This window comes from Helicoverpa zea, chromosome 8 (genome assembly GCF_022581195.2).
Source record: "Helicoverpa zea isolate HzStark_Cry1AcR chromosome 8, ilHelZeax1.1, whole genome shotgun sequence".
Taxonomy (NCBI): Eukaryota; Metazoa; Arthropoda; class Insecta; order Lepidoptera; family Noctuidae; genus Helicoverpa; species Helicoverpa zea.
In genome coordinates, this window is record NC_061459.1 from 10,421,290 (window position 1) to 10,709,647 (window position 288,358).

Consider the following 288,358-nt stretch of genomic DNA (forward strand, 5'->3'; position numbering starts at 1 on the left):
CACGGTGGAACGAGTTTAAATACGGATAAGCCTGCGAATAATAAACCTATTTATTATCAAGGTATCGCGTCAATGTCTCACCAACCAATGGTTGAGATGACTAATAAAAACAATAATGACTACGACTACGATTTTGATGCTCGTAAAGATACAGCAAAAGCAGAATAATCATATAGTTAAATGCTAATTCAATTATAATTCCACGTTATATTTGGAAGTAAGTAATTGCTGTTATGTTTCGGTGGACTGTGGACACAACTACATACCTAAATGGAATGTCTGCCTCTGCATAATAACAAAGTTAAATGTAAGCTAAGTTTTTAATTTTACCCTCAGTCAAAATGAAATAACAAGCTATTCTTAAAACAAAACCGTGGGTACCTACTTATCATATCACAAAATCGTTCTCTAATGGAAACAAACGCTAGAGGGGGATGTCCAGTTTTTGAATAATTTAATATTTTTTCATATAAACGTGTCAGTCAAAACAGGTTTATAAGAGAATAGCAATCGTATTGTGAAGATGACGCCTTAGTGTGCACACGTCGTAAACGATCATCGCACTTAGTCCGACAAGGACGAGCGCATCTCTCTGTTTTTTTTTATTATCGTAATTAAAAATGAAGTCCTACTTCATAGTGTTTGTTATAGCTGCAGTGAGTTATCAATGCAAAGCTGGTTTAGTAAAAGGATTGTTAAGTGGAGCAATAGAAACAAACATTAAAGTGCACGATGCAGCTCATCACGTTGCGGACTCCATTTTGGGAGGTGTGTCGCAACTCCTAAATCATCATCATCACCATCCTGGACGTCTGCCTGAGAAGCCCACTGAGACCATCGTAGTCGTTGTGCAAGAAGGACAAGATGATCCTCCTTACGGTGGTCCGACCCAGAATGGCTACGATCCTCCAATTAACAACTATAACAGGCCTCATCACAACCATCAAGGAAACTACAATCAAGGTAATCAAAACCCAAACCATTATAACCAGAACGGCAACAACTGGAATCCTAACAATCAATATGGGAAACCTAATGGCCATTACGGAAACCAGAACAACCAATATGGAAACCAGAACAACCAGTACGGGAACCCTAACCAGTATGGTAACGGCAACCCCAATAACAATCTTTACAATAGACCTAACAACCAGTATGGGAATCCCAACAACCAAAACGGCAATTACGGAAATAACAACAACCAAAACTGGAGGCCCAACAATCAGTACGGAAATCCCAATAACCAGAACGGTAACCCCAACTACCCAAACAACCAATACGGCAATCCCAACTATCAGAACCCTAACAACCAGAATGGAAATCCTAATAACCAATATGGAAATAATCAGAACAATAATGGATTCAACAATCAACAGACTTCTGAGAAACCAAATCAAGGTGGATCTTATCAAGACCATTCTACTGAGCACGTGAACTACCAGCCGGATGTAAAGCCTACATCTGGGCCAAATAACGGATACAACAACCAGAAACCGAAAGACGAGGTCCATAAAACTGATACAAATGTTGAAAAAACCACTAAAAAACCCAAAGATAACGACTATCCTCTTTTCGTGCCACTTGGGCCAAACGACTACGTATACGGCGGAGACAAAGTAGAAGTCAATGCCCCTAAAAGAGAGACAGATAACAGTAAACCAAATCCAGCTGAAGATGTTGATGAAGATTTGGGGCTAGACATAAGGATACAAAACGAATAAATCCAAAAATAGTGTGGTTATAGTGGCAAGTGATGTCATTGGAACGCGATGACTCTAAAATCAATAATTCAATTTTATAGATGTGTTTATTTCAATTCCATGTGTAATAATTAAATCTTAAATGGACATGTATTTAATTATTTCAGTACTGACTGTACCTACCTAGGAAAACTGAGGAATATAAAATTAACTACACTAGTTAAAAGACTAGCTATTTTACAGTTTTATTTTGCCACATAGGTAACTGTTGTAGGTTGTCATACCCACTTCTAAAACATGTGTGTAAAAAAAGATTTTGTTTTTGTTGCCTACATACCTTCAAAGTAGGTACTTAGATACCTACAGTTATGTTCTTTTTATAAAGATAATCGCTATATATAACTTGTCTCGTCTATAAATGTAATCTATCCACAATCTATCATTAATCGTTAAGGAGAATACAGATTGCACTGGTTATAGGAGCATACAAAAACATAACTATCAATTAAATTGTACCTTTATATATTTACTAGCTTCTGCCAGCGGTCTCACCCGCATCCCGTGGGAACCTCTGCACGAACCCGGATAGAAAGTAGCCTATAGTCTTTCTCGATAAATGGGCTATCTAACACCAAATGAATTGTTCAAATCGGACCAGTAGTTCCTGAGATTAGCGCGTTCAAACAAACAAACAAACTCTTCATCTTTATAATATTAGTATAGATTTAATTTAATTACGTACGTACAATATACTATGTATCCTTTTGTGCGATACCCCATTTATATAACAATCTTAGAAACAGAGATTCATTAAAACAAATCGTCAAAAATCTACTTTGTTCCTCTGCCTAATTAAATTAATGGTATAATTATGCTGTGAAACATACCACGTTATATGCTGTTTCTATAAAATGGGTTTTTGTTACTTTGTCTTGTTTTTTCCTCAGACCATTGATATTATAGTATTGAGGAAACAATAAAATGACACATCATCTACCTTGATATGGAATACTAATGCACCCGTAATCTACTTAGGTAACCCCTCAATGTACAAAAGTAGGCAGGTGAGCCGGTTACGTGACGTCAAGATTTCCCATTATAGTATTCACGAAACCATAATTAACAGTATGTCTTGGCCTTAAGTGCAAAAAGCGTGAAGTCAAATGAACAACAAACAGCTTATTACGTCTCCAGCTGTTTCCCAACAAACACGACATTATTTAGTGTTTATTGCTAGTTTCTCAACTTATTAAATCTTTATAAAAATCCCATATTAGCGAAATATTCCTGTCATGAGTGCATTACTCATCATATTCGCTACTATGGCAGTAGGAAAAATCCACGGCCAAGAGCCAGTCGTGTCACAAGTTACAAACGTTCGACCTTCGTCAGTGCCTGCGTTTTATCGTAGGCCGGTTTATCTCCAGGAACATAGTGCGTCTGGAACTTCGCAACCACCGCCTCGGTTGTACACAAATGCGCCCCGACCAGCTGATCGTGAACTGCCGCGGATAACCAGCGGCATCAACCTTAACCTTGCATCTGCGAACGTGGGACAAAATCAACCGCAACGGAAACTATTTGTGTCATCTAAGGTACCAAACGAGAAGAACCGACCTTTGAACGGTACTATTACAATGAACAACACTGAGTATAACGTTAAGGAGAACGATGTGTATGAAGACATCACTTTTGAGAAAAACAAACCGTCAGGATCTGCCACGAATCCCGGAATACTCCAGGAAAGTCACAATGTGAAAATTGAAAATGTTACTAAAGTGAAACCCGTTTACGCGAATGGAAACATAACTAATGATGGCATTGTTCCCAAAGTTAGTTTGGATGAAAGATCATCTTTCAACGGCAACGAGTGTCCCGTAGGTTTTGTTAAAGTGAACGGGCAGTGCGTAAAAGCGGATTAATTAGTGACAGTGACACAGAGCCTACCCACTTATAGTAAACGAAGTTAATAGTGACAAAAAAATATCCGTCTGTTGTGTTAAATGTTTATAAAAAATGTGTGCGAAGAGGATTCTATTTATGAATTAATGATTAGTGTCGCTGGCGGAAGTAGTAACTATTTATACGATAAGTACATGACTAGTTAAATAATAAAATAATTATGACAAAGAGTGTTTTATTATCACGCAGCTTAAAGTCACGGACCTAGATATTATGCAGTGTTCTATAAACTTTTATAAATCTTAGTAGATCTCGTAATTTTAACAATTTGGCAATTATAATAATATGCAGAAGAAAACCGTGTCATACCCACATGAACGAAGTCGGATAAATCAGTACGGATTTAATATATTATGTGAATTTAGTCCAACGACTTGCCTAATTTAATTTAGATTTGACTAAGTTTCACATGGGCAGTTGGTATTTTGTTACAGAAAGGTAAGTGCTAACTCGTCACAATAACAAAGTATGTAGGTAGTTGTAGGATGGTAATCTAAGTTATTACCATCGACTGGTTGGGCGGCATGGGTGAACGACTGCACGTGTCACCTGGCCTATAAATAAAAACTTTTTTTTGTCATTATCTTTTATTTCAAAACGTAAGTATTTATACTCATGGCACTATGCTACCTGCCAAAACCAGTAAGACCAAACTAAACTATTTACAGTAGCGGATTTAGCAAGACTTGACTGTAGGGCGAAATATTTAAGAACAAGGGGTAATAAATTCTGTTTATTGGGACACTGAGACCTATGTCCACTACTTTTTTTTTATAAAAATCTAAGCGTGGGATGGAATGACTCCAACCTCGATTTTTCTATTTTTTATGCGCAGTGAATGGAAACTACATACGTCGCCGTTCTACGACCAATTATTATAACTAGCTTGCTACATGGGTATATTAATCTGTGCTATGTCTGTAAAGCTAACAAAAAGGACTATACGGAGTCTTGTTCGTCAAGTCTGACGGAAGATAAAAGTTAACTGGCCTTTGCTCATAATAATGCTGTGACCAGCGACTTTATACGAGAGCCTCAGCATTGAGTTTCAGCGAACACATTATAACGCCTGGCAAAGTCTTCATAGCAATCCGCAAAAATATTATTATTATAAGTTTGTGCAGTCGTGCTGCATTATATTATTCTGTTTGGAATCCAAACAGAATAATACACCATTGTGTATTAATGACAGTATTATAATTATGGAACGTTTTATAAATAATAGTAGGTACGGAACCCTTTGTGCGCGAGTCCGACTCGCACTTAATCAGCTAGTCACAGCTGTTAGAAAAACCTTCTAATAGGTATACTTACAGGTATGTCGTAGAATTTGTATACTCAACCCCTTGCAATATTTATTTTGAAAATACTTCTTGTTACTTAAGTTATTTATAAAATAGTCGATAAACAATCATATTTGTCATGCCCATTTTCCTGAATCTGTTAAATAAATCTTGCCAAGTTATAAAGTTACCCAGTTTCCAAGTTAAAAGCGTTTATTTTTTCTCAGTCATGTAAATTAAAAAACTACTTTTATTTTGACTGTAAAGTGTTTACTATGCACATGTACTACTATAATAACAGAAGTCCCAGTAGTTGTTACACAGACTGTTAAGAACTAGAAAGAAAAAGAAATCAAGTTAACGTTCATAATTGTTGATTAAATAAAATAAGCGCTGATAATTTCTTCTCATTCATCAAAGTAGATAAGTAGAACCAAAATATTTATTTCATTATATAGTTATCGTGTAAGTTTAGTCACACACAGTAGACATCACTAGTACTATTATATTATGGTAACACTTCATTGAATTTGTCAGTGTCACTCCAAATAGAACGTGGAGTACACAGAGTACATTAATATATAGGGTAGATAGGTATGGTGGAGTAGCCGGCATTAATCTTTTTGTAAAAGATTTACTATTTTTTTCGAAAATCTATTTTTGAGAATTTACCTTTTACCACGCCAAGTTTACACTGAGAAACAGTAATAAATGCATTCATAATAAGGATACTGTTGAGAACAAGTTTTGAGTTTAAACAAACACCACGTGTGCGATTTTGTTCTAAGACATACTTAGGATCCTATCCTATAACAGGCTTCAAGTTTCTTATATGTGAACGACATACGTACAGTGCATAAATTAGTGTCTACTGCATACGTAGATACGCTACAGTAAGCACCACAACGTCCACGTGCTAACAAAAATGTCGACCAAGGCTGATGCAGATCTACGTGATGGGCTCTCCGCAGCACAGATCTTCGAGAACCGAGAGGGGCTCACCTACAATGACTTCCTACTGCTGCCCGGCTACATAGATTTTACTGCTGACGAAGTCGACCTAACGTCCCCGCTGACCAAGAAAATTAACCTGAAATCCCCGCTGGTATCGGCCCCTATGGATACTGTTACCGAAGCCGACATGGCTATAGCTATGGCGCTCTGCGGCGGCATCGGCATCATCCACCACAACTGCACCCCAGAGTACCAGGCCAATGAAGTACACAAAGTGAAGAAATATAAACATGGCTTCATCAGGGACCCTGTGTGCATGGGCCCTGAAAATATTGTAGCAGATGTTATTGAAGCTAAGAAAAAGAATGGCTTTACAGGATATCCCATTACCGAAAATGGCAAGTTGGGAGGACGCCTAATTGGTATAGTCACTTCTAGAGATATTGACTTCAGGGAGGGTGATCCTCAATTAAGTCTCAAGGAAGTTATGACGCCTATCCATGACATGATAACTGCCCAATCTGGTGTCACTTTACAGGATGCCAATTATATTCTAGAGAAGAGCAAGAAAGGTAAATTACCAATCATCAATGGAGATGGTGAGTTGGTTGCCCTAATTGCAAGAACTGACTTGAAGAAGGCTCGCAGCTACCCCAATGCATCTAAAGATTCAAACAAACAGCTCCTGGTTGGTGCTGCCATCGGGACTCGTGAGTCAGACAGAGACCGCCTCAAATTGCTAGTCAACAATGGAGTTGATGTGATTATTCTTGATTCATCACAGGGAAACTCAATATACCAGATTGAAATGATAAAATATATCAAAAAAACCTATCCTGACATCCAAGTTGTTGGAGGTAATGTTGTGACAAGAATACAAGCTAAGAACCTCATTGATGCCGGTGCTGATGCCCTGAGGGTTGGCATGGGCAGTGGCTCAATCTGCATTACACAGGAAGTAATGGCCTGTGGTTGCCCACAAGCCACAGCAGTGTATCAAGTTGCATCCTATGCACGTCAGTTCAATGTGCCAGTTATTGCAGACGGTGGAATACAATCTGTGGGCCATATTGTCAAGTCACTAGCCTTAGGAGCCTCAACTGTCATGATGGGGTCTCTACTAGCTGGAACATCAGAGGCTCCTGGAGAATACTTCTTCTCAGATGGTGTGAGGTTGAAGAAGTACAGAGGAATGGGCAGCTTAGAAGCCATGGAGAACAAGGATGGTAAAGGAGCTGCTATGAGCAGATACTTCCACAAGGAGTCTGACAAGCACCGCGTGGCACAGGGAGTAAGTGGTAGTATTGTAGACAAGGGCTCAGTCCTGAGGTTCCTGCCATACTTACAAGCTGGTATGCAACACAGCTGCCAGGACATTGGAGCTCGATCAGTTGGTATCTTACGTGAGATGAGCTACTCCGGAGACCTGAGATTCATGAAGAGGACTTATTCTGCACAATTGGAAGGCAATGTGCACAGCCTGTTCTCTTATGAAAAACGATTATTCTAAAATAGTGTCATAATGTCAGACAGACATGAAATAAACCAATATTATGTATATCTGAATGTAAGCAAAGATCTAGTTAATTTTTGAGGGAAAATCAATTTATATTTTAAGAATTTGAATGTAATTAGGTGTTAAAAATAAATATATTATATAAGTATATGTTATCCATTGCAACAGAGTATTCCATTTTAATATTTTATCATGTTTATTTCTTGATGTTTGAGAATCAAGCAATTTGATGTTGCTTTGTGATAAAATCAAGGTTTAAATAAATAAAGTGTGAACTAAAATAATGTAGTTGTTTACTTTATGAAATACCTAAGCATATTTCTTTATACATAACACCTGTTTTGATGCTAATGAGATTATTCACTGATCTTGTTAGTAGCAAAGTCTGTGAACCTTGTAGACAGGGCTTCTTGCAAACTGTTTTGGGTTCAACTAAACTGTAATGCACATATGTATTCTATTGCTAAACCATCTATACTGTGATACCCTTGTTATTTACTCAAAGTTACATTGTGCTCATGACACCCTAATGATGTGGTTAGGTTACATGTGTAGATTAGCAATTAAATGAAACAACAAACATACTAATAATCACAATTTATTGGAATTATAAATGCACAAGCAGGCATGATTATTTTAATTTGACAATAAATATCATAAAAGTGCTAAATAACTTAAATAAAAATTATATGTGCTACAATCTATGATTTAGACTGGTGCGTCCAAAATGTTTCACTTAACATTTTAATAACTGCATCCTAACTAGCAAGTGCATGTCTATCATCATCTTTAGAATAATAATACTCCTTCGACTTAACCAAACTCATTCGTCGTCAATACTGCCAAATAAAATAAAAAGTTGATCTCTAGAGAGCATAGCAACCATTTCATAATACAAATATTTCCTAAATACCTATTAATGATATCAAGTCAGTATTACACTGGTTTTCACAAGATCTTGGCGTCATGTTGGCTGAATAAACTATTAGTGCTATAATAATTGTTAGCCTCGAAGTGCTTTAGTTGATCTTGCCGACTATATCAAGACAACCCAGCCGATAAAAAGTCTACCCTGACAAACCACAGATAGACGTACGTAGGAAGCGACCCGCTAAGTCTGTTGATAACATACTGTTACAAAAACTGTGTAAGTACTCGTTTCGAATTTAAGTTCAAACCATCAAAGCGATAAGTTCGTAGCGTTTATCAGTTTACAAAGGCCAAAAGCAGACTTAGCTGGTCTCAAATTCCGATAAGCTCGTATAACACGAGTACAAGCCTTAACGACGTAGTATCATACTTTCTCGAACCTAACGCACCAGTCGGAATGCACGAAGTCAAGCGACCAAAGCGTATAAATCTTACTGAGATTACATCTTAGCTGAATTTTCAGCACGTTTAAGCGTGTCTTTTTATATTAGGTAAATTATCGAATGTTTGATATTGACTTAAACTAGAGCAAAAAACTCGTGGACCTAGGAAAGAGTGGATGCGCCATTACTATATTTTACTTTATATGGTGCGGTTCCTATGCGATTAGCAGATTTTGTTCGCTGAGGCGAATAATATATCATACTTGTGTAGATATAAATCGGGTCCATCCACATTTTCTAGGGCCATGGAAGCACGGGAACTCGCTCAAACGTGCTGAGTGTGATATCAACGCTGGCGGTTGTGGAAGCGTCTACTCTTTAGGCGCGTCGCCGTCTGCTTCATCGTCATGCTCGCGCTGGAACTCGGGGCCGTGCGTGACGTCATCCTCGAACACGATCTCCTCTGGGTCGGGGGCGCGCGGCAGGAACTCCTCGCCTGGACAGATCTTCTTGAAGATCTGCTCAGCCTACCACACAAAATAACCATATTTAGGCATCACTTGAGACCAGACATAGAATTTTCTTTAAACGAATCTAAGTATCTAAACTTAAAATAAAGGAATTATCTGTTCTAGCTATAATACTTAAAATCTCGGAAAAACCTGTTCTATTAAATTATACCTAGGTATCTTCGATCTCTCCTCGTGTCTATAAATTGCACCACGATTTCATTGAACCCGCCAAGTGTTTAGTTCACTTATCTATAAACTATTATAATGATGTTTATATTAGACATACAATCGCTAACTGTTTTTTTGTGATTAATTATTAGAAACGCGCAAGAGATAACCCACACCTATCGATAACGGTAAAAAATATAGGTAGGTATCTACAACCACATGTGGTAGTGCCGTGTGATTCCGTATATTGCAAAAATCTAAAAATAATGCCGGGAGCCATTATATCGCTTCCTGTATTATGTCAATTCTATCGCTTATCTTTGTTAATTTTCGGAGTTAAGGTCATGATACAAACAGTTCTGTTGGTGAATCTCAGTTCAGGGTTGTTATTTAATTATCCGCAATTCAGGTACCTACAGGCGTGAAAACCATTCTTATTGTCTTGTTGACAAAGACAAAATACAACATAATGACAAAATGTAACTATGTCATGAAGTTATTTGATGAAGAACGTGGGGCATTAGTCCCTAAACCCAACTGACAGCCACTGAACCCCAATATATAGGTACCTACTAACTTACTATCTACATTCTCGTACAATCTGTATTGAGTAACAAAAACAATAAACAGTGGTCATCTGATTGATGACTGACGGAAATAAATAATTATACATAGATATTATTGTGTTACAAAATAATGTTCTTATCTAAGTTCATTCCTTATGGTTTACGTAACAAATTGAAATCATCACACGTATTTTGTGAGGCGATAACTCCTATTAATTTTTATGTTACCTACAATGTATGTAGGTAGTTCTAGACAATACATAGTTTAGCTTGATAGGCTATAGTTACCTAAACCGCTATAGGTTTAGCACTATAAAATAATTCATAATGAAAAGAACTACGATAAGATGTTCTTCGTACCGGTTATAAGGAACCCAATTATAGTATTCATTAATGCAAACAGAGCATCATATTTCTGTAAAATCACACTTTCTTCGTGACCCAGAAATTATATTTATAAAGACAACATTATTTTATGCTGAAATAGCATAGATTACTCACATTACTTAGATAATTTTCACCTAATTCTTAAGTCAATCGAACTTTGTACCATTAAGAAATAAGTCTAATTGACAATAAAACCTTTAGTTAATTGGCAACAAATATTTAGCCTAATAAAGTTGAGATCCGCATGGTAATAATTATCACCGAAACATGTTTGACTACGTGACTGTATCGGCGAAGTTAGAGGTCACATCTACATCAGTCTAATTGAATTGTTTCGTGTTCATCGGTAGTAAACTACGGTAATGTCAATAGCATGGTGCCTATAGACTGTTTCGTGTAATTGCTTTATTAGACAAGTACTGTCTGTAAGAAAATTTCAGGAAAGTTGTTTTGTCTGAGCAAGTACAAATATTTGTGTGTTTTATCTGTTTTTGTATCAAATTATTCAATAATTTTTTGAAGCAACAATTTTCTGCAATTTCATTTGAAAAGTGCTTCAGAAAAATGGTCTCAAAAGCTTATTGTAATCTCCAGAATTCTATATCGTGATGGAAAAAGAATTTATCATTTATTTTGATTCTGCTATTACATATCATATGTGTCCCACGTTTCACTCCTGTTAAGAAACGCAGACCTTGATTTGATCTACCTCTATTATGACTTGAAAATCACATATCAGACAGAGTTACTTCAGAATTACAGCATTATTTACGCAGGAACGTGAATAAACTTAAAACATGATAAACTATTTGCCGACTCTACTTACGCCTGTCAATCTTTGGGTTCGACAAAGATTAATGATAGTGAATACATTTCGACCTTATTAAAGTAATGTTTTACTGTTATATAGAATTATATTACAAAGATCAAATTACTAACTACAAAATTGTGTACTAGTACATTCTGATTTATAATAATCGTAGTTACATCTTTTATTTATTCACTATCAACTGTAACCCTTCCATTCGTAAGAAGCATTCTTACTAAAAATCATGAAGTAATTAAGTAATATTACAGCAGAGACTTGATGACTGAATGAAACCTACCCAATTCTACTATGTTAAATTCTGCATTACTTAAAAATTGTTCAAGTATAATTTAAACATTCATTATTTCCAGGAAAATGTAACCAATATACTTGTTTTCCTGTTTCCAGTTATATTTTTATTTACATGCAACAATCCATACGTGTTGGCTTCCCTGAGGCACCGCTATTTCCCAGCAGTCGTCTGCGCATATGTGAAGCACCGACTGTATGAATCGGCGACTCGGCCACTACTGAGCTCCTTAGCTTACGCACCTATGTTAAGTATGGCTCACCCGTTTTCGGGTGATAAAACATCTATAAAGAGGGCGGCGGCGGCAAGTGCACGACGGGTTTCGATCACATACTCCAAAGTCAAAGGCTTTTATAGACCTACTATTTACAGGTGCTTAAGAAACGTCAAGCTAGTTGCGCGGTTCCAAAGAGTGGGTCTTATGGAGAAGAACCGTCAAGAAATTCCAAAGTCATTTGCGAGCCGCCATTAAGTTTGGCGTCACCTATGTCTACATACCTGTTCAACGGCACGATCGAAGTCGAGGCCAGCGTCGGGGCCGGAGCACACGTGGACACTGTCCGCCACGCTGGACACGGGAGCGCTTGTGTCCTTCACGTTGTAGAACAACGACCACAAGCACTGCAACAATATACATAGTGTTAACAAACATGTATGATTGCACTAGCTTCCTAAGGGAACTACATTCCGTAGAAAGATTACAAAAAGATTAGGGTTATTTTAATTCTAAAGTCCAATCCTTCGTCTTCAATCAGGGTCTTCTTAATGAGACTGACATACAGGGTATTTCTGTCGTTACGGCGTGACCCAAAAATCAGGCTATATAGCTTGGATACTGATATTAGACCGAGGCCAAGCTATACCAGTTCTGGAGTACGTTATCATTAAAGATGGCGACGTGCATAGAAAGGGAGCATATGTCCATCGCCGGGTTTCTCGACCTATCCCTGTTACCGCGGGCCCCTGGGCAAGTACCCATAGTGCCAATGGATAAGAGGGCCCTGAGAATCAATATAATGAGGTATGCACTATTTCACTAAGATTCAACCGCAAACCAAGGTGGGCACAGAATCTGTATATCAGTTAATTCAGGATTCATTAACTAAATCTTGTCAACAGTTTAAGCGTGACAGCACTGACAGCATAACAGACAAAAAGCATTCAATATAATATTTAGTAACCACACAAGACTGCAGTCAAATACAAACCGCTTACTTTATTAAAATATGTTCAACTAATCTTTGTATTTATTGATCACATGCATTTCGAATTCGAAAAAATGAGAAGATTCTCAATTCGTCGGAATCTTTTTATTTTTATAAGACAGTAAATACCTTAGGTTTCTCAGACTCTTCAGTCTGATCGCCGCCGGACATGTCGAAGATCTTTTCAGCAATGCCCATGAGGTCGCTCTCAGCATCCTTCACCTTGTTGGTGATGAAGTACACCACGACTGCAACACAACAATACAATGTCAGTATATGATACAATGCTTCGCGCATGTGGATAAAAAGTTAGCAGATATGTTATTCTGATGTAAAAGATGAGCTGGTAAGTTTCATCAAAATTTGTACAGTGGTTTTTGGGTGAAAAAGTAACAAACATAAACAATACATTCTTACTATAGTTCGGCCATTCAGAGAATGCGTTCCTGACACGTCGCGATTGAACTGACGACGTAACTTTGCAATGGCGTTGCAGTTACGATAAAAATATTTTTGCTGGTTGTTTACCGTTTTAACAATTGAGGAGCATTAAAACAACATTATTATATCAATAATCAATGAATGTAGTTACGTCGTCAGTTCAATCGCGACGTGTCAGGAACGCATTCTCTGAATGGCCGAACTATAACTTTCGGATTTATTATAGTATAAGAAGGATTTATATTTTGTTCAATAAGGTTTGAGTGGTGGTTAGGATTTGAAATTAATCAGTCTGTCGTTATGTAAAAGGACTACATTTTTATGTATATTTTTTTGGAAACGACAGTTTTCACCGTTTTTATTTGTGGACCGTCCGTCATAAAGGACTGATAAAATATCCTTCGCGTTAAATAGGGTAATTCATGTCTTGGTCTTTCGTGATAAACGCAATGTTTAAACTGTCAATAAGTTGTCAAATTACCATGAAATGAAGATTGTGATTATAGCCTGATCTAAATTATAACTATGATTATGGTTTGATTACCGTGATTATAGTTCGGCCATTCAGAGAATGCGTTCCTGACACGTCGCGATTGAACTGACGACGTAACTTTGCAATGGCGTTGCAGTTACGATAAAAATATTTTTGCTGGTTGTTTACCGTTTTAACAATTGAGGAGCATTAAAACAACATTATTATATCAATAATCAATGAATGTTATAATTTTGTGCCAAACTGAGTGTCAAATAACTTGGTAAACAATATTTTTCTAAATCTATACTGCGCTATTACAAGGTTATGTCAGCGGTTTATATTTTGTAGTGCTGTGCTAAAAATAACAGGCAAGTATCGTAATCTGTTCTTATACAGTTATAATATAAAATAATACGTTTTGATTTTCTTTTTAAGAATTGGAAAATAATGGACTATAAGACTTAATTATAACTTTTATGAAAAATAAAAATAAAACTATGACCAAACCGCATTTTTATACTTAGATTAAAAATGGTAACCCCAAATGGCGTTATGGGCCGCCATTTTGTGACGCTAAAACAGTCGTCCGTTGTCGTTTCGTGCGCATAGACCACGTTTTTCAAGTGTTTTCGATCTGTTTTTATTTGATTACCCGGCTTTTGTTAGACCGAGATATCAGGATTGATTCTGTTATTGATAATAATATAATTATACATGTAGGCGAAGATGATGATGAAGACACCACCTCCTCAAGCAAATCGGAGTCTGATTAATATTCTGTTCGCACATTCAATTCAATGTACTTGTAACAAAGAATAAATAAAACAATTTTATTATATGAATATTACCTTTTTTTGGTTTCCACTTAAATAACTAAAATATAAAACAAATGATTCCGCCAATTTAAAACGAAAATAATCTTAAAATAATGCGGCGGTTCATTTTGAAGGAACGGTAACGAACTCAGTGTTATGTTGTGCCCATCACTAGTCGTGACTAACTGATAGGTGTCAGGAACGCATTCTCTGAACGGCCGAAGTATAATAACTAACCAATGTTAGCAATAAATCATTCAAAGAAACGAATTATACAAATCAATGTAAATAATTATTAGAATTGTGGATCAATGCTATTATTTATTCTTAAACAGGGCGTTTAGAGCCTATTAGTATTATAAATTGAGTTGACAAAGAAATAATGGCTTTAGTAAGGGGTTAAAAGTGTTGAAACCCAAAGGAAGACGTATACCTTTTTGCCTCAGGTCGGTATAGAAAAAAGTCATAACTATGTATTTAGAATTATATTATTCGTCGGTTATAGTGTGTAGATCATTGGTTTTTTTTTCTACTTTTTGCCTATTTACCTTGAAACTGAATACGTTAATCGTTAATAGCAGCGTGAAATTTATTTTGGTTTCATTTTATTTATATCGGAACAAGGCCGATTAAAAAAATAATACCATAATTGAATCAATATTTTATCCCATTATCTATACATATAATAAATCTGTAAAAAAACTGTGTCTGTACATTGAATATATTAAAAAAATAATAATTGGGTGGGGTTTAGAAACAGTAATGGAGCACAAATCCAAAAAAAAATTATGTCTGTATGTCTGTATGTCTGCATGTCTGTATGTCTGTATGTCTGTTTGTTTGTACACGCTAATCTTCCGAACTACTGAACGGATTTCAATGATTTTTTCTTTGTTGTATCAGTATTAAGCCTGGTCAACATATAGGATATAATTTATCTTCGAAACTTGAAGACCTGATGCAGAACTCCAACAGACCAACAAAACTATAAGAGATACAAAAATGATGCCATGGCAAAAATTGTTTCATGTGATGAGCATTTTCAGCTGAGATAATAAATTTGAAGATCTGGAACACCTGATGTGGAACCCCAAGAGCCCAGCTTCTCTGTACCATATACAGGTATGATGTTTTAGCAAAAGTTGTTCAATTTGATAAGCACTTTCTATTGACTTATACAAATTGAAGATCTAAAACACCTGATGTGGAACTCCAGGGGCCCAGCTAGACTATAGCATATAGAGGTATGACGTTTTAGCAAAAATTGTTCAATCTGATAAGCACTCTCTGTTGACTTATAAAAATTGAAGATGTAAAACACCTGATGTGGAACTCCAGGAGCCCAGCTAGACTATAGCATATGAAGATATGACGTTTTAGCAAAAGTGGTTCAATCTGATAAGCACTCTCTATTGACGTATAAACATCGCAGATCTGGAACACCTGATGTGGAACTTCAAGAGCAATACTACACTTGAAATGTATAGAAATGAATGTTATGAAATAGGTATGGCGAATCAAAAAAAAAGTAATTAGTCCGTCTTTTAGATAACCCTAAAATAATGGACACGTATTTTTCTTTTCTCTCTCTCACAAACAAATAATAACGAAGATACAACAAAGCTTGAATTTTGTGTTAAGTCACTGCTTAGTACAAATTTTACATACCTAGACGTGGCGTCACGAGCCCCCACTCTCCGACTTTGTTGCGTTATATCTCATTATTATTTTGTATATCTCTTCCAGACCTCGGGACTACAGAGTTCCGAATTTTTGGGAGGCAAACGTGGGGCCGAAGCAACTATGGAGGAAAAGTACTTGGGCTATTGTGATGGGATGTTAGTGGATGACAATGTATTAGGTAGATGTAAAAATGGCAGGTGGAGACTTGCCACCTCACTTACTGGGCCCCCGGGAACCAGTCACTGAATAGCAACAAGAGGGCAACAGGTACATGAGCGGCTGTAGGGTGAGGATACCTCGGTGGACTTTAAACGCTGATTACGCGCTCCCTGTGCTTACCATGAGGCACCTACCCTCCGAGCAGGGCTACTAATCCTGCTCTAGCGACTCCACTCTGGACGGCCAAGCCAAGCCAGAGGCGTGAGACCTACCCCCGTCATGGTTCACTCCGACCGGCCGGAGATGGGGGACAGTATACTCTCCCTGGAGAACTCAGTATACATAGCCCCGCGGGGTCGCTACTCCCCGTCATCAGCCTCAGATGTCCTGCGGTGCCTGTATCTCATTATTATTGTCGTTATTATCTCCAGAGCCTTTGTCCCAATTATGTTAGGGTCGACTTCCAGTCACGATGCAACTGAGTACCAGTGTTTTACAAGGAGCGACTGCCTATCTGACCTCCACAACCCGGTTACCCGCTCAACCCAACACCCCTTGGTAAGACTTACTGGCTTCTGACTACCCATAACGACTGCCAAGAATGTTCAATGACAGCCGGAACCTACAGTTTAACATCCCCTCCAAATAACGGTCATTGGTATCCAAAATATACGTAGAAAGTACATACGAACTTAGAAGAGTTGCATTGGCAGGTACTTGCCAGACCTGGAATCAAAGACACACGCTCATACTTGAGAGATTGGTTCTCTACCCACTAAACCACCACGACTTCCACTAAGTCACCACGACTTTGTCATCTATTTAATGTTTTTTTACGTAATAATAGGTGTACCTAATATTTTTGCCACTCACAACTTAAATGCGGACTAATTAGAATCACCACTTTTATCCCTATGGTCATGTCTATTGCGGTTCAGTTCTCAGCGTTTTGTTTAGTCTGCTGTGCTTTTGCCGTTAAAGTACAAAAAATAAATATATGGAGCGTTTCTAATGGTTATGCGTATTCCGTTGTTTCCAAGTCAACGGGCCCTTAAAATGCAATATCAGACTATTCAGATCTTTGATTTTGCTGACCCCGTAGTCGCTGGCATAAGGGACAGGATCCGCGTACGAAGTCGCGGGCAGAAGCTAGTAAATAATAACAGTGTAAAGTTACGCCTATAAATTAGCCGCGGCCCAAATACCGTTTAGGGTTGCCAGTTAATTAAAAAGCCATTTCGTCAGGACCGAAGTGGTTTCGAATGACTCACATATTACGAAACAAAAAACACTTGAATACTACGTGTTACCGAGTGGCGCAATGATACAAAAAAATGCTGTAAAAAGTTAAATGAGCTCGTGACCCTGGCAGTTTCTGGTAACACTTTGTTCGCTATCTGGAAGTATCAAACGAGTTTGAATATCTTCAGTAGTTCGCTCATGATTTATCCGATCGTAAAGAAAAGTACCACGGATGATTCATGCGTGGCCAATTAGCGGACGTTTTTTTGGAACGCTTTGAAGGAACGGTAGCGGCATTCAAATGGCTTTTCAACGCCGTAATTATACTATTCGGCTTATATGGTTTTATAGACATTAGTTAAGTTGTGATTTCTTTATTTTTAAGTAATTGAAATAAATATTTAATTAATTATCAACGAAAAACTCTGTAAAGTATCTTTATGCGAGTACCTTCGTAAATGCATGCTTTGTGACAGCTATTACTACTATAATCAAAGAGTAAAGTAATATATAGGGAAAAGAGAGCCCTCTTGCGTGATAATCATGCAAACCTATTTGTCAATGCGCCATCTCTCTCTAAATTGGCCCCGAACTACCTACATAGCTATAGCTATAAAAATATATATGCATCATATTCATAACATTTTCTATTAGGGTAAATAGCACCATGTAACTATAACATTGGTTATCGTTATAGTTACATTATGCTACTTACCCTAATAGAAAATGTCATCGTTAATATAGTAAAAGGTCGAAGGAAAACAAATAATTATTATGTATTATTACTTTTTATACGCGTGTCCGCAGAATGCAAAAACCGCCATATTGATATTTTGTTATGATCGATGATCGGTTTTGTTAAGTTACTTGGAATACTGACACCAGGCCTTTTTAGTTTAAATTGATATTTGTGCTTTTTCAAACCGTATTTAATTTATTCGCCTATTTTATCTTTTTTTTAAGTGTCTAATATTTTCCTCATACTTTTCTCTAATTAATATTGCATAAATAATTTTATATTGACAAACAAAAACGATTATAGTGTAGTGCCATCTGTTGGTAATTTAAAGTATCTTTTAGATAGTAAATAGTTTCCGGGCCAAATAAAAGGTGGCGACTCTTCATTCACTTAGCTGTCAAAATGTACGGAGTGTCTCCCCCCTGACTATAATACTAATTTAACGTTCATTAATTTGTATCTAAGGTAAGCTACGTTTACTGCAATCTGCTAACGGATGGGATGATCTCCCAATTTTTACCTCGTAGAGTCAAATACTTAAACTGACAATGAATAAATGTAGGTATTCCCGGAATGTGATACTGCGTTTACTAAGTAATTGGTCATGTCGCATCTACCTAGGTAATAATACTGAAAGCCGATGCCAACTTTGCCGTGAAATGGCGACGAGGCTAATAGGACTATAAAGTATCACAATAAAAGCTACATTACGAATCGTCAGAATAACGAGACAGTTAAACAATGTGAGAATGCAGAATTAGTAAAAAATGTATTCAGCTTTCGTATCTCGCTTCCTAATTTCATCGTCTAGCCGCAACGTCGGAATTTTTCACGAATTAAGGTCAAGAGAGAATGTACGGAATAATGTCGGTTTGCGGTTACAAACTGCACCTACACAATAGATACTTACACAGTCCTTTGGGGCAGGAGCCGGTGGCGGGCCCGACTTCGAGAACAGTCACCGCGTGGTCACCCTCGTTGAGGGGGGGGAAACGGAGCAGCGTCAGCGGCTCTTTGTCACTTTTCATTATAGAGCCATTCGTTATGAACACAGCCTTAGATATGTCGCTGCTCTCCGCCGGCTCAGGCGAGATCAAGTCCTTAGGACACTCGTTGATGCCAATGACCAAGTGGTCGCAGTTCAGAGTCTTCGACTTGCTGTCGATGGTGACCACCGTCTTCCCCTCATCCACGGTCTTTGTTTGAACCTTGTCGATCGGCCGGTTCAGACAATACACGCCGCCGAAAACAGCGCACAATCTAAAAATACAACATACAATTTATTGGAGAATGTTAAACTTTTGAAATAGTGGAAGATTTTGGAGCACCCGTCTCACATCATAAAATATAGCTATTTCCACGAAGTAATGTTAGCTTCCGCTATACGAAAGTTATTGTCAACAAAATATACATTGAAAAAACATCAATTTGCAATATCTATACCATTTAATTATAATGGCTAAACCGACTACCACAAAATTCCGCCGTGCAATCATAGCCGAATTTTAATTATAAACTTCCTTAGTGAATAACCTTACGAAAATCATAAATAGAACAGTTCAATAGTTCTATGAACATAAAAATTTCAGCGAGTCTATAAAAGTGTGTTTATTTTTGAACCGACGCACATGTTTTGTCGTCTTTATTTTACTGCTGAACCTAAACATCTGAAATAACAGGAAACTGCCGATGATCAGCCGCGACGATTACCGTTACATCAAAGTGATTATTACTTACACCAGAAAATCATTTAAACAATTTATTAGAAATTTATTTATTTTTATTTAATTTAAAATACTTCTTGCACACATAGTACAATGGCGGACTTAACGCCTTAGGCGTTCTCTACCAGTCTACCTTTGGGTGGCGGAGAGAAAGCGTTGGTAGGTGCAAACAAATCTGAAAAACTAGTGTGAAACATATACCTACATATATTACAATACACAAATAAATTAATAATAATATATATGTATATATATAACTATATAAATATGTACACTACAAACAATACTAATAACATATTAAGAAAGTTAATTTGAAACTGACTATTTATGTTTCTGCCAATTTCCCAAGATAGTGGTCACGAACTTTGAGTTTGAAGGTGTGACGGGTATTTACCATCCTGATCTCCAGAGGTAACTCATTCCAGAGAAGAATAGATTTTACAAAGAAGGAAGAGTGTATGATATCAGAACGATGTGTAGGACATTGTAGAAGGCGATTGTTGAAAGAGCGTAAATTTTTGTCATGATGTGAGCCAAGATATTTGAAATGAGAAGTTAAATAAGAAGGTGAAGTAGGAGTGTGAAGAATAGAGAAAAGAGTAGTCAATGCCCTCACCTCACGACGCTGCCTAATAGGTAGCCATCTGAGCTGCGTTCGATACACTGACACATGATCGTACTTGCGAAGATTAAAAACGAATCGAATGCAATTATTGAGAAGCCGGTCAAGTTTGTTGAGCAGATCTGCATTCAGGTCATAGTAGCACACATCACCATAGTCGATTATGGGGAAGATTAAGGTTCGCATAAGCATCGCTTTCACACTGGGCGGAAGCAAATTTTTCAGACGGTAGAGGAACCGTAGTATGTTAGTGACTTTTTGGCTGACAGCTGCGACTTGTGGTTGCCAATTCAGTGTGGTGTCCATTTGTAAGCCAAGGTTCTTGACGTTGCCACTATAAGGTACTGTCATGCCATTGAATACTACTGGCGGCAAGCTGGAAGTATCCACCCTGATAATATTCCTCGAGCCACCAATAATGATGGCTTGGCATTTCCCAGGGTTGACTGCCACTCCAAACCTGTCCGCCCAATTTTTCACAACCGCCAAGTCTGCGTTAACCTTATCGAGCGTGTCAACCAAATCATCAACTGTCGTATGTCGATATAACTGCAAGTCATCGGCATAGAGGTGATACGAACACTGAAGCTCAGGAGTAAGTAAATTTATGAATACTGCAAACAAAAGGGGTGAGAGTATGCCGCCTTGAGGAAGGCCAGCATCCAAATTACACCAGGTTGACGAGACTTCATCTACCCGAACCGACTGCTGGCGCTCCCGAAGATAAGAAGAAAACCAGTCCAATGCATCGGAAGAGACCATGATATATGACAGGATAGATAAAAGGATATCGTGACTGACGGTATTAAACGCATTTGAGAAATCGACTAAAACCAACACTGTCAGCTTAGCGTCTTCCATGGCGTGTCGAATATCGCCAGTCACTTTGAGAAGGGCAGAGGAAGTGCTGTGGCCTGGCCTAAATCCAGATTGAAATGGGCTCATAAGTTGGTTTTCGTAGACAAAACGAGCGAATTGTTTATGGGCACAAGCCTCTAGCACTTTGGATAAGAATGGCAGGATCGAGATTGGACGGAAATGATTGGGGAGAGTTGGATTAGAAATTTTAGGAAGAGGACAGACGTACGCTTTCCTCCAAAGTGAAGGAAAAACCCCAGAGAATAGGGAAAAGTTGATAATGTGGGTGATAGCAGGAAGAATTGGGACTAGAATAGAAATAATCATTTGGCGACTGATATTGTCACAGCCCACCGCTTTCGATTTAATGGATAGGATAATTTTTTTGACCTCTTCCTCATCGACCGGTGAAAAATTAAAAGTTTTGATGTCAGGACGCGATAGACCAGCAATATAGTTAAGAGTTGCTTGCTTGATTACATTATCCAAATTGGAAGAAGTGCAGAAATGACTATTTAAAGTGTCTAAACTAATCGAGTTAGGTAGGTCTAAATGTCGCGATTTGCCAATACCGAGTGTTCCAAAGAGAAACTGTTAAGTGTTAAAAATCGCTGGATTTATAACTTGACTATCATATGCGTTAATATAGTGGACGTTTGCTGTGCGCATCAAAACATTAAGTACAGAAAAAAAATTAAGGTATGGAATGTTTTCACATAATAAGACCCGTTATCTAATATTAGTTAATGGGTTTTCAAAGGAGAACGTGAGTGCCAAACCCTCAACAGCTCTTGGCTATACGATTGAGAGCGCGATGAATCAGACACGTTTTTATAGATATAAATTATATCAACATGCGCTGAAGTTAAACCCGTTAAAAGGAGGAACTTGTTCAACATTACTAGATTCCAAGCAAGGAGACATTAACGTACTTTTTGTAACGGTTAGCTTTAGCAGCGATATTTTTGAGAAAAATGCCCTCGATATTTTTAAATAATTTAGAATTTTAAACTATTACTAAATAAAATTAAAAATAAAGACAGTTTTTAAAAATTACGATATCTTAAATCGTGCTGCATGCAACATTAGAAAGTTGCTTCATTTTTGTTTGCGTAGTCGAGTTGTGCACATTTGGGTCATTGTACTGACGACCATCGAGCCGGCACTTTCATGGTGCACTTTTTTGCAATAACAATTGATAATGTAACATCAATCTCTCTCCGCTAATGTAAGATACTCTTGAATTTTAAAATAATCATTCAAATAGACGTGAATTGGTTATCTGACGTTAAAATGTAAATTAATCTCATAAAAACAAAATAAAACATTCAACTTGTCGAATTTTGTTTTGAAGACCATTCTTCAACAAATTACACACAGGTGTTAGATAAATCGACGCTATAAAAATCCAGTAGCATCTGAGATCGTGATAAACAAATGATCAGCCATTCATTCGGGATTACGTATTAGAACCTCTTTGCCTCAATGTTACGTACCTGCAGAAGCACTGGGGCAGTTCTCCGCTGCCGTACATGGGCCAGAGGAAAGGTGTGTTGCCATAGCGCCCGAGGCTCATGAGGAACTTCTTGCACTCCTTGACGCCCTCCAAGCAAGGCATGTTGTTGGTGCCGCCCGCGATGGCATACAGGACGTAGTGGATGAGGTTGGGAGTCAGACCCTTGTGTGCTAGGTACTCTTTGAAGGTCTTGTCGTTCCAATCTAGAGATTAATATTGTTTTTAATTAACCTGATGACGCCAAAAAAGACTGAGCAAAACATTCAGTTGATCAAAGAATTGGTTCAATAATTAGATGATTAACACAATAGATTTCTTTACCACCTAAAAACTGACCTTTAAATTCGTTATTCATCTCCTCCTCATTGTAGCCGACGATTGACGTCAGCATTTTCATGAGCTGACGTTTTTCTACGATGCCGACGGCTTCGGTGGCGAACACATCGGCTCGGGAGCAAGGGACGGGCATTAGCTTATCGCTGAGCCACGTCAGGACCCGCGTGACGCAACGGAACTCCGCGTATCGAGCGATGTTGGATGAGATCAGGAGCTCGACGAGAGGACCACGAGAGAACAGGAGCTAAGTGAACAAAGGAGGTTCTTGTTTAAGAAGACCTTCTTAAATGTTTGAATAAAGAATTGCTATTAACAATGTCTAAAAGAGAAGAAAGTCCAACAGCTTCTAATTTCAAATAGTAGTCTAGAATGTTATATACCTTAGGTGTCATATCAATGTTGAACTTCCTGTACTCCGAGGCGAAGTTGGCTTGGCTCCATACTTTCTTGCCTGGTTCTGGTTTAGCATCTTCTGGCTTCTCCTCGCCTTCTTCTTTCTTTTCATCTTGTGGTGATTCCCTTTTGAAAATAATTAACTTGTTTATTGATTGATAGGTAATTTGGAAAAACAAAGCAAAGTTCTTACAACATTTTGTCAAGTTAACATTTTGTTTATTTTCATTTCAAAGTCAAAGCCAACAGTCTGACTTTGTGTAATAAGTAAACTTGTGTATCATTATCAGTTTTTTGTTGTCTGGAGGACAAAAGCCCTAATGTGCATTGTCACCAATCCTAGATCTTTGTAATATATTTAAGAAAACAATAAATATCTTATACTTACTTTTCAATATACCATTTTTCAGCTAAATTATAGACCTGCAGTTGTCTCTTTGGGTCAGCATTTACTTCTTTGATAAATTTCTGCAGACCATCAAAGTTGTAGGAGGCCCATAGGCCTCCGTAGTGGTCACTGGAGTCTAGATGTAAGACATTCTTTCCTATTCTGCTGCAGGCGGCAGCCACAATGGACTCCACCATTCCTAAACAAAGGTAACAGTTACTTATACTAAAGGGAAACTGTACACTAACAGAGAGGTAAGAAAACATGAAAAATATATCCCCAACATATTTACTCTGAAAGGACATTTAAATAATCCTACTTTTAATGAAAGTGAGAAAAGTCTCACTTAATGTAAAGAGATTGATCCCTAATGTAGTAAAAAATCTGCACTAGAGTTCCAATTATAATCTCTTCATGAGTAACAAAAATACATAAAATTATAATTATCCATTAAAAGTTTTCATTCAGAAAGTTAAAATTCAAAGAAATGTCTTGATAAACAAGATAAACAAATATAAAAGTTCTAGGGTTTACAATCAACAATGGAAGTCCACACCCAGATAATTAAACCCAATAAACACAAAAATAACTATTAAATGCTAGTTTTTGTAATAATGTCTAGAATGTAGTGTTCATGAAAACTTATTTCTTCTAATAAATGTTTTCAAGCAGTTGTTTATTTTTTATACTCTGCTCACACAATTATCTGCAATGATTCATTGATTGAAATCAAACAGAATTTAATTATTCAAGTCATTTAATCAGAATTGTGTCCATTTCATAGTTTACACTCTGAAACTGGTGAGTGTATTGACCAACTGATGAATGGTAGTCATAATTCAGTGTGCAGACAATGACAGCAGCCCGAATGTGCAAATATTTAATTAATTACTAAGCTGCAGTATTAGGGTGGTACTTTGTGTTAAAATGCCATAATTATTAGTTAGAATTACATTGAAATAATGTTGAGGCCATAATTTCTCCAAAATGAGCCACTAAATAGCATTCTTACAAGCAAAACTGATGACTAGACAGGTATGAAAAAAAAGGATCGATAAGTAGGCTGCTATCGCCATCATGACCGGTGCAGTATTACACGGATAATATAGCATACCTGTTCCCACAACGATGACCTGGAAATCGGTCGGCAAATCGTCGTCCATGATTGCTGATTATTTTCTATCCACAAAATTATAAATTATCAAATCAACTATTACAAAATTTAAGAATCTCACTCCTCTTGGTCTGCCACTTGACACTTTGACAGTGTCTGTCAAACGATCAATGACATTACCGATATGACAACTAAGCATTTGCGTTCGAAAACCTTAACACAATACTTGCAAATTGAAAACATTGGTTGTGAATTGAAGTAGATAATTTTGTACTTGATTGAGACAGGCAGGATTCCACATTCTTTTTACCTTACCAGATTAATAATACTTTCAAAATCTAATAATAATTGAATTCAGCTTATTAAAATTAACAAACCTCGACTTGATCGAGTTTTCGCGCGAAATTTAAATCGATTCATCAGTATTTTAATTTTGAAAGTAATTGTCCGTCGCGCTTTTACGCCAAAACTACTGAACATATTTATTTATTTATTTATTTATTTATTTCATTTAATCTTACAAGCTAACAGATGATACATCCAAAACGCTTATAAGACTAAACATCGGCAGGTATTACACAACCTCGTCATTATGTAGGTAGTAGTAGAATTAGTAGGTACACACATTACATTACATTATTACACACATTATATTGTCAGGAATGGTCATGGTAATACTAATTAACATAAATAATAATAATAAAAAAACAATCTGAGTCCATAAATAACATAAATATTAAAATAAAATACCAATAATAATAAAAAATAATTAAAGCAATACGCAACTGTCAATTATAATAATTAATTATGAAATAAATTTATGGAAACTTGATGGCTAGCAGTTATTTAGAATTCTTTTAAATTCTTTATACAAATGTCCTAATTCATCGGCAAATAAGTCTAAATCATGGTGCTGTGCAAGTATGTCCCCAATAATGCGGAGTGCGCGGTTGGTGGGCGCTTGCCGAGCGCGCTCGGTGCGTGCGCGGGGGGGCTCCAGCAGTCGCGGGCGGCGCCGCGGCGCTACCTGTCCCTGCGAGTTTGCTGACACGTTCCTAGGGACCAAGATACGGACACGCTCTAGTATTTGTGGACTATCGATCTTGTTGTGAATTATGGACAGATATTGCATGACCTGAGACATTGCCCTTCTGAATTTCAATTTAATTGTCTGATACATAGATACTTACTCCAGCTAGGGCTCGAGAAGAATAGGATACTTTTTTCTTCTGCAACAGCGGTGAACCACGCTAACGGTTATTCAGTTCCTTTGTTATTTATGGTTTTAAATACTTAGCTAGTTGTTGCTGCAGAAAAGTTTAAGGTTCCTAATAATTGTGCCTGTGCCTAGTCACCCAATATTTACACTTCATTCATAACCAGGTATTTATCAGCAACATTTTAAAAGTACTTCTCTCGCCTCCTTACCTGAATGTTGGTCGTAAAGTTTTACGACTACTTTCAATGGCATAATACTGCAGACACTACAGATAAAACTGGGGATTGGCGCTTTAGTTGCCTACGGGATTTCCTTTGATATTTGGTCACCTCATTTAAATAACAGCTTCTTAAAAGTTTTATTGAAGCTTTGCGCTATAATGATTTACCTCTTTAAGGAGTTTTCCACGAGAGAAGCGCCAGTATCTGATTGAAGAGTTTTGCAACTTCGCAAAAAGTTTTCTTCTTTTTTTCTGGTTGAAGAAATTCACAATCATTAAATTCATTCAAGTACATACGGGAGTTTATAGCGAGTCTAATAAGGGAATTATTATATAAAGTTGTTTTTATGTTTACATAGGAACCGTAAATAAGGACAGTCGTTGTCAGCCGAAAGACGTCCACTGCTGGACAAGGCCTTCCCCCCAAGATCGCCACTTTACTCGATCTTCAGCCACCCGCATCTACGGCTTCAATATACTACATAGAGGTTATACCCAAAGGGATTAAAAGGGTTGAATAAGGGACTAGATATGTACTTACATAGAGGGAGTATATACCTACGGGCAAACATTGTATATAAGGGAGTATATAAAGTATATGAGCACATAGAAGAAGCATCACACAGTATCACGGACCATTCTAGTTGGAGAAAGATCTAAATATCATTATATCCTATATTCACCACGCACGAGCATTAGGTGCGCGGACGTGCATTGCAGGCTTTCCATCAATCGGCATTACTGGAAAGCTCAGAGTCGAGAGTGATATTTTTATGAAGATCACAAAAAAAAAATAGTATACTCAATTAACAATCGTTTGTTCTATTAAAATTTATAAATGGTTTTTAGGTCACTCAAATGAAACAATAAATGAGTTGTGTTTTATATTTACAATTTTTTACATACATTTCAACATTTTACAGACTACAGGGAGCTCTTTTTAATTCGAGCAACGAACATTACATAAACTAACACGTAAATCTAAATCGTAATAAAAACGACTTATGCGTAATCAATCTACTGGGCCCGCATGTGGCTGTGGCGGGATCGAAACACCCAGAATCAATAAAACCCCGGTGTCCGAGTAACATCGTTACTAACAAGAACTTACAGTGGCAGTTTACTTGGAAAATGACATTGGTACGAGCAACATCTTAGGCCGCTTCCAACTTCAAATTTTATTGTTCAAAGGACGTATTGGTCTTCTGTGCCCTTGATTTCTAAGTAAAACTGTAGTTTACAAAACTAATTAAGTATAATACAAATACACATTCTCAATTGACTTCACTGACGACTATCTACCCTAACAAGTTAATATCTACATTGTACAAACACCATGTGAGTCGGCAATGCTTTGGTTAGATCATCAACCGCACTTTCAGTGGGGTTGGCAGTTAGCCCGGTAGAGTTGAACTTTGTAAATAGACTGGCAATATACAGAAGTAAAAAATTCGTCGAAAACTATTATATTAAATAATTACATTAATTTAATGTAACTACAAATGACTAATTCGGCAAATTTTTACATATTACTTTTACATCGAATCGAACACTATGGTGAATACCAGCAGCGGAATCTGATAAGTATGCGTGAGTAAATGTGTATTGCACTGATCAGCCATTAGCAAAATAAATACACATGAGCATAATTTAACTAAGTTGCTACTTATGTGTACACATACGCAACATATAGAATTAATTAGTACATTGTTTACATTTTTCCGTGGGCTGGGAACATCAACATTATGAAACATCAATTTATCAACAAAAACAATCTATATACATAAATGATTTTTACATATTAAAATATCGACAGATTTTTCACTCCATTTGTTATAGTTCGGCCATTCAGAGAATGCGTTCCTGACACGTCGCGATTGAACTGACGACGTAACTTTGCAATGGCGTTGCAGTTACGATAAAAATATTTTTGCTGGTTGTTTATAGTTTTAACAATTGAGGAGCATTAAAACAACATTATTATATCAATAATCAATGAATGTTATAATTTTGTGCCAAACTGAGTGTCAAATAACTTGGTAAACAATATTTTTCTAAATCTATACTGCGCTATTACAAGGTTATATCAGCGGTTTATATTTTGTAGTGCTGTGCTAAAAATAACAGGCAAGTATCGTAATCTGTTCTTATACAGTTATAATATAAAATAATACGTTTTGATTTTCTTTTTAAGAATTGGAAAATAATGGACTATAAGACTTAATTATAACGTTTATGACATATAAAAATAAAACTATGACCAAACCGCATTTTTATACTTAGATTAAAAATGGTAACCCCAAATGGCGTTATGGGCCGCCATTTTGTGACGCTAAAACAGTCGTCCGTTGTCGTTTCGTGCGCATAGACCACGTTTTTCAAGTGTTTTCGATCTGTTTTTATTTGATTACCCGGCTTTTGTTAGACCGAGATATCAGGATTGATTCTGTTATTGATAATAATATAATTATACATGTAGGCGAAGATGATGATGAAGACACCACCTCCTCAAGCAAATCGGAGTCTGATTAATATTCTGTTCGCACATTCAATTCAATGTACTTGTAACAAAGAATAAATAAAACAATTTTATTATATGAATATTACCTTTTTTTGGTTTCCACTTAAATAACTAAAATATAAAACAAATGATTCCGCCAATTTAAAACGAAAATAATCTTAAAATAATGCGGCGGTTCATTTTGAAGGAACGGTAACGAACTCAGTGTTATGTTGTGCCCATCACTAGTCGTGACTAACTGATAGGTGTCAGGAACGCATTCTCTGAACGGCCGAAGTATAGTGAAATAATAAGCGCGTAAGTTAAAGCGAAATATTGCATTTCGAAGTACCTTTCTTGTCAAGAAGCAACAGCATTACCTACAATATTAGGGTATTGCGTTAGTTAAATAGAATATGAATAAAATTTCAATTTGGTAATTAGAACCAAATGATATGTCGAATTTAATGATATGTTAAAATACAAATAAATCGATTTTTGGGGAGTGAAAAAGCGTCGATATTTTAATTTGTTACCTAACATTAAATTAGCCAATAGTTTAATGCTACCATTGGCTTAGACTAGAACAACGTTTCCCGTGAATGTGAAGCACGTTCCAACTGCAGCGGCAGTGGCATGGGACGACTAGAGAGCTCCGTGCACTCGCCTACTAACGTCGCCTCACCACCTCCACTGTCCGTCGAGAACTGCTCCACCTCGTCATCGGTGGAGTCCGCATCGTCCTCTGCGAACACTGAATCCGCACCCACTGACGCTAATTCACACTCTACGGCATAGGACGGGCCTACGCTGCCCACTGATGCAAGAGGGGCAAGTCGCTCACTAGGACATGGAGACAACCGGCGTTCGGGTAACGCGCATACCACTGACGAACCGCGTCTTTCCAAATACGAGCTTCCTGAGCTTGAACAAGTCGCTGAGCTCAGGCGTCTATCGCGAGGTCCAGCCGATGACCGACGCTCCACGAAACGTAAAGCCGATCCGGGAAGCGAATCCCCGCGCACAGTCGACAATCGACGTGGCGGTGTTAATAGGCTCCCGTAGCCTCCTCCATAAGACGCAAACCGCGCTGTGCGAGGCCAAGGAGGCTCCTCACTTATTGACGGACGAGAACGCGCACGCTCGGACAGAGCTTCCTCTAGCGCCGCCGTTAGTTGCCTCTCTTCTTCGACTGCTTGCTCTTCTGCCACAACAGCTTCAGCCATTTCTACTATTTTTGGATCATTTAAAGCCTTCACAGATTTACTGCGGCTTTTATAGACGATCAGAAAGACCATCAACGCAAAAAAGCCACCAAGAGTGGCGGCTATGCGTACGCCCGTCATGACGTCATACGTGGCATAGAACTCGATGCGTACCCGGTCGCGTTCAGCGGCCCGGGAATTATCAGTAGAGTTCTCGGTCGCCACCGACTCTCCGCCACTCCATCCATCTCGATGATCCATTGCGCGGTTAAACGTTCATCGCCTGCGAAAAATGAAATCAACTATTACTATACCACTCTGATAATAAAACAAGGTTCAAATATGTAGGAACGTTATCCTGAAAATGTTAGAATTAATCCTCTGACTGTTTGAATAAACTTATCTCCCTAAGTGGCTGGATAAGTATTATCAGATAAAACAATGGCGGAAAATTAAATGATTCACCAAAAGTTTATTTTATTGAATATAACGTACAAGTTCTCAATACAAATAATGTATGCCTATACATTATTTGTATATTGTTTCCAAATGCATACAGAGTTGAATTAAAGAAAACATTCATGGGAGTACCAGCCCAAACTTTTCAAGAAGCTTAAACGGTTTATAAATTGAGACTGCAGGCACGAAAATTTTGCCACATCTAAGAAGCTTTCAAAACTGTTTCATTTGGGTCTTTATAGAAAAATCCTCGATGGATACATTACATCAAATCGATGATGTGGATTTGGCTTACATAGGTAGGTAGGTACTTCATAAGTCGAACAAGAGAGACCGCACAACAATGTTGTCGCTAGGCGATTTCCGTTCGCCAGTTGCATCGGACTACACTCCCGACATATCTGGGACACGGCGTGCATATTATGAAATGGTTCCTACATTTCAAAATTTATTAAATACTTCATTTTTGTAATAAAACTTTTATCTAACAGCTGTTGGTAGTTTCTGCAATAATCATGTGTGACATGACCGCTTTTTGTACAGGTTCAATTATATGATAATTTAAGTGCATAACTCCAAAAGATCATTTTTATCAACATAGTGAACTACATATACATAGCAGCATCATAGAATGATGCGTGTCAATTCATGTCATTTCCAAACGTTTCGTGGAATAAACATTTATCATTGTACGATTTGATCCAAAATTGAACTACTATGAAAATATACCATCGTTTAACGTAACCATAAGGAAGGTGTAGGTGTTGATCACGTTTGTAGACACAATAATAAGTCAATGTCGAATTGTGTTTCATGCCTCAATCAAGATTACATTCAAAGAGAAAGGACCGTCAATATTTCAGTTTTCATTTCTTTTTTTGTCCAGCTAATTAATTGTTTTATATCTAAGCTGGCATTAGTCAATCTGTCTAACAAACGTTTGCGAGCAACCTCAAGAATTCTGAAAACTAAAAGTAGCCGAAATGTTTACGCCATAAATACGATGATATTTATGAGCGTTTATGAAAAAATAACGAAGAGCATGTTACCTGTTGTTATGTAGGACAAGTATTTAGCTCTCATAACATCGGCTGCCTAAAACAATGACCGGTTATTTACGAAAGAGGCTAAACCGACAAGGGTGCCTGCCCTAATTATGTAGCTACCCAATCCAGACAAGTAGCTGGAAAAGTACGTAAATAATTCAATCTACTATTTGTTTGTCAGTTTTTGATGTAACATTCATATTTTTTTTCTTCTTTCACTTAACACTTTTTTGTTGTATTGACGCTTGCTCTACAACATCGCATTACAAGAAAAAAATCTATCTAAAAGGTATCTACTAATACTTAAATACAGCCTAAAGATAAATAACACTATCTCAATTTAATCCCTTTCTGCTTATGAATGTCTACGTAGTAATGGAAATATACAAATCACCTCCTCTACTATATTTAGAGACAAACCTTAAGCAATCAATACAATACTATTAAATAGATATATCATGCGATGAAAATGCAATATAAAGCCATCTTATGTACCTCCATAATAACGTTATTAACGTAGATGTAGGCACACAACACAGTTCTAAATTGCACGGCAGATCGATGTATTACACCCAACACACAATGAAACTAAATATAGCGACGCAGGTGGAGCACTCGGTCACTCATGAAGGAGTAACAGCTCAAATCATTACCTTCAATATGGACGGTGTTTGTTTCGTTATGATCGGAGCTTAATATCCATCTCCACATAACAAAGGAACTCCACAATTTTATTTTAAACGCAAAACGATTGAACCTTAATATACATACATTTTACGAAAACGAGCTGAGAATATGAACAGGAGCGTAAATCATGTTTCATATTACCTTTAGGAAATTTTATAAAAATGTAGAGCATGTTCGTGCTTTTATAACGAAAATATGCGATGTAATAAGAAACTGCAAGGAGGATAAATCTAAATTTTTGGACCTGCGCTAGATGATATTAGGGTTTCAAATTGGCACGAAGGTTGCATGGAACAATCCTAAACTCAATCTGAAGCTGTTGGCTAGTTTTCAACGATATCTAAGCTTCTATACTATCATTTAGTTATATTATCGTACCGAAATGCATTAAGCAGTGCAATTGAAGCAGTGATTACCCACCAAAAATACAGGATTCGGAAGTAAAGTCGATTCAAAACGAAAAACCATAATATCAGATAGACGCTACGGCCATCCATTAGTATTGGAAATGGGAATATAATGAGATACTCGTTTACGATAACTATTGCGAGAAGAGAACTTCATAGCACCAGTGAAAAAATGACTAGGGATTTGGCCGTTCGGTAGAGAAATATGCTAATGAGAATTGGAGATACAATAGGTACTTCATGCAAATTAAAAACACTTAATGAATCCATCAAAGAAATAAGTATAGTGTACTTGAATTTGGGTAATCATATCGTAATTTTGTTGGTCGCTGTACAATAGTAAAATTCAGTAAGACTTGGCAAGCGTACAAGAAAATATTAACACAGTGCATACCATGCGCACGGTGAAGAAATTACAAACGTGAGTCATAAGGATTTAGCCTGGCTTTGTCGTGCAATCCTACAGGAATCTGTGACAGGAAATTTTATATGCTCCGAAATTTTAAATCTAAAATTCACCTTTTCGTACTTCGAGGTTATTATTAGAGGCTTATTCGCAAAGAAAAGCTTTAATGGCATTCTCGAGGGCTTTATCCCAAAAGGTTTTATTACAATCAGAAAACATAAAACAGTATGATTTTTACGCGTTCGCGCGCACGCATAAGAATCTCTAAGTGCTGCCTGTAAGATTTAGGATACTAAGGTCTTTGCCATTCTAGTTTAAGGATTTTATGGTATAGATACGTAGTAATTTTTTCACTACTTTTGGATAGGACTTCTAGGTAGTTAATTGGTATCCACTTTGCATCATGTGCATGCAAACCGATCCGACCGAGAAACTGCAGGCCTATTTGATTTCGATATTGGACAGACTAACCGTAGGATTTAACTCCTCTGGGAGGCAGACAATGAACTCGGAGATTGTTTACTTCTAGATTTCCAAGGGGACATTCACGGACGAAGTGACGTACCTACTTGATTTTTATGGGCGGTATAAATAATTGCTTAATTAAACTGCCAGATCTGTCTCCCAGGCAAACTTTTTGCGAGTTTTTTATACGTTGTAACTAGTCGTTAGTAATAATAATTTCGTCTAGAATTAAGCAGTCAGTGTCCTTTCGCTTGACATTGGAAAAGCTTTCGGGTCCCCTCCCTACTGGGCTACAAAGCGATTTCAGCCAAAAGGTATTTTTTACGAACTTTTAGACCTACAAGTAAGGCGGCCAACCGTCCCGCATTCTGCGGGACCGTCCCGCAATGCTTGACGAAATCCCGTTTTGAAATTATTAGTAAAATAGTCCCGCAAAACGTTGTATGCGTCCCGCATGTCCCGCATCCCTATTTTTCTACCACGCTTCTACACAACACCCACCTGCGCGCATGCTCAACAGTGCAGGAACACAGATTACTTATAATCTCGTTCTCTTTATTTCTACTGAACTCGTGAGGCCTAATGATTTTGAAAATAAGACAATAGTGCACGCTGTGACACGATATTGATAGGTTAAATTACAGCTTTTTGCTTACGGTTTTTATTTTATCAGTTCCGTCCGATCATTTTTCAATGCACCCCCCCCCCCCTTTTCACGAAAGGTTAAGTCCCGCATTCAGTTTTCGGAAAGTTGGCCGCCTTACCTACAAGTATATTCTAACTTGGATACAAAAATAACAATACCACCTTTTTTTTTAACGACGTCAAAAATCATCAAATGACCCCTCCCGCTGTGGGTTAGCAGCGGTGAGGGAGTGTCAGACTCTTACTGACTAAAAACCGTCGTGTTCCGTCGTAGGCCTTTTTATGTGCTAGGGCCGCGGTATCTCTTTCGAACAACCCGCAGCCCATAACAATACCACCTAGAATATACTTTCATCTATGAGGTTGAACTAGACAAATCATAAGTCACCATATTCATAGTGACTAAAAAAGTGCTGTCACATTATTCTCTTCTTTTTCTTCTATTCTCTGCAAAAATTATGTTTGCAAACTAAATCTAGCCAGTATCTTGGAGCAATCTGTTATATGCTACTACTAAAGAAATAGGCTTTTGTTACTAAACAATTGATATAATATCAGATATTGCTTTGATATCAATTGATATGATATTCAAATCAAATCAAAAATATTTATTTGTCAGAATATGGTACAATAGATGGTACAAATTTCTGGTTCCAACATATCCTGCCATACTATGGCGTACAAAATATTTATAATAAAATTACATTATATTATTATTGTAATTATGTCATTCTTGTTTATTAGATAGTATGTATAGTCAAATATATTTATTTATTATGTCACTAGCGATTGATCCTCTAAGTATTCTTTGATACTGTAGTAATTTTTTTCTAATAACAGTCTAAATAGCACTCTTTTAAATAATAACGATGGTAAATCTTGGATATTATTTGGCAAGTGGTTGTATACAGTTATTGCCATGCAGTAAATATTTCTTTTATATAATATTAATTTTATTTGTGGTAATTTCAATTTGTCTTTGTGTTGTACTCTACTATTTGTTTTGTAGTGTTTTTTTTTCAAATAGATCATACAGACAGTAATGTAGCCAGTCAGATAGTAATGTAGCCTCGATAAGTGCACCAATCCAGCCTGATAGAAGCCACAGCCATCAGCCATGTGCAATGATGATATGTTGTACTTTAGATAACCACCTACACGGAGTGTATTCAAGTGTCTGACCAACAAGTGTCCTTACTTAATTAAACTGCAAACAAGTACATATTTACTAAGCTTGTTGTTTTTTTACAATTTAATAGTTAATCTATGTATTAGAAGTTATATGTACCTACCTAATCTTAATTAGGATCAATATGATTCTTCATATGTGTTAACTTCCCTTTTGCAATTCGGGCAATACCCTAATCTGGATTTAGTTATACAAAACTTAATACAGTGCAAGTTTTGATGTTTAATAATAATGGGTAGGTGGTCTCCGAACCCATTACTTCTTTCAAACTAGCCTGTTTCCTTTTATTTTATAAAAGTGCATAGACGTGAAAGGCATCAACTGCCAAAACCCAAATCCCCGAGGAGTCACAACAAATAATTTATAAATGTTTACAACCATATTTGTAGTGCAGTCTAATCATGAAATAAAGCACTAGTGCTTTCTGTAAATGCCTTCTGATGTTACTGTTCTTTAATATTATTCCATAAACAGCAGTAGGTATTTAAATGACAACATGGAACATCCCATACGATGGCGCTTGCTGCTTGAGTTCCAATAAATATAATTTATAATGCAAACTGACATTTCATGAAATAAATATTGTTTGGCAAGCAAGTTCCTTTTACAGCTGAGAAGCAATAAATAGGGAAATGAAAATGGTGTTATTTTATTGTTAGTGTATGCAAACAAAGATTTAATCTCAAGTGTGAAAATATAGATGTTAATTAAGTAAAGCTTAAATTAGTTTCTGCTAAATAGATAATTTTGAATTATAATGTTACTGAAAAGCATAGCAAAATCATAAGCATGCAACACCAATAGAAAGACAAATCAAAATCTTGATTGTAATCAGCTGATGAAAACTACATTAATCTCTCTCCCATTTTCTGGAAGTAGAAAGGCAACCCTATGATCCCAAAATTATTAAATTTAATAATAGAAAAAATATAGAATTATTTTTTTTTACTGGGCTCCACCTCTAAGCTAATAAAAAACGAGAGCGTGAAAAAATATAAATAATAAAGCTTGTTCAAACATTCCACAGGTCCAAGACGAAAATAAGAAAGAATAATAATATATTTACCAGCTGAATAGCATGATTCGTCGCCCGCAGGAATTGAAGAACGTCGTGGGTAACGATGATTTATTATGTACATGTCCTTGGTAAATTATTGAAAAATTCTATACACCCATTCATTGAAAACACTTAGATTATCAGCAACTACATTGTGTACCGATTTAAAAACGTTAACATTTAGTAAACTTATCGCACCAATGAATTTGAAAATTATTCCTTTCTTCACTGACTAAATCACGTTTCAGACATTATTTCAATTTAATTAAATAATACACCATTGTCGTCTGCTAATAGGTATTTTTACAGTAATGAATCCTTTGTATTATTGAGTAATTTTATTTTATAAAAATTGATAATTCACTTTAGCTCCTCCTCCAATCATAGGAATGACACAAAAAAATTACAGAAAAAATGTTAAAAAATCATGATTTTTTCAGGGGTGTTCCTGTTACTGTTCAGAATGTCAGTGTCGCCATAACGCCTCGTCTGATCGAATCTCTCAGAGAAATATATAGGACAAATGATTTATTGTTTTAATATAAATCTTATTCACCTTCATGTTATAACTGAAGATAAATTTTATTAGATTTGATGGATGGATTATCATCCATAATGGCAATGCGGTAAACCTTTAATTTAATTTTATGTGGAAAGAAAAAGGAAAGTACAATTTATGAATTTCGTTCATTTTCACTTTCTTATCATACGAAACAATGAATTGCTTTTGTTTTATTTGCTTTTCAATAAAAGAAAAGAGTTGGAAAGGTAGGATAACATACAACATAATGATAAAAATCCTTAGAGATCCTTCTTCTGAAGGGTAACAGCTCAAGGTAACGGGCAACATTTGGTTTTTCACGGTGCAGTGACATTGTCAGTAAAAAGAACTGTCAAAGTCAAATTGACAGAATAGAATGTTGACAAAATCCGTTTTTGAGACAAACAAGGCACGCGGCAAAAGTAAATGAATTTGGTAAATAATATCAGTGAATTTCTGCTCTTTAACCAAAATCAGTGGTATAAATCGGAAATACCTACTTACATTTTTTGGAGCAACAAGCCTAGACATGGCCGACGAATGGATTGAGTATGTTAACGACACGCGAACAATATGTAAATACGGAGTAAAGTGTTATCAAAAGAATCCGGATCACCACAAACAGTTTAAGCACCCACCTAAAAACTTACGAAAAGATGTTAACCGGGACGGCCGGAATAAGAGACGATACTCTCCATACACCAGAGAGTCTCCGCGTCAGTCACCAAAACCTCAAAGCAGGGATGATTCACCTAGCACTAGTAAAGAAAAACCGGTAAATGATGATAGCGATCAAAAAGCAAGTGATAGGAACGATAACAAAGCAGAAGAGCCCAAACTTGGTGACCAAACTCTTGAAGAAAGCTTTAACGTTAATCTGCCTGAAGATATAACATATTATGATAAAAGCACAGACAACAGTCTCCTAAAAGAACTGTTCCTAGTAGAGATGCCTGAAGACTTCTTTAAATTTTTTGAATGTATAAGTGAAGGTGGAAAATCATTTGAAGAAACATTGGCCAGCGTGAACTTGATGCCAATTGGTCCATATGAGCTGCTAATGGGAAAACTGCCAAAGTTAAATAACAAGGAATTGTATCTAATTCACTGGAGGTTCTTTTTTGATCCTGCTGAATTCCAGGTATATTACAAAAAATTAAAATGTATATAAATGTAAAATGCAAGGCAATTTTCTACATTTAGTATATATTACTTATTATAACCATAACTTTTCAGGCAGTTCTGAAGAAGAAAAAGAACAGTGCATACCACATAGGATACTTTCGAGATGATCCTGAGGAGAAACCTGTGTTTGTAGCCAGTAATGACTGTGACAAAGATTATCACATCACACCCATGGCTTACAATATCTTTGGAGCGGTTTAGTAAGTAACCATTGTTTGTAACAAATAGGAGTCAACAAGAGTTAAAAATGGTTCTTTGTGGATCTTGTATAAAAGGGTGTATGTATGATCTCATAAGACTCGTCTTTAACATGAACTCATAATTATTAGAAACTAGATAACATCTGCAAGACGCTGGTTCTGGGCAGATGTACTTAAATTTTAATGCAAATTCTAATTTCTGTACCCAAATAAAAACTAGCCTATCAGTGGCTCTAAGATACAAATTATTTCTGTAGCTCATTGCATCCAATTTGGTCCATCTATCCTTTTTTGGACAAACTTGCTTTCAAATTTAAATTTTAGTTTATCATGGTTGATATAATTCATTTCATTTCCAGTGAGTACTTACAAAATGAGAAAAAGCATTCACCCTTTACTGCAATGTCTTGTCAGAAGTTAATGGATAAAATAAAACAATATGCTGAGGAGAACAAAATCAGTTTGGAGGAATTTAATATGAAGAAAAGATTGTCCCAAACAGTTACTAGGTCCTTCCACGGTGCAGGCATTGTGGTACCATACAATAAGAAGACTCAAGTGGGGTACAGACGACTGGTGGAAACTGATGGTAAGATAATTAATAATGATGCATTTTAGGAACGAAATACCTATGTGGTCCAGTTCCTCAAAATCCAAAATTAACTTTCAACAACTGTTTGTTTCTATAGTCAGAAGGATATACGCTCTTAGTCCTTCTCATTTGATACTAATCATCAAAACATAATATTACAATATATGACAAGGCACTCTGTACTAGTTCAAACAAGTAAAAACTCCTGCCATTACAGCAAATATCATCTTTTTTCACAGCAAACTTGAGGAAACTATTCTCCAGTCTAGCAAAAGCAACAGACCAAAAAGAAAAAGAAAAATTGCTATCAGATCTACAACCAGTAATAACATACGCAAGCATAGCTCTAGATGAGTCTGATTTTGGTACAGGCTTGGAAGTAGGCATAGCTCTCTTCTGTTCTGGGCTGAAGGAATTGGAACCAAGTGCATTGAGTAGCTTTACATCTGCCTACTTTGTGTTAAATAGGAAACCATTTGGAGATATAATTCAGGTATACTCTTAAACTCGTTTGTGTTATAAATATGTCGTTTTAAGTATCTTAATTTTTAGGGTTCCGTACCCAAAGGGTAAAATGGGACCCTATTATTTCGCTCCTCTGGCCGTCCGTCTGTCACCAGGCTGTATCTCAAGAACCGTGACAGTGAGAGAGTTGAAATTTGTACAGATGATGTATTTTTGTTGCTGCTATAACAACAAATACTGAAAACTAGAATAAAGTAAATAGGTATTTTGGGGGGCTCCCAAACAACAAACGTGATTTTGTTGTCCGTTTTATAAATAATAGTATGGAACCCTTTGTGCGCCAGTCCGAAGCATTTCTTGACGCCTTGTGCAGCGCTTTCGCAACAGCGGATTTTCCGCCTGGTTTTTTATGCGCGACAAGAAACTGTCAAGTATCACTTATCATTTGCCAGAACAATCGACTCGGAAGGCCTCAGCGGAAAATACGCTTGTTTAAAAACGTTGTTAGTTTGCTCCTTACCGTGTATTTTCTTTCTATAACAACGTACTAAAATTAACTATTCTAATTTTTCAGGCACACCTGAAGTATCGTCGCAAAGGTCCAAATGTTTCAATGCTACATCTAAAATAGTTGAAAATATGAATTCCTGTTGGTTGGTATTGGCTATGTATTGTTCCACACATAATGAAGAAAAAGGAAGTTTTATCACTGTATGTATTATATCGGGTGTGTCGTTCACAATCACATTAAATGAAATGCGTTAATATACTGGTTAATATATGTCGATTAACACAAAGAAAAAAGAAAAATACGTAAAAATAAAAAATGAATTTTTCAAACAAATTTACTTTGTTTGAAAAATTCATTTTTTAGAATAAAAATGTGCGAAAATTAGAACACCATATAAAAGCATATAAAAGTCAGTCATTACAAACAATTGAAATTCTCCCTTGAAAACTGACAGCTGTCAACCGATCAAAACATTCGATATTCCTATATAACTTTATCTCTGCTTTACACATGATGTTGTAAATTATAAAAACGAAAAATGACTCCTGTGGTTAAACCACTGAATGGATTAGGTTATTTTTTTTACAATTCGCCATAGAATATTATAAAGTATATGCCATAGGATTTAATGTGATTATGAACGACACACCCGATATATTTATTGTTCCTGAACCAATTGACAATAGAAATTTGAAAAAAAGGATGACTATTTAATTCAGATACATAGATATATATATGTATGTGGTAAGATGACCTAAATGGTACAATTTGAATTTGCAATATGTGATAAGGAAAACATGCATCAGTAAAATAAAGCCAATTTTGTTAAGCTTTGCCTTTGAAATGTGTCTTGATGATATTATAGTTTTCTATGTATTTATTTATTTACCCTATCTTATTAGATGCGTGTTGTGTAAATATCATATGTAAATGTATAAATAAGATACAAGTTGGAACAATCATTTTTAAATAAAATTATTAATTTATATACTTTGTCATTTGCTTACTATTTCCTTGGTAAATAAGATAAACGTCGATGTCGACTGCCGACTGAGCTCATGAAGGTTCAACATGTTATTCTCAGATTTGCACTATTTCTTATTTCAACCAGGTAATGTAATAGCCCGCTCGATAGCTTGTAGAGAATGTTTCAAAGCCGTAAATCATCACTGTACACGCTGTTTGGAGACTCGACAAAAATTATCGAGGTGGAGGTATTTATACAAAATTATATTGCAAACAAAGACCTAGGTCCAACCAATGATGTCATGTTATATTAGGTAGAATACGGCGTGAATGGGTTTTATCTTTCACAAATTATTGTTATGGAGATTAAATCTTATTGAATTAAAAGAAGAAATCAATTAAACCCAAGGCGCACATTCCGACTTATATTTTCTTATAAGTCTGTGTTGCTTCATTAAATGTGTGATTAATCTTTGGAGACAGTAGGTAGAGATCAATATTGATGAGCCATGTTTTAATACAACTGAATAAAATACTAATGAAAAAATGTGCAATCTATGAAAGAACGATGTAATGAGTCATTTGCCTTTGATTTTGTTTACAAGTTTAAACAGTAAGACGCAATATGGTTATCAGATGTTTTATTTTTTTAATTTAATTAGATTCTGCTAACTGCAATATGAAACTTGTTACTCTACAGATGACATCAGCTCTTGGTCATTAGGAATGTCCTATCACTAAACTAACGTATTCAGTGTGTAAGTACCAACCACTTACGAAAGTCGGACTATTATAATGATCTATTTCTAAACTAAAGGATAAGTATGGGTACGGCAACAGCGGCTGTTCAGCGAGTGGGACAAGTCTTCATGTCTTCAAACCATTCCCACGCTGAAGGCTGTGAAGCCCTTGCATATTGAGCACCAGGTGTTGTAGTGACTACTATTCTGAAAATTAATATCCGCCTGTTATCAGCACTTAATTTGCCTTTTTGTCAACTCAACTTTGATTGCATATCAGTAGCTATAGCCGATTATGTTCCCATGCATAGGCTGAATGTCTAGGGTACCTACCAGCTGTTTCAGAGTAAAGCTAGTGTATACAGTCATTCAAATTAATTTATATCAGTTTTCTCCATATTTATAGTGTTAGTATAACCACAGATTATATAATAGTTACTACGTAACAGATAAATCACTCCATACAAAAAAGTGCATACCTACTGTTATAAGCACCTACAAGTTCCCCGACTACCTACAAATTCATAGCTGCGTTAGAAAATGAACCTTAAAAGCTCCAGCGCTCGATTGTTATTTCAATGCGATAGCGCACAGTTCAGTGACCGCGACCGTGCCGACAGCGAGCGTAGGGTTGCCTCTTACAATTAAATAGGGAAGCAAAGTTACGCTTATTTGTAACTGACTCCCCAAATCAATGGAGGTGCCCAACTACTTTTCGAGCACAGAACACGCAAGTATCCTATACTTACCTATTACCCCTGGCACAACACCGCTGACCGCTGATACATACCTACTTAGGTACCCAAAATTGGTTTCTGCGCAGCGATATATATGCAATATTCCAAGCCACCATTTAGTTGGACGAGAACTACACCTACTTATACTCGAAATGTTTTTAGCTACAAAACTCGGTAATCATTGCATGTATAAGTGTAAGGTATAAGTATCTATAATTTAAGTATCTAAAGTAAGTCGCTTATTTTTAAAATGACAAAGAAGTATTTTTACTTTAAAAAATAGAAACCTATGTATATTCATACATAGGTATAAAATATTTCTAAATGCCTATACATATATAATAGGAAACCTTTATATTTTCCTACAATAATCACATATACACCCACACAAATCAAAATAGTTCTTCAGTTTATTAGATAATTTTAAAAACCAAATAAAAAATTAACAATAACTGACCTGTCTACATCTATAGGTAAATGGAAAAACGTAAGCTTTATATTTTTTCTTTTACTTGATCTGCAACCAAGCACAGCACATAACTGGCCAGGGGCCCGATTCTCCTAAGTTAATAATGTCAAAATCGAATAGAAATCGAATCGCAATATGATCGCAATAGCAGTTTTAATCATATCGGGCATTCTGCTACTAATAAAAGACCAATCGTATTCGATTGACATTTGATTGGTGTGCGATTGGTGTGTGATTGGTCTGCTATTTTGGTGATTTTGGTCTATACGGTTGTTTGCTGTACAATCATTTTGCAATCGTAAATCATTTGCAGACAAAATGATTCATTATTGAATGATAGAAAAGGATAAAAACGTTTATTACAAAGAAAAAATAGCGAAATGCCACATACGCTTCAATCGTAATCGAGTCGGGATTGGATCTCAGTCGAATCGAGTCGAACGTGAATCGTATGTCGCTTAAGTTAAATTAGGAGAATCGGGCCCCAGAGGTCGTCATGTTCACAAATAAAAATAATAAACATAAAACGCGCGCGTCGCGAGCGGCTGTTGAAAGCCCTGTGCCGCGTGGGGCTACCGGTAACCCAGCGAGCGGTGTGCGTTCGCGCAGCGGAATGTTGTTGAATTTAAAGATTTTAATTATGCAGATAATTAGTGTAAGACGTCCTATAATTGTGTATGGTAAATAAAAATTTGTGTATGCAGCCATTGTGGAGAAATTCACCAAAAACAGATTCCGCTGGGCGAACGTTGGCGAACGTTGTCCTGGCGGAACTTTTTTTAATCCATAGACTTTAGAAGAAAAGAGACGTGTCCGAAAATTAGTGTGTATTTGTGTATAATTGATTATGTATGAATGAAATCAGTGCATGCATAAACTTCGGAGAAATTCAAGTTTCCGCTACGCGAACGTTTGGCCATTAGCTAGTTTTCATATAAAGCGCTTACATAGAGAGCTGTAGATTTTTACATACGTTGTTTTGAATTTGTTTATATTTGTTTAAAAAACAGATTTAGAAAAAGTCGTAGGGTTTAAAAGATAAAAATATAAACGTAAAATACACTTATTAGGTCTTAGTTCTTAAAGTATGCAGTTTGGGGTCTAGATTTTCACGTTTACACAAACCTTGTAAGTGTCTCCAACATGTTGCCAAGTATCAATGATGTTCCGTTAGTAATTAAAAAGTTATAGGATATTTTACCATGAACAGATCACTGTTTACAAAGCAGTCGAATATCACGACGTTCTAAAGGAATTGCATGGTAAAATGTATGCCAATAATTAGTTTAATCATTCAACTATTCACTTGCAAAATTTCATGTCATTAAATTCAGTAATTAAAGAAAGACAATTATAATACTGACGGAGCATCGAAACCCTACATAATCCGACCAAGTTCGGATAGCTACAAAAAAGCGGCCGTGCCATATGTCTAAGCAACGTTCTTAACTTGGAAGGTTAGTATATTTATTAATATGGTACAGTTGCGTACACAAGCGTTAGGAAAAAATAAAACAATTGCATTTCTTGAATGAAAAATATTTTTTTAATAATAATGCCACTATCTACGATAAAAATAAATATTAGTATTAGTATAATAAGTATTTTAGTTAAAATACGTAACGTTTATTGACGTTATTTTTAATCACGTAGTTAAGTAATTTATGTAAGTAATAATAATAAAAATATTTTTGTACACCGATATTTAAATAGAGAAGTACTTGTTAATTGAAGGTTTATTTTTATCGTAGATAGTGGCATTATTATTAAAAAAATATTTTTCAATCAAGAAATACATTTTTTTTATTTTTTCCTAACGCTTGTGTACGCAACTGTACCATATTAATAAATACTAACCTACCAAGTTAAGAACGTTGCTTAGACATATGGCACGGCCGCTTTTTTGTAGCTATCCGAACTTGGTCGGATTATGTAGGGTTTCGATGCTCCGCCAGTATTGTCTTTCTTTAATTACTGAATTTAATGACATGAAATTTTGCAAGTGAATAGTTGAATGATTAAACTAATTATTGGCATACATTTTACCATGCAATTCCTTTAGAACGTCGTGATATTCGACTGCTTTGTAAACAGTGATCTGTTCATGGTAAAATATCCTATAACTTTTTAATTACTAACGGAACATCATTGATACTTGGCAACATGTTGGAGACACTTACAAGGTTTGTGTAAACGTGAAAATCTAGACCCCAAACTGCATACTTTAAGAACTAAGACCTAATAAGTGTATTTTACGTTTATATTTTTATCTTTTAAACCCTACGACTTTTTCTAAATCTGTTTTTTAAACAAATATAAACAAATTCAAAACAACGTATGTAAAAATCTACAGCTCTCTATGTAAGCGCTTTATATGAAAACTAGCTAATGGCCAAACGTTCGCGTAGCGGAAACTTGAATTTCTCCGAAGTTTATGCATGCACTGATTTCATTCATACATAATCAATTATACACAAATACACACTAATTTTCGGACACGTCTCTTTTCTTCTAAAGTCTATGGATTAAAAAAAGTTCCGCCAGGACAACGTTCGCCAACGTTCGCCCAGCGGAATCTGTTTTTGGTGAATTTCTCCACAATGGCTGCATACACAAATTTTTATTTACCATACACAATTATAGGACGTCTTACACTAATTATCTGCATAATTAAAATCTTTAAATTCAACAACATTCCGCTGCGCGAACGCACACCAGCGAGCGGTAGGCATTTATCGCGCGCAAGTACGTCGAGTGACAGAGGCCTGGTATAACTTAGCCTAATGCTCAGCGGCGGCCCTAGCCATTGCGAGGCTACGTGCGACAGGTCTATGCGAGGCCCTTTGTCCTACGTGAAAAGTATGTGTCGCGAGAGTAAGTTGGTGTTTTGATTTAGCAAATTAATACAATTTTATTTTTACTACAGTTTATATATTTAAAGAATCACAAAATGTCTCGAAAAACTGCTTTTTCGATATTATGATTTTATTATTCGAATTCTCAAGACTATTTCGGTAGTGGGATAAAGGACAATGCCTAAAAACGTCCCCACCCACCAACAGACTTGAAAGTAGTGTCATCGGATGTACCTCATTTAATAGATCATTTCTTATTATGGAGACACATTCCAAAAGTATGGGGTTTAGGAACTATAAGACAATTTAGTATCCTTAATAATCAATTAACTTCAAGTTTGTTAACCAATTACTGGGAGTTGCGTGGACCGATTTTGATGTTTTTATTTTTATTTTAAAGAATCTATCTCAAAGTTAGTCTAATTTAATTTTCATCAAGATCTTTTAAGCAGTTTTTGAGTTATCATCGGTTAAAATAATCGGTTTGAAGAGGCAATGTAGGATGTCGTAAGGACACCTTCACCGCCACCAACAGACTTGAAACTAGCGTCATCGGAAGCGCCTCCTTTGATAGATCATGATTATCATAACGATTTACTCCAAATGTATGGGGTTTTAGAAATATATGACATTTTATTATCCTTAATAATCAATTTACTTCAAGTTTGTTAACCAATTGCTCGGAGTTGCGTTTACCGATTTTGAAATATATTTAATTTATGTAGACAAACTATCTCAAAGCTAGTCCGATTTGATTTTCATGAAGATCTTTGAAGCAGTTTTTGAGTTATCATCAGTAAAAATATCGGTTTGAAGAGGCAATGTAGGATGTCGTAAGGACACTTTCATCGCCTCCAACAGAGTTGAACCTGGTGTCATCAAAAGCGCCTCATTTGATAGATAATTTCTTACTATGGTGATGTACTCCGAATGTATGGGTATTAATAAGACATTTCATTCCATACATAATCGAATCCCTTCGGGTTTTTCACTGACTACCTACCTAGATTTGAGTAGACAATGCTGATTTTTTTTTACATAACGAAAGATTACTTCAAGGATGGTGTTATACAACTTGAATCGAGAACTGACCAGCAGTTTTGAGTTCGTTTCTTTGACTTTTGATTTCTTTAATCATTCTGTTAAACTCAACCGGTATAAAATAAACTTGTTGGAATGCAGATTGATGACTTTAAATTATCAGATGCTTGTTATTGTTATACAATTGTCATTTTACGCATAATATGGACTTTTATTTTCGAAATGCTTCGGCATAAAACTCAACTGACATTATTAGTTTTGGATGTTCAGGATGCCACCTAATATCAATGTTTTAAGAGGGCGATTGTGAGTTGGGTAGCTTAACTTGGGCCGCTTAACCATTCAGCTATTCCTTAACCATGTGTTCTTTTTTAGATGTAACGTTAAATAATTAATGTCAATACCTATTAATGATTTTTACTTAAGAGAAAAGTTTTATGTTTTTTTTTTGGATTTAAACATTTGTGAGTTCATATAAAATATGGGTTTGTTTTAAAATATTTTATTTATTTATTTCAATAAGTAAGTTTTGGTCGTAACTAAACTATTTACTAACTATCAAACTGGGTTAGGTTTACCACAGTTTTTCCCGTTTGCTCAAAAAATTATTAGTCAGTTCTGTCCAACAAAAAATGATAATCAGAATCGGCTTAGTCTTAATTAATTGCTTTATACACCTACTAACCTAACCTAACGTTACGTTAATTGTGGATACTAAAATGTCGAATATATCTTAAACCCCAAACATTTGGAGAATGTCGTCTTAGTAAAAAAATATCTATCAGACATGGCGCTTCTGATGACATTAGGTTCAACTCTGTTGGAGTCAGTAAAGGTCCGTACAAAATCATTAAACTAATTATCATTCTAACCGGTGATAACTCAAAAGTTACTAAAAAGATCTAACGTTGAGACTAACGTTGAGACACGTTCTTTGCATTAAAACAAAAATAATCAAAATCGGTCCACGCAACTCCGAGTAATTGCTTAACAAACTTAAAGTTAATTGATTATTAAGGTTACTAAAATGTCGTATATTTCCAAAACCCCATATATTTGGAATAAATCGTTTTGATAATCATGATCTATCGAAGGATGCGCTTCCGATGACACTAGTTTCAAGTCTGTTGGTGGGTGGGGACAGGGTCCATACAAAATCCGGCATTGTCCTTTCAATTAAATTATTTTCTAATATATATATTTCAGCACCGAGATAATATTCAGCTCTTCGTATAACTGATTCAGGGCCGTCTCTAGCTCATGTAGCGCCCTGGGTGCAATCAGGACCCAAGCGCCCTCTACTTATGTATTGAAAGATTGTGACTTGAGTAGTTCGAACGTCGTAAATAAGAAAGTTCATACGGAAAGTAGGAGTTATTTTCTTGTTAATAAAAGGACTTAAAAGCGGCGCTACCTTCTAGGTTCGGCTAAAAAAGGATGAAAAAAATAAAACTAGTGGAAAGTAAAGCACCCGCGAGCGTAGCGAGCACAAAAATTTTTGAGCTTTTTGGGTCACTAAAGCACCTAAACTTGTATAATCAAGAACAGCGCAAGGTGAAGTCGCGAGCGTAGCGAGCGCGAAAATTTTTGAGTTTTGGGACATAGAAGTACTCTAATTTAATGTTAGAAGGAAAGGTATTGTCAAGTGAAAATCCGCGAGCGTAGCGAGCGCGAAAAAAATGTGCATTGAAAAAATGAAATTGAAAAATTGCACATTTTTTTTCTTTAAAAACCAGATATATATTTTTTTATTATAATTTTTTTACATTAGTGTGGGTTGTAGCGCGAGGCCCCCCCAAGCGCGAGGCCCTGTGCGATGGCACAGTTCGCACACCCCTAGGGCCGCCACTGCTAATGCTAGTATTAAATTAGATTCTCAAAAATGTAATTGTAATATAAACCAATTATTTACCATAATTTGGGAATCGGTTCAGTGAGTGTGGTTACAACTAGATATCACAGTTTGTATTTAGAATATTTGTTAAATTTAAAGCAAGATCGATTTGGTCGTTATTGGTATTGCTAAGAAATGTCACCAACAGTCGAGTTACACTTTTTTGCTATCAGTCCTTCAGACCAAATACGAATAGTTTACATATAAATTATGCGGAAGAGATGTTTGAATATTTATTGGAAAAACCCCAGCAAGTTATTTCAGGTGACAAGGAACATATTGTAACGCACTAGGTCTATTGAAAAAAAAAACGGCCACATACAGTTACGTTTTTTTATTTTAATTCCATTCACAAACAATACAAAAATAATCGGAAAAATTGTTGATCTTAACTGGAAATGCGTTTCAAAAACCATATTATTATGGAATATGTTATATTAATCACTGTATAATTTATTCTTTAGGTTTGTCGGCGGTGCTCAGGTGCAGAAATAGAGATAAAGGACAATGGTCGCTTCCGTACACTCCATCTCTTATAACGTTATCACACAAAGCTGGTAATAGCCTTTCCGATATTATGAAGTAGTCCAAACGCCTGAAAAAAAAATCAATTTTGTAATCCTGGTGAAAAACATAGCAAGTCTACTGCTATGTATAAATAATATCCTAGAGACGATGATAAATAGAAGATCCAACAGCTAGAATGTAGCTGTAAAATAATGGTAATTTTTCGGAATTTCGCCGTTTAATTGCCGGTAGGTGGTAATAATGACCGCATCAAATTCCTGAAAAAAAATATTAGCTCAGTAGTTTACAAATAATTCTTACCATCCTACATTTTTCGCCCGGCTATTCATCATGTAAGTCCAGAACGTATATGCGCCAGTCTTATCCGGGTACAAGTGGCGATAAGTATCCACAAAACCTTCGCCGAGCAACTCGGTCATACCCTCGCGCTCTTCGTCAGTAAAGCCTGCGTTCTTTCTGTTCGTTTTAGGATTAGCTAAATCTGTAAGTGATTACGTCAGTCAGATTCTTATATTAGATAGCATGCAACATCTACTCACCGCATGGATTCCAGCACATGATTAAACTAAAACTACTCTCAAGCTTGTTACACCCAAACCTTCTACCAAATAAAAATGAATCAAGTACCTATTTCTTTGTGTGAAACGTTCATATCCCCACAAATTATCACAGGCTTCTTCTTATCTAATTCCTTAACATGTCTACGAAACTCTTCGTTCCATTGCAGTCTTTTAGGGAGTGTGACTAGTTTCCGTCCAGCGTTCGGGACGTATGTACAGACTAGGTAAAACTGCTCGTACTCTGCTGTTATAATACGACCCTCGCTGTCTAATTCCTCATTTTGTAACCCATACACAACATTCATCGCGAGTTTTGTTGTATAAATGCCTACGCCAGCGTAGCCATCTTTCTCGCCTTCCACCCAATACGCATGATAGCCAGGAACATTCGCTATTTCACTTGGTAGTTTGTCTTGTGAACATTTTGTTTCTTGAACGCACAATATATCAGGTTTTTCATATTTGAAGTAATCAAGGCCACCCTTAGTTGCCCACGCCCTTATGCCATCCACATTCCAGCTGGATATTTTAAAGTTCCAATCTTTACCCTGGCTGTTGGTAGATTTATTTGAGAAGTCCAATGATTCAAAATCAGTTAAAGCTTTGTTTTTAGGCGGCGCTTTCTTTTTGCTATCTCCTGCAGGCGCTGAAATATACGACTTCAGTATGAAACAGAATGTATGAACATTTATTCACTTCATTATCAAAACACTGTTCATTCATGAAAATGTCATATGTTGTTTCATTGCAAGTGAAGATACGCCCAAAACAAGTCCAATATTTCCTTCCATTCTCACTTTATAATACTAGCCCAAGATAACATGCATTTAGGTTTTGCCAATTGAAGAGGTGTTATGTTGCGAAATAATTTATTTCTTAATGAAATTGATACCATCATGCTACAATATATATTTTTTTGCATCTTAAACAAATGGACCAACTTAACACTGCTTAACTTTTATAGTAAGAGAACCTCTAATAGCCATAAGAATAATCATGCTTAAAAAATGTTTACTTTCTGTCTAGATTTTCTTTAACTATTAATTAGTCCACCACATTGGAATCCCAGTATTAATGATTAATAATGTCATAAGGTACTAAGAAGTATGTACTAGATTTAATGTAGGTACTGTCCCATTATGATAAGATGTACTTAAGCTTGTTAGCCTTATTCCTACTTAACCATATTATGATTTATAAAGCATACCAAGTGCAGCATTACTTTTATAATACAGTAAATTATTGTCAATGTTATTGAGACTAATAGAAAGGTAGAAAAAATAATAAAGCATTGTACATATACATTTGGAAAAGTTTTATTATGAATAATTAATGATAAAACACACTTAATCATAGTAACTCAAAACAATATTCGTCAAATTTTAAAATTTAAATTAATAGTACTAGTTACCCTTATCGTCGGCTCCCTTGCGCCGACGTTTTGATGTGGGCTCGTTATCTTGTGCTTCCTCCTCAGACTCTGTGGTTGGTTCAACTACTTTCTTCTGACCTCTCTTACCTTTGGCTGGTTTTGCTTCAGCAACCTCTTCATCATCATCATTTTTTGCATCAGCTAAAAATAATAGTTAGCATTGTAATTATGAATCGGATAAACATATCTTGTATTTATAAAAAAAATATAGTTAATGGGCTAAGACTCTACCTTTTTTGGTTACCTTCCTCTTTTTGGAGGAAGGAGTTTCATCTTCATCAGCATCGTCATCAATATCTTCTTTAGGCTGTGCCTTCTTCCCCTGATTCTTTCTGCCTTTTGGTTCTTTCTTCTTAGGCTCAGGCTTTTCTTCTTCTTTGAGATCATCCTCATCTGCATCTAATTCTGGTTCCTTTTCTTGTACTTTGGCAGGGGCCTTTTTCCTACCCTTTGGTGCAGGCTTTTCTTTGACCTCCTCCTCAGTAGTATCAGACTTGTCTGCTTCTGGCTCAACCTCAACTTTAGCCGCTTTCCTTCCCCTGCCCTTAGCAGCTGGTTTAGGTTTCTCTACTTCTTCTTTTGGACTATCTTCACTTTCTGGTGTTGCTTGTTTTGCTTTTCGACCTCTGCCTGTTTTTGGTTCTGCTTTCTTAGCTGCCGGTGCTTTTTTAGCCTGTTTCTTCCTACCCCTACCAGCACTTGGTGCTTCTTCAGTGTGTCCATTAGCTTCACCGTCATCACTCTGCTCATTTTCCTCAGTTTGAACAGATAATTCCTCATCTCCTGATTGATCACCATTTGCAGCTTGTTTATCTGCAGGTGGTGTATCATCTACATTCTTCTTGCGACCTTTCTTAGCTGGAGGGCCTACTTCCTCACTTTTGTCTGTTACCTGAGGTTCTCCTGAATCACTAGCAGCTTTCTTTCCACGTTTAGGTTTTTTGTCAGTGACTGGGGCAACTTTTTCATTCAGTTCTATGTCAGCTTCAGGCTCTACTTCTGGCACGTTTTTAGCTTTTCCGCGCCCTTTTTTGGGAGCGTCATTTTCAGCTACTTTGACATCAGCAGCTTTCTGGAAAAAATTGCTAAGCTTACATTGACTACTCACAACAGTAACTCATGAAGCTAAACTATTGAATAGGGGATGCGTTTAAGTTGAGATTTCCATAAAATTGTTATTGATATGAAATAAAGACTAGTCCGATATCACTGCTTAGTAAAATGCCGCGACAGTAACATAACAGCTTTCTTTGAAAAGAAATAACGGTCAACGCTAGTACGCAAATACATTCTGAGATTCACAAACAACAATAAGTGGCGCCAATTGCCGCCAAGACTTACGTAGTGCCTAAACGTGTTCGAAATACCCCGGCGCAATTCTAACGGCAGAAAACATTTATACGCACAAATATTATCAATGAAAGACACTTCGAATTGATAGCAAACGATTCATATGAATTGAAGTCGGATAAGTCTGACATTAGCACTGTTAAGTGCTCATCGATAACAATGCTAAACCCGTTTGTAAATGCAATGCAAATAAACCAGATTTCTAGTGGTTAATATCAAATATATCATACCTTTGTTTTTGCAGACCTTGGCGCCATTGTCACGAGGCAAATGTTTGATGAATTACCGCGGATTTCACAATAATTACAAGCAAATTCTTACTTCACCCGTCTAAAAACGCGTTGTTGAGAGCAGGGGTGGCGGGCGAAGTTTCCGGCAAAATGACAGATGTTGCTTACCGCCACTGCCGCCAATTTTTGCCAAATATTTTTTTAAACGTTTTTTTTTATGGCAGTAGGTAAGGGCAGTACTAAAGCTTTGAGCACATTCGATTTCGATTTCATACTATTGTCTATGAATAATGAAATTCAAAGGTATCGAAAAATTGATTCAAAATTCTACAAATACAATTTTAAATATTATAATATATATAAATACTTTAATAATATGTGGTTGTCATGAAACAGTCATTACGGGAGCGTTTCTTTGGCCGCCTGAATAAAGTTCCTTATCAGGCGGCAACAAGGTTCGCGCCTATAATGGTTGGGTCATGCCAGGGGCCCGATTCTCCGAATTTTACTTGAGCTAAGCGTCCACTTGTCGGTATCGTACGCAACGGACGCATCGTACAAAACGGATAAATATTTCACATTGCGTCCACTGTATCGGCAACGTACGGATTACCGACGGTAAGTACCAGCATACGGATTGACGATGCCAGTTCATTCGGATTTTCATAGTAAATGCACGTGTGGACTCTGTGAGAATGGAGGAAAGCGATGAAGAACAATTTGTCGTTGTAGCTTGTTTGTTAGCAGAAGAGGAAGATTTGGAAAAAAAGTCAACAAAAGAAAACCTAGTATCTGGGTACACAATTCAAGAAGAAATCGGAACATGGAGAATTTCACACCCTATTTCCTGATTTGTTATACGATGACACAAAGTTCTTCCAATATTTTCGTATGTCGCAAGATAAATTCAATTATCTTGTTGACATCCTGAAACCACATTTACTGAGACAGAATACTACATACAGGGAGGCTATAGTACCAGAAGAAAGGCTGATTCTCCTAAGTTAATAATGTCAAAATCGAATAGAAATCGAATCGCTATTGCGATCATATTGCGATTCGATTTCTATTCGATTTTGACATTATTAACTTAGGAGAATCGGGCCCCTGGACTATTGCAGCCAATAAGCCTGATATAGTGGTGATAGATCGATTAGCGCGCCGCGCGATGATAATCGATGTCACCGTTCCGCATGACCAGAACCTCGTGAAAGCTGAGAAAGAGAAACAAATAAAGTATCTTGACTTAGCGAACGAGGTTGTCGTCATGTGGAATGTCGACACGGCTGTTATTGTACCGATTGTCGTTACGGCCAGTGGTCTAATAGCCAAGAGCCTTGACCAACACCTCAGGAGGCTCTCGTAGGGCGGCTGGATCAAGGGACTGATTCAGCAGCCTTGATACGGCGCGTATTGTGAGGAGGTTTCTGTCTCTGGGACCCTAACCACCGGTACCCTGGACCCTTTTTTTTTTTTTTTTTTTTTTTTATCGACGTAAAATCATCAAATGACCCCTCCCGCTGTGGGTTAGCAGCGGTGAGGGAGTGTCAGACTCTTACTGACTAAAATCGTCGTGTTCCGTCATAGGCCTTTTATGTACCAGGGCCGCGGTATCTCTTTCGAACAACCCGCAGCCCCGGCAGGCCTTGGCCCTGCTGGGCCCCGCTGGGGTTGCTGACATCTCTTTGAGGAGCGCGTGGAACAACGCGCGCCGTCGACACGGGTCTGTCGTCTAGAAAGACAGAGGGACGATGAGCCACCCGAACTCACCGCCCACAGACCCACGCCTACGGTGGCCGGGAGTCATCTCGCGACACCCGGCGCCCATGGTGTCTACCTGGTCCAGCGCGGCGGCCGGGATGAGAGGTGCGAACTCTCTGGCGTTCCGCCTCCTCCTTCTCGAGCATGACCGCTTCGCAGAAGGAGGCGACGGCATCCCATTCCCTCTCGCCCCGGACCATGGCCTGAACCAGGGCCGGACGCGAGAGGTCGCCGCCGCCCAAAGCCTCAACGAGGACCCGGCGGTGCCCCTCCCATGCGGGGCAAAGTACCCTGGACCCTGTGCCCGATATCGATGGCCATCTATTTTTTATATTCTTAAATGTCTTTTTATTTTTATAATCTAATATTTAAAAATGTAAATAATATGTTAAGATAAATAAATGCACTACCATACTACTACTATGTTACATTAAACGCCTTCCTCTCTTTTAACTATTTTGCTGTACCCAGCAGGGTCCATAATTGTGACTATTATTTTATATATTCCACCTAATGTAAAAAATTAAATAAATAATGCAATAAACGATATGATACCAGCAATTACCGCTATACAAAATTCACATTTCAATTACACTCGGCACAACTCAGCAGCTGTTGTGAAATTTGACACTTTGACACAAATGATTTTGAAAAGTGACAGCCACTGTCAGTGTCGTGGCAACGTGCCTGCCTTTGGCTCTGTAGATTATTCATCCTTCAATAGTTTTAGTTTCCCCATATGAGGAAGAAAGTATTTCTGAATATTGATTACTGAATAAAGTAGCAGTGTAATGGTAAGAAATCTTAATCATTATATTTAGGATATTATGTTTGTGTCTTCAAAGTTTGTTGCCGAGCGATATACTTCCTTCAAACGATGCAAATTTACTTCAAGCCGGGAACACCTATATAGCAAAAGTACTATCAGTAACTTAGCATATGTTTCTAAAGAAATTTCTATTATGTTATTTCCAGGCGACGTTAGATCGTAAAGGCACCTTTAAGGTGGAATATCTTCAAGATATTGAGAGAAAAGTGCAAGCAAAATGGGATAGTGAGAAAATATTCGAAATGGAAGTACCTAATGACGGGAAGCCACATGAAAAATTCATGTGCACATTTCCTTATCCGTACATGAATGGACGCTTGCACCTGGGTCATACATTCTCACTATCAAAGTGTGAGGTAGGTTAAATCTCTCAAGTATGTTATCTGAAGTTATAGAATGTTTGTTTACAATTAACTATCTACAAACATAAACAAGGTGAGTTCCTAACTTTCATGATGCAATCGTGATGAAAGAATCTATAGCTGAGTTACAATAACATAAATTGTATGGTTCATTTAGCAGTAGGTATATGATTTTCAATATTAATATTATTTTCCAGTTTGCTTCAAGGTACCATAGACTGAAAGGTAGAAAGGTGCTATTCCCTTTTGGCTTCCATTGTACTGGCATGCCAATAAAAGCTTGTGCTGACAAGTTGAAAAGAGAAATGGCACTCTATGGTTGCCCACCAGTATTTCCCGAAGAAGAAGAGGTTGCTGTCAAGGAGGAAGGTGACATTGTCCCTAAAGACAAAAGTAAGGGTAAGAAAAGTAAAGCAGTGGCAAAGACAGGTGGTGCTAAATACCAATGGCAGATCATGCAGAGTATTGGAGTTCCTGATGAGGAAATCAAACTCTTTGCTGATGAGAGCCACTGGCTGGAATATTTCCCTCCCTTAGCTGTTGCTGATTTAAAAAGAATGGGTATTCATGTGAGTATTTTAAAAATAATAATAATAGTTTAATTAAATATAATAGCAATAAAAATCTGGAAGCCCGACAAATAATCAACACATAAAATGATTTATTTACAGGTTGATTGGCGTCGTAAATTCATCACTACCGATGCAAATCCCTTCTATGATTCATTCATTAGATGGCAGTTCTACCATCTCAAAGAACGTAATAAGATCATGTATGGCAAACGCTACACCATATTCTCCCCTCTGGACAAACAACCTTGTATGGACCATGATAGGAGTACAGGAGAAGGAGCTGGACCTCAAGAGTACACACTCCTTAAAATGGCAGTGGTTGAACCCTTCTCTGAAGCTCTCAAGTATGGCTTATTACTATTTAATTCTATTTAATGTTGATCATTTAATTTAAGTCATATAAATTTTAAAACCTGTTCCATTTTAGGCCTCTAAAGAGCAAGAAGGTTAGTCTAGTTGCAGCAACATTAAGACCAGAAACAATGTATGGACAAACCAACTGCTGGGTACATCCTGATATCAAGTACATTGCCTTCGAAACAGTCAATGATGGCATATTTATTTGCACTAGAAGAGCTGCCAGAAATATGGCATACCAAGGCTTCACGGAAAAAGATGGAGAATTTAAAGTATTATTAGAAGTTGTAGGACAAGATCTAATGGGTACTGTTTTAAAATCACCATTTACTTGTTATCCTAAGATTTATGCTCTCCCTATGTTGACTATCAAAGAAGATAAGGGTACTGGAATTGTTACAAGCGTACCCTCAGACTCTCCTGATGACTATGCGGCACTTGTGGACTTACAAAAGAAACCAGCTTTCAGAGAAAAGTATGGAATCACTGATGATATGGTTCTGCCATACAAACCTGTGCCCATACTTGAAATACCTGAATATGGCAACTTGTCTGCTGTACATGTGTATGATATGCTTAAAATCCAAAGTCAGAATGATAAGGATAAGTTAACTCAAGCCAAAGAGATGGTATACCTGAAGGGTTTCTATGATGGTGTATTACTTCTTGGAGAATATAAAGGAAAGAAAATTCAGGATGTTAAGAAGAATCTGCAAACTAAACTTGTTGAAGAAAAGGGTGCTGTGATTTATTATGAGCCAGAAAAGACGATTATTTCTCGTTCAGGGGATGAATGTGTTGTGGCTCTATGTAATCAATGGTATTTGGATTATGGTAATGAGGAGTGGAAGAGTCAGGTAGAGAAGGCTCTAGGTGCTATGAATACTTATCACGATGAGGTAAGGAAGAATTTCCAAGCTACACTGAAGTGGCTACATGAGTATGCTTGCTCCAGGACTTATGGTTTAGGTAAGTTACAATGAAAGTTGCGTATTTTGGAGATTGCACTAAAAATAGACACTATATTTATCGATAATCTTGTCTTCAGGAACAAAACTGCCCTGGGATCAGCAGTGGTTGATTGAATCTCTATCAGACTCAACTATTTACAATGCTTACTACACTATCGCGCATTTCCTACAAGGCGATACTTTTAGAGGCAACAAAGAAAATGCTCTCAAAATCAAACCAGAAGACATGACTATGGCAGTTTGGGATTACATCTTTTTCAAGGAAGCACCTGTACCGAAAAATACGAAAATTCCCAAGGCCTCCTTAGATCTCATGAAGAAGTCTTTCCAATTTTGGTAAGTAGAATTTTAACCTGGTTTTTATACATATTTTATCCTCATTTTTATTTAATTTCCCTATGCTAAAAATATCTTCAATTTTTAAAGGTACCCAGTTGATCTCCGAGTCTCAGGAAAAGATCTCATCCAGAACCACTTAACATTCTACATTTACAACCACTGCGCTATTTGGCCCAAAGAGGAGGACAAGTGGCCCAAAGGCATTAGGGCTAATGGTCACTTAATGTTGAATTCGGCCAAAATGTCCAAGTCTGATGGAAACTTTTTAACATTGACGGAGTCTATTGATAAGTTCAGTGCAGATGGAATGCGTTTAACTTTAGCTGATGCTGGAGATTCTGTGGAAGACGCGAACTTTGTTGAGAACACTGCAGATGCGGCTATATTGAGGCTGTACACTTTCATTGAATGGGTTAAGGAGATTATTGCAACGAAATCTACTTTACGCACAGGTAAAACAGTTGAAGGAGTTGTTCAATTAATAGGGACTTATTGTTCAAAACAAAGTCGATATTTGAAGCTTTTATTTTTGTAGGAGAGCACAATTTCCATGACAAAGTATTCGTAAGCGAAATGAACACTAAGATCAACCAAACCGATGAAAATTACAACAAGATGCTGTTCAAAGAAGCTCTGAAGACTGGTTTCTTCGAGCTCCAGGCCGCTAGAGACAAGTATAGAGAGTTGTGTTCGGAAGCCGGTATGCATGCAGAACTCGTCACGAGGTATATCGAGACGCAAGCTAAGCTTATGTCGCCGATATGTCCGCATGTCGCTGAACATGTATGGGAGCTGTTGGGCAATGTAAGTATTTAACAACAAACTTTATTAATGAAAAGGAGATAAATATATGTACTACAAAATTCAAGTCTTATGTTCTCAAAATGAAACAAACAATTCCATACAATTCTTTTAGAACATCAGGATTTCCAAAAGTAAGAATCTGAAAGTTTTTAAAGATATTATATAAAATATAAGGAATTTTATGTTTTATTATGGGTGCCTACATTCAAGTAATGTTAGCCAAAACTTACATAACTATAGTTCACCATAATTACTTTTTATTTTGTTCAGAAAACGAGCATCCTACACGAGCTGTGGCCGGTGGCGGGAGAGATCGATGAGGTTTCAATCAAAGCCAGTAACTATTTGATGGACGCGGCCCATTCGTTCCGAATCTACTTGAAGAACCACTGTGCAGTCAAGAAACCTAAGAAGGGAGAAACTCCAAAGCCTGAGAAGAAACCAAACCAAGCTGTTATCTGGGTCGCTAAGGAGTATCCTAAGTGGCAGCATATTATTTTGACTACTCTCAAGGAAATTAATGGGGTAAGCACAGTTGCAATAAATACAAAACATTAATATTTATTGTGTATTATATGCTAATAATATAATTATTTTCACAGCCGAACGGTCTCCCCGACAACAAGATAATATCGAGCAAGTTGGGCGCGATCCCCGAGCTCAAGAAGTACATGAAGCGAGTGATGCCTTTCGTGCAAGCCACCAGAGAGAACATGGAGCGTATCGGAATTGAGGCGCTGTCAGTCGGCCTGCCTTTTGACGAAGCCGCCATTTTGTTGGAGAATAAACCCTATTTACTAAATACTTTGGATGTGAGTATAATCATTTTATTGATGACTAGCTTCTGCCAGCGGTTTCACCCGCATCCCGTGGGAACTACTTCCCGTACCGGGATAAAAAGTAGCCTATAGCCTTCCTCGATAAATGGGCTATCTAACACTGAAATAAATTTTCAAATCGGACCAGTAGTTCCTGAGATTAGCGCGTTCAAACAAACAAACAAACTCTTCAGCTTTATAATATTAGTATAGATTTGTAGCATTTTTTTGCGGCATCTCCCGCGTCCTGATCTGAGCTTCGCGTACTCGAATAAAATATCACAAATAAAGTAGCTTTCTATTAAAGAATTTTCAATATCGGTTCTGCAGATTCACAAACTTTACTTCTTTTTAATATTAGTCAGGATGTTGTTTCTTTATTTATGTTTCTATTTCATATAAAAAATTATAATAACAAGTTTTCTGTGGCAAAAAATGGCCCTACAAGCGAAAAAGTACCAGTTGTCAATTTAAACTGTATTCCAAATTTACTCTACATTCTGATTAATTTACAGCTTGACTCAATAGAAGTCAAGTTCACCGACGATCCCGAAGCCCCCGAGAAGACGCGAGAGGACTGCGCTCCGGGACAACCACACGTTTCATTCAGTGTTGCCAGCGGTGTAGACACTACGTTCATCAATCCTATCGCTTTGAACGGACTGTTCACTGTCACTGCTACTGTGTCCGATGGAGATACTGTCGAGAGAGTCAAGGTGAAGATCGCTAAGGAAGTCAAGGCGATTAAAGGTAATTATGATCTGAATAAAAATATGTGCATAGACTAGACGAGTTTTAATATCCTTGATAGTAGTGAAAAATGCCATTAAAGTCCTAAAAGAAGTCTTTGTGCCGCTGGACATGAGAAATCAAGAGTTTGCGGCTTAACGTCAACTTTTGGAACCCCATGTATATTATATGCAGGGATACATTAGACTCCTGGGCGTCATGATTATGTTATTTATTTTCTTTTTGTTTTCAGATCTCAGCAGTCTAAAGCTGTGGAGGTACAAAGATCCTGTACTCGGCCCCCGATCGATTCCCGTCCCCGGTGACCATGAAAACAAATGCGAAGTCCTAGACAATGCTTCGGTATTAAAAGTAGACCTGACCGCAGCCACTGTGGAATTAGTCTCCAATGGAACAAACCTGCCTGTGGGCAAGCAAATGATTTATACATATGAGAAATAGATGTTTTCATATAAGAATAAATTATTTATTGACAATTTGTGATTTTTTTAATCAAACCTTTGCCAAAACATGAGCATGGTAATTACCTGAAAATTTGAATACTATGTTCTATTGTCATCAACACCTTGTATAGAGAGACCCTACCCCCTCAGAAGTGTGGTTTTGAGTATAATTATTTATATAAAAAAGTAAGCACACAGAATTCGGTATAAATAGATTTTATTACATAATATGTATAATGCCATAGTTAACAAGGGGACAGCTACACAGCAGTACGTGGTCGCTAGGTGGGGGCGCTGGGGGCGAACAGTCGCTCGAGGCCGGCGCCCTCGGCCGCGTCCAGCGCGCTGCGCGGCTTGTCCTTCACTGTGTGCATCGTCGGCAGGTCCAGGATGTAAACCTCTTTCTTGAATAGCTGGCCTACGTTGCGCCCGATCAACTGGAATACGAACACATATTTTATGAAACAGGATATTTTCAGTCACTTAGCCAAATTGTTTTTGGTAGCTCCAAAATAAATAAATTTTCAATGAACCAAGAAGTTAAGAAGAAGTCATGATTACCCAAAACCTACTAATTTCTAACAAAACAAATCTCCTGGAACTTTCTTACACCATTACCAACATTTAATCTTAATCGGGTGAAGTTGTAGTTGTGAAAAGAATTGTAGCACCTACCAAACGAGGGCATGTTTTTTATATCGTCGTGTAAGTGTTACATGAACGTGAATGGTAGTGGAAGAGGACGACCAAAGAAATGATGGATGGATTGTGTAAAAGTCGATATGCTTAGAAAGAAAATTACTTGTGGCATGAAAGCTGACAGAAAAGTATGGAAGGAAAACATGCTGCAATTATAATTCAAGAAATAAACTCACCCTAGAAGTAATTTTCTTAAACAAGTCCCGTTTGCTCTTATCAATCTTGGAAGGCTTGGTGTTGTGTGCCGCGAGCTTCTCGTCCAGCCGCTGCAGGTCATGCGCGTCCACATCGGGGATCGACCGCAGCACCGATACTATGCCCGGGAACATTGGCCGCAGGATTTCGTATGTCTGGTGGTGAAATATGGTGGTTTAATTATCAAGTCATTTTATATACACACAGTTATTGGAGATGTTGGGTATTTAAGTCCAAGTTCACCGACTATATAAAAGTCCATTTTTTTAAATAACAGACTGTTTACTTTGAAATTTGGATGTGAAAAGTCACAGTAAACGATGATATATCGGTGGTTTTGCTTCGATGCTCTTGCTTAGTGAGATAAATGCAGTACAAAATGGTTACAACTGTTTTAATTTGACTTGTACGATTACAATAGATATGAAGTTGATAGAAATAACTCATAAGTTCGTTGTTCGTTCGTTGTGGTGGTGTATGCGCGTGCAGTGCCGGTCGCAGCGTGCGGCGGCGTCGCGAGCCTCACTGTCGCGCATGCGGACTCGCTTGGTAGCGATGATGTTGGCACCCGGGCCGACTGTGACGTCAAAGCCGGAACACTCGAAGTCGAAGGGCGCGGATGGGGTATCCGCGAACTTTTCTGATTTCAGTTACTGCGCGTGACGTACCTGTACAGCTAGCGCCAGCAGCGCCGCCTGGTTGGCGTCGTGCTGGCCGTGCACGCGCAGCGCCTGCAGCACGGCGGTGAGCGCGCCGCCCGCCTCGCCCGCGCCCACGCGCCCCGCGCCCAGCGCCGCGCGGAGTGCTGGTAGCGCCAGCGCCGTCGCGCGGAGGGACGACGGCGAGTCGTTCCATGTTAGCGCTCGTAACACCTGCAATCAACATCAATATAGTTAGATTACTGATTTATACACACACAAGCACTCGTAACGTTCTACTAGGTTCAGGTAGGTAAAATTTATATAATAAAATTGTCCGCCTAAAACTGCGCTTTGAGATAAGAAGTTTCAACTGATACTTTATTTTATGGGCGTAGTTCATGTAGAGTATTTAGTTAGAATTTTTTCATTGTAAGGTTTTATTTATTATATTTTGGTAGTGGCCGGACAATTATTTAAATTCGTTCCATGAAAAAGAATAGATTCGGATTTTTGTATAGTTGTCACTTCACCTCCAGTCAGTCAACAAACGTAAAGTTCTTTTAAATGTTTTCATTGAAATATCCTGAAGATCCCCGGTCCCTAGCGCGCCACGCGCTACAGTACTCATCACACCGTGATCACACTGCACGATGTACATCACTAGGTCGCTACACTCACCGTGTACAAGGCGGCAGGGCCGGCAGAAGGCTGCGCCAGTACCAGCGCGCCGAGCTCGGACACGTGGTCCGGGGCTCGCTGCTGAGCTGCGCTGGTTGTCGTGTCGTCTTCCATATCGTCTGCTCCGCTTTCAGCTACTAAACCTCCGTCTACCAGCGAGATCTGGACATAACGTGTATAAAAAAAATGGTAACACAAAACAATTTCTAAAATAAATATCTATCCTAACTAAAAGGAGTGCATACCTTCAACAATTCAAGGTGTTCCCTAGTGAGGTTTCTAACGAGGATATCTTCGAGTACTTCTTGTGATTCACTGCCGCCTTCTTCTTCTAGTTTACCGGATTCATAGAGAGACGATATGTAGTCCCAGCGTACTGATAAATGGGTCAACACTGAAAAAAAAAGTAAAAAATTATTGAAATATTTTTTATGAAGAATAAATAAATCTGAAAATATAGTTTATTGTGAACTTACTAAAAGGCGTGAAATGTTCTAACAGCGGCATCGCGACATCAACATAATGTGCCGGCGGGCAGTGATGTATCAAGGGCTTCAACGCATTCCTCACAATCGGACGCAGCCAATGATCAGGCAGGTACTCAAGGCCATAGAGTAGCGAATCGGCTAGAAAGCCCGCTAGGCCGGGGACTGCGTATAGCTCTCGGCCGAGTGTAGTAGCAGCGGCACCGACTAGATGGCAGCAGTTCTCGTGTAGGGTGTGGAGGAAGCTTTGCATGCGTTCTTGTGGTCGGGAGGTGAGGGTCTCGTGTTCCCGCTGGCCGAGGAGGTTCCTGCGCTCGGCGGCGGGCGGGGCGAGGGCGCGCGCGTGCGCGGCGTGGCGCAGCGCGGCGCCGGGCGGCGCGTGCAGGCCGTGCAGCGCGCGGGCCAGGGCCAGTGCGGCGGGGAACAGCGGCAGCACGTGCGAGGCGCAGGGGTTGCGCCACACGGGGTTGCCGGCCGCTGTCACGCCGCCGCCGAACCCGCCTCGAGCCGCCTTGTCTGGGTCGCTTGGCACGCAGGTGCGTTTTACTACGCCTGGAGGATAAATAAAGATTACATAGGTTTAGACACTAATTCCTTGGATTTGAATATACACTTTGAAAAATAACTATTTGCTTTGGAGTGTCATCAGCAATATTTTTAGATTGATTTTTAGCCTATTCCAATCAATGAGTTTTAAGATATTTCTCATAGCAAACAACTGTTTTGCAATTCCACAATATGAGATAACTTTTAATGTGAAACTTTAGCACACACAAGAAAATATTTACGACACCATAAAACACACACACAATAAAACCATATCTTAAAGACAAAAAAATATAATTTTTATAATATGACAGGATAGCTGCGGGCTCAGGCTGGCCCGCGAGCTGCAGTGCCTGGCACCTGCAGAGGTATACATATAACTTACCCAGCAACAAGGTGAGCGCATGCAGCAGCGTGCGGCGGGCCCGGCCCCGCTCGTCCTCGTCCTCGCTGGGCGGCGCGTCCAGCCCCACCAGCCGCGCCAGCCCCTCCGCGCTCGACAGGTGCGGGCTCAGGCTGGCCCAGCGCGAGCTGCAGTCGCCCAGCACCTGTACATATAGCAATTCAATTACGAACTAGGATTATAAACAATTTTATATAGTTCTAAATCAGTACAAAAACTTTTCGCCACTAAAGGCTCCATGCACAGTGCCGGCGGCTTAGGCACAGTGCCGGCGGGATGCGCGACTTATCGGCATCAGTTCGTTCACTAGCACTCTATGTGATTGTCACAACCGGCATGATGCTTGGCGGTTTTATGCGGCTTGTATTACCGCCGGCATATGTGTAGTCTTAACTGTGGTAGCTCATAAACGGATGAATCAATTTGGATGCATTTTACCTGTGCCACCAGAGCACTCTGTCTCTCGTAGCAGCAGAAGTGGTTGGAGACGAGCAGCAGCGCCTCCTGCAGCGTGACGCTCTCCACGGCGCTGAGGTCCGGCCGCGCCAGCGCCGCGCGGCACAGCTCGTGCAGCCGCCCGAACACCGGCAGCAGCAGCAGCGGGTACTGGGAGCCACATTAACATTGGAATATTTTATAGTCAAGCTTTTAGGGGATAAGAACACACGCATGGTAAGCTGTTGTTCTAAAAATGTTCGTTACAAGTCAGAAGACGTGTGACACATTTGAAAGAACTCTAACACTGAGGCCCGAGTCACACCGGAATGGCAGCGGCCGACAGCAGCGCCGCGCGGCGCCCCGGGCAGCCGCGTGCTTCGCGCCTTTTGTTGATTTTTCCGCCCGCGGCTGCCAGCGCGACCTTTTCAAGTGTTTTAAACGATAGTAGAACTTTTAAGTATATATGTATATACTTAAAAGAAAAACTTTTAAGTTGAAAATTATTTCACACTAAAAGTACTCGCCGCGTCGGCCGCTACCATTCCGGTTTGACAAGCCTAATCCCACGAGAAAACAATGAAAATATTTTTTGGAGACCAAACTCTAGAGATTAGGGAGTTGCTAGATAATAAAACTAGCATCCTACAAGGAAGGTAAATAGTAATACAATGGCTTCATTTCTCTAACAGGAGCTTTATCAAATTGTCAAAATCACATGGATTTGGGTGAAATAACCACGTTTTCTAAAGTCAGTCAGTCACAAAAGTTAGAAGGTTCTATCATTCTAATCATTGCATTAAAAGGCGATTCTTGTAGCTGTTACCTTAGAGCCCAGCTTGACGAGCAGTCCCGCGGCATGTCGGCGGACGTTCTTGACGGAGCGGGACCGCCTGTCGTCGGGCGGGCAGCCCTCGTACACGAGCGCCGCGAAGATCTTGTCCAGCACGCGGGGCAGCAGCTCCGCGCCCGCCACGCCTACTCCCGGACCTGGGGGGAGGAGGAGAGGGGGGAAAATATATTCATGTTTATTAAAACTTACATACGAGCACACGTTGGTAGGAGCCGGGATAGTACAATGTCTAGTACCTTTTTTTATAGGAAATCATCAAATGACTGCTCCCGCTGTGGGTTAGCAGCGTAAGGGAGTGTCAGACACTTACTGACTAACATCCATCACGTTGCTTCGTACAACTTTTTATGTACTACAGGGCTGCGATAAATCTTTCGGACAATCCCGTAGCCCCGGCAGGCCTTGACCCTGCTGGGCCCGCTGACCGGGATGGTACCTGACGGGAACATGATGACTCACCAGCCAGCTGGCTGTAGGCACAGCTGAGGAACACGAAGAGCGCGGATATGAAGGAGAGCAGCAGCGACAGTATGAGCGGCGCGGTGGGCGAGCACACCACGCAGCGCTGCAGCAGCTGCAAGCCTTCCACCACGCTGGGACGCGGCTCCGCTTGCAGCAGCCGGGATAGTACCATGTCCAGTACCTAGGTTGAAAACAAATTATTTGTACCATTTACGCAGTATTATTTCTTAAGAAGACTTAAAAAAAAACTTCTCGGTATGTCTAAGGCCATTTGTCCACTGCCCCCGTAACCGGACCGTCAGCGTTACCGTGGACGAGATTTTTTCGGGCCAAATTTAATATCGGCGGCCGGTGACGGCGCTCGGGTGACGGGCGAGAGGTGGATGCACAGCCATAGTAAATGTATGAATCGTGACGGTGCGGTGACGGCGGCGGTTTTTTTTGCCTTTACTGAACATTACGCGAGTAGCTACGCAGGAACCAATTCTCAGGTATCGGCCGGTGACGGGGATGGGCGTACTTGTGACATCGAGTTTTACGAGAACTGTATTTACGACTTTACGAGTTTTTACTTTTGAGACCACAAAAAAGGCAAGAAAATTATACATATAAAATTTTACAGAGACTATATTCTTATGAATAAAATAGTGAGAGTAAAAATAGCGTTTAGCTTGTTATATGTATTTTTAACACGGTTTGTAATGAAACAATTACCTGAGATAGAGCCTCCCATTCGATATACATAGGATGATGCGTGTCCATCTGTTGTGGGCACGTGTCCACCTTGTCTAGCGCGGCGCGAGTCCACTGCTCCACGTAGCCCCAAGTCACTAGCGGAGCAGCTATCATGCAAAATCTGAGGGAAAGAGAATGATGGAATTTTGAACCTTATGTAGATGTAATAGAACTTATATTTAAAATGTCTTCTTTGTGCTATGGAAAAGAAGTATTGCAAAAGTTCTTTAGGAAATAAGAAAGTATAAAGAGTTACGGAGGCCACCGTTACACATGAGATGTAATTATTTGATTTCGAATCTCATGTTGTTGTCGTGAAGGATTTAATTGAAACTTTGAATAAAGGAACTTCAGATTGGAATTAATAAAAAATAGATAGCATTTAGGGTCCACAGTTGTTTCTTTCTAAAGGTTGATGATCATTATTTATCACCTTGTACAATAAAATCTTCACCTATTCAAAGTAAATTAATTTTAAACTTTATTCCTTTAAATCAAGGTTAACATTCCCTTAACTCTCAAAAAAGAGTACTTACTTAAAACTTTCTAATATTTCTGTGCGACACCGCGCGAAGAACGTAGCGAACTCTTGTTCACTATCGTAGTCCATACATGCGTACGTTACCGCGTCATTTGCACTGTTCACACGAGACGACGGGTATGATACCTGGGGGAAAATATATCGATAAATTATTACTGACTAGCTTCTGCCAGCGGTTTCACCCGCATCCCGTGGGAACTACTTCCCGTACCGGGATAGAAAGTAGCCTATAGCCTTCCTCGATAAATGGACTATCTAACACTGAAAGAAATTTTCAAATCGGACCAGTAGTTCCTGAGATTAGCGCGTTCAAACAAACAAACAAACTCTTCAGCTTTATAATATTAGTATAGATATGTTCGAATCTTTACTGATATGTTGTACAAAAATGTACCGTTGTTTTGTTCGTCTATGAGATTTTTACGGTAAAACTGGTCAAATGATTTCGTTAAAAGGTTGTTGGGTCCTTGTTGCTATAGGGAGTAGTTTATGTAGGCTGTCGCAGCGAGAAATGGATAAACTTCAAGTGACATACGAGAGTCTCTTGTATTTTGTCTACATATATTTGACAATTATTTTATAGAAAAATAGGGGTCCTACCTTTAGAACTTTCGGAGCAGACGCTTGCAACCATCTCGGCACGATTGCTAACACATATGGCAGTTTCGATATCTGTTCATGTTTCAAGAACGCCAACCACACAGAGTTAGCCGTGTGAGCGAGTGTCAGTGAGGGATGTGACGTCAGCAGTAACATTGTTTCTAGAAGCATCGGCAGCCAGGATTCCACGTCAGTTGCGCAGCTATAGAGAGATGTTAGTTGTTGAGCTAGACCGGCTAGGACCTGAGAAGAAATAAACAAAACTTTACTATTAGATAGAAATAAAATTACAAAAAAAAATACATAAGCTAATTGAAGTCAGAAATACATGAGTTACAAAGTTGCCTTGCAATGGGAAATTTCGCTTTTTGCGAATAACTATGGACTAGTTTTAAGAATAAGATGTGTTTATAATGTTACCTGTGAGAATTTCTTTAGGAACAAATAATGAGCTTCGTCTACAGTATTGATGCTATCGACTGCAGCCCGATGGATGCACGAAATCGCGTCCTTACTGAATAAAATTATCAGGGGTTTCCTTTCTTTAGTCTGAAAGAAAAAACAACATAAAGTTATATTATTTTATTATACATTTTAATAATATGAGGCTTACTACAAAGACTTAAACATCTGTTGAACACTTGACAAAAAAAAAGTGTGGCTGCAAAACGGACCTTATTTCAACGTCATAATCTGATTTTTTTAGACAAGTGTTCAACAGACGTTTAAATACTTTTTGTGGTACGACGGTATAAGTTTTTTTGTAATATTACTCACAGATCCCTTTCTATTGACTATTTGTAGTAAACATTCGGCGGCGGGCAGCTGGAAGACATCGTCTTGCAGTAAAATGCAAAGGATTTGTAGCAAGCGGCCGTTGTTCATAACTACGTGGTTTATGGATACCCATTCTACGTATCCAGTGAGTGTTAGTAACACAACCTGAAATAAAATAAATAAATAATTATATTTGCACTGGATTCTTTGTATACTTAGAAAGCTAGACGTATTTTTTTCCCTATCAAACTTTGTACGTATGCAATAAAACCGAAAAATATGAGCTATTTTAGACTTAGTTGCAGATAAAAAGTCTATTGACGAATCTGTGGCAATAAGGTTAAACATTGTATAGATAGTTCAACTCAGATTTGCGCGCGGCCCTATGTATGCGTCGGCTTGTAAATATACAACTTTCGTTCGTGTGACAGTGACGTCGTCCGAGCATGACGTGTTCTTATCGCTTTTTGTTTTGGGTACAGTCGTTTACAAAAATGTCTAGTTCTTCACGGAGAAAATGTTTAAGGAATCAGGTAACGTTTCAAAAAATGAAACAACATTCAAAGCTTTTTATTATTACATTTTACAGTTTTTCATTATTTTCTCATACGTTTTTTCAAATTGACATTGACAGTATCTAAGAAATAAATGAGGTGAAATATCTAAGATGAATTAAATACTCCTTACATATTTTCTAGCTCGGGGTACGAGGACAATAAATAAAAGTGTGGACTAAAAATGCAAAATACATCATAGGTATGATTTTTCAAGTAGCGATTCAGAATCATTAGGTATAAATAAATAAACATTAAATTACGTAATAACTGTTTTTCTTTAAACCGCCGTAACGTACCCCTAAATAACTGTATTTGTATCCGACTGTACCTCTTGTCACGCACACAAAGTCACTGTATATGTACAAGGGTTACCCACACATAAGGCCGCGCGCAAGACTGAGTTGAACTTACTATAATGTCTTTTCCTAAATTCTTGCTTTCCAAAAAACGCTCAGTTATTCATAGTCTTCTAGAAGGACCACCAGAGCATCAAACGCAAAACATTTCTACTGATTGAAACATCTTTTCTCATCGCACGAATTACAACCCTATCTTCATCGCAATAAGGTTGATAACAAGTAACTAAAAAGTTCTATTTACCTGCACCACTTGTCCATGGCTAGCGGCGGCAGCGTAGTCCCCCGCGGCAGTCTTCTCTCTGAACTCCTGAACGTGCATCTCGATGAGACGCATGAAGAACGCGAATATCTCCGACATATTGCTAGTTAGGCCTTGGTTTATGTCCTTCCGTCGTTGATTGTTTTCTAATGTCTGGGGAAACGAGGGTTTTGTATGATATTTATAATTTGTGCCTGCAATAACATGCAGGTAAAGTACTCAAACAACTTTTTGTCGTTACGGGACAGCGCGAGGAGCTGCGCGAATTCAGATTTTAATTATTACCATGTGGTGGGAGAGGGTTTTGTTAAGAGATTCGTAAGTAGAAGGGCAATCTCAATTAGGACACTTCATGGCAAATCATGAAGTTATGATTTACTAGCAGATTTCCGCAGATTCTCCGGCGTCCCTAGTTTCCGGATAAAATATAGCATGTCACCCGGGGATAGTAAGAGCTTCCAAATTGTAATCTATTTTTTTAAATACCTACGATCAGATAGTTTTTCTTTCTTTAGGAAACATATTCTTTAGGTATTTTAAAGTAGCATGTGGTCTCGGTTGCGAGGCAAGATAAGCTAAACTATTACAGGTAATCAAAAGCAATTCGTAATGGTTAAGGTATGGTAAGCTCTAACTTTGGAATTTCAAATATATGTAATTGTTTTAATGTTTCGTTTTCTATTTGTAGATGGAGGTGATCGGCACTTTTTTATTACAAAATTATTGCATGGCAACCCATTCCACGATTAATTCAGATCGCCTACTATTTTCATTACCTAATATCAGCAGCAATTCAGCGATTTAATAACAAGGCTGTTAAAAATGTTGCTTTCTATACAGAAATGTTTTTTGCTACCTGATTTGCATTAAGAGTCATTAGTTACTTATCTTTTACCGTTCCATCTTTGCTCCTACAACAATCTTAATCATTATGTATCAGTAAAAAGTCAGAACACTTAAGTGCCTTTCAATATAGCTACAATAATAATACTTTAGTCATTTCTAACATCAGCAAACTAATCTATTTTGGTCCTAGCACGATACTCAACACTGTCTGACATCATCAATGCATTTTGTATACAAATATTACGCCATTGACGAAAATGAAATAAATGCTCACGACTTAAAGGAGGTCGATTGCGATTTGTTAGGTTTTTATTTCATAGCTGATAACGCTGGCTGTTATCAAATTGAGCTATTTTGACTTCCGTATACCTACAACTGTTATTTGTTTGTTGTTATTACTTTTCAATTATATGCATAAAACAGCAGAATGTTAGCTATATTTGTGCAATTTAGAAATTCGATTGTAAATATTATTTATTTATTGTTTCTTTATTCTCACAGTATGGCTAGATGAACATTATTAAGAAAAAGATGACAGATACCAAAAATAAACCTGAAATAAAACTGTTAAAGAGCAGGCACCAGTTGTCTCTACTCAAACAAAGTCTTTTAATTGCTACTCAATTAATCATAAATCCATTTTCCTCATCCAAACCAATTCTTTTTTTAAACATTAAATGTCATCATACTCACTTGTAATATAGCTACATCTTCAGCCAGTCTCAGGAACACATGCAGCACAATTTGTGTATGTCTATGACCTCGGGAGCATGCATCACTGAGCTCAGCCAACAAGGTTGGCCACTGTTGAGGCCACTCTCGCTTTATCATCTCCACGATGACGCGAGCTAGAGCATCGTTCAAGTGGCTGGTCTCCCAACCTCCTAGGTATAAGAGTTTCATTGCATTCTCCTACAGGCAAAATGAAATATTTTAAGTGATTATTGCTGTAATTTAAAAAAAAATCAAGCAACCATCAAATCTGTTGGTATTTAAGGTTTTACTAAATAATGTAGTCTACAATGCAACCAATTATAAAAATCCGCATTTTCAACCAATAACCAATATTCATTAGCAACCAAAATAAATCCTCAATTCATCATTCAGGTTTCATAACTATTGGAACAGATGGATTCAGACACTTTTATTAACAAATTGTCAACATGTGTTCAGTGTTCAGCACATTGATTATGTAAATCTTTATTTAGTCTACTTAGCTTCTAATGAATTACAAAGTTGCTTATCAATGTAGGTGAACCGACATGGAGACAAGACAATAGTTTGTTGAGATATACATATAGAAATGAACAGCAAAAAATTTTCTATCACAGACTTTAACTAATATTGTGCAATAAATAATTGGTCAGTTTTCCTTGAATGCAATTTCAGGACTGCTACAAAATTACCTGTTAAAATGTCTATGTGAAAAATGCACCTATATTTTGTTTTTATGACTCATCTTCTACCAGCATAGTACAGTATTTAAGTATTTTTCTTATTTGCTGACAGTTCAAAGTGTTCTTAAGACTTTTAGAATTTTGTAAATAAGTTAAATAAAAGTGACTATTCAATACCTTTTTTGTATAAGAGCCTGTATAGACATTACCTTTATAAATATTTTCTCTGCTTGAGTGATTTGTGTCCACCTGTATTTAACAGTGTGTTCCATGAGCTGGAGTCCAAAGTGTTTAACTCCAGGGGAATATTGGTTGCCACTGGCCAGCAAAAGGCCAGCCTGGGCACACCATGGCGAATTCTCCTTGAAGCTAGAATGAAAAGTAAATATTTATATTCTGTTGTTTAGAAAAGTGTTTTTGCTGTAAATGAAGGCCACACAAAAAATCTTAGTATTACATAAAAACTGTATTTCTTTCTAAAGTTTGTTGAACAAAATTGTTTTACCTTTCACATGCATTGTAGGCCTGGCTGCGCTCCTCATGAGACACAGTGGGTATCAAAGTGAGCTCAACGGCTCGACTGAGTTCATCTACTAGGAGGGCTACCTCCCCGGTGGCCTCGCTACCTACACCCACAGCATTCATCGCAGCTCAATACTACACCTAAAACAAAATGTTTATATTGACTTATATCAGAGTAAATATTGGGTTATCACAGCTTAATATTTTATAGGAGTATTTAGTAAATCAACTAGCATTTAAATTTCAGTCAGAATTGTTGGCAGTTGTTTTTGTTTTGATTGTGAACAACATGTCTCCACACTTTTTTCTTTGTTGATTCCTATGACTTAATGGCATGACAAAGACATGTTATTGAGATATTTGCACATGTCAGCTGAGATTCGCGAAATTTTAATTTCTAAATAAAACTAATATGGGGCGTTACTTTTTTCATAATATTATTCAATTCTTATTGAAATACACTAATTATCTGATGCAACATGCACATTTTTAACTGAACTTACCGACAGCAGGCAAGAAAATAATCCCCATAGAACTTTTTTCACTTCATATTTTATTTCTCGAGACTGAAAATTAAGGAAACGTTTACTTTTCCGTGAACTTCGGATTTAATTGTTAAATTAAAATTATTTTGATCTGTAAAACAAGATACGAATGCACCCGGCAGGTCATGCAAATCTTGCAAAAATAATTATGTTGGTACAGTTGTCACGATTCTTATCATAATTAACTAATTGTTATACTTTTTTCAATTATTTTACCTAATTTTATTAGTGAAATATTTATAAATTGCAGAAATCAAATTCAAAACATTAGAAACACCTCGTGTCCACTGAAAAGGAATCGAATATCGCCCACAGACTAAAGACATCATAGCAATGAAGAGGTGACAGAGGCTTGCGTGTAGGCAACGATTTAATAAAATGTTGTTGTTTTACTATTCTTTCTCTAATTTTCAATAATAGTACGATTCTTAACGAAGAAATTCGGAAAGTTTCTTGTTAGTTTCTTTAATTTTATATTTTCTCAATCTTTGAATTTATTTAATCATTAAAAACGTTTTTAGATAAAGATGCGAGAATATCTTTCTTCAAAATATTCGACCTCTGGGATGTCCAAGACAAGACAAGGTTATTGACTTTTGTGTTCACGACAAATTGTTTGCTTGACAGCAGTTTGATTTGAATTCTGTTTATATTAGAACCAATATTTATCCAATTATTTTACTACGAAAACAGAACAATTTGTTAAAGAAAGTGGTTCTTTTATATTCCGCTATGGAGCCGAAGCTAACATACCTTGAACCGTCTTTAGAAAAGCAATTAAAGGGTCATCGAAATGGAATTACTGCATTATATTTCAGTCCTAATGAACAACAAATTGCCAGTAGCTCGCTGGATAATAGCGTTTTGGTAGGTACTTTGTTACAAGTCCACATTAAAAATTTAATCTTCTAACCCTTGGGAATAATTAATTTTAACTTGCTTGATTTTTTTCTAGTTATGGGATCTGCGCGGTACAATGAGAAGCTACAGGTTTCAAGGGCACGACGAAGCCGTTATGGACGTTACGTTCTCGCCTTCGGGCAAGTATATGGCGTCTGCATCGCGTGATAAAACTGTGAGGCTGTGGGTGCCCACAGTTACAGGCAGCACTGGAATGTTTAAGGCTCACTCTCAGACTGTGAGATCAGTACAGTTTAGTCCTGATGGGACAAAGGTACGGCTATACTATTCATTTAAAATTTGAACCACTATGGGAAGTTTGACGATAATGTTTGTTTATCTTATGTTTTAATAAAATGTTTCAGATTGTCACAGCCTCTGATGACAAGATAGTGAAGCTCTGGTCAACAGAGAAACATAAGTTCTTGTCTTCTTATGTTGGGCACACTAACTGGGTGCGTTGTGCTCGCATGTCCGGTGATGGCTCAGTGATAGCCTCTTGTTCGGATGACAAGTCTACCAAACTGTGGAACTTGGATAATGGAGAGTGTATTCACACATATAAAGATCAGAAAGGCAATGGGTTGTGCCTGGCATGGCATCCGTCTGGTTGTTATATTGCTGTTGGCACTTCCCATGGAAATGTGAAGCTATATGATGTTAGAACACACAGTCTTGTGCAGTATTATAGGTAATTGAAAATAAAATGCAAATTTTGTAATATAAATTAAATAATCAATGAACTAATATAAAGTTTTATATACTTTTCAGTATTCATAATGATGCAGTCACTCAAGTAGCATTTCATCCCAGTGGCAGCTATATTTTAACCTCAAGTAAAGATGGAAAAATGAAGGTAGAGACATCATTGTTCGTTCAGTTATCCTGCCCCAGTAACATATCTTAGAAAGTAAATCTCTAATATAATTTATACATATAATACAAACAGTTTATTATCAATACTTTCAGATACTGGATTTACTAGAGGGTCATCCAATATTCACATTAAGTGGCCACACTGGTCCAGTCAATGCTGTCAGCTTTTCAGGAAGTGGTGAATCTTTTGCTTCTGCTGGAGACGATAGACTGGTAATTATAAATATAAATTTAGTTATATGTTCTACTACTATAAAATATACCTATGTACCTACATGACTAGTCAAAGAAATGTTTATTAATATGCATGACATAACTGTACTGTAGCGTATTATAATATGCATAGAAGAGCATTTGTAGGTCATGTTTAATATCTGATTTAATTTATTCTTGCAGGTTTTCATATGGAAAACAAACTTCACAGAATTGTCAGGAGACTTCAAAGAAAACATAGCAGATAATGTGTCAAGTATTCAGAAGTCTGCCTCACAAGCTTCCAAAATAACATATACAACAAAAGACAGAAATCAGGTGGCTCAAAAAAGATAATAGCTACATAGTAGATACTGTAGCACGTAGTCACTAGATAATTGTAATTAGTTTGTATATAATTTTATATGATTGAAAAAAATACAATATGTACCTATTTTCTAAATTAATGATAAAATTCTAAACTTATTGCTTTCCCCATTCAGGACTCTTCATTGAGAACTATTTCAAACAAGTACATGCTAGCCTTTCAAAAAATAGAATTCAGAGAAAACTGCAATTATAATTATGCATTAAAACATTCTTCTTCATACTAAGTTAGCAATGTGAGTTCAAGTATTAATACAGTTTTCATCATTCATAAAATAGGGCACAAAGGCTTGGTATCAATGCTATCACACTCATAAGATTCCTGTGATTACTTTTGTCCACCTGGATGATGTCAGCCAGGGTAACCTATCTATGAGAATGAGTTATTCAGGGGAACCAAATAGAATGTGTCATTCAGAGGAACCAAATAGAATGTGTCATTCAGAGGAACCAAATAGAATGTGTCATTCAGAGGAACCAAATAGAATGAGTTGTTTAGAGGAACCAAATGCTAACAGTACTAGGATTGAACCACAATTTTTTAGTCACACTGAGCCTTGTCTGAGAAGTAATTACTCTGTAGTCAATGAATCTGTACGGATGAATTCAACAAAGACTACACCAAGAAACAATGGACCAGCCAATTGTTCATCTGGAGATTGTTCTCAGAATAGTGTTGGACATATAAGTCATATTCCTCGCATTCCTCCCAGTCCCACTACTTACACCTTACCTTCTGTGCTGGATAAGTCTTCAGGGTCTTGCCGTGAAGGTGGACAAGATGACTTGTTTGGTATGATCAAACTAAGGAACAATGATGTTTGTTACACTAGTGGCATTATTGAGTGGGTAGGTAGGAAGAGAAGCTACCCTATTAATAGTGGATTCAAACTCATTACTGACCAATGTGACACACATGTGGAAAAAGTAAGAAAACTGAACACTAATTTCAGTAGTAGAACACATGAACACAATAACTGTGACTGTGCAGATGTACTGCCCACTGTTAATGCAATTGTTGACCATTTGAATGCTCTTCATGAAGCTGTAGATCTTGTTGATTTGAGACTCAATACTTTAGAAGATTCTATAACCAAGAAAAAAGGAGGAAAGTGAATAGTTTTTACTACTTATGAAATGATATTTCCTTTGAAAACAATGTTATTATATAAACGTTTTATTATAAAACTGTCTTATTAAAATACTGTAATAGTTATTCATTCAATATACAAATAACATCAATTTAAAATTAATATACATAATACAACCATAAAAATATAATATCAATACAAATTTATTCAAAGAAAGTATGATAATGTTGTCAACTTTTGGCCCAAGGCACTCTCATAGCCTCTAATTTGGAGATATTAAAATTACACAATTACATGATAGAACAAATTATGTCTGGCATTCTGCACTTATCTATTACTATGGTAAAGTTTTCTTATCAGAACTATTGTGTCCCCACATACGTTGTTTTCTTGCCAGTTTTCTTAATTACATCCAATAACTGGTCAGCACTTAGTGTGGATGTGACTGACACCTTCTGTTCTGGTAAACTTATTGATACATTATCCACACCCTGCCCTTTTAATCTATTCAGTACTCTTTCTACAGCACCTGAGCACCCCTCACAAGTCATTTCCACATTGAAAATATGTGTCTGAAAATGAGAAATGCAAAGTTATAGTTTCAACAGTATTTTATCACAATTTATAATGATGGGAATAGATTGACGAATGTACTCACTGACGACATTATTGCACTTTTACGTGTGTTTAGCTCGAGTGATAATAGGTGTAAAGAAAGTCCAAGATACAATCGTTTCTAGATAAGCTTATCAATAATAATCAGTACAATCTGGTACAATCACTATGCAGCTAGCTGACGTTGTCAAAAATTATTCAATATTTCCGCCGATAGCAAGATACAAAAATAAATATTATTCAAAATTACTATTTATAGTAAGGAAATAAGATTCAAAATTCAATGCTTTCTCGCATAAAAATTGAATTTTCATGGCATTTGACAGTTTAAAGTTGTCAATGTCACCTTGATTAACCACAGATGTGAATTCACCATAGATAACATACTCGTACCACTCAAATAATGCCTACAATAATGTACATTACTTTCAGTGAAATGATGCAAGTTAAAAATTTTGCATGTACGATTTGGCCCAAATTGTAAGTAAATGCTAACTAAACTAATGCGAGACATGTATAATATACTTTTTATCTGGATGAACCGGGGACGTGGGCGAAACTTTGGGGAACAGCTTGTCAGTTTTTCCGAAGTCTTGATTATCTTACCTTGTATCTTTCATTGAAAAATAAATACATTAGCAGTAAGGGAAACAGAATCTTCAAAATGGTTTTGAACACGAATTGAAAAACGAGAAAGTTCCTTTCCTTCACCAGAGATAATGGCAGAAGGTTCATCCATTCTACGATATAGGGCAGTGCAGCAAGTTCGATATCTTATCGCCCAAGAGTCAAGACCAGTTGAAGCAGATTCTTTCTCATCATCATCATCATCATCATCATCATCTCAGCCATAGGACGTCCACTGCTGAACATAGGCCTCCCCCTTTGATCTCCACAGACACCTTTCTTTCTCATAACTCGGTTAATTATTTTACAAAGATCTAATACATTGAAATTGAAAAAATAAAATAATTTAAAATATGGCTTTGAATTTACATTGCTATCAAGGTTATCTTATTTGTAATAGATTACGTTAAAATGCGTAACGATTGATATAATCTGTTGTACACATTACCGTGGCTGTCATTTCATTGATGGTGGTGCCGTATGTCTCCTAGTTTTATTTTTAATTATTTTTCTTGAAGTCATGTTAATTTAACCACAAATGAAAACATGTCACTCAGGGAAAATTTAATTGAACTTGGCTGGTAATTATATTTTTGCAACAGACGACTTTTCAATGGAGAAATTTCAAATGTTCACAGTCAAACTAAAATCCGATTTTTTCAGGCATCTAAGTGAAGAAGGTGTTGATATTGTTAGTGAAAATGGTCAAATAGAAGATATAGATATTATTACGAAGAAAGCATTAGATGTAAGTGACGAATGCAGTTGCATTTTATTATTGTCAAGGTCTACTGCTCAATTGGTTCTGCCTGTATTCATTTTCAATTCTTATTGTTTTCCAGTATGATTTAAGAGATATTGGAGACGCAGCGCTTCCTGAAGACTTTACTAAAGAGCCGTCTAAGTTAGAGAAGCCAGTGATACTGCAAATACAGAAGATTAGGAATGTATCAGCTCCGAAGGCAAATGAGGAATCCACATCTGCTCCTCGAATGCTTAAGTTAACGTTGCATGACGGTAAAACAACATGTACAGGCCTAGAAACGAGTCCTATATCCAGTTTAAGTATTAATACTCCACCGGGCACAAAGGTGTTGCTAAGCAATGAAGGGCTCGAAGTGTGCCATGGTGTGGTGTGGTTGGTGCCAGATGTTATATCTGTTTTGGGGGGAAAAGTTACTCATATGATAGAAAAGTGGGAACTAAACAGGAGTCTTGCCAAGCATACTAGAGGTGAGTTTATTCTTTTGATTTTATTCCCAATGTACCCATTTAAAATAGTTTTTTGATAATATTGCCAGTGACAACTATGTAACAGTATGTTTAAAAAACTTTGTATATTGTATGAAATCTATCAATTTTATTTGCTAGTTGTAGTCGTTTCAATCCTTGCAATAAGTTTGTTTAATTAGTTGCCATTAACCTTAATATTTTATTATCTGCTTAAAGTGCAACAATTTTTGTCATTTCACTATGTTTAACATCTGTATGATCAATAGGTGCTATTCATTTAACCTCAAAACAGAAATGTATTGGAATCGTATTGAAAATGATCCTGTCCAACTGTTTGATATTTCTGGAATAATAGAAGATAGAAGATGTACCAAAATTATATTGTCTCACTGTTAAATATTTCTGAAATAATAGAAAATATACCAAATACTTGAACATTTCAGGGGGTATAGGAGTGGACGGTGGACCTCCTCCATGGATTCCATTTGGACAGAGACTGGAAGCTCTCACACTAGACAAGCAGTTCAAGAGTTTGTCGGAAGCTGCCAAGCAGGACAATGCAGAGTTTGAAGCTCAGAGGAAAGGCGCCATTGCCGAAGCACAGAAACTGTCTTCTGGTGTTAAGAAGGTAACTTTAATCTCACACAGCAAAAATTTCAATTGTATTCAATTTTTTATGTAGGTACTGTGTCACAACAATACTTTGCAGTTACTTATTATAATCTTATAATTTTTTAGGTCTTTGGCGGAGGAACTAAACCTTTATTGGATGCAAATGTCCAAAAGATAGTAGATGCAGGATTTTCAGAAGAACAGGCTGAAAATGCTCTTAAATACACCAAGAATAATGTTGACAGGGCTCTTAAGATTTTACAGAAGAGAGATAACTCAGAAAGTAGGAGTAAAGAAAAGCAACAGAAGGAGCCTGAACCACCTAAACGAAAAGGCCGGAATAAGGACTTGAATGATGAGGACATACAAGTGAAACCATCAGGAAAGGTGTCCTTATTTGATTTCCTAGAAGATAAACTGCCCAATGTACCTGATAAGGATAAGAGCAATCGCCAGAACAGCTCCTCACAAGAGGATAGAGGTGATAGAAATAATTTCAATTATAGGGACAGGAATAGTGGGGGCCGAAATAACAATCGCAATCAAGGGTCAAGGTACGACGGTGCCAACCGACAAAGATCTGATGGTAGGGGACATTATTCTCACGATAATCATTCACATAGAGACGATAGAAAATACCAGGCGCAGAGTGAAAAACCGCCGCGATTCCAGAGGAAGTTAGAGGAGAAAAACAAACAACAGATGCAGTTTCAACATCAACACCAGAACCAGAATCAATTCCAGGCCAACAGCATGAATAACATGAATATGCATTATAACAATTCATATCAAACTCTGCCTCCGCCGCCACAGAGCCATTATAATGATAAGAATATGAGAAGCGACAGAAATTATAATAATGAGAATAAAATGCAGCAGCAGCAACAACAACAACAACAACAACAACAACAACAGCAGCAACACCAACAACAGCAGCAGCAACAACAACAGCAACAACATCACCAGCAACAGCAACAAAATTATCGTAATGCAGCTAGTGCTATGGAGAGTTTAGTGGACGCTACAGCTAACCTGAACTTGTTGGCTAGTCAGCGGGCTGTGGAAGAATTACAGCAGCCGCGGAACTACCCGCCTCTAGAACAAGTGTACGCGAAGCAAGCGTACCTAGCAGCACAAAGTATGGCGGACATCCCGCCGTTCAGACGGGGTGCTGAACTGCAGAAGTACCCGGAACAGGGCTACGCGCGTAGTCGGCAGCCCAATGGCTACGTAGAACCTCGTCAGAACCCCATGTATAGCGGCGCGGGCTACGTAGGCAACGCCGGCGGCTACGCGGGCCGCCAGTTCGGCTACGCGCGTAGTGAGTTCGCGGGCGTGCGGACGGCGCCGTTCCTCGCCAACTCGCTGTTGGGCTTCCAGAATGCCGCCGTCAATGAGCAGGCGCGCGCAATGCTTGGCGTCGCTGACATCAACTGGAAGGTTGGCGACCGCTGCCTGGCGCTGTACTGGGAGGACAATAATGTGAGCACATTCTTTTAATATATAATATTTGTCATTTTAAATAATGTTATATTTTTTATTCAAATTATACTATTCCAGTGCATACTCAAACAATATAAGTGCCTTGTAACCAAGTTAATTAAAAACGTTTGCTAACTGTAAAATATTGATGTTTCAGTTCTACGAAGCCGAGATCACAGGCATATCGGCCAACACAGTAGTAGTGAAGTTCTGTGCGTACGGCAACCACGAGGAGATTCTCAAGACGAATTGCCTGCCCTTCCCCAATCAAGGTGCGTAGGCGTAGGCTTTGTTTAATAAAAGTGTGAATTATGAATGCAGTATTTCTTTATTTCCTATTTTCATATAAAACAGGTTTTAAGCACTATATCAGGTGTGTCGTACCTAATCTCATTAAATAAAATACGTTATATACTGGTTAATATAATGTCGATTAGCACAAAGAAAATAAAATAAAATACGTAAATACAATAAGAATGTGCGATAATTAGAATAAAGATAATTAGAACACAATAGAGTCAGTCTCAAACAACGGAAATTCTCCCTTGAAAACTGACAGCTGTCAACTGGTCAAAACATTTGATACTCCTAACTTTGTCTCTACACATGATGTTGTAAATTATGAAAACGAGAAATGACTCCTGTGGCTAAACCACTGAATGCATTAGGTTTTTTTTTTATTCGTCATAGAATATCAAAAAGTCCTATATGTGATAGAATTGAATGTGATTAGGTACGATACACCCGATATAACACAATATTAACGCTTATCAGTTTAAGTTTCGTGTAAATTGTGTAGAGATTGCAAAGGGTTCAGCAGAGGTTCTCAAACTTATTTTTTTCATGAACCACTTTCGAAATCAACGGTGTATTATGAGTCTATCTCCTAGCACCGGCATAGCAAGCGCGGTTTTATTATGATAGAATAATTTAAAAGATCCATATCCATAAATTGAAAGTGCGAGCGAAGCGAGTGCAATTTTGTAAGATTCTAATAAGACCTAAGTATTATTTTCTACTTAGAAAAACTCAGAACCGCGTGACGATCGCAAGTCGTTTCATCTCGGTCGTATCGGTGGCGTTTTGTCAGTCTCAAGTTTCATGGACCCCCACTTATGTGCTAAGTACTGGGCGTATTGTGAACCTGCATTTTTTGTCACGCCAAAGTATACTCCCGTTAAGGGTCTCGTGGACCGTTGGACTTTGAGAATGTGTGAGACTGTGTGTGAGAATGTTTGAGACTTTGAGAAAGTGTATCTGGTTGTGGCAGGGTCCCCCGCGGACAGCGCGGCGTACCTGGCGCAGCGCGGCGTGTTCGCGGCGCGCCGGCCCTAGTGCCGCGCGGGGCCGCCCCGCGCCGGCCCGCGCCCCGCCAGCTGACCCGCGCCCCACCCCGCGCCCCACCCCGCGCCCCACCCCGCGCCCCACCCCGCGCCCCACCCCGCGCCCCACTCGCCCCGCCCGCTCAGACATAACACGGACAAGCACACACATCAATTGGATTCTCGGTACGCATTCATTCTGACCATTTGTAGAACTTTACAGTCGTTTGCGACGAACGTTTTATGAGTTGAGATTTTCTGTACAGCGGGCTTAGGTGTCGACAGACTTACCTATTATGCGTACTTGCAATGACTATGTGGATGATAAAATATGCTTTTAAAATTATTTATTTTCTTAGATTGATTCATTTTAGTGTCTTGCGGCGTAGCCTCACAGATGTGAGGCTAAACAACCGACGATCGCACATGTATGTTGCATATCTCTTATGGCTCCGTATAAAATACATATATTCATATGCTGACTTGACGCACCAATCGTGTACATCCACATAGGCCAAACTGCATAAGGCTGGCATCAGTCGCAAGGCACGGAAATGTCTATTTAGTACGTGGAGTCTGTCGATATCATAAAGCCGTTCTGTCAAGTCAACGCGGCATAGTGGTTCTCCACTAAGTCAATGTTTTCCATGTCGCTATCACGCTTGACGCCATATTAGTTTCGTCGCACGATTTCAGACGCATCCGATTCAAGAAGAAGCCATTGCGAATAACCTTTCTGGTAGTACTGAGGCTAAAACCGCATTTGTCACTATCTATTTGCTTTTGTACATAGACGAGCTTATACCGAAGCTTTCTCATTGCATCGATTTGCTAAAACTTTCTTCACAAACTAACTGAGAAGACTGAAATATATTTTTTGTCTGCTAACATCTAATTTGGCTGCTGCACATAGCTCTACTATTTTATTGAAGCACAAAAGCAAATGTAACGCAACCAGTACATTTTTCACGCTTTATGCGATAGCATACTAGTGATATGTGAATTGCATGCGAATCGATATTGATAAGTGTGAGTGCAGCCTATCTCGAGTGACCCGCGTTGGTTAAACTACATTTATAGTTCGGGATGAGTGAATGAAGTTGAATATCTTTGCGATCGATGCGTTTGGTAATGTAATTCTACAGAATGCCCACACATGGGCTGCTATTTCCCCCAGTTCGATCCGGATCTCATAATTATCGTTCCGATGAAGATATCCATAGTTGAATGAATATATGCGATTGCTCAGGATAACATTCTGGGCCGATAGTTAGCGGGTGTTGGATGGGACTTGGAGAACCTTTCAGTCAACATTTTAAAGTACCTCCTTGTGAAGTATGTATAATAATAATAAGTACGTGTTAAATGTTCATATACAGTTCCGTATGACACGCGGACGTTTGTGAGTTTTCAACTTTCTTCACTTAATGTATAAAGGGAAATGAAAGGGCTCACGCGCCGCTGCGTAGCTTCTTGTTTCATACTTGTAATATTTGTGTACAAAGGATTTCAACATGTGTTTGGATATACAAGTATAGATTTGTAATTTGTCGCATTTATTTGTTGTCTTCTTTTCAAATATTTGTTTTCGTTTCGTCTCTCTAAGACTGGTTAAACAATTATAAATTGCTAAAACCAGTTACTAAATAAACAAAAAAACATAGACAAGTTTATCACTTTTTCAGTTGTTATTATATCAAAAATTCGTTTAATGTGTTCCAGAAATGAATCGCCAGTGATTTTTATGACTATAAATAATATAGAAATTCACGAAGCTATAAATAAATGTAATAGACCAAAATGATAGTCATAAAATGAATTACGTAATGCGTGATTACGTCAGTTAGTCTATCTATGTGAATCAACAGTCAATATAAATATGATGCTTGTTTTCATTTCTATGATACAAGATAAGACTCCGGAACATGTTGGCGAGTGCGAACTTTAAAGAGTATTATGCCTCATTTCCTTTTTTTCTTTTTCTAGGACAAAAAAATATGTATTAGGAAAAAATATTATTATTTATATTTTATTTCTATTAGGCAATGATTGAAAATGTATTTATTGTGTTAACGTTTTTCTTATACAAGGTGTATGTTTTTATTATAGAGATTTTGATGAAGGAGTCTGTATATGTTATTCTGGGCCAAAAACAGTGCCTTAATTGAGCTTCTATACATTGAACTGCTTTTTGTACACGTATAGTCAGTCAGTTAATGTTAGGACGCCCGATTAAAGTATCTTTTGATTGTTTTCGGTCCAAAAAAGTCCTGATTACATTTCCTTGGTATAAAATATACAGCCTGTATATTTTTATCATTGTCAATTATTTTTTATGAGAAGCTACGCAGGTCGTGTTGTGTATCTAGGTATAATTAAAGCGTTCTTAAATGTTTAAATATAGGTAATATAATGTTAAACAGATGTAACTCTCATGCGTTAATTTATTGTCAGTCCGTATGTAACCAACAGCAGTAGCGAGTTGCTTGTATAAGTGTATTTTGTTGTATTTTTAGCGCAAAATATGTAATATATTATGATTTCAGTTAAAATATTGTTTGAAATGTATTTGTTTTATTTTATATCCGTGTCTAAATAGATATAAATAATTGTACCTACGAAATCACCTACCGTTTACTGCTTCATGTTTATATTAAGTTAACACAAAATGAGATGTATTTATAGTTTCTTTTTTATATTGATTTATACGCGATCACTAATAATTCGCACTTGCTACTTATTTTATAACGATGTTTTCTAACTCATTAGCGATAGATGAATGGGAGCCAGTAGCAGGTGAGAGTATATTGTGAAATCAAATAGGACCAATACCGTGAGAGGAATCCGCGCGGGTATTGTATCGACTTCGGTATCATGTTATATTTCACAAGTTCCAAGCACTGGATTGTCTATTTGCTGCATAGTTTCACATGACGACCTCCGCGCGATCGGGATGCAACACTTGAGACTTGTACGCCATAAGTTTTGTTTAGACTTATTCAAAGATTGTGTAAGACGGGTATTTTTGGTCATATTATATAGTTTTTAGTAAGTGTAGATAAAGATCATCTAATACTCGCTGAAGTTATAACAATATAAAGATTTATCCACGTAGAATCAGTGATATCTGACGTGGTCTGCCTAAATACTGTAATCTTTACGAACGGCCTTATGTTCCTATCTTTTAGATGTTTATAACTTTAACAATTAAGTAGAATTAACCAATTTCAAACCAGGTTTTGTTCATAGCATCTATGCTTGATCGCGCGCGGGTCGTATATTATCTTGAGTTTTTAATCTAAAAATTATTTTACTAATCTGATTGCAATGTCAGAATATAATTTAATGTAAACCAAAGCTCAATGACATCTTAGTTGGTAGTAGACGCAGGAATGCTCATATTGATGTAAAACCGCGTTGATTACATTTGTACCACCAGTTTATAATTATGTTGAGTTGAGGTGAACGTTTATTAACAAAAAGCTAATAAAAGAAACCGTGACATACTGTTGTTTTATTTATTCATAGAGAAACGTCGAGGGGGAGCGTAAAGGAGGGTCTTTGGACTTAGCTCAATAGGCTTGGCATGTCCTAGTGGCATAAAATTGGGTAAAAAATTGTAAGAGGTTTCGACTGTGTTTTGTTATATTCAGTACTCCAAAAATTCTTAGTCAATATCACCATTAATCTAAATAATAAAAACATTTACAATTTTATATCAAAAGCACACATCATACAACATATTGCTTCATAAATAATTTCCTATCTTTTGCCATTTGTCAACATTTCGAAAAAACAAGAGCCTTTTCTTCCCATGACATAATAACTACACCTCAAAGATATTTTGGATTCTCATTATTTCTAGAGGCAAAAACTTACGCTTAACTACAGAGTAAATTTAGGCCCATACGATTGTGATATGTGTTGGAATCGAACCTGGAACACATAGGTAGGTACTTAGCTGCGACAGCGGCTCACAAAGCTACATTTGTGTAGCTTTGTGAGCCGCTGATATACCTGTCAACAAGAAACGCATGTATTTGACCAGTTTCTACATAGGTACATAAAGTATTTACCAAGTAGACTCAAGTATTACATACAAATCTAGTAAATTGACACTAACTTAGTAACACAACTAGGTATTTAATTAATTTATGTAGCAATGCACACGTTCTTATACAACGTGCTTTAATAATTCAGTTATTTCAAATGCGTTACGCCAGAAATTGTAAGTATTTGACCCTATCCAAGTTTGTTTTGTAGAAAATAAAATTCCATTTGAATGCGTTTACCGTAATCATTTAATCTTTCCTTTGTAAATAATAGCTGCATTACACGCTATACCTGACCTAGTTGCGACCACATAAACACGTTATAGGACCCTTCGAAGGCTGGCCCATTCTTCCTACAGCCTACAGCTTGGTGGGGCGTCGCCCGCTTGAATCAACAAACCAGTCGAGTCTGTCCGACCGGCCACGACGCACTTGTCGCCTTCTACAACAAACATTTGTGAATGAACTGTTCAAATTAACGTGATAACTGTAGTGAGTAACGATAGTGATGGTAAAGTGAAACTGTTCCGTCTAACGGTTCTCTTCAACACTGTATCGGATTTCGTGATAAAATGTAAGTAAACGCAACGACGCTAAGCATAATATTATGTTGATGTTGACATCAATCGGTAGTTTTTAAATCCGAATTGGTGTTCGCACGTTTTGGCCGCTTCCTATGTTATTGTTTTACGTGCTTGTTTTAATGGAGCGTCATACAATTACACTTTCACTAATAAACATCTTTGAGAGAACGGCTTAGATGGACCTTGTGGTATCCGGGGTATCACCTTGAGCGCTTGCGTCTGTGCAGCCCGCGTAACTCCTCTTTGCAAGTGCTCGTAATACATCATGCACACATGACATACATAGAAATACATTACAACAGTCAACAACATTAAGATTTAGGTCATAGGTAGTACATTGTAGGCTGTGAAATTGAAGTTAAACTAAGCTGAGGTACCTAACCCTTAGTACCTACTGAGCACTAAGGTCTACCTTAGCTTGCTTTATGAGCAAATACTCAGTAAACATATTGCTAATTAGGTAAAATCATTTCATTTTCCTTATCTAAAGCATACGTACGAACGCTTATTAACTGGCAACTTATTTAAACGTTCTTCCCGATTTGATACCTGTGGCGCATAAAATTAAAATCTTGAATGATATTTGGCGAGAGAGTAAACAATCTTTCACTTCACATTTGTTTTTACAAACCATGTGACACAATATCGATAACACTTGAGAATTTAGAAAAGCGGGTAGCTACAATTATTGTAGATCAATATGTCATCGAACCTTATGAAACAACAAGTTAACAATGAGCAACATTAAAAATAGTATCAGTTATTTAAAGTTGAGGAGAAAAAAGAAATCAACTTATTGGAGGTAAGGAAGGAGTATTTATTCAATCGTTTAATCAGTCGTATCATGGCTTACCAGATCACCTAGCAATGTGCAATGTCGACAAGATCCTAGTGACATAAGTACAAGCAATGGTACAACAAGATTAATTAATTGTAATTTATTCTCAGCAGGTACTAAGGTTTTATTATTTTGATTCAAGTTTTTGTACTGCGGTTAGATTAATTATAATCCTTGTAAGTAATGCAATTAGACTGCAAGCATTGATATGTTTTTAGACATTTAACATTTGTCAAACTGATTCGAGTTGGTTACCTATAAGATGATAAAAACTTACCTACAGTAATTAATAACCTACACGAGTGTATGTTCATTATTGACCACGGACTTACTTGATCTAATTACGCGTGGGTCTAAATATTTGTTACCTACTAGGATCCGCTTTCTGTATGTACCTAGTTCAGTTCTATGGCGTGTCAAGTCATAAGATCCACCAATATACCGCCGGTTTCAAATATCTCAAGTAAATACAATTCTTTGTCATAATAAAGATTCATGTATCCCTTGAATCTGAGAACTGAATACGAGCTCCTAACATAACTCCTACCTAATTATTCCTAAATTAGATCAATCTGATCTACCGACGGTTTTTTGGTCCTAATAGGTAAGAGATAGGGTGTTATCATTAACTTCACGTAGCTATTCTTTAATTTGAAAGTATTCGTGGTAGCGTGGTAGAGGAGCAACTTAGAAAACACAGTGGGTTCTTTCAGTATTGAGTATACGTGTTCAAATTAAAATGTCATGTTTATTTAGACTTAGACCACCGTGCACCTGCACTTTTACTCTCATTAAGAGATACCAAAGCGTGCCATACTATGTATGTTCCTACGTGAATGGCTTACAAACAGCTGGATATATTGTAATCAACTTTCACTGTTTAGTACTCAAGGTTGTAAGTATAAATCTACACATAATTATGACGTGTGCTTCGATGTTCTATGCACCTGGGATTAGACGGCTTAACCTTAGACACTGTCAATTGTCTTCAATAATTATTAAAAGACCATGACCTATCGAGGTTTAGGAGTTATGCACAGGTATAAACGTCATGGGTACCAACACCCCTTGTAATCGGTTTTGAGTATGCTGACTTAGAAATCACCCTTATACAAAGAAATTGGACATCCAGTTAAATATTGCATGCCTTAATAAGAATAATCTACCGAATTCCCAATCCAGGACAAGGAACATAAAAAGACACACTTACCTGCAGGCTATGTATCATTCAAACCGTGGGAATTAAAATAGGGTCAAACATATAGCATGATCGTAGCCACCTGTTATTATAATGACATTATCTAATGCACCTGCAGTGGGAAGAAAAAATGGGTCAGCTTTTGTTTGGGGGAATTTCTGTGTAAAGAATTGTCGTGGGACCAAATAAAAAAGGCTTAATGATCTTATTTTGTTTTTAAATATCCTCAGAATCGCCATGGGCATGGGAGGAGCGATGGACAGTTGCGGGAGATGCATGAAGTTCTCATTAATATGCATCAATATTTTCACCTTTGTAAGTATCACTACAATAAACTACAGTTTATGGCATTTTAAAATATTATTTCCGTTATCAAATTGTAACTATGCATGACATTATTTTCTATAGTAATATGATCTCAGACGAGTTCGTTTGTTTGCGAGCTAATGTACGGCTAAATAAGAGATATTATGTAGGTATTGAACGAAGGCAGGCTCTCATAATTATAAACAGGTTCACTCGGATAGGAGAACTAGCTAATTAGAAATAAGGTTTTTACCTTGTAACAAACACCATTAGATGTTTATCTGAAGATCACTCCTTTCCACATCAAATGGCTTTGAACATCCTGTTAATGAAACGGAGCAATATTTCAAGACGAACGCATTAAGACAATAACAGCTATTGAGTAATTTAGATTCTATCTTAATTTAGGTGGATATCCACCTGCATACTTAATTACCAGTGAACAAAATTGTTGAATTCTCAATATAAAAACTGAATGTTTTTACAAGTTCAACTTTTTTTTTTTAACGACGTCAAAAATCATCAAATGACCCCTCCCGCTGTGGGTTAGCAGCTAGGGTTAGTTACTGACTAAAAACCGTCGTGTTCCGTCGTGGGCCTTTTATGTACCAGGGCCGCGGTATCTCTTTCGAACAACCCGCAGCACTTTTGTAGTTCCTGTTGGTACATTTTTTATTCAGGGGTAGACAAGAGAGATAATTTGATAACATAAGTACCTAATATCTAATAACGCAAGAGGTCTAAAACTTAATTGAACATCATTTTTTTTAGGGTTCCGTAGCCAAAATGGCAAAAACGGAACCCTTATAGTTTCGTCATGTCCGTCTGTCCGTCTGTCCGTCTGTCACAGCCGATTTACTCGGAAACTATAAGTACTACAGTGATGAAATTTGATGGGAATATGTGTTGTATGAACCGCTACAAAAATATGACACTAAATAGTAAAAAAAAGAATTGGGGGTGGGGCCCCCCATACATGTAACTGAGGGATGAAATTTTTTTTTTCGATGTACATACCCGTGTGGGGTATCAATGGAAAGGTCTTTTAAAATGATATAAAGTTTTCTAAAAAACATTTTTCTTAAAGTGAACGGTTTTTGAGATATCAGCTCTCAAAGTCGTAAAAAGTATGTCCCCCCCCCTCTATTTTTATAACTACGGGGTATAAAATTCTAAAACAAAATAGAGGTGATGCATGCTAATTAACTCTTTCAACGATTTTTGGTTTGATCAAAGTATCTCTTATAGTTTTTGAGATAGGTTGATTTAACTGTAATTTACGGAACCCTTCGTGCACGAGTCCGACTCGCACTTGGCCGGTTTTTTATGTAAAACTTGGATCTGGTATGATGCCAACTGTAATCATTTATTTATTCGTGAATGAGATGAAGAGATTCGGTCGTTGTTTTACTTCTTAAATACATTGTTTTCATCAAGTAACTGACATTTACTTAACATCCGTCATCTTTTGTGTCAGACAGGATCTATGCATCCGTTGCGCGTATGTCATCATTGCCATACCTATGCAAGTGCTTGAATGACCTTTTATCGTGTTATGGTCGCTGCACACAGCGGGCGGGGCGCGACGGGACGGGACGGCGACGCGACGCTGAGCAGTTGTAATGTACTAGATATTACGGACGACGTCACACAGAGCCGTCCCGCTCGGCGCGACGGTAACTGTCGCGCCACGCCGCCGTCGCGCCGAGCGGGAATACAAGTCACGTATACAACGCACACGAATACAGGCGGGGCGGGACGTGATCGCGCCCGCAGTGTGACCGATCCCGTCGCGCCAGCGCCGCGTCGCCGCCCCGCCACGCCGCGTCCCGTCGCGCCGCGCCCGCTGTGTGCAGAGACCTTTATTATCCGCGGATGCCAATTACATCAATCAAGTACAACTGGTAGTTTGTTTAACATGCGAACATTTGAAATGCACTTAAATAGCAAACATAAATCTAGGAATAACTATTTCTTTATTAACAGTTCACAAGCTTTTTTAATTGAGGTAGAACCTCTTTAGTGTAACTGTCAAACATAAGACACAATCACTGGCCATTTTACTTCAAAAGATTCATGAAAGATTCAGAGATGCCATAAAATTTTGTTTTCATTAACTTTTTAATTTTCATCTTATGGCATCCATATTTTTTTTCACCAAAATCGGCCAGTACGCTTAATCTGTCAGGAATAAAAACTCTTTGCTTGTTATAAAATTGTGGTGGTTGATAAGTAGTTTGTAGTATCTTTCCTTTTGAGCTATGGTGATGGACCAATAAGGCTTCTTAAATAGTTTAATTGGATATTAAAATTACGATTTCAGTTAATTTTGTACTGTTATTTTTTTCCAAACTAACACATGCAATTCCAAATTCCAGATCGGCGGCGCAATCGCGCTAGCAGTAGGCCTGTGGGTATGGACTTCCCGGTCGTTTTCCAGCACATTGATGAGCAACAACATGTTCATAGCGTCGGTTGTTGTGGTGGTTGCCATGGGAGCCGCTCTCATGCTGCTCTCGCTGTTGGGCTGCTGCGGAGCCGCTAAGGAGGTCAAATGTATGCTGCTTACGGTATGTGAATTGTGGGACTGCTTTTGTGGCTACAAATACTATGGCAATATGGACATGAATATTGTCGTTACTTCAATTTTACCTTGTTTAATGCCTTTTAATATGGGCTTTAACGAGACTGGTAATAAACTTTAGTCTTAGTATTATTTAAATTATAAATTGTGTAAGTTGAGATGCAGTCATCTTTGTGATTGGGTATCTAATAGCAGTGATATTCGCAACGAGTTAATCATTCCATTGTCCATCCAAGGCAAGACACTATATACTTAACTATAACCCAAAATGACTTATATACCTACGTCCTCCTGTACCCTAATTATTAACATTATTTTTTTAAAACATTCCAGTACTACATCCTAGTCTTCATAATCTTCGTGGTCATGCTGGTTGGCGGGATCCTCCAATTCGTCTTCCGAGAGAAGGTGATGTCGACCTTAGACCGGGAGTTGTATGCTGCCATCCCTTACTACGGGGTCCGCCACGAGTACACCAAGTCCTGGGATGATACTCAGACGTATCTGCAGTGCTGCGGAGTCAAGGGCTATAAGGATTGGAACGATAATGTGCCTGAGAGCTGCTGTAGAGAAGTTTATCCGGGGAAGGTTAGTTTTTCTTTGAACTAAGAAATATTTTCTGCCTGATAAATTCTCGTTTCAATAGAAATTTTGGTGGGGATTGCCCCAAAAAAAAAATAAAGAGATTAAATACCAATGAGTACCTAATACGACTAGGTAAATACTTCACCATTTTCCTTAATGTGTGCTTCACAAATGTTCCAGAGAATGGATTGCAAGGCGTCACCAAACCCCACAACTATGTACGTGGAGGGCTGTCTCACTAAGGTGACAGACTTCTTGCGGGAAGACGCCGTCTACGTTGGCTCAGCCGCCCTCATTATTGCTTTGATAATGGTAATTATTTTAAATTCTTAACTATACTACAAGTACGGCCGATCCGATGTCGATAGTATTTTGACAATTTTCACGTAGATAAAATATGATGGTATGGCTCGAAGTAGCTAGAAAGAAGTAGTAGAGGAGGTACTGTAAACGGCATATCGAAATTAGCACTAGAATCTTACTCTCTCTACCTTATTGATTTATTAAATAACTAATGCTACATAGCGTGCTACGTAGCCTTCATAATTAAATCTAATAAAACAAAAAAAAAGTTTGCATGTTTGAATTAATTTGGTATTGCCGCCACAGACATGAAAGAGCCAGAGTAGTAATAAGAAAGAGAGGAACAGATAAATAAAAGACATGCCAGTGACGTCACACACAAAATGAACGAGACAGAAGTATAGTAAGAAAGAGAGCGACATATAATAAACAAATGACACGCCAGTGACGTCATGCACAAAATGAAAGAGACAGAGTAATAATAAGAAAGAGAGTGACATATAAACAAAAGACATGCCAGTGACGTCACGTACAAAATGAATGAGACAGAGGTATAGTAAGAAAGAGAGCGACGTATAATAAACAAATGACATGCCTGTGACGTCATGCAGCAAATGAAAGAGACGGAGTAATAATAAGAGAGCGACAGATAAACAAAAGACATGCCAGTGACGTCATGCACAAAATGAAAGAGACGGAGTAATAATAAGAAAGAGAGCGACATATAATAAACAAAAGACATGCCAGTGACGTCACGCACAAAATGAACGAGACAAAGTTATAAGAAAGAGAGCGACAGATAAACAAAAGACATGCCAGTGACGTCACGTACAAAATTAACGAGACAGAGGTATAGTAAGAAAGAGAGCGACGTATAATAAACAAATGACATGCCTGTGACGTCATGCACTAAATGAAAGAGACGGAGTAATAATAAGAAAGAGAGCGACATATTATAAACAAATGTCATGCCAGTTACGTCATACACAAAATGAACGCGACAGAGGTATAATAAGAAAGAGAGCGACAGATAAACAAAAGACATGCCTGTGACGTCATGCACAAAATGAAAGAGACGGAGTAATTATAAGAAAGAGAGCGACTTATAAACAAAAGACATGCCAGTGACGTCACGCACAAAATGAAAGAGATAGTATAATAGGCAGGAGCGAGAAAAAAATACCTTGCAAATTTTCTCTGTAGAAACTTCATCACTGATGTGCCATATGCAATTTAATCAATGCAAATCTAACCGCGGATTCAATAATAATAATCCGTTGTTTTGCGATTAGAGATTAATGTCACAATTCTAATGAAATCTTACAAATGTTTTGCATTCCATTACGTTGCGAACGTGATTTTTTACCAAAATAGAGTGATGGCCATTTGAATAAAGTATGAATATTTTCTTTTACAGTTGCTGGCTCTAATATTATCATGCGGGTTGTTCGTGAAAATCGAATGATGACAACAAAATGGTGACATCAGTTGACTTGTAAAGTAAATCGAGTATTAATTGTACGATTATGAATGTGTACTGTGATTTGTTTGTGTCGTGTGCCTTCAGACTTTTCTATTTATTTATAAAAAAATATAATATTTTTTTGCAATAAAAATTTGATTGCAGTATTAACTTTTGTTTTGCTTTGAGCTTTTACATTAGTCTTAAAAAAATTCAAGTTTCACGAAAAATAAATGAGTAGGTAGTAAATAAAAAAATTATCAGATTTGAGAATATTTTAAACATAAAAAAAGATAAAATTCGTCATAAAAAACAGTATAAATAAAAAATAAACATAATCAGAAAGCATTATATAAGTGTGTATTTTGTTCATTTCTTCGGCTTCCGTCTTGGCGGGAACTTGATAGTGTTAGGGCTGCCCTCCCGGTACAGTCCACTGCGGGTGTACCAACCGCACGAGCGAATGATGCAGTCTGAGGTCGTGGTGCCGAGGGGCAGCCCTAGCGCGCTGATACGTTCCAAAGTAGGGGCTGGCCCAGCTATAATCTAGTGTTAAAGTGCTTATTAAATTTTTGAACTGATATTTTTCTAGAGTTTGGGGCTAATCTATGATGGGCCAAATATGGATATTCTGATACTCAACGGTTATTCGATGATTAATTAGCAAGAAGGTGCTTACAAGCTGTTTACAGTGCATGTCTATAGATTAATTTCATCGAATGTCGTTATAGTGTTTTTTTTTTGTGATGTCATGAATTTCTGGGTCTAACGTGCAGCATAGGTAATAATGCGCATGAAGTAAGGTCCTGAACTGTATAGCCAACCAAAACGAAACAACTTGTAATGCAACCTTCTTTGTTAAAGCAATACTTACTCTGCCGAATACGACGTGTTTCTTATCAAACTGTGGCAACGGCTTGAATATAATGTTGAACTGTCCAGTGACCTCATCATCGCCAGTAACAGCCATGGATAATACACCTGTAGGCATAGAATTAAGGTTTTATATTTTAATGTCGCTTAGAGATCTATTGCTTTTGTGGCGCGAAATTGGATGACGTGCCAACTTTAAATAATATTTTTGAATTTATAAACAAATACTTCATTGATATATCGTAGTGGTCCTCTGGTGATAATGACCTGAATTACTGACACACTTTAGTTCGTATTTTGGCCAACTGGATAGCTGGCTCGTTATATTCTTATAAGTAAAGTAATTCAAAAGTGTGTGTAACCTGGTACTGTATGATTCAAAGTGAAACCCTCAGCTCCCATCGGTATGCCGGCCTCGCCTTCAGAGTTCGGTACATACAAGCCGAAGCCATTGTCTTTAGTGACGTCACCGCCGCGGCAGTACAGATCAGGAACTATCCTATACACATAATAATCTTGTTTAAGATTATACATAATTTTTCAAAACCCTGAAGCATTCTTAAGAACTTGCACTACATATATGTATAAAAATGAACCACGTTACGTCAATCACTTGAAGGCTGGACCGATTAAGCTTAAAGTTAGAGGGAAGGTAGGTTAGACCCGGCAGAAGGACATAGGATAGTTGCGCGGGTGGAACCACGGGCGAAAGCTAGTCTACAAATAAAATCTCTTCTATATGGTTCCATCGCTTGTACATGGTATTCAAGTTTACAAACCTAAAGAATCTGGTGCCGCTGTAAGCATGCCCCGCTCCATCTCCCTTGACGAGGTTCAAGAACAATTGGCAAGTTTGCGGCACTATATCCGTAAAGAGCTCGATTTGTACTTTCCCGATCTTCGATCCACCGCGAACCCAGATATCCAAAGATACCCTAAAATAATAAGGAGTCACATTCAAAATTATTTTTTTTTCAGCTTAATATTCATGCAGTTTTTTGTTATTGTTTTTTTTTTTCTAAAAGTTTTCATGATAACATTTTTACCTAGGTCTAACAACGTTTGGTGGTTTATCCATCGCAGGATCTTTCATATCACGATCTATTCTGCCCGTTTTGAACAAGATAAATGGCAACCTGGAAAAAGATACGTGAACAATATATGCATGATGAAAACGTTTTCAAGGACATAGAGAGCTGACATGGTACTCACGATGCGCCCAAAATAAGTTTATGTCTTGTATCCTTCCATGCTGCATCCAATTCTTTAGTAAGAAGTTGCTCAGACCTCTGTCGAAAATGCAATTAGAAATTAGAGTTGAATAATATGTAGGATCAGAAACTGCTTTAAGACGACCTCACTAAATGGACAACTAACAGCAATAAGAAGTCTAGAATAGAAGTAAAAGTTGGCCTTCTGTATTTCGTTCAGATCTCGTTGCCGTTGCTTGCAGAGTAGCTTATTGTATTGATTGCTCGGTTCGGGCATCCAGCAGTCCACGTAACCCTGGAAAAATATAACTCATAAAACTCAAGAAGGACCAAGATGAGGCAGATATTAAAAAATAGAATAAAAATCAAAAAGTTTTCATTCCATCTACATATTATCGATTTAATACTCCGGTTCGTTGTATAAGATTGATTCTCTTGAGCAGTTCCTTGTTCACGTTCATGGTATCCTCGAGCTGGAGTGCGTAGAAGTCCAGTCTCCTGGGCTTCAGGTACAGCTCCGGGAACAACTCCGGTGGGCTGTCGTCCACTTTGTGTTTCGCCATTTGTAACTACATTATAATAATATTTAGAAAGTTAGTTTACTGAGTTTCATTTAAAATTAAGTTAAAATTAAGTTATAGTACCTATGAGTTCTGAAAAATAAGAATTATCGGAAATTTCTTATTCAGAATTTCAGCCCATATGAAATAAATACTATTCGTTTTCACGGTAGCTTTAAGTAGTGTTTGCTTTAAGTGATAAGATTTGACTTGTACAGGTTGCTTGTACAAGTAAGTTGACTAAGACTACAAGATACTTCAAGTTCATACAATTACTTTGAAGATTAGCTGTTCACCAGTTTTATAGCGACACAAATGTGTGCTTCGAAAAATTTATTTATTTCTTTATTTACACCACTAATCTATACTGTTATTGAATGCGTGTACCTCTTTTAGATGGTTGCACCAGCATGAATAAAATTCCTTCGGTACTAAGTCAAATTTTGGTGGCTGGAAAAAAATTATAACAAGTTAAAATGTAACAAAGTTAATCTCTATGCAATATTGCAATACATAATACTTTGATAGGTACATATGTAATATCTTAACTAATATAATAATGGGAAATATTTTTTTGTTTGTTTGTAAGGATAAGGATCCTATAGTTTTGGAGCCCATTTTGAAAATTCTTTCACTGTGTAAAAGCTAGAGACTATCCCCAAGTAACATGTCTAGTATATTTTGTACAGGGAAGGGAAAAAGTTCCCCCAGGACGCGGGTGACACTGCGAGACAGCTATTATAATATTCTTATCATAAAGATATATATGAGGAAAATATAATGTAAATAAAAGGACGTTACAAGTTTGAATTGTCGTGGTTTGCGCACGCGCGGTGGCCTCGGTTTCTCAGGCTCTGGCGGCGGAGTGCGCAGGAGTGGGTTCTCCAATAATTTGTCGCAATTTCGTTCGCGTAAAGGATGCATTGTTCAAGGCTTTCGGGTCTGCTAACTAGAAATATGAAGTAAATAAGTATGAAATATGAGTAAGTAAATATGAAGTAACAAAGTAATATAAAACCATTTAAACTTACTGTTGATCGTAGGTACCTACTAAAACTAATCAAATGTGTTTTACCGAAATGCTTAATTTAGAATACGAATTTTCTCAGTATACGTACAGAAGAGGCAAATTTTCTGTACGTTAAATACAGTCAACTAAACATGTTTTAATTCACTTAAGAAATTTAATTAAAATCGTAGGTCTCCCAATCTCCACTTTTGAAAGATGTTGTCATTTCACTTTTACTTGATCTTCAATAGACACGTACCTTTTTGGTTCCTCTACCTACTGCTTGAAATAATAGAAGAAAGAAGGTTTGATACAATATGTACTACAATTTTTCGTTTCTGACTTGAAAAAAAAAAATGGTAAAAGAAAAGGTATAAATGAAAGTGAGTCTACAATAATTGTATACTTTACTAAAATTCTTAAACCTAGTTTTTTGCCAGGAAAATTATCTCAATATGTCTGGATGGGGCAAGTGCGAGATCATGCTTCAAATATAACTTTCATTTATATGTATATAAATAAAGCTATTAAACCCACAAATGTTTACAAGTTTCACTTTTCGATTGCGTGTAAATGAATTCATTCTTCCTTTTATCCTGCTCCATTTTGTAAGCATCAAGTTCAATGTAAAACCGTGGTAAAACCAGAACACCTTAGATATAGAAGAAAATTGGTTTATTCCCAACTAGCTTCTGCCAGCGACTTCGTCCGCGTTAAATTCGGACTTTGTGTAAAGAGAGGAAATACTAAACACCAGCAAATCCAATTCTAAATATATGTGTAGATACCTACTACAACATCACTTAAAAAAAAAAACTATTTTATTATTGTAATTGAACGAATATTTAAACACTACCAAAATAACAATTCTTACCTATTTTTTTATAAAATAAACACAAAAGAAAGTAAAAATAAATTATATTATTTAAAGTCGCGCTGCAAGGTTTGTTAATATCAATTATTGTCGGACAATAAGGTTGAACACTCTGAACGTCTATTCGCACCAATCGCATCAACAGCCAAATATTGTATGAAGTTCGCGCAACCACCGCGCCGCGAGCCGTGTCGAGCGCGGCGACCGTTACACAAGAATGATCCTTATAGCATGATATTCACGCGCAATGGCTTATTACCGTAAATCATGTACAACTTTGGTTTTTCTTAACCGATTTATATGATTATTTTTTATTGAATAGGTAATAATGTAAACCTTTTTTATTTAGTGGGAGTAAGAGTGTTAGAAACGTAATAGTAGACAAATATAATAAGCTCCGAACTACTTAGCTATCGAGAGTTACACGTGTTATTGTGAGTCAACCATAAAAGGTAGACATATGCTGTCATGGAATGTTTTTTACATAATTTTAAGGAGAACATTTCCATCATACATGGTTTCTGTGTAGCTTTAACTATTAAGGCTGCACACGCGATGGAAGCTTAAAAAATGGAGAAACTTTGCCCTTTTTCCAAACATTTCCCTTCACTGCTCTGCTCCTATTTGTTGCAACGTGATGAAAAGTATCCTATAACCTGCCCAGGAGTATGAAGAATAATTGTGCCAAGTTTCGTTAAAATCCGTCGAGTAGTTTTTGTTTCTATAACGAACATACAGACAGACAGACAGACAAAAATTTTACTGATTGCATTTTTGGCGTCAGTATCGATTACTAATCACCCCCTGATAGTTTTTTTGGAAATATATTCAATGTACAGAATTGACCTCTCTACAGATTTATTATAAGTATAGATAATATTTTGTTCATCATATTACGAGGAGACAATTCTGAAGATGATCTGCAGTAGGTAGGGAGAGCTCACTGAAAATCTTGTTAATAGAGTGTTGAAATAAAACCATTTTAGCCAATAGACCTTTATTTGTTACTTATGTCTTCATTTCTTATCCGTGTTATTTTCATTACTATCAGAGCCATCTCTTCTATGTTTCATCCATACGTCCCTGGGTTTCTGGACGCCGCAGCCAACTACCAATGCACCTTGCACTAGTATATTATACGACGACTTACTGCTTTGCCACGTTTTGTAATGGATAGTCACTGAGCGAGTCCTAGAGTTGTACTGCACATCTGGAGAGGCGAGATAATTCGTTACCTCCACTTGAACGTAGGTCGGCATATAACATCGTGGCACCTGAAATTAATAAGTTTACAGGTTAATGAAAACGGGTTTGCACTTCTGTTAATCCAGAATAAGGTATCACTAATTGACACTGAAGACACGTTATTTAATTTATTTTAGAAAAGGGACTAATGTTCTTAATCAAACAGGGCTGATTGTGCTTAAGTTAATTCTGAAATACCAAAATTAATTGTCATTAAATGAATGAACAATTTTAATATAGACTAATTGATCATTATAGAATTCCTTGATTTGTGATCAAATAGGATAGCACGTTCAAGATCTCGTGACTGTGAACTCTGAAGTCGTTCCGTGGATTGGTGACCGTCTTGTCATCTGGCACTCAGCCGCATCCAGTTGACCGCAAGTCGACCCCAACATTGTTGGGATAAGCCTAGATCAGTTATCGAGCCAGCGGTTAAAATATACGAAAAATAAGACGCAGAATAATACATATTGACTTTACTTACATAAAGTTGGATACGCTTTGTGTGATCAAAATGTGACATTGTTCCCTTCGTATGAGCCACTAGGACAGTTCCAGGTAAATTTGGATTACCAAACTTATAGACTTGTGTACTGCGTGCTGCCGTCAGGAGCGGAGATACCGACAGGACTATGAAAAGTAAACATTTTATGCGAAATTCCATTGCACTACAACCCACGGAAAACTACAATTAGTAAATCAGAATAGACGAAACCACCTTTCTTTTATATGAACATTAGAATTTACAATCATGTACTGTTAATCTGTACATTAGCTTTTTTAATCGTACATAATATACATACATAGTGATTACTCACAAACCAATTCAATTGAATGTTGTTATAATTGAATTGAATGTAATACTTTTAATTTGCAATTGTTGAATTTGTTATGGTTAAGTTAATCTGATCGAAAACAGCAATACTCTAAAAAAAAAACATGAAGGTTCCCAAAAACTTTTTTTGTGAGCTCACTTAGCGGGATTTTTAGTAGATGTCTTTAACTTTTAAACGATTCTGCAGACTAAATGCATTTGGTATGGTTCTCGTTAAACTTAATGTTAGTTCTGATCAATGAATATACATAGGTCCCGTAGAGCCTTGAGACATTCCTTACAAATTCCAATGACTTTTCTTATATCGCTATACTTACCTGAAAAGTTAAGATAATTCAGGTTATGATACTGTTTGCATCATTACTTATCGGAAGTAACACTATCCGATCCACTATCCTACATATTTTAGTAGGTACTCTGTCCTTTATCAGAGTTCAAACAATACACTGTAGGTAACCTTCCTCATTGTTCCACTTTATACCAGTCCCTACAATAGAAATTACATGAGTGGCAAGTGTTGCAGGTTTTATGACATGAAAAGAAAGTCAAAATGATAATAGTTTTTTTTTTATTATTATATTACGTTACCTATTTATCAGCATATCCCAGTTCACGCCCGTAATCTTATAGGACCTAGATCAGTTAGTATAGTGAAATCGGGTCAACAAATGACTATATAATTGGTAATCTAAAGATTAGTTATTGTCACTTCTAAAACTTCACTTGTCTAATAAATAGATTTAGGTATTTGCTGACTAAATGAGTCTATGACCTGATCGCTGGGCTAATATTTTGTTCATACGATTAATTTTGTTCAGTTTGCGTAGGGAATTCTGTTCATCTTGTGCGCTTATTGTATATTCTGTATTTTGTAAATCCTGTGAGATTATTGTATACTGTGCTTTTTGTAAATCTTGATTAAGTTGTGTATCATGATCGCCATATCGATGTTCAAGCTTATGACTGGTCCATGTTGGCTGGAGTAGCATATCCTCTGTGAACCTTAGTTCGGATAGGATTTCTGGAAATTGTTTTAAGCGTGGGTCTATTGGGACCTGTTCTATGGGTGGGCCCTGTGGAACTTGTTGTATGGCTTGGTCCTGTGAAACCTGTCGTATGGTTGGGTCCTGCGAATCCTGTTGTATGGCTTGGTCTTGTGGAAGCTGTTGTATGGTTGGGTCCTGTGGAACCTGTTGTATGGTTGGGTCCTGTGGAACCTGTTGTATGGTTGGGTCCTGTGGAACCTGTTGTATGGTTGGGTCCTGTGGAACCTGTTGTATGGTTGGGTCCTGTGAAGCCTGTTGTATAGGGGGACCCTGTGCTATTTCTGGACTTGGATCACAGCCTGGTCTCACAGCACCTTTTGTAATTATGATAAAAGTTGATGGATGGAACTGGAAGAGGCCATATTGTATTCTTACTACGTGGTTATATTGGTCATAATATACCTTTGGCGTTGAAAGGTAGTTATTCGAAAGCACTTTCACATAAGTAATCACTCTGCATGGTGGTACCTGAGAAGCAAACGAACTAAATATAAAAAAATGTAAGTTTACCCTATATTTACCCTATTAAACTATGTACGTACATAACTGTCGATAAGAAGAATTTGAAATAAAAGATTGTAAATCATGTTTCTACATATTGTTCTATTTTAGGCCATAGATTTTAACGATTTTGTAATAAAGACGAATAGAATGAGGTAGGAAACAGGGAACAGGATTGGAGTTAAACTAGTATTGAACAGAAAAAGAACATTAATTTCTGACAGTTACGCGAATATCAGACATTTAAATAAAACTACTCTTACGGATTTTATCGCGGTTATATTAACATTATTTAACCGCTCTGTCTGCCCGTGACCATGGATACAGTCCAGGATCCGAAACGTCGGGATTTCATAATATTAATATAATCGCGACAAAATCCGTAGAAGTTACAAGAAAAATATTAATAAAATAACTACACTATTATAATACATTGTTATTTATGTCAACGAGTGAAACAGTGAAAGGTTACTCACATCTAGGTATATGTCTTGAGTTTTTCCAATTAATGAGAATTTTCCGTGGATCTCGGATAGGATTTCCGCCGTTGGATTATTGTCGGAGCCAAATTCCCAAACGCTGCCTGTCACTACCGGTACCATTGTGACGCCGATACATATTGAAAGTACTATTTGAAATCCCATTGCACTAAGATCCTACAAAATCAAAGTGATCTACTTTAGATTCGAAATCAGTGCGTTATATTAGGTAGGATTTACATGTTTTAATAAATACTGCAGTAAATTACTCTTGTATAAGAAATCGATTTCAGAAAGCATGGTTTCTAAATTGAAATTTGTTTCACTATATTGGTATGAAATAATAAAGGGTTCAGTAAACAAAAATATATACATTGAATGAGCCTGGTTCACTTTAAAACTGCTTACTTATGAGGTAAGGCGGAATCTTCGGCTATTTGTTGTGTTAAGGTAATTCGTGTAAAACAATTAGTAAGAAGTTTAATAGCATGTACCTACATATTAATATTACATATGAGGTACAAAATACTATTAGACAGCATATTAGATATTTGTTCTATTGCTTTGAGGTTTAATTAAATTATAAAAAATATATTCAATTTAAACTCGTCATTGGTTTAGGTTTACGTTAATCGGTATTAATTGTACACATGCCAGTTTGTAGGTACCCTACAATCAGAAAACAATTGCGAATTAAGTCTAACACAACATGCTTTTGTTTCTGATTAATCAATTATGTTTATGGATGAACTGATTAAAGCGATTTAATTTTAGTTAGCTTTTGCAAAAAATAAGGCTGTACCTTATATCAAAGCGAATTATCGTTTTTCCATTAAGCCCTCTCCTGGCCTGGTATTTCCAATCTAGTGTGGTGACTTTCAATATCACTAAGTAAGTAAACCTGGAACTCCCTGGAACATACTCGTACTCGTATCACTAACACACTCGATACAGGGCGAGCACACACGAGTGGTTCACATTGGGAGCGAAAAAACCAACACCGCGCACACTGAATACTAAAAATGTAACTAATTTAACTTGTGACTTGTATCGGATACGGTATATAAGGTTCTGGAGGTGGCATACCTGTGTAAATGTATTAATTCTTAACAATAGAATGTTCCCATATTTTCTGGCAATTTGTGTAATGCTGTGCCTTGTTTCTGTTTCACGGTGAGGTGACTCCAAATTAAGTGTAACTTAATAATATTAAAGATTGATGTACCAGTTTGTATTTTTTTCATATTTTCATGTAATGTAAACTAGTCTTATTAAATAATACCTACTTTTCAAAAGAAACGATATCTACTATACTAGCTTCAAGTTTTATCAAGCTATTGTTACCACAGATCCACAAGCTTCTTCAAAAATTACCCCAAAACTGCTCACATAATCACAATATTTACACATTTACCACATCCACATCCCAATTCGTTCTTCGCTCCATACGATTGATGCACGTATGGTCAGTAAACGGCGTGTGTTTGCTCGGGGGCCGGCTTTTTGTCCGTCCGTGCATCTCACGGCACCTACCTACTGTTTAGGGTAAAGAACAAAACACTGTCAATATTCTTAGCGGGGCACTGCGGTTTTAGGGAACTTGCTTTAGCTTTTATATGTAGTAGCAAAAAATGTTTCGGGTGTAGAAAGATTTTCAGATGCTTTTCGGAGGTTTTGTCCATACTGTTCTTCTTTTCTTATCAAACCAATAAAGCCAGATTTAAGTCACATGTATTGAACACACATCTATTGTGGCAGCTGAGCAACGACTATCGTTGAACCTGATATCATCTGTCACGTGTGTTCTGAACAAAAAATGATTCTCCGATAAAATTAGTGCAATCTTTGAATAAAGATCTAATTATTATTAAGATTATATTCTAGTTTTATTTTAGATTACTATGGGCTATGTTATCTTATCAAAACTTTGGAAAATCCCCCACAGTCCTTTACAACAATTACCTGTTCCCTACTAAACCTTATATTAAAACTAGCTTCCGCCAGCGGCTTCGCCCGCGCAGTGTGTTGATAAAAAGTAGCCTATGTGTTAATCCAGGGTATCACCTATCTACATACCAAATTTCAATTAAATCGGTCCAGCCGTTTTTGCGTGATTGAATAACAAACATACATCCATACATTCTCACAAACTTTCACATTTATAATGTAAGTAGGAAGTAGGAAGTAGGATTTATTTACAGCTCTGACTTAGAATTGACAGCATTATGCAGTTACAAGTCTGTCTGCACCGCGCCGTCAATGTTGCACGCGTCAAGAGTCGCGCGACAATGAAGCCGCACGGAATACGCTTTTGTCGCGACGTATGAGTAATTGCGCGTGTTCATTGTTGCACCTTGGTCTCTCTTGTTTGCAAGGCGCATTAGAACACTAGAATTATTTTAGTTAGCGACGATGTAGTCTAAATGTAGACTAATGTAGTGTCTGGTTCTAGGAGTTAAGAAAATATATTTTTTTATGAAATTACTTGTACGGATTTTATCGCATACAATCAAATGGTTTGTATACAAACTTGATTGTGATTGTGGTCTCTTATACATAGGCCAAAGACATCACCGATGTCCGATGTGTAACCTTATTTTGAGTAAGTTGTAAGACACACTGTAAAGCGCCGTTAATTTCTGTTTGTATTTTATGTGTCTCTTTTTACCCACCTTTTGTGTTGTTTAAGTTGGTTGTCTTTTTGTTTGCGCTGAATAAAAGTTTTTATCTATCTATCTATCTTATACACTTGCATTAAAATTAACATAATAACTACCAAACTATCCACTACTAATTACTCAAATTAGGTACTCTATTTCTATACACCACTATTTTAGTACCTACAGGTAAATAATATGTGCTGTGACAATTAAATATATTTGCCGTGACACTCCAGGGTACCACGGGCACTGCAAGTGCGCGGGTTGTCACTGTTCCCACACAGCCTCATCAAGTATGCGCCTCTGAATTTTGAGCGGCATGTTCCAACAGCTCCCGTAAGCCTCTACAATGCGTATTTTATTAGTGGTTCACACGATATTCCTGTAATAAATCATTGTGTTCAAATGTTTGGGATTGTTGTTAATGATAGAACTGAATAGAGGTATCGATTTTTAAATGCGTTGTTTTATTTGATGAAAATAACGTTATTTAGTAAACAATAACTAATTGACACAGAATGTCATGGTTTGTCTTATTCTGCTAAATAAATAAATTTCAAATTCACCAAAATATTTTAAAAGGAAAATGAAACGCCTTAAGAACCGTGCTATGCCGCTCGGCTTTTCCGTCCGAAAATTCCGTCGATGTGAAATGGCCGTTATGGACTTGCTATTGTTGTTACCACTTTTTATCATAAAATCTTGAAATTCAGACGAAATAGCTAGGTTTTCCCACACATATAATCATTTTGACGAATTCAGGCAGACGGGCAGAAGGCAAACTCAAAAAGCACAATAGAATATTGAGTCGTGACTATTATAAACTGTACAGCTACATTGTTAACTGGGAACATGTTATACACTGTCATGGGCTCCATAGTATTTGATATGAGACGGTGGATATTTTTCATGTATCGACGAGAGTAAGCTGAAATAAAAACAACACTATGAATAGGGTGTTCGACGATTTTTTAACACATCGAAAAGGTTTCACACAGTAAATATCGATTTTTGAAATAAGTAGTCAAACTGTAACACAAAATAGTTTTATGATTGCCTATGTTTGATCTAATATGCCTCTCACCTATATATAAATTACTGCAAGGTTACTAGACTTACCATTTCTACTTCTTAAAGCTCTTATACATATTTCTTGGGTTCGTAATACACTGGCCTCTAAGTGATGGCCTATAATACTAATAAAGGATATTCTGCCTATTGATTTGTATCTCAGAATATCTGGTATAATCAGCAAATTTCGCCAGCTGAATATCTGAAACTAAGAATATTATCAGGGTGGGTACTGCACAATTATACAAATATTTAAAAGTATACTTACTCCATTTGAGTTTATTCGGCTTGAAGGGAGGAAGGAGATGGAAATTCGATATGGCTAAAAAGAATGTTACTCGTGCGATGACGACAGATAGAAAAAACATGCTGAGGGTGTGTTTTACTCACCGACATTTCAGGCATCAGTATAATCTTCTCTGATGCCACCATGTGGTACATAAAAAAATGTACACCTAGTAGCAATACCTGAAATTATCATCCTACACTCAAAATTATAAGTTCTCTAGATAGCGCACTTAATTAAGAAAATGTGCTATCACTTACATAAACACGAAATATTTTCTCTATTAATCGCAAAGCACGTCCAGCACCAACAATGGCTTTCCATATTCGTTCATATACTTCAGTCTCCATATTTTTCTGCTGCCAATGCACTTCACAACCAATTTTTATCAACTCATTGATGTAACATACTCTATTATGCAAGTGTATCATTACAGTCACAAAGAAAATAAATTCGAAATCCATATTAAAATAAATAAAGAATGAAAATATAAAATACAATATTTTCGACGGATCTAAATATACAATGATTTGTGCAGCGTGCATAGCCATCATAATAAATATTGTTGTTGTACAAGTTATCATGACTGTGTATATCTTATTGGTGTGTCTGCTTTTGCCAATAACTTTCAGTTCTCTGTCAATACTCTGAAGTGTGAGCAATAGTTCCATCATGCAACCTCTGTTGAGAGTGTTGTTGAAGAAAATGATGCAAATGTTGACGACCAATCCTTGGTAGATTTGTACTAATATCATGACGAGCATCTTATCGTCATGGGAACGTGAAGATTCAGCTATTATCACTGCGGCGACATTTGCAGCTACGAACACTATGCTGTACCCAGTTTGTATCCTCAATGGCATCAGAATTCGTTTATGTCGTATGCGCACTCTCGCGGAACCCAACATCGTCTGTATGTAGATCAGAGGCTTGTACAGTTTAATGAAATCATCGTCTAAAATGTTATTATTTACATTCTTCGTGTCACACGTCATGCTCCACTGAAGTACTGTTACTCAATATTTCCATTTGTTATTCCACATTACTTTTATTAACGGTCTGTTCATATCTTAGCTCTCTATCTTTGTAAGTAATTTTATTGGTTTCTTGTAATGTATACTAATGTAAACTAGCAATTGAATTAATCTATAAATATTCGTCATTGGTTTTTTCCTCTACCACTTTAGTTGGTCCTGCAGTATTCGTTACTTATCGAGTCAAATTATTTTACCAATGGATATTAAAACTTATTACATTAAAAATCTCATCTTGTTTACTCGAAATGATATTTTGACGAAATGCAGCAAAATGTCCGCCACAAAATGTTGCAAGTTTAACCGTATCGAAAAACTAAGCACTAAGTTCTCCTGACTTTTCCATTTACGAGCGCGACTAGAATCGTATTTTAAAATATAATACGCTTTTATTTTGGAAAATTCCGCGAGTGGCTCTAGGGAGAGAAAGCTAATTTCAATTTCATTTAGTTCTGGCGCGATTCCATGTGCCGACCAGAGACTATGGTGAGCCTGCACAGACCGGATTTTTCTTTACCCACAATGTTGGCTACTTTCTATTTTGATTGTTACTTATTTCTATTTTAAGATCATTGTATAGAGGTTTATTTATTTATCACCCAAAATATACTGGCGTAACGGTTATTGATTATTATGAATTATACTTTGGAATATTGAAACTTATTAATAAAGAAAAGAAATATGCAGAATAGGCAATAATAACCATAGCAACATTTTCGGAGTATTTTTAATCTGAGCTTGCACTAAGCAAAAAACTTTATTTCTTTATTTATGCTCCACACCTGATAATCAAAATTCAAAACTGGAGTTTATTCTAGCCGATTCGCTCTCCATGAAGGCGCATATAATCTATGGTGGCAAGTGCAGTTCGGCACGGAACCCTGGGGACCGTTTGGGTACCGTAGGCAGATTACACCCTGTCTGAGCCCCAATACGCAATTTCATTGCAAGAGGATTTCGCATTTTTATCGGCGAATCTATCCGGTGTCTTTACTATTAGAGTGGCCTCGCTTGAGAAGGTTTTAAGGTCTTTATAGTTTGTTAATGTAAGGGGTTCTGTTGGTTTACTGGAATGTGGAATTGTAAAGTGTAAACTGTTTGGTATACAGTAGAGTAACAATGTACTCTATCCATATAGCTTGGATAAGATCTTGACCTATTTAGTTTTCAGTCGCATCTTTTCTTTTAGTATATTCTTTATAGCATTTGGTACCATATTTACAATAGAAGATTCGATATCATTATTTTTGATTAGACGTAATAAGAATGACTTATTTATCTCGAAAATAAACCGCAAACACAACTGTCAAATAAATAAAATGTATTTTTGTTTTCGCCGAAAAATAGAAAGTACATTTCTTAATCCTGGCTATCAAGCACAAAGTAATAAAGACTGACAAATAAAGTACATAAATTACTTCAAAACTAAGGTTCTAACTTTATCCGAGCTTCGTCTGAGTGACGCGGGGACAATTTAAACCGTGGCATATTCCGTGCCAAGATATCAAACCGCCCTTACGGTGGATGATTCATATTATTCTCCTTCAAGACTTGATTACGCCAGCGATATTGTTAGGGAGCGAGCACACGGGACAGACAGCTATATTGTCTCGGTTAATTTTCCTAACTAGATGTTGAGTATATTTTCTCGGAATGAAACGAACGACTTGTGATATGCGACTATGTGTACTACAGTTTTCACTCCGAACGTATGGAAAGTTTTATAGTCCAATATGTAAACAGTTTCAGCTGTGCGAGTGGTTTTGATAATATCAACGTAATTGAATGTCTGTACCTACTTTGACGTAATGAAATTCTTCAGTTTTAAAATACATTTTATTACGAACGTTATTTATATCACACCAAAAGATATTCTATTTTTTTCTGTAACTGTTGAACAACGCCTCTTATTTTCATAATAAGGCGCGGTAGGTCCCCCAGGAAATAATGATAGGGAACTTTTGAGAACGAAATAGGCGAGAAATGAAAACTGGGCTAGGTACAATTGTGCAAACAACCTTTGCGCTATGTTCACTAATTAATTAGATAAGAGAAATGACAAGAATAAAATGGTTATGTGCTTAGTACCTTTATGTATCTTAGAAAATTTCGCTTATTTATTACATTACATCGGTTTTCATTCAACTATTGACTCAATATAGGAACAGTGTGCAAGCGTCCCAGTGTAAACCACCTCGTTAGAACTTGATTAGAGAGGCCACATTGCGATAACAAGCCCGGCTTACAAGCCAAAACTTCTGATTATCTCGTTTATGGGTTCTGCAACTTTTTAAAGAAATGTCCTCGCGAATTAGCTGTATATCAGGAAATAATGCCGGGGGCGAAGGGTACGGGGAAGGGGGAGGCGTCTGGGGGAACAAATTGTCAATTTATACCGCATTAACCGACTGTTGCTTGGAATTGCTCGCTATGCTTGTATTTGAAGTGGAGCGGTTTGTAAGTTGGAATTCTATGGAGTGTATTAGTCACGCATGTGTTTGTCGTATTGCAAGTCAACGAACGAGCAAGGAATAAAAGGGTTGCAATTTCATTTGAGACAAACTGTCTCTCAAACTTGAACCTCCTCTTTTTTTTAAGTCAGTTTAAAATAAGTCGCAAACAAAAACTATCTTACACAGACCCACATATCTACCACCCTTTATACCTAACATCGCCAAGTGCGAAGTTTAAGTAGATAGTTGAAAATTGGCATATTACCCGACAATGGCTGTGCAATCGCAAATGCATTAGTCCAGGAGTGGAGTCACGGCTTCTCGGCTGACCGTATGCAAACCTACTCGGTAATCGAACCGGCGTACCGTCTCAAGTGATTCTATATACTCCGTACTTGGTAAGGAGTCGCTTGAGATCTATTTTGGCTATCGATTTTGGTGGAATGGTTAATAGGTGTTGGGGATAGGAGCATGCTTGTGAACCATTTTAAAAACAGAACACTTTCTTCCTGCATAGTTTTGCAGCTCTGGTGCTGTTTTTTGTTGTTTGCTTGACTACGCTTATCTCAGGAAGTAATGGATCGATTCAAAAAATATTTCGGCTCGATTTTATCCAAGTGCTTGAAATAGTTTTCTAAGGCTGCAGGTCAAACCACTGGCGGAAGCTAGCTGCTAAAATTATATTTACGAACTTAATCCAAACAAAAGCACCTACATACACAGGTACTCTGCAAATTCCCGCATCAGTAGGTCGTAAACTGTAAATACCAGTTAACAACCAAGAGACTAATGGCGCGCCTTATCCGAAAGCACGAAATCAAGACTAATATGCTCACGCCTGTAATTTAAAAGGGTGAGGCAGGAACTCTTTAAGACTTTGATGAAGATTTCCTAGTTACGGGAATTAGTTACGTGTACAGGTGAATTATTGTTTAGTTTGGCCAGGTTTCTGTACGGCGGGGAGTTATTTGTTTACTTCTAGATTATATGGAGGTATCCGGGGTAATTTTAAGATTGTTAATATAGTTTGTATTATTCATTTAGATAAAAGACCCGATAGGTGTGTTTTCGGATTTTTGCGAAATCGGTTATTCAGATGTTCAAATACATGGTTAAAATACACATATTTTGTGCGAAGGATAAAGCTAAACCTAATATGAAACAGAAAATCTATAGAAACACAGGAAGCGTCTATCTTTTTTTAAGTTTAGACACAGGTTTTGTGTACACGTGTCTACAGATTCCAAGCTTATTTTAAAAACTGTCCCAAATCAGGAAGTTATTTTAATTATAAAGAATTAAAATTAGCACCAAACTCGATGTCTGTCATCGGCGATAAAAATTAAAAAAGTAATTAATATGCAAACGAAGAGAGTTCCCAACTGAGACGATTGCTGTAAAAATATTCGTCTAAGAACCCTTTTTTACAAGCTAGGTGATTTTAACGGTGTCTTATGGTAATATTTATGTAAGTTATCAAACTTAATTATCCTTTTAAATATTTAGAAGGATTTCGGGCTGTATGAATTTAAACTGGTCCTAAATAAGCTACAATTTAGACAGATAGATAAAACAATTATTCAGCACAAAGATAAAAGAAATTGACCAAAAATACAAAACAAAAAAAGTGGGTACACAATACAAAATAAAAAATGTTACGACGTTTAAAAAATATTTGCAAAAAATTCCGAAACTAGCACTAACCTATATCACTAACTTTTATTGAAAGCACACTACCGGCCAATGTTTGTATCAATACAGGGTGTAGGTATTATGTGATTCATCATTACACGTCGACTATGTTTTATGAGGCGGCGTCGCCCGGCTCCGCTCAATTTCACGCACCAACACCCTCTATATACCAGGTCCAAACGCGCCAGATTTAAAATACTACGTGAGTTAGAGCGAACACGGTTCCGCAGTGTGATTTTTTAATTGGTCGTGTTTTAAATACAGGGGCCTGAATTTTCATGAACAGATTTTAGTCAGGTTTTTTTTTCTGATACCTTTTGGGGACTATATTATTTGGCTAATTCGTTATCTAAATGTTTCAAATATTACATAAGCGGTAGGTGCTACTGGGTACTACTACCTAGTCATTGAGTTTCAGTCAGTTCTGAAACATGACAAACAGGGAGATAAATTGATATATTTTAATGCCAAAGCAGACCTTCCAGATAAAACTGCTAAAATTATTTCCCTACTCCTGAATTCGAACAAACAGATAAACCAACCAATTTAAATTACAGGAACTAATTCTTTTCTCTAACCAGCAATTCCAACTGCCAAATGTAAAACAGTAATAATGAAGTAACAGTGAGCGCGATTGCACCCAAAACGCCTATAAACTGAGGTCTAGATTTATGTGAACACGTGATAATCATAAGCGGAACACAACACTCGTTTTATTACCCTCCAGCATTCTGAACTCAGGTTTATTTGCATATTATTCCTTTATTACTCTCTCAGAATTCATATGTTAATGTCAACGACGATATTTTCGATCCCACGGGTCCCGTCACGGATGTGACCCTAAAGATTTCGACACGTTTTATGTGTGTTTCAGCGGGTTTCATTTGAATATGTTTTAAGTTTGAGAATTTATTATGTGTGAGTTATGGTCAGTTCTTTTTCTGGCTGAGGAAATGGTTCGTCTTATATGAAATAAGAAATGGAATATATGGATATTCTTTTGTTATATAGAGAAGTACATGTTTCCCTTGTTGAATAGTTGAGAGCGAAATCGAACTGCAGCCGTCAAGTAGGCTTTGCCGCAGGCAGGGAACTATTATCTTCATTGATAAGTTAAGGTGGATAAAATGAGCTAAGTCACGTATACATAGTGATTTATTTATTTAATTACACAGGTGGACTTAATGCCACAGGAATTCTCTCCAGTGATCTCCTTGTTAATATTATGTTTCAAAAAGCAAAAGAAAAGAAGTGTGTAAAAAAGAAATATGCACAAAGATATCTGAATAAATATTTAAGTATTTAAAAAAATCCTAGATTTCTCATTCACTTTTAAGATCAACTCCATGAAAACGCAACAAAGCACAAATACGTTACCCAGTCACCCACGTATTGATTTTATTCCGTATGGCAATGCCTCCCGTCTTGTTCGACGCACCTGCGATGCCGACGCTCTTAACCCGCTAATTGCTAAGAGGATTTCGGAATTAACGCGAACAGATCGCGTTTTTGCGTTGAATACCTAATTTGGAATTGAGATGGATCGTCTTTTGTTCGGTTTACGGTAGCTTGCCGTTTAAATGTGATTTAGAAATAGGCAAAGATTTTTATTTACACACGTGTTCGTGTTTTAACCCTTTGTGTTCAATGGGTTAAAACACGAACACGTGTGTAAATTGAGATCCACTTATTCGGAATACCTTGATTAAAGCGTTAATTGATGATGATAAATGATTGTATTATAGACTATTAGTAAGATAAATAAATAAGATGCATGTAGCATACTTCTTACGCTGATTTGAAACTGGGTTTTAAAGTTACGGGATCTATATCGATACCTGTAGTAGTTGGTGTTAGGGAGAATTCTTGGGCTGTAGAAATGACTGAGGCTGTTTCCGAAATATAGGTACTGGTTTATTCCAACGGATGATTTGTAACAAATTATATAATTAAACGGCGCGCGACGCGTACAATTTTCACAGCTGATCGGTAAGGTGTGTGAGCGGCCCGCGATCCTCGTACGTGGCTGCCCCCCGCGCCGCGCTGTCCCCCCTCCGATGCCATCGCCGGTGGCGCCTCCATCGACGTCGTTCCTATGTTCTAGAGGTTTCCGAACATCCTGCCCGGGTTGAAACATCGTCTTCAATAGGTAAAGGACATATGTTGTTGAAGGCCCTTGTGATGTTGCCCTTCTTGGTTTTGATTTCCGCCACCCTCGTGATGCCGTCAGCACCAGGAAACACCTTGACGATACGGCCTAATAGCCAATGTAGTGGTGGTTGCGTTTTCTCTCTGATCAGAACTAACTGATTCAGCTTAATTTCGCCTGTGGACGCATGCCATCTGGTTCTCTGCTGCAACATGACAACATATTCATGACTGAATCGGTTCCAAAAGTGTTGCCGTAGATGCTCAATTCTTTTGTAGCGGTCCAATCGAGTGATGTTGACGGAGTGTACCTGCGGCTGAGAAACGGATATTAGCGGTCGTCCAATTAAAAAGTGCGAAGGAGTGAGAGCGGTAAGGTCGTCAGGAGACGAAGAAAGAGCAACAAGGGGACGGGAATTTAATATAGCCTCAATTTGGACTAGGTATGTGTTCATCTCCTCATATGTTAGATGAGAAGAATGAACAATGGTTTTTAAGTGTCTTTTTGTAGACTTAACGGCGGCCTCTGTTATACCATTAAAATGTGGACTATAAGGAGGAGTAAAGCTAAACTTTATCGCTTCTTGTGCAAAATAGGTTTCTAAATTTGAATTAGCCAAGAATTGTGCAAGCTCATTAAATACGCCCACAAAAGCTGTGCCGTTATCAGAGAGGATACTGTGTGGTTTACCCCGACGAGCAACGAATCTCTTTAACGCGGCAAGATAGGCGTCTTTGGTGAGATCCGTCACAAGCTCCAGATGAACAGCCTTTACTGCCAAACAGACGAACACACAGATATAGGATTTAATGAGTCTGGCACCTCTGCCTTTACGGTCAGCTATCAGCATTGGTCCGGCGTAGTCGACACTACAATTATAAAACGGAAATTCAAGCTGTGTCCTCGTGCGTGGTAGCTGACCCATGACTGGTTGCACCGCTTGACACCTAAATCTGAAACATTTGACACATTCTCTGAATGTACCTTTAGATAAATTTCTACCTCCTAAAGGCCAGTAAGTTTGACGAATGTGTGATAAAAGAAGTTGTGGCCCTGCATGCATAAGCTTAAGATGTTCACAACGAAATAATATTTTCGTAATGTGATGTTTACTATCTAGCAATATTGGATGTTTTGTGTCGTAACTGTAGTTAGCGTTATCTAACCTGCCACCTGCGCGAATTACACCTCGATCATCCATAAATGGAGACAGTGAAGCAAGCCTATTTTTGCTGGATAGTGGCCTTTTTAAACTAAGTGTTTTGTATTCGTCAGAAAACATTTCCATTTGACTAAAACGTAACATAACAGTAAATGCTTCATTTAATTCATCACAGGATAAATGACCACACAACCTGCTGTTAGGATTTTTTAAATTAAAAATGAACCTAAGTACATAAGCGAAAATACGTTTTAATTTGTTTATGTTAGATTTATTACTAATCAAACGACTGATAACTGATTGAGTTGATTGACAGTTATCTACTAAATGAACTTTAAATTCAGGTATGTCGGAATTAGAACCCGTATTTGGCATTTTAGGCCAACGATCTTCGCCTAATTTTAAAAACTCTGGGCCCGACCACCACAATTTACAGGTGCCGATTTGATCGGCCCTCAGCCCGCGAGATATGAAGTCGGCCGGGTTCTCTTTCGACGACACGTATCTCCAAGAATTTTCCCCGGTACTTTCTTGTATCTCACTGACACGGTTACGAACAAAAGGCTTTAATTTATTCGGCGATGCAGATAACCAACAGAGAACTATCGTCGAATCACACCAATAATAACACTTATTTATTTTAATAGTTAGTGAGTCTACTACCTTTGCACTCAGTCTTGCTCCCAACAAGGCCCCGCACAGTTCAAGACGGGGTATGGTTGTATGTTTAATGGGAGCTACCTTATTTTTCGAAGTTAAAAGGTGAACGGTTATAGTATCATCATTATTTAGGCAACGAACGTACACACATGCCCCATAGGCACACTCGGATGCATCTGTAAAAATGTGCAACTCAATTATTTTATGATTAACACTAAATGCATGCCGTGGTATGTTTAAATTATTCAAACACGATAACGTAGTGACGAATGACGACCAACATTCTTGAGTGTCACGAGAAACCGGTTCGTCCCACGAACATTTTTCTAACCATAATTTTTGCATTGTTATCTTTGCCAATACGACACACGGCCCTACTAGCCCTAATGGGTCAAAGATTTGACTAATGCAAGATAAAATGTAACGTTTAGTTATTTTATTAGTTGGAGGTAGATTTATAGAAAAAGTTAACTGATCTAAATCGCGAACCCAGTTTAAGCCCAATACTTTAGCAGTGTTATGAGATTGATTACGATTTAAATCCAGAATGTTATTATCATTCTGATCAAGGGATGACAACATAGCCTTCATCACTTGTGGGCTATTAGATTGCCATTTTCTTAATTTGAATTGAGCTGATGCTAAAATCGAACTCACCTCCTTGCATAACAGTATGGTTGCTGACTCAGTGTCACTGCCTCCCAAATAATCATCAACGTACATGTCCCGTTGTATAGCTTGCTTTACGTCATCATTAGACGCCTGTGAAGCGAGACTTACGAGTGCCTTTGTCGCTAAGTATGGTGCCGAAGCGGTGCCATAAGTAACTGTATTAAGAACAAAGGTTTTAAGCGGTTCATGTTGATTAAATCTAAATAGGATTTTTTGTAAAGAGCGTTGAGATTTATTTAAATCTATAGCTCTATACATTTTCTCTACATCTCCTGATACAACGTATCTATGTTTTCGAAAACGAAGTAAAATAGAATAAAGATCGTCCTGTACAGTCGGACCGATCATTTGTAGGTGATTTAAAGAAATACCTGAAGTCGTCACAGCTGACGCGTCAAAGACAACTCTTAATTTAGTTGTAGTACTTTGCTCGCGCGTAACACCGTGATGTGGTAAATAGTAACTTATGTTATCATTTGAGTTACTAACTTCAGACATATGCCCTAATTGCAAGTACTCGTGCATAAAATCGATATACCTACCTTTGAATAAGGGATCACGTTCAAACCTACGTTCGAGCGAAAGAAATCGAACTTTCGCCATTTGGTATGAGTCACCTAAAACATCTGGTGACTGTTTAAATGGCATTTTAACAATAAAACGCCCGTCTTCGCCACGAGTAGTAGTGCGTAAAAAATGTTCCTCACATGCACGTTCCTCGGCTGACAACGAATGTTTTTCTGATATTGAATCTAGTTCCCAAAACCGAGTGAGTTCAGGTTTTATTTCCTGCACAAAATTACACACTGGTTGGTCACGGGATGGACTAGGTTGCGCAATAAACCCAGAAATAAGCCATCCTAATTTAGATTCGTATAACCTAGGTTGACATTTGCCTAGATTTATTGTGTTAGTACCTAAAATATTCCAGAACTGTTCAGCACCTAGTAAAATGTCTACGCTTGACGGTTTATAATAGTGAGGGTCAGCTAGACAGATGCCTGATGGAAGTGGAATAGTACTTATATCAATTAATGTCGATGGTAATGATTTGGTTATCTCTGGTAATACTAAACAATCAATTGTTGTTTTAAATTTACCCGAGTAAGATTCTAAGGTTAAGGAACAAGACTGTGTGCTTTTACAAGTTTGCTGGTTAATACCCGTTATTCTGGAGTTTACGTTACGTTTAAGTGAACCCAGCTTACCACACAGCTCCTCAGTTATAAAGTTTGCGGTACTGCCGTTGTCCAGCAGCACCCTCGCTACGTGGCTGCGGCCGCTGCTGTCGCGCACCTTCACCCTCGCTGTGGAAAGCAATACGGTGGACGAAGTAGTATTCTGTATAGCTTTGGCAGTTAAAGTAACATTATCTGTTATTTGACTACTGGTAGTCGGCTCGCTGTCTTTGTCTACGTGTAACAGTGTATTATGTTTTGCCTTACAATACTTGCACCGAGCCCACAATTTGCATTTTTGTTCGGAATGGCCCGGGTTTAAACAGTTAAGACAAACCTTGTATTCTTTAGCCTTCTGATTACGAACATCTGACGTCAGTTTTCGAAAACTATCACACTTAAATAAAACATGACTTTGTTTGCACATTGGACAATTTGAGCTCGAAACCTTATTTGAAATATTATTATTATCAGTTGATGTTATGGCAAAACTTTTTTGCTTATTTGATTTATTGTTTGAGGTCTTGTTTTTAATAGCTTCAGAGTCCTCAACTGATTCCAACAAGTCTGCCCTGTTATTTAAAAAAGTTAAAAATTTAGACAATGTAGGTGCCTCGGATAACGTATTTCTAAATTCTTCCCAATGAACGTAAGTTTTAGTATCTAATTTGTGAGCCATTATATAAATAATTAAGGTGTCCCAGTGCTGCGTCGGTTGTCCTAAAATTGTTAAAGCTCTGAGATTTTTTGTAGTACTATCGACTAAATGACGTACTGCTTTACTGGACTCCTTTTCTATTTGATCGACATTAAATAACGATTGAACATGATTATTTACCAAAAGACGATTATTATTGTAACGTTTCGTCAATAAATCCCAGGCGATGCTGTAGTTACCAGAATTAAAATCCAAGCTTCTAATAATTAAGGCAGCAGCACCCTTTAACGAGGACCTCAGATAATGAAATTTACTTATGTCATCCAACAATGTGTTCTTGTGTATAAGAGAATCAAACGTGTCTCTAAACTCGAGCCAATGCTGATAGCTTCCATCAAAATGTGGTAAACTAATCTGTGGTAATTTCACAACACTATGTTTCGACTGTGTGGCGTCATTATTATCTGAAGCTTGTACGGAACTCACCAACACGCTGGCTCTTCGCTCGCTATGCTGACGTCGCACCTCGCGCGCCGATGACACCAAGGAGAAGTATTGGTTTTGAAAGGCTTCGCGATCAGCCAATGCCTCGGCGGAGTCCTCCATCAGCAGCTCGATATCCCCCTGTATTTTATCATAGTCATTGTATAATAAATCCATTTTATCAAGTCGGGTTTCCAGTTCTGTTACTTGTAAATCACTTAATCGTGAACAAGAAAGGACTACATTTAAATAATTGCTGAAAAGCGTAAGTTTAGCTTTACAGCTTGCACGTTTCTTAACTAATTCTTTAAGTTTAGAGTCCATTATTCAAATAAATAATAATTACGTTAATTCGTAACTAATGAGCAAGCACTGCGTTGAATAAATTGCAAAGCGACAGATGTTGACCTTGAGTGAATTAGCGGTCAAGCTAACACGTATCCGTGTAAACAGGTTTCTTATTTTTGCCTGCTACTAATTATGCAGCGATGCACCTACAATAATAGGCTTGAGCGATAACCAGGCTTGAAATATGTGCAACGAAATGAATGCGATGACTAATAAATATGGGGAAAAAAAATGGAACAGATTTAAATGGCCAACAAAGCGGGAAGAATTTAAGAAGTGATAAAGGGCAATGATTAATTGGAACGACACACTATTTACCGATCCGTAGCCACAGTTATCCGTTCTCGTCGATATATTTCTTGGAGACGTGTGCGCCACGTTGGTTTTTTCCTGCGCTGCAAAATCGCCACGCACGCGTCACTGCACGCCTGCCTCCGTTGTTTTTTCTTTCTTGCGAAGGACCACTTTGTTAGGGAGAATTCTTGGGCTGTAGAAATGACTGAGGCTGTTTCCGAAATATAGGTACTGGTTTATTCCAACGGATGATTTGTAACAAATTATATAATTAAACGGCGCGCGACGCGTACAATTTTCACAGCTGATCGGTAAGGTGTGTGAGCGGCCCGCGATCCTCGTACGTGGCTGCCCCCCGCGCCGCGCTGTCCCCCCTCCGATGCCATCGCCGGTGGCGCCTCCATCGACGTCGTTCCTATGTTCTAGAGGTTTCCGAACAGTTGGAATATGTAGTTAAACATTTCGTTAACTAAATAGAATCGATACTCAATAAACAGAACACAAACGTCCATCCCAACATTCCCAACACCACCCAAAAAATCAACGCAATCAATTTTGAAATAATAAACGCTTATAAAATATCCAGTGTCCAGTACACAAACATCGGAGCGACAATTGCAACCAACTGGGCGATTTTAATTTGTAATCCAGTGTGGCGATTAAACGTCGACCGGTAAATACGATTGGCGGATTAAAAGTCCACAGTTCATTTAACAGCTGCCTCAGTAATACCGTAAAAGCTTATTTTAATTCGGCTAATTAATGTCCAATTGTTTCGTGTATCGAGTTGCTACGGAATTGTTTTAATAATTACACTTTTTTGAATACTGTTTATGTTCTTTAGCTTTAGCATATGACATACTTTAGAGTATTGAGAGATACATAGTATTTCTTGGAAAGACTCCTTAGTAGTATTCTACGAATCTTATAATGCGATTTTACTATGTTTTTCAGAGAATTGAATTCTAGTGATATCATAAATCGTAATCAGCTTACTGAGTAGGTGCATTAGCTAAGCCCTCGTTTAGTATATGTAGTAAGAATACAATCTTTAAAATATAAATGCAATAATTGAAAAATGCAATTAATTTTATTTTTGTGTGGACTTAATAGGTTTACTCTTGCATCTATTCTTCACAGCATAAACTCATGAGAAGTTATAAAGGGCTGTCTTTGCAGATGATTTTTGTTACGCAACGCATAAGCTTGAAAATTAGTTACAGATTTTTTTTTACTCGTGTCACGACAAACTGAATGCGATTTTTGTAGAACAACATTCAATCCTAATCGTAGCAGAATAAACCAAAACTAAAGCAGAGATGTTTCGAAAGGTTTTCCTATTATTACATACACACTAACAATTTCCAAGAAGGTAGTCGGATCCGTACGATGTATTCTCAGACGCTGAACTTTGGCTCGAGGTCAGGAAGGTTCTGTTTACAGGGAATATCGATGTTCTAGGGTAGACACAGGTTAGGGTTTCAGTTTACGTAACCTGTGCTTCACCTATATAAAACTATCTTGCTCAGGTACTATGTAGGATGAAAACTTTTCTTTGTGTAAAGTTTAAGAAAATTTTCACAAAGATATTCCTTAAATGCTGTTTATAACTGTTTTATCTACATATGAATATATATAACCCATTTTGAGTATAGTTTTCCACGATGCTGATCATGTGAACATACTTGAAAATGCTGGTATATGATGAAGCCAGATGACAAAGATATTTAAGTCGATAAGATCAAAGTTCACCTCGTCAGAATGTCGACTTCACTGTCATTAGTTGCCAACATCGCAACGGCAAAGTTATTCAGCGAGGAATGTTTCTTGGAAAAAGTAATAGGGATATATAGCACAGACGTATAAGATTCACTATTTCAATTGTATTTCTACTGGGAATTGGAAATTACGGCGAGTAGTAGCGTATTTGTCAGCAGTATTCATTTTTCGAAGCAACTGGGTATATGTACTTTCTAATAAAGCTAGTCAAAAATATCAGATAATATTATAAGCTAAATCTGTATATGAAATAGTGTGTAGGTTGCGTAGTTCGTCCAGCTCGCAACATGTCAAGAGAGGCTCTTGCTGTTTGTGTGGCGTGTTCAAACAGAGTGGCTTGGGGTATTGTTTTATTCTACAACCTACAGATATTGGATTAGAGTTTGTGGCTAAGTAATAGCTTACGGGTCGATCGGTCTTAAGGTGAAGCAACGTTTGGCACGGTCGTTCCGTGGATGGGTGACTATCTTGTCATACCGAGTTCCTCCGTGTTTTGTTAGGCACGTTTTGTGTTAATGATATTAAAAAAAACTTACAATTCAGTATTTATTGCAGTTTAAAGTTCAAGAGCGATTGAAAGATCATTTCTCAAAAATCCCATCAGTAAATACAAGCATTTTTAAGAATATTTAAACTGCCATATTTTAAAAATATACCCCAAGATCGCGGCATAAGCCTCGCAGTGTACACATTGGACAAATCTCAAGTGTGCCGGTTACGTAGCAAACGAGGCTTGTACGTAATTGGTTGGAAAATTCAGAAGGCTTACCCGCTTGGCCGGCCTGTATCGACATGGTTATGCACTGGAAATGTTTTGCCTACGCGATTTTCTAACGCTATTAGTGCAAATTGTGAAGAAAATGTTTGAATTTTGACTTTGAAAATGTTAGAAAAAATATTTGTTTTGACAAAGCTGTAAAACTCGCAGTTGAGCAAAAAAAGCTGCGGTATAAAATATTAAAGTATTGCTACACCTACGCATGATCATAATAGATCGCATAAATCTTCCTCACCAACCATTTAAGCTTTTAATAAATTCAAACAACGCTACTATCTCACCATAATTAGCTAAAATTACTATCAAACGAGAATAAAACAATACACAACTAAAAGTTAGTTATCTAGCGGCGTCGCGTCGTTTGTCAAAGCTCTTGCGTCCAAAAGTTAGGCTATTAACTGAACCTATCGACTTCGGCTTAACTCGCACTTAACGTGACGGGATCATAATTGATGCGCTTAACTTGCTTTTGGCATATTCAGGATTAATTAATAAATTAACTATTTAATGAGATCAGGTTTTGCACTAATTAAAAGCAAGGATCGTGTAATATAGCAGATTCGTTTTTGTTTTATTTAAAAAGTGTAATTTATTTTAAGATAAATAAAGCAAACTGTCTACTGAGAAATTGTATCAAAGAATTAGCAAAGTCACTTTCAGTCGTTAGATAAAAGTAATGATATGATGTCAGAACATTTTCAACGACGTTAATGCCTCCAGGTTAATATGATATGAATGCAATCTCCCAAGCCATTACCAGTACCATAACCCTAAACAATAATCTTTAAGTAAGATGTAACAACTCCGTTTAATCCGCTACCAATTCGCGGTACAAACACTTTTATTGGTTTAGCCCCACATTAAAAAAGAAGGATACCGATATAAAATTAAGTCAACAAGCTCCTCCGAAAAATTATTCATAGAAAAAGATCGCGAGGTGAAAACTGTGGGGCGGGTTTGGGTAAGGGATGAAGAAAGGGAAAAAGTTGGATAACTGCCTTCATGAATTGGAAATGTAATTTGGCCGGGTAGGTGTGTGTGTGGCAATTGTTTTCATTCTATTGCCGGATTACGACGTATCTGATTGACGACGCATGAGGCGTGCGGCGGCACCCGGGATTGCGCTAGTTTCCTTCAAATGGAATACCAGTATCAGTTGCGTGTCGTCGTTTCAACTTGATGGAATATTGAGTGATGGGGAGTTCTCTGTACAGGGCTTTCTGTTACAATTCTCTGGAACTTCGGATTTGATTTGTTTTTTCCTTTGCTGTTTTCCTCTTCCGTAAAGTCTAAAGTAAGAATCGTGATCTATACAACATATGTACCGTTCACATCCTCACATTTTCTACTCAAAAAACTATGCAATCACACTCGTGCAGTTGGAGACAAACTCAATTCGTTCAAATAGCCCAGTTACACCTAAGCTCCACATAATACAAAGCATCCCCACATTCCATGCCATCTCATCCGCAGCACGTGGCAGACAATCTAGTGACAGACACACAGACAACAGAGGGTCTGTCTAGCCTCGTAAAACACACGTTTTACCGACTTATTATACGACAACGTTTTGTAAAAACGACTTTCTCCGAGTAAAGGGAATCTAAATTGGCGTAAATTTTACGACCACTATTTGAAGTGAGATGTAATTTTGTCAGGAGCTGATGGTAGTTTTTTTCGTGGACGTGAGGACGCCATAAAATGTTTGAAGGGCGGTTTAGCTGCCGTTAGCCGGGGCAAGTGATAAACACGGCCGCCATTAAACTTTGCTATTATCAGGTAACGCTGCAAACTTGTTGTTGGGCTCAAACTGAAATACACTTCGGTCGTAACTAACTGAAAGGTATGGATGAAACGGTTTGGTATTCTTCTAAAGAATTTTGAAGGCATCAACGTCAATGCCTATGTAGTCTGCTTAGAAAAAAAGTAATTTTCAAAAGATTGCGTTGTATGGCAAAGTTAAGCGAATATATCTCATGCTGATAATCATGCATTTTTTAATTCAAAACTATTCTGGCAAATAACTTTTTTTGCCGAAAATACTACACCTCTTCAAAATTATACAAGCAAAAATCACGGAAATACAAACGGACACAGCACACACATTTTAGTCTCCCATATTTCCATGTCAATACACATAGGTGTAGCCTTTGATGCCTAGCTACTAGTGTCATCTATCTTAGGTAGCACCTAACTAAGACAGATGGCCCAAACGGCCGAGCCAGCTAAGGGGCATAAAAGGTTAGCCTGAGGACGTAATAGAAAGTGTAATTTACAGAAAAAGCGCCTGTAAAGGTGCCTTTATCGCTATTTTTATAGGCCGTGAATAGTTTATAAGAGTATATTGTATGAAAATAGTTTTTGGAATGCTTACGACTAAATATTATAATATGGGATTGGGGTAATATTGTGAATATGATTATTATATTTTTGGAGTAAAAGTTTCATTTTTGTAAAGGTCTAGGGCAGCAATGGCATGTCAAAAGTCTCTCGTACGTTATCTCAACGAATCGATGTTCAACTTAATCGTATTTACTAATGAAATATTTCAACTATCTTTTAATAACTTTACACTTAAGTTACAAAATAATGAGCAACAAAATGAAGCAGCACAAATGATCAGTTCCTGCTGGCTGCACTCCGCTGGGAGTGCGGCTGGTCGCGGCTGATAAAATGCGCCTCCAAGGAGACCGGAACACTCACACGCGGAGTACACTGGCGAGCAGTGTTATTTGACATCGCGGATATACTGGTAATTGAAATTGTTTGTTCAAGTATAAGAGCGTTATGTAAGATTTTGATGTTTTGTTATGTGAATAATATCGTTGAAATAGAAGGTTTTCAATGGTATGATTTTGGTACAGATAAAAAATTACCTTCATTTAAAATTAATTTATTCCTGACTATAAATGAATGAATGACTGTAAAAAAGCAAGTCTCAACACTACCTAACTGACCTTTTTTAAAAATCCATTTAACAACTTGGTTTTCATGAATTAAACAGCGACATCTGTACCTATCTTTAATCTTGACATTGAAACCCTGAAAACGGAATACCTTAAAACAAAGGTAAAGAAACAAACTTCACTATGAAGTTTTACTGAGCCGATACTTTTGTCTTCAAGTGTAAATATCCGCCTGATCCTATACACTTAATTCTGTTTTTAATTAAAGTTCAAGGTACCGTGAAAAACTTTTCCCAATGCAAATGAACGCATTTACCTTACGAAGACGAGGTTTAACTTCCTGTACAAGTTTAGATATTACTTAGAAATAATTAAACAACTTATTTCTTTGATCTTACCTTTTGTATTGTGGTTTCTAGCTTTGTTGGGAAACTTCAGTAGTTTATTTTATTGTTTACTAGCTAGTTTTTGTTTTTTACTTGAATAAAAGCACAGAGGAGTTATTGCTCAGGTGTATTGTACCTATATACTAGCCAGTATTGATTAGAAAATTGAGGCATGTAGCGCGAAGTTTTCTTAAGAGGGATGATGCTTACTCTTGAGTTGGTTTTAATAGTCGATAGAAGCATTTTCTAGCATTACATTACTAATTTCAGTACTAAATCTTGTCGATTTAAATAAGAAGTCACAATTCTAATACTCTCATCAATAATATTGGGACAGCAAAAAAGAAGTCGTATTATCTAGTATCTATTATCTAGTAGTATCTCACAAATGGCACCTAACACATACAAAATATCCAAATTGTTTACAGTAATAAAGAACTCTAGGTCTGAATTTAATTACAAACAAAATACATACTTATCCCATTCACAATACAGTCAGGTTTCCCGGACCAAAACAGCCAAGAAAATTATGTCTATTTACAGTTCCACCGCAAACACGTTACCTCGTATATAAAGCAGGACATTCACAGCAAGTTTAAAATCTAGTTGTCTGAAAGCCATTCGGGGGTACCTGACTAAAGCTAGGTCCAGGCTACTGCCTATGGTATGACTCTGTAATCAGCCATTCCGATGCAAATTCGCTCACTGAACCAACTATGGCTTTATATAAAGGGTTGCATTCGCGTTTAGTGTGGTGCTTTTGAATCGGTTGGTATACGTGCTTACGTTGACAGTAACTTATAAAAACAATTTTATAAATATGGCAAAATATTACTCATAGAGTAAAGGAGTATAATATAACCTGTCTCAAGTTCGATTCTTACAAAATTTTTCCAAACATTTTATCTCGAGGCAACAACATTTCGGAAATGTATCCATTTGTTTCTAGGAGGAATAAACTTGTTCTTTATATTACCTGAAACCATTACTTTGAATATTGATCTTAGCACTTAAGCATTCTCATTATTGAAAACTGGACCACTTGACCAGGCGCCTTTTCAATTCGTATCCAATGCAGCGTCCATACCGTGACATCATTTCCATCCCAATGTTTGGAGCCGCGTCCGCTATAGGAGTAAGTGAATTTTCCCCTTTATGCAGCCACTTGACTCTGGCTACAGAAGGTTTTATCCTTTGATTACACTTGGAGAAAGTTGCGAAGGAACTCAATGAGCCCCCGGGCGCTGCGATAGATGAGAATCGTTTCAAAACTTTTGTGTTTACATGTCAACGTTACTGGATGCCGTCTAGATTGTTCGCGAACAATCGAACATCGAACATGATCCAAGATATTGCTTTCTTAGGAGCTGCTTTAGTGTTTAATGACAGATACTCTGGTTGAATGTTCGTCTAATCAGTTTTTTTTTATATGTCTAGCATATATATGTGGAGCACACAACGTGCAAAGAAAACTTAATTCTTCTTTTAATTTATTTTGACCGGTATTCTTAACTATGGCTGAAAACAAAAATTACCCATGGTGCAACCAAAACATAGAGCCGTGGCTTAGCCCCTGAAATAAATAGGCCGTAATCTCCTGCCACAAGTATAATATTTGTAACAAGTAATTCCCAACAAAACCTTACTAGAACAGTAACGCCGAACCAATACAAAGATATTTGTACCGAAAGCATATTTACCCATCCCACATTCAGGTCACGTACATTGTCGTACGCCGCGAAACCAAAAATTGCAGCAATGCCGAAACAGTCTTGCCAAGTGACTTCATTAGGAAAAACTTGTGTTGTCAACTTTCCTCTGGTTATACGGAGCCAAGATAAATAATAAAATAAATAAATAAATAATCATTTATTTCAGGATAACCCATACATTACATTTGATTAAAAAATAAAATAAAAGTACACTATTAATTACCACCTTACATCACATTACATTAATCATTGAAATTATAATAGAATAAAAAGAATAATATAAAGAAATAAATAATGGTGTCAGTTTGAGATTCTCGCTAAAATATCCTAACTAGTTGGAATATGTCTTAGTCAAGACTAATTTGGTGTGGCGGTAATTGGGTTCGGAATTTAGAGGCTAAATATAGTAGGTATCTTTAATTTTGGCAAGACAGTAAAGTATGTCGCTCAATGTAGACTTTTAGAGTCCAACATCTAAAACAACCGTATAAACTTCTCTAAAGCTTATTACATTCGCATCAATTACCATTCATCAGTCAATTGTTGATTATTTTTCTTTTAAAATGAGTCTGCTCAATCTAAGTTGTTTCATACTCTTTTGCACTTTGTAGACTCGTTGAACAAATTGTAAACCTTTGGAACATATTTAATTTATATCCAAAGCAACTAAACAACAAAGTTTCGACAACACTCCCAAAACTTCATGCACTAACTGCGTTGAAGTACTAATTCAACCGCAAATTGCTATTTATGAGTCCGATATACATCTCTATTAAACCGGCCAAGTGCGAGTCGGACTCGTGCACGAAGGGTTCCGTAAATTACAGTTAAATCAACCTATCTCAAAAACTATAAGAGATACTTTGATCAAACCAAAAATCGTTGAAAGAGTTAATTAGCATGCATCACCTCTATTTTTTTTAGAATTTTATACCCCGTAGTTATAAAAATAGAGGGGGGGGACATACTTTTTACGACTTTGAGAGCTGATATCTCAAAAACCGTTCACTTTAAGAAAAATGTTTTTTAGAAAACTTTATATCATTTTAAAAGACCTTTCCATTGATACCCCACACGGGTATGTACATCGAAAAAAAAAATTTCATCCCTCAGTTACATGTATGGGGGGCCCCACCCCCAATTCTTTTTTTTACTATTTAGTGTCATATTTTTGTAGCGGTTCATACAACACATATTCCCATCAAATTTCATCACTGTAGTACTTATAGTTTCCGAGTAAATCGGCTGTGACAGACGGACAGACGGACAGACGGACAGACGGACATGACGAAACTATAAGGGTTCCGTTTTTGCCATTTTGGCTACGGAACCCTAAAAAACGACTATCCAACTTGGTATTCTAAGTTAGTGAAGCAACTACGAAAATCGTTACAACTTAAGCCATTCATTACTAAGTTAATGTTGAATACAGCAAGTCAAATATTGACGCTGGGGTGTCTGGTGCCGGGAGTGATAAGCCGTGAAGGGCCCAGTCTTATTGGCTGAGCACACAGGCAATCACGGCCGGACACAGCCGCCCAACTGCCCGTTTCGATGCTGTGACGTAGACTCGCTAGACTAAGGCGTAGATGCGACAGATTTAAATGGAAAGGGAAACTCCAAATTCAGTTAATGTTACGTCATTTTTACGAAAGAATTATCCGGTGCTATAAGACCGAAACATGTATTTTATAAACAGAAGTGAAAATAATTTATTATTTTCAAAAGATTTATTAAGTTCTTAATAATCCATCTGCTGAAAGCCATTCTGATCAATTTCAGCTTAAATAAAATCCAATGCAGAGGCATTTCATCATCAGAACGCATGTCTCCACTGGCGAAATATTTCAATCTTTGGAACCGAACCTTCACTCCATTTATTTGCATTGGTAATTCATAATAATGTTATTATTGCCAACTCGACAATGTCCAGCTCCCTTTGATTGTCGGCCCCCTGTAATCGTGTTTGTGTCTGTCCAAACTATGTTATTGATTTTTGTTATTAAATAACACGCTTTAGTTGTCAAGGGACTTTATTGACCTTTCGATTTTGTTATTTCCATAACCTGAGAGTTCGAGAGTTCCTCGTTTGTTTGGTATAGCTCTAAAGGTTAATTGTAGGGAATTAAAAGGTCCGTGGGCGAACGCCAAGTTGCTTGGTCTGACCTAATAATACAATAAGGCATTTACGTCGACCATTCACGAATAAAAGACGTATTTCTCTCTTTCAAGCTTCAAGAGAAAATCTTCTTGAAAGGGGAAAGAATCCTATTTATGACATCCCTTTAGTATTTGTGCGAATCAATATCTTTATTTATTCCTTATCGCCCCCTCCGTGACACCAGTAGCTAGCGTCCGTTTGTCTCAAAGACAAAGCTGCTTTTCTTGCCTAAACCTCCAACGATAAATCCATTGGTGTCCAGTGCAGCTTATGCGGAACCCCGCTGCTTTCTCTACTAACACAACAGCCTCGTGAACGATGGAATTCAACCCTTATTGCAACGACATAAAGTCTGATCGAACTGAGAACTTAAGTGTGTAAGTCACGCCAAAAGCAATACATTTTTTGAAGTTGGTCCAATGAAAAATGATCTTTATATCATCGATTTAAAGGTTCAATTGTTGGTATAAATAATTTGCGATTGTGTCATGTTTCCGATCATACTGAGGGCTTGTTTGTCTTTGCTCCGTGTCGACTTTAACTCAAATAGTAAAAATATTTCGTTTTAAAATTTTATTGAGCTTATGGACAAATAATACAATAAAGCATTTTATATATTTCAATTCTTATTTAAAATTATATAAGTATTTAAAAAATGTAAAACTTATGATGCCAACCAATTGACATCGAATTTATATTATCTGTACTAAAATATAAGCTCTATAAGTAATCTGTGTCTAAACTGACAAATATCTGAGCATCATTTTTCTCAATTTTCTCTTCAACCCTTTTTACTCTCGTTTTCTCATAACATTGAGCTTCGTACAACAGCAACAATAGGCAACACTCGTAATTAGCCGTAGGGCACTATCCATTGCGGGCGACATCAAATACACACACCGGCACAATTAGAGGAACACAAAAAAAATACAGTTTTATTTTAAAATAATAGCTTTTAATGCAATTTTTTCACTTAATTCGAGCTTGTTTACATGTTACACGTATAACACAACTAAAACTAGGAGTAAACATTAATAAAATTGGTAAAAATACAGTAAAATAACAAATAATGAGAATCTTAAAATTTTCTAAACAATTGTAAAAATTAAATTAGTGGGGGAAATCTTTAAAAAAAACTTAATTAATACCTTGTATTGCCCCCGCGGGCTCTAATTAATGCTTGAATGCGTCTGCCCATACTCATGATGACATTCGCGATCATTTCTTGGGGTAAGTTGACCCACTCTTCGACCAGCGCCAACTTTAGCTCTTCAACATTCCTGGGAGGTGGAATTTTCGCTCTTACCCTTCGCCCAATCATGTCCCAGACATGCTCTATTGGATTCATGTCTGGTGATCGTGCTGGCCAGTTCATTTGGGTGATTCCGATTTCGCTAAGGTATTCGGTAACCACGCGTGCAGTATGGGGCCGTGCATTATCGTGCATAAACACAAAATTTTCGCCAATGAATGGGGCAAATGGCATTACATGGGGTTCTAAGATCTCTGTAATGTATCGATGTGCAGTCAGAGAACCTCCATCGATGATGACTAAAGCCGTGCGTGCGGACAAAGTAATGCCACCCCATACCATAACGGACCCTCCACCGTATGACACCGTTTCGGTAAAATTTGCTTGATGGTAGCGTTCTCCTCGATGCCTCCACATCCTTTCCCTTCCGTCGATGAAATTGACACAAAATCGGCTTTCATCAGAGAATAAAACATGACTCCATTCTTCAGACCAATTTTGGTGTTGACGAGCAAACGCTAGTCTTGCAACTCGATGGCATACCTCAAGCTTGGGCGCTTTAGCTGGCACGTATGACTTTAAACCGGCATCATTTAACCGTCTTCTTACTGTTCGTTCACTAATATGCACATTACGCACTTCTTCTAAAAGATTTCGGGTCTGAACTGCAGTTTGACGACGATTTCTCAAAGTTTGCACCCTTATAAAACGGTCATCTACGGCACTGGTTGCACGATTTCTGCCTTGTCCCCGCCTCCGCACGTAAGACCCCGTCTGCCTGTACCGTTTAACATTACGGTGGATCACAGATACGGACACACCCAACCTTCGACTCACTGAACGGTATGTGTGACCTTCCTCGATCATTGTCACAGCTCTGGCGACATCAGTTGCGGGCAAATCACTCATTTTCGATGCAATACAATGTTAATTCTCCAAGTAACAACAACAAAGTGAGCTAGGGCCACCATTGACTGCATAAACAAATTTCTTATCCAAAACACTTAAACGCCCTAATTGTCAACAAACACTTATGAGGGTCCAATTTCTGTTAAATTATTGAGGGATGTCAAAAAGTCTCAAAAGGGTATGTCATAAGAGGGTAATAAATAAAATAAAGGAGCCACTTGTAAATATTCTCATAAGAAATAAAAAAAAACGTCTTTTTTTTTTGTGTTCCTCTAATTGTGCCGGTGTGTGTAGTTAGGAGGCGTGACGCCGACGCGTTTGTAACGCTACATTGAGCCCGATTTGCGAGCCGACGCTCGGGCGCGCTCGGCTACGTTCGGCTCCGTTCGGCAGCCCGATTTAGGAAGGAAAATTTTAGAGATATTTTGATATTTTTGCACCAGTTTTGTGTCGCTCCCGTGTTATGATTTTCTTGGTGGACTGAATACATATGCGCGATTTGAAAGCTCCAGTGAAGCGTGCTGAGAAGGATACTGTGTTCACGGTGGAAAAATCAAACATCACTGTTTGAGAATGACTGCAGTTTCTGTTTTAATTATTGCTCGTACACCTTGCCAATACTTTTTCAAATACTGAATTTTTGATAAATATTTTTCTAATCTCTAAGTTATTGATGCGTATTTCAGTGAAATAAACAGCGTGACCTCATAACTAAAATTTTAAATAATATCGCATTTCGTAATGAAATACTAAACTACTCATTTAGGGAATGCCACACACTTCATTCTGGAACTTCAACAATACGTTTGTTTCATATAATTTGCACGAAAACAAAGGGAAAGTTGTCCGTGTATCTGTTTAGCATCTCTGCAGAAGTTGCCGGCATCGGGGGGTATGATACAGCGGCGATAAATTAAGAGGAACAACAAAGTTGGCGCGGATAATTACTACACTTGCGTGTCCATTCACTTGTACTTTCATTATTCTTGGTGTGCGTTTCCATTGTCGCGTCGCGTACCTATTGTTGACTAACTAGGTAATCAGGTTTCGTTGTTTGAGGATGTTAAAATTAATAGTGTATCTAGATGTCATGTCTATGACTTGATATCATGATTCGGCTGATCATTTTCGACTTTTTCTAATGAAATTTTGTCCGTGCAAACAGTTTTCAGAATTTAGTTAACAATATTACAAAAGGTCCTTGTTGGACCTTAATGCAACACCTCTGGTCAAAAATCTCTTCAATAGCTTCTAATTAAACATCCAAACATCTGAAATCTAATTCACCGCGAAACAATGGACCCATACCCTACCAGCGACGTGCAGTAGCACGTGTACGTAATGACTCCGCGAACTGTTTGATTTAAAGTCGCAACAATTGTGTTTACGACCTGCCGTAGGACACCCGCCCCGAGAATTAACACTACCGATGACAAAGTTACACAAGTTTTGTTAAATGGACGGCGTTGCGATGAGTTGCTGTGCGATTATCGAGAGGGTTAAGGTGGATTTTGCATTGAATGTAACCGTTGTGAAGGCAGTTTGTGTTTGTGTCTCGGTAATAAAGCTACTAATCAATTTTAACTGTTCGCAATTTCAGGACTAGGTACCACATTTTTTCATGGTTTGCAGATTGAATATATTAAAATCCATTGCTAAAATAAGGTGTAAAAATGAAGATACCTAAAGGGAGCACCAAACAAAATGAATGCTTAAAACCTTGACTTTGGCTCATATTCCAAAAAATAAGCTGAAAAATATTCATTATAACAATAGCTAGAATATAGTGTCTCGAGTTAATAAACAGGTATTTGTCAAACAACTGGCGCGAACGGAGGTAATGCTTCGTGAAATACTGAAATGAAATATGTATTAAATCCTGGGCAACTGAGATTAAGTTGGTGACGGCAAGATCAGATATTAATGAGGGCGAACCCCCACTGAGAGCGATGCGGAAAATGCAAGCTTTTGTAAATACAGGAAATCATTTTTGGATGAGACTTATGTATTTACCTAGAGTTTATTTAGGTACTATCTCATGCGGCTGTACAAATGTGTGATTTGTGTGTTTTAGCCATTCCGTCTTATTGTCGTAGAATCTGGATTACGAATAAAATTGTATGTTTGAATTTCAAAGTGTAATTTTTCTGATTATTTCCGTACGACTTTTGCCCATAGCTTTAACTCGCATCGCTCACCCTGGTGGCACAGATAGAATCAAAGAATTTAATCTACAATAAAAGAAGTTGGAGGTTCTTTGTGCGTGTCACCCGGCCCGACCCTCGGAGCTGGCGTGATCTTACACATGGAGTCAGGAAGTTGTATGGTCTGTGGTTTTAGATGAGACAAGTGTCAAATATATAGGAATAGTGTGAAATGTAATATTGGCAACATCACTGTTAGCACGGATTAAGTGGATGGATCAAAATGGTTGTCATATAGAGCAATTTTTTCTACACATAGGAGTTTTAAGTTTCTATTTTTTTCTTAACGAAAATCTTAGATTATATATGTAGATAAATGCAAAAATATATAAGACACATATATTACACCATTTGGCTAAAAACAATACTCATTTTAGTCCACGAGTGGAGAGTCAATGTGTCTGTATTTTTAAGCCAAATTATTATTTGCTGCAGATTATAACACCTTTTTAAACTATATCTTCCAAAACCTACCTCATCTACGAGGCCGATCGTAAATCCTCGTCACAGTTCCTTACAATTCAATATCATCCCTTTGTTGCTGGTTTTCTCTTTAATAAATGCGGCGAATCCCCAATTTTAGCTCGAATAATATTGTCACCTCGGCACGCCTGCTACTGTATTAGTTGAGAGGGTAGTTGACTTTCATAGGCTCTTTGTAGATTTTTGAATTCGGAAAAATGCAATTTGAATAGACGTGTCATGAAAAAGATTGGTTTCGGTGAGTTATTGAGTACCGAAGTTATTTGTTCCGTGGTGGCTTTTTGGCCAGTTACAACCTACTAAGTAATTTTAAAATATGAAAATGATAGTAAAAACACCGATCACAGTATATTGAAAAATATATTATTCATTTTACTACTCCATTAAAAATATTTTAATTTCTACTATAACAGATAAAATATCTATTGCGCAAAATATTTGGTAGTCCCAATAAAATCAAAGGAGCTCTCTAAAATTCGATACAATTTAATTAATCCGACCACAACACCGCCGACCATAACAGTTTTAAAGTTAAAATAAGAGTTTAGAAGTTAATTAAAATATAGAGAGCGCCAATCAGAGGCATCGGACGATAGAACTTGGTAACACTGCCGAGTATCGCTTCACGACTTATTAATTCGTTGCGGGATTTTATTTGTCTGTTGCCCTTTGTTGATTACTGTATTAGAAATTTTAAGAGCCGTAGGGTTGAGTTCAATTGTTATATTTCTATCTCCAATGTATTCTGTTACATGAAAGAACTCTAGAGGATTAACTGATTTAACAAATTCAGGAAAACTGAAATCATTCACATTCAGTATTTAATTATGTATATTCCACTGCATGTCGCACGTGGATAAACCAATCTAACCCTTTCGATACACAATGCAAAGACTGCTTTTTTTGCAGGAAGTATTTTTCATTACATGAAAAAAGGCATATTTATTGCCATAAAATGAAGATGGCGCTCATAATAAATGACATTTATTATGAGCACATTGTGTAGCTCACCTCATAAATAAATTGACGTCAAGTCGATTAACGGACCATGAAATCGATTGCTCGGTAATTTTTTTACCGATATTAACAATTAAGGGACACTAATTTTGCAGCGAATGACGCATCAATCCTTGCCGAAGGTAGATTAAGTCCATAATACGCGGCAGTCGGTGACATATTGTGTCATTAATCTGTGCCGAGGGGCTGGCCAGTCGTATCACCTGGCTATTATATGTACCTATCTATACATTATGTATTACGCGGTGCACTATTGTACGCTAAATTGGAAGTAGATGGGAGGAAACCGATCAGACCGCAGCTCAAATGTATTACGATGAAAATATATGAACGAGAACGTGAGAGGTTTACCCTTTGATGAATACGTCTCAAAAATCGTCGAGTACGCCATTTAATATCGACAATAGCGTGTTGAGTTTCCCACAGGGTTTATATATGCAGATGCGATCCGTTCAATCTAGGGCCGCGTAGGCTAGACGTACGTTACAATATTAATTATTCATCGGATCGAGCGAATAAACCAATTTCACGGTTCTTTGGTCGCGAATCGCAGCGACGGCCGCGGCTTATACAGCGGGCGTCGAAATACCTTCGGCCTGCCAATGCTGGTGAGATGTTATTTTTTAATGGCAAAGATTAGTCTTCGGGTATAAACTCTAGATATGGATATCATATACGATATGGTAAATGATTAATGCGTCAGATTGCAGACCACTGCCGACAATGGCGTTTATGTATTGGTTCTCTTTATTGTTGTAAAGTATATTTAAAGCAAGTTTGTACATAATATTAAAATGACAAAGTACCTACACTTTACGAAAAAGAAAATTATATTTTATACAGTGATCGTTGTACTGAAGTATCATAGTTGCACAAGGCGACAAAAACAGTTAAGCTGAGGTAAGTTGGTACACTTAGAATTCTACTGGGTCATTTAAGAAAAGTTAGGCTATATAAAAATACGACTGTTCCAATGTTATCAGTTGAAAAACTCTTCCCTAACACTTGAGCAAGAAGTTGTATCAACTCTTTTTATTGTGAAACCGGAAAAACTAAAAAGGCACCCATGTGGTTAAAACCTAAACTATTAAAAAAATGTGCTTGATGTAATTTAAATTACCTATAAAATACACCATGTACAGTCATAAAATGGTGAATATTTAACTATCTTCGTATTTCTTGATAAAAAAAAAATATGTTAAAAAACGCAGGTAAAAAACCCACGGCTAATTTAGCAAGCATCCTGTAGAACAATAACTAAACGTATCCGTTAAGCCGAAACCGCGCGATCAAATTTGCAGCGTCAGCGCGCACGCAACCGCCCGAGAGCGAGCTGTGACGTCACTATATTGTATATAATTATATACATATAATATATCTATATATGTATATTGTACCACAAAGATTTCACGCGGCCTAATTGAAGTGAGGTAACAATTAGGGTGACTGCAATTAGGTTCACTATTCATCTATCTGCCGAACTACGAATATATGCATACTTGCATAGTCTTTGTTTACATCGATAGGACATACAATTAGATATTCGCGTTTGTTTATTTAGGTTGTATGTTCTTAATATACTATTGCATAATTGTGAAGTCAATATGATGATGGGTAACCAGGGGTGGAATGTTTTAGGAGTTGAGCTTACAATAAAATAATAGTAAATGACTGAGATCATGATGTACATATCTCATAAGTAATCATGAATGTTATGACAGAAGAATTTTTCATTGTTTGGATTTAACTACAGAGAAGTATTTTACCATACCTATGTAAACTAGAGTTCAGTACTGAACACACGACACAAAACTTGCGAAAAGCCCGCACCAAAACACGCATTTTAATCACCAAAATAAACAGTCCCGAAACTTCTATACCTTCTATTAAATTAAGCCTTTCGGTTTGAATATGATAATGCTCGTTAATTTTTATCCGCTCTGCCGGGCCCCAATTACCCGGGCGGGTGGATCCAACGTGATGCGATGGGAACCTGCCCACCCGGGTGTCTTCGTTTTCACTCTTCGCTGATTCTCTGACTTGGGTACCCTGATTTAGACAATTAAATTAAGTTTTGGGCTAGTGTTGGGTAGACGTGACGGCGATCTTTCAATATGTTGTCAGTCAGTTGTTTTAACGATGGCTTATAATGCTTGATCATGTTTTGGAGTATATACCATGTGCAATATGAATATGCTGAAACTTACTTTTTAACTATTTGGATCCTACATGAAAAAAAAAATACTATAAATACACTACTATTACTGTATGTACTATTTATTCATCTGAATTTAAATCAGTTAAACAATTTGTATTGTAAGTTTTGAAACATAATTCAACTGAAAATGTGTGCTGAAATTAGACATTAATCTACAACTCCAACCGAATCCAAAAAAAACACCAAGCATAAAGCATTTACTCCCAAAACACATAACTCAAACATTAGGCTGAAAATATGCAAAGTTCAGCGAAGTTCAATATTTCATGAATGATTTGTGTTCGTCAACTCGTGCGCAGCGGCGCGTGAAATCGCCCGCAGCGTACGTGAGCTTGAAGTCGTGATCTAAATAGGCAGTGTCCACTCTATGATTTATGTTTAGGGGGTGCATTTCCAAACGAAATAGCCAATATAGGAACGTTGTTTTATAATCTTTATATTAGTCCTCCGGCTACCGGCTGACAGCGATGAGGACTAACTTATTGACGCGTTTCTTGTCTATAGTTTTAAGTTTTGTATTTTATTTTAATATAAATATAGGCTTAGTTTTAATTATAATTTATATCTGTCAGTCTTTATAAGTAATACCTTCGTTGGGAAAAAATCTTTATCGTGAGAACGGTGTTTATTCCGAAAAGGAAGTTTCTTCAAGCTGAATGATTTGATTATCTTCTTTAACACCTTGTATATTTTTTAAAGTTATTTTGTGTACATTTTTCTTTGATGTTGAATGTTTGTGTAATTTATTTACAGAAATTAAGGTGTGATTTTGAAAGCTGTTACGCGATGTTTAAGTAATGTGTTCGTTTAACAGGATGGGCAACCTTAGAATTACTTTTTTTTAGGGGCTTAAATAATTAATATATTTTTAGTGCCGCTACCAAGAAATATTTTATTAAGATTTCATAAGACATCTTAAAATAGTTTTCTCGGAAAAACGGCAACAACTTAGGTGATCTTCACACTGCCCCGCATCACGCTGCATCTTGCGTGTCGACGCACCTACGCGCGTTCCTGCGGGAGTGCAGATCTGCATCATCGTGCGGGTTTTTCACGCACTCACGCGCGTAGGTGCGTTTTGTAAATTCACGCACAGCGAGTTCCATTTTCAAATATACACGTCACGCCCATTCAAAATCACGCGCGGCATTGCGGGATTCAGTGTGCCATACCTTGCGTCTCGCCCCGCACCTACGCGCGGGGGTGCGTGTTTCTCCGCATGTATGTGCGTGATCCGCATGAACGCGCGTGGATGCATTTTCAGTGTGTTGGACTATGCGTGTTTTCCATACAAACGGAGATATTTCCATACAACGGAAAAAAACGCATCCACGCACTACGCTGCATCATGCGGGGCAGTGTGATAATCGCCTAAGATGAATATAGCATGTTCTACAAGATTTTATTTGAAAATGGAACAATACATATAACGTGAAGATAAAACATGTAGACCAACCAAAAATCTTACTAAAAATATAATAATTCCCTCAGGCTATGATAGAAACCATAGAAAATGGCCAGTTAATCATAAATACATACTAAATCCTCTAATTTGGTGACATGAAATTTCGTTGTTGGAAGTCAGCCACTGAAAGCTCGGAAATTCGCAACAACTCTATGAGTAATTTTATGGTTTCTCGAATAGGCGATGAGCGGACATACATACATACGTATCTCATTTAATACTATTTAGTCGGCCATTCTGAATTGTGTTGTGCATTTTATGGTTTTCGGCAATGCTGGCTTTTGGGTGATGAAATCCTGGGAGTTTATTATAATTATTTCACTACCTACTAAAAGGAAATTTTGCGTTGACCATCTTGTTGGTTTTTTGGTCATAAGTATTACTGTTAAGCTTAAACCAGGATACTAGAGCCTAGTGCTACAAGCGTTGTTATTTTGTTTAACATATTTTGACCCGACAACGGATACATGTCATTTTAAATGTATTTATGTAACATGTAATATAATAAAATTACATAGTTTTAACACTTCACTTAATTTTCATTTAATAAAAAAACAATATCTATTTCAAAACAAATAACAAACAGTCTCTATTACCAAATAAGTTTCCCATACAATAATCCTTAGTACACAAACAGACAAACAACGACACACGTAGGTGTCTCGCTACAGTTAAATAAATGCAGTGTCAAATGATAATGTTAATCCGTCACATGCAATGTGTCGTGTCGCGTCCCACGGGATTTATTGGGGCGCGCACACGGGCGGGAAAACACTGCGTTTTTTTTTGTTAAACGTCAGATTGTTAAGAAAATAATTAAAGTTATATTATATTTTTAAAACAATTGTCTTAGAAATAATAAAAGATTTTTTATTTTTGCAGGCAAGGACAGAGGGAATACTTGTGAAGCGGAAAGTACTTTACACCGTTTACCATATCTATAAAACGAATTTGAACAAAGTGATTCTAATCAACAATCCCTTCTTGTCCTCTTAATGTTCAATTAGTTAACTCATCAAACAATGAAGATATAGGTATACATCACACATACATTTTAGATTATTCGATAATATACATTCAAAATTAATTGTTTATTATTTCATGAAAAAACGCTCGTCTACAACTCACAAATCAAAGGAAAATGCGAAAAAGGGGTGCGAAATGACACGTGTCGCTGTGTGCTGATTGGTCACATCGGACCCCCGGGTGCTGGGGTCGCGCGCCAATTATATGCAATAAGGGATAAGCTCATTTCTGCTGTGTCGAATATCTGCTACTTTGTACTAACAACTGACTGACGTGTGAGACATGAGACCTGTTTTTGAATCGAGAGGAAACAGCTGAGGAGATTTCTTGAGATTTAAAACCCGAAATGTCAAAGCAGCAGTAACAAAAACAGCAAAAACTTATAAATTGAACTCTGATTTAAATGTAACTCTCAATCTCAACCTTTAAAGTTTAGGTTTTTTTGAAATTATATCGTACTAGCCAGTGTACTAGCCGTTTTCCCGCGGTTTCACCCGCGTCCCGTGTTAGCAACTGCCCGCACCGGGATAAAATATAGCCTATGTTACTCGCAGATAACTTTCTAATGCAGATAGCTTTCTAATGGTGAAAGAATATTTAAAATCGGTCCAGTAGTTTTTGAGTTTATCCATTACAACCAAACAAACAAAGTTTTCCTCTTTATAATATTAGTATAGATGTATTTCTGGATTGAACAATGTGACAATCACAGTTAAAGTTCCGGTCAGAAATTGGCTATTTTGTGTCTCCTCAGATATTTACTGTTTTCAAATTGGGTTTCAACCTTCAAATTACCCAGTTCAGTACAAAGAAATTGGTCCCTCAACAACCATTCTGCGATCCGACCACATTGTTTATCGAACCGTAAAATGATGTCCAAATGGGCTTAACTATTCTCGTAAGCAAATACTTCGTCCGATTAAGTTATCACAAAGTGAGTAGAGTAAATCCAATTTTATTTAAACGGGGTAAAATGAAGGGCGAAAAAGAGCAAATGTCCGTCAGCAACACGGGGGCAGCGGAAGGGTCAATTTATTTACGTATTGATAAACCCTTGGACTGTCGACAATGGTGACGGTTGGACGGATCAGCCAGCGTAATTGGACCCGTTTTATTTAGAAATCAAATGTAATTTCAGTTTTTTGTTTATTCAACATTTCATTATTTCCATTGGTCTTTTTTAAGGGTTAAAAAAGGGTATGGTAAAAAAAAGGACATGACATGGGCGAGCCACGTTATCATATCAGAAATTCTTGATACAGGCGCCAGTTTTCCAAATAATATTTGACACATGTAGCACATATATGAACGGAAACAGTAACATAGGAATATGTGACTCTTGTTCACCCGAAAGCTTGATCATCATGCAAAAATAAATATTTCGTAATACATAAAAGCCAACATCGATACTGAAAACAGCACGACCTTGTCCAAATTGGAGGAACCAGCTCACGTCTTCACAATACTTGTACACAGAGAAAGTTATTTAGTATTTTCGCATGATAAATCCTCAAAAGGTCAACATACACTGGCGGCAGATATCGAACATAAAGCGAGGGTCCGTCCCCAAGAGGTCCTATTGATACTGTTAAAGAAATCCGTGACCTTCCGCCCGATAAGTGCGTCTTCTTCATACATTTTTATCTTGGCGACTTTTGAAATGAGACCAGTACTTAAGATAAGATTTCATTTAAAAATACTTTCTTCTGAAAAGCTTTATTCGCAATGAATAACTTTTATTTATTTTGACGAAATAGCACACATACATAAGAAGTAACGCTGATAATCCCCTTCACCTTAATCCGCTTACATTTTCGATCAGCGAAAAAAGGGTGATGCAAAGTTGATATAGAATAAATCTTTGGGATCTTATTTTATTTCGTTGTGACATGGTTCTGGGAAAATTCTAAGCATACAAATTCGTAATGTAAAATGTATCAAACGTATTTATCGAGCAGAAAACGTAAATGGGAAATCATTACGGGAACTATCAATTCTAAAGCTGTATGCAGCCTATTGAGTAGGAAGTGCGCGTTCATAGCTGTCATTACGCATTCAGGTCTGGTTCGATATGAAATGTGCATTTACACATAATGTGGACTAATTGTAATGCAAACGGTTACGTGGCAAGTGGAGCGGTTGATAATTGGCTGCCACCTACGTGCTCACTGTGCTCGACAAAAAACACGACAAATCGTTCGTCCTGTTGAATAATAATTTCCTATTTGCTTTAATCATTTTAATGGGGTAATGACTTCATTTATGTACAGTGTTTTGGTATAATTATCATTAAAATACATGTTAATATTTTCCGATCGCATGCTTTGTATTTCTCGACCAGTCAGACGGTAAGATTATGTTAAGCCTGCGAATTTTTAGTATATTTTTAATCTTGCGTCTTATGTAAAAAATTGTGAGAATAGGCCTTATTTACACACAGTTATGCTAATTCAATTTTCAGGCTACAATTCCTTTATTATTAGAAGTAAAAGATATAAATAGCCTTTCCCTTATTACCCATTCCATGATAATGAAACACTAACATTCATAAAAACAGTTTCACAAATCCCTTTCCTGATTCGCAATCAGCGTGATATTTATGTTTCCCGAAATTAGCATAAAGTCATAATGAAATTCAAAGTTTTTCACACGTGTTAATTGTAACGAACGCCGCTCGGCGCGCCCACTAATTGTATTATCAGACCTCAAAGCTCAGACGCCTGTGTACGTCTGTGTTCGCTGCCGTTTGACGTTGCTCCAACGTGTTGGATCGGGTTCTGTTGTTGACTTAACTACTGTTTGTTCATAACAAATCTATGCTGAAATATTCTCACTTCCGAGTGTAAAAATTACCATATTTTTTTGTAAATTATTAATAAAAAATCCGAGGAACCCTTTTAATATTATCAATCAAAGATAAATTTAATCCTCTCCTATCCCTTGTTGTTTTCCCCTGTTGCGCTTAGATTCTATTATCGATACAAGGATAATCCGATATTAGTTTTAATGAACATGTCAATCACCTATAGAAATATGTTTTGTGTTAAATGTGAACTATTGTGAAAGATTAATGAGAAAATTTATCGATGAGTGGCTTACTGATTAGGTTTGCGCGCAGACACTGCAGAATTAGATTTGTCGGAGTGATATAGCTACATTAAATAAATGAGCTTTTGATTACAAATTAAGAAGCAAATCTTGAGCACCATTCCACATTCCATTTTACAGAACCAATGTTGGTAAACGCTCGCCTATGGCACGAATTTGCAGTGAATATAACTCTTTGTGCGGGAGCTCGGACAATTTTGACATTTTCCATGATCCCTATAATAAATTTAAGCGCAATGTAAATGCCTCATATAAATTAAATTTTGCACAAAATTGACCAATTTGAATAGTATCTTGTCATTTGCCTCTATCGATTCTTCTTCTTTTTTTTTATTATTATTTTTGTTATGCATAGTTTGGTTTAGTTTAATTTAAGTTATTTTTAATTTGAACGTTGTGCGCACCTGTAATTAACATATTTACGCAGGACTTATTAGAATTGTAAACTTATATATGTGAAAGTATTTGTAAATAAGTTGTTGGTGTGCCTAAATAAATAAATAAATAAATAAGCTCAAGTCAAACGGAGAGTTTTTACTGAAAAAGTTTTTTTGACCAAACTTTTAGAAAAACACGGTATTTGATTCTCACTAAAACACAAAACTATCTAAATCTAAACGCTAAAACGCTCGAACGTCCAGCGTCGTTTTCATTCAATTTTTGTCACACACTTAATCAAAACAGAATTGCTACAAAGCAGGAATGCTCGATACACGCAATGCTTCGCTTTGTGCATAAAAAAGAAAGGAACGACCATCCAGCCCTACATCCACATGAATGCACCTTCACAATAGCCAATTTGACACTTTAAGTGACAATGAAAAACTTAAAAAAGTAACAATTAGGGTTGTTCCCACCGTCCCATTGTGCGCTACGGAAGCAAGCATTTAAAATTCCATTAGGCACTTTGAATCGAACTGGTAATAATTGGTGTAACCCTATTGACTTTTCATATTGGTGGAAGTCTAACGTGACTTGTGATAACCGTTTTAGCTTTAATAGTCTAATCGATGACTGTAACAATCATTTCTGTTCGAGCCTGTAAATCGATGCGATTTCATCGTTCGTTCTCAACTGCCTGTTTCGTTTTTTGTTTAGATAAAAAAATTGACCAAGCACTGTTTCCATTAAAAAAAAAATGTTTACATTGATTGTCATGTCATAAATGTATCAGAGTGGAAGGAAACTGAACTACAAAGCATTCTAATTACTTGAAATTGATCGTGTGAACAACTGAACATAGTTTTTGTACATGGCCAATTAATTTTTCAGTTTCACACGACTGGCTGGCCACAGCCGCAGAACAAAATGTGATGTCGCATGTCAAATTAGTGACGGTTGTGATCGGCCATTTTGCTTTTTTAAATTTCGAATGCCGCATGATTGGCGACTGTTATTGAACGCGCGCTCTCGTCTGGAAACGGATGCGTTCAGTCAGTGAGAAAAGTTTACATGAAACTTTTGTCGCATCCATTATTGTTTGGAGGTACTTTTGAGCACTTATGCGTATAATCTGATTTTCCCATGAAATAAAATTAATCTGTAAAATGTCCAAAGTTTCAGCTCACTCAGATATTGTACAATTAATCACAATACATTGTTAAAACTGATTTAACAAATAATAGTTTTAACAAGTGAATTATATTAATGGCCATCGTAAAGTGTCTCGTTAACATAAGGCTTATTTATTGTCCCAATTACCGGGAAATTGGTGCAATTAAGATCGGACGTCAACCAATTTTCGTCAGTAACTATTTAACTACGTTTATTTTATAAAGGCAAAATACGAAATTATATCCACATGCATGATGTAGGGATCTTTTTAAAATTGCGTGTTTATTTGCTAAAAAACTAGAGCCCACTCACTCTCTTGAACGCAGCGTGGTGCATGGAAAACTTTGCCTTTCTTGGCAATATCGCAATAAGTATTACCTATACGACAAAGAGTGTAAATTTAATCAGAAGTGACTTCGTTTTGACATTGAATAACGATATTGGCTACTTCTGCGAGCATAGTGAATAGGTAACATTTACTGTTTAAAGATTAGTTTATTTTGATGTTCTTTGTTGCAACTTTTTTTTTAACAAGCTAACCGAGAATTTTCTCAAAAGATGTTTTCAGCTGTAAAATTGCTTGTACTTTTACGTTTGTTTTGTCAGACTATCTCAGCAATAAACATAATTTCATTACAAAGCTGAACTTTCTTCGTAGATGCAATCAAGTTAACGGCATAAAATCAGCCACGTACTTGGAAAAAAATTCAACTGTGGCCACTTTTTAAAATGGCGAGTTTTGTAGGGAGCACCGGCGGCGCGGTTCGATGTAATTTAATTTCATGAGTGGCCTACCAAGCCTCGTACGCTGAATCGTAATAAGCAAACTTTGGAACAAGTTTGATAAGCTTTCGGGGCAATTACCAAGATTAAATAGCTGCCGGTAAGGGCTTTCTTAATGTAAACGCTGTACGTTTTAATGTCATAGTGGGGTTTTTGAGTTTTATTGAGACTTGCTGAAGTGGCTGTTTGGTTTATTTATGTTGTGTGCTTGTTCGTCTATGTTTGTAGGCCTATTTTTTCTATGGATTTGACACAGTTCAACTTCTGAACTGTTCATAAAATGGGGTCTTACTGTAACGGGCGTCTTTATTTTGACATGTGCCACTGTGCAAAAAGGCGGGAGACTTTTATCTATAAACAAATTCTGAAAAAGATCAACAGTGTACCTTGCCTATTCAAATAAAAACCCAAGAATTTTCATGCTCGAATTACCTTAAACACACAAACAAAGGCAAGTACAGAGGCACTGATAGTCAAAATGTCCCCTAGGTAGCCAATTAGTGTGACTCCCGTCCTTCCTAACGAGCTGTCAAACTTTTTGCACGCGCACCCTTTGTTTGGCACAAAACTGGCCAATAATGGCGATACTCGCGTATTTTCACTTTTCTACATAAAAATTTGAAAAGGGAACGTTTATAGTTCGCCGTTTGAAAAAATGTGTTCGAACAATTTTTGCGTGTGAAGATACATAGAATAGACATTTATTAAGATATCCTTTCTACCAATTCGGAATTAGTTTAAATTGCGATAAATAATGTTTTGACTACTTTTTCGCCTCTTGAGAACAGATATCTTTGAAAACCATAAGACGTAAATACATGTTTACTTTATCAGACACTGAGTAGAAAATAATAAGAAAAGTATTTATTATTTGAAAACGGTTCTTCCTTCAAACATGATCTACTTATATGGCCATTGAAGAAAATACCTCAATGAAGAAATTATTTCTTGAAAATTACAGATTGACTAGAAAACGGGAAAGTTTAGCAGACTCATACATTCAAAAACGTAATATTTTCATTCAAAAATAATAGAACATATTGAGAGAATTCGCCAGTTTAAACTGAAATGTTATATTCAATCAAACGTAACAAATTGAATTGTGCGGAACGGTCCGAGCGGGGGTTCCAAACAAATGGTGGTCCAACGAACCGATGGCACCGTCAGCTTCCTTCAATATTTCTTATTTACTCTTTGATTTATATGCGAAAATATTTTACTCAGGAATTATGGACAGGGAAAGTGTTAAAGGTAGTAGAGATTTATTTCATCTTCGAACTATAAATAAAAATATAGGCTGTAACTATCTTACAGATAGTCATATAAGCAATACTGTCTGCTATTTACCACATTACCAACATAAAAACGTAATGTGAATTCTTAAGCTGAATTTTTGTCATCAATAAATACTCCGAAGATCTTTCACAGTCCATGGCTGACAAACAACCAATTTTATTTAACTTAAACTCCCAACGAGAAACTTGCCAAAATTATCAAATTATAAAGCTCAGCAACTAGAAGTCTAAGTCCAAAAATAATCGTGACCTTACTAAGTCGGAGTATCAAATTCGCGTTAAAGGTTACCAGCCACTTTCGTTTGGAAAATCGCAAGGCAATAAATTACTCGACGCGACGTCGCGCGATACGCCGCGAGTCGAGGCGAATTAGCGTGACGTCGCTTTACAACTTACGTTACGATAATGACGACCAACGAATGTTAAAGAGGCTTAATCCTGGATAGATTTTTAATGTGATGACTTTGTTTTTTTTTTGTGGTTAATATTTTTTTTCAGTTGGTTATGATTTTTTTTGGAAAAATTACAAATTAAAGTAAGGCTTCAGGAGCGGATCTATTGTACTATAAGGACTATGAGGCGGAATATTATTAAGCATTCAAATGATGATATCACTTCAAGTAGTATTTAAAGTACGGATTTTAAACACTATACACTAGATTGTTTCTGTACCTTTTTCCAAACAAGAATAAAAAATATAGGTAGAAAAGAGACAGTTTAATGGGCGCGCTCAATCCAAAACCATAATCGTTCCAGTTTAAATAAAATACATCCCTGGCTTAAAACGCCACAAAACTTAAACATTTATTCGTGCAATCCGTATTGACGAATTAAATCGTTATTAATTTGCGAGCGTTCGGCTTCGACCGCGACTTGAATTCATAAACACTGATTGTCAAATATGTGTCTATTGTCGCGTCTGTTTTAATTGTTTAATCATTTACACGTGGGGTGGGGAATCAGTGAACAATGTTACGGTGAATATAAGGTTTGCAGTAATTTATGAACGAGAAATCCAACTAATGCAATGTAACAGTAATCTGTATAGATACACACTTTGTGAAACTAAATTGTGTCAGAACAAAGTTTTCGATTGATCTTTATATTTTCCTATTCTGTGCCTCGTCTCAGAATAAACCGAGTCAACACCAAACAATAATTCAATCAAACCAATCCTCAAATTGAAAATTATTCTCACAACTGCGGCCCAAAATCACAGAATATGCATAATTCTGATTTTCACAGAACAATCTAGAACGTAGACGAAGCAAAACATTGTGTAATGATCAAAGTTATAGTTGTTCGTCACAATCGTCAGCCGCTAGGAATATTTGCATACAGCCCCGGGGAGCGTCGCGGGATGAGATACGTAGTTTGCACTTAACTACTTTCATTTACAAGTCATGTGTGCTTCTCAGACTTGCTGCTTTTTTGGCTTGATTGCTGTTATATACTGTTCCTGTTTGTTATTTGGGAAAATAAGACTCCATTGTAAACTTTATTCTATCCAAAGCACCTATGTATTTTTAAGGAAAACTCCCACATATTTAAACTACCTAAGAACTTTTTCATCCCTAGGTTCACATATATGTACATACTTACTTTTATTTGAACTAAAGTATCACAAAGTCTAGAAGGGCTAAATCAGCTACCTGGTACGAACCCAAAGGCAAACCTGGCACGCTCTTCGTTAAAATTGTTTATATACACAGATCGATGTCTCAAAAGATCTTAGCTGCAAATAATGCAGTGAGAACTTAAAGATACAAAATACGGGATTATGTTAATTTTAAGCTACTTTACCATTCAAATCCGATCTCGGGGTGTCTGGATTCGGCTCTCAGAATTCGTGAGTTTCGTACCTGTCGGTTTTCTCTTAAGAATATTGTTAGGGTAACGGGTGTTTACATTGCTTAAGATATACTGAATTGGGAGCAAAGGAATGTTTCAATTGACAAGATGCAAAGTAGACGAATATCGATATATTCACTCGGACTTTTTATTTTCTACTATCCTTCCTACTAATATTATAAACGCGAAAGTTTGTATGTATGGATGTATGGATGTTTGTTACTCTTTCACGCAAAAACGAATGGATTTTAATGAAACTTTACAATAATATAGCTTATACATCAGAATAACACATAGGCTACAATTTGTAAACATATTGTTCGAAATACTAAACCTGCGCAGACGAAGTCGCGGGCACCAGCTAGTAAATCATAGTTCGTCACACCAAGCATTGTTGGAACTATAAATAAAAAAATGACAAAGCATTTTAAACCCACCAAAAAAATAACCCGTACCGTAACTAAAGACATTAAAAAAAAAACTTATTTAGTAGTGACCCTTTAATTTTTTCACATGGATTCGTCGTTGACCCTTGCGGAGGGTCTCTATCCTTGGGGTCCGGTATGGTCACCCCGTCACCCTGTCACCGCGTCACCCCGCCAGTAGTTATCCGCGTCACTACGCGCATTACAAGGGTTGCTGATTGCCGACGTTTCAAACCTTCGTTATTTTATTTAGTTATTAACTTTTGTTCGGTCGATCTCGTCACGCCTTCTAATCTTTGTTGCCTATCCTTTTATCTTTTGGGGTGGTTTTGTTTCATGAAGGGATAGTTGATTTTTGCCATGTTGTGAGGTATTTTGTAAAATAAATAAATCTTTAATTTCTGTTCTATTGACAGTAATTTTGAAACATAGATTTTTAAATTATTGACTATAAGAAAAAGGTAAATAATTTTGTATAGTGATGGATTTATTAACGGGCCCCTAAACTTTAATGTATTTAAACATTGCTTTTTCAAATGAATATCAAAAGAATTTAAACCAATAAATACATATATACCTCTTTATAAATACTAAAACAGTTCTAAGAATTTTGTGCTCAAATAAGCCTTATTTATAGCTGATCGGCTTTGTCAAGCTTATAAATTATGAATCTATGTTTTATTTATTTATTAAGACTTTCTAAATAGAGCAGGGACCCCTTTTTAATAAACTGTATATCTTACATTTTAAAGTACCTTTTTGGAGAGTGAGTTAGAGACAAGTGATAAAATAGAAAGAAACAAAGAAAATACATTTATTGACATAAGACCACATAACTTGAAATATTAATTATTATATTTATTTTAGTCTTCAGTGGTGTTGTAAATATTTATTTTATAATTAAAGTTGTAAATAACCTTATTCAATTTTATATCAACAAAAAAAAGTTGTCTCAAATAGACTTCAGTTCGAATATAAGTGTAGTCCTTTAAGTTAAAGTAGTCGTTTAAGCAGACATGTTCGTTGGATCGGGAAAACGACTCAGTTATCAATTCCCTGTATCGCGAGATGAGTTTCCATAATGATGGCAATAGGGAGCTGCCCGTGTATCTCCGCTTGTGAGATGGTCTGATTTATAAGCTGAATACACTTTTCTAGGGTGGAGGTTTTTCAATAAAACCATAGTTTTTCTCAATAGAGATTTGTTGAGGATTTAGAAAAAAACCCTCTCGAAAGTCAATTCAGTCAAATAATGTAAATTCTTTTGTTATTTTTCTGCGGGCAAATCGAATCGAAGAAATGTGACATGCACCTTTGGAGCTATGGAAGCGATGAGCGATGGAATAATCAGTGTTTACCAACAAAGCCACTAATTATTCTATAGATCACCAATTCCCATGTAAAGTTGTGTCAAAAAAGCTTTAAAAATAAGGAAATAAAATGTCTGACATCCTTTCTGCTTATAAAACCACGAAATAATGCAAGTCTTTTCTGTTCTTCTCTTTTAAGTTTTCTTAATTTTCCGAACTTGTTGCATCGTCCTTACATTTTTATCACCTTGGACCGCACACAGTCTTAAGCCGGTCATTTGGCCGTAATAATCGTCCAGTGTGCACGTGAAAGAAACAGGCGGGGCGTCCGGCCTTTATTATCTTCATTCGCGTGTAATTGGACGAGAGTGGGGGATAGCTTCAAACGGATTTATAGTTTTGAAGTTTTAAGAGGTGTTGTGTTGCAGAAGAGAGATTGCGATGAAAAAATACTGACTGCAGGGTCTTCCTGAAAATTTTAAGTTTGAAGTCTATACTTTTTTGATTAGAAAAAAATTGCGAGGGAAAGGAAATTGAGACAGAGTTTTGGAAACTACAGAGTTACATACGCACGTCTCACCTACATAGTCAATAGATGCGCTTGCAGCCGTTTTTATTATTTTTTTCAAAAGTGTTTTTCTTTTACTGATTTACAAATCTTCATATCCAAAACATTGCTACTCGTATTACCTACCAAACATCAGAACCAATAGGAACCCAGCAACTGAATTAAATATTACATCTGATTGATACCACGCAACCAAGACTCCATTACACGCAATCTAAGTTGCAAGTTGCGGGTCGCAGCTTAAGTTCAACTTGAGCCGTTTGATCAGATCCCAAGTGAGATGCTTTTACGTTATGAGTTTAGAACCTTTGTTTTGCTGACTTGCAGCCTTTGATTATGTTTGGAATGGATTTCGATTAATTTTGTTTGAGTCGGCTGTGTACTTGGAGAATGGATAGGGTGTAGCCGAAAGTTGGTTAGAGAATAGATATCCTTTATATTGAATCTTGAAGACTGGTTAGTTCTTCTTTGAGAAATGGCTTGATAGATGCTGGCAGTGGACGATTATTACCGTTCCTTGCTTTTCCTTCTTCAGAAGGAAAAGAGGAATCTGCGGCTCCATACATTTTGTTGGGATTTTTTTTTTAAATATATTTTTTATATAAAGCAACAACTTTAAGAATTTTTCTCTAAAACAAAAGGCACCAGTACCACCCATCCCTTTACTTTTATCGTATGTCCATGTTAGTAATTCATTTAAAAAACTTCTTCAAAGTATCAATATAATTTATTTACACTGTAGTTTAAAGGCGTAAAGTATAGAGTACAATGCAGTGTTATTATAACATTAGTTTAGTTAATCTTCAACGAGGGGCATAAATCCGCGTGAGAAGTCGGGGCACGCGCTTTGTATTTTTTTATCTTATTCATAATTGATTTTGTTTGTTTTTTGACTGGTTAATAAAATAAACGAATATAGATCTACAAACATACAAGCCTTCATTATATTTATTTATAAAGGTATTTATATAATCAAAACGAATAAATTAATGGTTTTCTTCTTGCTCAAATCTAGAAAAATTTATAAACACAGTATTTTTTAAAATTTTAAAAAGGTAAGTACTCCGCAAAAAATGCGAATTCGAAAGCGCCTATACTAAGCGCATGAATCTATAGGCCCTACAGATTCATGCGGTGAATCCCAATGAACACCTGTGAAGTATGCATGTGATTGGAGATTTCTCTTCGTTTTTGTCTAGCACATCCTCTTCTGTCCTTTCCTAACCTACTCTTTCGGTTCTCGGGCACGAATCCTTGAGTGAGTAGATATATATAGCTGCTATCATAGTTGTCTACATACATACGTCGGATTGAAGAGCACATTCCAACTTTACAGACTTCAAATGGCTTGATGATTGGCATAACCACGATGAACGCCAGCTATAATTGAGCGTATAAAGTACCATAATGAATGTAGAACTGCACTACCATAGTTAACGACCACAAACACGGAATATGAATCGCCGGGACGCAATCAGCTACATTTTGTTTGATTTGCAACACATCTCGTTAACATCACGGCCAATATTGGACCAAAATAATGAGTATCATTGTTGCCTGTAAAAGTGCTTGTTATCTGTATTAATGTATATTTTAGTTGCATGGCATGGGCGGGCATTTTGAAATAACATTTGCCATGCACGATGAGATTTAACATCGATTTCTTAAGCCCCAATAGATGCAGATATAATGAGATAACGTGGAAACCAACCCAAATGTTCTTGACATAAAATCATAGAGGAAGGAAAAATCAACATAAATGCAATGTCACAATGTTTCAAAAACCATCCGCTATGAAATGCTTAACATTCTAAAGAATTATCACTTCACTTTCATTAGCTTCAGGCGAGAATATTAATTTCTAAGCGTTCCGAATAAACTAAACGGAACATTTCATCACACCCGAAAATCAAGACCGACGTTCAAAAAGGGAGGAAGTGAAAACGTAAAAAGCCATAGTCCAGCGCTGCAAAAGTTAACTATGTTAACTCGTTACTCAGTTATTCAGAACTACGAACGAATGAAATGAATGAATGAATGAAATCGAATGAACGGAATGAATCGATGTGTTATCTTCGACGTTATTGTTTGAATTATGTTCAAGCTGTTAAACTGTCACGGGGTATGTGGAATGCTAAGTTTGTTTTGGTTAACTTGATTTATGTTATTTTTGTTGCATTTTATACTGGAACTATCTGTATGACTACAACAAAAAAAACATCTGCGTTAGGAGTCTGCAGTTCAAAAAACATTTATATCGACATTAACAAACTATTTGTTGCATTTTGGTTAAAGGAATGTATCAACACTGCAGTTCCTGTTTGCCTTATCTAAAACGTAATAATTTAAAAAAGCCTGATGAGTTCCATGTGGAGGTTCCCTCAACAATTTTTTAAATAATTTATTTCTCCCTCGAACTTGTACGATAATTTCACCTGAATAGATGAAAAGATATTTTTATTATTATCTCTCTAATCCGAGATAATAAAAAAAGTTTCCCAAACAAATTATAGTAGTACCCAAAATACCTGTGTGGAGGGGGAGAGCCCACCACAAAAGATACCCGGTTCACGAGTGGTTGAGTCTCAACACAAACACTCAACTATGCAGACTACCGTCTAGATGCACTCCATTTAATTAATGCCGATTTACTAGTTAGCAGTTGTTAAGCGAATGTGTGGCCTGACTGTCGACTAGACTGGTGTGCCGAATGGGTTTAGGTACCTGCATTTCTGGTAAGGGAACGTTCGAAAGAGTTAGTAAGGTCCTGGTATGAAAGGCTCCATGGAAAAAGATGTGTTTTAGTTATACGAGTGTGTCACTCCCGTTGTGAGTGCCGGTCATCTGTTGATTTTCTGCCCCAAAAAGCTACTTCAATTTAGTATCTGAGTTCAAAGTCGAACAAAAATATACCAATGACAGTTTTTTACTAAGCTGCTGCAAGGGTACCTAGTAGTTTTTGGTGAGTCACAGTTTTAGCGTCACCTTTCCTTTACAGAAAACTTCGGGGCTTACGAAAGAGCTGTTTTAAACTATGTCAATATCAACAATGTTAACGGCATTACATTTAATCGCAATATTCTCGCATTAACGCATCAGTTTCCAATCATAATTTTCCATCCTCATGGCGAGTTACACGTGCGTTACGTTCTAGTGTGACGAAAACCTTAGAGTTTATCGACTGACTCGCGGTAATCTAATAAACTCGATGCGCTCGGATGACCAGCGGAAAGATGGCCCCTTACATTAATGCTTTTCTAATAATGGCTTTAGTTCTAACACTTTCCTTTTAGGAATACATAGTGAGTAATATGTATTTGCCAATTTATATAAAAAAGACATGAACAAAATGCAGTTCATAAAAAATATTTTTGACATAGTACAATTTATAATAATATTTTTTTGATGTTAACTATAAAGTATATAAAATACATATTTCGACAGGAATATTTATGTCAAAAAGGTTGTCAAAAGTTTCTCTACTTTTTTTCCACGTATTTACGAACATACACAGTAGTAAACAGTAGATAATATTTTATCAGCCATGAACCGTGAATACGGGATGACCCATGGGTGCTCGACAGCCGCAGCCATACTTTGCGAGCTCATTTGTAAATGACGGCCGTGTCAATGCGGACCGAGTAATCTTTTAATGACATTTACCTAGCACGGATTTAATTAATCAGTTGAATTATTTATTACGTGGATTAATGTTACATATTAAATGATGAAGTTGATAATAGTCTGTTAGTGCAGTTGGGTGATGATTTTAAATGTTTCTCCTCTCTCTGATTATGATTGTTAATCACGTGCCCAAGTCTGTATTGTGATCTGAAGTTGAAATGATTCAATATTAAGTAGAAATGATTAAGGCTTAGCTAAAATTGGTCAACATGTTAAGTATAGCGCATCTCTTAATATAACTTTATCGTTTTAAAATTGGCTATAAGTGACTGCATTACAGTCAAAATGAACAAAGTTCTATTGCGTATGCGTAAGCCATCAATTGGTGACTTTAGAGTTGCAAAATTATTTGACGAGAGCTGTGACTTTTTAATATCGTGAAGTCATTGTTACTTCAGAGTAGCAAACAATTTTTTTCCAAAAAGTATAGTAAACATAATATAGTCTATGGTGTGTTGAAGGATAGTGCCATGATGAGAAATGGGGAGAAACATTGACAAGATAAATGGTACTGATTCGAGATTCGATGATTAATTACTGCATGGCAGCCTTGAAGAAATGTATCGGTAGGCGAAGAGAACAAACTAGCTGATGACTTGCTATGTAGGTATCTGATACTTGCTTATTATATATATAGCCTTAAAAATATAGGTAGCATAATTAGACAGCTTTAAAACTAACGTGTCTAGTACTTCAAGCTTTGATAAAATCCATATCTATTACCAAAAATAGTCTATATTATGTCCACGTTATCAAAAATTGGCAAACATTTCATACACTAAAACCTATAAGCATAAAAATCCCAATCCATCAAATTTTATAGTTCTGAATAGGTTATTTTAGGAAACTCGCCGAGTTTTGATAAACAAACTGAACTACTATATATCTATAGATATAGTTACCTGCGTTTTTCATTTTTTAAAGTCTTCTTTAGCCTAGGCCTACTGAAATACAACATGGTTAACGTGCGGTAGACAGGGACAGGTTGATGCATTTACCGGATGATAGAAAGAGATGCACATAGGGAACGCAATCCGTCTCCATTGCACGAGCGAATGCACCGGCTGTGTACGGTTAGTAGATGAAGTTGGGATGTTTAATTGTTGGAGAGTTTGTGAAACAAATTGAAATAATTATAATCTGTAAATATATTCACTGTAGTCAAAACTACAATTACAGTCCAATAAGGTTTTATAGCGTTACACGTTTGACATTGGAGGAATCCGAAAATCCAAAATAGTTTTATTTTTCCACATTTAATAATAGAAATAACCACATTCATTTTAATCCATAGCCAATTTATCTTAATTAATAAATTATTTGCTTCAACCAAAGACATACAAAAACTAGGTAAACATGTTTGGTCACCAAACCTTATCACCGATCTTCACCAACCAAAAAAAAAACAATTGAAATAATTGCATTCCATATTCAAACTCCATGCACCTTCTGCCACTACCAGCCCACACGTGTGGCGCAAACGAGCCGGCCTTATAATGAATAGCCGTCGCCTGCCACCATATTTCAGCGAATTAACAAATGACCCGCTGTCATTGTACGCGCGGCGCACAATTTTTCTGCGCACCGTACCTAACGGCTTGATGTAGGTGCGGTTGGCGGTACTGGTACGTTCTCGTTGCTGCTGTTGGTACCGCCGAATTAATGTTGGGTTTATGGTGTTTGGAGACTCAGGATTCTTATGATGGATATGATTAGGTGCTTTCGGGAGAAAGAACTTTGGAAATAAGAGATCTTTCAAGAAGGGTAAGAAGTTGGCGGTTTGATTTGGTGGTCGTTATTTTAAAACAATGTCTAAATCTAATTGAAACAACAGTTGAAGATTGTTATGATGGATACTTGGTTATCATAAGGTGCTGTTAGGAGAAAGAACTTCGGAGAACCACAAATCATTCATTAGAAAAAGGTTGAATGTTGGTCTTTATCTTAAAACAGTGTCTAAATTCTTGAGACAACAGTCTTCAAGACATTTGTTTTGTTGTGATCATATTTTCCATGGTTTTACTTATGATAGGGCCCGACGTGACAAGGCATAACTTGTAACAACAACTTTTTTACAAGGAACAGTTCTGTCAATTTACGTATACCTGTCAAATGCAGTCTCGATACTCTTCATATTCAGGTGCTATTGATTTTACAAGGTTTTGGATATTTAAGAGTCCTCAATATTTTTTCCATACCTATAAAAGGACCCTAATATTATTGACCGAAACATTATCTCAGTATATACCTCTCAAACTTTTCATCTAAACCTTACAATTCCCAGCTAATATTGACCACCTGAAGTTTATTCCGTTTTTCGAGCTAGACAAAGCCGATTTCCCCCAGTCGGAATCCAGTTGACTTGCAGTACTTCGGACTTGGCTGTCGGATTAGGTCGAGAAGCTTACCCCAAACCTATTACTGATTTATAGACAATACCTATATGATTAGCTGGTTTTAGTAGTAGTTCGTTATTGTTGGCAAGTTGGGCGATGTTTTTTTTTAAGTTCCTGCATGTTTGAAATGAAGTTTCGTTTTGAGAAAGATGGGTGTAATAGAAAAGAAAAAGAAAGAAAAAAAAAAAAACATTTATTTACGCAAATAGGAATACTTTTGAATGGCAGTAATACAGGTTTTTGAACGATCTATGTACCTACTATGTATTTGATGCTTACCTATAAATGTGTCACGACAATGATGTGATAGTGAAACGGTCCTATAAGTGATGTTTCGTAGAATGTTGTGACAGCCAGATCAATGTGTAAAAATCAACCATGATGTCTTCAGTAAAAACGATGTACCTGGGTCATATTCAAAAAAATTGTATATTAAAACGTCCAACAGAGTTATTCTTTTTTAAAGAATAGCTACTAGCTAATTACTCTTAAAACAGAATAAACATTTATTTCAGCATTATGAAAAACAAAAATAACGCCCCATAATCCTCAATGAATGATTAATTTTAAAAGAAAACTACAACGTAGAACATTTGTTTTCATATAAGCAATGCGTGTCCACATTCTTGGCGCGACATTTAGAAAACATTTTATTATTCAATATTAGTATTTTAACTGACAAATAATTGATTTCTTAGCAGAGCATTGTGGAACCTGAAGGAATTTGCTAAAATTATCATGAAATATAACACGCAGAATTCAGGAATAATTAATTAAAGCAAGTCTTGATTTCACTTCATTTCTGTTATTCCTGTCTGTTACATTAGTAATTTTAATATTTTTGTAGTAGTTATCAAAATTATTTTACCTAAAACATTAGCAACTGAACTGTCAAAAGAATCGACGAATCAAAAATGTTCGGTAATTTTGAGAAGCGCAACAAGCACGAAATATTGTGGTGCAGTGATTATTCGACAATTAAAAGTTACTTATTACTGTGAGACTTTTAAAGTATCGGTAAGTACTTTTACTGTTTTATAACTCAGCTTAGAATAAATGTATATTGACACTATCACTGTACTATACAGGTTTCGTATAAAGTAAGAATTAGCATTGAAAAAGAGATTTTTTTAGATTAGACACAAGCAATTTATTCATATCGGTTATCATATCGATTACTTTTTTCTGTGACGTAACAGATATGAACGGTTAAGGTTTGTTCACAGTGTACGTACCGAGATAAAAACGTATTTAATCAAACCTACCACTTTTCTTTTTATTTTATAATTTTATAAAGGTATCTTTACGAAAAGTCGACATGAACAGAGTAAATAAAAATCAATCCACTAATAAAATATAAAACTCGAAAATGTTTTCTATCGATATACATTTTTACAATCGATATTTGCAGGTAACATCATGTATTATAATGGGATAAGTTTGGGATAGTTACCTTCCTACGAATGGCTTTAGTTCGGGTATAAGAATTGCTGTGGGGTTTGTTTTAGAATATTTAATATTTATGTATTAAGGTTTTCTTTTCTTCACAGGCAATATGCCACTAACACCAGGTGGACGACAGCGAAATTATAGAGAACAATTCGAATACTACTATCTACTTATTTTCTTTTAAAAGTACGTCGTTATATACTGACCCTAATAATTCGTCTCTGTTACTTTTCCGTTATAACAATATAGCTTTCCTATCTGTTTCATATCTGTTTTTTACAAATTTTTTGAAAACGACCCACCTATGTTTTAAGAGCATTGCTATGGCAACTTTGTAACAAATAAATCCTAAATACTCGACATCTGCACTCAAGCACGAAAATTCTTCATTCAAATATTCAAACGAAAGTTCTCGAATGACGTAACATAACACAATCATAGCTAACTAGCATGCCACGTGTCTCGCACGCGTTGTCCTGCAAATGGAGCCCTAATTACAAACTACTAGTACGACTGAGAAGGGGTTGATATGAATTCCTTGTGAAATAGCCGCCGTCAATTTAGAGTAATTATTGTGGAATGACGAAGCAATTTTTGAAGGGGCGATGTACTTTGGTGATAAGTGTTGTTAATTGTTACTTTAGTAGCTAAAGTATGCTTGTCTAACTATTTATGTATTTCTTACTAGCCGTATCCCAGAATCCCAGCGGCTTCACCCGCGCTCCATGTGAACTGACGCCCGTGCCGGGAGAAAGTATAGCCTATTTTACTCGGGAAGAGTGCAACTTGCCAATAGTGAAAGGATTATTTTTACAAATCTAAATGTACAATCAAACAAAAATTGTTTTTTACTTTAGCAAATATAACTCAAATTCGCTTGACATAAGAAAAAAGAAAATTAGGATAATAAAACAAACCAATTGTCAAACACAATATTTGAAATAAATCTAGACCATATTTAAATAAACTTAACAGTTTTTCTTCCTGAGTACGCCTTGCACCTTACTTTGGTATGATATTGTTTGACTCTGGCCCATAGTAAACGCCGGTAAACATTTCATATCGAGCATTCTCGAAGTCCCACGTGATCTCGAAGTAGAACGGTCTGTCCGCTATGAAGACTGGTACATCTGGAGCCTTTGAACCTTTCGGTGGTCCCAAGTCCATATGTGGATCTGTGAACATTATTAAAACAATTATAGGTACCTACCTACTACCAAATTGTGTAAAAGAAGTTAAAAGTGAGCTAGTTGTCCTTCGTCACAGTTTCTTCTAATAAAACAATCTTTGCGGCTTTAAACGATATCAGTGAGACCGAAATACTAGAATTATATTTTTTCCCTATTGGTTAGTATGTGGTGGAATTATCAAGATGTTTAATATCTATAAAATTGAATATATTTAAATTAACTTTAATCAGAGTATCAAATAGTAACGTCAGAAAAAAAACATATTATTACGAGGTTTAAATCTGGCAACACCCATCTCATCAATTTGCAAGAATATTTTTTGTTTGATTTTACTCAAGCCGATGGTCTGGTTCCGATACTCTTTCTTGTATATACCAACCAGATCCGAGGAGTTCGTATTAAAAAGAGAATACAGTCCCAACTGAAACAGAAGAGAATCATAATTTTTATTCTTTTTGATTAAGAAAATGTGCTTCCAATTTCAAAAGGTAATTAAAAATCGAACGTTACCCCCTGTAGGAATCCGGACCAATCAACAAAAGTTCTAATTTTAAATCTTGGTATGAGCACATTCAAATACTTCGATTTCATGCTCTTTACAAGGCTGTACACGTAATTCCTTTCTTCGCTAATTTTGTCAATCAGTTTCGGAAATTCACGAGCACTGTTGGGTATTACAATTGTTATAGATGCCCGCCAACTTCCGAACTTGAGATTTATGGCCTAAGACAAATTAAATAATATTTTAGGGTAGTTTGATCGAAAATCATCAGAAGAAATAAAGGCCCCTTGCGGTCTTAAGCTTGTACCGAATGGGATCCTTGAAATGAAGCAAGAAGTAGACAGAACAGTGAATATGTGTTCTATAATCTTTGGAGAATATTAAGGCGAAACTTTTCTCAGTGCTGTGTGCAGTTAAAAAAGTCAGGTTATTAAATATAAACTAAAGGTGTAGTTACCAGAATTTAAGATTTGACATGATCTTATTACTAAAGATAATTCTTAGAACACTTCTGATTTCAGAGATTTCGCGGTACTCAAAAGTAATTAAAATTTGTGGAGAAAAATTATGTTGTTATAATAGTAGATCTTCTAATTTGTCTGGTTTCTTAGAATAGGAAGAAAAATAAGAGAACATTCAAATTGCTTTGTTCTCCTTACATTTTTTCATGATTTTTTCATAGGTATTGATAAATTGTTTCTGCATGCTAACCTTACAATCGCCAGCCGCTACAAACATGAAAGAATCCATCTTGGTCATCATCGGTACCTTGGATACCTTACCATCAATATGACGGAACTCCTTCACTTTAGTCAGCCGGAAATCAAATGGGAACTCCCAGGTACCCTTTAAAATATTTTAAGAAAAATATGATCAGTCAGTTGAAATATTCTTACGAGGTATGCTTTCACGCCAAACCTATTAAACAGATTTAAAATATACCTAGCACACACACAGGTAGTCTTAATTCTAATAATATATAAATAATATATATATATATTCTAATTATAAATAAAGGGTACTGTTTACTTTATTTATTTATTTATTTAAAATACTTTATGCACATTGTACAACGGCGGACTTAACGCCTTAGGCGTTCTCTGCCAGTCTACCTTAGGGTGGTGGTGAAACAGAAGTGGTAGGTGCAACACAGTTTGAGCATAAGTGCAAGAAAATAAAAATAAATATATTTATGCATATATAAATATAATAAATATATATATATATATATATATTACTGAATCCAAGAGAAGAAAGTGAAGAAAATGAACTAGTGTAATGATTCCGCCAACTTGCCATGGATGTGATTACGCAGTTTAATTTTAAACGTGTGTCAACTATTTACCATCCTGACCTCCAAGGGTAGCTCATTCCAGAGAAGGATAGATTTAACAAAGAAGGAAGAGTGAATAATATCTGAACGGTGAGCAGGGCAGTGAAGAAGACGATTATTAGAGGAGCGGAGATTTTTATTGTGCTGTGAACACACATACTGAAAGTGGGAGGTTAAGTATGCAGGTGAAGACGGGGTGTATAGTATAGAAAAAAGAGTAGTTAATGCCCTCATCACACGTCGTTGTCTTATCGGTAGCCATCTAAGTTGCGCTCGATACGCTGACACATGATCGTACTTGCGAAGATTAAAGACGAATCGAATGCAATTATTGAGAAGCCGGTCTAGTTTATTGAGCAGATCTGCATTCAGGTCATAGTAGCAAACATCACCATAGTCGATTATAGGAAAGATTAAGGTTTGCATAAGCATTGCTTTTACATGGACAGGTAGCAAGTTTTTAAAGCGATAGAGAAACCGCAGCGTATTCGTGATTTTTTGACTGACAGCTGCAACTTGTGCTTGCCAATTGAGTGAGGAGTCAAGTTGTAGGCCCAAATTCTTCACAGAGCAGCTGTACGGTATATCTATCCCGCCAAATACCAAAGTTGGCAACCCAAGGGCGTCTACTTTTCCTAAAACTCTTGAGCTACCAATGATAATGGCTTGGCATTTGACAGGATTAACTGCCACTCCGAACCTGTCAGACCAACTCTTGACTACCTCCAAGTCCTTGTTCATTTTAACAAGCGTAGCTGCCAACTCATTCACTTTTGTGTGACGATACAACTGCAAGTCATCGGCATAGAGATGATACGAACACTGAAGTTCAGGAGTAAGGAAATTTATAAATATAGAGAATAACAGAGGTGAGAGTATGCCGCCTTGAGGAACGCCAGCATTCAAAGTACACCAGGTAGATGAATCCTCATCCACCCGAACCGACTGCTGGCGATCATGAAGATAAGAAGAAAACCAGTCTAACGCCTTAGAAGAGACCATAAGATTGGATAGAATAGATAAAAGGATATCATGACTGACGGTATTGAACGCATTTGAAAAATCCACGAGTACCAACACTGTGAGATTAGCGTCTTCCATAGCAAATCTAATATCGCCAGTCACTTTGAGGAGGGCAGAAGAAGTGCTGTGGCCCGGCCTAAATCCGGATTGGAAAGGGCTCAGTAGCTTATTGCCGTAGATGAAACGAGCAAATTGCTTATGAGCACAAGCCTCAAGCACTTTGGATAAGAAAGGTAGGATGGAAATTGGACGAAAGTGACTGGGGAGGGTGGGACTGGAAATTTTAGGAAGAGGACGCACGTAAGCTTTCCGCCAAAGTGAGGGAAAAACTCCAGAGTAGAGAGAAAAGTTTATGATATGAGTGATAACAGGAAGGATTGGGACTAGGATAGGGACAATCATCTGACGGCTGATGTTATCACACCCCACCGCCTTAGATTTGATAGACAGGATAATCTTTTTGACCTCTTCCTCGTCGACTGGCACAAAACCAAAAGATTTGATATCGGGACGCGTTAGACCATGTATATAATTGAGAGTATCTTGCTTCATTAAATAGTCCAAACGAGAGGAAGAAGAACCCGAGTGCGGTAAGTTGTTATCTCGTAGCAGGACAGCTTGCTATGAAACATTTGGGTCAAAATACAGGTCAATTGATGTGTTGAATTTAGAGGGAACTTAATGACAAAATATTGATTAAAGTAATAATCTCACTTTGTAATGAGCTCCGTTAACGATAATCATTTTAGTTTTTCTGTCTATATCATCAGCGTCCAGTATGTCTGCTATTCTTTTGTATGTTATAGCGCTAATCTGAAAAGTACAGAGCGAAAATGTTAGTCATCTTTCTGGCTTACCTTGATTTATCGCTGGAGTTTACTTAAAAGGCCAGATTATTGAATCACGTCGTTTTCCTAATGCTAGGGCCTTATGCTTTGTTAAAACTATTAATTATTGTATATATACTATAACTTTTTATTAGCGTATGCAATGCTGGGCAAACGCTTCCCTCACAATTGTCCACCCTTCTTTTTTTTTTTTTTAACGACGTCAAAAATCATCAAATGACCCCTCCAGCTGTGGGTTAGCAGCCGAGAGGGAGTGTCAGACTCTTACTGACTAAAAACCGTCGTGTTCCATCATAGGCCTTTTGTGTACCAGGGCCGCGGTATCTCTTTCGAACAACCCGCAGCCCCGGCAGGCCTTGGCCCTGCTGGGCCCCGCTGGGGTTGCTGACATCTCTTTGAGGAGCGCGTGGAACAACGCGCGCCGTCGACACGGGTCTGTCGTCTAAGTAGACAGAGGGACGATGAGCCACCCGAACTCACCGCCCACAGACCCACGCCTATGGTGGCCGGGAGTCATCTCGCAACACCCGGCGCCCATGGTGTCTACCTGGTCCAGCGCGGCGGCCGGGATGAGAGGTGCGAACTCTCTGGCGTTCCGCCTCCTCCTTCTCGAGCATGACCGCTTCGCAGAAGGAGGCGACGGCATCCCATTCCCTCTCGCCCCGGACCATGGCCTGAACCAGGGCCAGACGCGAGAGGTCGCCGCCGCCCAAAGCCTCGATGAGGACCCGGCGGTGCCCTTCCCATGCGGGGCACACCTGGACTGTGTGGTCCACCGTGTCCTCGGGGCTGTCCGCACAATGGTGACACCCGGGCGCCTCCTCACGACCGATTCGGTGCAGGTACCTCCCGAAACAACCGTGTCCGGTGAGGACCTGCGTCATGCGGTACGTGAGGGCGCCGTGACTCCTCCCGAGCCACTCCTCAAAGAGGGGACTTACCACCACGATGGTGGCGTGCCCTGCACTGGGTTGCGACAGTCGCTCCCTCCAGGCCACCATGAGATCGCGCCGGAGCTCCGCCCGCTGCGCGAGAACTTGCCGCGGCAGCGGAGTTTCGCCCCGGCGCTGAGCCTCCTCGCGCCAGTCGTACAGGCGCAAGAAGACCCTCGCCTCCAGATCCCACGGTGGCAGTCCAGCAAGCTAGGCCAGCTGCTTCGCGGGAGATCGTGCGGTACCCCCGGATTAGCCTAATGGCTATCACTCTTTGGGGCACGTTCAGGTAGTGTACAGCCCGCGGCCGTACCGAACGTGCCCATACCGGGGCCCCGCAAAGGGCCATGGACCGCATGACCCCCGCGTAGAGTTTACGGAAGGGGCGTTTGGGCCTCCCAGGTTGGGCAGGAGCCGCTTGAATGCAGCACCTGCCTTCTCCAGTTTGGGGCCCAAACGTCGGAAATGCTCGACGAAGTTCCACCGGCTGTCGAGGACGAGTCCCAGGTATTTCATCGCCCTCTCGACGCCGATGGTAACCCCCCCCCACCGTGACTTGGGAGCCTGAAGGTGGCGCGTTCCGAAGCCCATGAAAGCACATGGCCTCGGATTTGTGCAAGGCCACCTCCAGTCCCAGCAGCTGGATCCTCTCGATGACTATCGCAACCCCGCGCGTCATTGCGTCGGCTGCCTCCTAGTGCGACCTCCCTTGTGCCAGAACCAGCGTGTCGTCAGCGTAGCAGACCACGCTGACGCCGCTAGGGAGGTCGGCACGCAGCACCCAGTCGTAACTGATGTTCCACAAGAGCGGCCCCAGAACCGACCCCTGCGGAACACCGCACGACATCTCTCGCCGACAATTGTCCACCCTTCCCTGTCAAAAACGCATTTTAGCTAATAGGCAAGGAAAATTACCATTCTTCTCGCCAGGTAGCGCTTTCTTGGTCTGCCTCAAGTTTGCCTTACATCCTCAGGGGTCCATTGAGTGGGGATTTATTTACTGTATAAAAATCACGTTTTAAACGCATCTGTAGAATAAAGCCAATCTAATACCAACCATTTTATTAATATGTGCTAAAGCTGCCACGGGATAGGTAAAACCAACTTGTTCAACTTGCACTCCAAATTTTTCCGTAGAATTATTTATAAAGTTTGGATCTATTTCTTTAGAGTAGTCCACGAATATTCTGTTGATCAATGTCAGGTCACTCTCTGTCATTGTCTTCAGTGATTCTCTTAGTCTCGTGTAACAGGGTTTTAACTGTGAAGCAAACGATATTTTGATAAGTTTGTGGTTTGGTAATAGCACAGGAAATATAAAGTACCTAATAATAAGCCCCTTTACTCTCAATGATTACACTTTTCCAAAGAATAAGCCTATTGATATCAATCAACTACAAATCTACATATATTCTGGTAACCTTTTATCAAATTCCGATATCTCCGGATTCAACAGTCACGCTTGAAACCACTATATAGGTATGGCAGTTTTTATCTCCACACTCAAGCTCTTAACGAACATTCGCATATTCACTAGCTCCATCATCATTCGTTTCATCACATACATCATACAACAGAACCACGGAGAACAAAATGACTAGAGGAGGTGCCATATCCGAAAACTTCTTAAGAAAGTAGCGCGCCACAATGCGGGTGTGCGGGGACGAGAAACGTCACTGTCTTCGCCCTTACACGCCTTCTTTGGATACCAAAATTGTAATACCAAAAATCGTTAACATATGTCTCAAAGATCCCGAATGCCACGGTAGTTCATTCGTAACTGAACGTTTTTTTCATGCCCACCGTAAGAATTTGACCTAGATGAAGGCGCCTGACCTATCTGCATTATGGCATCTCCGCTCATCTTTCTTACTCCTCGAACAGAACTGTGTCACTTACACTTCTCTCATCTTTGTAACCTAGAAGTGTCATCAGATCCTCTTTGGTATCTCCCGTGGCTACCGCCGCGAGCTTGCATAGTGAGAAACGAACTAACAGCTCAGATGCCACCACGTTTTCATTTGGTTTCAGTTTTATTAGAGTCTGTAAGAAAGTATGATAGTAATATCAGGTCACAGCAAGGGATAAATCAAGGTAAAGAAGTTACAATAGAATTGATTTTTATATTTATAATATGGTCCTGCGCAGCTGGCCGATCTCCTTGTATGGGAATAGCCACCATGTCCGATAAACGGCTAGGAGGACATCATCACAATAATTTTTTGTTGTTCTTTCCAGGTAGTGGAAGATTGACGTGCCTGTTTAAAATGTGAATGATAAAAAAATAATCAAAAATATGCTTACAAAAACTAATTTCTCATTCAAACTATTAAATGTTACTTGACAACGACCCCTTGATATTATAAAACTAAATATCAAAATTACTAAATACTTAAACCTAAACATTGGATTTAGTGAAAAAATACAAAATAAAATAAAAATATACTGCACACTTTTGTTTGATATGAACCGTTTTGTTGATTGCGTAAAGCATTTTATGTGACTATAAAATATAAGAATTTTCTTATATTATAACCTCTTGATCGAAAAAATGCAACATAAAATAAACACCTGCATAGAAATGAGATCTTGGTCAGAGCACGAACATGAATAAATTCATGGTCAAGTTCGCGGTGATCGCTCCATAGTGGCTAAATGTTCAAGCTGGTAATGTGGAGCATCAGAGAAACATAAGTAGCAAGATAATATTTTCTTCTTAGAAAGTTATAACCTCATTCATGAGACAGCAAACTTCATACACAACTCGCAATCTTCATCACCTGAAAAAATCCTATCAAAAAGTTGTTACGCGAAACAATTTGGATTATCAATCTATGTAACTGTATGCAGAATCTGGTGCTCAAAGAGTGAGGCGAAGATAAGCTGGTGAGAACCGTCTAAAGCGAAGAGATAATGTAACCGAGGTTCGTAGGACGGGCCGCTTTGACGGCTGAATCGAATAAGTCGGCGGCAGAGAGAATAGTAATAAAATTGAACCGAGCGCCTGCCCAGATGTAGCTATGGATTTATCGCCAGCTAAACTGAGGGGCACACTGGATGCAACGGCATATAAGTCAAACAAAAGTATTTATTTATTGCTTTAAGCCTACCCATTTTCACATAAAAACAAAAACCTGCAAGATGAAGGTGGCCTAAATGATTACGGATTTATGTCAGTTGCTACATCCTCATTTTAAAGCAACTAAGCTAACGAATATTTTCTTCTCCTTGGACTTCATTAATTGGCTGACGACTGCTGTCGTCATTACCCTACTAAGTTATAAGTTCTGGGATATCTACTGTGTAGTAGGTAACAATCATAACCTATGCGTACAGGTTGATTGATTTTGTCCTGATAACCAGACATGATTTATAATGAGGGTTGTTAACTCAAAGAATTGTAGGGCTTTTATTTTTCTGTGATCCAAAGTTTCACATTTACTAACCAAAATCGCTCCCTGAAGATGGCATCCAGAGTGATTATGTTTCAAGTACCCATTTAGGCCTTCATGTAGACTCAATCACAAGACCATGAAGGCTCTTCAATTCTTTCTAGAACGAATCGTCAACAAATTCAAACGTATGAATAGTATGTTTGAGCGTCTTATAAAATTCTTCCGCTTGGTGCGCCGCGGGTTTCTCAGGTCGTCTCCGCTCGCTCGCTTACACATTCGTCGGGCTGCATCCAATATGTTTCCTAGCATATTGTCTTTAACAGCTCCATTATACTGACGATAGATTGTGCGGAAACCTCCGCTTCTGCCGCCTTCCCTACATATTGCGACGAAAGAAATCTTTTTCCACATCCTCGATGAATATTTTTGTTTGCTTACGTACGTATTGGGGAAATGAATAATGAAGACGTATTTGTCGTTCGCGTATTGGCTGTATGTTATACAGAAATACGTGTTTGTTTGCACAGACTGTCTGATTAAAGCTGCCTGTCTCACAGAAGCGAAATAAACAGTTAAACTGTCTGTGTTTATATTATGTATTGTTTATTGTGGTATGTCCAAACTCATAGAATATACGAACAAGGTTGCTGAAATGAACAATTAAATTCGACTTCTTATATTTTTGTAATCAAAATAACAGGTCAAACCCACCTGAATAATACCCACCTTTTATCCAGATTAGCTCTGTCTACCATCTAAAACAAACCACTAAGTGAGGACCGACAACGTCAATAGAGTAGCTCAAATATTTTCCTTCAGAATAAAGTAGGTAAATACCCTTTAAAACCATAACCCACGAGGTTTCATCTGGGAGCCGCGCTACCATATAATTGAATGAATATTCACGTTTCTTAATCAATAGAGGCATTACTACCGAGGTCCTACGGAAGCAACCAGCCGCCTGTGAAATTGGACTAGTATAGACAAGGATAGATGTATGGACTGAAATAAAGAGAGAAAGGGACGTGTACAGCGAAGCGAGCTTTTATAAATCATTTTTCCTGGCACGGAAGAGATTTAGGCTGGTTGCAGTCTTTAGATTTGCTGTGATATGTTTGATCGTGATATTGTTAATTATGTATAAATTATAATTTTAATTAAGACTTTTCAAACTTAAAAGCCAATAGATTAATTTTCATGAAGTAGAGTGCGACACATTTTTTTGAACAATTGTTTCTTGTGATCATGCATTTTCAAATTCCAACTTACAATTTATGGCACTATTATTTCTCCATATCGTAACACCATATCGTACAATAAAATCGTGGCACAATAAAATCGTTTGTCCGCAACCGTCCAACGTGCCTTAGTTGATAAAACGCTGAATCGCGATTATTTCTCTTTGCGTTTAGTTAATCAATTATTCTAATGTTGTTGGCGGAGATGTGTGCACGTTTGTGGCTTAACATTTTTACGTAACGAACGTCGCGTAAATCCTATTAACATTTACAGAGATATGTCTTTTGTGTAACTGAATAAATAAAGAAGGGAAGATATGTTGTGCTTAGTAGTAATGGTAGTTGGAAGTGAGAGTATAGCTCGATTAGTTCAACTGGAGCAATTGGTTATTACGTTACAATAGGCTTGTTTGATTCCTTATGGATGCAGTATTGATATTATCTACATGTACATAGTTGTTATATATTTTATTGTTATCGAGATTGATGTTGATATTTATGTACTTTTATATATATTCTTTGATATATTCTTTATGAAGTTCGCATCATACAAACGCTCCCTACTTAAACAGTGTGAATAGTGCCCATTCGTTATTACTTTAATGTGTATTTTAATTTTAATTTTATTAGCTTAGTTATTTTTGTGTAAGTCTCAAATGAGTTTCATGTTTAATGTCATGCACTCCTGTAATTTGTACAATTGCTTGTGCTTTCAATTGTTTGATTCTTGAGGTTTTGTATAACATTGGGTGATTGTATTGTTGGTGTGCTTATTTTTAATAAATAAATAAATATGTCAATTAATATCTCAAGTCTGAATTAGAAAATTATTGCTATCATGATGTTTAAAGGGTACGTGATCATTTGACCCATCCTTCCTATTTATCGATATTTAAAAAGCAAATTGTCATATATGACGTTTCTCTCAACAGAAGGAGGTAAAATCCCGAGCCATCAAATGTTTAATTTTCTTTCAAGTGCAGGAAAGCGCTTGCAATCAGATGGCTCACCCGAAACGCGCACAGCCCAAACGAAACAAAAACCAACACCAAAGATTGACGAAATCCCATAAACGACATCAACAAATCCTTCATTCATTAAAAACGCAATCGGCAATCGTTAAAAAACATCGCAGAATTCAGTTGGTGACGTCTAAAATGAGTCACGAGGCCATCGTCCAATCGCGATGGTCCAATCAATCTCGTACTACCGATCACCTGAAAAAAGTAAAGGAAGATTGCCGATAACCCAACGGTCGCTTGCTAATAAGTTTGCGCACTCTTCCATAGCAGAACGAAATTGGAGCAATTCCCTTTTAAAATTCGCAATTGGTCGATCGTGAGCGGGTTTTTTTTTGTATTTTCTGCTGTGCGTTTTTTGGTGGCGTTTATTGTGATTCTGTTTATAGTTTTGTGTTTAGAGCTTCGTGGATGTGGTGTTTTGACTCTTTTGGTGCTTTTCGAAAAGTTTTAGTTTGTACATAAAACTTGACGAGAAGTTTTTTTATATGTGGCAATGTTGTCTTTGCCAAATCTAGGAAAGTAATTATAGCTTTTTTTGGCAATTTTGGTCCCAATATATTACGATCAAACTTACCAAAAAGCCCTTCAAAAAAATAAATACGTACCAAACAAGAGACGGTCTTAATTCCACACCATACATTTTCCATCGAAGCCAATACAGTCCCGAAGATAAAGTCGCCATTCGAGCGAAAAGATACGAACAGGGAATTTACAAAGAGAAGCCAAGGGGACCGGCTAAGCCCCTTTCGGACGCCAATAGATTTATTGTTTAAGATCGGCGACCGGACAACTGTGTATTATATACTGAGACGATACGCGTCGGCTCGCGATGTCACGAGCGTTGCCTTTTAAAACGAGATATTTTATATGATGTTTATTTTTATTCGGTAAGCTGACGTAAGGCTGCTTATGTACTCTGAGCTGCTGTGAGTTTGGGAACTGCAATTAGGGGGTTACTGTACTTATGAGACGAAATTCTATTTGTCATTTAATTTTACTACCATTAGTTGCAAGACACCTATTGAATATAAAATATGGTATTTATATTAAATACATTCACACTCCCAACTATTACCTAACTAAACTATCATCGAACAAGAAACAGCAATCAACTATCGCACCTCAGCAAAACCAAAATGCCAATATTATGATGCTTAACTCCGTTATTATGTTGGCTACATGATCCACCATGCCGGGACAGTTCGGCTGTATTGAAATTCAAATCGTCTTGAACATGGCCGGTGATAATGCAAAGTCCACACTGGCTATTGCTACAGTATATCAATGAGAGAGAAGTATTCCAGTAAGAGGATTTCAGATTTCCACTCGTGTTTGGAATTTTGTGCATAAAATAAACATATGTTATGGTGGATTTTTTTGTTTGATGTCATGTAGAGTTTCGTGTATTGAGTGGCATTAACAGTTCATAGGTACTTTTTGTACTGAACTTTAACTTTTTCGATGCGGTTATTCATTTCTGTACTCCGAACCTCATACCTGCAAAGCTTCAGATTAACCAATTCCTGTTAATAATTTTAGTGCAGTTAAAGCACACTAGCTCTGTTTAACCAAGCCAACAACTCCGATATTAGGTTACGCAGAACAAGGTTATAATCAGCTGGTTATAATAGTTATTATCTAATCCTACTATAGTATAATCTTCAGGTATAATATTGTTGAGCAAATACCTACAAGTAAGCTACTCAAGTTCGTTATTCCCATGTCATTCTCAGATAAGAAGTCTCAATTCTTTTCATATAAACTCGATAGATTATTTCTTGTGTGTACAAAGTATTGCGCTGTCGATTCCCCATTACGCGTGCACACCTATGGGGCTGGCACAATGTAATGAACTCAACATAATACGCGTGCATCGGACACTGAATGGCCGAGGGGCTGGCCATCAATGGCGAACTGAAACGGCAGCTAATGGTAATGGCCGTTTCATATACAAATGGTTCTTTTACTAAAACTGACGGGGAGGAGATACATTTTATTTTCCGCAATCGGGGAGCATGAAAAGATGTCTGTGCATCAGTAAAACGGGAAACATTAGTATTGGTTTTTTTTAGCGTATTCAATGAATTAATTAATCCGTAGTGAGCTGGGGTGGAGGTCCTATAGTGGTAGAATGTACGGCTCAGTCTGCGTGCATGTGGAGTCGAGGGAAATGCGTCATTGTGCGTTCCTGACAATATTTATGTGCTGATATAAGAATCTAAAGCCTGTTTGCTTTCATGTCGACTTGTTTTAATTTTATTGGACACAGTCTGGTTCTGATTATCATCACAATTAAATAAATTTCTAGTACAATGAATGATAGTAGTACAATGAATGATTATGTTTTGTCAAAATTTCAATAGGTATAAATATCTATTGAAATTGTCCTTCCCAATACTTTTTGAACTTTATTGTAGTACGTTATTTGGTAAAGTAGCTTCTTTTAATCAGAAATACGCGGAAATCCTTACAAATATACTCATATTTGATATCGTAACCATATAATACCGTAATACATTTGCTCATTTCTCATGAGCTCCACAAATTAATGCGTAATATCCCGTGGTATGGGATCAAATCTTTATTTCATTCGAGATTGAAAAGATTATTCAATGCAATTGAAAGATTTTTCATCTTAAGAGGTCACCGATCTTTGTAATAAAATCATTTGGAATGTGAATGGAATTATGTTTCTGTGGTATTATTATGTCATGCCTCATTGAATAAATTATTATTATGGCCATCCATTAGTTACTTTAATTGAATGGGCTGGTTAATAAAATCGTAATTACGTATGCCTGAGTGCGTTTTTTAGCTATAGAGGTAATTTTATTTGTGTTATTGAAGAGTTAATTAATTTACCATTAACTGTGTATTAATGTGTAATTGGATTACCTATGTGGAATATTTTAAAAGAAGTTTGATTTGCTCATTGCTATGCTATGTACTGTTTCCTTATGTTGACAAAGTCGCTTTAATTTTTGTTTTAAATTCTAACAGCAGAAATGTATTTCTAATTAAACTTTTATATATTCTTTCTAATTTTTCACGCATATTATGCAGATTACGATACAACAAATTTATGATTTTAATGCTTCCCATCTTCATAATTAAACACTTAAACAAAATTCACAAATTCGCAGCGTCTTATAAATATTAATACTTATTAAGCAAAAGTATCCTGTTTAATATGTAAAAAAGAAATTGAAAAGATAAATGGAAAAGTAAATTTTTCTAAACCAGAGTGGAAATCTTAATCGCGAAGTTTATGAAGTATAAAACGGAGATATTCAAGAATAAGTTATTTTTTCTCTTCTTGGGAATTCTCGAATCGGTCCTACATTTCGATTTAACAAGTTATCACAATTTACATGATGAATGTTAATCATTACGCGTAAATAAACCGGGAAATGCTTTTAAAACTTGTCGGGAATTTCTTCGGAAGTTTTCTACGTTTTAATTTCGAGTGTCTCTTTGGGTATTATTTTTAATATCTGCGACTTTATTTGTTTTAACATCTGAATGCTTTTTGTAAGTTTGCGCCTTGGTAGAAAGCTGATTTCTAATTAGATAGAGAAAGTTTTATGTCTGTACCTATTATCGGTTTTTCTTTTAGCTTTATATACCGTTTTAAGTGCTGTTTCACATACTCAAACTTTTGCAATAATTATCCTTAATGTAAGTGTCTAAATTGTTTGATGCGCTAGCGATCACATGATAAGAGCTCGAGGTCGGGTTTAAAAATAATTTATTAAAAAAATATCTTTTCCATATTTTTTTACAAAAAGAATCGTACCGCCGGTCATATTTTGGAGTGTTCGCCCTAATTCCGTGCAGTATTTATTCTGTCCATACATCGGGCGGCGGAAATAGCGGCAATGTCAATATCCGGTACCGGCACGCCTGGCTGTGTTACACGTACTTATTTAAGGAAATATCCAGTTAGGAATGTGACTTTCTGAACTTTGGAAATGTATTTAAAAGTATAGTGTAAATTTTTGTGGAATTTTAAAAAAATATACAGTCATAAGAAAATCCGCTAGCAAACGGCGAACTTTGATTTTAAGAGACCTCTTAAACATAACTCTGATTCTGTCTATCTGTCATTTTAACTATGCCACTGCTGCTTGCTCAAGGCAGATTGGTGATTACCACCAGACTTTAGGGATCATGTTTATTTACAAAGTCGTTTTTTTCAATTCATGTAGCTCTTTTCTTTAATAATTATTAATTTGTTGACTTTTCGATAACTCCAAAAATGAGCTCCCACCTAAAAACAGCACACACAACGTTGCATTCTCTCAGACGGCACCTAAAGCTGTTTATACCGACCCAGGTCGTTGGTCGTTCCCTACAATGGCCAGTTAGGCTTTCGGTGGCTGCACAATTTGCATATTGAGAGGCTCAGAGGCCCCACCCTGCACACAATGGCCGATGATTCGATGACTGGCCGATGATTTGATGATTGCTAACCTATTAACGTATTCAATGCGTTTGTTACAACTGAATAGAGTGATTGATTGATTGATTGTGAGTGATAGGGGTGATGATTGATAATATTTTCGGATTAGGTTTTATTGTTTTTGTGTGAAATGAGTTTGGAAGCATCATTATATTTAACCATGGTGTTTTAATGTGTGTACATTTTACTTTATTGCATACGGTTATCATCATCTTCACGAATTTTATGTGACGCTGGCGCACCATGTTTTTCCTTGTATACTCTTCTAGTCTTATTTATTTTATGATAAATACAAAGTTATAACCTTTTAATATAGCGAGGTTTGTTTTTGGGTGCACTAAAAACTTACTATTACAAAACTTGTACGATTCAAATGTGTTTAGCTTTATGTACTGTTAATTTAATAATTTCCAAGTTATACCACCAATAAAGCACATAAAATGGAAATGATCTAGTACGAATATATCAGTTGGAATAATGCGTTATTAGCTGTGATTGGGACGGCGGTAGATAACGCTATTGCTCTCCTGGGCTGTGTTACACCATTTCACTGTTATCAACGCTATACTGAAGCTATATTGCCTTCGGAATTATTGCGTATTTGCTGCTGGTTTTGTGCGTTAAGTGGGTTAGTTTTATGATTAATATGTAGGTTTATTTTATAGATTAAAGGTAAAATATTTATTATATAATGGCCGTTTTTGAATCGCCTAATTTATATAGTTACTTTTCTTGTTTACTAAGCGCTTCTTACTCTATCTTCCTGTCTAATGATGCAGGGATTAACTGTTTGAATACAAGAGAAGAAAATAACTACCATGACTGGCGTTTGTAACTACATTCGTAGGATAAAGCTTGTGGCACATTATAGCAGCACCGCAACAGCACGGCTGCAGCACGGCGTCGCCTTGAATTAAGACTACGGCGAGCCGTCAGCGCGCCCGCCGCGAGGTGTAAGCTTGCTGTCACAGCAAACTCAATATTATTTTAAGACGATTATGATTGATGTTATGATTGAACACGACGTAATGACGTTGTTTCGCTGCCGGCTCGGAGTCGGCGCGCAATTAGCACGCCGTTGGCGCGCTGTACGCATGAGGTCAGCACGCGGGCGGCGAGTCGAGTTATGTGGAAGCGGTAAGCACGCTGACTGCTCGCCGTTGACTTTTTCATATTGACATTACGAAATATATTATAATATATACGATTTAATGCTCTAAATTGAATGACAACTTAAATGCTGGTGTGGAGCCGTGCTGTTGCGGTGCTGCTATAATGTGCCACAAGCTTAATACAACAGCCCCTAATAAACTGATTCATCATATTACACGACAATAGCTTACCACTAGGAACGTCTGTCCCGTAACCTTGACAACAGCAAATAGCTCTAGTCCAGAGAACGGCAATTGTACGAAATTGCTCGAAATCCCCACGCCCAGCGGTATTCGAACAAATTTATAGAGTGCTCGCTTCGGACGGATGGACGGACAAAAGATGCATTTACATAACAAATTGAAGGGCTACGAATGTGCTACACTGCTACGCCGCTACGTAGTGCTACGAAGCTTATGCTTGCGTTCTCATTTGTAACTAGGTGTGGGTATATTGTTATATAACTATCCTATATTTTAACCATATCATCCTACTATTGTACTAACGATATATGCACATGCATATGGCAAACAAACCATGTTATTATAACATAGAAAAAATTAGTTCCTTATCATAAGAAACAACCCTTTATAAAAATCTACGAGCAATAGTAGTCGGTATTAAGTAGTGGTCCCACTATAAGTTGGTGTAACATATCGAATGCGCTCTACATGGCTCATTAACGCCGCCGCGGTGTTTCATTAGCCCAATGGCTTCTCTTTCCACTCTATGGATTTTTACGTTTATGAATAGAAAAGAGGTTTTTATGTTAATTGTGGATTTGCGGAAAAAGTTTCTAATACTTACCTTATACGTGAGATAAAGTAGTTTTCAATCACGAAAATATATAATATATAGAAATATTAATAGCAGTGTTTCGACAGTGATTTTCTAGAAAATATAGACAGGCTTCTACACTATATCCTACGTTCAATGCTTTACTAGTATATAACCCAACATAGTAATTAACTTGTCAGCTTCTGAACCAACTTCATCGACTGCTTCCAGGAATTATCTAATGAAGGAAGCTAACAGTCCCATTATTCGGGTCGGATTTTCGGAATCAATAATTCAAAATCTTATTTGGTGTTTACAGGTATTGACATAAAGTGTTATCTTCTAAACATGAAGTAACAAATCTAAACTTGCTATTAGAGTTTCATCATTTCGAAAAGTCACCTAAAAATTGCACTCTTGTTAAAGTTTCACAGCGGTATAAGTATTAAAGTGCCGAGCAAAAGTGACTCAAAATCAGTATTTTCCACATCGCCAGTAAAATACATTATAAAATATCTCTTACACATTATCCTCCCCTCTGTTTCATCTGAATTTTAATGGACGCGAACTAACCATTAATAAGGGAGCCCTTTTAACAAATGTCCGTATTATTCGCCCATGGCGTGTAGGAATCTGTATGGCGTATAAATATTAATAAAAAAACACTTACGCGAATAAAATCACTGCGGTTTATGACTTAGATTTTGGCGACACTGAAAAGGGGAATTTGAAATGAGTTGGTCCCATGTTATATTTCAATTGTTTTAAATTCATAACTTGATACTATAATAGTGGTGAACTACTCATCTAACACAATAAAAATAACTTCCAAGTTTTAAAGTCTCAATATAGCGAATTTTTATTAAGATTGATGGCAAAAAATCTTTAGTTACTTTTCTCTTTTTTTTCTTATCTTCTTATCGTGAGTTTAATCAATTTTAATTAAGGATAAATATGCTCTCTAAAGAGAGGTCTGGTTGCGCCTGGTAAAACCATATTTTTACCGATTTTTGGACTTACCCGCATAAATTAAGCTACAGTTTAATATTTATAGCTTGGAATATTATAGCTTAACATGTCACTCTCAACGTCACCACGCACACAAACAAGTGAGTATCAAGCCTACCTTATAATAAAATTGATTTTACGTTTAAAACGGTCAATTAAGCTCATTATCATTACGGCAACGCCTCCGGTTATCCGGTTGAAATTGAATCGTTCCGGTAATGAGAGTCGGTATCGATGCAATACCGCCCGGGTGCGATGCGATAGGCCAAATAAAAAGCAATGGCTGCAGCACTGAACTATAATATAAAAACATTTAGTTCCGTGGTCATAGTTGAGAGGCTATCAAAGTAATCAGAGCTATTATTTCTTCCTGATAAGGTAAAAGTTTCTTTAATCACTCTTTGGTAATTTGGGTGTCAATGTTACCTAGACTTTCCACGATCTCTCAACCCTATCTATAACTAATTTTTATACTTCATACTTATCACACGTTTAAAATAAATTTTAATTCCCTAAGGCGTAGTTCACACCATCCCCCACCATACCAGTGCTCGAGGCTTTTTTGACATTGAGAAGTAGTTTGTGTCTAAATCAGTCACTACAGCATTCAAGCAGTCAGTATTACTTGTTTTGATAGTTTTATAACAGGCACCAGGACTTTGAATTAAAAAAAAAATATTTTCACATACCCTCAAATTTTTAACCAACAACCAACTCCCAAAAACACCTACCTAAGTACCAACCTACAATAGAACCGAAATTCCATTTCCAGCATTATATACCTACTACCTACTGCTAGTGAAATAAACAGGTCGTGAGTACTGGAAGTAGAGACCACGGTACACCTGCGAGCCAACTTTGTCCCCGCAATTTAATTAGTTATGGAAATCGAGCCGACCGTTTGGAGCCTGCGCCATGTAAATTGTTTTTGGACTTGTTAGTTTGTAGACAAGTAGATGTTTCTTGATGTTGAGGTATTTGTGCTCGTTTGTGGTGTAAGACTCATTTTTGGGTGTTTTATTGAGATAGGATTATATAAGTTGGGAGAAAAAACAAAATTCTTCGGTCATTGAATTTCCCTGTGCTACTTTGGTAGAACTAGTTGCAGTTGCCTGCTGATTTAATTTTTTTTTAATTCAAGTCTGCTCAAAATAATTGTATGATAAAACTTTTTATACATTATTGTGTGAAAAACTCTGACTCCAGGGTTTACTAGGTGATTAAACCTGTAGCCCACTTGATAAGAAGAAGAGAATACAAGAAATTACACACTTTAGATCTATAAAGTAATTTCGACTATAAACTAACGCACTATAACATACGTACCAACCTAACAGCGTAAAATTATGCGACTCCACGCGATCATAAGACCAACACGAAGCAGGCCTCACTTTACGCTCCCTAGACATCTTGAGTAACAAGCGGCGAGCCCCAAGCCACCTCTATATTACACTACAGAACAAATGTAGCTTACTATGTTGGTTGAGACATCTGAGTTTTTTGTATATTTTTTTTGGCGTGGAAAATAAATACAACATAATTATGTAAATAAATGATTCATAATAATTTGGAGGGATTTTGTAGCATTGGTTTCTATGTAATGATTTAAGTTCATTAAAAAATATTTATTGAAACTATGGTAACTATGGTATGGTATGGTGGTAGAAAATATGGTGATGGTATGGTATAGTCGCATGGTGGTGGTGGTAATTAAATTGGTAACCGTGAGAAAGTAAATAAGTATTAAGTAAATAGATATTGCTTATCTGAGTTTTCTAAGAAAGTGCGAGGAACAGCTAGAATCATAAATGTGACATCGAATGTGATCGACCATCTATCACACAATACACTCGGAATCGATTTCAATGACCTTCATTTGTTTTAAGACTAGACGCAATGGCATTGCATTTAAAAGCAAGTAACGCAAGATGAAGCAAATATTTTTTTTTGTACGTCCAAAAACAACCGCATACCTAACTTGATAAGGAAAACGGCCTTCTCTTCTAAATGTTTTGAGTAAATATGTCCTGTGTATTGTCAACGGTTTGTAACTGTGGAAGAATCGCAGGGGACTACCCTCGGACTCATACAATTTGTAATGTAAATGTTTGTGGCGCAATCGTCATGTAGTTGCCAGACTTTATGGCCGGCTCTCTTAACTTGTTACGGGTTTTTGCACACGAAATAAAAATAAGCTAATTTTTTTTTTCTTATTTTATTGGATCCCAATCAATTATAATATTTTAATTGGTAATTAAGAATATTTCTTTAACAAAACTCCATGAAAAATAAAACTAATTTCACAAAGAATGTCAAAAAATATTATGGAATGGCCAATTCAGGACACGAATTTACGATTCTAGGCTACAATTTGATCTGCATAAAGCTCTTGTGTTGTTTCACTTTTTCATGAACAGACAACAACATAGAATACATTTTCTTATTGCAATCAAAAAGTTTACCGTAGAACTGATCGAAAGAAATATGAGTAAAAAAATCAACGAGTGTAGTACAAAATAATCAAAAGCTAAAGCTGCAATTCAGCTGCAGCCGGAATACGATGCTTCAATCAAGGCGCGACTAAGCGGTTCCTATTTCCGCTCATAGATGGCGCTGTGTCGATATTCGTCGACTCCTATCTGAGCGCAATCACGCCTTTGACCAGCCATTGTGCAGAAAATACGAAAATGCTCCCAGGGTCGTTCTTCCGGCCTTTATTTCGGGTGGAAATCACAACGTTCGCTTTGTGCCTTCGCCTCTTGCACGTGATTTCGTAAATTTCTTTGGGCGTCGACGCAGAAGGCAATAATGGTCGAAGTTTGATTCCAACTAGTTTGGAATGCGGAGGCCTATACTCCGCGCGTTCGAATGAGAGCCGATTACGTGGAACGTGGCCGTCGATCACCTCTGCGATTCAATTGGTTTAGGTTTCGAGCGTTTGAACTTGTATTGGAATGGGTTATTGAGTTTTGTTACGTTCGGTCATGGAAAAACTTTTTTAGAGGACAAAATTCCGGTTTTGTTTTTTTTTTTCGATTGTTTATAACAGTTAAACTGTGTAAAGAATTCTATACTTTATTTACCTCAGTCCTTTATCAACGTTCGTTACTGTCACAGCCTTTTTGTCGTCCCACTGCTGGGCACAGGCCTCTTCTCACAAGGAGAATATAAATTCAATATTTTTTTGTTTATGTTCTTCTCTTACACAAGCTTTACTTAACAAGGAAGTACATACACAATATTACAGTTACCTAATTTATATGGTTTTATAATTTATATACCCAACTTACTTTAAAAATTGTAGGTTCCTTTACTTTGGTATAATTCTATCCACCTAACATGACAGGCGAAACAGTACCCAAAATATGCACCAAAGCAATCAAGAACACACACCATCAAAATAGCAGAACTATAAACAAACAGTAGCACGGCACACAACTAAAACGAAGGACCATTGTATACTGTATTATGTACCTACTGTAGGTATATACGGTGGGTACCACGTGACATCTCGCTCGCGACTCGCATGCACTAGGTATCAGTAGTTAGGGCTAGTGTACACCTATCCTAGACCTACGATATCAGTCGTTACTCTGTCTGATAGCCGCGAGCTCAGTGCTACACCGTCGGCGCCCGCCGTAGCACGCGCTCCACATCCCTATTACAAAAAAAAGTTTCAATAACTACCAAAAAGTTTTTAAACAATATAAAACTTGCCGCTCATTACTGGCTGAGTATACTCGCCGAGTCGCCGACTAATGTAAACTCAAATTTTCGAATATAGAACTTCTCGATTTTTCTAATAGTTTTTATTCTATAGGTGTTTTTAAATAATAAAAAAGTATTTTTAAATTAATTAATGAAGTGTTTAGGTTAGTTTAAATAGTTAAGAAGCTACTCACTGGTTGTGAAGTTGTCGTAGTTGCATGTTAGGTCGTGGTAGTAAGTGTGTTAGAGTAGGGTCTTTGTATACGATTTTACTGTAGTTTGTAAAGTTATAAGAACTTTGTATGAACTGACTGTATCGAGTTATCGCCATCTGTGGTATCTTCATTGCGGTAAGTTTAGATGAGATTATTTAGTAGTTCGTAGTGTTGTTTTCGAAATATCGGAATTCTATCCGTATGAATTATTTAATATTTAAGACAATTAACAACAAACACGTTTTCAGTGCGTGAAATAGCATCACTTTTATCATTAGAATAATGTTATTAGTTTATTTGTTTGTAATCAATATAACAGTATCATAAATATTTATAAAATATTAAAATTCTAACATAAGTTCTTATTGAAACTCATATTGGAAGACTCGAAACAAGTTTTCATAAAAGTTTTCTTTCCGACTAACTCAAACGCGCTCGTAGCGTTTTCGTAGCCACACGTGCTACGCCGTAGACGAACAGCTTACACCGTAGCCATAACAATATTTTATGACTGTTTAAAAGGCAGCTTCTTTTTTCTATCTGAAAAAATAGGAAAAAAGCTGACATACATTTACTCCCAAAGTATGTAAACATTAAGGTAAAATTAAAAAAATAAATTGGTCCATACATCAGTCAACAGAAAAAAAATGTTTTGAGTCATAATGTCTAATCAAATTATCCAGTTTGCTTACTTATTCAATACATGAGCATTTGTACATTCAATACGAATTTCTCGTTTCCATGGGTCTTTTTTGCAACAAAATATTTACAGAGTTATTTACAAGCTTACAAAAAATATATATGAATTTCTTAGTTTATTAAAAAGCAAAAGTCATTAATACATTGTGAGCGTTCTACAAAAAATCTTGTACCAAAAACATTAGGTACTATCCAAAAGCAATAAACCCGAAGTTATAACCGAACCATTATATAAATTGCTGAGTTCTGCCTACCTTCCACCAGGGGGAGGAGTCTGTTTACACTCTCTTAACGAATATTAACATTGATTGGAATGTAAATCTCGCTGCATCCATTTCTTAATGAGTCCTTTAAATTAATTATATGACGGATTGAAAGGATTGTATTCTCAAGGGGTATTCATAAGCAAGCCTTTGATTTATGCCATAATTTAAGGAACCATACAATCTTTTGAAAAGCTAGGAAACTTATGGAAACTTCAGTATACTAAACTTTTTATATAAACCTGTTTATTCGTATGGAATATTGACTAAATAAGTTTAACTACGATTGTGCAACTATTTTTGGCCAGTACCTAACTATGGGAATATATTGCCCGCACGTGATTTTCTGTTTTAGCTGTTAACAGTTGTGATCTACAAAATAATACACGTTTTTTTGCTTAAGTTGTCCTCGCTAACCAACATAACATATTGCAAGTAAAACGTAACTTACCAAGTACCATAAAATATCACGAAACACGGCACTTTAACTTCCAAAAACGCCCACAAAAACCCTTAAAATTACAAGTACACACACACAAACATACAAACAGACATACAGTTCCACATTATTACGGTCTAGTACACGCTTATTCCGTATAAAAATATTTGCTAAGCTTTTAAAGTAATTACATGATCCGCTATGATGTTCGCGAGTTGCGGTTTCAATGCGTCGAATTTACGAAGTGCGCTTTCATATCGCGGATCGTTGAGTAATGTCTAATGTGATCATGTTTGTAGTAGTTGGATTATTCTAATAGTGTTCTAAATGCGAAAGTTTGTGGGTTTGGGTGTTTGTTCCTCAATCATCAGGACATAATATATTTATGACTAAGTTGGACAGTAATTTATCACGGAGGAAAGAAAGATAGTAGTTTTTCCCAATATATTTAATGTTGACAACAGGGATTTTACTAGGATGTTCAGGATAAAAAGCACATACACTTTATGCTGATTCATAAACAATATTAAACAGTTGTTTTGACATTATTTTCTTATAGTTTAAATATCTGAAAATATCGTAAACAATACCTTAATCTAGCAACACCACATTCCCTATTTCCAGAACCTTCCAAAGCAACACTCAGGTCACTTACCAACTGATATTTGTAAACTTGAACCGCGCAATCGAACGTGTAAACCCAAAACCAGTGGTGGTCAAACCTCTGTGCAATCGCAATTCGACTCGCAGTACACTGGTACTCGGTACTACTAGGTACTTGGTACCGAGGTACTTGGTACTTATAGGTACTCGTATTAATCCGGCAACGAGCTACCTCACTTGAAATACATTACAGCAGCTTACAGAGATCGTGCACCGCCTCCCAATCCTACTGCTCACTTATGAATCAATTTGCTACACTTTTAAATTGTTTTATTTCATTTTTTTAAGCCAATTTTTCAGATATGGTTTCGCCTTTTTGAGTTGAAGTGGGGTTAAAGGTAGGTTTTGTTTGAATGAGTTTGAAGTGTTATTTAATTATTTTAATTAAATGTTTTAAGTTGTTGTTCGTATGTTTTTGAAAGTTGAGTTCGAATAAAATGGCCTGTAATTAAATTGTCTTCGATGTTGTCGATATAACAGATGTTTAAGAGATAGTTACAGTTAAGTCACAGAATAAATAGCACATGAGATACAGACAAAGAGTCACCTGATTTAAAATTAATACCACTGAGTTTACTTCTAAGTTCTGAAAACAATCTGCGGGTTGTTCGAAAGAGTTACCGCGGCCCTAGTACATAAAAGGCCTATGACGGAACACGATGGTTTTAGTCAGTAAGAGTCTGACACTCCCTCACCGCTGCTAAAACAAAGCTAGTTCTAAAATAAAATTATTTATTACTTTTCTGCAATATTCCTATCTCACATTTAAACCACCATTAAAAAACAGCGCAACTAAAAACTTCTCGCTTATAAATAATCGCGTCCCGATTTTATCCGCCATTTTGCGTCCGTCATTCGGTCCATTTGGCTGCAGCATGACGACATGAGAGCCGCCTGACAATACGACGCGACTGATGACGCAATTAGACCGACACTTTTAAGTACCCCGACGTTAAAAATGACGTAAATTTTATTTCTGCATTTCGGTGTGAAAGAAACTGACTTAGTGCCTGCCGTGCTATCTAATGAGGGAAATGCTTTAAAATACCTGTGAGGTCAGCTATCTTTCGGTGTAATGTGCTTCGGAATTTATTTACGCAACTACAGATAGTCATGGAACTAAATTTCCCAGCAAAGTAAGCGTTTTGTTATGGAAATTTATGGGGAGGCCTATGTGTAGTAGCGCTTCCGGGTAATATGGTGATGAACCTTGTTAATGACTTCTATGGCCGAGATAACAAAGCTTTCTTTACGTCCTTTTGTTTTATACGTCTAACGTAAAAAACAGTAAAGACATTAAGTGATGTACAAAATTATGTCTCATTGTTGTAGTGGTCATCTTTTTATTTACGATCATAATATTTTGAATAAATCTGAAATTATTCAACTGCATATAAATTACAGACTTTACATTCTTTAGTTAGAAAGCTAAGGTCAACCAAAATCAATTAGCAATCACCAATTTCTCATACAATCTCCCACAGCTGTTAAGCAAGCAACTATTCAGACAAATATACCAATAATCTTTATCCGATACCCCTCCAAATACATCATAAACAACAAAACGTACAGCAAAACCGAAGGCCATCTGCGAATGTTAATTAAAACAATAAATTAAATACGCCAAGTGGGTAGCAATGAATATGTCACACAGGTCAGTATTAGCCATGGAGACCTAAATGACTAGCGGAGGCGCCATAACAGAAAATCACCTAAGTAACGAGACAAAATGCGGGTGATCGGGAGACGAGGAACGTTACTGTTTCCGTCCTTATGCGCCTTCTTTAAAGCGACCATTTTTCGTAATAACAAAAATCACTCATTAGTTCACTCGTCACTGATCGTTTTGGTCGTGCCTGCCATACGAATTTTAAAGTCAAAGTCAAAAACGTTTATTGAAAGAAGGCTAGTTTTTAGAACTTTTTCACGTCAAATTTACAAACGGACAGCACCCCCAAAAAGTCCGTGAAATTTGACCTAGAAGAAGGCGCCTGACCTACCTGCATATCTGCTCATCTTTCCTTACTCCGTGTTTGCAATGCAGAGGTCGCCACTGCTCACCACCTTTATAAACTAACGCTGTATTTCGCTAATGTGCGGCAATGAAATTAGAGGTGAATAGTTAGACGGAATTTATTTGTGTAATTAGGGACAACAAGTGGGCTTTGTATTGAAATTTATGCTTTAGGATTCCTGTCTTAGTTATTTTCATTACCGTTTAGCTATATTTTAAAGTAGTTTATGACTGCTAACACTCCTTTAGACAATTTCCTGAGAAATTGTGATCGGTACCTACTTGCGCTTATCCATTTGGAAAAATTACTTAACGACAATCAAAGACCTATATAACAGGGCTAGCTAATGTGGTGTCCCAGAAATTACACAGAAATTGAATATTTTAATTGAAAGCCAACTGAATATATTTTCACTATTGAGTGATTTTTGGCATTGCGATTCTATCAAAGAATGCCTTTTTAAGTAGCACCGCGATGATCTGCAATTTCTGAAATTTCAACAAGCTAGAAATAAGCATATTTAATTTTATTCATATTATCAACATCAAAATTCTACTGAGGTTCACACTATCAACTCCATTCCAACTATTCCCGCGAACTTTATGGCCCAATACATTTGTCCATGTGCGCCAACCCGCGGTCGTCGGAAGACAACGTAGCGGCCGACAGTTAGCAGCGTGTCGCAAAAACTAATTCAAACCGAAGGGTCTACCCGCCATAAATTGTGCCCAGGAACGCATGGCGCGTGCTAGTTAACTATAGTTTATTATTTGGTGTCATCGTACCTCACACCTTCGGTGCTGCCAGTTTTAAAGGGGTGCGAAAGTCCTCGTGACTAACCGCAATGCACGAGGGTTACAATATCCTTTTCTTTGTCTTATCTAATAAATCTACTAAGTGTAAAAACTTTGGAGTGTACAATATTTTTAATTTAAAAGCCAGCTTACTGCAATCTATTGTGGTCACTAAACACAGCGCACTGAAACGAAAGAGTTCAGACCGTACTGTGAAAACCCGCAACAATACGAAGTTTCCATTTCCATAATCTACACATCGCATTATTCCGTAAGCCATAGATAACATATCGCGCCACAATAACCAACCAGTACACAAATCCTCGAGCTATTCAGAATTACGTTTTTTTCGCTCCTCGACATATATCACTGGGGCCGTTCGATTTAACTGTTTTCTTACGTTCAAATTTATAGAGGTTGGAGCCGAATTATAGCCGCCAGGTGTTGGCTATAGTCTGCCACGCCACTAGTTTTGTTTTGTTAACTGGAATGATTTTAAATGGGAATATTTGCTCTTCTGTAATCTGTCTAATATTTAATTATTTCATCATTGGTTTGTTGCGAATTATTAAAATCATTAAAAAGTCGTGGTGGCCTAGTGGACAAAGAACCAACCTCTCGAGTATGAGGGCGCGGTTTCGATTCCAGGTCAGGCAAGTACCAATGCAACTTTTCTAAGTTTGTATGTACTTTCTAAGTATATCTTAGACACCAATGACTGTGTTTCGGATGGCACGTTAAACTGTAGGTCCCGGCTGTCATTAAACATCCTTGGCAGTCGTTACGGGTAGTCAGAAGCCAGAAAGTCTGACACCAGTCTAACCAAGGGGTATCGGGTTGCCCGGGTAACTGGGTTGAGGAGGTCAGATAGGCAGTCGCTTCTTGTAAAGCACTGGTACTCAGCTGAATCCGGTTAGATTGGAAGCCGACCCCAACATAGTTTGGGAAATGGCTCGGAGGAGGAGGAGGTTTGTTGCGAATTAAAATGCACTATATTAAGTCATATCTCCCCCTAACATGTAACAATGTATTGTGTAAAAACTGCATGCAAGAGCCAGTGGTAACAAGCCACTATGACATTTGCGTGCACCGAAACAGCCCTGTATAGCACGCACAAGCCCGTGACAAGACATGTGTCACAACAGTGCGTGGCTCGCAAAAAGCTTGTACACAACAACTCAAGCATTTCTGGTAACAAAATATTTCAACGCCGTCTAATTTATCACAAGGTGCAAAAACTCCCCGAAGTAATGAAAATTTGTATCAAAATTCCTGGGCCGTTGTCGCATGTTATCAACGGGTATTAATCATTCGCTATGCTAATGTATGTGTAGTGAAGTGATTATATTCAAATTGATGCTTTAATTTTATTCATGCTTATGGGGAAAATGCGCACCTATTTTCAGTCGGTATAGAGGTAGGTAGGTATGTGTTTGTGCGTACACGAATGCGTGGTTTTGTTACGGTAACTAATTAACTAATGATGGTGGGAGGCAATAGAATTGTGGCTGTTTTATGTGAATGTATGCTATATAATGTGTCTTTAATTCTGGTCTGTTTTGTTTAATTTATAGATACAAATAGAGTGTTAAATGTTTAGGACATGTAATTTCCATCAGGCAGTAGGATAGGGAATACATATTGTTTTCTGTAAAATGTAGGCACAGATAACAAAAAATATATTTTTGAAGCCTTTTCAACAACTGCATATTAAAATATATTTTTTTTAACCAGCCACAATAAATAGATGTTTACTGCGCTTAACCCTCTAGTGCATAAATAACGACATAATTGCCGTGTTGTTTGACAAACGACTAACATTTTGCAGAGTTTGGGGGTTAACTACCGGTACATTAATATTGTGGGCCTGTCGAGACATGGCTCTGGCTTTGCTGTTTGATGCCTATGAATGTTAATGCAAGTTTTACAGGTTTGGAAGTATCGTTTCTTATTTTGTCACCCCTTTTCTTCAGTCATCATATACTTCAGTTGGCTTATCGTGGCTCTTCAATATGTCCCACTGCATTGATAAAATAAAACTGTGGGGCTCTGTGTTTCTGTTTTATTATCATTTTTATGTATAGAAAATAAGTCAAATATAATATTATTCGTAATGCAGCTTGAATATAGACGGCAAAATTAAAAGCAACACACTGTTTTTTTGCGACGGTTGTCCTCAAAATAAACTGTGAGCTATCTGGCTATAACAATCTGACTAGACCAATAGTTTAGACTGCAGTGAGCAAGGGCTCATAAGTTTTCTCAAATCAAAAGTATTATCGTACTGATCCGAAAGCACCACCAGAACCACCAAATCTGTAAACCAGATTTATCAATTTCAGTTGAAAAAAACTGCCCCCGCTATCAGTAGGTACCTTAGGTTCGATGCTGCATGTTACCGTTGCTCAGTGGGGCAGCAAACTGCCGTATCCAAGATGGTCGCTCAACGATAGAATAAATCTCTCAAACGTATGCGCCCTGATAAAATGTAGGGTGCAAGTTATCTTTAGCTTATTGTTTTCTCAAATCAAAAACATTATCATTCTGATCCGAAAAACGCTACCAGACACATCAAATCAGTAAACCAGATCCTATCCTTTAAAAAATGTATCTTGCTATTAGTATCTTAGGTTCGATGCTCTGAATATTACCGTTGCTCAGTGGGGCAGCAAACTGCCGTATTCAAGATGGTCGCTCAACGATAGAATAAATCTCTCGAATGTATGCGCGCTGATAAAATGTAGGGTTTATTGAATGTGCTCCGTTTTGGAGATAGTGCTGACAAATCCAGTAGAAAGATTGTATTGATTGTTTTCATTTTTGTGATACGTTAGTTTAAAATTGTTGATAAGTAATACAGTAAGAATATCTCAATCTTTAAAAAGAAGTACAAGTATCATTACTGACAGTCAAATATTTTACAAAGAAGGAAGATTAAGGAGTTGCAGTTTTCTGCCTTAAATGATCTTTATTTAATTATATTTTACAGTAGGAAAAATTATAAAAAGCTTACTAGTCTATAATCTCGTACTTTATTCAAAACATGAACACAGCGCAACGCCATTTTTTTTTAATTTTTATTATTCCAGCAGTGTACAGGTATTGAACATAAGCACTTTCCCACAAAACTGGTTTAGCGGTTTGACTGTGTTAGTTAGGTAGTTTAGTATTAGCTAGGTACAGGAGATATTAAAAGGACTTTCATTAATCTAACTCTATCCACATATGAACACCATATATCCTTACACCTAAACCTCAAAAGCATCTCAGAGCTCACTAATCACGCGAACAAACAGGTAATATTCATCTATCTGTGGAATAACTTTTTTTAAAGTTTAAAATTGCTCGGGAACGCGGCTGGGGCCACTCCGCCGTTAAATTGCACAGACTCGAACCCACGGCCGACGGTTACCAACTTCCACCAGTGAACTTCGAGCTGCTATTTTGTTTTGTTAAATGAGACCGTATTTTTAGGATTTTTTAAAGGAATTGAATTTGATTTTGAGTGGTTTTTAGGTGATGGAGTTACTATTTTATCATTCTTAATTTTATGGAGAATGTTTATCAGAAAATCCTTGTAAAACACTGGTACTCAGCCCCGGTCAGACTAGAAGCCGACTCCAACATAGTTGGAAAAAAGGCTCGGAAGATGTTTGTCAAAAAATCAACTCTTGTTACTGATTTCTCAGTTATTTTTTAGGTGTCAGAAGAGGCTTTTCCCTTATAGCGTGTTCTTTCGTGCACTGTAACAAAAAGACTTTGTATAAAATCAATCAATAATTCATACTAATTCTCAACATACAGTGCATTTTTCCTCAAAACGTTCTCGTTTCATTCATAGCTCAACACTCCTCCTGGTAGCAATAAACAGACTTCCCATCAAATAAACGCGCACCTCCGCAGAAATACCAGCAGCCGAGGTGAGACCAAATGTATGCACGTCAACTTGTTTGCACTGACGATGGAGAACTAAAATTTATCTATCGCCAAACATATTCTCCAAGTAGCATCATTTCGCTAACCATACGCAAACAAATTTCAACTTTACCCCCACAAATTAAGGTGCATTTTTAAGCGTGCAACCATTTTGTCGTAGTTGTTTATTGGCGATATATTTTTGGGGAGTGCATGCACTTTATAGTGGGGCATTCGAGCCGACACAAATCTTTGCGTTTAATATTTTTACGTATTTACTTTTAAAATGTCGCAGTTTATTTGATACTGTTGTGTTGGCTGTTGAGGTATTCGTGAATTGTTTGTGTTTCGTTAACAGTTCGTTGTTACCTGAAATTTTTGCAACTTGCACTGTTTACTTCTAAGTTTAACTTTAAAAAGTGTTTGTAGATACAGTAAATTACACTTTTATTGTATTTTCCGTTGTCTCATTCTTGTATTCACTAAATAGACCTGAATTGATACCACCATGTTTGAGCTAGGGATATCCAAGAAAGTCGTCAGAATCGTTGAATTATTTGGTTTACCTTTACCTATATCATTATCAACTATCATCAACCTATAATTTCCCCCACTCCTAGACATAGGCTATTTTCTAAAGCTTAGGGCAATGATTATTTTATTTTCATAAGAATAAAACCCCAAGAATAAAAGACTTAAAAATACATTAAACATTATCATACATTTGTTAATCACTCTAGTTATCTCATTAAGCCAACAAAGATCAAATGAATTCATAAATGAATGATGGATTTAATATAATAATATGTATTTAGCTTTAACATCAACATTTACGCGTTCTCTGCATGAGTGCATTGTTCGGCTCTGGCCTTTCATTTAGTGCATTCATTTTAATTAAATCATGTAATTCAATATACTCTATTTATTTATTTAAATATGGAAAACAAAGTGAACGGGGTTTGTAAATTATCATTTACTTATGTTCTTTTATATAATAGTATGTGTAATTACGGCTTAAACAGTCTTACCAAGGGGTATTGGGTTGCCCGGGTAACTACGTTGAGGAGGTCAGATAGACAGTCGCTTCTTGTAATGCACTGGTACTTAGCGGCATCCGGTTAGACTGGAAGTCGAACCCATCATAGTTGAGAAAAGTCTATGTAGATTATAGAAACGAGAAATTACGGCTACATAAGAATATTTTCATTTCCAAAAGATGCCATCAGATAAAATACGCGTCCAAGGATATTTCCACAGAATGGCGAACCACTTACTTTCCACACTTAACTACTGACCTTGTTATCATAAAAGGCTGACCCAATTTTCATTCAGCAGAATACTATTAAATACTCCTTTTAAAAGAGTTAATTTTCCTGTTTCAGCTGTTGCCATTCAATGACTGCCTATCCTCATTACTGAGGCTTGAATGTGGTCTCGTTTGCCCGACCCAGATACTCAATGAAACTGTAACGTCAGCATTTTCAGTCTTATTCATTATGACGTATTATCTGCTGTTAAGTGAGTAGCGTTTGTAAATTTTGTATGGTTAAGTGAGCTTTTTCGTCATAAGTGGTTGTAAGCAGCGAAGGGTTGGTATATAAATTGCTGTAAAAATGCTTTGTAACTACTGACAGATGTTACAAAAACTTTGTAACAATTTAAATACGATTTACATAGTGTTTAAGTTGCCTAATATTAAGTCTTTAATGAATGCAAAAGATAAACCAATCTCAAAAAACAGCTGACTGGACACTATCCAAAAACTATTCAATAATAAAATCAGCTATAAAACTAAGTAAGAATACCTTTAAAGTTGCCGTCAGCACGTTAGTTAACGATCGAAGTAATTAATTGTTAGAGCTGCGTTAGACTGTTGATACAGCTGAAAATGCTTAGCTTGTGTGTTCTTTTAATCCAGTTAACTTAACTACTAGGTCACGTTATACCCACTAAAATGTTACTACACTAACTTGATCAAAATTGACTAAAATGTTAAACTTGATCGGAAGGTTGGCGTGAGGTGAATCTGTTTGCTAATTGATGATCTGATTATAGTAATAGTGCTGTCATTGTTTAATTTGATTGACAGACTTGAGTCTTGAATGCTTGCGCGAATACATATATGCTAAATGCTTGTGATATTTGACTTTAGATAGTTAAAGGACAATTTGGTAAAATTATTTTGAAAATCTTGCAATACGCTCAATAGTGGCAGATTATATTTGGCGTCTTTATTTACCGTGTTAGAAATCATATTGTCTAAGTGACTACCTTTTTCACCTAAAGCTTTGAACCGATTTCAACTAACGGAATTTCTATAAGGAAAGTCATCGAAGTCTATTTGATTTAAAATATTCATGCATTAAGTGTTGAGAGTACTATAGCTTTGTTCTGTACAACTACTTACCTATATGTGAAGAAATTATGTAGTTGTAAATAGACCGTAGCGGTTGAAGATAGGTCCTTTATTTATTATATCCATAGTGTGCTAAGGCTCAAGGTAAGACTAGAGAGGGGATTACACGTACCTCATCACCATAAAGCAAGGAGGGTTCCCGCCATAATCACTAGGTTTAGCAAGGAGATATCATAGTGTAATGTTCAGGGAACTGCTTGGAGTAACCGCACATCCTTCTTAGTAAGCCCTCGGTTGCGCTCCGAGACGGATAGAGGGCGCTGCGAAATTAGGAAGAAAGTTTTATTGTTTAGTAAAGTTTTACAAATATGTTTATTATTACACATCAATCACAAAATCTGTATGATATGCATATAATAAATAAATATTGTTTCTGAAATAAAAGTCTATGTTTTCAAAAACAAAAAATACACTTATTTTCCACAATACAATCCTGTACGTATGGATGTTTGATGGTCGAAAATGTGTCTGGCTTAGAAAAAATATAGCTGTCACAAAAAGCCTTAAAGTGACTCGTCCACAATCACGCACATGTTAGCCCAGAGTAGTGGTAAGGATAAAATTACCCTTACAAATGCTTCGGGGTCGTTACCCTTTATTACACGCCAGGCTTTTACTAAGCATTACTCCGTGTCCCTTCAAAAGGCCTACCTGGAACATTACAGCCTACGAAGCTTATTTAGTAAAAAGTATGTACCTGATGAGTATCTATAATGGAACGCTGAAGGGTCTAACATGTCCTCATTATGTTGTGGAGAATTTTTAACAAATGATGAACCTAACATACATTTGTCACAAGTTGTTCTCATCTTCCTTTTTGATCTCGCAAAATAAAATGCAGCTTTCTTCTGTTTTGAATTCAGAATCTTAGTTGTTCTAAATTCAAAATTACAATTCATGACACGGACTGGCTGGTAAGAAAAGAGGTAACTAAGAAAAGTTTTTCATACGTTGCACTTACCGGCCAGTATTAGTTCACCTGTTAGTCGCATTCATAAAGTTCCTTATCGGTCTATAAATTATACTCCCGAACAAAAGGAGTTCTTATTATTTTTTACCCAGACTTTTAAGATTTAAACCGAGATATAGGTGTACATTAAAAGTTGTCGGGAACAATCGCGCAGGGATATATAAACCGCGGCGGTAAGATCGTTTATTAGCGCGAGTAATAAGAAAACTTCCGCGGAATCTTTGTGAATTTGCATTTTATCAGCCGAAGACTACAACTTAACTTCGCGGATGGCTGTATGCTAGATGCAGTAAAAGCAGTATATTTTTATTTAATGTAATTTATTGAGTTAAAATAAAATTCATAACAATATTATATTTAATCGTACAGAAATTAATAATGGAGTGTGTGCTGATGTGTGCTTTTTATCAAAGTAACAGAGGGAAAAACTTTGGTTATCTATATTTTCACAATTAAGTAATAATTAAATGATTTTATCTGTTACATATAACGTGAAAATGAATAGGTTCCACTTATCGGTTTTAAATAACATCATTTAAGTAGGTCCACATTTCAAGGGGTCCCAAGGCTAAAAATCTCATAACAACAAATGTGTCTCAAAATGCATTAATACGTTCAGCATAACACAATCCACAGTCACCTTACACCGCGGAACGTTATGATAACAATTTTCCTTATTTTTATCTCTTGCTTTTTATATTATTGCGGTGACAACTATGGGGGATGGCCGCCCGCCTTATAATTTAACCGCACAATAGAACCGCGAAAATTGTACCGCTTTATCACTGACTCAAAATTGTGCGCGAAATTGTCATGTTTCAAATGACGTTTTAAGTTGCAGAAAAGTTAAAATTCGTGGTGAAAAAACACGGTTTTTAGAAGTAATGAGTGACTGAAAATTATGTTTTTAATCTTCTAGTTTCTTTCAAAGTTTAATGGGTAAGGCAGCTCGTTAGTTTTTCTTAAGACTTGTGAAGTAGGATCTTGTAATCATTAGATGAAAAATCTTCATTCATTAAAGTTTCCTTGCAAGTAGTTTTAAAACATATTCTATGTGTCTAACTACTGACAATCAAACACCATATACTTAAACAAACATCAAAAAAGTATTAAAATTTTAATGACGTTGAACCTCCTTACGCAGCTTTAAGCCGCGCGGGAGGCGGGGTACAATTCCGCTCCAGTTATCGTGCGAAAACTTTCACCCAATCCGATTTACCTGAGTTAATTACATTTCATAGTATTGGGGCTTACAGTACACTCCTAGTGAATTGGCTACTATGAGCGCTTTGCGACATTTTACGGCGAAATAACTAGGAAGATTGGCTGCGCACACAATTTGCGGACACCGATTCCACGAAGTAAAATGTTTTGTATAAAGGAAATGGATGTCGAGCATCTCACTAATGTTTTACGTTAAGCCTCGCGGCTTTGTGACAGCACGGCAGCGCGATAGTGAAGGGTTTAATACGTACCACAAAAGGAAAAGAAAAATACATATCTCTTGGGTTGAATCCGTATTCTGATACGTACGTTAATGATACTGGACAGGGAATAAATGAAGCCGTTGAAATGCTGAACGTATTACGTAGACTTCTGTGTATATTTTGCTTAATGTAGATTTCGTGTTATTTCTAATATTCAATGCGGAGCTAAGTAACAATATAACCGTATTTGAGCCTTACTTCTTAAAAGTCGTCAATCTACCGTGTTCATTTTTTTATACCTTTGACTTTAACATGCCCCAGCAAAAAATTTCGTATAATATTTATAATTTCGTCAATTATAAAGCCAAAATGCAGTCTACAAAATCAGTTTACGCCACTCCTCGGCGGCTCTATTAAACTAACTCGGAGAAATTCGTGTGTGAAATATCAGAAGTTGTCGAGATCTTAGCGGCGGGTCTTGGGGCCAGATTAAACCTTCGTAGACGTGTCAATTATCGGGTGTAGCGAATTCATTATAAAGGATTTCCACTTTAAGTTTGCAGAAGGTATTAATTGGGAGTTTAGGGAGCAGCTTATATTTTTATTAGCTGTTAGACGGGTTTGTGAAAGACCTGTCAATTTAGTGTATTTAGTGTCTATCAAGAGTTCATAACAAGAGTTTGAACTGTCTGTTACAGAATAGAAGTCTGTGGGAGTTTGTGACGTTATTAAAACACCTTCTATAATGCTCATATATACTAAAACACACTCTGTAAACAAGAAAATTCTATTTAAATTATGCGTCTTAAAATCCTGGCTGCATATTCGAAGCTACTAAATAAAGATGTCGTTATTAGACACACACGTGTTAACATGGTAAAATGAACCTGTTAATAACCCTATAATTTAGATAATATACAAGCAGTGACAGGTTACAATCCCATCGTTTACGAGCTCCATAATAACCTCTCCCCTCGAAAGGTGAGCCGTTATTTACTCGAGTAATTAAACCCAATTTGAAGGCATTATTGTGATCAAGCGTTTCTTACAAAATAATTTTCGACCTTAAGTTCTCTCCCAAATTAATACCTTCTAGCAGATTCCCTCATAATGAGTGCAATAAAACAATCTAGTCGTTTTACCGCCGTAGTGTATGCCTCCCTTCCGCGTAAAATGTAGTTTCAAGGCACGTTTTAAAATATATGGTCGGACGAAATTAAATGCGCGCACCTTCTTATTGCAAACGCAGTTTACGCCTAATGTGAATTATGAAGAATAATAGTGCTGAAAATATCAGGTGGGGCGTTTGAAAGTGCTGTTTATTATCCTTTGGAATATGTTTAAACTTTAAAAAGGACCCAGGATGGTCTTAAGTCAAGTACGCTTCATGAAAACGTAATCAAAAGATTTTATTCTGGACCAAATTATGCAATACTTATTGAATTTATTTTTTTCTTGGTTGGATTTGTGTCCAGTTGATGACGACAATAGGGTCGCCCCTATTACATGGGGCTCTCATGTTTAACGTGACTAGCAGAATGTAGGTACACTTCTATTAGGGATGTACCTAATGCTTTTCCCCTCCAAAGGGAAAAAGACCTGATGTTCTGTTGATTTTGACAAAGACTATATAGACAACATTTTCACGCGAAGGCTTGTTTTCATTTACATTTTTAATTTCCATTATTCAAACAATTTCAAGGAAACTTTCTGAACATTGAATGTTCAGAAAATGTTCAGCGTTACTCAAACGAAGTTCCCAGATGCCTACATACATGGAACAAAGTTTACTACACCTAGCATTGGAAATATCTAAACTTTATTCGGCGTCGACTGAACGCTATACTCTCGTTCACATTCAAAGACTTTCTCGCAAATATAAATCGCAATTGTCTGAAGAAATAGTAAAGTAGAACGATAAATTGGATAAAGAGGCAATACTGCCGTGCTCAGGGGCTGGTAATAGGCAATTTTCGACATCCAATCCCAGCACAATGGGACGACTTGCCTGTTTAAATATTTCTAAGAATCATTCGTTTTCAATGTGACCTATGTCACAGTCTTTTAGATTAGCAAGTAGATTGATTGTTGTGCGAGTGTTATTTTTACGGGAATTGTGTGTTTTATTCCATGAAGAGGGCGAATATACTTGTGGAAATCTTCTTACAATGGTTTATACAACTTATTTTAACATTCGCAAGAAAAGTTGAGATAATATTCCAAGGGTCATGACAAACAATAGTAGAATCATGAAGTTATTTGTTTGTCAGTTGACCATTTACGTACCTTAAAAATATTCTAGATCAAAATGAAATCAAGTGAAAATCTCAACAAGTTGTAACCGCAAGATGGAGTCAGATATCAAAGCGTCAGTTAATACCTACAAAGCCCACAGCGACTTGTTTCGTACGTCGCATTGTCTGAAATTAATTTTCCTGTTCCGCTCGATGCATCTTTTATGAGATAGTGAAACAAAAGTCGAATGAAACTTCCAGAGGAAAAAAACTCCACGGTTATTATTAAATGGAGGAATTAATTTGTAGCGCGTGTATACGTTTGTAAGAATTGACACATTTTGGCAATTTTACTCCCCTGGGTTTTCACTTTCGGGATGTGTTTTATTGTAGATCGGGTATTTTTTTTTAAATATCTACTAGTAACACTGTATATCAAGCTCATACCTGTACATATGAATTCTGAGTTACGATATTCGAATTATCCCTTTGAGAAGTCGGATATGGTGGCACACGCTGACTAACGTATTTAGTAATAGCAATTATATCTAAAAACATTAACATTAGTTTGAAATGCAACACCCATTATTTTGTTAAAGTAAACTAAATGTCGACTAATTGTGGTTACATTCACAATTTTGTGCGACTGCATTACAGTCGTGTTTAATTCGTATTTTTAGTGAAATGTACAATTTTATTCTTTTAGAAACTCCTTCGGGCGATAAAACTTTTATTTTACGAAATTAAATAAATCTTTAATTCAAATATTATGAAGAAAATATTTACATTAATTGAAAAAAAAAACTTATATATATACAACTTAATACTAATACAGTGCATCAAAAAATTGCTCCTCATCGCTGTCACTGGGCAATGTACAGGAAGCAGGTATTTCGTTTTCTGTTTCAATATAGATACTTATACATATGTAGATGTAGTTACTGTCCATGGCTATGGTTACAGGATAGCCTTAACCTATATTATTAGATATTTTATATAAATAAATAATAGATATTAGATGGAAAGCAATCGAGGTGAACAGCCGGTACTTCATATAGATACTACTTTGAGGATGGAGATGACGTCGATTTGTGCTACCATTGATAATACCTTCAATTTCTAGACATTTTGTTCCGGATAAAAATGAGGAACTATCTACCTTGCCAGTCTTCTGTTTCAATTGAAAAAATAGATGTGGTAAACGTTATATAACGTTATATTATATAACGTTTCATATCTTCATCGCATCATATCTTTGACACAAGTTAAAAATATTTAATGAAGAATAGTCTCGTTTCTTGGTAACAAAAATAATACACATATGCATACAATATTTTTATGAATTTCAATTAAGATTTTTGGTGAATCCTAATCATATACAGACTAACTAATATCAAGAACTAATCACCTTAAAGTTATTCAAAGACCATTACTATTAAACTGACAACTTCAATAAAAAACAATTAGGAACCTTACACACAAAATTTATTTCAAATCTAATCCTAAGCAAGTCTGCATTAAGTGTTTTACCATGTCGTCGCAAGACGGCAGACGAGCCGCAGAAAGAATGGACACTTCTTGAGGTTCCTTCATTCATTATGAACGAGAATGCTCCACCATAGACGGTGAATACGCTGAATACGAGTAGAGAGAATTTTTGCTTGTCTTTTGTTGAAATTTTTGGTGTGAATAGAGTTGTTTATTTGGTTGCTGGTAACGTACTGCCAGTCAAAATTTTTGGTTGATGAGTTTTCAGGTGTAGATTACTTAAACCATACTTAAACCTAATTCCTCAATTTACGAATTAAGCTTATAAAGCTACTCATTTGAGGTTCGCTACACTACTTACAGTGTTTTTGTCTTAAGTCTGCATTAAGTGTTTTACCATGTCGACGCAAGACGGCAGGCGAGCCGCGGAAAGAATGGACACTTCTTGAGGTTCCTTCATTCATTATGAACGAGAATGCGCAACCATAGATGGTGAATACGCTGAGTTACATGTTTAAAGGAGTAAAAAGAATTTTAGCTTGTCTTTTGTTGAAATTTTAGATGTGAAAGGTGTTTACTTGGTTGTTGATTTGTTTTTTCGGTGGGTCATTTTTTTCTTGAAATGTTTAGCACCAAAAAGCGGGTATTAAAGGTCTAGCAAATATTTTAAATTCTCCAGTTAAAGCTAAGCGAGAGCTTCGATTTATTTTTATCCGATCTAATGGGTATCGAATCTATCAGAAAATGTGTTTTAAAATGAGAGATTACTTTGACAGCTAATAAAATAAAACAGTTGTTCCAAACTCAAACAATTAACTGAAGCAAAGAAACAACACCAAATTCCCTCACAAAAATAAAAATAAAATTAATCAAATAGAGTATCACGAGTTATCTCTACAGAGCGTAGTTTCTCATTTGATGGAAACTCCTTAGTCCGGCCATATCTCGATAATACTCTTTGTTATAAAATCTTTAGGACCATTAGTTTTATTGGGCGCTCTAGTCTATGGACCGCCCGAGGCATGATACTGGCAGTAAGCAAACTTCTGCGACAAAATGTAATTGCTTTTTTTTAAATTGAATAGTGTCATAGACTTTTTGGAAAATTCTTCTAGGTAGGTTTAGCAAGGCGATGACCTGTTAGGGATTTGTTCACAAATAGACATTGTGTACTGTTGATTGTACTTGATTTATTTAGGAAATCACAAATATTTGATGAAACATGTCAAGTCATAAGAAAAACAATGATTCATCATAAGAAATAAGCAATTACTAACATACACACTATCAGGAATATAATGCTTATAAAATACATAATATATTTACCATTCTAAGAGAGAATTCATTATGACTATAAAAATTACGCTAATTAGCAAATGTAACCTCATTTCTAAGCAAAACATGTTATCCTACGAATACAAAGCAATGCCTCCGGATAAAAAATACAACATGAAGATAATAAAATGTAAGACAAACAGGTATGTAGTAAAAAAAACTGAAATAAACAAGGTAAGTAGGTACAATAAAAAACAACTGACTACTATTGTCTTGACGAGCCATCTCAACTAAGAATATCCTAGAAGACATGAGTATCTTTGTTAGTGTGACAACTAATGGATGATCTAAAAAACTACTAGAACGTTTTAAAAATTCTTTAACCATTAAAAAGCTATATTATCTGCGAGTAACATAGGTTATATTTTATCCCGTTACGGGCAGTAGTTCCCACGGGACGCGGGTGAAGCCGCGTAAAAACGGTTAGTAGATAATATAATTACAGTATCACGAATAAATACATTTGAAACACTTCCAAAAGATATTTATACAGCAAATTACACAGTACAGTGTAATAAACTCATTTGCGTACGTAGCGCGCTATAAATTAAGTTGCCCTGAATAATAAATATTTTGTGGTCGTCAGTATTAGCACTGGCAGACACCACAATTTGAGCAAAATGTACGTATCTTCAAGTACTGCTTAAGATCTTGTGTATGTTGCTTGTTTTCATGTGTTTGAACTAGGATTAACTTGGTATACGTCTATTTACTTACACAATATCTTATTAGATTTTTAGGTATCTTAGCACCTTTTACTTGGTATCGGCTACATGCCTAAGGAATATATTTAAGGAATACATTATTCCATTGAAAAATACTAAACCATTTAAAAGGTTTTTACAATATGTCTTCTTCTTCTTCTTCTTCTTAGCGTTTATCCCGTCTTGTGACGGGGTCCGCTTTCCGTATCTTCTTCTTCCACTTCGCTCTATCCTGGACATCTTCCTCTTCGAGTTCGCAGCTTATCATATCTTTCTTTACGACACTCAACCACCGCAGTTTTGGCCTGCCTCTGCGCCTTTGACCGGGTATATCGAGATTGAGTGTCGCATTGCCGATGTACTCAGGTGGTCTCCTTTTAACATGTCCGTACCATCGTAGCCGTTTTTCTTGTAGTTTGTCGGCGACATCGCGTACTCCAAGGCTACCGCGTACGTACTCGTTACGGATCTTATCGAGCCTCGTTACTCCGCACATCCACCGCAACATCTTCATCTCGGCAACTTGGATGGTACTGACATGTTTTTTTGTTACGGCCCACGTCTCGCTTCCATAAATGAGACTTATGACTTGTAAATAATCCATTATGACTGACTTGTAAATAATCCCTTTCAGTTTAATGGGCATTCGACTGTCGCAGGTAACTCCTGTAAGCTCGCGCCACTTAAGCCAGGCGGCTGATATTTACAATATGTATCTATTTATAATTTAATCTTACATAAATAATTACATACATAAATAAATTCATTTAATCTTACTACCGTGTAATGTAAATAAACTCTAGTCCTAGCAAATATAAAGATTCACCAATTTTATGTACTTATTCCTGCTATTTTAGTTTCGTTTTCTATAGCTTTGAGAGATATCGTAACTCAAAATTAAAGCACCATACGAGTATATGCCACGTATGCAGTCAAACAAGTATTTTTATCAGTAAATTGTAGGGAGTTTAAAATAAATTGTGGGAGCTTCTAAAATTTTTGATCGCTGCAAATGTGGTGCTCACGCTTTGGAAATTTTATTTTAGGACATTTCCATTATAATAAAGCACAAATTCCATGACAAAGGTATGGCGGGTTCCGTAGTTTAACAGGTATTTCTTATGACATTTTAATAACTACGCAAAATCTTTAGCGACACACATTAAAAAATCTTTGAAAATTTATCTACATAGGTAAAGACCGGTTGACTCGACATGCATGCAGAACAAAGACTCTTAAAGACTCTTGAGTCTTTATTTAATTTTATTTCTAAAAATAAAATTATTTAATGTCTTTGTTCTAACATAAAACGAATTGTTTAAATTTTTGTAACATTTGGTCACCTCTCTCTTTCCTGCTATGCATTCCACATGGTGGTGGGGTCAGCTTTCCTTATTTTTCTTCTCCACTTCGCTCTATCCGTGACGTCACCCTGGCACAGAATTAAGAGGACGAATTGGAAACTTTGGCGCCAAGGATCTTAATTTTTCTCAGTAAATACAAAACGGATCAAAATACAACTTGGTAACCTGAAAGTTCATGATATAAACCTTATTTTGTTAGACTTCAAAACATGATTAGGTAACTTTTATAACAGAGAAAAATATATCAAACATACCTCTTTTTAAAAAGAGATTCACATATTATGGGCAAACGGGACCGATTTAAGCCTCTTAACTTTTTTAGTAGTTGAGTATATACATACTCTTTAAAATTGTGGAAGGATTTTTTTTCAAATTATCATTTCAAAATAATAAAATTACAAAACCATTTTGTCGCTTACGACTTTTAGTTATAAGCTAGCGCGCCTATTGTAATCCTCGCCCCGCTCAGATGCTCCGACCCCTCTTGGCACCTTAGATGCGCGTGCCGGTTATGGAATTATTGTTTACCAATTCGTCGCCTTAACGTGCATTTTCAAGAGTTTAAGAATGGGGTGGGATAAAAAATCGCCATTTTAAATAGGTTCTGTGGCATCAAGTGATTTAATGGTTTCCCTCAATTCTCATGCAGTGCGTGAGACGACGATCATTTTTTTTTATTCGTAATCAATTCATGCTACCCTCACTTTGGTTTAATTGAAATTCTTTTGAACGGTGTGACTTGAATTTCGCGATTAGATTTTATAATCGATTTAGAGATGTACCCCTGATCTTTTGTCTGTGTATCGCGATTATTGAGATGAGTAGACACCATACAGACTTTTTTATTTGTAAAGAATGAATTTTAAGAAACATTTTGCTGTCTATAAAATATTCTCAAACTTATACCTCAAATTGGGTATACTAAGTATAGTCTGACAAAAAAGGAAGTCTATTTATATCTGTGCCGCTAACAGGACAAAGTTTCCTCGTAACTCAGTTCATGTGTTGGTTGATACTTGAAAGTTTTTCCAACTTAGTTTTGGTGTCAATATTAATTGAACGAGTACGGGCCCTGTCGGTGCCGTCTGGTCGATTAATAGCGTATATTGTCGATTGAAACTGTGGTTTTCAGTTCTTCGTTTTTTAGCCCAATATTTTTTTAATCATACTTTGTGCAACCTTACATAAAATCTGGTATCAAACCTGATAAACAACGCTGTATTAATTGGTGGGGGCCTGATGACATCAATAGGTTTAAAAGTTTAATACTATATAACACGCATTAAAGAAATAGATTAAGTAAAACATGACGACGTTATACCGGAGTACTCGAATTAGCACGCACTTATTTAAACCAGCAGTACTTACGCACCTTTTGTTCCGCTCAACCTGAACCCTCGCACTCCGGGATTGTGTAGCGCATACCTGAACTGCTAACACTGAGCAAGGCTGGTACTATGGCGAATTTCCACGAAAGCTACAGTGAAGCGTTAATTATTATAGTCTAGTGAACTCACGAGAGGATCGCTTCAACATCTGAACGTGTACCAGCAAATTTCATTAGGTGTAGGCTTTCGGGTGCATTGACTTGCGAGCTGGTTGCTTGCGATGCGAGGGTCGGGTGGTAAAAAGCAAAGGTTCCAATTAGGTAATGATGGTAGATCCTTTTGTGTGGTATCAGTGTTATTGCGTTACCAGTATGTTCAGTAGGTGGCAGCAACTGATTAGGTATGCCAACGGTGGGAAGTCTATAATGACATTCCAAAAAACTGAGAGTAAGTTAATGAAGATTTCACGACGAAAGTCAATTAATGTTAAAACTAACAAACAAGATCCAATTGTGAACTAAAATATCAACATCTACAAAATCCTCTAGGTACATAGGCTCAATAATAAATGCATATACGCAAGAAATATCGGATAACTTAACCTCCCGCAATCCGAGGTCAATCTCATAAATTCTTTTTCAATTTACTATTTGATATCGCTTTTATATCTCCCGACTATCTGCCTTTCTAATGCGCGCTGACGAAGCGAACTCCATTTTATTCAATAAGCCATCGCATCAAAGAAGTCCCATGGATGTATGGTTTTATTGACTTCACTGGCCACCGCAAAACCCCCTAATTTCACGCTTCATTTAACAGTCTTATGGTGTACGATTGGCGCCTCTATAGATTCGCCATTAGATTGCTCAATGGGGAAGACCACCCCAGTCATAAATTTTCTTCATATGAAAAGCGGGTTTTGTCTCTTTTTTTATAGTTTTCGTGGTTTTAACGTCGTGTTTGTATGAATCAATTGTGATGTCTTTACTTTTTATGGTTGATGAATGACCTCACTGGTATTTCTTATTCCGCATAATGCATACATTATATTTCTAGAAAGTCTAATTTCATTTTGGTTATACTTCAGGTGAGAGATAACTAATTCGAAAATAAACTAATTTAAAATACTGCTTTATTTGTCATCTTTCTCAAAAAGCACATAATTAATTTTTTTATACAGAAGAGCACAACATAAGGTTAGTTTAACAGGATATTTAATTTTATTTCAAAGGGCTGGTCAATATTTCCAATTTATTATGCTACACAATAAAATCCATATCACCTATCAACAGCTCTGAATCATGCACATAAAAATTTGTAAAAAAGCGCGCAATATGAAAAAAGGCCCAAAGTATAAAACAGGGAAATACAAAGGCCATGTGAATGAAATTCTCTCCCCTGCCAATGGTGCGTGGAGAAACTTCAATAAGTGCAATGCGTCTGGATTATAAACTTATGTGTCTCTATACGAGTATGTCTGGGAAGACAACTGTGAAATATTCTTTAGACGATATAAAAGAATGACTGTCAAACGCGTACCTTTGTGCAATATTGTCTCGTTAGATTCTTTTTTCAAGGTTTTATTTATTACTGGCCGGACATGGCTTAGTGTTATTAACGTGTATCTTTAAAATCAAATCCAAATCTCCATCTGCAGGTAGTGTGACAAATCTTAGATTTAATTTAGAGGTGGACTTTGGCTTGACAGAATTACAATACGAGTTCAATTGTTCAACTATTTCTGTCACAAATTGAATGCCATTATTTTGAACAGTCATTGTTTCACACACTACTCCAAAATTCTTGTTTCACACTGCTTGACATATTATCATCGGTCATTTCTTCTATAATTATGGCAGGTATGTTTTAAACAATCTGAGTTGTAGCTGCATAGGTGGATTAAGACAGCCAGGCTCCAATTATATCATCAAACGACTTTTCCTCCAAAATCCACTTTCACATATTGATACTTCCCCATTCAATGATCGTGCAGGGCACATGGCCCTATAAAGCGACCCGTGTTAGATATCTACCGTCACATCGGTATCGCAGGATCTCACGTGGAATGGGGCAATTCGCTCTCCGTTCGATTCTCGGCTCTTATCAGTGTTGGTATCTTTTACTCTGGAGGCTGGCTGTAGGTTGCTGGTTTAAATGTTTAAACTCCTTGTTTGGTGGAATTAGGAGTTAAGGTGTTTTTGTGTTTTTGTGTTTTCTGGTACATTGTGATATTACCACTTCGTGTAACGATGAAACTCAATTTCAAATCACGAAATGCCACACAGGATAAGGTAAACAGTAAATAACCTTCTAAATTAGATGAACTACGATGAATTAAGATAAAGAATGCTGATAAAGATCGCAAGAATTATTTTTATTTGTTTATGGCAATATTATGAAAGTAAATTAAGCATTCACTTATAAATCACAAATGTGATATTTTATAAACTTATCAACTAATGTACACTTGTGCCAGATACATACGCTGCTGCGTCCATCTATTGTGCGTGCCGCGGGTGCGTGCGTATGCGACTACTTTTGTCTCTAACTGCTTCGAATTCGAACCGATAGAACACAGAGCTACAGCCGCGTAGAGTGGACATGTCAAAATTCCACCGTATATCGATAGATTTATACAATTGCGATTCTTAACATTTCAGATTTGAATAAGACTGGACGTCTTTAATTTTATTCTTAAATACAGTTGCTTGTTGTACAGTTACAGTTGCTGCCCTCCGTCAATTGAATAAAAGGCTTTCCTAATAAAGCTACGCCTTCTTAACATGACGTACTCAAGATTATCTTCTAACGTTTCCACTTTCACAATACCAGCTCTATACCTCCAAATGTCTATGGCAACAGTAGATACATCCTTATAGTGTAATTATCAGAATTTGCCGCGTCCAATAAGACAGGCGAGATAACGCGCCAGTATAAATCTGACAATGGGCCATGTCCTAATTAATTGTGTTGTTACTTCCACCGTATTATGGGGAAGCGATGGTGATCGCTGATAATCGACGGTGCCATCTTATTTATAGTAGTGTTAATTAGAGAAAGTTCTTGCTAGTGATGTTTTATGGTCTGTTTAGGGGGTTCTTGAGTAGCTGTGGTTCTTGTGTCTAATGGATCATGAAGGTTGAAAAATATGGGGAATTTATTCCACCACTTCTTCTTCCCAGCAAAAATACATAGGAAGTGGGGTCTGTCTTTCAAAAAGTGAAGATTTTTAGCCTATTTTGAATAAATTACCTTTTATATTTGTTTATAATGTCTGGACAAAAGCTGCTATGTTTTAGCGTGTACAAATTTAAAATTTTCCACTAACTCATAGAGAAATTGAGCGTTGAAAATGTTGAACTTTTTTATAGTCTGTAAACATTTACGCCGGGTGTTTGTAGTGGTTTCAGGCGTAACCCGTGTTAACTGAAATGATTACGGGTCGATGGACTAATAACGTTATTTTGTTGATATCTTGCTGTCCTGATGATGTGGTTGCTAATGGATTATTGGGAATTTGTTGAATTAATATAATGGTTCAGCATTGAGCTCTTTACCATGACTATGCAGTAGAGTAAAACGTAAAATATGGTGCTGTTAAAACATCTGCTGGCCACTGCAGCAGCAGATGATTTAGTTAGAACAGTGATTGTTCACTGTTGTAACCAAAGCATCAATGTTATCTTCCTAGAGTACATTTGTATGATTTAGACCAATTAACGGTCCAAATAAAACTGATAACTATCACCAGTGGCAGTGCTATATTTAGGTAGTTGCTAGTTTCTCTAGTTGCTAAACTAAACTGTTTCGTATTTTCGTTAACAATTTCTCACGGAAAATTTTAGTTCAAATTATTCCGTTACCGAAGTTAAGATCAAATAATCTTCAGCTGGTTAACGGCATCAAAATATAAAGCCTGGCGTGGCTTTCCACTAATTACTATGTCTCGAAATAATACAAGAGGTTCACCAGACTTGCACTGAACAGCAAAATTAATATTGATATACGGCTCAGAATATTATCTTTGGCCTTAGAGGGGGGAACTAAAATCAACATGTATAATATAATTATATGTGTTATCTCTGCGTTTCCTGGTAATGAGGGAGTAGATCTATAAATGGATGGCAATTATATAGAAGGCAAATTCAGCATTTTCCCCACATAATACGCATTATTAAGCAGTTTAAGTGTGCCTAAAAGTGTTTATTGTATTTAATGACATTAGGTTTCATTTACTCTAGTTAAAAATAAATTGTCTCAACATAATATCGTTTGCAGACAATTCAAACAATTCGTACCCAAATAACATGTACATGAAGCGGAAAATTGGAAACGCTCAACAAAATCATCGATACATAGAACTAGTTATGACACTGTAATTAGTTTTATTTAATGATCTTGTCAATCGCCCATGAAGTTAACGGGTTACACATCACACACAAGCAAAAAAAATGAGTTTCCCAAACTTCCCACGCCGTATCCACACGCATCATAAAGCACACAAAACTATCCAAGGCAAAGAAAAAAATAATAATTTAGAAAAAAACACTTTCCAACAGATAAAAGGAAACGCTAAAGTAGGAAAGTTTGTACAATTCGAACGCTGGGCCGAAGGTAACTTTGCCAAACTACTTTTGATAGGATCCCTCTTTTGTCTAACTTAGTGTTTGAGCGAACTTAAGACTTGTATTGTGCTGTATTCTTAAGTGGTTGTGGTTTCTGATACAAGCATTGATTTTTAAACTGATTTATTTTTGTAAAATATCAATTTTCATTCCTATTATAACCAACAAGTTCGTGGTTTCTTAAGGACACCTACAAAGCTCTACAAAAAAATGAACACCTTTCCTTATTCCAATGTAACTCAATAATCTTAAAACCGTTCGTCACATACATACACTGCACACAACACACACTCACACAAATCAAAGCAGGCCTTCGACAAGATTGCTAAGTCGTCCTACACGCGACCCAACTACGAAACAAGTTCTTTGAATTTGAATTTTCCAAAGTAAGTAAGAAGTTGAAAAACAAATGGCGATGCGGAATGCACCCGAACTATGCGACAAAGCTTTGACAATCCGGGATTCCTTGCAGATCCAACTCGGGGCAGGTTGCATACCAAACATTTCAAGTAAATAAGATATTGGATAGTTTTGTGCGATCCTTGTGAATGTAGTTCTGTGGACGTTTAAAATTGTTAGAGTTTTTTTTTGTCTTGAGTGATTGGAATTAAATACTGACATGGTATCGTTTGTTTATATCTTTTTATTGCGTATTTTTTGCCGGGCAAAATTAAGTACAGCATTATATTTTTTATGGGTGAATAATCGCTTGTTATTTGTTACAGGTCTTCGTGAGCTTCAAACGCTATCAGGTAAGTCAAAACCCGACTTTGAGATCGAATTATATCACTTGTGTAAAAAAATATGTGAAAAAAGGCTGCAAATATACTGCATTTTAAGTTCGTAAAGTTCAAAGTGGAGCCTCATTCACAAAAACCAGACTAGTAACAATTGAAACATTGCACAAAAACAAAATTAAAAATCCAATAAAAAAGATGGAACCTTCATCCACACCACATCAGATTTCAATAAAATTAGAATTTTAAACTTAAGTATGGCTGGCGTTGTGTAAATATTTATCTGTACTCCCGTCGGGCTGGCAATTAGCCCCTCAACTATTGAATTTACATTTATTACCCTCCATGAGAGCTAGGTTAATATTAGCTCGTAGAATCGACACTTGAAATTCATTAGATTGTCGTATTTAGTTTGATACTCGCCTTTAAGCGAGATGGTTCGGCCATATTAAAATTGTCTGGATTGCCCTTTCTGGCGTATTTGAAAGAATTGCATTTAAATGCAGTTGGACTTTTCTATGAATTTGTTTCAGAGGGAGGTACCTAAAAGTTTTGCTACAAAAGAATTCGCAAAGGTATATTCAATTTGAAGAATCAACCATTCTAAAAATGGCTTTTTATTGATTTGATTACAATGTTGTAGTAGCTACATTTTCCAACGAGCATCCAAAAAACACGTACTTATACAAAGTGTTATTTAAATCAGAAACCCGTTACATATTACATTTTGTGGTAGATATTGTAGTATAAGGCACACACAAGGTCGACATTTTCCTCGACAATTTCCCCTATGGTAGCCGAGTGGAATGGGAAATATTTTGAATTATAATAATGACGTATTGGGCTTGTGTGTGGTAACATCAAATTAGGGTGGATTTGTGCTACCGTTGACGTTTTCCTTGGCGGTTTAGGGGCCTGTCGAATTGTAAGAAAGCTTCTTTGGATTCGTTTTTTTTGCTTTATTATCTCAGGTAATCTTTTATAGAGATGCGAGTTCATGATTTGTGGAATAAAGCATTTATTAGTGATGAATTTTTATCTGTTACTATTGGTACACTTAGTATGGAAAGTGGTCTTCTCGATGATAGTTAATCGAGTAGTAGGTAGCTAGTATTTATTGACCAAATATTTGATGTTTAGTAACACTTACTGTTTATTTTACAACTTATCTAACACAATTCTGTAATTATAATATATTCACATTGAAAATGTTTTTTGGGAGTTCTTCTTTCGAATATGCCCAGATGTGTTTTATCTATTCGAGATAACTAAGTATGTTTTCTACCCAGGTGAATTAGCTAGTACTGAACCCTCATATAAAAGTAGGTGTTTTCCCTGATTGTTAAGTCGTGAGCAAGACAATTGATTTGTATGTGTTGTACTTGTTTGTATTGCCAATAAGGGGCGACCTCTGCTTGACAAAAGGGTGATTTAAGTTATGTTTGAAGTTGTTTAAGATTGGCTTAGGGTTTTCCATTTTAAGTTGATTGCGCTTTGTTTGCGAAATAAAGTTAGCATTTGAAGAGATTGAGTTTCTTGAAATGTTTTGCTACTTTTTATGTAAGGTTACAGACTTTGCCGAAAGGATATTTATGTTCATCATCATCATCAGCCTATCGCAGTCCACTGCTGGACATAGACCTCTCCAAGTGCACGCCACTGAGATCTATTTTCGGCTGCTCGCATCCAGCTCCTGCCAGCCGTCTTGCGCAAGTCATCACTCCACCGTGCCTGAGGACGTCCTACACTACGTTTGCCGAGGCGTGGTCTCCACTCTACACTACGTTTGCCGAGGCGTGGTCTCCACTCTACACTACGTTTGCCGAGGCGTGGTCTCCACTTTACACTACGTTTGCCGAGGCGTGGTCTCCACTCTACACTACGTTTGCCGAGGCGTGGTCTCCACTCTACACTACGTTTGCCGAGGCGTGGTCTCCACTCTACACTACGTTTGCCGAGGCGTGGTCTCCACTCTACACTACGTTTGCCGAGGCGTGGTCTCCACTCTACACTACGTCTGCCGAGGCGTGGTCTCCACTCTACACTACGTCTGCCGAGGCGTGGTCTCCACTCTACACTACGTTTGCCGAGGCGTGGTCTCCACTCTACACTACGTTTGCCGAGGCGTGGTCTCCACTCTACACTACGTTTGCCGAGGCGTGGTCTCCACTTTACACTACGTTTGCCGAGGCGTGGTCTCCACTCTACACTACGTTTGCCGAGGCGTGGTCTCCACTCTACACTACGTTTGCCGAGGCGTGGTCTCCACTCTACACTACGTCTGCCGAGGCGTGGTCTCCACTCTAGAACAATATATTTATGTTACTAAATCCAATATTTACAAGGTCGTTATTTTTTTTGAGGTTTTTTTATTCACAACGAGACGCCTAAACGGCATGTATTTAGAAATCGATTATGTTCAAAAGTAAATTTTGATGGTATTATACACGGGGCACCAATATCCTGGTCTTACCAAATAACTATACAAGCAATAATGTAACTCATCATCATCCTCCGAGCCTTTTTCCCAATCATGTTGGGGTCGGCTTCCAGTCTAACCGGATTCAGCTGAGTACCAGTGCTTTACAAGAAGCGACTGCCTATCTGACCTCCTCAACCCAGTTACCCGGGCAACCCGATACCCCTTGGTTAGACTGGTGTCAGACTTACTGGCAAGCAATAATGTAACTATTAAATGTTTAAATAAACTAATTACATGTGTGTTTTATCCACGTTTATCTATCTAAACATCTAATACAAATATTCCAAAATATTTCGTGCGCTGATTGGCTTAATTTGATTTTTGTTTGCCGTAATTGCATTAGGCCTTGCCAGCACAAAAAATGTGTCACAATCAAGCAAATTGAATAGAAATTAACGGTGTTCGGTATCGTTATTTTAATGTACAAACACACAAACAGAAATAGTTAGTGGTTAACAACAATGTTTGTGAAAGTTTTATTTTGTATTTTAACTTCAGGTTTTAAAACTGTTCTTAGCTTAAAGATTACGACAAAACCACTATGTAGCAATAAATTCTTAACAATTTATAACAATAAATTCTTGCAAAGCCTGTGTCTCAATGTCTGTAAATATTAAGATTGTGCGATAAACTGCAGAAACTAAAAGGAACAAAAAGCTCGCTGTTATATTTACACAAATTTAAAAAAAAATGACAGAAATTAAATTATTTAAAATACACCTAATTAGGTATCCATGCAAAAATGCTTTACAAAAATTATGCGATACTTACTTTAAGGCAATGTTCATTTGACAAAATCAGTATTAAAAGGTATAAATGTCGGTATCCAACTTATATACAAGTACATAAGGTACGTAATAGATTGATACTTATGTAAAAATATGTACGTTAAGATTAGTCTGTTCGCTCTGGGTCTGCTAATGGTGTTTCAATGTAATCTGCACTATTTAGCCCTTCTCACGGCTCCGTGTGTCACATAGGATTTAAATAAGGCTATCAACATACTGGGACCTAAGATTTTAAACATATATTGTAGGATTTATATAATTTTATTATTAAAGTGTATAATTTGATTCGTAAAGACTATTAAGTTGTGCAAGACAAGTGGTATTTTTATATAGCTTGCTATTGCTAATTGATAGCTTCAGGGAATTTAGTCTACATTAAATCTTTATGTTTATTTAACTAATGTAACTTCTTTTTATATGCTTCTGGGTACCAAACATATAGAAAGAAAGAAAAAAAACATTTTATTCATGCGAGTGACACAAGGAAAAAAACAAGAGAAAAATACAAAAAAAAAACAAGAAGATAAAATTAGACATAAAAAAAAACGAATTACAACACAGAGTACCTTATAATATACGGAAATTATAACAAGAGACACGACATGAGAAGAAGGTCATATGACGTGTCATATACAAAGTTTGTGCACAGGAGACCTTTGCTAAGTTTCCTTGGTGCAATTTTATTTTGCAATATTTAATCATAAGTGCTGTGCTTACTGTTATCCTGAATATCTGCTTTATGATAATTTAATTAAAATTGTGTGTAGTTATAAATGAAACAGAAGTGTGGAATAGTCCTACGTTCGTCTCAGTGGCAGTGCGAGGATTTGAATAAGCTATATTGTAGAGAGAAGAAATTGTGCTAAAGTTGAGTTGTGTGAACTGAAACGCTTTTGTATAATCACAGATTTATTATATAGCTAATATATGTAAATTCAAATTTAAAGTTTGTATATAAAAAGTTGAAAATTATTGGCGCTTAATTTGCTTCTATGTTTTTAATGCGTGTTGCAACAGAGTGGAACTCTCTTCCTCCGGATATTTTCCCTAAAATATATTATTCGGGAATTTCAAAGGAAGAGTGAAAACCGTTGAGACACATATGGTCTATATTTGACCGTATTGGCCTTTACCATGAGTTGATATTGTGGTCAAATGTTTGCCAATTGTGTAATGAAAAAATAAAATAAAATGAAGATATTTATCGGAATGGCCATTACAAACGAAAGTAGATATCTACTTCTATTTATCTATACCAAACAACTCACCAATATTTCAACTGTATTTACATATGTCCCGCCCGATATACCTAGAACGTCAACTTTCCATTTTCGCAACTCCCATTTCAATTCAAAAACATATTCGAAAGCGAAATCAAATCGTCGTGAATAACTTCTAAATAAAAATACACTGTCGAAATATGGAATTTCCCGCGTGACACGCCGTGACGTGTTGGAAAAATGACGTGTCAAAACGTAAGATAAATCTTATAGGGTCGTAGTTACGTGCACTTCAAAATTGTTTCTATTTATCAACCCTTCTGATTGAACCGTGACGAAAATGTTGAGCAGTACTGTCGTGGACGGTGGCTGTTGATTTTTGAAGTCATATTTTGGTTTAATTTTCGTCGAAAGAAACTATATGTAGTGTACAGAGTCTTACCCATCCATAACACGTATAGGTATTGTAATCGAGGACCTATTGAGTAGTCAACAAAAACCTAATTTTCTATGTCTCCAGACTGACTGCAACTACATTTTTCTTAGCTTTATGAAAATGCGGTTTTCTAGACAGAAATAGAACTGCGTAGGTGTCATGCAACTAAAATAACTGGCTTAATAAAACCACTCAAAGGTGAAAAGGTTGTTAGCGTCGGGTGTCAGCCGTAATAATTTTGTTTGTAACTGTACTAACATCGGCTTCTGTGTGATGGGTGCAAAAAATATAATGAACGATCGTGGAAGATCAGAAGTACTATCAATAACGGTATCGCCGCATCCACTTATAATGTTTTGTAGGGGACATCATACCGTCAAGTTTGTTTAAGACTTTCTATACAGGATGATGTTAATGCAAGAATCTTTATTTCGGTTGGTAACCTTTATTGCAGTTATTCTGTTATGTTTTTGTGGTGATTTTGAGGAATCTTATAAATAAAGCTAATAAAACATTGAAAGCCGATCAGGTACATTGGTGCATATTGTTGCATTCATTCTTGAGTTCGGAGAAGTCTGAGAGTGTTTCTGTTTAATGTCACGTGAATAAGTTGTTTGAGCAAAACATACTCTGTCAGTAAGTTAATCAAAGTAATGGACTTTAATTATAATTTTAAGCATAATGGATACAAATGAAAATTAAAAAAGAAAGTTCGAAAACTAACACCCTAGTAGCGGTATGAGCCACGTTCGTTTTTCAAAAAATCATTTCTTATCCATTGTGCAGGGAAAGGCCATTGTTAAAATGATCGATAGTATTGTCCACTGTCTATTAGTTTGGATTGCATCCAGATTTGAGCGTATCGCGTCTATTCGTACGCGCCCGTGCGGGACGAATCGAGCGTTGAGTGAGTCATTTAGATTTATCGATCATTTGATGGTGCACCACTAGTTTTGTTTCCTTTTTTTGCCCATTGACAGCTTCGTAAAATATATTGTAGTGGAAATAAATTTTGTTTTATTTTTTTCAGACTAAACTTTCATTTTGTACCTATTTGAGGCAATATGTGCCTTGTGTATCAAATTCTAATTTGCAATGGTTAATTCAAAATACTCATCGTCCGGGCATGAATTACCGGATATCCTCACAAACCTCAGTCTCTACAATATTGAATCATCGGTTAAACAACAACTATGATTTTCATCACTATTGCTGCCTGTACTCACAAATTAAGTGGAAATGAAAACCATCACAGCACATGATTATATCTCAAATGAACTTTGAACTTCAAACCATGTCCACACTATTCCCACATCTGTGTATCAAACATTTGAAATCTGTGTATAATCGAGTATACCAAACACTTGCAAAGAGATCCATTAACGATTACAATTAATCTGACTAATGAATGTTTGCCAGGATGTGACCACTCAATTTGGACAAACATTTGGTCAAACCCCTCGTGTTTGCCGTGCACTCCAAGTCTAATGAGGTCCTATTGTAGATATTGGTTACCTCTGACATCGAGCTCTATTGTTCTTGAGGAATGTGTGGATTAAGCGGTGAGACCTATAAAAACAGTGCTCTTGACTTGAGTGCTGTTCTAACATTTTTTCAGGAATTTCGTCTACAAGAATGTGAGGGGTAGTCCTTACTACTGCAGATCTTCAAATTTCCCCTTTTCTGAGGGAAGCCTTTACCAACAACTACTGTTGCATGATAACATTTCCTTGTACATTTCTTGATGGCAATGTCACCTCACCAAGTAAAGAATTCTCAGACAAGAATAATATCAAAACCGAATTAAAGAGTATCCACATCACGCTAGGGTTATACACCAGCTCTAGGTTATCTGACAATGTTCGTCTGTTGTTTTCTTTCAAATTGTTCACCATATCATAATGGTAATAAAATAAGGGCAGAAGTTTTTGTTGATTAGCCTTGGTATGGTAAAGTTAGTATTATATTACAAACTTAACAACCTACAAGCAAAACTGTTTTATGTAGTGGATTTCCAGCATTAGTTGTAGTATAATCTCAAACTCATTGGCAATCAGCTATAAAAATCATATGCAAATCGCTAAACGGAGATTATCAAATCACCAACCTAATAACACAGCCCATTAACTACCTAAACAACAAATCAAGCTAATCACCGTCGAATAACTGCCAATAATATCAGTTTATGTCCAGCAATAAATCATTGCGGCGATTATATCGGCAACTTGTCAATAACTTGGCTAGGTAATCACTCAAGCGACTATCTGGCCGGCAGGTCACAGCCGCTTTGTTTGCTATGCTCTTATCACGGCGCGTATTGCAAACATCGGAAAGCTATGGACTAGTCGCTGTGTAGGAAGCGCTGGATACGCTATGTGTGCTCAAGCTGGAGATTGTTTGAGGAGTAGGTCGTGTGTGTAGTGGCTATTGTTGTACACCATACATACAGGCCATACAGCAATTTTGAGTATATCAATGTCAACTGATTGGCTGGAAAAAGTGATCATATTAATAACACCAAAATGCAATCGGCTCTGCAAACAAAACAAAACCTTAACATCTTTTTCACCTATATACAAAATATCCCTAAAACTTACACCGAGCATCTTTTCTCACCAAGATGCAGCTATAACACAGTAACGACGACTAAATCAGATACCGCATCCACAACCACAACTCCCACCTCTCTAGGTGCACTGAACACACACAACAGAAGCCCAACTCTAACCTGATTAATAGCATCCCGACACAGTCCAAATGAATACTGTTTAGATCTAGATATTTAGACCGGCAGACATATTGATGAATGTAGTCGAGTGCCGAACTGTGCCGGCAATTTCTGCCTCGATAACTTAGCTTCAGCTGGTATTTGAGTTGTGTGATACTGGACTGATTAGTGGCGGAATAAGTAGGAATTTTAGCAATGACTTTTGCATTAGAAGTGGAATTAATTTTGGTTATGAAAATCAGATTTAAAAAAGATTTCTCTACGCCCCTGCATCTGTTTTCCCCAAGGCAAATTATAAAGTATCTAAACTTTTTTGGCTCGGTGAAAAACGTGGAGAATCATACATCATCATCTTCCTACCCTTTTCCCAATCATGTTGGGGTCGGCTTCCAGTCTAACCGGATTCAGCTGAGTACCAGTACTTTACAAGAAGCGACTGCCTATCTGACCTCCTCAACCCATTTACCCGGGCAACCCGATACCTCTTGATTAGACTGGTGTCAGACTTACTGGCTTCTGACTACCCGTAACGACTGCCAAGGATGTTCAATGACAGCCGGGACCTACAGTTTAACGTACCATCCGAAACACAGTCAATGGTGTCTAAGATATACTTAGAAAGTACATACAGAAAAGTTGCATTGGTACTTGCCTGACCTAGGATCGAACCCGCGCCCTCATACTTGAGAGGTTGGTCTTTTACCCACTAGGCCACCACGACTTATTAGAAGAATGGAGAATCATACAATTATCAGTATTTTTGTAGAGAGAAGTTTGTGCTAACGAGATCAATTAGTCACTATTTAGATTTATATCGATTGATGCAATTAAAGCAATGTTCACCAATAAAACCTCCTGTATAATATACACAACTTAAAATTAACACGCAACCGACCGAAAAACAGGCCATAATTCGTTCACCTCATTCGCGAGCGCACTCATATCTCTCGATCAGTTGAAATGAAGACACACAGCCTGATATAATGAGCCCATTGGCCAGATGCTGTATCATTATTACATGATATCCAGAACAAACATTAAGTAGATAAACGGCACTCATTACAAACGGCAACTAGGTCATGGATATGTTCCCGGGAACGGCGATGCTCACAGAGATTGATTCGGGCCTTTAATAATAAATCTGGCTTTGTTTTGTTGCTTTCTAATTAGGGATAGTTATATTAAAAGTTCTTTTATTGGGAGGGGGAGTTGAGGGTCTTGGAAAATGTCATTGACTTCGGATGTGATGCTATTTATTATAGTTTCATTTGTTATTTCTGGATTGACCATGGTGAACGTGTGTTGGTAAGAAGAATCTTCGAGAATCTACCTCTATATCAATTTATTTCTTGAAAAAAAAGAAACATGGTATACCTTAGCCAGGTATGTACCTACTCATTACTAAAGAAAGTATTTTTCCTCAGAAACGTCGTAGGTAATTTCAGGCTTGAAGGAAGCGTAGGTCAGCGTTCGACCCAAAATAGTAACGTTACGCTCCACTTAAAATAATTGGCTGGTCTTAATGGAAGCTTTACCGTAACGTTTAATAAGAGTACTGTAAAAGGTTTTCTTAGCAAGATTAGGCTTAGAAAATACAAATGACCTCAGCCGTACAAAGCCTTATGTATTAAAGTTGCCTTATAAGCAAATCAGACATTCATTCTGAAGATTTTGACATCCTAAGTGGGCTAATATTGTTGTTTAATATTTGTTAAATTCTCTTTTTGTATCTCTCGCTACAGCTTGTATCAGACTATCTCCTTCCAATGTTAAACGTAGGCCTTCTTCAATCAAAATTGACTTTAGACTGCTCGAATCAAGATTCTACATACAATCTTCATTAATTCTTCATACTTCGGTCATTCTAAAGTAAATCAATACAACCTATAAATTCCTATGTATGATTATCTTATCAATAGACCTCTTTGCAGTACCTAGTTCTGCACACGTGATATCTCGCTATGCACATACCCTCTGCACCGCACTCGCCACAAATTGAGTTACAAAACGATTCTTTGCTGGACCGGACGAGTGCCTCTCAAACTTTCACAAAGGAAACATTTTATTGTTGGACGCAACAAACCAGGGTTTACATTTTTATACAAGGATCTCGTTTTTGTGTGGAAAGTAGGTTGGCTTCTTGTAGATATATTCCATGAAGTGTATTAAAAAAATATTGATATTGCAGTTTAAATTGTAGAGCAATCAATTCGATCATCATCAGTAAACAAAATAAAATAAAAATATCAGAAATATAAACACCTTATCGATTTGATAATGACTTTAAGTTGTATGATCAAGTTTATTATTAAAATATCTTAGTCATTTTCAAGAACTAATAATAATGAGTTCTTTAGAGTGACCATACATGTTAAAATTTTCATTGACATGAAACATTGACTTATTTACAAAACTTTGAAAACCTTAGTAAAGTAAGGAAAGCAGGTGACGTCAGCGCATGTTCGTTACTGCGCTTCATTAGGAGTCACCCTCAAGGGCACCGGGGACAACTGTCTTGTTGTTACCTAGTTGTTACTAATGACGTCACGTCTGCTGAACGCATTTTATATAGCAGGGGACGTTGATAGACACGCATGCTTTGGCGTTTTTGTTCTTGAGAAGGGGTCTATGTGGCTGGTTTAAAATTGTATTAATATTTTAATGTATTTCTCGGTTATTTATCTAAAAACTAAACCATTTTCTCTTCATAATAGTTACGGTTTCCAATTGATGATTTTATGAGAATTTCTTTCCGAAGTGCTTCTCAATAAAGCAGATTAAAAAAGTAAAATCAACCACCTGCAAAACAGCACACACTTCTCATAAAAACGATCATCAAAATTGAACAACTTTTTCACACAAGAGCTACTTCATAGCTGCTCCATTTTTGACTTCTTAGCAAAGTGAGTTTGGAGACAATTTTCACGGAGTTTTCTTCCAAAGTTTCATTATACCACGGGTGAAAATGAAGGTACGAATCGAAGAGAGTTTTGAACAAAACCGATATATCTTCGAAGTTGAGTGGAACGCTTTCGGGGACTCCAGGGTTCGATTGTAGACTTTGGTAGTTCCAACTTTAAACTGCTTCAGAACCTGTTTATTTTGTAGCAGATCTGATAGTTTGATTTGTGAACTGGTGAGCTTCATACGTTGCGTTGGACTTTTATATGTTTTTGAAAACTAGATCTCTTTAGACAACTTGTTGTTTTGTTCGAGAACGTTGTGATGCAGTCTCTGGGATCTATTTTTGGTTATTCTGTTTGAAGTGGAAAATTATTGCCATTTGATATCCGTCTTCTTATTTTTAATTGAGACATCTTCTGTTTTAAACTTTCATTTAATAATGAAGAGAACTAAAACCCCACAGTAAATAAGCTGCCTATGCTAAATACTGAAAAACCCGCTCGTATTGGATTCAAACATTACAAATACACTCCAAAAAGAAACGGTTCAAAAACAAAAGATAAAAGCCCCGAACGGGAGCGCAAAAAAACACTCGATATTCCGCCAATCCTTACTGGGCCGTAATCTTTTAAACCTTGGTACCCAAATTGTACCGCCGTGGACCTTCCCAGCTCTCTCCGTAAAAATTCTACTGCTTTGAATAATTTTGTTAGTTCTGCAGTCCATCATGCTACGCCTATGTAAATGGGAGTAGATTGAGTTTGAAAGTGTATGCCCCTCGAAACAAGATGCTCCTTTTTTAGCCAGAGAAATTGTTGATTTATGAAAACGGGCCGTGTTATCAAAGTTTTCACATACATGTGTTAAGTTTTGAGTAGGTACATTCATGCATGTTTTATTATTAAGGTGGATTCCTTTTTTCTTGGGTTTTTTGTACTCACATCGAGATGATTTAATTGATTGATGATTTCTCGAGTATCAGACAATTGCTTATTTAACCTACCTGCCTACCTTTTTCCTTCTGAATTTCATCATTTAACAGGGTCGCGGAAACTCTTTCAAACAATCCCAGAGGATCCTTCAATCACGGATCCTTCAAAGGTGGCTCTCAAGAACAAATATGTCTAAGAAATGAAATAATGTTGCAAAGTATTCTATTATACAAACAACATTACCATCGCATTACCACTATCCCTACAAGAGCCGTCTAAATCAGGCTCCTGCTTGGCTTGTTAATAAAATGCCGATTCGGGAAAATTATCGAAAAACTGTCAGTTTCACGGGACCCCTCCCAACTCAGCAGGGGTTTCCCTTCTAAGCGTCTAGCGCCGAACTCATTAAAGATACTTAGACAATTGTGAAAGACATTAATTTGTCCGTGTTTGCAAAAATTCGCAAGGTTTTCTCGTTTTATTACCTCTCTTTCGATTTCGTACCTACAATTATTTCATTTTACTTTCGTGCAAAAGTTTTATTCAAAAATATTTAATTATTTTCACTGAATACTATTTTTAAAAGCTGTGTTTACATATTTCCAAGAAAAGTTCCTGAACTCCATAAAAAATATTTAATAGTGCTAAAATCCTCAAAGAGAAAAACAAACCGCTTTTCACTGACGTCAAAAAAGGATAAATTTCTCAGATCTTTTATTTTTCGTTCTTATTTCCTTGCAAAATTGGTCTTAATTGTATCCATGTTATATGAGGTTTTCTTTACGAGTGTGGTTCAAAGTAAGCACGTCCGACCTCCGAAAATCTCGAGCACCACTCCACAGGCTTAGACACGTATAGACTTGCCGTTAATTAGACTGTCTGCCCATGACTTGTGGAGACCCTATCGAGGACCCTACAGGTCTGGATGTATGTACTTTACTTTTCTTGAAACTAATTAGGTACCTACTGTTTTTCTTACGGGTAATTGACATTTACGGTCTAAGTGCGTTTGTCGTCGTTTTCCAAAAAGGTCGTTGACTTATTATTTTATTTGGTGGTTTCAAGAAAATTTTCTCTTAAAAACTTAATGTCAAATGCAGCAACTAAATAGTCTACGTTTGAAATTTCCAGCTTAAAAAGCATTTCAGTTCTTAGTCTAGCATTGCATTTATAAGAATTGAAATAAACGATAAAACGAGTCAGGTGGAATTTCTTAAAAAAGTAATTACATTTTATTGGTGAAACTTCGTAATTATTGTTCTTTTTTATATTTCGGACCCGAAGCCCAAAACTTTCACATTTCAATACGCTGAGCAAAAATCATTTGGACATTTAAAACTTTTCGTTTGCTAACTTGACTGAATTTACTCGTTAGGAGTTCTAACGAGATCACTAATTATCGATTTAACTGAAGCCGGTACCTTTAAAAGATTACTGTTAAATAACTTTGCGTTAAGTAATTAAGACCTGTTCAGGATATTTCGGGAATTCGTTTTCTGTGTTTTAGACTAATGCTTTAATTAAATTGCGTTGTTCCATAGACTTATCTTGGATCAAAAGTAATTGAAATTCTTCGAGGTCATAATGTATAAAGGTATAATTTACAAGATCAAATGTTATGGTTAAGTCTGCGGGTTCTTTGTTCGGTGAGAAGTAATACCCGTGTTTCATTAACAAACGAATTACCTGTTTACATTTATTAAGCGATTAAATGTTTTTAATGGCTCAGATCAAAGTGTTATTGCGTTCTTCATAAAATAGCAAAATGAAAACGTTTTCTTAACCAGAATTACTCTTTTACTCTCTGAATTCGGCCACCTAAATTCAGAGTAACAAATAGAAATTTCATCCTGTATTTTTCTTCGAGTCACGCATGAAAAAACATGATACTAAAGTCAGTAGATCAAAACGGCGGGAATGCAGCAAATGGTAGAAAATGGTAGCAAACGAACGCCAAACGTAACGCACGTACCGCACTAACAAGTAGAAGCTCAAACATGCGCACCAACCGGGCTAATTTCGGGTCATAGACTAGCATATTCAAGGAGAGAGGCCTTTTCTGATAACACGTATATAAATTCGGGTGATTCTACCTATTTTGCTGAGGGCATACATCTATCAGTCTGTTGTGGTAAAAGTTTTAGGCTTGTTTTAATTGGCTGTACCGTCTTTTGATACCTAGCTGCAATTTAATGAATCTTCATAATATTACCATAGTTTTAAAGTATCAGCAACAGTAAAAAAGTAACAGAAAAAATTATCTAAAAGTTTCAGTAACAATAGGCACAATACCCAAACTGCTCCCATCTGCGTACATCTCACTAATCTATGTCCGATATACCTCGTAATTTCTTACCTGCGTCTCATTAATTGTGGGCACGTAGGCACCACGTGACCGCTCTGCGTTCTGTTGTGAACTCAGGGTTTTACGCGATGTGTTATGTCCAATGTTGGGTTAATGGGTGACTGTCTGATGGCTTCCCTGTTTTAGTGGTTTGGGCTTTTGTTCAAACGTGGGTCGAGGAAGTGTAAAGAATATATGGGCTTTTGTACTGACTTTTGTGTAAATGTAAGACCGGGTTTGAGTGACAAAGCTGCTGACTGTCTTTTGTTTTAATCTGACAGGCGACAGCGTGATCATTTCGGTTGATATACACGAACATATAAACCAGTACATCCAACAGTATAAATGTCGGCAAACCAATCACGCAACGTTAAGGCTGATCGAAACTAGCTTTCAACGCTTTACCTCGAAACCACAAACACCTAAAAGCTGCAGAAAACTCCTCTATACAATATCAAACGAAGGTTTTAACTGGGTGCGCGGCCGAGCGAATTTTGTTTGAGAGCTCATAAATCTGTCAAACGTCAAAGTAAGCCGCGTATCGAACGAGCCAGCCCTCCGGTAAATTATGAACTAACCGCCTTTTGCCTTGGCCGTCGCAGGACATTGCACGTGCTTTAAAAGCAAGTGTATATTGTACACACACGTTTTCGATCGTATTTGTTATGTTAGTAGCGGCTATTGTATTTGGATTACTTGGCTGCTGGGTTCAGGCTGTTCTGTCATAAAGTATAGACTTGAACATGTATCATCACGTCAGTAGTCTGGTGGTGAATGGTTGATATAAGCCTTTTAAGTCAACATTTTGCTTACGGTGGTTTCCTGCCTCGCCGTGGGCAATGGCGACGAAAATAACCGTGTATTTCATGATATAATTCACAATCTGTAGATATCAAATAATGGTAATGCTACCTTACAATCTTAAGAAGTTCAACCTTGAAAAAATCCCGCGACTATTTCAGCTACTAAGTAACACTGTCGTTTTCTATTTGGATGGTTATGGGGATATTGTCAATTACGCCCACACAAAATATTTCTCTGTTTCTTTAGATGGCGAAGTACGTAAAAGCCTTTGTCATTATTAAGTGCTGTTTAGCTACTGAGTCATCCCACAGTCGGTAATTAAATACTTAAATGTTATCTTAGATATGTTTTCATATTTCTTACTTCCTATTTATGTATTTGATCACCTCCCATCAATGTTCGATATCGATCACCCTTATGCTATATATTCATGATATTAGCAACACACGAAGGAGGAAAAACCTGAGAAAACACATAAGACGGTGAAACGATAAAACGTTTTATTGCTTACTTAAAATTCGCCAAAAATCAACAATTCAATTCTATGCGAGTCATAAAGTGGAAAGATGGATTTTGAATTGAATTTCGTACCACGAACTCTCGATTATTTTCACAGTTTTTAGATTATTCTTACCTTATTCTAAAAATCATGAATATTTTTTCTGTGATATTATTACCTTAAAAAGTCACTTTGAAAAGACTTGGAAAAAGACTTAACAGTTTCGCAAATAGCTCTGTTTTATGACAATAAGTGACAGTACATCAACTCTGGTTGTATTTACCTTTCCGTCATCTATAGTCTATACGTTATCCTGAAGAGCAGCATCAGCATTCTTTTCATCATTATTGTATTATGTATTATTACATTATGTCACCCAGAGCAGAGATAAAACAAATGCCTTCTTATGTATAAGTACTAAGAGCGTACACAGTGGTAAACCAGTATACTCGAACCCGAAACATATTTCACTCTTTCTTCTCCTTACCCATCGGCAACCAACGGTAGGATCCTTATACAAACACTCGTAAAATACTGCCGATATTATCCGCGCAATAGGTTTAATGTCTTATGACGTAGCCGGAGAGCGAACGAGATAGCTAGTGTCATGGAGAACAAAATGACTAGCGGAGGTGCCATCGTGGAAAATCTTCTAACAAAGTAGCGCGCCAAAACACGGCTGTGAGGTGGACGAGGAACATTACTGTCTTCGCCCTTAAAGGCCTTCTTTCGACCCAATGTTTTCGCCAACAAAGAAAAAATGGTTGACAGATTCTCAAGGAACCCGAAAGCCTCGCTAGTTCACTTGCAACATCATTTTGGTCATGCCTACCGTACGTATTTGACCTAGAGGAAGGAGCCTGACCTACCTGTATTATGGAATCTCCGCTCCTTCTTTACTCCGTTTCTAGTGTGTACTGTTCAAATACACGATTACTTCGCGCAATGGAAGATCGTCTCCGAAGGGAATGGAGCCGTCTTGAAGAATGCTCGCCTTTATATAGCAGTAGACAGTTCTTCTATTTTAATTTTGTGAGATTGGCTTGTAGCTTTGGTTATTAGAATCGGTTTCTTTGATTCTTTTTGTGGAGGGTTTTACGAGGAAATGTAGGCGTACTGGTTCTTAAGTTTAGAATAGGAAATTAATTATCTCTGTAAAGGTGTTTTTGAAGCCCAAATCGGTTGCAAAGATTTTAATGTTTTCGTTATTTAATTTATTTTTTCATCTATACTATTGATATCCCCATTAATGCCAATTAATCCGACTCATAATATTATTTTTCAGTTTACTTAATATCTATGTACTTTTAATAGTAGATACAGTTTTCTTTAGTCTCAAGAGCCGGCTATGATTCAGGATTCTTCATACACGAGTATGTAATGGTCTTCCGTCTCGCTTTCAATCGAATACTTCTACTATGTTTGAGCTGATTTCGCAATTTTTCTCCGAATGTAGGAAAAACATTGTACGATAGCAGAATTTGTAAACTAAAGAGTGTGAAAGCTGAGTAGCTAGAATCGAATTTTATTCCGTGTAAAAACTTTAATAAAAGGAGCGAGTTTGTCGGTTATTTACTGGAGCTGAAAATATGTTTTGAAAATACCTATATAGTATTTTTTATATGAATAAAATTACTTAAAAAAAGAGTATATAAATAGAGGCATTTGAGGCCTACTTTTATTTTAAAATGATGTCGTTCAAGTACATCGCACAGTCAAGTAAAGATATGTCTTCTTTTTAACACGCTTATATTAGCTTCACTTGTTACCTAAGTATGTAAGACAATCTTAATTTTCTACGTTAAAACACAACGTACGAACATAACTCGAACACCCTCTCATCTTTAACCACCATAAATCAATATACAAAAAACCAGTAGTACTTACAGGGGATCTTAGTAATAATTGGAGCACATCTACGGCAGGTGGTCCAATCGGCTTCATTGGTCCCGGAATCAATTAGAGTCGGCACTAGTCGTGGCCGAGACAATGCCTCGCGCTGTGCCTCGTGTGGAGGCGATAGCAGAAAAAGTATGTTTTTTTTTTAATAAATAAAGAAGTTCTTTATTGCTTAAGACTTGATCTGCTGTTTCCTTGAGAACAATTTGAAATAAATTCAGAAGTAGTGTTTTGTCTCACATTTCGTGTCTTTTGACGAATGATTTTGTTGCTACAAATTTTACATTCGTACACATTTTTTTTTACTTTAAAAATCCTGTATTTTAACGTTTTTTATTACTAGTAGTATTAGGTGACATGATGGGTGGTCTCATTGCTAAAATTCAAGATAAATTTAGTTGAGGTTAAGATGAGAAGGAAAAGATTATACGGCTGGAAGTGAGACATGGTATATAAATATAATTGTATATTGCTATAAAAATAAATACATGAACTGTGAACTAAAAATAAGTGCTATGAGGTATGAATCTCAATTCCAAAAGTAATACTAAAAATATGTAATTTCCAACACATTTAAAATACCAATTTTATGGTACACATTTGTTTTGCAGTCCCTACATAAAGGTGTATATAGACTGAAACGTCCCAACTTGCCGAGTCAGGTCGTGACGACATCGACGCAGCGAGTCGCAGGTGTGCACACCGCCCTAATATGTGCTACTGTGTGTTGAACATGGAGAACAAAATGTATAGCGGAGATGACATAGTAATAAAATGCGGGTGTTGGGGGAGACTAGGCACGCAACTAGTTTAAAACTTATTTATTTTTGCTTATATTTTTAACAAAAGGAGCATTGACTATATCCTACCATAAGGTTTGCAAAATGAAACTAGTAAATATAAAAAGTAGATAAATATAGTTCCGCCATCATATGCCTTCTTTATAACTTTCGTTAAATCCAAATCTCCAGTCAATTAAAACCAATACTTGACAAAGAACCCAAACGCCTCGTTAGTCCTAGTTACAGATCGCTTTGGTCTACCCTACTTGACCTACGAGAAGGCGCTTGACCTACCTGCATCATCGGCATCTCCATTCATCTTTCCTTCCTTCGTGTCACTACTGTATGTTGAATGAACCGTCACTGTGCGCCGCTATACTTGTAAATGAAAACTGCCGCTTGACATATTGCAAATTTTCCAGCCGTGTTTCGGCGGCATTATTGAAATCGTCGATTTTTGCAAATAAAATTATGATTTTGTGTTGGTGGTGTTTCGTGCACTTCATTTTAAGTATATATACTTCCCTGCCGATTTCGGCTATGGTGACTGCTTTCAGTTATCATTGAGAGAAGAGCTAGGATGATCAGCTCTTCTATGCGCCCTTTGATGGCTGCAGTACCCTATTTTATGTGTAAACGTGCGCGAGCATTGGCTGCACGTTAGGATACCGTCCACGTAGTTATAATGAATGGCTACTGGTGTTTTAGCCTTAAGAGCATCACGCTTCGCATCCAGTGCGAATTTCCTTTGCTCTTCGAAATCTTTGATCGCATTTTTTAGTAGGCCTCTCCATTCAGGGCGGCAAATGGCTTTTGTCTCCCAGTTCTGAGGATCAATGTTGCACCTTTTCATGTGTCTTTTCTGAACATCCTTGAAGCGTCATTTAAAGTATTATTTATAGGTATAGGTAGATACAATTTTATGTATATTATTTTATTGGTATTTAATAGGCACACAGTACCTACTTGTAAAGCATTATGAAGTCGATTACGAATTGCTTGTTACAATAATATCCTTAATATTTTAAACGAGGCGTTTGTGATTTCATCATATTTGCTTATATTATAGTAACGCATAACACATTATCAAATCGTATGTAGAACAATAACAAGTTGTTCAAAACTAACCGTAGTACTTCTGTTAAGTAGTAGCATTAAAATGAAGTATATATCAATGCTAAACTGCAGATAATTTCATCACTAAACCCGCATTTCACACTCGAGTCGGCAATTAGCCGTGATCTGTCTGATTAACATGCGTTGTTGGATCGAGCGGGCGGGGGTTGGGTCTCAGTGACAGCGGAAAGCGGTTTTCGAAATTACAATAAAAATATAATACATAGGTACCTATCTATGTTTATCTAAGTTGGTTATTCTAGAAAACTTGTAGGCGAGGAATTTGTTCTGACCTGTGGTTTCACCCTCGTCCCGGGGAACCTTTTTTCCTGTAGCTGATCAAAACATAGTCTATGTTACCTAAAGATAGTCTAGGTTCCCAACAGTAAAATAATTACACGCTTTTTATTAGCTTCACCTGTATGTTTGTATGTTTGTAACCGACTTCTTTGGGCGCGATTTTGACCCACTTTAAACGGCCAGATTTCGTTCAAACTTTGTAGATTTATTGAGGACCGATGACAATACACTAATTTGATAAAATTATTCCATTTTAACCGACTTCCCAAAAAGGAGGAGGTTACACATACACATCGATTACTCAGAGGTTTATAGACCGATTTACGTGATTCTTTTTTTGTTCGACTCGGAATAGCTGCCAGTTGGTCCCATAGTCATCAGGTCAGGATCTGATGATGGAAACCCTGAGAAATCGAGGGCAACCTTCAAAAGTTGTAGGCATACATAGGGTAAAAACTTGACACTCAGGTGTACGCCTAAAAGCACTATTCAACTGTGAAGATTTGGAGCTGACCTGATGATGGAGACCAGGGAGGGTCGAGGGAACTCGACAACTGAATATGTAAACTACCTCGTGTTTGGGCTTAAATTATTTGTATTGACAAGACCTTTGCAATAGTGAAGGTTTGGAGCTGACCTGATGATGGAGACCAGAGAAAATCGAGGAAACTCGACAACTGAATATGTAAACTACCTCGTGTTTGGGCTTAAATTATTCGTATTGACAAGACCTATGCAACAGTGAAGGTTTGGAGCTGACCTGATGATGGAGACCAGAGAAAGTCGAGGGAACGCGACAACTGAATATGTAAAATACCTCGTTTGGACTTATATTCTTTGTATTGATGAGAACTTCCCACTTGTATGGATAGTGACAACTATTCGTATCACTGAAAAGCTTTAAATAAATAATCTTTTTACAAAAAAATTAAACCGACTTCCCAAAACACTAAAAAGCAAAAAAAAAAAACTAATTTTAGGTGCATCGGCCTAGAAGTCGGTGGCAAAATTAACTTAGTAACATCCATAAGACACCGACTTCTAGGCTTTTCAATTTGCAAAATATGATTTTTGTTAATTTATATAATTTTCATGTATAGTCGATATGGTAAGAAAATTAATTAAAATTTTCTAGAATTTTTCTCTACAGTCGATAAGGCAGGACTCGATGTTAATTTTTGTTTCCAATCATTATCTTTAGCCGTTTCCTCTAATATTGACAAATTTTTGTATACTAAAGAGAATTTTAATTCTACAAAACAAATAATAGTTTTAAAACAAACTAAAAAGTAGAAAATAAATAATAGTTTAAAAAAACTAAAAAACACGCTTTTTATAGAAAAACGAACTAAAAAATAGAGAATAAATTTTAATGAATTTAAATTAAGAAAACAGTGTTAAAAATTTCAATGAATATAAATTAATAATAGTGTGAATACAAAAAAAAAAATATTAAAAAAAAGCGTGGGGTGCTTTTTAAGATATTATCGAAATGAAAATCACTGTACTCATATCTGTCAATAAAAAAACTATTGACACCATGCACCCCACGCTTTTTTTTAAATATTTTTTTTTGTATTCACACTATTATTAATTTATATTCATTGAAATTTTTAACACTGTTTTCTTAATTTAAATTCATTAAAATTTATTCTCTATTTTTTAGTTCGTTTTTCTATAAAAAGCGTGTTTTTTAGTTTTTTTAAACTATTATTTATTTTTCAAATCGGTTCTGAAGTTTCGGAGCTTTTAGAGAACACAAAAGGAGATAACGCAAAATCTTAATGCTGATCATCTTCATCAAAATAAGATTTTAGCTCTATTAACTTTTGTGATGTCAGAATTTCTTAGATCTTTACATTTTGTGTGTGAACAATGGTTCTGTCTTTGTGGTGACTTACAAATCGCTGGTCGCTCCCACAGGGTCACTACAAGCTACTTAACAGCGACTAACTGTCGGTCCGGCCGCTCCCGACACGTGATCTTTCAGGTGTTACACTGTTGATTAATACGATGCGCCGTCAGTCAGAGTGACGTTGCCGTTGCGACCCATTACGCACCTAATGACGGCCGACTCAGAGTTATAGCGGTCATTCAAATACTGTAGGAGATCAGGGAATCAATCTTTTGATATATTATAAAGTGGGGCACGTAGCAGGACATCGTTATTTTAATAGTATTCTTTCGTAAATACCAACGTGATGTCAAAATGTTCATTCACGACTTTTTGTTTCGACAACGCCACTCAGCTGGTCAAACCAATATTTGAGTACGGAAAACTACAGCAAACGCATGACGTCATATAAACGAAAAACATCCACCGGCCTCAGCTAAAACTTTCAGTATTTTTTCACCGAAACAAACATTTTCTTTACTTTTTTCGACCGTCCGGACTTTTAACCAAAAATAAATATCAAAGTGGCCACAAAAAAAATAAATATGGTTCCGTTTGTGTATTGAGTCAATTAATTCAGTACGTTAGGCTGTCATAAATCAAAAAAACTGAAAATGCAGGCGCTACTTTTTTTTCGTGGAAAAAAATAAACTGGAAATGTGCAATTTTATTCGTAAATGTTTTCCGTTTAACTCACAAATAGTGGAAATTTATGGTCCGAGAAATTGGCGGGAACTTTTTGTGTTACAGGTTTGAGTATGTTGCATAGTTGTTCATTAAGGGAACCCTGATTAACACTGGAATGAAAATGGAAATATGATTTTGTCTCTCAACACTGAAAATTATAAGCACAGCGGAACAGATGAAGGTGGAGTGCATTGCTTCTTTTGAGATGTAGTTGAAGCTTAATCTGAATTAGAAAAAAAATAAAAGACTAAAGACAGAGTAGGTAATTCTAAATACCTAATCTGAATGCATGTATAAAAAGATAACGTCCCGCCATAAAAAATCTCAAAACTAAAACCACAATTTCCTTTTACCGACTTGACTCCTGCTCAAACAAAAAATCTTCTCATAAAGGGTTTCAATGTAACTAAGTTTAAATTTTTTACATAAAACGTACTCGTATTGCTTTAGCGATTCCATCGTCAATTGCACCCGGGTGAGTATTCAAAGAGATCTCAGTATTCAGAGATCACGTTCGCAGCCGACTTGTATAGTACAGGTCATGGGAGATAGCGGTTTGAGCTAATTTAGTTTTTTGTCTTGTTAGGTTAGAAAAGATTTGATGAACATTAATTTGGTGATAGGATGAGAAAAAACTGAAACTTAAAAAGTTGATTCTTTGAATTCAACTAATCTCATCGGGAGCATTTGCCTGTAAAGTAACCTTACAGTTTAAAAAACTGTGGGAAACTCAATTTTTTTTTAAATTTCAAATTTTATTTAGAGCTATAAAAGCTCTTTCAAAATTGAAATGGAAAAGAACCGGTCTTTTAAATATCCACCGTAATTATACTTTATAATTGATAGGATAATTTTTTATTTGAAATGATATAGGTATAGAAAAATGATCGTCAGTTATGAAAGCAATATAGATGCTCAATATCGAATGGTTACCTTTAAATTACAGGTGCATTCTCTCGGTGAAAGAACATTTTCATAAAAGTTATAATTGTCGATTGTGTATAATAATAACACATTTAACTGTATGTAGTGGCCAGTCTATATCTCTATCTTAAATTTCATACCACAAGCTGGGCCTAAGCGTCAAAAGCTACCTTTAAAATAATTGCTAACAAATTATACCTACAAACACATACTTATATTTTAGAAACTGTGTCACTTTTTTAGTGACACAGTTGTAGTGTAGGACGTCCTCAGGCACGGTGGAGTGATGACTTGCGCAAGACGGCTGGCAGGAGCTGGATGCGAGCAGCCGAAAATCGATCTCAGTGGCGTGCACTTGGAGAGGCCTATGTCCAGCAGTGGACTGCGATAGGCTGATGATGATGATGATGATGATGTGTAACTTTTTTTGTTCCACTGTTTTTGATGAGGTGTTTATTTCCGTAAAGCAGTGGTCTCTTAATATAAATATGCATATAATTAAAAAAACAACAAATCGCTTATCTCTCACGCTTTAAACCACAGTGTAAGTGGATCGAAGGCAGGCGGCGACGGAAAAAAGTTGTGTCTAGCAAAGGTAACAATGGTTAGAGGTGGTCCGTGAGCTAGACTCCACGGAAGCGCTTTCAAAGTCCTTTCTTATTTCGTTTTCTTAACTGATATCCGCTTTTAGATTTACGTATGCACGTTTTCTAATAGCGGCGGTGGGAATTAAGTTTGTTGGCTTTGTATCATTTGTGGGAAATCGCAGGAACACCGGCTCTTTGATAGTGTTTGAACATTGTGCTTTATGTATTGCGATATTTTTCATGTTCAGCAGATGTTTGATACACTTTGTCATGAATTTGAAACCTTGTTCTACATATGTAGTATTTGCTCATAACCAAATAAAATAATTTTGTTCTTCTTTAGGTCCATTAAAATGTATGGTAATTAAAATCAACTTGAAATCAAGGCTGATAGCAAAATCAAAATCAAAATCAAAATCAAAAGTCATTTATTCAAACTTGGCTGCAAAACAGCACTTTTCGAACGTCAAAAAAAAAAATTTACAAAAGACAGCCCCCAAAACGCCCACCCTTCACCACTTCCTATGTGTTTTTGCTGGGAAGAAGAAGTGGCGCAACAAACTCCCCAGCAACACATGTCTGTCTGTTCGGTTAGAAGAACCTTAAACATTGTTTGATATGTACATTTGTATACAATTTAATTTGTATATTACAAAAGAGGACAATACAGTAAAAATAATGTATACACCACATGCTAGCTAGCACTCACCCTACATACCTTAACTAACTCAAGCATTGAATATGTTTGATGAACAGAAAATTATAGCCTCCAAATATTTACACTTAATAGAATATCAGGGAGTGCCCACCTACATGTGCTATTCTTTTGTAAACTAGTAAATTAGACCGCTCAGCCAGAACATATGTAAAATAAAAAGAGTTTACAAATAAAAACAAAAAAACTAATAGATAGTCAGTAAGACGACCTGGCACCACAAGCAGCACCCGTTCACGAGCATAACGCGAGGATCAGCCATCGCCCCCCTCGCACATTTTTGAGGGAGGGAGGCAACCCGACCGCCGACGCTACCGCAAGCAGTGCCGTCTAAGGGAGCATGACGTACTCACTGCTACACAACTCAATATCAAGATTAAATTATCAGTTCCCGCTAAGTAGTATTATTTACTAAAATCCAAAACAGAAAATTAATACAAAGAATGTATCTTGTCAATAATGTAAAAACATTAAAAAATAATAATTAAATAATAAATCAAAATAAAATAAATGTCATTGAGTCAAGAGATTGAATGGGAGAAATTTAAATTATCTAAATAATATAGCTAATATAGCTGTCTTGCGTTCATCATGGCGACCAACTATTTTTATCATTCAAATAATCATTGATGGTGTAATATGCCTTTTTTATAAGAACAGCCTTAATTTGTTCTTTGAATTTATTAAACGGCAGTTCTTGTAAGGTCAAAGGAAGCTTATTATAAAAACGAATACCTAAACCCAGAAATGTGTCATGCACTTTATGAAGCCGGTGATAGGGTACACACAGTTTATGCTTATTTCTAGTATTAATGCTATGGACTTCACTTTTTTTGGTATATAAATGTAGGTTCTGTCTAATATACATAATGTTGGCAAAGATGAACTGTGATGCTACAGTGAGAATACCAATTTCTTTAAACAACTCTCTGAGGGAAGTTCTGGTACCTAATTTGTATATAGCACGAATAGCACGTTTTTGTATAATAAATATATTCTCTATATCAGCGGCTTTGCCCCACAACAAAATACCGTAGGACATGACGCAGTGAAAATAGCTGAAATACACTAATCGCGCAGTGTCGACGTCAGTGAACTGTCTAACTTTTCTGACGGCATAGGCAGCAGAACTAAGCCTTCCCGCGAGGCTAGAAATATGTGAACCCCACTGAAGTTTTGTATCAACTGTTATACCCAAAAACACGGTAGATGCAACGGTTTGAAGAACCTCGTTGTTTAGGATAACATTAGGACCTAGGTTTTTTACATTAGGCAAAGTGAACTTAATGCATTTTGTTTTTTTAGCATTTAGTACTAAATTGTTTGTTGTAAACCAGTGCGTAACTGTTGAGAGTGCACTGTTTACGTCGTCAAATTGCTCTCTATTTCTGTCAACTTTGAAGATAAGAGATGTGTCATCTGCAAATAATACAACATCGCAGATATTTTTGAGGTGGTAAGGTAAATCATTAATGTACACTAAGAATAAGAATGGACCTAATATTGAGCCTTGTGGCACACCTAGCTGAACTGGAAGGCCCGATGATTTAGCACCATTTACATCTACACATTGCAATCTATGTTGGAGATAAGATTCTATTACGTTTAGAGCTCCGTTTTGGACTCCGTAACAGCGTAATTTGCGTAAAAGTGTATCGTGATGGACGCAATCAAAAGCTTTGGAAAGGTCACAGAAGACCCCAATAGCATTTTGAGAATTTTCCCATGCATTATAAATGTGTTTTAAAAGGGCAACACCAGCATCTGAGGTTGAACGACCTTTTGTAAAGCCATATTGTTCTGTATGAAGGAGGCTATTTACATTGAAATATCGTAGCAGCTGCTTGAGTATCAACTTTTCAAAAATTTTACTAAACGCAGGTAAGATGGAAATAGGTCTGAAATTAGTAATGTCCGTCTTGTTTCCTGCAGGAGATACAATCCTCTAATTTAACTTCTGTCTTCTTTTTTACGTCCACTTGTAAGAAATTTAACATTCAATAACAACATTGAAACTCTACAGAAGACCGTTATTTATTTTGCTTTGAATTAATTACGAACATTATGCACACACACAAGTCCTACAAAAAAATATCGGACGTTTTTTTAATAAAATAAAATTTTCTTGAACACGTATAATTGAATCCACATTCAAGTTTCAATACCGAATAGGAACTCAATATGACTCGCAAATGAAAAATTCCTTTGGTGCAGCACTATTCCCGTTAATGAACACCTGTATTCAAAGAAAACCATAATGAGCTCACACTCAAAGCATACGTCTCGACATTTTCTAGAAATTTCTTTTTAAATAACGTAGGTCTGAGACGGAATGAATCGGCGCACAGTCGGAGTGACTCGCGTTACTGAATGGAGCGAGTTGAGCGATGAATGGAGCGCCTCGGAATGAGACCGACTCCAGATTCTTTCGTGTATACCTGACGTTTGACGTACACTCCTAATATTTACTTCTTCTTTTAAATTCGGTTAAGTTGAGGAACTTGTTTAGTAATTTGGTTAGTAATCTTTTGCCTCGTTTTACTAAAATAGGGCAGCACTTTTTAAGTTTTGAAAGCAGGTAAGAAACTTTGGACTCTAGAAAGATATTTTAAGTCCGATAAAACTGTTTTCTCAGTTTGAATCTAATTTAGAGAATACTGTTACGCAAATACCTAATTGTATTATTTTGATGACCTATCTTAAAAAGAGTTTAATAGCCTTGGTAAACGCTATCGTATACATAAACCCTTTTTTAATATTAAAATTATGGAAAAACTTACTTAGGTAATAATTGCTGCCTTTTTTCCAGGTCCTCACAATTGATCCAGATTCATCATAACAAGGTATGTACACTAATAATTTAATTCAACAGAAGTGGAATAACCCATACTGTAAACAAGGCAATCACCTTAGCTCTTTTGATAAAGGAAGAAACCACGTGTTCTTCGCGGTTTTCCTTACCTATGGAGTTAATAGGAACATAAATATAGGCATATTTCGCACGGGGTGGAAGCTTATTGCGCGTCGGTAGTCTTAAACTTTACACTAGGTTTTAATCAGTCAGCGATTCTCTCGCAAATATAATTTTGCATTCAATGATCTCGCTAAAGGAATTCTCGCAGTACACTGGAGTGAGAATTTATCGGCGTTCCGCCCACTTAAATAATTTTCTAAGGGCCCAATTTCTCACTGGTTTATTGTTCGACGACTCGTTCTACGGCCCTTAACGACGTTAATTTCGAATTAATTCGTTGATACTCCCGCGCCTTGATTAAACTCTGATTAGGGAATAAATCTTGTTCTATTTTGTGTGAGAAGCCGTTGTGCTCAAATTGGAAAAGCTGGTGTCTAGATAAGACGCTGGGTAGCAACCTTGATGTTATTTTGGAAATTAATTAAAAATTAATCAGGTGGTTATTGCTCTTTTAAGATTATTGTGCTGTAAGTTTGCGAAGAATGGGTAATAGTATTGTAACCAGAATTTTGTTCGCTAAAATTTGAATGTTATTTTGTGGGACAGACGGCCATATATGGTTAAGTGTCTGAAAGCTTTATGATAATTAAAATGCATTAAAATATTAAGAGAATATCTAGTATTAAAAATTATTTCTGAGTGTCGACATAAATAATACCAAAGTTAAATTGAACAATTTCATTATCAACCCTATATCTGATATAAAAATAAATCGAGCGATATTTACAGGCCAATCCAAGCCGTTTAATTTGCAGTCTCCCCAACTTTAGAGGTGAATGCTCAACGCTCATTAAACATGAAGCAGCGATGGCACATGTATAGCTACATTCAACATTCAGCAATGTTGCGCTTTTGATTCCAAATTTAATAAACGCTTAACACTTCAAAGCTCGTGTGTAAAGCAATTTGGCGCGCGCCGAAAAACACCACAGTTTTGGTCTAGCTACGTAATTGGTTTATACTGGAGTCCGCAGAGAAAATATTAATTAGGGCTGCCGACGGTGCAGCGCTTGCAAGCGCTTTCACTGCTGCTGTATCTAAAGTGTATCTGCAATAATCGCTGTAGTTAAAGAGACGAGCCTCGACTTTAGAGGCGGGATTTTTCCAATGGTTTTGATTTTATAGGGTTTCTTTATGCTGTGCGTCTGTCTATTTTAAGTTTCAATATATTTGTAATCAAGGTTACTCGTATCAACTAGATGTAGAGTATAAAAGACACCTTTGTTTTTCCTCTTGCCTTTGTATATCCATTTCTTTTCGGACTCAAAATCAAAGGTAATCGTGGAATTTAGCCGGAACCTTCAATGCGCAATAGTTGTTTCGCTCCAAATATCCTATTTTCCTTTTTCATATTTTCTCATTGAATCACCAACAACGCACATTTCCCGGAATATTTTCATTAAATAAATCTTCTCGAATATTCGATACTGTATAATGGTTTCTACGAAAACAGGATAACAAAACGAATGCGGAATTAGATTTAACATAATATTAACAAAATGTGCTTCAGTCTTCAATGGGTTATACGTAGTTCATGGTTTACATTTTGGTTTATGTCCAGAGCCAAGACCTTATACTGATTTCCATCTCTTTCTTCATTTTCCGTCGGCTTCCTCGCTTCCGTTGAAGTATTTTAAAAAACTAGTAAAATGTTAGAACTAATTTCCGTTACACAGAAAGTTTTCCGAAGGCGCTCTCCGCCTATTTTATGCTCATCTGAATCTTGAAAGTTTGATGAACTATCTCGGAGAATGGCTGCCGTGAAATTAATTTTACACTTGATAAGCTTCTGCTATTTTAAAATATTGCACTTTAAAAAGTTCCCTACGAAAAAGGTTTAAATTGACAATGAAATTAAGTATAGCGGCGTGAGGTCAAAGTGAGACTTGTGACGAGAATAATGTGATTCTCTCAATAATGTGGGATTCCTATAACTTTTTTACGTCGTATATTTTTCGGAAAGAATTAAGTTTCATTCTTTCAGCAGAAAGCTTTTAGTTTAAACTGAGAATTTTGTGAAAGGTTATGATGAAGTTTATCAGATTGAAGTTTGTAATGTACTTACCTTATACCTATACCTATGGTTATATGACGTCAATTTAATAGAAACAAAAGAAAATGTTGGAAAAAGGCTCGGAGGATGAAACGAAAATGTTGTTAGCATAAATAGCCTAGGCCATCTAAAACTGTACCCAAAATATAACACTAACGCCAGTAGGTACCACAAAAAGCTACAAGAAACTTAAAATATTTCCCAAAAATAAATATCGTGAGCCGATAATCCGCCACGTTCGAACATTACGAACAAAACACTACCGTCGCATTTGTATGTATTGCAAAATTCAATAGGATAGCTTATAACGCTGCGGACTCATCCCAACCGTTCTTCGGGTTATGAAATTGGATCCAGTGACAATAAAATACATAATTTAGGCCAGCGCCCCACGGTGGGGTGCCAACTTATTGTATTAGACATAGTAAATTCTGCTAAGACGCACGTGCGCACAATGATTGTGGCTAGAATTGGGTACGAATGTTACAGACAATGTGCCCTTTCAAGGTTTCGGTGAGAATTATGTTGCAGGTATAGTACAGACTGAGCGTTATGGGAACTACTTTTTCTAAGGAATGCCATGACTTCTTATAACATATAGATATGAAGACACACATATACAATTAGACATTGGTATATTTATAAAGCCATTAATCGCACCAATTCTAAAAACGCTTTAGTCTCAAATAATGCAAACACGATGTAAACAAAACAATAACATCACATATCTGTCAAGCCACCCCCGGGACGCAGCTTGTACACGGATTTAATTAAGCAATGTAAAGCACAAACACTAACGTACTTAATATCTGTATTGACATGGTCGCTTCAAAACGTCGGTGTTCCGGCACAGCTGTTTAATTATCAGCCGCAGTTATAGACGAGTTTCGAAGACAACTTGTTCCGCCAATCCAGCGCTTTGCCAATCTGGAGGTTGGCGCCGGTTTGAGCGGGACGCGTAACTTTGAGCGGTAGCTAAATGATCAGTTTTGGGAGTGACCCTGTGTTATAAATTGGTGAAACAATTGATTTTGATTGGTTTTAATTTGGTGTGAATTCTGTATCTATGAGTTTAGGTTTTAGATAACATCAATATCATATCAATGCATTGTGTATCGTAAACGAATTCAAGCCATTGTTTATGATACCACTAATCTAGGTGCTTTAGTATCGTTCCCTTTCTGTTAAAAACTGAGGTAAATACCTTGTCACACATATTTAAGTGTTGATACAAAAAACTTAACAAGTCAAGGATTACAAAAACATCAGAGTGTTAGATAATAGAGTGCTCTGTACGCAGTATTTATTTATTCTACTGTTCCACTTGTTTACAACTCGATCAATAAATTATTTATCTAATGTTATGTCACGCTGTGCAGGAAAGTTCCCAGTTAAAGCGGATAGCGGGAAAAGGAAGATGGTACTATTTGTTGTTTCAATGTTTTACAACACATGGATGTGTATGTATATACTTATAATTTTTAGGATCGTGTAATAATAAATGTGTTTCCATCTTAAACTTTCTTTTGAATATACGCAACATTGGGTAAATACGTACACAATCTCAATTAAGGTTGAAAGGCTTAAAATAGAAAGTAATCCTGAAAAATACTAAAGTTGAATTTCGAACTAAATCAATAATGATAATTTTCATCCACATTTGCAAAACAAACACAATATTTTATATAACATCATACTAAAATACGCTAAATATCAGCTTTTCTAATATTATTCTATCGCTTTAACAAACGCTGCGCCCCACGGTCTCCTAGCCTGACCGCAGCTATAAATTCCGACACAATATTTCGATGTCGGTCCCCATCGAACTTTCAACGCGGACACGATGCGTACGTCACATAAAACTCTTGTTTATTACGTTGTTTTATTAAATTTATATCGATACTACACACTTTTGTAGTAATACTTTATTTTAGGTTCAGTTTAATCAGTTTTAGGGTGTTTGATTTGTGAAAATAAAGTTTGCGTTTGATATTAAACAGATTTTAATAGGTAATGTTTAAATGATAAACTAGTAAGTAAGTTAGTAAATTTGATTTACCTACCTACCGTTTCCATGTGCGGACTCAACCAAAGACAACAGTTTTTATTTACCAAATTAATTCGGTATTTTGAACTTATTTTAATAAAGTCATGTAATAAGGCATATACCCCAGGAGGTGAAATTGACCACAAAAATATATTTTAACTATTTTAATTTATCTATTAACCCATATGATTTTTTTACAATCCACTACGCAAACCAACGGTACACAGCTAGCCACTTGATAATACAGGGTGTAAAATTACAACAACCAAGATAACTGGGGGTAATTTATCATAATGACGTCTGTATTTTTTTAGCTCAGCAGCGCCCCCTAGCGACCCCGTACTAAATCACGGACCAGAGACAAGAATTATCATATAACTCAAGATAATAAGAAATATAACCGTAGTATATTTTTTTATTTATGCCTCTGATAGTATACGATAGAGGTTTTTTTAGATCGGCTGAAGTTTGTGTTATAAAATTTTAGTACCGATATGGTTGTTAGTAATTTTAGTTTTACTGTTTGAATAATACATAAAATTACTATCCTTATGGGTATTTTTAGGGTCATCCCCTTTATTTCGTTTACTGCGTACGCACAGGAAATTAGAGAACAGGTTAGGACTGTTTTGCTTTTAGTTATAAAATTGATTTAAAAGAAATAAATGTAGATACTTACAAACTATTTACTGGGTAAAAGGATAAACAAAAATATATATTATTTCATATTATATTTCAGATATTAGTAGGAATGGAAGTAAATCAGATACAGTTTCAGAGAAAAGCCTCTTTAACAGTTATTATCACCAAATTAATATCATTATTACTGTCAGGTAATTACTGAATTGATTGTAATACAATTATATTAATGTTCGAATAAATTATATTGAATCACAGCACATTTATCTTATTATGTCAATGACTTAAGCTCAATTATGTACTGATTGAGAGTCTGTTAATTACTTCCTTCGTATAATTATATATTTTTTGGTCTCATTATTTGTTTTTATTAACTGCATAGTATGACTTTGTTTTAAATTAGTGTAGAAATTCATCTATTATCGTCGCCCCTTTTTATTTATTTTTGTTTTGGAGGTAAATGAACTATGTATTTTATACCACATGAAATAGAATGTGCGCAAATACTAATGACTTACCATTTTTAAGCCACCTCTATAATAAACTAGATAAAAAAGATTCACTGTTTTAATCCTCAAAGTACACCATACTTCACGGCTTACGTAAAGAACGGTGGTAACGCGACTAAATGAAGAAGGTAGTTAGTTATAAAAATATTGCGAGAACAGGAGCGGCTCATTGAAGTTGGTCGGGTAGCAGGACGTCAAGCCAACTATTATGAGAGACTTTGTTGCGTGGCGACGGGAATAAATATGTGTTTTATATGGATACGATATAAAATTACTTTCCAAGGATAGAATAAAAGTTTTGGATTAAGTCTGTGAGGGATGGTAACTTACACAAGTTTCACAAAAACTATTCACGTCTTGACCACAGTGATTCCATTCATATACTTACTACTTATTCACAACAATCTTTTTTAGATGGAGCTTACACAAGTGTTCTAGATACTTCAGTGTTTTCAAGATACTAGCAATTTTGTGTGTATTTTCATTGCTTAGAGCCATTTGTTAATACCTGCTCCCAAAACACAGGAGCCGTAGGTACTATAATACAATCTTTACAAGGCTACCTCTACACACACAGCTGCGTTTTTCTTCGCAATCCCGCGAAACAACGTCATATCCAAATTAGTTTCGTAGTTCCTCCATCCTCTTACCGAGAGGTTCTTCATTACACCTCCGCGTAGACGAGGTAATTGCAGGGCCGACACACGCGAGCATAACCTCTTAATTTATTGAACGAAACTAATGAAATTCCTGAGCAAAGTTTATTGCTAGAGACAGCCCTGTTTCGCGCTAACAATTTTGGCCTCTACTCTACAAGGGGCTGAAGTGTTCTAATCGTTTCTTTAATTATTTCTGAATTAATGTTTAGTCTCGTCTCGCAGCGTTAATTTTGTAAAATATATTATTTGTGTCTTCAGTTGGTCTTCTTTGTAAAGGGTGAGCTCTCACTTTGGGTACAAACTTTACCACCTATAAACCCACTCGTATCTTAATACACAAATTATTCTGCGGCAGCATAATAGACGTTCCATTAACTTTATCACATAATTTCTTTAATTTTAGCTATATTTGAATTTAATTAAAAATAATAATTGCAGACATAACCAAGAACACAGTGCATATTGCACAGGTGAGTTACGTCTGTTTTACGAGTGTTCTACCGAAACTAATATAACCTATGTTTCTAGACAACGTATATGACCTAAATAAATTAGTGCCCGTGCACCTGTGTCGCACTCAGTATTCATGATCAGTTTAAGTGTTCAGCTAATTGGCTGGACACGGCAGGATTAATTGGCGATAAAACTTCGTCAATAAAAGGGGAGGAAGTAGTAAATGGATTAAAGATTGAATGGTGCTGAATAATGATTTTGGTAGGTTGTACTTGAAAATTTTTTTGAACAGGTCACAACTTGGTGTACAAGAGTAGTAGTAGTCCCAGATATGTCAGAATGCGATTTCTCTTGTATATATGTATCAATCAACATACCGTTCCTCTATCGAGATAGATCCGATGTCGTAACTTGGACAGAGACTTATTTATTTAGAAACTCTATACATACAATGCGTTTTTGAAGAGTCTTAAGTGCAATAATCGCTTGACATTCAACAGCAATTAATGAGTCTTTCAACAATAAAAATCTAAATTGAAAATAAAGTCAGCAATTTAAAAAGGAGTCGTCTAAGATTTTTAATATTCAATGAATCAATTAATTTGAAGCGAAATATTTTGGTAACTTTTGCATTTCTACCCTCCGTGTTGCAGTTATTTCGATTCTTAAAACGACTTATCATCAAAATTTACTGTTTGTTCCGCTGAAACTTCACAAATTTTGGAAGTTTGGTCCAAGTTAAAGGATGGATGCACTTCATTCGATCATTTAAACAGCTCGGTTAAAACATAATAGGTGTCTATTGTTTCTTTTTTTTTCTGTAAAAATAAGAGCACAAATATTATATTTAACAATTTCAACCTACAAATATATACAAAACCACTTGAACATGACTTTGAACTGAAGAAGGAAGGAAAGTGATAACGTAAATCTTCACGTGATAAGTTGCGTACTTTTCCTGGAAACTCATTTTGATTTATTATTGTTATACGCATTACATAGTTTATATCAACTCCATACTGATCAGTCATAATAGTACTATGAAATTAAGCTCATTTAAAAACTTCGAACTACTAAAGTTTGGGTCGAAAACCACCTGAAAAGCATCAAGTACTCATCATTAACCAGTTGCGTAAAAAGCTATTGATTTACAAAACGCCGTCATCTTGTAACTTGTACCAAATCAGTCATACTCCCCCTCAGTTATTCGGTATTTCGCTTAGACATGATTGTTAAGAAGAAAATTTTAATTAAGCTTACATTTCTAAATTTTCTTCAGCACTTAATAATGTCTGTGACAATTCTGTTTGTCTCAGTAATTACGTATGAGATCTGATTGTCACCTTTCCTTGTACTTTAGGTCTTGTTAAGAGTGACACGTGTGTTTTTGCCTCATATGTGAAATTTTCATCTGTTAACAAATGAATCACGGATTAGAGCACGTTGATAATTATCATTACTTTGTCAGTGTAGGTATCTTATCCTTGTTCTATCAATCTCTATCGACACGGAAGTAGTGATATTTTTAAAAAGTAATTTTGGTTGACTTCTTTGCCTGTAAAAATCAGGAAATTCCTGTTAAATTATTTACGGAAAATTATTTGGCGCTGGCAGTATAACGCTTGGAGGTGCAATTAACTGGTATTTTTTCGACTTTTCTATAAGTTTGGTTTCCTAACACCTACAGTGATAGATGAGTGAAAAATGAGATGGTAATTAGTCAGCAATCTATCACAATCAACGTTAATTTGAGAAGCGAGAAACTCCGCTTTCAATTAAATGTTGAACATTTTTGAAGAGAGTTTTTCGTTAAGTTTGCGTTTTTTTTTTGCCAAAGAGAAAGGTTTATTACTTGAGAAAGATAATTCTATCGGTATTTATTTTCGTCATTTTTAATTAATCTGGCTGCGGTTTGGTTCAATTAAATGGAGTTCTAATGCGTTTGTCTTGAATAGATAAGAACTCAACCAACAATACCCAAGACCACAAGATTGCTATGTTTTATTTATTATAAACACAACCTTAAAGGATCACGTAATCGCCAGACAATTAAATAATAAATTGAAAGATTGCAAACGCAATATCTAAATTGAATACTTTCACATTGAAACAAACACTTCGCCCCTTCTAAGTATATTTACATTTACTTAGCGCAATCCCAAAAAATACATGCGTCAACGTTTTGGAGTTTTCAGTTGCAGACCAAAACCATGGAGAACAAAATGACTAGCGGAGATGTCATAAAACGGAATCTCCTCAGAAAGTAGCGCACCAAAACGAGGATGTTGGTTGTACGAGGAACGTTACTAACGTTAACTTTTTTAGAATCCGCCCATTATTTTCGAAATAAAGTCACCAATCAATCAAGACCAATTTTTGACAGATTGGTTTTGATTTGACAGGGAACCCGAATGCTTAGGTGGTTCTAATAACTGATCACGGGAAGGTGCCTAACTTACCTTCCTTATGGCATCTCCGCTATCTATCCTTCCTCCTTGACCGAAACTAAACAAAGACCAATCGGATAGATAGCAATAGTCAGTGCATTCACCAGTCTAGACCGATTCTTTCACGTAAATAAGTATTGCATTTTTGTCATGTTCGGCCTGGCTCAGAAACTGTACAATGCTACGCGCCCGAATTGAATGTGATGACGGATTGAAAATTTAAAAACGACAGTCGTTTGTTCTTTTTTTTTTCTTTAGTTTGGCCATTTTCGATTTTATTATTTGAAATCGGAATCCCACCAGAAACATTAAATGTAAAAAAAGCCAAGTCCTGTTCAACTTTATTTGTAATAATAAATCAATATTTTGTAACTATATCAACAGTTTTGTTCACATTACATTAATATTGACTTGGCCATTTATTTTAACGTATTTTTTTTTCTTTATGTTAATCGAATATTAACCAGTATATAAAGTATTTAATTTAATGTGATAAGGTACGATACACTTTGTATGATCATATAAAGTGTGACTTTGGTTAATATTTATGAAGAAAATTATAAACTAAAAGACTACTAAAGTATCACGTATTATCGAGAAAAAATACTGTATTTTTACTATTTCTAGATAATAATCTTACTAAGGGATTTACCTGACTATAAAATTGATACAATACAATATAGTCTAACAGTACAATAGATAGATTTACCTTAACAAGCGATTTCGTAATGACGACGATACATCTGAGGCTCCTACAAGTTTATTCCTTTCAATATAATGCCTTCTGAGAATACTTAGTTGTTAGACGTTATACGTCTATTTATCGGTTTCTAGATACAAATAAAAAAAAAAAAATAAAAAAAAAAAAATAAAATAAATACATAACATATTCTAAACCATACTGCTTTTAAAAGATCTAAATGTTTTTAGGTGAAAAGTTACCTACTTATACACATTTACACACACATTTGGGCCGATTTTCCAATCGCCAGATTACTTGTATCTGAAGAATATGTTTGACATTTTCACAGCCTTAATATAGAAAATATGTCAAACCGCTATAGTTGTTCCGCAGATAGAAGTCGACTGATGATTTGAAAAAATCGACCCAAATGGAATTTCAGTTTAATTTCTTTAAAGGTCAACCAATTAAGGGTGATTCTTTTTTTTCGTGCATATTACGCGTCCAACCTAAAAATCTTAATTTACTAACTGAATACCTATGTTTTGTATACAGGAAATCAAATGTTATAAAGTTAGGCTTCTATGCATGTAATATTTACTGATGAAAGTAACCTAATTAACAAAATATAAATTAAAAACATAATTAATTCTCATTTCCTTCGGTGTCCATATGCTATCGTCCTAGATATACTTGTATTTTATTCAAAAGTATCATTATTAATTATTTATAAGTAACCGTACTAAAAAACTACATTAAAAAGTACAACTTTTTCATCTACATAGACAAAGCTAGCTCCACAATTTTATATTTTTTTTATTTCATAAATGTTTCTCATTGTTTTTTTGTCATTACCATCGGGTTGGACGGATCTATGAATTATACTCTGCGTATTGCCCTTAACGCTGATACACCGACAACACACCCCGCGCACATCCCTCAGTCGGCCAGTAAACGTCTTAGCAGGTGCACGCATGCTTATGATAATAAAATATGTTCGTGTAAAGTGGCGCAGGAGGTGATTATTCTGGAATTGTTCTCTCTCCTATCGTTGCCATAATTAAGTAAGTATTTATGACTTAGTTTATTATGTTACTAATTATAGATTCTATACTTCGGCCGTTCAGAGAATGCGTTCCTGACACCTATCAGTTAGTCACGACTAGTGATGGGCACAACATAACACTGAGTTCGTTACCGTTCCTTCAAAATGAACCGCCGCATTATTTTAAGATTATTTTCGTTTTAAATTGGCGGAATCATTTGTTTTATATTTTAGTTATTTAAGTGGAAACCAAAAAAAGGTAATATTCATATAATAAAATTGTTTTATTTATTCTTTGTTACAAGTACAATGAATTGAATGTGCGAACAGAATATTAATCAGACTCCGATTTGCTTGAGGAGGTGGTGTCTTCATCATCATCTTCGCCTACATGTATAATTATATTATTATCAATAACAGAATCAATCCTGATATCTCGGTCTAACAAAAGCCGGGTAATCAAATAAAAACAGATCGAAAACACTTGAAAAACGTGGTCTATGCGCACGAAACGACAACGGACGACTGTTTTAGCGTCACAAAATGGCGGCCCATAACGCCATTTGGGGTTACCATTTTTAATCTAAGTATAAAAATGCGGTTTGGTCATAGTTTTATTTTTATATTTCATAAACGTTATAATTAAGTCTTATAGTCCATTATTTTCCAATTCTTAAAAAGAAAATCAAAACGTATTATTTTATATTATAACTGTATAAGAACAGATTACGATACTTGCCTGTTATTTTTAGCACAGCACTACAAAATATAAACCGCTGACATAACCTTGTAATAGCGCAGTATAGATTTAGAAAAATATTGTTTACCAAGTTATTTGACACTCAGTTTGGCACAAAATTATAACATTCATTGATTATTGATATAATAATGTTGTTTTAATGCTCCTCAATTGTTAAAACGGTAAACAACCAGCAAAAATATTTTTATCGTAACTGCAACGCCATTGCAAAGTTACGTCGTCAGTTCAATCGCGACGTGTCAGGAACGCATTCTCTGAATGGCCGAACTATAATAATAACCTTCGATTACTAAAATATTTAAGATTTCCGTAAGTTTGATATCCTATGAGATAAATTGAAAAAAGGATTGAAACCTCATTACCTTCTTCCTCACCACCTTCGTTTACCCTCGTTTTTTTTTAGCGATGGTAATGAGATTAAAACGATGGTATTTAGAATCTATAAATACTTTAATTGCAATTTGTGCTTCATTTTTGTTTTTAATATAATTATAAGTAATTTTAATTACGTTATAAATTACCTTTGATAAACTTGTGAATCTACTTACGTGTAAGGTATTTATTTTCGCAGAGGACCAAGAATTAAGAATGCCGAGAAAAACTAAACACAAACGAGAGCACGATAGACTTCAAAAGAAAAAAAAATATGCAGCAATTAAGGCAGGTCCTGAAAAGTATAAAGAAGATCAGTGTTCGAAAGGGCCGCAGTCACCGAAAGTCAAAAAATTATCTGATATTAATGTGACTGATTGGGAAAACAGAAAATTTTATGTTGATAAAAAGGAACCCGTTGACAAAACTTTTCAGACCGATTTAGGGAAATTTATCATGTCCAATAGCGAACCAGAGCATGATACCAAAGAAAATGTAGAAGGAGTATACGCAAAGAGAGAAATTCAAAATTTTTGTGATGATGATTCCGATGAAAATATTTCCTAACACTATGAGTTATTTTAATTCATTTGTTTTTGATATCATATTTTCGAAATATTTTTTTAAAAGTATATAATTACATTGCGAGAAGTCTAATTTTAGTTTTGTAGCCTGATTCTTAGGTTATCTTGCCCTATTCCCAATTTTATTTGGGGTCGGCGCAATATGTCTTCTGCTTTTTTGTGTCATCTGTCAGACAATTCATCCATCTTTTCTTAAGTCCTCCTCTTCTTCTCCATCCATCTACATTTATACCTAGCACACACTTTGTTGCATGCGTATCATCCCTCCTCATTACATGCCCATACCATGACAACCTTCTTACTTCTCATCTTTTCTGTAACAGGCGCTACTTTCAGACTTCCTCTAATGTAACCATTCCTCACTTTATATCAATTCTTGTCACACCACACATCCATCTCAACTTTCTCATTTCTGCTACATGTACTGTCTTCTCATCCCCCTTTTTCAGTGGCCAACACTCAAATTCACCCTTGTTCTTAAAAAAACTATTGCACCACTCGTCTGGTATTGTTTCCTCTTGCAAACACTTATTGAAGAATAAAGTCAGCCATTTCCATCCATCCATCTTTAATACCTTCCACACTTTCACTCGTATTCCACCTGGCCCTAACGCTTTTCCATATTATACTAATTCTTAGCTTGTAGAAGAAAAATAAAAGCTTCTGATTTTTTGTCTCATTATTCTCAAAGATTATGATTATTGTGTAGAAAAATAAGTAAAAAATTAAAAAAGGCAAGAAAAATACCCTTATCATAAGTATCCGATCATTTAGAAGTCTAATTTTAATTTCTTTATTTAGTTTATTGAATATAAAAATAAATCTTTCTTATCCAAGTTTTTATCAGTCGATTCTTTTCATTTTCATAACCTTAACTTCTCGATTTTCCTCTGGAAACTAAACAAAATCATTACCATCGTTGAAGTTCTCATTACCATCTCACTCCGAAAAGTTAACATGATTGTAATTCCATTGTTTTCTATCAAAGGAAGGTAGAAACTACACAAAGTTGAAGGATTACCTATATTTTGACGATATTAGAAAAAAAAAACAAAGTTATTTGACAATAATTTGAAATTGCTAAATATCACAGAATGTGCACGAACTACGCGAAACACCCTTAAATTGCTCATAGAAGTATCAATATTGATCACTGTATCGTACAATATAATAATATCGTCTTTGCCGTGGTCCACAGTAGTCCAAACGTCCGAGGCAGCCAAGTGACGTGGTCTAATCTGAGCAATTAATCCTCTGATTGCTCTAAATGGGACTTTGTCCTGTGCGATCGTAGGTTATTGGGTGATACATACGTGACTGCTGGATATAGTGTTAAGGAATGCTACTGTTCAGTAAGGATGGAGATCAAAATATTGGGTTTTAGATTAATTTGGTGATGAACTTATTAAGTATGATTCATTATACATTTGCGTAGCTCTTTGCGGAATTTTATTTAATACTTAATGTTGTAATAAAGTTTCTCACAATATATAAACACTTCAGATCAGTGATGCCATTACAGAATAATGGAAAGAGAACCGTAGCTATATTGATAATAATTTATGGCTACTCAATAATGTTTATAAATACGCCAGTAAAAAATCTCAGAAAAGGAGATGGCTAAATATTTGTATGTTGATTTTAAACATTAGTTACACCAAGGAACATAAACACAAGGTACACTAACATTATATACAAGCCATCTTATGTTACTCCTTTTATGTACTCTCTTATGTACTCCCTATTACTCTCTTATGTACTCCCTTATGTACACTGTTGTATACTCTCTTATGTACTCCATTATGTACACTTTTGTATACTCTCTTATGTACTCTCTTATATACTCTCTTATGTACTCCCTTAAGTACTCTCTTATGTACTCCCTTATGTACTCTCTTATGTACTCCCTTATATACAATGTTGTATACTCCCTTATGTACACTCTTATGTACTCCCTTATGTGCACTGTTGTATACTCTTTTATGTACTCTCTTATATACTCTCTTACGTACTCCCTTATATACTCTCTTATGTACTCTCTTATGTACTCCCTTATGTACTCCCTTTTGTACACCCTTATGTACTCCCTTATGTACACTGTTGTATACTCTCTTATGTACTCCCTTATGTACTCTCTTATGTACTCCTTTATGTACACTGTTGTGAACTCTCTTATGTACTCCATTATGTACACTGTTGTATACTCTCTTATGTACTCCCTTGTGTACACTGTTATATACTCTCTTATGTACTCCCTTATGTACTCTCTTATATACTCCCTTATGTACTCCCTTATGTACTCCCTTATGTACACTGTTGTGAACTCTCTTATGTACTCCCTTATGTACACTGTTGTGAAATCTCTTATCTACTCCAATTTGTACACTGTTGTATACTCCCTTATGTACACTGTTGTGAACTCTCTTATGTACTCCATTATGTACACTGTTGTATACTCTCTTATGTACTCCCTTATGTACTCCTTTATGTACTCCCTTATGTACTCTCTTATGTACTCCCTATGTACTCTTTTATGTACTCCATTATGTACACTTTTGTATACTCTCTTATGTACTCTCTTATATACTCTCTTATGTACTCCCTTATGTACTCTCTTATGTACTCCCTTATGTACTCCCTTATATACAATGTGGTATACTCCCTTATGTACACTCTTATGTACTCCCTTATGTGCACTGTTGTATACTCTCTTATGTACTCCCTTATATACTCCCTTATGTACTCTCTTATGTACTCCCTTATGTACTCTCTTATGTACTCTCTTATGTACTCCTTTATTTACTCCCTTGTATACTATCTTATGTACTCCCTATGTACTCTCTTATCTACTCCATTATGTACACTGTTGTATACTCCCTTATATACTCTCTTATGTACTCTCTTATGTACACTGTTGTATACTCTCTAATATACTCCCTTAAGTACTCTCTAATGTACTCCCTTATGTACTCCCTCATGTACTCTCTTATGTACTCCCTTATGTACACTGTTGTGAACTCTCTTATGTACTCCATTATGTACACTGTTGTATACTCTCTTTTGTACTCCCTTATGTACACTGTTTTATACTCTCTTATGTACTCCCTTATGTACTCCTTTATGTACTCCCTTATGTACTCTCTTATGTACTCCCTATGTACTCTCTTATGTACTCCATTATGTACACTTTTGTATACTCTCTTATGTACTCTCTTATATACTCTCTTATGTACTCCCTTAAGCAGGACATATTATAGTGCACGAGCATTTGCGCAGACACAAGTGCACTCCCTATTTCTTCACTCTCATAGCCCGATGGGACGGTAATCCGACACGACCGGAGAGAGATCAGGCGCAGGACCGACATTTACGTGCTCTCCGATGCACGGGTGTATCAATCACCAGCTTCCAGGCTCCGGGCTGCTTTGTGAAAGTCTTCTAAAACCCACAAAGCGATTTCGGCCCGACTCGGGAATCGAACCCGAGACCTCGTGCTTAGCAGCCGCACTTGCGACAGCTAGACCAACGAGGCAGTAAAATCATCACGTAAATCTATTACGTACTCCCTTATGTACTCTCTTATGTACTCCCTTAAGTACTCTCTATCCCTTATGTACTCTCTTATGTACTCCCTCATGTACTCCCTTGTATACTCTCTTATGTACTCTCTTATGTACTCCCTTATGTATTCTCTTATATACTCCCTTATGAACTCCTTTATGTACTCCCTTATGTACTCTCTTTAGTACTCCCTTATGTACTCTCTTATATACTCCCTTATGTACTCCTTTATGTACTCTCTTATGTACTCTCTTATGTACTCCCTTATGTACATTGTTATATACTCTGTTATGTACTCCCTTATGTGCACTGTTGTATACTCTCTTATGTACTCCCTTATATTCTCTCTTATACTCCCTTATGTACTCTCTTATGTACTCTCTTATGTCCTCTCTTATGTACTCCCTTATGTACTCTCTTATGTACTCTCTTATGTCCTCTCTTATGTCCTCTCTTATGTACTCCCTTATGAACTCTCTTATGTACTCCCTTATGTACACTGTTGTATACTCTCTTATGTATACTGTTGTGAACTCTCTTATGTACTCCATTATGTACACTGTTGTATACTCTCTTATGTACTCCCTTATGTACTCTCTTATATACTCCCTTATGTACTTCTTTATGTACTCCCTTATGTACTCTCTTATGTACTCCCTATGTACTCTCTTATCTACTCCGTTATGTACACTGTTGTATACTCTCTTATGTACACTGTTATGTCCTCTCTTATGTACTCCCTTATGCACTCCCTTATGTACTCCCTTATGTACTCTCTTATGTACTCCCTTATGTACACTGTTGTGAACTCTCTTATGTACTCCCTTATGTACATTGTTGTGAAATCTCTTATGTACTCCCTTATGTACACTGTTGTATACTCTCTTATGTACACTGTTATGTACTCTCTTATGTACATTTTTTATGTACTCTCTTATGTACTCTCTTATATACTATCTTATGTACACCTCGAGCGATTAATAGGTCTTGTATTTAACCACTCCAGATACGATTAAGCACCGACCTTACCTACTTGGAGAGGTTTCGCAGTTATGTGCAACCTTCACAACTGGTTATGAAACGTTTTTGGAGAAATCGTCTGTGAAAATCGCGCAATGTGACATTGTTCAACATAATAAATAACTTAGCGATGCAAAATGGTCCAATCATGAGTCTGCATTCAACTTCTAATGAACATGAATCAGTAAAAGTAAACTTTTCTGTGAACTAAAAAGAACCCCATGGGTTTTAGGTGATATGAAATATTTTTTTTAATGTCGACTCTGGGTTTTTTTTGGTCATTCCCTTTCATATTCATTTCTATGTTCTATCTGCAATTGGACATATCTTGACAAGATCAAAAACCACACCAATTAATCACACTTTGGTGTTAATTTATACATTAGTGTAAACGCCACAATTAACGCTACACAATTTAGGCACAATAACCCTATCTGCACAGCTATCCATCCCCCATTTCCCTAACTAGATAAATGGCTCCACATAGCCTGGCTATACATACGCATAAGATTAAGTCCACAGGGACGCGTCACGTAATGTCCGTCTGCTGTCGTGCTATGCATAAATAACGATGGTGTGTACACCGCCTAATACCCATAAACATTTAATCAATGCACGATTAATTTGATGCTAAATGTTTGGGGTTGCTGCAGGTCATGGTTTTGGAATTGTTGAAAATGCAAATGTGATATGAATGATATAATTGATATTGAAAAAGTGCCAGTTATATTGATGCCAAAATAAATAATAATAAGTAGTAAGTCAATGTTTCTAAAACACTTTAAATCTGCAACAGACCGCTAATTATACAAAAAATACTATCCCGTAACTTTAGACTATTTCTGGATTAATTCCTTAGCATTTGCTTTGGTTGTAAACTTTGCCCCTTCGACCTTATTCAGATTTCTACAAGGTGTTCTAAGTACCATAAAAACGAGTCCAAAATATTGGTTGGCATTTCAAAAGCCCGTATTTTCACCATCAATTCCGCACCCTATTAAACTAAGTTCCTCTAACGTCCGCATTTAAATAAATAAAGCTAATAATATCGGGGGTGCAATATCAAATAATATAATAAACAAATAGACGAGAAACAGATATCGTTTTTGGTGAACGTGCCTATTACGCTATTGGCCGTTTTCATAGGATGGACGCAAATTGCAAGATATAGCGGTAAGGAAAACAAAAGGCTCATCATTAAGGAAATGATGTTATAATAAAATAACTGTTATAATCTGAAGTTTTAGAGAATTATAGAGTCATTATGTTTTGATAATATTGATGTTTATAATAGGTACTGTCTAAAACATCTCTGAAAGTAGACAAAAGTGATTAAAACTAAAACAATTTTTCAACTTCTCACAAATAAAAATATTGTGTAAAATTTTCGCAAAGGTATTCAACAGCTAAAAGGTAACTAAAACATGCAAATATCGACGTTGCTTCGAATATAAATATTTGAGCTGCGAAATCTCCACAGCTCGCCACTTGCAGCCGGTCCGGTTTCGGAATAGGCATGTAAAAAGGCAGGGCGCAATGCATGCCAATTCGTCCGCGCCGGGCACCGGCCGACGTCCATGTAGCGATAGCAAATGAAGAGTGGAGTTAGTTCATTATTTGTATTTTTTTGTGACGTCGGTATTTTGGTATTGGTACTGGTACTCAGCTACATCCGGTTAGACTGGAAGCCGACCCCAACATAGTTGGGAAAAGGTCCGGAAGATGATGATGATGATGGTATTTTGGTATAGACTGACTGATCATGATTTATTAGATATTAAAAGTAACAGTATACACAACATATTATATATAGTAACAGTGTACAGTAGTAAGTATGAATTATTAGATATTAAAAGTAACTGGACATAATGTGTAATGCATTGGTCTCTTAACGACTTGCTTGACTTGAATGCTTGTCGACGTTGAATACGGAATTATGTTTTGGGGAAACGCAACGGGTAAAGAAATGGTGTTCAAGTGTCAAAAAAGGTGCATTAGAGCTATCTGCAATCTAAAATCTATCGACAGTTGCTACATGCATTTTAAGTATTTAAAAATATTAACAGTGCCCTCACTATACATTTACGAAACAAGCATGTTTGTAAAAAATAATTTAAATAAATTTGACCAAGTAACCAGTCAACGTCGTTGTGATCAGTTACATGTAATAAGATCTAAGACTACATTTTATAAAAACAGTATTTTTGCAATGGCTCCAAAAATGTATAACAAATTTCCAAAAAGTATAAGAACTGAACAGAATATTAGTATTTTTAAACGTAGATTAAGTACATTTCTAACAGATAAGGCACATTACTCAGTTGAAATATTTCTAAATGATAAAATAGAAACACTATGATTTTATATAAACTCAATAGGATTAAAATTATTTGTACACCAATTCCATTTGGTAAAACATAGAGCTCTAACATGTTTAATTTTAAGACCTTTCTGTATACCTATGCTCACAAATAAATACATTGAATTGCATTGAATTGAATTAATTTATGGTTTAAAGAGGCAACACTTAACGGAACTCCATTTTTTTTCCTTGGTTTGGATTATGTATTTCAAGCAAAAATTATACTTTGTCAGTAGCTATCTCCTTTCCTTTTATTTATCCTGCACATACATATTTCAAATTCACCTTACTGAAACTTTCAATAATGCTAAGTTTCTTACAATCCATCTACCTAAATGAACATGGCGTTTCTTAGTTACTCATACTGAATTAACTTTTTTATGTTTCCGGTAAGTCATTTCTTTCTAATACTACCCAGTATTCTCTTAATAAGAATTGCTCGGGGCGTAAAAAAGTTCTAAAAAAAAAAGAATTTAAGTTATGAATTTTTGTACACACCATACAGTCCGGTGTCCGGCCGTGACCAGTGTGCGAATCAAACCGGAGGGCAGTTTCAATTTGCCGTAGGCCCGACCTGTGCTACTAACACTTTAGTGCCAAAGTGCAGTCTGACTGCCTGATATTGTCACTCCAACAATATTAGCACTTCATTATTTTTTTATTGTTGACAAAGAATTAATGATAAAACATGCAGAGAATTTATTACTTTATGTATATAGGTACTATCTGCATGGAGGAAATAAATTAAAGAAGCTGTGAAGTTAAACGGTTTAATGACCAAGACTAACCCAATACACACAAGAAGTACGAAACAGTTTGATATATAAAAATAAAAAAATACATAAGCTAGCGCCATTCGTGGCTAATTAAGGTACTCATGTTGATTTAGAAACTTGATATTATAACATTTTTGTGTTTATTATTTAAATACAAATGATGTTGTCAACCTCGTAGTTTAATTTTTGTACAATAATAATCTCAGTTTCATAAATTGCCTGAAGCTGTTCAGTAGTTCAATTTTTATTGACACAAAAATAGAAATGAAACATTTGCGTTTAAAAGCAAAATTTAATTCAAAGAAAGTACCTATTATTCAGATACAAAGAAATGTTTATTTTTACTTTGGCAAAAGTTTGGTTTTGAATTTTTTTAATTTATTCTTGAGTTAAAATAGCACTTATACTGGTTCATTTCAAAGGTCTAGTTACGTACAACATTTAGGGCCAAGGTCGTAGGGTGAGATCTCAATTTATTATTGAATTCTTTCTTATCATTCTTTAGCAACGCAGTCTTGAAAAGGGTTCCATTACATTTTATGGGTGCCCTATAAATGAAACATAAGGTATAGACTATTCAATATTCCGAAATTGTTTTATTTTTGGTCTGGGAATGAAAACAAATCTCAGTAATACTTTATGTTCGAATAAGTTAACTTATTTGCAGATAAGTTACGTTTATTTACTGCGTTCTCTTTGCTGATGAAAAATAAAATAAAAAATGCATCAGAAGATTTTCGAGGTAGCAAATAATCATATCGACTAAAATACGATGGAGGAAAAATTTATGTTTTTCGAAACATCATTAGGCTTAGCAACAATAAATCGTGATTTTATTTTCACCAACACACAGCGTTGTCGATTATCTTTATCTACCTAAATTACATAGGTAGAGGTCAATCTGAATACTTCTGAACCGTGATATTTATAAAAAAATACTAACTTTGCAAAATTCAGTAATTTATCAAGAAGTATTCCAAACCATACCTCCATCAGCCACTGCTTCCAAAGAATCCACGTTTGTATATTTTTTATCATACGAGTCTACATGATTCTCAATAATTTCAACCCTGATCATGTACCGATCTCTTATTGTACTGAACACAAAAGGATTTTAAGCTTAAAAATTCCGCTCACCAAGAACCGATTGTCACGATTTCTCTTACAGTAAGCAAAAAAATACATTTTCAGATATTCGAATATAAATTTCTGATTTACCGGTCGACCTGCAAAATTCGAGATTCAAGATTCTGCCTCAAATTGTCGCCGCGCGTGAAATTTTAAAAATATTCTCGTGAACGAAACGTATGTATTGTAAATAGAATATTTTGTATGGCATTGGCGTTGTGTGATATGCATCTTACGTTTAAAATTGAGTGTGACGAAGGTGAAGTGAATCGAATGTTTGGTTTTGCAATGTCATTAGTTGATTTGAGATTCGTTTTCAAAATATATTGATTCATATTGTTTAAAATAGTATGTTCAATTGAATTAAGTTTACAATTAATGAACCCTAATAAGATGCATTTTCAAAACGTTTGCTCACATTGTGTACCTAATCATTTACAGTACGAAACGGTCAATTAACAACCGCAATTAATACTCAATACTAAACAAAACTCAAACAAAGGAACATCCAATTAAATAAATCAAACCTTCTACTAAACGAAAATCTTAGCGTCCACATTAATTAATTCATGCGAGTTTACAGTCGAGAATCGCCAGTACCCCAAAATGCCTGTTGCAACGGCGACCTGTCACAATCGATCTTCGTCGAGTCGCCGCGAGATTTACGACCGACATGATGCGTATTGCTCCTACATTTGACGTTAAAAGCTGACGTGTGCGAAGTGAGCGCGCAATGTATGTTGCAAATATAGTATCTGATTGATATTCGTTTGGTTATGAGGGGTTTAAGTTTGATGTGTGCTGCAAGTGTGTCCGGAATTAAAGTTTAATGTAAATAAAAATTATGGGAATTTGTAGAATACAAAATGGGAGATATTAAAAATAACGATCGACTCAGAAATTATGACTCAAAACTTTGTTTGTATTCCGCTCATTTTAAACCCAAAAAATATGTTTTGTAGTACCAAAAATTGCACATCATCAATAAAATTAGCTCATATTTCCATAATAAAGGCACCTAATTTAATACAGTTTTAATGCGTAATCATTATAATCATAAAAATAATCGTTAGGTATTCGATTCAAAATTATAGCAGATCGATAATAATGACGGGTTCTGGGACTCAAGGGTACAAATTATGTTAATTTTCGGACCCAAGGCGATGTAAGTTATCAAAAAAGTTTAACCGATTAGGCAAATAACTTTTTTAAGCTGTAGCCCAGAAAATTTTACATGTTACGGAATCCATGAGAATTTTAGGAAGAAATAAAATAAAACTGTTGGCGACTGTAGATGCTATACTTTTGTGTAATGAAGCTTTGTAATGTTTATCAGCAACATATTTTTCAATCAGTCACTGCCTAGGACACGTTTCGTCCATTTTGCAAGCAAACTCGTTATGGGAAGCATTTGAATTAAGAACGAAATCCACAGACAAGACACGTCACATCAAAAAGGTCATCATTTAAACTCTTTGCTCACTTCATAACGTATAAACCTTTTTTGCCGGACTTCATATTTTAATGTGTCGCCAAGCGTGAACGGTGCAGCTAAAATTATGTGTTAATTTGTTTACACGCTACAGTTTGACGTGTCACCGTAAATTATGGCTGCATTCTGTTTTTGTAGAGTATAATTTCACGCTATTTTCTCTCCCAGTATGAGCAGAAGCGTTATATGACACGTACTGTGTCAGTTTGTATAGGTCGCGTTTCGTGTCGGTACTTTTGAAACGATTATTTTTAATGGTGGTAAATTATAATTAAAAGAAACTAATTTTCTATCTATATAATTACACACATACATATATCTAACAATTATAAGCAGTTTACTTTTAGCTTTCAGTATTTTTAATTTGATTGAATGAGAATTCACTGTCCCAAGTACTTCTATCTATATATTTTTCAGATTCATCTATATGTCAGACCAAACGACGATTTTACTCATTTTTACTCATCGAACTTTTAGGAAGTTCTAATAATTTCATAACATTATGATTTATGATTATGATGATTTCTATTTCCAAAACGGTAACTCTTTTACTTTGCTAATATTTGCTAGTCAGTATTACAATAACTATGAAAACTCTACAAAAGAAAGCGCGAATTTTCTCTTTTTCTCTGCAATTAAGCTCAGCATTTTAATTTGGCGCATTTCATTACTTGTACACTAATACAATGTTTGGCTGTTCAAACAATACAACACTCGTAACAGGAACAATATAGTTATTCAATATGCTAAGGTACGGCGCACAATAGTTGCTCGCCCCGGGACATTTTGTATTACAATTTGTAACTGGGGCGTTCTAGCCACAAGTTTCTTTGGAGCTAGTTTGTCTGTTTGACGTGGGGTTTTTTATTTAGGTTATGAGTGCGCTTGATTTTTTAAATAGTTCATAATTGAGAGTTCACAATTTTTAAAGCGTATAAATAAAAAACTTTTATTCATACAGAAAACTTCAATATTGCTTAAAGACTTAAATAATTTAAGGCCATACAGATAGAATAGCTTTGACTCCCAAACTAGGAGATCCTGTCACATAGCAGTCAGTGTTTTGCTAACTAGAACTCGTATAGAATATATAAGACATACCACCTCTATTCTCTCATATCGGGTGCTTAATTTACTACCAATAAATGTTACTACAAATAAGTCTCATCTTTAATAAAATTGCAGTAAACTCGTAATTTAATAATCAAACTGTACCTATCCTACATGAATTTCCTGACGACTCACAGCACACTATTAGTGCCCGCTCACACGAGCCATGTATTCCACAAAACACTGCGTCCCACAATATTCTCAACAAATAGCTCATCACAGGGATTGTACCACGGAGCGAGGAAAGATGCGCGGAGATGCCATAATGCAGGTAGATCAGGCGTCTTCTTCTAGGTTAAATTCGTAAGGCGGGCAAGACCAAAACGATGAGTTACGAATGAACTAACGAGGCTTTCGGGTTCTTTGAGACGATGATTTATCAACGAATTTTGGTACTATCTATACAAAAAATAGTCGGGCGAAGACAGCAACGTTCCTTGCCCCTGCTCACCCGCATGTTGGCGCGAAAGACATGAAGGAGTGCCAGATGTCCGAGAGCGCTGTCATAGATAGAGCGAAGTGGGGAAAAAAATTAAGAGTTGACCCAACCACCATGTGGGATGTAGGAAGAAAGAGAGAGAGAGACTTTCATAGGCGATTTGCCGTTATGGCACCTCCTCTAGTGATTTTGTTCTCCATGGCTGGTACGGAACAAACAAGTTATTACCCGTCGCTTATAGGACATAATTCAACGGATCGCCCCGTCGCGACCGTCAGCGGCACCCATTAGTTTTTTCATCTATTTTAAAACGCTCCTCACTGTTGATACTTTTATTTTTTAGTCTTGTGTACATGGAGCTTTTATGAGCTTTTTAGTTAAAATTTACGTGGTATATTATTTTAGATGGTTGGTTTCGGGTCCTGCACACAATGCAGGGATTTCTTCGTACATATTTATGGACATTCATTCAGTTTGTAATAGTGTGAATATTTCACACATTTACAATCAATATTTTGTCATAAAATAAAAACCAAGTAGACTGAGTGTTTGTTGTTTTTAGTGTCCTCACTAAAAATAGTTACCAAATGTCAGTAAATGTTAAAGTTTTCAGAAGGTACTTTAAGTACTAGACAGTGACAAGAATCAGAAAATGTAGGTACCTAACATCATCATTTTCAACCTGTCGCTTCCCACAAATAGATATGTTGATGATATACATAGAAAAAATAACAATAATTTTATGAATAACAGCATACACTTTTTAGTTCCTTTTCCCTGAAGTTATCATAACCTGTCACACATTTATAATGAGGCGGTCATAACAAATCACGTTATTTCCGGGTTGATTATTTTCGAAAATTTAAATTTAGTGTCAACAGCGTCGGATAGCTGAGAAATTAATGTTCCTGCTACGTGTTAAAAAAGATTAAATTATTAGTTTCGGATGGCAGTTACGATGGTATATGTCAAAGCACTGATGCTTGAAGTTTTTGTTTATAAATCACAATTATTATTATATGTATGGTGATTATCATGAAATAGGGGTGAGTATTGATGCATTTTTAAGTTAGTAATATAATCTTTAGAAATATTATTGTTTACTAGCTTCTGCCAGCGACTTCGTCCGCGTTAGAGTCGGACTTTGTGCAAAGAGAGGAAGAAATAATAAACACCAGCCCCTCCAATTATCTAAATCTATGCGTACTTACTGCTACTTTAAGTAATAAAATGTAAACTATTAATAATTGGGGTTGAAACTCTAGGGCCGTGGGGTCCGAGGGCGCACCTTCTTGCCAGGGATATTTCCCAGCGCCTGGTTGACACTTCCCGGGACCCAAAGGCTGGCTTTTATTTCGCACAGAGGTTGAGCATTGCCATCCAACGTGGCAATGCTGCCAGTCTTTTGAGTACATTACCCAGTGACAGCGATGAGGAGCAATTTTTTGATGCACTGTATTAGTTTTAAGTTGTATATATATATATATATATATAAGTTTATTTTATTTTATTTTCAATTAATGTAAATATATTGTGAAAAAAAAAATTAATAATTTGTAATTTGAAGGAATATTTAAACACAAAAAAACTTTTTTACAAAAAAAATTAAACCGACTTCCAAAAACACTAAAAAGCAAAAAAAAACTAATTTTAGGTGCATCGGCCTAGAAGTCGGTGCCTTATGAATGTTACTAAGTTAATTTTGCCACCGCCTTCTAGGCCGATGCACCTAAAATTAGTTTTTTTTTGCTTTTTAGTGTTTTTGGAAGTCGGTTTAATTTTTTTTGTAAAAAAGTTTTTTATTTACAGCTTTTCAGTGATATGAATAGTTGTCCCTATCCATATAAGTGGAAAGTTCTCATCAATACAAAGAATATAAGCCCAAATACGAGGTATTTTACATATTCAGTTGTCGAGTTCCCTCGACCCTCTCTGGTCTCCATCATCAGGTCAACTCCAAACCTTCACTGTTGTATAGTGTTTTTAGGCATACACCTGAGTGTCAAGTTTTTACCCTATGTATGCCTACAACTTTCGAAGGTTGCCCTCGATTTCTTAGGGTTTCCATGATCAGATCCTGACCTGATGACTATGGGACCAACTGGCAGCTATTCCGCGTCGAACAAAAAAAGAATCATGTAAATCGGTCTATAAACCTCGGAGTAATCGATGTACATACATAGAAAAAAAAAAAAAAAACATACCGGCCGAATTGATAACCTCCTCCTTTTTGGGAAGTCGGTTAAAAATAACTAATAGGTACCAACCTATTTTATAAAATAACAACAAAAGAAAGTTAAAAATAAATTATTTAAAACCTAAAAGTCGCGCAATAAGGTTGAACGCTCTGAACGTCTATTCGCATCAATCGCACCAACAGCCAAATATTGTATGAAGCTCGCGCAGCCACCGCGCCGCGAGTCGCGTCGAGCGCGGCGACCGTTGCACAAAAATGATCCTTATAGCGTACGTGATTCAGTATTCGCGCGCGGTGGCTTATTACCGTTTTTCATGTATAACTTTGGTGTTTCTTTACCGATTTAAATCATTCTTTTTTTAATTAATAGATAATACTGTTAATTATGTTTAATTAGTGTGAGTGAGAGTGTTATAAACGAAATAGTAGACAAATATAATCAGAAAGCTCCGGAGTGCTAAGCTACCGAGAGTTTTACGTGTTATTGTGAGTGAACCATAAAAGATAGACATATGCTGCCATGGGATATTTTTTACATAATTTTATGAAGAATATTTCCGTCATACATGGTTTCTGTGTAGCTGTAACCATTAAGGCTGCCATTAAATGGAGTAAGTTCTCCCGTTTTCCCAACATTTACCTTCACTGCTCTGCTCCTATTGATCGTAGCGTGATGGAAAGTATCCTATAACCTGCCCAGGAGTATGAAAAATATTTATGCCAAGTTTCATTAAAAGCCGTCCAGTAGTTTTTGTTTCCATAACGAACATACAGACAGACAGACAGACAGACAGACAGACAGACAAAAATTTTACTGATTGCATTTTTGGCATCAGTATCATCACTAATCACCCTCTAATAGTTATTTTGGAAATATATTCAATGTACAGAATTGACCTCTCTACAGATTTATTATAAGTATAGATTTGAAAGTTCTAATATCCGTTTGTTTTAGTTATTCCACTTTTCTGGTTACGTAGAATAGTTTCCATGGCATGCGGGTGTAACCTCTGACAGAACCTAATACTGAAAAATGCAAAAATATTAACGATTTTAAAATTATGTAAAAAAAGTTAAGTACTAAAATGGCGCAGTATGAATATGCTGCGTAAGTTACAAAGGAATTATATTTAATCAAAAGTGAAGCCACATGGATTATTATAATTTCATTTTCAATAATATATCTATCAGTTATTTTTAAAACAATACAAAATTTACGATTAAGATGTTTGCATAAAAAATGTGCGATTTAAAAATTTAATCGCAATGCGAATAAAAATCAAAGAGAATGGGTAAAAAAGCCGTATAAAAAATAGGTAGGCTTAACCCTTCAGCTGGCGGGGCGGGTCGAAACGACACAGGTAATTAGTGAACTGGTTGCGACAATTTGTCACGACTATACGTACATGTGTGTTCCACTTTTTTGTTTGTTTTTCCTCTGTCGTTATTTTGGTGAGTCTATTATTTGTGTATGTTTTGTAGAGAGTAATGCTGCTGTTAGGATTAGTTTTTGTACATGTAACAATTTGGTACATATTCTATTTTCACAGTCACAAGTACGTGATGTTAGAATATCTGTGAGATAAATGTTCGCAAAGCTTTTATACTGTATCTAGATATTCTACATATGTATATCATTTTGGGCTTGAAATAAAAATCATACATAGCTTTCTTGATGGTTGAAACTGGGCCAGCAACAGCATTTGCCATTTTGCAAAAGTATCAATATAATATTCCTATAGCTAAGCCATTCGTACTCAAAATACTTAAATTCCCATTTGAAAATTGCGATATATGTAGCAACAAATAAAATACTTTTAGAGCTAAAAAAGCGTTTTACACACCCAAGAAGAAATATTAAAGTAAAACTGCTATTGCACGGTTTTATTCCATTCTTAGCCGAGAAGAGAAAACTCCAATTTTGTCTCTCATTTTGTATTCGCTTTGGACTCAAATCATATTTTAGTTGTCGCCACTGGGGAGCGGGGACGCGGAGATTAATATTGTTATACCAAATATAGCCGTATTGCGAGGTTAAATTGTAATAAATTGTGTATCGTACGCTCATATTTATATCATGATGCAAAAATATTAGGCGTAAAATGGAAAATCGAGCACGCATTGGCTTTGGCGATGTGACTAGTTTTTAAAAGTATTTACGAACAGTGTACAATTGTAATTCAAGAATATCGAAAAAATCTTTAGGTTTACCAATTTGCAAAGTCAATATTGTAGTCAACTCACCGACCTACCAAGGAAGCTCTATGATAATTATGAAAGATTTTTATTGCAAAGATTGTTACAAATAAATATCATTTTACCTATTCAGGAAAAAAATATGTATGTGCAAGTAGAAAAGTTATTGTTGCGTAATCCCAATATTTTACACTAAATATTCTTGCGATCGTAAACGCCGAGCACTGACAGGTTAGTTCGGGGCCCGATAAGCATTTAGCAACACTTCACCTGACATTTGCAACGTGCGTCGTCGAGCAAACACATTTTAAGTTATTTTTCATTTCCGCGTTCACGTTAATACAAAATTATTTTCATATACGTATACGTATTTTCATATATTATAAAAATTACATATTTTAAGTCCTAAGTGAGAAATTATATTTTTTTATCAAATCAAGGTAGAGCTAAAGCAAGCTGAGAAATTCCTAAAGGAAAAACTGAATACGTCTTGAAGTATGGAACTGAAGATCGAACCTATGAACTTAGCAACTTGCGAATAACTTTAAATAATTGAATATTCAGTACAAATGAAATAATTGAGTGGGTACGCATCTGTTCTCAGCTTTTATTTATGTACTGGCAACCACAATACATTTTGAAATATTTTTCACAATAAATTCGTATTCCGTATTTTTTCTTGTTGCACTTTCCACCGCATCAAATAGTCACCTCAATACTTGCAACATTAATAATTTAATGCAACCTTCCGGTTTCGAGGAGCAAAAAATTCTATCTCGTAGGTCCCAAGCATTTCATAGCGCGCATTGTTGCCCAGTTGAAAAATATTAATATTTCCTTCCCTTGCTCCTTTTTGTGGGTCGACTTGACCCCCGATGTCTTGAATAGATAATATGAATGTTGCATTGTTCTTCACAACACCATGCGTCTCGAGCCACGACGTTTTAGGCACCTATTGTTTACTTTTTTCTGTAATGTAAAAGTTGATTTTAATATAGATATGTTTATGTGTAGTTAGGGAGACTTGTCTTTAATGAGGTCTTGAATAGACGCGTCAAACTTGAGTAAAAAATACAGGCGCAAGTTTTTGACACCGGATATTTAATTATGCTAGAACGTAACATTATTCATTAACTCATTTAAACCCCTTAAACTCTCACAGATCACAGATAACCTGGAAAGTTAAGTCTTGGTGTAAAGAATGTATCTACTACAATGGGACCCAAGAGACACAGATACAAGCTTCAATATCGCTCAAACTTCTGTTCAGTCGCCAAAACAAGCGTAACGATAATAAGTGAGTGTGACAAAATATCGAAACACTCAAAAAAGTATCTGAAGCCGCGGGCAGAACGTGCCATATCACGGAAACTGATAGCAAACTCCATATCAGCAAAGAAAGTTATTAAAGCGTCTACCAATATTTTATACGAGCGAAATCACCGTCTCTAAGGGTCGATAGGAAACTTTCAAAGTAACGAAACTTACGGGGATAAAGTGGGTGCGAGAATGCAGCGTTATTGTAAAACGATGCTTGTAGTACAAACAAATTGTTTAAGCGCTGCCCGTGCTAGGAGTTTCTCCTGTATCGGGTTCGCTTACAAACCAATCTACATATACATATTTGTTGACCAAACAAATATTTGTTCTTCTGCATTCAGCGCAGAATTGAATTGCTTTACCATTGCATTAAGTTGATAGTCGAATTTCTGAAATAGATAGACGAAATTCTAAGCTCAAATTGAGTTTTTCTTTTTATAGGGTGACCATTTCTCATAGATTTTACTGTTCAATACTTACTATTATTTGTCTTTAATGTCGATAGGCCGTCTTCAGCGATGGGCAGTACCGACGGAATCGTCGATGTCCGTATGTCACCGTGTGTTTCCATTCTAAGGACGATTCATCTCAAACTTTACGAGGGTAGAACAATAAATCAATATGTCGAATAATTGCTCCTCATCGCAGCTCCGGAAAGTCGGAATCAAAAGTTACTAATCACCCGGTCTTTATTAATAAGGCGTGGAGGAAAATATATTCAGTGAGTCGAAAGTTTTGGACGGAGTTTTAAGAGTTCCGGCTTTTGGGACCGAACGCGCAATTTACGGGTTAGACGGTGCGACGCGTTTTCGATTTGTTAGTTAGAATTCGATGTTTAATAAATATTTTGTTCCGTTTCAAGTGATTGAATGGAACTCCCGGTCTTTGACGGCTTTATAATGATACAATGTTAAGTCCAATTTATTAAATTAATTGTCGTTAGAAATGTTATTTTTGGTGTAAAGTAACTTTGATTACGTATTCATTCGTTCAATTTCAATGAAATTCATTAAAATAATATAAAACAAGATTTTTTTAAACATGAACAGTTTGAAAGCGCGTCGTATCGATAATGTTAACCTATATGTAAAATTAATGTACCTACTCAAATTGTTTAAGCATTAAGAGATTTATTCGTGCATTATTACGGGGCATTTATCAAGCGCTTGGTATGAAAACAACAACAAATCAAAGGGCTAAATAATAATAGTGCAAGCGAAACAATACAACGGCGACTGCACAAGAGTGTTTTATGTTTAATAACGCGGTTCCGTATCTTACGAAAGGAACGATTTATTATAATATGTCTAAGTGTTCCTTGGTTTATTATGTAATACATAGATAAAGGTAGAACTATACATAGGTACCTTGAACGTTTCACCAGACGACCAAGGGAACGGCTACTATTTCTGGCTACACGATTGAGTGGCGTGAACCAGGGTCTTAACTTTAATTTAAAATTGTTTGCGTGCGTATTATTAAGTTTCTGATATGACTGGTATGTCGATTAGGCCAGGGCAGACCCCGAACGAGACGGGATTAACGCTAGGAAGAAAATGATATAGCCTGGTTGTTGAAGCACAAAATCAGTATAAAAATATTGAGAAGTGCCGGGGAAGTTCTTAATCTTAAGACATTAATAAAAAGTAAAGATTGGTGACTTTAATAAAATGAACCTTCAAGTTTTCATAGTTTATGTTTAAATCTTATAAAAGTCTAAGTTACGAACTTCCTACTCCATCCCCCTTATCGGAAATTTATTTGATACGCTTTAGTAATTTGAACTACTTAAACACGTCAAGAGGAGGTTCATAAGTTTCGTAACAGCTAACACTTGCACTTTCTTCGATATTTTATTTAAGAGTGTAATCATTTTGAAAAGCAATACGGAAAAGCTTCATAATCATTATTTTCTCGTGAAGGTATTAAAAAGAATATTTATTTCATATCCTATATAGTTTTACAAAACTTGCATTTCTTACATCTCGAAAATTACGAAAGTAATTCATTTTAATGCAGTTTTCAGTAATATGTAAAGTACCTACTATTATTTTCTACGTTCATATCCATGTATTAATATACGTTTATGTATACTATTATATATGAAGCTTTAATACTAAGTGTATACCCGTACAAAGCCAGAAAGGATCGTTGGCAAATAATAAAATAAAGTTTTCAACCGTTTAATGACCACGGTACCCTAAAAGCGACAATCACAAGCACGGTGGTCCATAAGTCCGACAGCAACAATTCATATCATTGGCTCATTTCGTATGTACTCGCAGACAATCGCGCGAACAATTTGTACGTCCATTCTTTCGACGTGGAATTACTATGTACGTGAGCGCTTTGCTAAGCTGCGAACGGGTTATGAAGACATTTGCTGTTGACGTTTAGGCGTGATGGGTCAGATAGACCGAGCGTTCGCGGGGATACTGTTAACACTGTCGAAGTAGGTTTTTGGAGCATTTTAGAAGTTCTTTCTGTCAAAAATTATGGATTATGTAATTTGCATTCTATAGCAATCCATCATCCTCCGAGCCTTTTTCCCAATCATGTTGGGGTCGGCTTCCAGTCTAACCGGATTCAGCTGAGTACCAGTGCTTTACAAGAAGCGACTGCCTATCTGACCTCCTCAACCCAGTTACCCGGGCAACCCGATACCCCTTGGTTAGACTGGTGTCAGACTTACTGGCTTCTGACTACCCGTAACGACTGCCAAGGATGTTTTAATGACAGCCGGGACCTACAGTTTAACGTGCCATCCGAAACACACTCAATGGTGTCTAAGATATACTTAGAAAGTACATACAAACTTAGAAAAGTTGCATTGGTACTTGCCTGACCTGGGATCGAACCCGCGCCCTCATACTTGAGAGGTTGGTCTTTTACCCACTAGGCCACCACGACTTTTTTTTTAGCAATCCTTGGAAAGCTTTTCTATAGCAATCCTTGGAAGGTAATTTAATTTTAACGGCTTACACAGGATAACCAAGAGATTTCAAGATTCTTCTTCAAACAAACAGCGTTAGGTAATAAGATAATAAATAGAAGATACTATAGATAAAGATATAGGTTAGGTAATAAATGTCTGTGGAATCAAACGTCGAGTCGTCGGAGCCAATAGCGCGCGTTGAATGCACACAGATATTGCCTGTGAGTGGTGTGGTTAGTCAGCGTAAACAACTCATGTCAGATGTTTTAAAGAAAGACGGTGAATGGAAAAAAGTTTTGCCTAATGACGGATGGATTAAAGTTCAAAGAAAAAGGTTGCAAAATCGTTTTGTTGGTTTGAAGGGCATAGCGGAGACGTCACCTCAGTGTTCGTTTAAAGCAGCAGATGTCAGTGTTCCTTTTTATATCTATAATGTTGATATTGAAGCGAAGTCGGAGGATATTGTTTCGTACATTAAAAAAAAAACAAATGTGGATGTTTCGTTAACAAAAATGGATATGAAGAGGAACAAAGGCTATGCGGCTTATAAGTTTATGATACCAAAAAGAAGCCTAGTTGTTTTTATGGATGAGAATATGTGGCCTGCGGGTGTTTCATTTCGTAGGTTTGTATATTATAATGGAAATCAGGAGAAGATACATAGTGATCTATTATCGAGTAATAGTATAAGCATAGGTTAATGGATAAATTACAATGTAATCTTTCTGCGAATTTTGTGACTTATAATTGTAGATCACTGAAAAGGTCAACAGTGTGTATAAAAGAATTGTGTAAAAATATGGATGTTATTGCTTTGCAAGAAACATGGCTGTTGCCGTATGAAATTTGTTTACTTGGTAACTTAGATATGAATTTTGATTATGTTGGGAAATCGGCCGTTGATACATCGGCAGGAATATTTAGAGGGAGACCATACGGTGGTGTAGCACTATTGTGGAGAAAATCTATATTTACAACCGTAACTGTTTTGGATTGTATTAGTGATCGTATAGTAGCTGTAAAAGCGAATTGCGCTGGCCGCACCTTGTTATTGTTTAGTGTGTATATGCCGACGGACTCTTTAGATAATTTAAATGAATTTTCTGAATGCTTAGGCGAAATAGCTGCTGTTGTAGAAAGTGAGAACGTAGAATATGTGTACATTTTAGGAGATTATAATGCTCATCCCGGTGAATTATTTAATAAAGAATTGTTGAGTTTTTGTGGTGAACAAAATTGGTTTTGTGCAGACTATTCATTATTGGGTATTGATTCTGGCACTTATACTTTTGTAAGCGAGGCTTGTGGAAGTAGACGGTGGCTTGACCATTGCCTGGTTTCTGAGGCTGCTTTGAGGTCACTTGAGAAGGTGGAAGTTAAACATGATGTTTATTGGTCGGACCACTATCCTCTTGTGTGCCAGGTAAACTTAGGAGTGGTCAGGTCGACGGATGCCACCGCGCAGATAGGGGCTAGGAAGATAGATAAGGCTGTGTGGGGGGACAGAAATGCGTCACAAATGGGGCATTATTACAGACTTTGTATGGAGAAGCTTAGGGAAATAGATTTTCCATCTGTTTTGAGTAACTGCTGTGATAATTCGTGTTCTGATGAAAGTCATAAAAAGGTGATAGATGATATGTATGATAAGTTAGTTTCATCCCTACGGGAAGCAGCAGAGGGCAGCTCTGCCCTTGTTGAAGGGGGTAGTAGGAGGCGTCGGGTTGTCGGTTGGAATAGGTTTGTAAAAGACGCTCACGAAAAAGCCAGGAGTGCTTTTTTGAACTGGGTGTGGCATAATAAACCTCGCGCCGGGGCAATATTTTCAGTAATGAATGAGACCCGGAAGATCTTTAAGCAAAGATTGAAATATTGTCAGGACAATGAGCATAGAATTAAAATGGACATGCTTGCCACGGAACATAATAGTAAGCGTTTTCAGAACTTTTGGAAAATGACCCAAAGGTTAAAACCAAGAGCGCCGGTTCCAGTGGCGGTGGATGGCTGTACGGATCCTGGTGAAATCGCGGACAACTTTAGGAGGCATTTCACTGTAACCTCGCGACAAGTTGATGAGCAGCGTATTGGTGCTGGGGGCATCATGTCCGGAGAACCAATAAACATTTCGGCCAAGGAGATCACTAGCATTATTAAAGGTATGAGCAGAGGCAAATCTCCGGGACATGATGGTCTAAGCATTGAACACTTTCAGTATGCTGGTCCGCATTTACCCAGGATCTTATCAATGCTGTATAATTTTTGCCTGAGACACTCCTACCTACCTAAGGACTTAATGAGGACAATAGTAGTGCCTATTGTCAAAAATAAGACTGGGGATGCGTCGGATAAGAACAATTATAGGCCTATCTCACTGGCCACTATAGCAGCTAAAGTGCTTGACAGTGTGCTTGAGCGCAGAGTGACTGGACAGCTCATTCCTCATGATTCCCAATTTGGGTTTAGATCTGGACTTTCCACGGAGACAGCTATATTGACGCTCAAAAATACTGTAAGGTATTATGTGGATAGGAGGACTCCAGTGTATGCCGCGTTCCTGGACCTCTCCAAGGCTTTTGACCTGGTTAATTACAGGATCTTATGGACTAAATTACGGGAAAAAGCAGTAGCTCATGAGATGGTTAATCTCCTGGAGTATTGGTACAACAACCAGGTTAATCAGGTCAAATGGTCTGGGGCGTTATCTGGTGAGTATGGACTGGAGTGTGGTGTAAGGCAGGGAGGTTCGACATCACCGGCACTCTTCAGTTTATACATAAATCAGCTAGTTGAGGACCTTGCCAGTACTGGTCTTGGATGTTCTATTGATGGCATGACTATCAATAGTATAAGCTATGCTGATGACATGGTGCTGCTGAGTCCCTCGATTGATGCTCTTAGACAGTTACTTGGGTTGTGTGAAGGATACGCGGTGGCACATGGCCTACTGTACAATGTTAGAAAAAGTGAGTTTATGGTGTTTCGGACAGGCTCAAAAAAACCAACGACAGTGCCTCCAGTTTATTTATATGGGGTGGCGCTAAAGAGAGTTTCTCGGTTTAAATACCTTGGGCACATTCTGACCGACAATCTGAACGATGATGAGGATATTGAGAGGGAACGTAGGGCGTTGTCGGTTCGATGTAATATGCTGGCTCGCAGGTTTGCAAGGTGTACAAGAAGTGTAAAAGTTACGCTATTTAGGGCGTATTGCCAAACATTCTACACATGTAGCCTGTGGGTCAGATATACGCAGAAGGCCGACAACTCCCTTCGTATTCAATACAATAACGCGTTTCGGGTGCTGCTGGGGCTTCCTCGGTTCTGTAGCGCGTCAAACATGTTTGCTCAGGCTGGTGTAGATAGTTTTGAGGCTATTATGCGCAAAAGAACGGCATCTCTGATGCGTAGGATACGTGGTAGCTCCAATAGCATCCTGAGGGCTATTGCTGAGAGGCCCGACTGCCCTTTTCGAATGCACTGGTCACGTAGACATTGCCGCGGGCTAGGGGCTGAGGACAGGTATTTAAATTAAATTTATTTGAATTGAATATAATTTTGATATTTATATTATTGTTCAATGAAGTTATAATTTTAATGTAATTTATTCCAATTCTAATCAATTTCTATGAAGTGTTAATTTAATATATTTATTTTAGAGTTTTAATTGTACTAACGTAGCTGTAAGTCTTTTGTAACACTAACACTATATGGATGAAATCCGAAATAAATGATTATTATTATTATTATATGTATGTCTCTTCCAGACCTCGGGACTACAGAGTCCCGGATTTTTGGGAGGCGAACGTGGGGCCGAAGCCAACACGCTGAAGCCCTTTTGAGACAACTTTAATGAAATGGTGACACAAAACCGACGATTATCCCTGTATACACTATAGAAATGTACCCAAGGACAATCCCCGGTTCTGTGCTAAACTATTGCTAACTATGGATGAAAACTACTTAGGCTATTGTGATGGGATGCTAATGGACTAAGAATGGGGAAACTACGGGAACTATGGCACCTGCCGATGACAATGTATTAAATACATGTTAAAATGGCAGGTGGAGACTCGCCAACTCACTTACTGGAGACTCGCCAACTCACTTACTTATTATTATCTTGTATGTCTCTGACCGACCACGGGACTACAGAGTCCCGGATTTTTGGAAGGCGAACGTGGGGCCGAAGCCAACACGCTGAAGCCCTTTTGAGACAACTTTAATGAAATGGCGACACAAAACCGACGATTATCCCCGTATACACTATAGAAATGTACCCAAGGACAATCCCCGGTTCTGTGCTAAACTATTGCTAACTATGGATGAAAACTACTTGGGCTATTGTGATGGGATGCTAATGGACTAGGAATGGGGAAACTACGGGAACTATGGCACCTGCCGATGACAATGTATTAAATACATGTTAAAATGGCAGGTGGAGACTCGCCAACTCACTTACTGGGCCCCCGGGAATCAGTCACTGAAAAGCAACAAGAGGGCAACAGGGACATGAGCGGCTGAGAAGGGTGAGGATACCTCGGCGGACTTTAAACGCAGATCACGCGCTCCCTGTGGGTCCAGCATCACCGGCCCACTCGCCACTTACCACGAGGCACCTACCCTCCGAGCAGGACTAACCTTGCTCTAGCGACTCCACTCTGACCGGCCGATGAAGGCAAGCCAAGAGGCGGGAGACCTATCCCCCGTCATGCTTCACTCCGGCAAGCCGGAGATGGGGGACAGTATACTCTCCCTGGAGCACTCGGATATATAGCCCCGCGGGGTCGCTACTCCCCGTCATCCGCCTCAGATGCCCTGCGGGGCTTATTATTATTATTATTATAAATGGAAGATACAGAAGCTAAATCATTATTTTGACATTCGCAAAAGTAGCTGGTACACACACAGTACGTATGTTTTTCTCGTGTCCATTTATAGTATTCTGTCTAACCAAACCAAACATATCCCATTTTCACGAATTCTAAACTATACTGACGGTTTAGAGTAAAAATATAAAAAGTCTAGTGTTCGTTACACGGTAGTCGAGCACAAAAAATGCTGCATTTTTTTATGCGTGCTCGGGTCTCAGGCCTTTCAGTCTAGCCTTTAGAGCCGTAAGCACACGAGTATCTATTCAGTGCTGCCAACGTTAGCGCTAGGTTGCGAGTTCGTTTTTTTAAATTTTTCGACTATTCAAATGCGGAATTCTGGAACGCGCTCCTTTTTCGCGCGAAACATGTTGTCATGCTTTACTTTTGTTTTTTAATGAAGTTCGTAGTTAAGGACGCGTAAGAAAAAGGTTGAATTTTTGTATAAAAAAAAAACAAATGTCTGCTCTGCTGTTGGTAATTTCCCGCGAACATTTTGAAACAGAGCTGAATTACTTTGTTTGTAATATTTTGCAAAAAAATTGTTGTTTTTTTTTTCTTATTTGTGGTATTAATTGTTTAGGTATTTCAGTTAGGCTGTTATTTTGTATTGCTGCCCCTGCTTTTGATTACAAAGGTCTATGAAGTATTCAATAGCTCTCAAAATGCAAATGATTGGATGCGTTTCTCCTTTGCAAATGGATCAACTGCACAACTTGAAACGTCTTCAGTGCGATGACGGTTTCAAACGTGCCTTCGTGTCGTCCTCAATCACGAATGGCGTACACCTATGGTTCATAGCTGTTTGTGTCTTGTATGTATTTGTGTACTTGCAATAAGGATCAGGATATGGGCTTTCGCTGAAGAAAATTTAACAAAAAAGACCATATTGCTCTGAATGTCTGTATTTGATAAGTACCTATGTAGGTATGTATGACACTCGCATCTGCTAGCGGTTTCTCCCTTGGATGACGGAATATGTCCCGCAGGAACTACTTCACGCCCACAAAAACCTATATCCTGCCTCGATAAATGGGCTATCTAACACTGAAAGATTTCTTCAATTTTGTACAGTAGTTTCTGGGATTCACGCGCTCAAGAAAACTGACAAAATTATCAGCTTTATAATATAATAAGTTTACGTTTGCGATTTCTTCTAAGAATTTTCTTCTTTCAAGTTTACAATGTACTTCATCCAAATGCATGACACAGTCTGGATAACGGTTAGTATGTTTGTTTGAATCCTCAGTGAACAGACGCGTCTCGCATGCACTCCGTGACGACATTGCTGGCTCGTGACGTCATCTGAAACAATCAGGATTTGAATGAACAAATCATACGTTTACTTTGCTTGAACAGATGTAGATGCAATGTGTAAAATGTATGAACGTTTTTTTTATTGTGATAGGTTCAACGTGAAAGGTTCTGTTTTCATATTATTTAGCTGATAACAGCTACCGAGATAAAAGTAAATACTCCATGCCAATATGTACCCAATGTATTTTGTTACGTTAAACAGGAACGCCCCCTACCAATTAGCCTACACTCCATCAAATAAAATTAATGAAAACAAAACCTAAATAAATAAAATTCGAAAAAAGAACTAACAAAACCCGCGTACCCACTCGCGACAATCCTTTCGCAAACGTGAACGTTCGAAAATTTAAAATTTAATTAAGGCGCGGCTCCTACAGTCGGTTGCGCGCGTTAATCTCGTAAAGGCAGGGACACACGCGCACACCGCTTACAAAGCAATTTTTAATTGCGCTCCAGGCTGGAAAGCACCGTGTCTTTGACATTTACGATTGATTAAAAAGAAAATGCTAGGATGTAGACTTTGCATTCTGTCTTCAAGCTTGAAATCTCCTTGTGAATGTGTTACGGTTTTTGGTTGTCCTTTATGTGCTAGCTTTACTTGAGTTTCTTTTTCTGGGTGGGTACCAAATTACAGACGAGAAATAATTGGTAAAATTAGATTTTGGATGAAATATCCAAATTGAACCAGCATTAACCTGTGATTAATACTAGCTTAACTCTAATATTTAAGTTACGTAGTGTAAATGTAGACAATGAATTGAAAAACTTTTAAGCGCCAAAAATCCCGAAGAGAGTTTCGGAATATAATTTACGTCAAAGAAAACAAAACAAGAAATAAAGGACAAATAAAATTGCAAACCACATTATTCCAACCGAATATATTTGGACGAATAAAGAACGAGTCACAATTACGACCAGTTAGCTCCACAAAATACAAAAAAAAAAACTTAATTAGGCAACAGAACTACACTGGATGGCTAGAATATAGGTCAAGAGCCACCACAAGTCTACTTTCACAACTAAAAGTGTTGTTTTTTTAACGTAATTAGTGTTGCTAACCTAACTACATCCCACGCCGTGTTCTCTCAAAACGCAATACATTTCCAACGTAAGCTGACCCCTAGTTTTATAAAAACTGCTTGGTGAAACAGGTCTAAGTATACTGGTGGTTAGTTCTATAACTTTACCATTCCGCTTTGAAATTAATAAGTATGGGTTTATTGAGTGAAAACCTCAGATTGTTCTACTTGGATTAAATATTTCAGTTAGCTTATAAATTAGGGAGTGGTGCAGTTTCCGTTAAAATACAACGAGTTTATTAATATAACATTTTAAGTGAATATTTTCACCTACTTATTTTGGATCACACTTATAATATTTTTAGTTTAGTTTTGACTCATTGGTTAATTATTACACTTGACATTTACATTTTGAAGTTCCTTAAAACTCGGCTCGCTTGCTTCCAGCAAAAATTATCAGGTGCCAGCAGGTCTAAACTCCAGTCTAAGAATCTCCTGTATATTCAAATAGGTCCAGGCCCGAAAAACGAAACAGCTTCTATCGTGGCGTGTAAAATTATAAAGTCGGCAGGTCGAAGTTAGGGAGTGCACTGCGACAGATGGCCCGGGTGGCGAATTAAACGGGCCCCTAGGGAACAGCGCGAAGAAAGACAAACACGCAAAGTTGGCCTCGGTGTTGTTGAGATTATTAAATTTCCTCCGCTATAAACTTTGAATAAACTGAATGTGAAATTTTTGGACCGACGAACTTATCTCGATGTTTGGAATAGCTAATGTCCAGATATTCTAAACTGTATCGCGGATGAGAGGATAAATATTGGCTTTAATTCGCTATTGTTGTTTTCTGTTTCGGAGATCAAGTTATAATGGTTGGAGAATTCCAGACGAATTATTTGCTGGTTGAAAGGAAACGCGCTGTTGATGATACTAACAAGTAATTTACTGTTACAAATGGTACTTAGTCACTACAGATCTTTCACCAAATGTGTACTAAATACCAATTTAGAGCACTCAAATGCCTTGTCCTATACACAAAATTCCACAGAAACTCATTGACCATCACAGCTTAAATGTGTCAAACCATATCGCAGCCGTTAAATGACACCCGGAGCCCAATAATAAGGCTGCATTGAAATCTCTGGCCACTGCAGTGTCGAAGTTAGTCCTGTATGCTTTGTGATAGACGTCAAACTGCTGTAGTTTCTGAATAACGAAGTCTGAGCAGAAATCTGAAATAATGTTCGTTGTGATGAAATTAGAATAAAACCGGGATGGTCTTAAAGAGCTTGAATTGATAAAGGATATACTTTATTTAAAAGTTTGTGTAGATACACAGTCGATGAGACAAGAAAAAAAATTGACCAATCATTGCAAGGACACTCTCTTCCAGGGGGCGTGCTATACTTTACGATCCCATTTTTTTATTTATTTTCTAGTACTTATTACACAAAAAAATGCTCTAATCATAACCTCTTTCGATATCATCGGTGGTATATATTTTGTTAATTAAACATTGCTAGTTAACATGTCGATTCTTACAAACCAAAAAACATGCTTTGATTTTTTTTCCTACAAGCTTCATATAAACAGCAGCATCTTACTCACACAATGTTCTAAGAAGGTATTTTCCCAAGGGTTGCGGAGGTCAGACGGTAGTTACTAGGTGTAGAACCTGAAACTACCCACATGCTAATGAACACACGACCTGCTGCAAGCGAAACTAATACTAATAATAATGTGTAGGAAAAACATATTTTTTTAAGAAAATGTACCAACACATTTTCGATAGGCAATGTGAAAAAAATATTCATGGTTTATTCTGAAAATAACACAACACGACTTACAATGCGATTTTCCTGCCTTATTCCGAATTTTATTTTGAAAAATGAAATGACTGGATTGTCATAATATTTTTTATCATCGGCATGAAAAGTTTTCAAAAATAATAAAAGTTTGAGACACTGGACAAAATAGGAATAAACTTCACACTCCTTAGAACAGCTTAACGTTGTTATGAATTACATAATTTTGTGTTCATAAGAATAATTGCAAAAAAATATTCATGAAGCAAAACAAAGCAATATAAATCTCAAACGCGGAATATTTCAACAAACCCCACTTATTAAGTCTATCCGTATAAAAGAAGTCTTGTTTAAGTAAGTTAGTTGAACTGTGGCCTCCGCTCGGACCAATTAAATTAGTAATACTGTCCCGTGGTTGAGATAGTAAGATAATAATTAAATTACCGTCGATTTTACTGCGAAGGCGATTCTCCACTGTGAAAGTTTCGTTCTATTAATGCAATTACTTTCTGTGTTAGCTGATTTTCTGTCATAAGTACTTTCGAGCCGAGTGAACTGTTGAGATCTGGAGTCGGGAAAGGAAATGGCTGTTTGTCCGTTTATGATCGAATTAATTCAACACGTGAACATTTGCTTCAGTATTCTATAAAAATATGATTTTTACATTATATATCTATGTGTAAATCGCAACAGTGTATGTAATCGTACATTCTAAAATCCACTAATTTACATCGACCCACACACATACACACACTCTTGAAAGTAATATCGCAGTGAACCATTTTCATTCTCGAGCAATTTATCTTATGTTACAAGAAATCCAAACGAACATATTGATAAGCCCTTATTAGTATCTAGATAGGCTTGTAATTAGGCACTAATAGGCCATCAATCAGTGCCAGCATGCTACGGTACATCCGATAATTGTGATATTGGATGCATGGTTAACTGTTTATCTTAATTAACCTGAAAACATACCTCACGCTGAACATTGCTGAAACGTTGCGGCGTGGAACCGGTAACTCGTTACATTTTCCATCGGGCCGCACTCATCCTATTTTATGACCGGTATAAAAGGCTGCAGTTAAACCATTCCTGAACCAACTCTTGAAAATTTTATTAGAATGAATCGAAATTCAACTACGGATCAATGTTCGAATTTAAGTGCAAGACATTAATTATTTTGTTTGATGCAGTTATGGTTGTATTTTATTTACGAGCCGCTGCATTGAAAACATCCTTTCAATGATAACTCGATTCCCGATTTTTGAGTCAACAAATTGTTATGACACTTAAAGTCGAACTTGCGACTAGCTTCATCATTACCACTGGACTACGCAACTATGATACAGCTAAAAACAAATTAACTCCACCAACTGAATCTAAGTTAATCTGAGTTTAAACCCAGACCACTCGCTATATATCACTGTGTTTTAGACCTAACGTTTTAGTCGCTTCTAGGATTACCGCAGATAAGATGTTCCTAAGTGGGAGTCTTAATAAGGATTCCACTGCTTTATTTCACCATTTATTTTAGTTTAATGTAATTGGACTACGTATAATTTCTTAAAACGGTAAAGTTTGCGTTAGTCGTTGAGTTTTTATAAGTGTTTGAAAAGGAGAAAGGTTTGCCAGAGATGGATTTGTTTTTGCAGACAGGAAGTTTGCCGAGTTAACTGGGACTCGAGTAAAAGGCTGCGTTGCATAATGGGGCCACTACCTGTCTTAATGGACATTTGCCAGAATTAAAGGTTTCACTTTTAGATATTGCTTTACGAGACATTACTTTCTGATGAAAATAGGAAGTGAATTTTATGCGACTGTACTCTGATCAATCATAGATATACGTGTTTTGTCCGCAACAGTTTTCTACTGCAGTCCATCACACACATTCCCCTTTGCAAAATCTTTGCAGAACTCGAAACAGCAGTACGTTACCACTGAAGTATTCCTTTTGCGAAACAACTGACCTCAGTAAAGGACACAAAGGAATACACATATGTGCACATAAGGCCAAATAAACCAACCCAACTTCAGAACATAATGAACTAATCACGTATCTAATCCTCAACATACACTTTAATATCTTAAACTACTAAGTATGAAAGTTCCATCCCCTTCTCAGATTATCCAATGATAATGAGACGGCCGACCACTCTGTTTTCATTACTATAACGACTGGTTTTCCGACGTAATGGGCTATAAACATTGCCGCAAATAGAGTGGGAAGAAACCAACTTCTGCAATAATCTTCCTTTACTTGTATGTATGGGATTATAATTGGGTGTGACTGGATGGGGTTAGGACGCGCGTATGTTAAAGTGAACGAAAAGTTGACTGGTCAGACACTTTCAGAAGCAAAATGTATTTGATACTACACTTATGTTTCTTCTTTGCCGTACAAATTATGTTAGGTATCTGTATCACAATCACAACAACGCCATACTTTTGAGTATGACATATAACTTTGCCTTTAAATCAGTCTATGTGCTCTTTTGTCTAAGTAACATACAGAATTTTTTATGTTTTCTTAATTTACTAGTATGTAACTTTAGGTAATAGCATAAGTTATGTTATGTGTAATAATAAGATCCAAATGTTCAAATTTTAAGCAGATGGTTACAATTTTATTTGATCACATCTAGCAACTCTATATCATAGGATTACCCCATAAAGCAAGTTTTGGACGGATATCTAACAAATTTTACGCCTGTTTGATTACTTGGGCTTCTAGCAGCCTCTGTAGAAAACAGTAGGTTTATATCCGTTTTAATAGTGCCCAACTATGAAATACAGCGGCTGGAGTTTCATAAGTGGTGCTAGCTTTCATTTCGGATCTGAATCATTTTATATAGGGCTGCTTTTGCAACTGTGGTCAAGTGAGTTATTATATATCAACAGAGTATGAAGGATGCTTACTATACTACTTATATTATAAAGATAGTACTTGGTTTTTATGCGTGGTAATATAAGCTGAATTTTGTTATAATAGATACTACCTACTAACTACCAGTTAACAGTTTAGCTAAACATTACACCATTATCTCTGATCAGTCATTCGTAACAGAACAGCCGATGAAGCTAATCCAGAACCACCGATTAACACTAAGTCACCATAATTTGAAAATAGTACCATTATTATGTCACTACCATATAGCAAAGTGTAAGCAGAAAACACCATAGCGGACCTTACTAATGGTCAATAAACGGGATCCTATGGCTGGCGCGAGCGAGTCCCGGGAATTGCACTCGTTGATCCCACCTCTAATCCCGGGACCGGAGCGCGGCAGTTAAGATGGGTAATGTGTTCGGACGCCAAATTATGACTGTTTTGATATAGGTATATTGGGATTTTAGTTTGTTGGCTATTTTCTTCGTAATTTGTTTATTTGAGGTAGGCTGAATTTAAATTCGATATTACTATGAGTCGTAAATATTGATAGTTGAATAAACATGGGGTAATGCCGTAGAATAAAAATTATATGTGGTCTTCTTTCGGAGACACATTCTTGATTTTATTAGAGGAGGTTATCCCTTTATTATAACACGCCATATCCCTCTAACTACAGGGGATATGAGAGCTGTGACATGATAGCCTACTTTCTTGTAAACAACAATCTCAGATCAAAAATTCAACCGTTTTTAATTAAAACCGCTACAAAATACCGCAAAATAATATCAAATTTTTCGTCCGACCGCCATCGCGGCAGCACAATATTAGTTGAAAATATGAGCGGTTCGTTCATAATGTCGGCTTCATTTGTCACCCGGCATGTGCCAAGTGTTCACGTAGTGTTAATAACCTGCCTTCGTGGCACACGGCCAGAATCAGGTTTTTGGGGACCTGGATCGAGGGATGAGATGTCAGCGGATGATCATTTTGAAGGTCATGGCTCTGAATATTCCTATTATATTTTAGCACAGGTCCAATACAAGCTGGGGTTACCTACGAGATTTCTCGAAATCTCGGTTCTCAACAGGTAATAGGAACTGCTCCTGAAACGCAAAAGCCTCCTTAGCAAGTAAAATACCGATGCCTACAGTCAATATTTTCAAAGAATGGTTTGAGGTCCCAAATGGCAAATATTAACTCATTTAGGTACCTATACAGCTCTATGACCAGTTTCACCAATTAGCAATTTGTTTTTCCGGCACAACAAATAGCACAGAGAAAGCAGCATGTTTTAGGTTCTTTTTTTGACACGGGAAATCATCATAATTATGACCTTATTTGCAGTGGCAGTTGAAAGAAGTTAAACACATTTATGGCTAAAGCCCACCTTTGTTCCTTCTAGGGCCTGGCAGAGAGGGTCACAGTCTCTCTTTTGATAATTTTTTTAGCCCTATCACTTTATACCTTTGTTCCAGTATCTTACATACCATCTACAAAAATAGACCTTAAGCCTTAGAATCTCATAAGGGACTCACAGTCCGCATCAGCCTTTAACTTGCGTTAAGTACTAAGTGCAACGTAAGCGATGAGTGCCCTATTTCGCTACCCTAACAAATATTCCGACGTTGGAATAACATCTAATTGCTATTTAAGATTTTGATTAATTTGGGCCTATAGGCTTCTTAATTAACAAGTCTGGGAAATCAACTATGTGTAAATGAATTATCAGGATCGTTTATTACAGTGTTTTCATACTTAAGGTTCCTGAATTATTTATGCAGGTAATAAAAAGAGATAAAACTGACTGAGAGACTGAAAGCCAACCCCAACATAGTTGGGACAAGGGCTCGGATGATGATGATGATGAACAAAAAGACATAAAATACCTAATATCTTATCTGCAACAATGTAGGAAATCCGTTACAAAAAATTACATCTTATGTTCAATGAGAGAGAAATGATTGCAATCGCAATTGAATAACTCATTAGCCCACTTAAAATTCAGTTTAAACTTGTAAAAATCCGCGATATCTGTGGAAAAACTTGAGGCTAAAAAAGTTACAAAATCTTTAGTTCATTACTCTTATCTTAAAGTTTTAAGCTGTTAAACTGTAGTTAAAGTATCTACTAACGACTGCTTTTAAGTTAAGTTTGAGTGTCACATAACTAGCGGTTTGGAACGCATTATCTGGATAATGCCTCCCTCATAATAGGTTTTTTAGTTCGCATTGTGAAAACAAATTATTATAAAAGCTTAGGTACATATCTTGCTGGTACTTCTTCAGACTACTTATTATTTTTTAAGGACGTTATTACCTATCTATCTAAATTATTGGTCTATTTTTTGTAATAGTTTGTTGATTGGCGAATTATTTCTAGTATGAAATATAATATAGGAATACATAAATAATTGTGGAGATTAAAAATAATTCAAAGAACCGTTTTCCTGAAATAGCTTCAGAAGCTAGCAGCAAGAGTAGTGACATCTATCGGTGAGGGGCTGTAAACAAACTTTTGTTTCCTCATTACACCGCTTGAATATGCCAAGGCGCTAGTGTACATTATGTTTTGGTCGTAACTTTTATTGGATACATAATGCAAAAAATTAAACACTTTTGCGTTTCAAATATGTCAACTCAACTAAAATGTTTTTTATAGTATTAACCTATGCTTTATAAAGGGTTTTGGTGCTCAATAAACTCTTGTGATAAGCATAGAATTTTGCACTGTATTATATCAATTTGTCTACGATTATTTGTATACGATTTCGATATCTTTCTTGACGATTCACTCAAAAACTAAAATCTCCCTAATAATAACAACACCACTTAACTAACACATCAATAACAGCCCAAACCGAACACACAAAAAAAGCACTTTATTCCCGCAATACCGTAAAACAAAAACAAGATAATTCGAAGGATTCCCGCGAACAGGGAAGATTTATGTAACGCACACATATCTGAGGATCTCAATTTGTTTCGCAGTACCCGCCGCGTGATAAAACGCTGCGCATTGAACTATCGCACTTGGAGCCGATTTGGTTATTTGTTTGGTCGACCGAGGATTTTCGGAGAAATAATGCTGCAGTCAGGGCCTGTTTCTGAAGGGACATGTGGCAATGGAATTTTCAGAAAAAGGTGTAATAGAATATGTCCACTGACTGTGGTTGACTGCCTGACTAAAGGGATTAAAACTGGTCATATTGTGTAAGTAGATAGTCAACAAGTCTGGTAATTAAGACGAATCACAAAGTATATAAATAATTAAATTGCGAAGGTCGTAATGTACTGTACTAATTGTGTATAAGCATATGCACTGCTTAATCACTTACTTGACTCTAAAAAGTAAATCTGAAAACATAGTCCATTCATAAGTACCTGTAATCCTAAATCCCACCCAAAACCAAACAATACAACATAAAGTTTGTTTGAAACACTATCTGTACTATAACATGGCAACATTTATTTATTAGCGCACTAAATCCAGTCATAAAGACGACTAAGGTCTCCAGACTATCCTAGGCCGAAGCTTAAACTTTTAATGGCACTTGACGGCCAAGAGAATGAGGTTAGCAACATTAAAAGCTTTATCACGATTCTTACTTGGCGTACACGTTACGTTCTTCTCAAACTAAAGTGATAATTCTGTTATAGAGCCTTGTGTGTTAGGGTTAAGTAATGTGGTTTGAAAAATATAAATTAATTCATATGTAGTTTTACTTGGTACTTAATGTTGGTACAATTGTCATGGATTTATGTGTTAATAAAATAGTCAGGGTATTTAGTTATAGGGCGTTTAAATGCTAGGTTTCGAAAAACATTATCTGCCAATAATCAGTTCATTTACGTGATAGCTTTAAAGTAGTTGCTTATCATCAGGTGCCTGATGAAAAAGGCCAATTTTTAAATGTTCCTAAATGAGGCATCGCACTAAATTGTTTGCCTTAGATGACTCGTTTTCATAAATATGCATCTACTAATGCAATGTAAATAATGTCAAAATTATGTTAAAAATTAGATTTTAATAGATTTATTTTCTCTTGGTTCATATCAAGCGTGGAATTGAAACACAAAAAAAAACAATATAGGTAGTCAATTTTTCTTCAGCAAACACGACTCCAAACAAGTTTATAAGTGAGAGACGCGCGCGCACGTCACATAACTCCATCGTCATTTAAATTTATAAAAAGAACATTCGAATTGAAACGTTTATTGATCTCGACAGATGACGCTACTGTTTGGTTCAAAAGCAAAACAACTAATCTTTATCCCGTTTCTGGAATTAATTTTGGACTTTATGACTTTCATTTAAGGTTCTTAATTGTGTGATGGGTTTGAAAGATCTTCGTTTTATAATCACCAGTCGAAGAAAGTTGAATGTAGCTTGTAATGAGTCGTGGCGTTAAGTGTCGTGTGGATTAAATTATACGCCATGTTGAATCATTAGAGGTTTGTTTTCATCTGTCATCTCTGAGTAAGCAGGTCTTGGTATAATATTTTTTTTCCTCTCACTAACATCGCAGATATTTTCATTTTTATTTAACTTTTTCTCAAAATATAACCAATTAAAAAATACGCTGGTTCCATCTGGTCACATGTGCATTGAACCTTATACTATATCTTATCTCTTAATGACAATTCACTTCAATAAAAAGCGTTGTTCTTGTCGCCTGCTTATCGATAACTTTGATAAGTTAAGAATGTGTGACCGCGACCTTTAGAGACAAGGGTCACGATTAAGATTGTAAAACATGTTGAGATATCCCTGTATTATCATTACACAGGTTTCTTGGATATTGCTGATACTTTAATAGGGAACAAGTTATCGCAAGCATTGGATGTTATTTTAAGATGCTTTATCGTTAAATATTGTGGGAACCACGTGTTTGATCAGCAGAAGGTGTCAACATGTTTGTGAATAGTATTGGCATACATGGATAAATTGTGTATTTAGTTGATATAATTTTCATAAATCCTTATCTATCTTATTACTGAAAGCAAAGTGGTTTTCTTACGCATCCAGCAAGGGTACCAGATGTTTGAATATAGGTAAATCAAAGAGTACCTATATAGGAATTTAGTTGTTTCTTCGTTTTATTTCTGTGGGAAAATTCATGACACCTACATGTATCAATCCGTACAGTAAATAGGTACGTCTATTCGGACACATACAAATGGTGCATCGAAAGTTACTTGACGTTGTTATCTCGCTTATCTATCATCCGTGTAGCCATCATTGATTATCTCGAGTCGTTCATCAATATAATCGGTTGAGGTGAGATGTTGATGTTTGGTTTGGTCGATAAAGATACCAGTGTCTTAGTAATGTGGTCTTCATTTTGATGTCTTAGTTAAGAAAAGCAGCTAGATATTACCACATCGTATTATCCGTGTGTAAAATTAATCCTCCTTTTACTAGTATTCTGTTTCTATCCTTGTTAGGCTTCGCTGTAATTTGTGTATCTTTGGCAGTCGTTAAAGGTAGTCAAAAGTCAAAAATCCTGACAACCAGTCTTACCAGGGAGATCAGGTTGCCAGGGCAACTGAGTTGAGGTGTTCAGATACGCAGTCGCTTTATATAGGTATATAAAAACTAGCATCCGGTAAAAGACTGAATATACTAGCAATTTCCTGACTTTTTTGATGAACGCATCAGAGACTCTTAACCTGACAACCTTCCACAATTTTATTATTAGTGAAGATTTAAACAAACAATAAAAAAAAAAAAAACAATTCTAAAATCCTTAATTCCAAGATGTCATTTTTCCAAATCACGTTCCTGACTCATAAAGGGCGCTTACGCTTCGCCTGTGAATTCCTACCTGCATACAAGTGCAGACGCCACGACTCGACTGCGTCGCACAATGGTCTGCTAGACAATAGACGAACGCGTGATACCATGCTACGTAACATCTATGTATGTTCGTCTTATTTTGTTTAGGTTTTATAATCGCTTGTTTTTTGTTTTTGAGGTAGGTGTGATGAAGTTTAAAATATGATTGTGTGCATTTTAATGGTGACGAGATATTTGGGACTAAGTACTGGTGCGAATAGCAGTCATTGTTAGGTAGTTGAAGATCATCATTCTATACTCAACAGATTAGTTGGAACAGGTACGCAGTAAGAAAGTATTTCAGTTAAATGCCATCTGAAAAATATGTATTTTTCTCGTTTTTTATGATAGTTGTACAGTTACTTATTAAAATATTGACTCATCGCCTGGTAAATGCGTATGTAAAATAAATTCAACATTACTTAAAACCCGCAAAATTGGTCCAAATCTCCTCAAAGGCCGCAACCAGACTAACGAGGCGTCAGAAATAAGCGTGAATAATACGCCATGAAACTTCCTCCCCTAGGAATATCTCGAGGGCCTCACATTTAATAGCCGAATAAACTTACCCAGTGAAATAATAGTGTTCATTCACATACCAAGTAATATCGTAAATAAAGGGTCATCTACGGTGGCGCCCCACCCCGGCAGTTTGCGAAACTAACGGTAATTGTTTAACGACAGTGTCTTAAGGAGTGCGCGGTATGTGGCGCGCCCATTCTAGTTGGAACTGTTTATGTTGTTAATAGGAAAGTCAGTTTTTGGGAAGTACTGAGGAAAGCCAACCGTAGCACCTACACATTGCACTGCATCTTTCAAGCGTTTTTCAAGTAAATAGTGATAAAAAATCAGTGTTACATTGTTCGAATTCCATTATGTAATACGCGCCTTCTTCAAAATAAAAACCGTCGGTGTATTATATACATTTTGAAAGCCAATAAAATACGCCTACTAAAATTGTCGTTCTTTTGCCCCCCGATCAGCAGCCTTTTACAGAGTATCTCTCTATAGTCTATAGTCCATAATACTAAGCATCTATAGTCAGAATATTACAGTACATTAAGCTAACTAACAGCAACTAATCCGATCACTCAACAAATATTATTTTCCCAAAATGAAGAAAAATCACAACGATTCGAAAGTTCTACATAAAATGGTATCCAAGTCACAAAGGTGCATCTCCATGTGCGACAGTGAGACGTAACTACAGTAATACAAGCCGACTGGTTTATAGTAATCACGATTATACAATAGTTACAGCTGCCTAGAGAGTCGTCAGACGTTCCAGTGATGTTTTTCACAAGTTAATAAAGAAAGTTAAGATGACTGTGGAATTTGTGTTAGGATTGGTTGTGGTAACTTAAATTTTTGCTCTTAATTTTTTCGTAACAGTACTAAATTATTTAAATGTAGACTAGGGTCTATAATTAAAGTAAGTAGTAAAAAAAATACATTATGTTGAAAACTATTGTGAAAAACAAATTAGTATCAGGTATTTTTCTCAGCCTATCTTAGATCAGAAAGTGGCTGGAGGGAGAGGAAGATTATTTAACTTTATACAAAAATTAAACTTTTGGGAAATTAGTCTAAAAATATGGTATATTTTTAGACTAATTTCCCAAAAGTTTAATTTCCAAAAAGGGGTTTTCAATTCGGATGATTGTTTT

The 288,358-nt window shown here is 36.7% G+C and overlaps 16 protein-coding genes and 1 long non-coding RNA gene across 19 annotated transcripts; 9 read left to right on the forward strand and 8 right to left on the reverse strand.

Moving 5' to 3' along the window:
- The first annotated feature begins 496 nt into the window (after positions 1-496).
- On the forward strand, positions 497-1,853 carry LOC124632535 (GATA zinc finger domain-containing protein 14-like). Its single transcript, XM_047167405.1, has one exon. The coding sequence runs from the start codon at positions 621-623 to the stop codon at positions 1,719-1,721; it is 1,101 nt and encodes a 366-aa protein (XP_047023361.1). The 5' UTR covers positions 497-620; the 3' UTR covers positions 1,722-1,853.
- A 3,628-nt stretch (positions 1,854-5,481) lies between these two features.
- LOC124632230 (inosine-5'-monophosphate dehydrogenase) lies at positions 5,482-7,699 on the forward strand. Its single transcript, XM_047166987.1, has 2 exons — positions 5,482-5,500; positions 5,545-7,699. The coding sequence occupies exon 2, from the start codon at positions 5,871-5,873 to the stop codon at positions 7,407-7,409; it is 1,539 nt and encodes a 512-aa protein (XP_047022943.1). The 5' UTR covers positions 5,482-5,500; positions 5,545-5,870; the 3' UTR covers positions 7,410-7,699.
- Positions 7,700-7,997: 298 nt separating this feature from the next.
- On the reverse strand, positions 7,998-25,357 carry LOC124632229 (rab proteins geranylgeranyltransferase component A 1). Its single transcript, XM_047166986.1, has 9 exons — positions 25,190-25,357; positions 24,076-24,274; positions 23,675-23,813; positions 23,295-23,538; positions 22,939-23,161; positions 19,149-19,498; positions 12,814-12,932; positions 11,978-12,100; positions 7,998-9,255 (listed from the first exon to the last, which is right to left on the reverse strand). Exons 1-9 carry the CDS (start codon positions 25,236-25,238, stop codon positions 9,100-9,102), a joined length of 1,602 nt encoding a protein of 533 aa, XP_047022942.1. The 5' UTR covers positions 25,239-25,357; the 3' UTR covers positions 7,998-9,099.
- Positions 25,358-27,499: 2,142 nt separating this feature from the next.
- On the reverse strand, positions 27,500-37,159 carry LOC124632400. The gene is made up of 3 exons (XM_047167225.1): positions 36,704-37,159; positions 29,430-30,616; positions 27,500-28,463 (listed from the first exon to the last, which is right to left on the reverse strand). Exon 2 carries the CDS (start codon positions 30,592-30,594, stop codon positions 29,710-29,712), a length of 885 nt encoding a protein of 294 aa, XP_047023181.1. The 5' UTR covers positions 30,595-30,616; positions 36,704-37,159; the 3' UTR covers positions 27,500-28,463; positions 29,430-29,709.
- A 411-nt stretch (positions 37,160-37,570) lies between these two features.
- On the forward strand, positions 37,571-40,515 carry LOC124632399 (histone PARylation factor 1). The gene is made up of 5 exons (XM_047167224.1): positions 37,571-38,376; positions 38,472-38,620; positions 38,980-39,209; positions 39,452-39,705; positions 40,252-40,515. The coding sequence occupies exons 1-5, from the start codon at positions 37,765-37,767 to the stop codon at positions 40,306-40,308; spliced, it is 1,302 nt and encodes a 433-aa protein (XP_047023180.1). The 5' UTR covers positions 37,571-37,764; the 3' UTR covers positions 40,309-40,515.
- An 8,694-nt stretch (positions 40,516-49,209) lies between these two features.
- Positions 49,210-53,163, reverse strand: LOC124632412 (DNA-(apurinic or apyrimidinic site) endonuclease). The gene is made up of 6 exons (XM_047167246.1): positions 52,991-53,163; positions 51,642-52,482; positions 51,390-51,551; positions 50,046-50,624; positions 49,719-49,899; positions 49,210-49,485 (listed from the first exon to the last, which is right to left on the reverse strand). The coding sequence occupies exons 1-6, from the start codon at positions 53,015-53,017 to the stop codon at positions 49,344-49,346; spliced, it is 1,932 nt and encodes a 643-aa protein (XP_047023202.1). The 5' UTR covers positions 53,018-53,163; the 3' UTR covers positions 49,210-49,343.
- A 2,222-nt stretch (positions 53,164-55,385) lies between these two features.
- Positions 55,386-61,029, forward strand: LOC124632457 (leucine--tRNA ligase, cytoplasmic). The gene is made up of 12 exons (XM_047167309.1): positions 55,386-55,545; positions 55,727-55,936; positions 56,140-56,511; positions 56,614-56,858; positions 56,942-57,840; positions 57,920-58,178; positions 58,269-58,633; positions 58,717-58,985; positions 59,256-59,510; positions 59,588-59,797; positions 60,319-60,553; positions 60,786-61,029. The coding sequence occupies exons 1-12, from the start codon at positions 55,543-55,545 to the stop codon at positions 60,992-60,994; spliced, it is 3,531 nt and encodes a 1,176-aa protein (XP_047023265.1). The 5' UTR covers positions 55,386-55,542; the 3' UTR covers positions 60,995-61,029.
- A 167-nt stretch (positions 61,030-61,196) lies between these two features.
- Positions 61,197-73,868, reverse strand: LOC124632308 (exportin-5). Its single transcript, XM_047167092.1, has 21 exons — positions 73,748-73,868; positions 73,490-73,552; positions 72,970-73,127; positions 72,674-72,833; positions 71,761-71,979; positions 70,204-70,374; positions 69,047-69,211; positions 68,690-68,818; positions 68,270-68,512; positions 67,665-67,795; positions 67,108-67,249; positions 66,391-66,574; positions 65,905-66,068; positions 65,082-65,249; positions 64,626-64,788; positions 63,686-64,246; positions 63,455-63,603; positions 63,210-63,371; positions 62,559-62,762; positions 61,872-62,045; positions 61,197-61,433 (listed from the first exon to the last, which is right to left on the reverse strand). The coding sequence occupies exons 3-21, from the start codon at positions 73,107-73,109 to the stop codon at positions 61,278-61,280; spliced, it is 3,585 nt and encodes a 1,194-aa protein (XP_047023048.1). The 5' UTR covers positions 73,110-73,127; positions 73,490-73,552; positions 73,748-73,868; the 3' UTR covers positions 61,197-61,277.
- Positions 73,869-74,083: 215 nt separating this feature from the next.
- LOC124632309 (POC1 centriolar protein homolog A-like) lies at positions 74,084-76,119 on the forward strand. 2 transcript variants are annotated; one of them, XM_047167094.1, is made up of 7 exons: positions 74,084-74,398; positions 74,487-74,705; positions 74,797-75,122; positions 75,203-75,287; positions 75,401-75,520; positions 75,704-75,838; positions 76,003-76,113. In XM_047167094.1, the coding sequence occupies exons 1-7, from the start codon at positions 74,264-74,266 to the stop codon at positions 76,111-76,113; spliced, it is 1,131 nt and encodes a 376-aa protein (XP_047023050.1). In that variant the 5' UTR covers positions 74,084-74,263. The 2 variants fall into 2 exon arrangements, with proteins under 2 accessions (XP_047023050.1, XP_047023049.1); XM_047167093.1 differs by having other exon boundaries at positions 74,091-74,398; positions 75,704-75,899; positions 76,003-76,119.
- A 139-nt stretch (positions 76,120-76,258) lies between these two features.
- LOC124632310 lies at positions 76,259-77,091 on the forward strand. The gene has a single exon (XM_047167095.1). The coding sequence runs from the start codon at positions 76,259-76,261 to the stop codon at positions 77,000-77,002; it is 744 nt and encodes a 247-aa protein (XP_047023051.1). The 3' UTR covers positions 77,003-77,091.
- On the reverse strand, positions 77,048-77,790 carry LOC124632311 (copper transport protein ATOX1). The gene is made up of 2 exons (XM_047167097.1): positions 77,636-77,790; positions 77,048-77,549 (listed from the first exon to the last, which is right to left on the reverse strand). Exons 1-2 carry the CDS (start codon positions 77,642-77,644, stop codon positions 77,340-77,342), a joined length of 219 nt encoding a protein of 72 aa, XP_047023053.1. The 5' UTR covers positions 77,645-77,790; the 3' UTR covers positions 77,048-77,339.
- An 876-nt stretch (positions 77,791-78,666) lies between these two features.
- LOC124632339 (tudor domain-containing protein 3-like) lies at positions 78,667-82,959 on the forward strand. Its single transcript, XM_047167138.1, has 7 exons — positions 78,667-78,800; positions 78,883-78,967; positions 79,062-79,452; positions 79,896-80,080; positions 80,191-81,546; positions 81,704-81,818; positions 82,817-82,959. Exons 1-7 carry the CDS (start codon positions 78,766-78,768, stop codon positions 82,879-82,881), a joined length of 2,232 nt encoding a protein of 743 aa, XP_047023094.1. The 5' UTR covers positions 78,667-78,765; the 3' UTR covers positions 82,882-82,959.
- A 4,279-nt stretch (positions 82,960-87,238) lies between these two features.
- On the forward strand, positions 87,239-94,951 carry LOC124632761 (tetraspanin-9-like). Its single transcript, XM_047167720.1, has 6 exons — positions 87,239-87,494; positions 89,771-89,855; positions 92,225-92,416; positions 92,764-93,018; positions 93,196-93,327; positions 94,736-94,951. Exons 2-6 carry the CDS (start codon positions 89,778-89,780, stop codon positions 94,781-94,783), a joined length of 705 nt encoding a protein of 234 aa, XP_047023676.1. The 5' UTR covers positions 87,239-87,494; positions 89,771-89,777; the 3' UTR covers positions 94,784-94,951.
- Positions 94,952-95,052: 101 nt separating this feature from the next.
- On the reverse strand, positions 95,053-98,348 carry LOC124632760. Its single transcript, XM_047167718.1, has 10 exons — positions 98,226-98,348; positions 97,812-97,874; positions 97,272-97,433; positions 97,031-97,159; positions 96,866-96,942; positions 96,700-96,789; positions 96,433-96,588; positions 96,016-96,152; positions 95,655-95,761; positions 95,053-95,326 (listed from the first exon to the last, which is right to left on the reverse strand). The coding sequence occupies exons 1-10, from the start codon at positions 98,346-98,348 to the stop codon at positions 95,150-95,152; spliced, it is 1,221 nt and encodes a 406-aa protein (XP_047023674.1). The 3' UTR covers positions 95,053-95,149.
- A 16,156-nt stretch (positions 98,349-114,504) lies between these two features.
- Positions 114,505-120,649, reverse strand: LOC124632556. 2 transcript variants are annotated; one of them, XM_047167428.1, is made up of 2 exons: positions 119,578-120,649; positions 114,505-114,966 (listed from the first exon to the last, which is right to left on the reverse strand). In XM_047167428.1, exons 1-2 carry the CDS (start codon positions 119,896-119,898, stop codon positions 114,706-114,708), a joined length of 582 nt encoding a protein of 193 aa, XP_047023384.1. In that variant the 5' UTR covers positions 119,899-120,649; the 3' UTR covers positions 114,505-114,705. The 2 variants fall into 2 exon arrangements, with proteins under 2 accessions (XP_047023384.1, XP_047023383.1); XM_047167427.1 differs by having other exon boundaries at positions 118,464-120,649.
- A 39,288-nt stretch (positions 120,650-159,937) lies between these two features.
- On the reverse strand, positions 159,938-168,029 carry LOC124632628 (antitrypsin-like). The gene is made up of 8 exons (XM_047167524.1): positions 167,976-168,029; positions 166,663-166,806; positions 165,821-166,024; positions 163,698-163,796; positions 161,339-161,473; positions 160,636-160,848; positions 160,396-160,546; positions 159,938-160,110 (listed from the first exon to the last, which is right to left on the reverse strand). Exons 1-8 carry the CDS (start codon positions 168,027-168,029, stop codon positions 159,938-159,940), a joined length of 1,173 nt encoding a protein of 390 aa, XP_047023480.1.
- A 78,492-nt stretch (positions 168,030-246,521) lies between these two features.
- Positions 246,522-249,269, forward strand: LOC124632480. Its single transcript, XR_006984631.1, has 2 exons — positions 246,522-246,724; positions 248,037-249,269. It is a non-coding gene; the product is annotated as an uncharacterized LOC124632480 (long non-coding RNA).
- The last annotated feature ends 39,089 nt before the right edge of the window (positions 249,270-288,358 follow it).

What these genes read in the sequence shown, in the direction of transcription:
- LOC124632535 (XM_047167405.1), top strand. Translation starts at nt 621, where the DNA reads ATGAAGTCCTACTTCATAGTGTTTGTTATAGCTGCAGTGAGTTATCAA.
- LOC124632230 (XM_047166987.1), top strand. Translation starts at nt 5,871, where the DNA reads ATGTCGACCAAGGCTGATGCAGATCTACGTGATGGGCTCTCCGCAGCA.
- LOC124632229 (XM_047166986.1), bottom strand. Translation starts at nt 25,238, where the DNA reads ATGGACGACGATTTGCCGACCGATTTCCAGGTCATCGTTGTGGGAACA. An exon ending in GGTCATCGTTGTGGGAACAG is followed by an intron (nt 24,275 to 25,189) that starts GTATGCTATATT and finishes ACCTTTGTTTAG; the next exon opens with GAATGGTGGAGTCCATTGTG. An exon ending in CTCCTGCCCCAAAGGACTGT is followed by an intron (nt 12,933 to 19,148) that starts GTAAGTATCTAT and finishes GTTGTGTTGCAG; the next exon opens with TCGTGGTGTACTTCATCACC.
- LOC124632400 (XM_047167225.1), bottom strand. Translation starts at nt 30,594, where the DNA reads ATGGATCATCGAGATGGATGGAGTGGCGGAGAGTCGGTGGCGACCGAG.
- LOC124632399 (XM_047167224.1), top strand. Translation starts at nt 37,765, where the DNA reads ATGGCCGACGAATGGATTGAGTATGTTAACGACACGCGAACAATATGT. An exon ending in ACGACTGGTGGAAACTGATG is followed by an intron (nt 39,210 to 39,451) that starts GTAAGATAATTA and finishes CTTTTTTCACAG; the next exon opens with CAAACTTGAGGAAACTATTC. An exon ending in CATTTGGAGATATAATTCAG is followed by an intron (nt 39,706 to 40,251) that starts GTATACTCTTAA and finishes CTAATTTTTCAG; the next exon opens with GCACACCTGAAGTATCGTCG.
- LOC124632412 (XM_047167246.1), bottom strand. Translation starts at nt 53,017, where the DNA reads ATGGCGCCAAGGTCTGCAAAAACAAAG. An exon ending in CAAGGTCTGCAAAAACAAAG is followed by an intron (nt 52,483 to 52,990) that starts GTATGATATATT and finishes AATTTTTTCCAG; the next exon opens with AAAGCTGCTGATGTCAAAGT. An exon ending in CGTTTCACACAAAGAAATAG is followed by an intron (nt 49,900 to 50,045) that starts GTACTTGATTCA and finishes AATCACTTACAG; the next exon opens with ATTTAGCTAATCCTAAAACG.
- LOC124632457 (XM_047167309.1), top strand. An exon ending in CCCTTCTCTGAAGCTCTCAA is followed by an intron (nt 56,859 to 56,941) that starts GTATGGCTTATT and finishes GTTCCATTTTAG; the next exon opens with GCCTCTAAAGAGCAAGAAGG. An exon ending in ATTTACTAAATACTTTGGAT is followed by an intron (nt 59,798 to 60,318) that starts GTGAGTATAATC and finishes ATTAATTTACAG; the next exon opens with CTTGACTCAATAGAAGTCAA.
- LOC124632308 (XM_047167092.1), bottom strand. Translation starts at nt 73,109, where the DNA reads ATGAATGCTGTGGGTGTAGGTAGCGAGGCCACCGGGGAGGTAGCCCTC. An exon ending in TAGTCAATAGAAAGGGATCT is followed by an intron (nt 68,819 to 69,046) that starts GTGAGTAATATT and finishes TTTTTCTTTCAG; the next exon opens with ACTAAAGAAAGGAAACCCCT. An exon ending in GAAATATTAGAAAGTTTTAA is followed by an intron (nt 67,250 to 67,664) that starts GTAAGTACTCTT and finishes TCTTTCCCTCAG; the next exon opens with ATTTTGCATGATAGCTGCTC.
- LOC124632309 (XM_047167094.1), top strand. Translation starts at nt 74,264, where the DNA reads ATGGAGCCGAAGCTAACATACCTTGAACCGTCTTTAGAAAAGCAATTA. An exon ending in CGCTGGATAATAGCGTTTTG is followed by an intron (nt 74,399 to 74,486) that starts GTAGGTACTTTG and finishes ATTTTTTTCTAG; the next exon opens with TTATGGGATCTGCGCGGTAC. An exon ending in AGTCTTGTGCAGTATTATAG is followed by an intron (nt 75,123 to 75,202) that starts GTAATTGAAAAT and finishes TATACTTTTCAG; the next exon opens with TATTCATAATGATGCAGTCA.
- LOC124632310 (XM_047167095.1), top strand. Translation starts at nt 76,259, where the DNA reads ATGAGAATGAGTTATTCAGGGGAACCAAATAGAATGTGTCATTCAGAG.
- LOC124632339 (XM_047167138.1), top strand. Translation starts at nt 78,766, where the DNA reads ATGTCACTCAGGGAAAATTTAATTGAACTTGGCTG. An exon ending in AATTTAATTGAACTTGGCTG is followed by an intron (nt 78,801 to 78,882) that starts GTAATTATATTT and finishes CGATTTTTTCAG; the next exon opens with GCATCTAAGTGAAGAAGGTG. An exon ending in TTACGAAGAAAGCATTAGAT is followed by an intron (nt 78,968 to 79,061) that starts GTAAGTGACGAA and finishes ATTGTTTTCCAG; the next exon opens with TATGATTTAAGAGATATTGG.
- LOC124632761 (XM_047167720.1), top strand. Translation starts at nt 89,778, where the DNA reads ATGGGCATGGGAGGAGCGATGGACAGTTGCGGGAGATGCATGAAGTTC. An exon ending in TCAAATGTATGCTGCTTACG is followed by an intron (nt 92,417 to 92,763) that starts GTATGTGAATTG and finishes AAAACATTCCAG; the next exon opens with TACTACATCCTAGTCTTCAT. An exon ending in GAGAAGTTTATCCGGGGAAG is followed by an intron (nt 93,019 to 93,195) that starts GTTAGTTTTTCT and finishes CAAATGTTCCAG; the next exon opens with AGAATGGATTGCAAGGCGTC.
- LOC124632760 (XM_047167718.1), bottom strand. Translation starts at nt 98,348, where the DNA reads ATGCATCCTTTACGCGAACGAAATTGCGACAAATTATTGGAGAACCCA. An exon ending in GGTGCAACCATCTAAAAGAG is followed by an intron (nt 97,434 to 97,811) that starts GTACACGCATTC and finishes ATTATAATGTAG; the next exon opens with TTACAAATGGCGAAACACAA. An exon ending in CCAAACGTTGTTAGACCTAG is followed by an intron (nt 96,589 to 96,699) that starts GTAAAAATGTTA and finishes TTATTATTTTAG; the next exon opens with GGTATCTTTGGATATCTGGG.
- LOC124632556 (XM_047167427.1), bottom strand. Translation starts at nt 119,898, where the DNA reads ATGGACTCTAAACTTAAAGAATTAGTTAAGAAACGTGCAAGCTGTAAA. An exon ending in TATAACTGAGGAGCTGTGTG is followed by an intron (nt 114,967 to 118,463) that starts GTAAGCTGGGTT and finishes GTCATGTTGCAG; the next exon opens with CAGAGAACCAGATGGCATGC.
- LOC124632628 (XM_047167524.1), bottom strand. Translation starts at nt 168,029, where the DNA reads ATGACGACAGCAGTCGTCAGCCAATTAATGAAGTCCAAGGAGAAGAAA. An exon ending in TTAACGGAGCTCATTACAAA is followed by an intron (nt 161,474 to 163,697) that starts GTGAGATTATTA and finishes AATATTTTAAAG; the next exon opens with GGTACCTGGGAGTTCCCATT. An exon ending in GGTCCGGATTCCTACAGGGG is followed by an intron (nt 160,547 to 160,635) that starts GTAACGTTCGAT and finishes CTTCTGTTTCAG; the next exon opens with TTGGGACTGTATTCTCTTTT.